Consider the following 238,993-nt stretch of genomic DNA (forward strand, 5'->3'; position numbering starts at 1 on the left):
TCTGTCCAAAATGTGAACATTGGCATCCTCGAAAGAGGGACCTTTGTCCTTTAGATGCAGATGGACACCCAAGTCTAGTCGATCACTGAGAACCTTCACAGACACCTTCTAGAATAAAAATCTGGAGCTGGGTATTACTAAGAATGGACCGGAATACAGTCAGTCGAATACATTAAAAATACAATCTTTTACTAGAACCTTTCTTCACATGAAAGGCTTGTTTTTAGGTAAAAACACCTTTGAGCTCAAAAGTAAGACAACCTGAGAACAAAAGCTGTGGTATTTTTATTTTCAAACAACTAAAACATAGTTATATTAAACCCTAAAAGTCTGATGACTGATGAGTATGAGTTATGGAATGAACATTCCTACATTCAGATCAGCTTTCATGGATTAAAACTACACTAAACACTAGACAGGAAATGGATGTAAAAAGCACAAAAATATCCTCCAAGTTCAAAGCGTATTGGGATAGAAAAACAGCAGAGCTTAGTGTTCAAAGCATCCAAGCCTTTTTTAGCTGATTGTTTTGGTTTTGGGTGAAAATTGCATGTGCCAACCAATTTAGGTGTTCTTAGTGTAATTAATGTTCTAATTAGGAGAAAGATGACAGCCACACAAAATCATATCACAATTACAGTGAGTACAATTATTATAGTTATAAACATAACCATGTGGAAAATTTGCTGAAATTGCTGAAATTCTTCATCATAAAGTTTCTCCTTAAAGCAATATGTTGACTTAAATAAAACCAAAGCAGCCAGTTTGAGTAAGTAGAGTCTTTTGAGGGATATAATATATTTTAAACATTTAGTAAAGTTTCATTGCCATTTCTTTTCCATATAAGCTGCTTTTGAGTATTTACAAAATGAGCATGAAGACAGCGGTGCTGGGAGCCCAGGAATTAACACACAAAGCAGTCATGTATGGCTCTCTACAGCGTTTCTCTTTTATAACCAATTTTAATGAACAAATTATTTTGTCTGGGTGACTAAGCTACATGTGTTGTGGTGTGCAGTGGGTCTGCAGCTTGTAGTCTCACACCGCAACACAGCAGCAGAACGTGTAGTCTTTTTTTATTATGAGAGTAGGTAACACTGAAAGCTTCTGCTTACATAATTGATGAGCTGTTAGCAAGTTAAAGAGACAAAACATCCTATTTACATCTGCACTGAGCTAAAGGATAATTGTAACAGCTGTTCATTATCACCAGGGGGCAGTGTCACAATCAGGACAGCATGCAAGTGTTTAATTTTTCACTCTGCATCGGAAATTCATACAAAAAAAAAAATCCTCCATTCCCCAGCAGTCATAGGCCGAGGAGCGGGGTACACCCTGGACACTTATGCAGTAACACACAATTTCCATATTAAGGTGGAAATGGTAACACTAAACAGTTGGGAAGATTACCATGGCAACCTCAGAAGCCAGTAATCTCATCCCTAATTGCTGAAGTGAATATTTGCGTTATCAGGTTAAGATGCTAATGCAGCATATGTTGTTTCTTTATCCGTCAGCTTGGTTTGGCATGTTTTTCACCCTTCGGTCCCACAATTAGGTAAATTCAGCTGTTTTGAGCGTGAATGGCAATCATTTAAAGCAAGCATGAAAATCACTAAAACAAAGCGGTAAGGGAAAAGGTTAACGTAGAGCAACTGCTACATCCTACACAAGGTCGAACGCGTCGGCAGCACGTGCAGCCATAGATGTGTTGTCAAATCAACTCTCTTTGCAATGTCACAGGGTGAACAATATTTTTTCAACATCTTTTCTCATTTTTAGAGTTTCAAGGAAAGCATTCTGAAGTTACCACCTGTGAGACGGTGATGTTGTTTTTAATGATTTCCACCTGTTTCTAGAATACAAATGAGGAACAAATGAAAGCACAGAGAAGAACTCCCACGATGAAATGGGATAATAATTTAATTTCCCCTCACTGACAAGCTCTTAGTGACTCTCAATCACATGTATGGCAGGCAGGAAAGGGGGACATGTACGGTGGGGTGTGGGGGGCGGAGTGGATGTGTCACCGTCTATTCTGTTTCGAACTTGCACTTTCTCTGCTGAACTCGAATAAAAACGCAAAGTTAATTGCATCCTCATCAAAACCTGAGACAGCTGCATTTAGTGCAGTTGTCGCACGAGTACATTTTCCACTTCATCTCTGTCAAGTGAGACAAATATTTACTGAGCCAGGCGCTTGCCGTTACAGGCCGCATTGTGGGGGATAAACAAAAGATCAAGTCTCCACGCAGAGTAAGCCTGAGGATGTCACTAACCGAATTCACAGAGAGGATGAATGATAAATACTTAAGTGGAACATGGCATGCTTTTCTACTGAATGACAGACCAGCGCAAGAGAAACCTTTGTCACCCTCCTGCACCCTGGCATCTGATGTTCTCCGTGTCTAATAAATGGCTGAAAGAAATGTCATCTTTACAGTTTGCTGCTTCTCTACAGTTTATCTATGAGGTGCCAGAGTGGATGAACACAGCACCAAATCACCGGCAGGAGAGATGCAAACAACCTGACTGATATCATCAGGGGGAAGTGTATAGTGCATCAGAGAGGGCGTGCATGTGGAGCTCCACTGCACCATTCAAGTCTCCAGCAATATGAAAATAAAAGTGCAACACTGATTTTTGTCTTTACATCTGTAGCTGCAAGCTCATAATCCGAAGCTTGTGTGGGTGCCAACGAGACTGCCAAGACACTACACTTGCATGATATCAAGACTTGGACTTCAAAGTCATTCATGTATTCGCCAAACCCTTGAATACCACAGACAGGAGCCTATGCCTTCTTATTTTTCAATAGTGGCATTAAATATCTGCTCAGACTCTTTTTCTTTAAACAGTTTTTATTAAAATGCTAATTATGTTTATTGTAGAATATGATAAAAGTGCATCCAGTCCGATAACAAATTAAAATGTTAGAATTTAGTTAATTACTTATCGAGCTATGTGAAAAAATAACGTCTTAATAGAATATAAGGTACGGCTAATAAAAGGTAAAAACTGTTAGTTTTATCACCTTTAGGCACCCTGTGTTGCTTTTGGAAGCCTGTCATTGCTCTCAAAGTACTTTATGTCAGCCGTCCCCAACCTTTTTTATGGTTTATGTCCGACAATATTTTCACGGACAGGCCTTTGAGGTGTCGCGGAGAAATACAACAAAATAAAACCATTACCGGTACCAAAAAAAAGAGCTTGTGTTCATGACACATGAGAAAACACCCAGGGAAACAGAGTTAACGATAAAAACGCTAAAAAAAATGAAAACCCTGAAAACCATAAATTTCACACCCGAGCCTCAACTCTTGCGGCCTGGCACCAAACGACTCACGGTCTGTCGCCCGGGGGTTGGGGACCGCTGGTTTATGTGTTGTACCCCTTCATGTATGGATGAATATAAGCACACATTGCTGTTCGGCATGCTTGAAGTGTGTGAAAATATCCTCCATCAGGACAACTTACCCTACCATTATCCTCAGGAAAGACTAAAGAAAAACAAAGACTTTAAGAGTGCAGACCTGGCACTGAAAACCCAGAAGCCCCAAGCACAGGGTCCAAAAGTATCAAAAAGGAAGTGGTTTTAATGTTGTGGCCGGCTGGATCAAATTTGTATGTAAAAACACAATTTTTTGTTTTAAAAACTTTGGCATATTTAAAAAACTTTAGTGCTTTATGGTGCTTGTACCATCATGCTGCACAGGTAAACTTATCTTCAGTTTTCTGATATCAAGTTATAATTATCTATGGTTCCGCTTTCACATACCTACATCCACATGAGCGACTTTTATCACAAAACAGTCGTTTTTCAAAGTCTCTGTATGCTGTAGCATAATATCTTTTTTCCTAAATTGGTACTGTGTACCCCAATCTTTGGAAAACAGCCTCAGACCAACTAGTCTAGCCCAATTAAAGTGTATTGTTTTATATCTTACAGCAAGCGTTTCTGAAGGTCTACTGCATCCTGGCATAAAGGCAGAACTCAAAATATATCTTACTGTGAAAAAACAAGTGTCCTAGAGCCACTTTCTACACAACAATTTCAAAAGACTTTGTACTTCAGTGCCGGGAAGTTCAGACAGTGGTTAAAATGAGTGCTTTGGCACCTTTTCTATGCTATAACCCAGCTATATCCAGGCAAAGAGAAAGAAAAATCAAAAGCTTAAAAAAAGATATTCATATGGAAGAACAATACCAAAGAGAGACTGTTCAATCCATAATCCTTTTCTCACCCAAACGGAGCACACTCCCAAATACTTCCTACCTGCAAGCCTTTGCTAAGGGTGAGCGAATAATACGCAAGTCTGTTCTTAGTCGCTTAGATAAGATTAGCCAATATAGCTGCGAATGAAAGATAAGTGTAATTCCTCATGTCTTCGGGAAAGACTTCCTGCAGAGTCCCAGTGGGCTGACCTGCAGCTCAAGCTTCCCGGAACGCTACTAGCTATGACAGATCAAAGACACCAGCTGATGACTTTGCTGTATATGGCAGACAAGTTGTACACAGTAAAGAAGCCACCTACTACTTTATGCTTGCACTTCTGCATTACAGCAATGCAAGCGATGAGGCCCATTAGCCTCGTATGGTTCAATCCTGAGCTCGAGCCATGTAGGTAGGTAAGTTTCTCCAGGCAGATTCACATTTCATTTGTGGAATCACGGGGAGAGGAAATCTCATTGAAGTCAACAACATGGCCGCCTGTCTTCAAGCTGGCCAACAGCACAATAAACAAATAGGGAACACCTGCTGTGCGACGAGCTGCAGAAAGCCACGAGGAAGCTTTTCATCAGGTTGTAAGCAAAAGCAAACGACAGCCATCAATGAAGCTCTAGCCCTACATCTTTCCCCAAAAAGAAACAAACAAGAACAGAGATATCTGTTTTCATATCAAACACTTAACAGACTGAAAAAGCAGGCAGCTTCTCGGAACAAACGACGACAAGTGCAGCGATGGACCCGTTTTATTACTCGGGGCGTGCTGGCAAACTTGCATCATTTGCCAAGAGATAAGACAACAGTCTTTCTTCTCCTCCACTTCGAGTAAACAGAGCTCTGGAGCTATTTTATCCAACATTCATTCCACAAGACTATTTACTCTGGAAGCTGGCACACTCAATTATGGTTGAGGGCAAGATAAACCACAATACTTCATTCTAAAACACATTCTCTTTGTGCCATCAATACATCGCAACAAAGGAGAGTGAAGGGTGCAGCTGTTTTGATGGCATGTAACTTTATCCTGACAGTTACACATGTCACAGGCTTTTTTTTTTTCTTTTTTTTTTTTTGCCCCACGGTTCTTTCACTCTTTAAGAACAATTTCAACCAAGTGTCAAACCTGGCAAAACTGAGTAGGGATGTCTGCTGCACACTCACTCATGTTCTTCTGCACACGGCTATGCCACTGTCTTCTAATACCCTATAGTATGGGCGCACTGTAATTTGTCAAGGCATGAGCAGCTCTTGTAAAACTTTCCCTGACATGGGAAATGGGAATATGAAACAGACAATGTTCATAAATATGCAATGAGTGTTCTTAGCGGATGACATTGCCTGTATTTTCCCATTATGTTATGATATTTCATATCTGACATTGCTATATAAAGCCTATATGCTTGTGTGTGTAATATATATATATATATATATATATATAAAAATAAATAAAAGATGTCAACTATCAGGCCAAAAAAGATGCGTATTAAACATTTATATTTATATAGTACAGGTATGCAATATCTGACTCTAATCTGCAAATACAGCATTTAATAGAGCTCGAGGTGCTTAAGTGATTTATCAGTTAATCAAAGCAGACATCCTGCTTAAGCTTTAATCACATTAATCATATTTTTAAGCAGACAACCACAGTAGCTTATTTACTCACTTCCTTTGTTTTCCTGTCCTGCAAGCGCTTATGCACACTGAAATTCCAACAACATTAAAAGGGAGACAACCAGTAATAATTAACCAGTAACCAATAACCAGTTACTTTACTTTTTGGCTTTATTTGATGTACGTCTCAGGTAAGCTGTTCCGAGAATGTTGGCGAGCTCGCCACTGTTCCTCTGTGGATTTTAGCAGTCACGTTGTTTTTAAGTAATCTCAGACTGACTCGATGATTTTCAGTCCTCTGCGGGTCAGTGAAATTCACTGAAAACTCTTAATGTATATCTGGCATTGTTCCAGGTTTTACAAGTCTATAAATATTTCTTTTAAATGTTGTAAAGAAAAAATCCACATATAGGCGCCTACAGTATGACTAGACCTCGCAGAAGCAAGAAAGAAAATTTAAATAATACTTTGAACTTTGACGCTCGGTTTGCAACACAAAAAACCCGCCTTGATTGATTATTAAAGACTTGTTTGAATTTCAAAGTCTCTAAAATTCACTCAACAAGACGAGCGCAAATTTCTAAATCCCCAAAGTCTTTGTTCTCGTGTGCGATTCAAAATATGGATCCTTCAAACCTTTGTTGTATAAAGTTGACAATAACACTGTTCCCTCAAGACTGCAACATTTTAATTTATTCTTTTCTTTTGACTGGGACCTTTAAGAACGCTAGCTGCTGCACATGCTGTGCAGTTGATCCACTGATTGTACTGAACAGTGTCCGCATTTAGTTAGTATATACATTAAATCAGCAGAAACTACACAAAGTTAAAGAACTGCTATTGGACCTTTCTCTTACTGCTTTGTTGCAAACTATTCTCATAAAGTGAGTGAACACTGGGCACAGCAGAAAACCTAAATCCAGTTCCTACAAACAAGAGTTTTAAGCAACAGGAACAAGTGTGTTGTGCAGAGATGGGCAGTTACTGTAATCTGATTGTTTTTGAAGTAATGTGTAATGTAAGGGATTACTATTGCAAAAGAGTAATTAGATTACCGTGACTTTCCCGTAAGCACGCTGCGTTACTGCAATACTAAACCGTGATTGTTTGTGAGAGTGTCTCATGACGTACGAGCGTGCGACGTCCGTGGCAGCAACAGACGTGTGCAGATCAACAATGGTTAATACGGAGTGCGGGAGAGAGGACGGCCATGCAGCTTTTAAAGCGTGGACGTACTTACATTACTTTGAGTTTGATTCCGTAAAAAGCAAAAACATTTGTGTCCGCTGTGCCCTGCACCAGGGCAAACCTGCACCAGGGCAAACCTGCACCAGGGCAAACCTGCACCAGGGCAAACCTGCACCAGGGCAAACCTGCACCGACCCAACTCCTGCTAAACAAGAGCAACAGGACTTGTGCAGCTGAATCTTTGCTTTTATTTATTTTCTGCTGTGTTTTACTTCATCTATTTGAAAGAGTGAGTCTAAACACAAAACATGATTTTATTTTATATGCTGCTATATGCAGAAAATAGGTTTAAATGTTAAACAAATTTCTTCAAGTAAATTACTGTAGCATACAATTTCATTTTTGCTTGATGCAATGCACATACATTTAAAAAAATGTAAACTAATAAAACAAGTTTTAAAAAGAGACTTTTTTTTTATTAAATTCAATTTTATATAAGATAAGATAAGATAAGATAACTCTTTATTGTCATTGCACAGTCATACATAGTACAGTAGTACAATGAAATTGGAAAAACTGTCCTACGTCGGCACTACATATAACACAACACGACACGATATGACACATCACAACGTAACAAAAAACACAACACAGTATATTAACTTAGTATAAAAAAGAAGAATAAGTGTATGTGTATTGCACACTGTTATTATTGCACATTAATTATTATTGCACCTTGTTATAAGTATAAATATTATTGTTATCGTTTTAAACATTGTTACCTCCCCCTAAAAAGTCCAGGGAGGTATCCAGTCAGGTCAGGATTTTGATGGATTTTGCAAAAAAAAATTGAATTGGGCTGAAAGGTCTATTGCTTTATAATGTATTCAGGTTGTGTATCATGTTTGTAAAAAGTAACTAAGTAATAAAGTAACTAATTACTTTTGAAAATAAGTAATCTGTAAAGTAACAGGATTACTTTCTTGGACAAGTAATTAGTAACTAACTGGTGTGGCATCAGTGCTTCTTGGCTCGCTGTGCACAGACCATCCAAAAAGTTTGTACAACCCATCAAACCCAACGCACAGTTTATGACATAGATTCACTGACAAACCCAACGCTTCATAAATGATTACCGTCTGCAATACTAGCACAATGTGATAAACCAAATTCAGTAAGATCAGGACAAGAGATCCGGTTTTATTCATTTATCCGTAATTAATTAGAATCTTAAAGCTTTTATTCTCCTAAGACTTAGGTCTGAAACTGAAAACATTTTTAGAAATGCTGAGCATAGATGGTGTGATATAATCACATGCCATAACGATGTAGGGCCATACGCCCTCTACTTACAATCCAGTTACTAACGAGTTGTGTTAGACTCGGTGCGAGCCACGTAAGCATCAGAAGGTAAAAGTCAGACATATAGTGCTGTAATAATTTTCCTGTGGCTTAAGGTCAATTATAAAAGTTAAGAGCAACAGTGGGGAGAAAATGACTTGAGGGATGACATTTCATGTAAGGCGAGATTTCAGCACTCACTCAAAAATGAGAGTCGAATCTAGTGTTTCTACTGAATTGAGAAGCTCCTTTCATGACTGATGGGTCATGAAAGAGGAGAGTTGAGAGTAGGTACATTGATGATCAGAGTGTTGGCAGATTCAAGAATATTGCCCAGCGAGTAGGGCAGACCACGGCCTGCAGCTATGGATCCTTTTGAAGTCGCGTTCGCTGACATTAAGCTTTTGAATTTGATAACATTTCAGCACAACAGCTGTGGAAGCAGTGAAGTAATAGTGTAAGCTGGAAGAAAGCAGGATGACAACGAGTATGTGAGGAAGTCGCAAATAATGGCATTCTCTCTGTATGCAGAAACGTTCTTACTTTAAACGCTTCTCAATCTGGCCCTTGGTGCAGACACCTCAGTAACAAATTAAAACTTAGCAGGATCCTTTCTCCTATATTTAATATAACTACACTACGGATGGACAAGCGACTGTTTTTATGCGGTAAAACCATCGTGTGCCTTGTCGCTACCCAATCTGTACCAGAAACCCAATCGGTACCACGCATGCACAAATCCTACATAATGATGCTAGTTCAGTTTACAATAGGGCTCATTCGCTCGGCCAGCAACTGGGGAGTAAACTGCCATTAAACAAAACAGGAGAAGAAGAGAACATCTGCACATGCACGTTTTTGTCTATATTGAATTGCAATTATATTGAAATGTTTCATTACTGCAAACATTTTAAGAGATACTTATTATTGTTAACATCTTAACAGATAGTCTGACCCGTAACTGTCGTAAAAAATGCTTTGAGCGGAAGTAGTGGCCTTTCGCACATGCGTGGTGCCGATCGGGTTTCCGGTACGGATCGAGTAGTGACATGCCTCCGCCGTCCGCTTGTTTATTTTCCACATAAATCTTTCACAATAAAGCTGAAGATCCTGTTCAGATTTTTCAAAATAAACCGAATCACGTGAAATAGTATGCAGAGTGTTTACGGACAAGAAGCTAAAAAGAGCAGTCAGGTGCTAACAAATAAACCTTAGAACAAGCTTTTTCCCCCCGCAGCACGCCGTGTAATAAATACTCAAAGAAAATTGCAGCTGTTCAACCTATGTAGCACTCGACTCCAGGTACACGACGCCCAGCTGAAAACACTTCACGCAAGTCGAGTTGCTCCAGATTCACAAAATTGACAGAAAATGTAACATTTTTATGATATATATCGTTGTCGGGACGATAAATTTCTTATATCGGGATATGAGATTTTGGTCATGTCGCACAGCCTTAATTGTTTTTTCTGTAATCTAAGTCTCAAAATGAATGCCACGTAATGGTTGCCAAAACTTCTGATGGAGTACTGACAGTCACAAGTGTCATCACAGAGGTAGCAAAGAATAAGTTTGATCTCTAATAGTTCATTAACATTGCAAAAGGGCATATTATAGTTTACCGAACCCAACAAAATGGCAAGAGAAACAAAAGCAGAGCAAAAGAATAGTCTTAAATCTACTGATTGAGACAGAAAAAACAAACGCCACACCACTTACTGCCCCATGTGTACTTTTTTTTGTGGTGTGGTATGACTAATTTCTAACAGTTTTGATAATTGGCATATTAAACATAATATAGAGAGAAGTGATGCCTGTAGCAGATGTGGACTATCGCCTGCCAACCATGTCCACATGTTTTGGTCATGTTCGAAACTGAGTGCATTTTGGAGGAATATATTCGACACACTTAGCCAAGCATATGGCCAGACTGTCCTTCCTAACCCACTCTCTGCAATTTTTGGCATTCCTCCTGACTTGAACTTATCTGGTCCCCTCAAACAGGCCCTAGCCTTTACCACTTTACTGGCCCGGAGGCTTATTCTGTTGAAGTGGAAGCTTCCCCACCCCCCAACTCATGACCATTGGGTGAGAGATGTACTCTTTAACTTAAAGCTGGAAAAACTTAGATTCTCTCTAAAAGGTTCTATTAGGGAATTTAATAAAATCTGGAAATCATTTCTCTTGCTGGTCGACACTATTACTTTACTTCCTGAGTCTGCAGTGAACTGAGCGAAGCTACATTATAATGTTTTTTTGTTTTTTTTTTAATCTTATTTATACCTTATCTATTTGTTTTTCCTTTTGTTTTGCTTGGTCCTTTCTCTGTTATTTGTTTTCTCTGTTTTTGTTTTGTTTGTTTTTGTTTGTCTGTTTAGTTACGGGGCGGGGGGAGGGGGGGGGGAGTTGTGGTTGTTGTTGTTTTTTGGGGGTTATGCTTGTTATGTGTATGGGTCCTGAGGTGTTGGTTTTTTTTTTTTTTTTGGTTTTTTTTTTTCTAAATTTATTTTTTAGGTTTTTGTGTGTGTGTGTGTGTGTGTGTGTGTGTGTGTGTGTGTGTGTGTGTGTGTGTGTGTGTGTGTGTGTGTGCAGAAACTGGTTTTCTGCAGTGTTTTGTCTATTGTAGACCTGGTAGGGGGAGAATTTGGGTTGGGGGGTTGGAGGGTATAATGGACATACCACTGTTCTGAAATCAAGATGGACTTAGCTGTTGCTAACTTTGTATGTCATTGTTGAAATTAATAAAACAAAGTTGAAATATAATATAGAGAGAATATTTTGGCATGCAACAGCAAGAGAGCTTTTATTCGAGTTTACTGCATCCTGTTCACAGTGAGTAATGTTCAGAAAGACTGTACTGTTCGTCTAAATCAGTCCAACCGATTAAGCATAATTATATAAAATAAAATGAATTCATAGAAAAATGCCCTTTCTGTGTTGCATTCCATCAGTTTTCTGCCTAAATTTAAGAGGAGAGATTTACATTGTGCAAAATTTACTTAAAACCCAAGAACCTGAAATAGCTTTCAAGATGGTTTTCTCCTAGAACAGCATTTTCATTCTCTTTCATGTGGAACAACCCTCCTCTGGGGTGGAAAATTGAAATTTTAACAGTAGCAAATCACTGTCTCCGCCATCCTCTTTTTCCCTCTTCCTTTCCTTGTCGACTGTTATACAGTAATTTGACAAAGTGAGTTGCAGAGCATGAACAACACGGCCAAACAAGCAGATTTTACAATGAAGAGACGCCACAGAGCGAAGATTTAACTGACATAAAATAAAAAACATTATACAAATCCAGTCATTGATACTTAGCTGCGTAAGTTGGTGGCTCACGGGGGTCTATATTCCAAGACATCTTATTTGCCAAATATGAAGGCAAAGGTATTGACTGTATCTTATACAGAAAACTCTTGTGTGAGCAAAATATAGAGAGGTTACATATTGCGATTGACTCCTGGGCAGAAAAACAGATTCACTCTTCACCTCTAATTTCACAGGTTGTGTGTTAGTGAACTGTGGACAAAAACTGCTGTTAAAAAAAAAAATACTACTGCATACAGATGGGAAAACAGATACAGTGAGGATTGAAGGACAGATGGTTTATGTCACATATGGTTAAAGTGTCTGTTTTAATGCACATCCAGTTAGAAATCATGTGTACGTGGGTTTCTTCGTGTGTTTCATCCACAAAACTGGAGAAATGCACACCAGTTTTGTTTTAAAGTGATGCATTATGAATAAAATATTTAATAATGAATGGTAAGAGGTGCACTGAGGGGGAGGTGAGCAGGTGTCATTTGAATAAGAGCAAATCAGTAATAATGACCATATCTTTACATGCGTACATGATTCATTTAGAACTTAAGACTTTTATTTGTTCAAAAAAAAAACCAAAAAAACCCCCAAAACACCCCCCCCTTGTCTTCATGTAATCCCTCCTAATCTTTTCAGGTACACCCCCACACAACAGACAATATCTTTTTCCATTTGTTCTGTTCCAACAGCCTTTCAAGAGGCTGGAGCTGCAGAGTAAATCCTCCAGTTGGAATTTTACTTCTAGCAACAGCCACAGCGTAAGTGATCACAAACATGGCAGTCCTCTGGATAAACAAACAATACAAAGACCTAATCAGTGTTTCTCCTTGGTTGAGCGCTTTCAAGAAGCAGGTGTTTTCTCCCTGGACCACCTCCCAATACCCCACACGAGGGTAATTTTACTCTAGCCAGGACTAGCTCCCACATCATCTGGCTTTGACATTTCGGATTTGTCGGCATCTGTGGTTTTAGACAAATTAACCGTTTTGATGCAGGATAATATGCTGTCATCCACTAGTTATCTTCTGTAATGCACACTGCTCTACTCCCCCCTCTCCCTACCTCGCGCACACACAAACAGTGACAGCCACAGACTGGAGTCTGGTGACCGAGAGAAATTATGAGACACCAAAACTGACTGCAAAAGGAGACTGACAATGCAGTGAAATGAGGGCACATAAATTAGGCAACTATAGTATATTAAGTTGTTTTATTATTCTTGTTTATTTTACTCTCTTTGGCATCTTAATGGATTGATAACAGAAACTGCTGTTGCCTGTTAAAACTGTTGCTTCCCAATGTGGTGGAGGTGGTGGGGGTTACCTTCGGAGAAGCGGAGCATATGGACGTTAGCTAATTGCTTTGCAGTTTAGGATGCTTTTTATTTGCCTTTACGTTAGGTTAGCAGAGCTGTGACACAAATGCAGTGGATTAGGGAATTAGCAAGTGTCACAATTGAAGCTATAGAGAAGTTAAGTTTAAACTACGGTCTTCTGTCAATCATTGCTCACTGCTTTCCCACATAGGAAGTTAAGTATTTTTCAATTAAGAGACTCAAAACACTTGACATTGTTGGCTTTAGGTAGATTTAACAATAAAATTGTGCATATGTACACAAAAGTAGTTTGTGAAAAGATCTTTTATGCACAAAATTTTTTAATTGGCAGAGCATCTACAGAGATCAAATTTGCTGACATTTTTGTTTACCCACCACTGGAGGGGTTCATTTCATGTTGCTGACACTGAAATTTCTTTCATTAATTATTTTATCTAAACAAATGAGAGGCAAACAGTATATATGTTTAGGGAAATTAAGCTTTGGAATTTATTAAGTTTTATTTTACAGATGTAAAATGTATCCAATTATTTTAGTGGCAAAAAGGCCTTAATATATCCCGCTCATGTATCGTCTTTGAAAGATATGTCAGGGAGACCTTTGCACAGACATTTGTGTCATGCAGTTTACAGCTGAAGGTTACAAAGGTTATTAGGGCTCTCTTGCCATTCTCTGTCTAAACCCTGGAGTTAGGAAAGACCATAGCTATCCTTATCCTTAAGCTATCATTTTATTATTGTCCCCAAATCCCTTAAGACAAGCTAAAACAAACCATGCATTAGTCTGTCAAGACTTTCTGACCTCTCTCTTTGACATTCAGCCAGAAGCACAGCTGTTCCTACAAGACACAAAGGCTAAAACCTATTCAACAAAAGTGAACCTTGGGCGTTTGTTTGCTCTTCTTGCCATTAAGCTACAGCACAGAGCACAAAACTGATTATCAACATAGTTGCAGAATCAAACATAGATTTCGCAGACCATCTTCAATCAATGACCCTGAAGCAACAACATGCTAATTACAAGAGTTCAGTAGCAAAGATTATCATACGGTGACAGTTCTAGTCAATTAATATATTGTAACTTTTTAAATCATGACTAAACTTTTCCTGCTAACCACATAAAGAAAATGTTTATCAAACTAACATTTAAAAAAGAAGGAGACATAGAAGGAGACACTGCTTTTTTACTCTTTGGGATGACGACATTTAACGGCACAAACACTGCAACTGGATACCAATCTTGTCCTTTGCACCTTAACTGTAATTAAATAATTTCATTGTCTCAACCTTGTTAAGCTGTCTTCTTGCTTTCTAAGACTTAAGCAAGCATTTAAAACAAATTTACAAAATTAAATGAAAACAAATACACGAACCGGCCATTTCATTACACTTTAATACACAGATTCAATCGACCAATCATATGGAAGCAACTCAGCGTATTCAGGCATGTAGATATGGTCAATGATAACACGCTGAAATTCAAACCAAGTATCGCACGACTAAGACAAACAGGCCTGGCTCATTAGGGAAAATGCTACGTTTACATAAACTAATTTAAGTGTTCAATTTTAACTTTACTTTTCTAGCACATATAAAACAAATATAGTTGACCAACGTGCTTCGCAGCTGTAAGAAGTGTTGCTCAAGGTCTTAACTTGACAAGGCCAGCGCCTACTAACTTCTCATTAGTCATCATACAACGAGTAGTTTCTCTTTAAAAATCATAAAAAAGAAATTGTTTGAAAGCACTCGCTGGATTGACCAAAGCTCAGAACAATAGGAAAGTCCAAGGAACGCAGTGAAGATCTAAAGAGGAGAAACGTCCGTTTACAAAAGCTGGAAGTTGGTTTTTGCAATGGCCTTCCCAAAGCTTCTATATAAACATCGATTGCCCTCTACTAGAACGGGCATTGCACTAGTAAATCCCAATCAAGATCATCCAGTGTTGTAGCAACTGCAATGACAAGACCAAATACCTGAGTTTGGCCTGTGCTAGAGGCTAATCACAGTTTATATTTTATTTTCCCTCATGCTTAAAAAAAAGAAAAAAAAAAAAGAAATATACCCTGGCCTGAGATAACTGCAGGGCCATCTTTTTTTTAGTCCTTTCTGTAGACTAGACAACAAGTCATATCCCCCCAAAGAAAACATTCTTATGATAGCTGGAGAAAGGAGATGAAAAAGGAAATTAACAAAGGCCAAGCGTCAGTCATCGCCAACAGCACCAGTAATGAAAGCTCATCTGCATGCTGCTAAATCTACACTTCTATCATCTACCAGTGCTGCAGGAAGTATGACACCAAGCACGCTTCTAATGAATCATTTTCTGAAAGCAGGAGCCACTTTAAAGAGTGCACTTTAAAAGAGGAAGAGTGGGTTTTTTTCCCACCTTTTTGCTTTTGCCGGCACTTGGGCAATTTACCAGATAACAGATTAGAAATACAGCTTTACTTACAGTAAAGGTTAGTTAAGGTTATTTGTACAATATTACTCCTTTATATCCATTTTATTGTAATGGTGCATTAGTATTTTATATGAAGCACTTCTCAGCACATCTGAAATCACTGCAGGGATGGACTATCCTCTTTGATAAAATTGAAATTTTCTGTTTTACTGGCCTGGCAATCAGCTGCTAAACCAGGCGTTCGACGCGCTACAATTTCATCAAATTTGTCTCAACATCTTCTATTCAAGATGATTCCGAGTCACTTTAACACAGATCTGTCACTATTGGTTGATTGGACATTGGTTGATTTCCTCTGTCCTCCTTGTGGTAACCTTCTTCAAACACGCTGATTAACAGGAAGCATTTCAGCTGCCTGATGTCCCACCATAATCAGCATGGTACGGACAACAAAACCACTTATCCTGATGAGGTCATTAATTAAGCAAATTCATTCATTCATTATAAAATGTTTCAGCTTCATACAAACTTGTATGCACTTGAGCAGATTCCATGTGATCTGCAGTTGCAAGCATAACGACAAATCCAGCAGATTTAAGATGTAAATAAATGCAACAATATGCCAAAAAAACATCTCAGCGGTTCATCCGCTCTGAATGAGAAGCTGTGCTCTAACTAGTACTGTCAGCGTGACGTTTCTCTCATGTTTTATTTTGCAGTTATTATGTTCACAAGAATATGTCTACATGCAGATGACACTGTGACAAAACACGTCGTCCCGCCTGCCACCTAGCATAGCGGCGGGACATTAAACATGGATCATGTCCTCAAAGTAGGCCACTGCAGCTCCCGACACCTCCAGAAAAACTCCTCACGCTGATGTTTCGGCGCTCCAACATGCAATCGAGCTTAGAGCTGACGCCTCATGCTGCTTTGATACCTCAAATGACACTCGGAGCAGACTGTCGCATTTCAAACTTCTACATTTTAAACTTTTAAATGTGCCCTTTCTGCAGCACACCCCTCTTGCTGTGGATCGTCAGGAAGTAGATGAATATGTGGGGGTTGCTTTTTGGTGTAAGAGCAGAGAGCACAAATCTTTCAGCACATCTAAAGGATCACGGCTCATGTTCCAGGATGGCAACGCCTCTTAGACAACGTGTCTTCTTTAATTACTTAATTAGCAAAGTTTGTGTCTCACACACACTCTTCTTATTTTTGGCAAATGATGTCAGGTACTGTAGCCAGTTAAAACAAGATAAGATTTAAAGTAATGTCCAAGACTGCACACCAGATCTACTGTAGCCAATTAATTTTTTTTTATTAATTCTGTCTCTAAATGAATAATCTTTAAAGGGCCAATAAATCTTTGCTTTTTCAGGTGTCAGTAACCAACTTTTTGCCATTTTTAAGAGCAAAGGTAATCTTTATCAACAAACAAGTTGATAGAGATTAGTTAATCTTGGTAAAAGGGAGTCTAAGGAGCTTGGAAAGAAAAGCCTCTGGACTTTAAGTTTCTAAAACACGTTTCACCTCTCATCCGAGGAGCTTCTTCAGTTCACACCCTATTGATCCTCTGCCTGACCACAGGGGTCCATGACTCTCTTGGGCAGGGGTGTCGAACTCCAGGCCTCGAGTGCCGGTTTCCTGCAGGTTTTAGATAACACCCTGGGTCAACACACCTGAATCAAATGATTAGTTCATTCTCAGGCCTCTGGAGAACTTCAAGACACGTTGAGGAGGTAATTTAGCCATTTAAATCAGCTGTGTTGGATCAAGGACACATCTAAAACCTGCAGGACACCGGCCCTCAAGGCCTGGAGTTCGACACCTGTGCTCTTGGGGACACTCCCATAGGGAGTCGCATTTATGTTTTTATTCTGTGCCTCCTTTTTTTTTTTTTATTGTGTGAAGTGTGTCTTGTGCAAACAGACCCCGATGAATAAACCAATCATGCATAACTAGTGACTGTAGTGCAACGACACCTAGCATCAGATGGTGTGGGGGACTCTATTCCTAGGATGTAAAATAAAGTAGTTCCGCTCTTGCACTCAGTTATGTCTAAGGTGTCCGTTATGGCACTTTTGAGACGTGAAGAGTTGCTCTTGTGAAGGGTTTTATTTTCATTTAAATCACAACCTTTTCCTTAAACCAAAGCCAAGTAGTTTTTAGTGCCTGAACCTAACCAAGGAGTGAAAAAGAAATGACTGAAAAAGTGTAAAAATGTGCTAAAGGTCCAAATGGGACCTCAACTATGGTCTCATAGCTCCCAAAGCTGCTACTTTTGCCAATCTCCAAAGTCAAAAGACACGTTGCACATAACGATGAGACGCAATGATGATCTTCTCCTGTAAGCTATCATACTGTATATTGTATTCTATACATCTCATCTTTATGCTTTCAAATAAAACGAGCAAATCTTTATTTCTATGAAATGTGGAGTACTTTGGGCTCGTACAAGCACATCAAGCAAATACAGCTAAACATCCTATGACAGGCTTAATTCTGAGGGCACAAAGTCAGCACCCAGAGTGGTTTTTCCACTTAACTGGCACCTCATCAACCCCTGCCCTCTTGTTTACTCATGTTTTGCAAATGGCAAACGATACACTGCGCACTAAGCTCTAAAAGTGAGTGACAAACACCTCTAAAAATACACCGACTCAGAAAGAACTTAGCCTCGCATAAACACTTTGAAGGGCACCATAAGAGTTGCATACTTTCAAACAGTTCCACTTATGGCCCAGATAATGTATTCCACTAAAGCAAAGCAGTCCGGCTCATCAGTTCAGACGTGACTTTAATGTATAATCTCAGATTCTTGATTTTTTTTTCCACTCCTCATTCACTATTCAGAAGGGAGCTGCAGTCTCTAAATCCCAGCCCAGCTTCAAAGTGCTGAACAGTCTGACCTCTTGAGGTTACTGTTTTACAACTCATTGGATACTATGTCACAGTCCTGCGGTAAGGCCGCAAACATGCTTCCGCTGTGCCCGTTTAAACCACGCTAAAACGCCCGCTCCATCCTTGGGTGTTTTGACATTTCAGTAATTAACCCATTTCCTCTTTCTATTTACAGCCCACCATACCATCGCAATCATGTTACATTGCTTCAGGTAAAGGCACACTCAGCTTGAAACCTATTGGGACATTTTTTCCTTTGTTTCTTTTTCTTTAAATCACATACTAGGATCGGGGGTTACTTAATACCTGTGGGGAGCAGGATAGCTTCTGTGGAGAAAAATACACAGCTGTGAAGTAGACCAAGCAATAAATTGAAAAATATTCAAGTATGAGTGCATTCTTTGAATGAATCCCATCCAAAGAGCACACATAAAACAAAAACTAAAATAAAGAAAAAGACTGAGCCTTTATTTATTTTAGACCAATGCAAAGCAATGAAAAAAAAGTCGTGTCAGCCACACTGATGTAATTTCCTTTAATATTCAGTAATATCAAAAACGGATTATGGGAAAAATGAGTGACACCCAAACCAGACATGCATTTCTTTTGACAGACATCGCTGAGAGCATATTAATATGGATTTATCGCCGCCACAGATGGCTCACGCCATTTATTCCGCTCTTTAATGACCTACAAAGGCTGCAAGCCTGGTGGTCATCTCATTGACTTAAATGCATCATGTCAAAATGTTACATTGCTGCACCTAAGCTTCTTATTCATGAAATTGAAGCTATTGCTGAGCATTTCACTCATGGGACTCATGAGCTCTTAAATCAGCCTTTGGAGAGTATCATATGGGAAATGTGGATTACAACCAAGCAAATTATAGCTCCTCATTGCTTCAGCAACACAAGTTAATGACTGAAACTTTTTTTTTTCTTAATGCGTTTCTCACATCTGCAATTTCCAGTGAATAAAAATAAGTAATTAGCCATTTTAGGTGAGCAGACTGAGAAATAGCAAAGAGAAACTGTTTGGGAGATACAAACGAATACTTTAAAATATATACATGTATGGTCACCAAAATATTAATTAGCATCTATTTGTTTTGATTTGCTACATCTTACATTTTTTGCAATTTACATTGAATTTAAAAACGTATCGTGCATGAACCGGGGGCGGGGAATCACAATGATGATCTCGAAGTTTCAAAAACTCTAAAAACCTCATGCATCATATATAATATGTAATACGATACGCTCGGCTTTGATCTTTACCCATTTTTAATCAAAGGAATTTATTTTTGAAAGAGTGTATACTGTCAGCTGCTTTGTGCAGCATGTGTCTACTTTGTTGTTTGATCATGTTTCCATAGTCATGTTTTTCTTTGATTGTGAGGCATAACAAAGAGAATCAAATGAGATGCAAATGAATTCTCAATTTGACATTACAGACAGATTATATAACATCACAGTACATGTTCAAATATGTCAAATATTATTGCAGTTACAAAAACTAAATTATTGTTATTATTAAACTGTCCCATTTGTTCGCTTGATTCTACTGACAGTGTCAGTTTTTTGTCCAATTTTTAAGTAACCTCCACAGTATTTATTCTAAATATAGCCTCTGAGGGTTTATTACAAGTTGTAAGAAACTTTAAAAAAGAAAACGAAATCACACTCAACGTACTCAGTCAACTCCTGGGTCTTATACCTTTAAGAAATATTAGAAAAAAGACTGCACTGTCAGCTGTGTATTCCAGTCACTACTTTTCCTCTGACATGTAAAATTAAAGTGTGATTGAGGAGGAAAAAAACATAATGAATTTTGCCTTTAGCTCAACACACAAAAACAAGTGAATTGTTGAAAAACAATAAGCTGATTTGTCTTAAGATTACAGGCGAGATTTGTATCAGAAATGTCATTCTCCAGACAGCTGGCCTTAATACCCCAAAATCACAGAAGAGGGAAGGGCTACAAATGATGAAGCTCCAGAGTTTGGACATGTTTTTTGGCATCTGGCCAGCAAAATCCAGAGCGATTTGCAAAGAGAGCGGCAGTGAAATACAGCTGTGCTGCCAGAACTGCAAATAACTGACTGCAAGAAACAAGTCAAATCAAGACAGCCACGACACATTTTAAGTTATGACTGTCACCACTAAACACAGCTCAAAGCCAGCTGTGAGAGGAGGTTGTCGTGAGGCTTACAGCCGCTGTCAGTGAAGAGTGGAAGATGTTTTTTAAAAATCTGTTTTCGTGATTTACAGCATGCACATAAAGAAGCTTTTACTTGTTTAATACTTTTCAATGAATTTTGTTGCAATTTTGCTTAAGTCCTGGACTGCACTTCAGTTGTGCTTATTCTTTCAGATTTAATCAAAAAGAGCAACTCGGGATTGTTTTCTTACTTTAACCTCCTAAGACCCGAACTCTTCCACGGCATGCATTTTTAATTTCTCTTTGATATTTGGGCTGATTGGGGCCCAATGAATGTAAAAACAAAGAATTACCAGATTTTTACCTTATTTTTGTTTTTATGAAAAATCAGAACCACATATGAGGATATTCGTTTAAAATATTGATAGAACAGTAGCAGTATAATGTCCTTGTAAGTGGATATCAGGCCCTTGTAGAGCAAAATTGAGTATTTTGGTCTAAATAACCCAAAATGTGATGTCCACATATGTGGACGCCAGGTCCCAAGAGGTTAAAAGGAACTCTGTTTAATCCAGATAGAGTTTGTGCTTAAAAGTACCATTTTTCTTCCAGATGCATTGTACGCAAACTGGTTTGAGCTGTACGAGTTTTGATAAAAGATTAATGATCAGAATCAATCTTAAGAATGTTAAAAGTTCCCTTCTTATAACGCTTCAATTATGAGTATTTTACAGGTCCCGAGAGTTCAAATGAACTGCAACTTAAAAAAACACCAGCAAACAGAAACACTGCAAAAGCACACAAAGCACAGGAGAAGCGATTTTAAGTGACAAGCTAACAGTAAACAGCTAATCGGGACCATAACTATGCACATCACCTGAACCTTTTCCTCCCTCATAACACAGGTGAATTCCCTGTTTCCTTTAACCGTGCCTGAGTGCAATTATTGCACGTTTTGGGTTTTTCCGTTGTGTTTTATTTGACTTCTGTTGGCTTTTGCATGCTTTTGCAGCATTTTCCTGCTTGCTAGTGTTTTCTTACGTTGCAGTGCATTTGAACTTAAGGGCCACCGTAGAATTCACCTTATGTGAAACTAGAGATGGCACGATACCACTTTTTTATGTCCGATACCGATACCGATATCATAAATTTGGATAACTGCCGATACCGATATGAATCCGATATAGTGTTTTTTAATAAACAAAACTGTTTTTTAAATATCTTGCTGCATTTTGTATAAGTTCATACTCAAGTTTAAAACAACAACTACACTAAAGCTATTCTGTTATACCTGTATGCAAAAAAAAAATTTCATAGTACAGCAATACTGATCAATCTAATAAACTTAAACCTACACCATCCTCCCTATTCTGGTATTTTAAAGAGTACTTAGCATAAATATTAAGCAACCTAACTAATAGGGTTCCAACTCCCAGCAACAACAAAAATAAATAAATAAAAAATAGGGAACCACCCCTCACGCGCCACCTCATGATGCTTAATCGACGTAATCAACCTTAATTTGATGCAGTGTGAAAAAAAAATGCACAGAAATCAATTATTTTTCAAGAAATATTAAATAGATTCAACATCTTTCTTCAACAAAATTGCAGACTGCACAGATGGTACCTTCCCAAAGGAAAAAGTACTATAGCTTACTAGGGTATATATATTAGACTTAATAGTTACTATATACAGTAATTGACTTCTATTCATTTTACATCAAATTAAAACTTTGGGTGTAAGATAATTATTTATTAAAAGCTCGACATTTTAAATGAGAATAAGAAAGAAAAGTATGTCTTTGTGCCCCCTTTTCCCTGTTAATGCCCTATCGGCCCCCCTGGCTAAACTTTGCTAGATCCGCCCCTGCACAGTTACCAGCGTCAGCTACGTAGAAAAAGATCCTGGAGTAGAAAGTAATATTAAATAAATTCTAACAACAGCTGATCAAGCTTAAACGTGCTGCTGTTGTTTATCCGCTGGTTTCCTCATTCTGGTGCAAAGTGGGCCAAAAGCAAACTAGAGACACGGACTCGCGACAGAAAAGCCGATCAGCTGATCGTTAAGCAGTTTCATGATTGAAGTAGCAGCCGGAGAGGCAGTCGCTTGTTAAGCTTAACGCAGGAATGCTTTACAAACATTCAGAGATGGACTTACACACTTGCTTTACTTCTCTCGGGGATAACTTTGTCGGAGATGAAATGCCGGGTTGCTAGCGAAGCTCCAAATGCTATCCAGACCACCCACAGGTCCCGCATGCCACAGCCGCTCTATCACGTGATGCACACTGCTCCGACGTGCTAACGTTCTGAGGTGAGTTACAGCGTGTTGCAAGTTTTGTGAGGTGCTTTCGTGATATTTAATGGATCGGATTACATTTTTTATTTTTCTCCGATATCCGATCCAGTAATTTAGGTCAGTATCGGACCGATACCGATACGTAATATCGGATCGGTCCATCTCTATGTGAAACAGGTAAAATATGACTGCTCGTAAGACAAAACAAGATATCACCTTAACTTCATAGAAAGTGAAAGCAAATAATTATTTAATTAGTTGTGTGATAATACTCCAAAGATGTAACACCCTAGTGCATTTCACACTTTAATAAACATCTCTTCTCCCTGTGTTTCCCCTGCAGGTCAGCTAGAACATTAACAAATTATTGCCGCAAACTGGACATATGCACAGCTGCATCGTTTCAACAACTGGGTAATATTCATCCACTGCACTAAACACACAAGTCAAATACAGGTTCTGACACTCTGCTGCATCATCACAACATTTTAAGACACTTATTTGTTTGGTTTATTTGCACATTTTGGCTCTAAACTGTATTCTTAATAAGGCACGCACATTTGGTTTACACTGCTCTGCCATCAGTTTAGATAAGATCATTTTTTCCCCTTGGTCTTTAAGTTGCATCTGCAGCTCCAGTACTTCTGCTTTAGCTTCAAACTATCAAGACTATATACTGTATTATATGTACTGCATCAGTGCATGCTTGTATATCTCTGCGTAGGCACAAGCACAAAGGAAACACTGGTTCACAAAAGGTTCTATTGGGCAAAAGCGCCACATGAGCCCCGTCAAAAGCTCCACAGGAGCCCTTACAAAGCTTAACCGTACAACGACTTTAAATCAAGAATTATTCTTTGGATTGTGTGCAGCATGAAAGGGTTTGCATGCAGTCACAATATTGCAAAGACATATCAAACTCTGCAGTTAACCTGAGCCCTAGCAATCTTTTCAGCCTTTATTGGATCACTGTTTCAGGCACAGTGCGTACAAACTCAGCGCAGTTCCAGCAACAGTACACAGGCCTTTAAATAAAATAGCTTTGATGAACCCAGTGTACACTTCCCAGCAACAACCATTAGTCACTAGCTAGTGAAACATTTAGCCAATAAGATGAGACTATAGTTTACTGGAACTAATAAATAAAGGATTGTTTGCTATCCCCCCCATGTGGCCAGAAATCTATGAATGCAGTTTTTAAAAGATTTTGGCATTAATATAAGAAGCCCCAAAATATTTAGATATTTCCCAACAGAGAACACAAGTTATCACCAATCATTTCTGAGCAGATTTAGATCACAAACTAAGACGACTGCCTCCTGGTTTGGTTTTGGCAGCAGGCTTCATTTTATTTCAGGCTCAGTTGAGCATATGTTTTTTAATGCTCTACATTTAATCAGCAGCTCTTTTTTCACTCCTTCCCACAAAAATTCAAAGAAACGGCCCGAGCCTGAAGAGAGATCTCTCTCAGTTTTGCCCTCAAATCGAAAGTACAGCTCCCGGGATTGTTTTACAGTATTGGTTATTTAAAGGAAGCTTTGTGCTTTTTAGGAAACAATTAAGTTCTAGGCATGCCATTTGCCACAGTGAGCGATGCTTCAGAAGGGGAGAAACTTGTGCAAAAAAACATTATCGTGCCACCAGTACCATATTGTCATGAGAGTCTTCTTGTTTTCTAATTGTGCAGGGATTAACAGCAGACATTGCTCCAGCAAATCATATGTGAAGAGTGTGGGAGAAAATGAGAAGTAGCTTAAGTGGGTGAATGACTGAGAGAGCAAGTGTGTACATTACAGAGAGAGAGAGAGATTTTTTTTTGGGAGGGGGAGAGTGCAATAAATCTAGGACAGGCACTGACTGCAGGGTGAGGGGTGGGAGGGATAGTGAGGTAGAGAGGATTTCAGAGAAAAGAAGGCAGAGCTGAAGAGGGAGGGATATAAAAGCAGTCAGGAAAAGGAAGAGAGCCTCAGATGCATAGTTTCATTGTGAGGTGGCAGATTTGATGTATATTAATCCTTCAGAGGGACAGGAGGAGCTCAGACTTTAGACCAATGTTGTAAGATTACATGGCATGCAGCGAGTTTTCCTCAAACTCCTAAAAATGTCGGCCCGAGTATGCCCACTGATCCATAAGAGTCTGTGTCTTTACTACTGTGCTGATTTCGATTTTTTTCCGCTCTTCCTCTGACCAGAGGAATCAATCTGCTGCTAGAGTATTTTCCTCTGTCTGTAAAACTTTCCTCTTCAAGCAGTAGGAGGCCGTAAAACCAGAAACCTATTCTTTCCAATGAATAGAAGATTGTTTCACTGTCCCATGATAGTATAGATGTCTTCCTCTGAAGTCTTTCCACCCTCGCAGAAACTCAAGTGTGAGATAGTTTCGTTCAGAAAATGAAAAGTGACTCGATACCGGCTGCTTTTTGGTCCGAAAACATTAGCAGCGGCTTTCACAACCCCATAATGACCCATTTTTAGTAAAGCAAAAGCCTATTGGAAAGCTTTTACAGCAGACAACTTTATTCTGTATCTCTACTTATAAAACCTTGATGCTATTTTAAACCAACCACAGCTCTAACCAATAAAGCTGCCATTAAAATGTCGGATAATACATGATAGAAAATCTTACCGACTTGTTCTTGTACGAGGTGGCTCCTGATCTTAATATAACTGGGGGGGGGGGGGGGACACCACACCAATTCAAACTTGCTAAAAGACCTATGAGTGGCCCAAAAGTTTGCAGCTGCTTTCTAGACATTTACAATTATAGGCTGCTTAAAAGCACTCCCTTAACAACTTACTGCATGAAGTTACAAATATTCTCCTATTCACTCATTCAGAGACAACTAAGGGAGCAGGCCTGCTATGAAAGTATCCCCTGACAGTAGAAACATCTGGGCCTAATCTGGGCAACTTCTGGCATGCACAGTTAAGGCACTGGCAGGTGTTGAGTGGGCCAAATGTAGCTCAGAAGTCACGGAGCAGACTAGGCAAGGGTTATGGCATGTGTACAGGAGAATGTAACCTAATTGTGACACAACCTAACATCTGGCCCATATAAGGTGGAGCGAGGCTGACATAAGGCGCAGAGACCTAAATGTATTCCTCATAAAGCTACACACACATATTCATCCAAACATTCACTGCCATTTGAGGATGGTCATGTGTGTTTTGATCAGCAAGATGATCAACTCACTGCACTCGGAGCACCTTTATTACTAAAACCTTTATTCTGGTGATTAAACCAGAAACTGAGATGCAGCTGCGGTTTTAGCTGAAATGCAACAAGCAACATCTGAATGTAAACACAGTCACTGCAACACAGAACTATTTGATTAAACTCTGCGGCAAGCAATTAAAAAGAAGAAAAGAAAAAGAAATGGTACCAGCAACTGATTTTGTTCCTTTCCTACATCCTGTAATGAATAAAAGGAAAACTCCCTCTTTCAAGGTGTCCAGTGCTTGGCAGGCTTAGCTTGAGCACAGTTTGTTTCCTTGTCTTAATGCCTGTCCAGTTAATTTAACTGCAGCAGCTGAGGCTATGTGGATGCCTAATTAATGGTCCAACTCTGGCTGGAGACATTGTGGGCTGTCTGCAGAGAGAGCAGCCAGACTCTGGGCATGAAAACTGCTCTCAGAGACAGCTCCAGCAGCCACTCGACCACTTCTGACTGTATTGACTTTGAGCTTCTCGGCTTTTCAGCTGCCTCTGGGTATTAAGGTATTAACAAATCTTTGTTGTTGTTGCTGTGTTTTAAATACTTTTCATCCCCACAAAGCTTCTTGAAAGTGTCTTAGATGATAAACTGCAGCTTAAAAATTGCTGAAAGTTTGTGTATGTTCTAATTTGTATCTATAAAATAAATTCAGCACAATGTCTCCTAAGACCAACAACTCTGCCTCGGTGCTGAAATGTAATGTGCTATGCTATGCTCCTTTAACCACGGGATATTGCTGTAGACCAAGTTGTCCTGGAGTGAAAGTAATCAATCTCTTAAATGATAAATGGCTGTATGCATACATATGTATATACACAGGGCCTTTATCCCAAAAAACTCACATTTACGACAAAGGGTGGCAGCAAGCTTTAATGCAAGTTGCTGGCCTGTCCACTGGGAGCATTTTGCAGTTCAGTGTATAGCTTAAGGACATTTAGAGGGTATGTATTAAACTGCCACCCTCATGATTAGTGGACAATCCACTCAATCCCCTGAGTCCCAGCCAGCGATCATCTATTTTAATGCAAAGAAAATAAGTTATTCAAGATGTCGGATGCATCAGAAATTTCCTAACCAATGATTCCTTTCAGTGTCCTTCACTGCTGCAATCTGGCATCTGCCTCGCTTATGATCTTAACAGCCTGATCTTTTCAACGTCGTGTACTCATAACTAAAGCAGTTGTGCTCAACTGCATTTTGCATGTTTTTGGAAACAAAAACATTGTTAGAATATCTGCAACAACAACAAACAGCTAAGACCTCAATATAATTCACCACCACCTTATTACTGCCATTTATTTCCAAAGTGTTATGAACTCTATTGATGAGCCTCCCAGATTCCAATGGCTGGGCTAAAATTGGTGGAAATGGCTTGTTTGCTGGATGGCACAAATGCTCTAAGAACCAGTTCAAGACCTATAATTTGAGATAAGATAAGATAAGATAGAACTTTATTAATCCCTCGGGTGGGTTCCTCTGGGAAATTCGATTTCCAAAAAAGCACAGCACCGACAGAAGTTAGAGTTATACACACACACATATATATAAATACAGAGACAATATAAATAAAATATACGAAGGGGATAAATAGAATAAATAGGAATAAAAATAAAAATACAAGTGAATTGCACATTTCAAGTATTGAGTCTATTGCACCGTTGACTATTTACAAAAGTATTGCACAAAAGGTATTGCACAGTGAGGTGAAGAGGCACTACAGCTTAGTTGTTCCCTCCTTTGTCCTCCTGTTTCCCCTCCCTCTCCCCTCCAGAGAGGAGTTAAACAGTCTGATGGCGTGTGGGACAAAGGAGTTTTTAAGTCTGTTAGTTCTTGTCTTGGGGAGAAGCAACCTGTCACTGAACAGACTCTTCTGGTTGTTAATGGCTGTGTGCAGAGGATGCCTGGCATTGTCCATAATGTCCATCAGTTTCTTTAATGTCCTTTTCTCTGCCACTGTCACCAGAGTGTCCAGCTTCATGCCGACCACAGAGCTAGCCCTCCTGATCAGTTTCTCCAGCCTGGATGAGTCCCTCTTTGCTGTGCTGCTCCCCCAGCACACCACAGCATAGAAAAGTACTCCAGCATTTGATGGGATCTTTGGTCATTGGTCGCCGTCTTTCAGTCCTTTCAAAGAAATCAGAGTTTGTGGGCACAGCCCAAAGCTGACTAAACCTCGGTAGCTGTATTGATGATCCCAAGCTTGTCTTAAACTTGCAGACCAAGGCTACGTCCACACGTACACGGGTATTTTTGAAAACTTCCGTTTTCGTTTTAAAAAATAATCCCGTCCACACATAAAGGCAGAAATGAAGGAAAACGCTGCTAGGAACATGCCAAAGCAACAGGTAGCGATATATTCCTAACCGTGTAGAAATGTTGGCCAATCAGAAGTCTAGAAGCCTCGGTGGGAAATAGTAAACAAAGCTGGGGCATAGAAGCAGAACCGAGTCGTATGTGTGGAGGGACAGTAACTGTGTGTATATGTAAGCATTTAAACACTGCAGAGAGTAGAATTAACAGTAACAGTATTGTAGAAATTTATTTCACCGAAACAATAACGTGGCGCACAGTGTGACGTCAAAAAAGGCGCACACCTTTGACGCTGCGTTTTCTCCGTTTTTCTCGTCCACACGTAAATGCAAAAACGGAGTTTTCGAAAATATCCACCCTGGCAGGCGTTTTTAGAAATCTCTGTTTTCAGTGACCGAAAACGGCGTTTACGTGTGGACGAAAGGTGCAAACGCATAGAAAAATCTGCGTTTTCAAAAATACCCGGGTACGTGTGGACGTAGCCCAAATGGAAAAAAGCCAGATTATCTATCACCTAACGGTAATGGCCACATGCAAAGCGTCAGTGCTGACAGGATGAAGGAAAAAAAACAAACAAAAAACCTTCAAAACGCTTTGTTATATTACGGGTCTTATTGTTGCATACTTTATCCATTAGAAAGTGCTGTGCAACTTCCCTGTTGGCATCACATGTTTAGTTTGAAAGAAAATAGTCAACATACGCTCCAGCTCTAATGACAGTGACCTTGATAAACACCAAGCCAAATACACTAAGCAACTGTCAAAATGTATGTAATGTATATAATCAGTGTAATTACCTCAGCAAGAGTGGTTTGTGAATGCTGGAGAAAAAGTAACACATCATCAGCATAAAGACAGATTTTATGTTTTACATTCTTGCACTTCATATAATTAATCACTACAGTCTGTCTAATTTCTGGTACTAGTGGTTTAATAAAGGTTGCATACAGTGAGTGGGAGAGTGGGCATCCCTGCCGGGTGCCCCTCTGGAGACAGAAGCTGAAAGATGTTTGGTCTGTCCTGACACGTGCTGTTGGGAAACTGTATTTGTCACCAGATTATTAAAGAGATTCCAAAACCTAAATTGCATAAAGTTGCAAATAAAAATTTGGGGTCAACAACATTTGGGCCATATACACTGAGAATGCATAACTTTTTGTTATGTATAAATAATTATTAGAAATCTCTGTGAAATTAACATTTTCTTGTATTAAAGTTGCTCCTCCTCTTTGCTTAGAGTTACAGTAGCCTCAGAACACATTAGGAAACAGCGTCATGTAGTAAGACAACATCTGCCTGTAGCCTCTTCTCTCTGGAGCAAGCGCCACGCACAGCACGAGTAGACCCGAGTGGTGCTTGATTATATCTCTGATTATACGAGTGAACATTAACTTATATGAGCGAGTGTGTGTGCACCTGTGTGTGCGTGAGTCGTATATGTCTGTGTGCTGACGCCGAGTGCTCGAGCGTGCCATGCAGATGAAATAATCTTTGTGTGAAGATCGAGGGTGCAGAAGCAGAAAAAAGGAAAGAAAAACTAATTGGGAAGGGGTTGGAGGTGAGAGGGAGTGAAAAGAATAACAAACAGCCCATAATCTTAGAGGAAAGCTGTGTGTGACTAAGTAGGAAAACAGCTGATCTGTGCAGTGAGAGTAGGGAGAAAAATGAAAAACATACAAAGGAGCAAAAGGGCTGCAGAGACTGACGGTGATTTATCCGATATGACGTCACGTTGAATTAACAAAGTGTCATGAATAAGCTAAATCGACAAAACGGGATGAGGAGGAGAGTAAATTTAGTGGATTCTTACATCAACCGGGGAGTGGTGCTGGGGTCGCAGTAGAGCAACTGTCAAAATGTTTCTGTAGGCCTATTACAAAACACCAAGAAAGTACATGTTCCCCCTGCCCAGGTTTCTTTTAACATAACAGCAGACACAATGAGTTATGAACAGTGAAGACGACGTGTACATCGGGGACGTCAAACGATACTTTTCTAATTAAAACACCTGATTGAATTGAGGCCGCACAGGTGATTTCAATTTTAATTGAGAAGTTGTCTTGAGGGATACTGTAATTGAATTTACATGCTATTACAATTTTTATTTTTGCTCCCTATTACTGCAATTAATCAGTGTAATCTTTTTTTCTCCAGTAGTTAAGATAATAAAATCATCAATGACTGTCACACTAGAATGGAACAATGACAGGTACAAGGGGGGGGGGGCATTAGTAATATTTAAGGTAATGACATTGTTCTGTTATTGAGGTTTTTCCATTTAAAAGTTTATGGTTATAGCCAAATTTAGTTAGAAAAACTATTATGACAGTAAACACAGCAGTGAAATCATTATATTAAATAAAGTGCTAGAGCTCAGAGTGAAGAGGCTGAAGCAAAACAACTGTTAAGGCACTTTGCTTTTTGAACTGAAGCCATGTAGAACACAGCTTACCCAACTGTTAATTACCAGATGCTCCCCTGGTTACATGATAAGTCCAAAAGTAAACCACATACTGTGCATGAAGAGGGGCGTTTGTTTTTTCTTAAACTCAAAGAAAAAGTGCTCCAAAAAATAATTTTGTTGTTTGTTTTTTTTAGGTTAATTAAAAAACAGTGCTGTAAAGATGGTGGTGTTAGCTTTGGAAAGAAATTAGCTGGCCGTTTCTTTCCAAATGGCTGGCTAACAGGATAAGCACCGAATTAACTGCAGGGGAAGAGTTTGATTACAAGCTCATTAAGTTCAATTCGAGCCAAGTATGTGTAATCACTTAGTTTGACATAGATTTTTCCGATTAAAAATGAACACAATCTTAACCCTACTGAGATAACTCTGCAATAAACATAAGGCACCCCGTGGGCTTATATTTAAAAAAGGACATGAAATGTGAATGTGAATGTCTAAAGAGACCTACATAAATATCTAAACTGAGATGGCACAAAGAGATTCTAAACAACTAGAAAAGAATAAAAATAGAAGGAAAGTGATTGCAGTGACACACGAATTGGCCTCAAGGTATCAGCCAATGAATACAAAGAGGTGCAATATAACAACAAACAGATGCAAAACAACTACAATAATGACACAAAAGGAAAAACTAAGAAGCCAAAATAAAATTTAAAATGTGCCAAAATTACATTCTTCATCTTGTGTCTCTACCTGCACTCATTTACCAACATCTTAATTTAAGATGCATCTATTTAAACTCGTTTAAGATGGCGAAAATGTTGCCACTATGACAGAATGACATGGCTTTGTTCCGTAAATGGTATGTTAAAATAAATAAAGAACACAGCCAACGCTACATCACATACGTCAGACTCAAATGGGAATCCCATTTCGGAGTCTCGACTTTAGCATTTGGGCTATCGCCACCTTAATTTTTCTTTTGAGCCAATAAACTAAATCTTTCTGCTTCCACAGGAGCAAAGCACTGCTGTCTATTTGAAAGAATGTACCTTTACACTCGCTTCTTTTCAAACCCAGAGGCCACATCCTTTTTTTATTAGTCTAGAATTTGTGCTCATAACATTAAACTGAATGACTTACTTATCTCAGTTCGCGCTACGTCTGAGCTTTAATTAAATCAACAGTGAAATCCAAGCCAGTGACAAGAAATGATCAGAAAGAAAATGTTGTAAGTGTAATAATGCTTCAGGAAAGACGAATCCTGTGTCTTTTAATAGTCAAATTAAGAGCCAGAACAGGTACTGCTCAACTGAAATGCTTAAAAATGAGCAAGAGAAAGGATTGAATGATTTGTTGAAAACCGCCTGCTTTGTAAAGAGCTAAACAATCTCCCACAGTGAAATTCACACTCTGAGGAAAATATTGGGCTTCTCAAGAAATGTAAAATATAAATGATGGTATAAACTAACAAGCAGTGAAGTTTTTGTTTGTGGGTTAAATGCGAGTATATTAAGGTTTATTCCTGTGTTGAGTTTCAGATCTCGTCTCTTACTTCCTTAAAGCTTCATTTTAAATTGTGTCAAATATAAATTCAACCAAAAAAAAAAAAATGATTGATAGGAGAGTTTCTGTGACTTTATTTTCCACCCATAAACCCACTGTGCAATGAGGTGGTCCTTATGATTTATCATTTCAGGATCTATTGTTTTGATCGGCCGCTTGATGAATTGCTGTGAAACTCGTGCGATCATGCCACAAAAACCTTCTGGGCTTCCTCACATTCCTGCATTAGCTGATTTGAAAAAGAAGCAGAGTGGAGCCAAGAAATTCGATTGGTGAGAACTTGAAGTGTATTGGATACAAATGTCCCTCTGGGGCAAAACGTAACGTGTTCCGGTCTTCAGGAAACTGAAGATTTATTTTATGTTGTGTAGATTTAAATCTGGGCTGAAAGAAACCTCAATCCAATACGTGTAACAGTTGTATATAAACTGAGTGCTCTAATACCTACTAATAATGGATTAACAACCAGATGGCACAACAGTGGATCAACAGTCAGTCTGACAGAATGTGGATCACATGTCGCCGCGTTCGCTCCCTCACAAAAAAATCAGGGGAGAAGTGTAGAGCTCTGCATTGTTCTGCACAGACTCAAAATGTGCTGATGTCAGTCGTTTGGTGATTAGACCTCAAACAGTGCTGCCCAGATAAATAAATTTTAAAAAAGTTCTTGTTATTTATGGGTTTTTGGACTGTAAAGTTACAGCTTTGTCGAAAAGCCCACAGATCCCAAGGTAGTCAGAAGAATGAACTTTGTGAAATGGCAAACGCAGAGCTGGTATAGCCTGCAGGTTTGATAGACAGCGGAGATGGGTTAAAGGTTTGTGGAAATGCAGCCAGAACTGCCGAAGCTAATTTGTCTTCTAAGATGAACCATATGGACAAAAGAGTTGGGGACTGATACTAGAGAGCTTGAGGTGTGTGTGCGTTTCTGTGTGCAGAAGGAAGCTGAAGACATGGCATACATCCTCTGCCAGGTGAACATGCTGTTGAATACTAAGACTACAGTGGATGCAACTTTGTTGTACATTGTGCACTGTTGTTGTAGAAAATTTGAAATCAGTGCAGGTGAGCAGCAAAACTTTACTATTTCTTGTTACATTTGTCATTATTTGATCTGATTTACAGATTTGCTTAAGCATTTTAGTTAAATCTCACTTGGGCCTGGTGATGGGGGCAAGCTCTATATAAGAGTTGGACATGTAGCTATCGACCACTGGTTTGTTTCAAGTCATGCAACCTCAACATTAGCATTTTGGCTTTCACCATCTTTGCCTTTCTTAGAGCCAAAAGACAAGGAGAATGTTATCAGCTCACACTAGCTGGCTCGGTGAGCAAATGGCATCCTTTACCGACTGCTCTGTGCTGACACGAATGCTAATTAGTGCTAAATAACAAACTAATATTATATTAGAATTTCTATCCCCAAAATTGGCACGCAGATTTCTTGGACAGGCTCTTAGTATAATTAATCACACAGAAAGTCATAATTATTTGTTGAATAATGGCATTAAAAGTGCTTCAAAACAAGGTTAAAGAGTTCTAGTTCAATGCCTTGAGTAAGCTAAGGCTATAGTAAACAGCTAACAGCCTGTAAGAGTTTTGGCACTCATTTTTGCTCCAGAGATTTCTGCAATAGGACAAAGTTAATATATTCAGCAATTCTCTGAAACATCTCTACATAACTGAAGGATGTTCATTTCAGCCTTACATTAAACAGAGTTATTAATCACCATATGTTTGGGTATGAATTTAGAGTAAGAGCTTAACACTTAAGAAACATAGTCCAGCAGGTACCTAAACAACATTAAAATAAATCTTAATTCTATTTTAGTCACTATAAGCACTAGTTTACACTATTGATTCAACAATTTTTTTATTAAGCATAATTTCCAATATCCAAGAGGCTTGGGAGACTAAAATGCTAATACATGCGCAGCAGCGTAAGTAAATATTTGTGTAATCTCTTCACTGTTATTGAAGACAAAGTTGAAAGTAAACTGGGGGGACTAGCACCAAATCGTTCACGACAACAAACCTGATCAAACTCTTAAGTTACCCTCACCCAGCTGAACATGGACATTTTAAAGGCGCCAACAAAAAAATTAGCTAAAGCTAAAGTTAGCCAGAGCCTGGGGCGTAATTTCCAGTGGGGTTAGGGGGGTTATGGACCACCCCCCCCCCCCCCCAAATAATCAGACCCAACCAATATAACCCCTCCAATAAAATTATTATAAAAAATTATGAATCATCTGGGAATTTACCGAGATTTATTTATTTAGATCTTGACCCATCCCCCAATGTTCAGCACAAAGTTACGCCGATGGCCACAGCTCAGGGCTAGCAACAAGCTAGCAGCTTCGGTATGAGCAAAAGATCTTTAAAAAAAAAAAAAGTAGAAATGATGAGTGAAAAGCAAAATGTCCTATTATTTAGCGCATTTGTAAAAATACTGGAAAATGATGCAAATAACTGGCATTCACTTTGTAATATAAATCTGTTAAATATGATTTTGTTTAGTAAGTGTTTTTCATTTAAGCTGTAGCTCATTTGAGTAGCAGAGTGCTTTATCTTCAGTTGTTTCAGTGAAAAAAAAAGATCCTTTAACTCACTGCAGGCAAAAATCAATGTTTTTTATTATGAAAAGATTTACATTAAAGAAAAGCTTATTATGTGCTGCAAGTTATACTCCTCACAAATAAGAATCGAGCAAGAAAATTACAATTGTTCCATTGGTATTTAATCTTCTAGTTTGATAGTTAGCATCATTTTGACAGCACCATTGTTTAAAGAAAAAAAACATCCAAGTGTTGCATTCAAGATTGTGCTGCCATTGTACAGATTGAGTTATGAATTAATGAATTGAATAAATAAACACTGTACTCCATAATGACCACGGCCAGCTGCATTTCTGGCTTGGGGTGAGGAGGAAGAAGGCGAGCTGGAAATGAGGGAGGAGAGAGCGAAAGAGAAAGAAAAGATGAAGATCTACATGTACAAATGTTACATGGCCATATATAGTGTAAAAGAGCTATATGTGATCTTTGAATTAAAAGTAACATATAAGAGGTACTAAGAAAGTGGACGGTCTCCAGCCACATACATAAACATAATTATGCAGATTGCGTCAGACAACTATATACACTAATGAATGTATATTTGAGCATCTTCTCTTTTTCTATTAAATAACCTAAAAAAAATTACTCTGACTTATAGGAGCTCATGTATGTAAGGTTATTTAAAAGATTATCTCCTTGGTAACACTGACTTATAGTCTCAAACTGCAAACCAGACTGTAAGAAGAACGGCCCAAAACACCTGATATCACGCAAGATGATTTCATCAAAATCAAACGGGTGTCAAAGATTATGACTTCAGTTTCTCAGCCTTTCTCCTCTCTGCAAGTACACACAGCACACCTGAGCACAGAAACAAGTTGGGAAAAATAAAAATCAATGAAGTATACACAATCTCCAAGGAACACGAACACGCTCCCGCCTTTGTATTTCCACCGTCTCCCCCACAGTGTTGATCTCCAGACTCCTATTTTTCTACTGATCTGTGTATCTTTAGCTGGATCTCAGACAACTCAAATCAGCTTACTGGGAGTCCTTGAGGGAAATCCTTTCATATATAGTTGTGAATGGAAGAAATTAACCATCCTTCAACATTCAGCGTTTTCAACGAGAAAGCAAAATCCTCCAATATGCTCTTTTAAAATAAACCACTCAAAAGCTCAGAGGCCTGCAATGATAAAGAAAGCACACAATTCAGCTCGATTAGCCATTCACATCTCACTGTACTAAACACTCATAATACTTTGAACACATTTGCACAAAAAGTAAACAATAACATATTTTCTTCAATTTTCTTTCCTAATCTTTTTACATTTTCTGGAACAAAATTTGTTTTAACTTGTTTATAAAGATGTTCCCTGTAGTTATTTCAAAGGCTTCAAAAAATATGATTATTTATTAATTAAGTGAATTCTTGGGTCCATAAAACTACAGTGTAGAATGAAGAAAGGAAATAAAACAGACACCATGACTGTTCAGCAAGAATAAAGAAGCAGTGTCTAAACTTTGTTCAACTAACATTCTCCAGAGGCAAAAGGCAAAGATAAGTCCTCCTGCACTGGAAATGTTTTAACTAAAGTCGTGGTTATTCCCTGCAGTCTTGACTTAATGAATGTACAGACAGGATTACAAAGATGATGGTGTGCAAGAATAAAAGACAATCTGGACTTCATGATAAACGACCAACTATACGCTCTTTGAATGCCTGGTGGTAAAATTAAAAAGAATAAATTGAGTTTGCCCCTTTAGGTAAAGTACATTAAATCCTTTTGCCTTCAATTTCTCATAACACAATGTTATTTTAAAAGATAAATTTGCCTTCTTTACTTTATTTTAGAGATCCTATACAGTATTTATTCTGAAACTTTCATAATTGTTTCTGATAAGCTGATACTCAGCTGTAAACAACAATAATATTTCCAAGAAGCACATGTGGTTTGATCTTGGGGAGTTTGCATGTTTTCCTTATGGCTGTGTGGGTTTCCCTCTTGTAGTGCAGCTTCCTGACAGTCCACAGACATGCATGTTAGGTTAATTTTTGATTCTTGATTTGCCATAGATGCAGATGTAAGAGTGCATGGCTGTCTGGCTTTCTGTGTTAGCGGCAAACCTGTTCAAGATGCACCACCTCCCACCTGAATGTCAACAGGGTTCAGCCCCCTCCTCCCCAACCCCAAGTTGGATAAGCAGTTAAGAAAATGGAAGGACAACGTAGCTTTATTGGTAAGCTGCAAACAACCAACACAAGTCAAAATTTCTTTAAAAAAAAAAGATCCGTCTTGATTCTTAGTTGCACAAGAAATATGTGGCACTGACTGACTCTGTTCCACAGGTAGGAACCAAAAGGAAACCATCATCATAGTTCAGAAGCAAAGCTGGTAAATGCCTTTTAAAATAAGAAAGGGCTTCGGTAAAACAAACATGTCAATCAAAAAGCATGAGATTTCCATACAAGATCACATTGCTGTTGCAGTTGCAGGGTGTCAGTGGAAACTACACTTCTGCTGGGCAAAGACAAAAGAAGAGGAGAGGGGGAAGGCATGTGGGAGAGACATGGAGCTGGAAGGCAGGAGGGAGACCACAGAGGAAGTTTATGAATATAATAAAGGAGAGTTAGTGTACCAGAAGAGGATGCAAGGGTGAGACGGAGGCAGGTGATCCACTGTGACGACCCCCTAAAGCGAGCAAAAGAAGACGATGACGACAACAGAAAAAAAGGGTTCTAGTCTCTATAGACTTCTTCCAGCCTGATAATAACTCCAAGGCCTGTGAATTTTTTCATGAATCATCCATTTATATACTGGTAAGGCTTAAAGATACGGACATGGCCACTTTGACGAGTGTGCCAGTTCTAGCAGTCGTTGCTGATCCCTGTACTGTCAAAAAGAGTCCAGAAACCAGTGGATAACATCTCTATTGCTACAGTTTCAATCTGTAATCTCAATATACAGAAGCACAAACTCTAACAGGCACGGTCATTAAACACAATTTTTGTTATTCGTTTTTAATTCCCGTAACTGTAGGAACTTAAATTGTCTCTACAATTAGTCACAAATCACACAACCATTTCTTTCTAATTAAGGAAATTGTGAGGAAAGTTCCTAGAAAATTATCTGGAGATCTATAATAAAATAAATAAATAACTACATTTAACAACAAAACAACAGAGTTTCCTAAATTATGATTTCCTTTATTTTTCAGTGGTGCATTTGAGACCTTCATTATTACTTTTTATTAAAGAAAATCACCAGTTGGATTTGTCTCCAAATATTTGAGCCTATGATGCATACATCTTATAAGACAAAGACTACATGGAGCAGTAAAAAACAAACAAACAAACAACAACATTTTAAACCTTGGATGTGATTTTGAAATATTAAAGGCAACATGAGAAATCCTTAAAGCTTGCACTTGATGAATACCATCATGTGTTTCGCAGAGAATTACAGACCTGTGGGAGTTAATTAAAAATGACAGCCACAAATCATGGAGCACCAATTAGTAGCTAATAAACACAAAAAGATCATCAATATCCAAGTGTGTGTACGCAGGAGATATCGCAAACCAAATGCAGTGATTATTGATCCATTTTCCTTTTTTTGCTGTTTCATCCATACATTTGTATTCATTTTCTAATCTACTTAGCACTGTGTAACTGCATAAATGGGTTTAAACTGCATTAATAAATACACGCAATTTAAAAGCGTAGCTTCTGCAATCACTTTGAGCTAGCATTTTTATCAGAATTTGTGGCAGTCCGAGATCTGAAACATCATTTTTCCCCTCTAAAATGTGAACAATACACAGAAATGATGTGACAACCTGCCATCATTCCCCCTGTGGGAGCTGTGCATCTCTGCTGTTGACACAGAACACAAAACCTAGAGGAAAAAAGGTTCCCAGCAAAGTCAAGTCCCAGTGCTATGAATGCTTCTGGCACGCGGTCCCATCTGGAAACATCGACGACCCAACCAAAATGTGAATACTTGAATAAACATTTAATAAAAATAAATAAATACTTCTGCAAAAGTCCTTGCCAAACAGCAGTCGAGCCTGGCTTTTGGTCAGGAGACCACTTTCATGTCTAAACAGCATCAGCGGGGTTTGTTATTCCTGCGCTGGCCAAATGGGCCAACTGATTGGTGGCCAGCTGCGAAGATGGGATTTTGATTTTCAGACCACATATTGGTTATCATCCTCACCATCCATATGTGTGTGGAAAAAAATATGTATGCAGCAGACAACTCAAAGGGAGTGTCGCAGATGAACATGCTCATCCAGACTGTTGGCTGGATGAGCATGTTGCTCTACATGGGCCTGATATCCACTTACAAGGACATTAAACTGCCACTGTCCTATGAAAATTTGAAACGAATATCCTCATGTGGCTCTTATTTTTCTTAAAAACAAAAATAAGGTTAAAAAAAAAAATCTGGTAATTCTTTGTTTTTACATTCATCGGGCCCCAATTTGCCCAAATATAAAGAGAAATTAAAAATGCATGTCATGGAAGAGTTCGGGTCTTAGGAAGTTAAAGAAGCAGTTTCACACTATGAGACTTAACTTTCTGATGACAGCAGAAGAGAGAGATTAATGATTGCTACCAAGGATGGCCATGTGTATCCTTGTTAAAGTGTCATTCAAGCCGGGAGGTTGCCTGAAGGAGACTTGAACATGTCCTTGACCCTCTCTCCTCTCTGAACACCAGTAAGGGGACCGAGTAGTCCTTCACGATGGCAGACCGGGGTGGTTTCCAGGTTACATAAGGAGAAGAGGTTGTGAATTAAGGTCATGAGAAATGTACGGCATCTGTGGGTGGGAAGTCCGTGAGAGATCACCAAGAAAGAGGATTATGGCAGGAATATCCGAGACAGTACAAGGTCACGTAAACAATTCAGCAGGCCATAAGATGTGCATATACAGGATTTCCTCAAGGAAACTGGCTGCCAGAAATGGTTAAACCTGCCCTTTAACTGAAACTTCACATCTGAAGCAAAGACTGAATCCATGAGACAAACATCCACAGACACGAGACGCGATACCCTTGTTTTTTTAATGTATAATCACGCCAGTGGTTATTAACATTTACTTAACGGGATCATTTATTTGTCTTGCTGGGCTCAGATGAGTCCTGACATTTTTCCCACGTCACTTTAAAACTCCCAAATAGCTCTTTTCTACTTCCTGAAGATTCCCATCAAGGTGCACTGATGACCACATGGAATTTTATGGCATTTGTTTTATTTACCTGCACAAAAACGAAATTGTTCATTTACAGCACTATTTTATTCTGTATGCTCGCATACATTTGTCATAAAGGAAAGAAGGGGGCTCAGTTCATTTGAGCAGTTGCCAGGAGGTGGGATTACTATATAAGACCACGACACATCTAAGGCCCTGACTGACAGCGAGACGAGGGGAAAACTAAATCGCTATCTTGTGTGGAGCAAATCACAACTAAGCAGTGCGAATGATCCCTACCAAAGTGCTTGCAGTCTATTCCAGCTATCTCTGGGTGAGAGGTAGACTATATATACCTTGGACAGATCAGCCTACTGCAAAGTTACAGGGCCACACTCACACCTACAACCCATTTAGGTTCACCAGTTAACCGAACGTGGACATCTCTGCACTGTGGGAGAAAGCCACAGTACCAGGAGGGACCTACACAATAGAGAGAAAATACCTAGAAAGCCTTTTCCTAAAATTGCCAGCAAACCTCTGGGTTAATGATATGCCTTTAATCCACTAAAAATAGAGCACAATTTAAAAACCATCTATAGTGCTCTATAAATTCACTGAATTGACTTATATTTCATTAAATGGGACGCATGTGCTCGGGGATGCGTTTGCATTCAAAGCCCCGAGGCTGTGAAACGACCTGCCCAAGGAAATCAGGTTGGATCCGTCAATACAGCAAAATCGTTCAAATCTTCTCTTAAAGCACACGCTTAGCTAATCCTGGTTTAATGTCAGTCATCTCATGTTAATGAAATTCTGCACGGTTTTTCCATCCCCCAGCAGCTGCATTACAATTATTGTGTCAGTAAACAAACTTTTTTTTTTTTTTTTTTTTTAAATTCCTTTCGATACCCTACGCACACCGCACGTCCAAGCCGGGTGAAAGATGAAAGCTCAAGAAGAGCTGTGGATGATATTGCTAAGCTGCCGTTTGAAATCAAAGCTCCTAAATCAGAAAATTGATACCATGAAGATTTAAAATCTGGAGCGTCTCTAGAAGGAGTATGTCGGGACAGATGGTTAATCAAACAGTCAGAACTCCCGAAGAGATTTCCAGCGGAGCCATATACACTTTCAAATTATTTGGCTATCAGCATTTAGCAAATAATTAAACAAATTCACTCAGTGGTGATTGCGCGCGATGGCACAGCTGGCTTCAAACTGTTTGTTCTCTCTGCGTCTGGCTCAGTCCACGAACTGAATGTTGGTGCGACTGTTGTCAAACATGCGAGCGTCATCTGGGAATTCATAAATGGAGCAACACTTCCCTTTAATCCTCATTAAAAGCGTGGCAGCCGTGAGGAGTTCACTTGGTCATTTCACCCAGAATGCACATTATGCTTGAATAACAGGCGCGTGTCTGATATTTTTAACAAAATGGGGACTATTGTAGGACTATGAAAAATGACTTCCTCAAGCAGCACTGAACGTCATGCTGCAATTCTCCGGCAGTTTTGCTCTCACAGTTTGCACCTTGTTTGATTTCCCAGGGGGGCTGAGTGCTTGTTTCGGGAAGCTGGGGCTCCCATCATTCATTCGGGATCATGCTGTCAGATATCTACACATCTAAACACAACAATATGGTGGACTTATGTGGTTGTAAGTATTTCCATCCCTTGCCTTTGCACAACAGCAAAGTGAAAGTAGAGTATTTTTCTTGTGGAGGAAGAAGTGCGATGTTTGAGTAAATATTTTATTCTGTCAAAGAGAAAATGCATTTTTATTTGATTACATGCAACATCTTTATTTAAATGTGGCAGGTTTTGTTTGACTTTTTGGTCTGAAGATTGAAAACTTCACCTTTTAGACATAAAATTGATTTTTAGTTCAAGTCCTCAGAAACTCCTGCAGTAAAGAAGCTTTTCCCCACAGTTCTCAACTAGATTAAGTGATTAAAAGACAAAAATCTGTGAGCATATTTTAATCAGGTCGGCAGGGTTGCGCGGCAGTTAGCGCAGTCACCTCACAGCAAGAAGGCCCTTGGTTACAATCTGCCTGTCAGCTGGGGGTTTGCATGTTCTCTGTAGTTCTGAGAGCTTGAAAAACAAAAAAATAGAAGGAAATCATCTGAGAAGAAGCTTCTTCAGCTCTAAAAACAAAAGTTAGAGAGTCCCAAGTATTTAACCTCCAAATTTAACCATTTGGAGATGGTCATTGGCCCTCTATTGGTCATGCGAGTCTGTGACCAACCCATTGGTGAACAGAGGTGGTGACTTAAACCAGCTATAAATCCCATTGCAGTCTTCGGTGCTTCAACCCCCCATTTAGACCTTGCCCGAGATTACCTCAACAGGATGGCGTTAACCCCCTTAACCTGCAGTGAGTTGAATGACACACACCTTTTTTCACACCTTGGCTCATGTGATGACTCACATGATCAATAGTGAGCTAAAAACCACCTCCAAAGAGAACAGACCCCCACTAACTCTGCACCTTTTGTTTTTAACTAAAGGTTAGAGGTAAAACATCTTCAAACTTATTTTTTTAAAGCTCTTAAGTTCACAATGACCTGGATTCAAGTCAATTCATTTTTATTTATATAATGCCGAATTACAATATCAGCTGCCTAAAGGGGCTTTATATTTTATATTGTAAGGTAAAGATCCTACAATGACTGACTGTTTGTCCCAGGTGGTCTGGTTTCGTCCCACAGTCCAAAGGCATCCTTGTTGGCTTAACTGGTGATTCTAAATTGGCCGTAGGTTATCTGTCACTCCGCGTTACCCCTTTGACTGACTGGGTGTACTCTGCCTTTCACCCAAATGACAGCTGGGATAGGCTCCAGCCCAACCATGACCCTAAATTGGATAAGGGGAAGACAACGGATGGATGGACATGCACCTTCCAACACAAAATGCGATTAGGTGGTGATACGTAGTTTAACCAGACCTTGTGATTACTGTTTTCATTTATATTTCTTAACCGTTTCAGCCAGTAAGAATAAATCTATACACACCACTGACAACTTGCAACATCTCCAACAGCGAGAGGTCAGGGATGAATAGACAGCTGACAGCGGCGCTTTGGCAGTAATTAATTACCAAGCCCCAGAAAGCACAGTGGGACGTTACCTCATACAGGATTCAAGGTGTGAATACACCATACCCATCAGGCTTTAACAGTCAGTGGGGGTCATTCATGATATCTCCTCTCCACCTATTCTCTGCCAAATTGAGACTGAAAACCCAGTTTGAAACAGCGAGCAACAGTGTAGGTATATGCTGAAGGTCTACATAGACTCACGGAAACCCACAGTAACATCATGAGTAACTTTAAGCTCCAATCTAGCTGGATATGTTATCCACTCTTATTCTGAAACCACACAAGGTACCAGAACAGTCTCCTAAAAATCAATAATCGCACTACTTGTAACCTCAAAACACAAAACGCACAGTTTGTCCTCCAAAATAATCAATGTCTTTGGTGTAGAGAGAGTAAAAAATGTTATCCCAAATGGCAGAAAAATAAGAAGAAGAAAAAAAAATGGTGGAGGAGGACTGTGGCCTCCTCCTTGCAAAGATGAAGCATAGATCTGGACATGTCATTTTCTTGAATTGCGAACGGTGGTGTCAAAGAAGCATGGCGTAGAAACATATGCCGTCCCCTTGGGCCAATCAGCACGTCTCGGAAAGGCATTCGTGTGCAACAGACAGAAAGCCAGATGAACGAACGGACGGACAGACGACAGCGGGGCAGATAGGGTTCAGTTCATACCCGGCCCAGTTTCTCTGGGGATCAAAAGTGCAACAGTTTCATCTGTTTCAGAGCTGAGCCGCACTTGTAAACTTCATATTTAGAGGACATGGCTTATATTACTAACATCGGTCTGTAGTAACCAAACTACACACCAAAAAAAAAACCAAAAAAAAAAAAAAAAAAACCCCAATGATGATAATAATAATAATAATAATAATAATAATAATAATAATAATAATGACACTCAAAAATCAAGTATAACGTCTGAAATAAATCATTTAAAAATCAATTGGAATCACAAGCCAGACTTTTCTGTCATTCAACAATTTAAAATATAATGCTGATAAACACAACCCTTTTTAAATCACCACAGAATGGATTTCCAGGAATGCTTCCTCTCACTCTTTGCAAAGTGATAATCAGGGGCGTCACTAAAGGGGGGCCTGACCCCCAATGAATGTCTATGGAGAGAGGAAGCTCTGTCACAAATTAGGCTCATAATAACCAACATTTCACATTTAAGTGGTTTAACTTTGATATTTACTTAATAAAAGGGTCACCTCTGAAATGTGATTGAGATATTTGATGAAAGTCAGATGAAGGACACTGGTAATTCAAACCTAATGATCATAGTGCGCAACAATGTAACAAGTGGCTACCTTTCTGAACAACTAGCTAGTGTGGCTAATATACCTTGTGTAGCTCAAAAACAGAAATTGTGATTTCCACGCTTCATTCTTCAGTACTTAACAGACTTTTGGATGCTTAATCTTTCTCACCATCTTTGCCCAAAAGGAAGGAGGCATAGGTCAACTATTTATAGAGTGGAACTCTTAATTAAATTAGAAAAATAAAATAATCTTGGCCAATGCATTCATCCAATTACCCACAGACTACGTAAAATGACGATGCCACATATTTGACAGACATCCCAAAAGGTTGATTCTGTTCATCTGGACGGAGGGTTTTAAGTGGGAGAAATGTTTCGTCACTCATCCCAGTTTCCCCAACCTTATAAACTGTATATTTGCACAATGACTGAAACCAGCACCACTGACAGAACAATGAGGTCAGTTCCTTGATCATTAATATGCAAATTGTCATGACCCCTGTGTGAGTCAACCTTTTGGGATTTACTTACCTGGATGGTTGAGCATGCATCAAGAGACTTTTTGACAGACAGCGTCTTAGTTCTTTGATTGGGATTGTTGATCACAAGCTGTATGCGGACCTGACCGCGCCACCCAGGGACACATGGTACTCTCTTCTCAGTCCCAAAGCAAAGCAAGTTTTTAAATTGTCTTTCTAGACACGAACAAAAAAAACCATGATCTTTTACTCTGCAATGCCTGAAACTAGCACTGGAAACCACAAGTGCAGTGGAGTTTGAGGAAATTGACCATCTTCATAGACTTGTTTTTTTCTCCTCCTCAGGAATTTCCACCTGCTGGCCAGGAGAAAAAACTAAATAAATTAAAAAGATTATAGATGTGATGCCATATTCCTGAATAAGTCGGAGGTCGGTCTGAAATTTTTTGTGGAAGGCCCCCTCAACTCAGATTTGACATTATTTGAGTGAAGTTCTCACCAGTGATGATCATCAAAATGCAACACATAATCACAACGAAATCCAGCTTTGGCTAAACTTTCTAAACCATCACTGGATGGTGACTGACCCACTGTGCAGTGTCCTTGTGAAAAGCACAGGAATTTGTGTTCCATCCGCATTAAAGAAGAAATAAATAAATAAAGGAAAAATAAAAACAGAAGATAAGGTTTTTGCTCTGGACAGCTGGGTTTAATGCCTAATTAGTGGAATGAACCCCCTAATCGGTCAGCAACATAACCCAGCAGTTTGGCAATCATCACAGCAATTCTGGAGGTGGATTGATTTCAGCATCTGGAGGCAGCTGCAGGGACAGCTGATTGGGTTAATAAGAAACACACTGATTATAATGAATGGGTCCTGTCTGTGAACCAGACGAGTGATGGTTTACTGGACTGCTTAGAAAAATAAAATAAGCCACCTTGGAGGGATTTTTTATGGATGAAATGGAAAGAATTGAAGCAACCACAGATCATGGTAATGCAGAAGTGTTTGATTTCATGAAGCTCTACTTTAACTCTGTACTATGATAAGAACATGATTAGTGAAATTAAGAGGGAGTCTAATTACCAGAAAATCTGTTAAACATAATAACCATATGATCTCTGTATAGGTTATCCTATAGTCCATAACTGGCTTATCCGATTACAAGGCATTTTACAAGTTAAGGTCATAAATTACACGGCTTCTCTAGCAAAGATGGTGTTGAAATTTAATTCTAAATTAATATGAGAAAAGCCGTAGCATGACACAAACACTTTCAGAAAGTGGAAAATGCCAGAACGTGGTTGGAATTAAAATAAACCCTCATGTCCGTGTGGCTCTTTTTTCTAGTCAAACACACAGTTTAAATAATTGCACAAGAAAGTGAAATGTTCATTCTGTTGCACTTAGACGTGCTATTAATGAACAAAGTTGGCAAGCACAGGACTTGAGGACCTGTAAATATATCTGTTCCTTAAAAAGCTTTTATGTTCTACCTATAAAAGCTCCATATCCACCAGCCACTTCCTTAAGTACCCCGACCTGTTCAGCTGATCATGATGCAAATATCTAATCAAAAGAAAGAAATTCACTGCATTTACACATGCTCAAGGCATCCGAAGTTCAAACTGAGGTGGTGACTTAGAGACTTTGAATGTTAGTGTTGCTCCCACTCCATGGTACTGAAAATGTTATTGGAATATTTTAGTCTAGTACTGTGACAGCACTAAAGCATAGACCCATCCTGGCTTGTGGGGGGAGACCACAAAGAAAGCACATCCTATTCCAGCGGTCCCCAACTCCTGGGAGTAGTTTGGTATCGGTCCGTGAGAGTTGCGCCTCCGGTGTGAAATTTATGGTTTTCAGGGTTTTAAATCAGTTTTTATCGTTAACTGTTTCCCTGGGTCTTTTCCTGCGTATTATGAAAACAATCCTTTTTTGGTACTGGTTTTATTTTGTTGTATTTATCCTCGACACCTTAAAGGCCAGTCCGTGAAAATATTGTCGAACATAAACCGGTCTGTGGCACAAAAAGGTTGTCTATAAGAGTCACAGGAAAAGGTAGTATCCAGGGCGTGGTAGCATTTACTTCACTAAGCCTGTTGGGTGCTTGGATTCATTCAGTACTTTTATAGGTAAACAGTAACCAAGACAAACTTTTAATTAAAAGACTATTCAGAGCCAGCCAACCATTTATATACTGGGCCAACATATTCTGTGTTCACAGGCAGGAGGCCAGTGTTGGCCTAACATGATAATGGTTGGCTATATAAGTAAAACAGCACAGACTTCTCAACCAGCCAGTACTGGCTCATCTTTGCCTCTCTGCTCAGCTAATGTTGTCAGTCTTTGTACCACCTGCCCAGGGAATGCAGATCAACCTTAACTTTCCAACTAATTACAGGATAGTAAGCAATTGCCTGTTTTTCTTCACAAATGAAGAAATAAATATGCAAATAAACACAGGCACAAGTAGATAAAATCATTACACGGCTTTAACTCTACATGCCTATAATGTTTTTTTTTCCTCCACATCAGTGTGATGCAAAGCAAAGCCTCGCTATGCAATAAAATGGATTTCAAGTATTTCAAAATTAGAGTAATGCAGTCTATGTAAAACTTTTAATTGTGTGCGCTGTTATCTGCCACTGATAGACTTGTGCATTTAGGCCAAACTCTCCTCCCTCACGTCCTCAGAGATCTCTATGACTAATTCATTATTCTAAGCCTCTTTAAGGTTGGCACTCAAAAGCTGTGTGATCACTGACAGCAGATACAAAGAATTTGGAACTTTATTATTCTTACTCCAATTTTCTCTGGATTTACCAATCAGTTTTCCCCCACTGTGAGAAAATTACACGTGCCTCACTGAATAATTTAATGTGAAAAACAAACACTGGCACTCTTAAACGCTTACAGCTAATGCAGTGCTAAATTGAACCTTTTCAGCCTCCACCTTATCCAAGCACACACTGGGTTGGGAGTGTAGTGAGCTGACTCAACCTCATTCCAATCCTTTTTAGAAAATGATTTTTCTTCTTTTTAGTTTGCCAGAGTAATTTACCCTCATCACATTATATATTTGTGTGTTTTTTTTCCCCCCCCACTTGTCTTTTTCTAATTAATTACAAACCAAACAGACCTCTGTGTTCTGATATTCAAAGGGGATATATCATTTCCCTGCCCCAGAGGCGCAAAACAAGTATTATTTGTGAGCTTGGTGGGGCTTTAATCAATGCCAATGACTCGGTGATTATTTGGACAGCAGCTGAGATTATAAGCTTCCTATTTTTGGAAGAAAAGAAAAAAAAAAAACCACCCACACACACACACACACACACACACACACACACACACACACACACAGGAGTTTTTTTCCCCCAAAGACACTTCCGACTTCACCTGTATAAGTGTTCTTCATCCACGAGTTCACCCAAAGGACTGTTAACCGCTCAATAAAGTCTGTCAACAAGATGAATAAATATGCAGAGTTCAAGGCTAATTCAATCCTCTTATTTATATCACAGAAACTCACACCAATGTTTACCTCAGGCCATGATGTGTTTACTCTGAGTCCATACAACATCAGAGAGGATCCCCAAAGATCCAATGACTGAATGAAATTTATCATAGTGATGATTCTAGTAGTTCCCTCCCTAAATGTAAGGAAGAATAATAAGACAACGTTGTTTCCCGACATCAGGTCTGACCATATTTTAAATACCTCATAGTACCATATTCCAACAATAGAGCACGTCACTCTCAGACTGCAGGCTTCCCAGAGTTTCTAAAAGTACAACAGAAGCTGGATTTCTGTGCAACCAGCTCCCAGTTTGGGTTCAAGAGACAGATACCTCTACTTTTGAGATTAGGCTTAAAACTTTTCTTTTTTTTTTTATAAAGTTGGACAGGATCAGGTGACCCTGAACCAAGCCTTAGTTATGCAGCCATACCCTCAAACAGCAGAGGGACTTCCCATGATGCACTGAGGACTTCTCTTCTCACTCCCTGCGCACATTATTAACCTATGTCTATTCTCTGTCTTTACACATTTCGATTTGTCCCGTTTGTTATCCCTGGTCCCTCCATGCTATTCTTTGCCATCATCTCTTTTCCCCATGATAGATGGCTGCGCCTCACTGAGCCTGGTTTTTCAGGAATTCTCTGCCCGTAAGAAGGATCTTCTCCCTCACCCATGCAAAGTGCTTGCTCCTCGGGGGATTGTGGTTCTGTCTAATATTGTAGGCTCCTCGTGATTCAATAGAAAGTACTTTTAGATGGCATTTGTTGTGAACTGGTGCTATATAAATAGGATGATTGAGCCACACTAAGAGAACATCAAAATAAACATGAATGACACAGACCACCATGAAATAACTGAGCCTACTCATCCATCTCCAGTTTACCAGCTTAAACTGGTTTGGCACGGTGCTGACGTCGAATGACTCACTTGTTCTTGTGTTTAGAGTTTGAACTGATGTTTAAAATTCTTTAAAACCAAAAACTGCTGCTCTGTCTTTAAAAATGTATTAACCTTTACTTTTTGGACAGACTTTGCAGTCATGAGTGGGAGGAAGAGGGGGAGACGATCTATAGATTGCAATTTTATATAGCTTTATATATCTTATGAAACACTCAAAGCACTTTAGACTAGAGCCACATGCACTCACACATTAATACAAGGCTTGCACTTTAGTCTTGCATTAAACTGTGAGCCTTAACATTGGATGAACCAGCCTTGTGTTTCATTTCCTTCAAGCTGTGAATATGATACACAACATTTGTATAGCAATCACACAGAAAATTGTAAATACAGTCATTTGGCTTATTATATCATCTTAATCACTGTTGTCAGGAAAAACGTTTGTGTGATGCCACAATGGGTTATTTCGTTCCCTCAATTAAAAAAAAAAAAAAAAAAAAAAAGCTGCATCACTTGCAGATACATGAGAGAGAAAAGCCTCGCTGGCCTCCTCAGATTTCAGCTTCTCTTCTCAGCTAACCGTTGCGGCACAGGCTTTCATGCAGATAAATGTTAGACTTTAAAAAATGATCTGCAAGAAGATGAATCTTAAACAAACACATTGATGCCACCACAGAAGTTACTGTGCATTTGTGATGCAACACAAAAACACTAAGGATAAAATGTAACATCGCAATGTTTTGTTAACAGGCGCACAGCTGTTTTGAAGACTCTACACACAATTGCACACATGGTGCTCGCATGGCTCTCTTCCATTACAATATTCTGTAGATTGGGACAATATTTTCGCATATTCCTCAATTGCTATCTCTGCTAGCAAATTAACTGAAAGCAAAAATCAATTTCTCATTTTTGCCAAGTGCCCCCCCGAGACCTCTCTCCAATACCTCGCTTTGAGAAATAAAAGATTAAACTTGAGCTAATTGGACAGGTTCTTAATGCACATCATGAGAAGAAGAACGGGATAATGCTATGAGGGCTGCACAGCTTGTTCTGATGCATGTGCTCCTGATTCACATTGCTCAGTCAGTCAGGAGAACCATATGCATTTTGCATTGACATTGTCAACTTCATTTTAGTCAGGTCAATAGCCAAGTGGATATATATGATTCAAATTCACCAAAGTGGTTCCTGAAGCAGAATTTGTAAGCATGGAAGATGTAAAAAGTTGACAGGCAGAGGGGAGAATGGCATTACTAATTTAACATATCTGCTTAAGGACAGGTTTAAGTGCTACAAGTTATTTTTTTATTCATCAAAGACAGCAAGTGAGAAATGTTTACTAAAAATGTCTGATCAAAATTCGAGCCTTTGTGGGGAAAAGTTAACCTAACAGGAGTCCGGCAGAAAGCAAAAGCATGAAAGAGCTTGCAGCCTCTATTCTTTGTGTGGATTAAATCCCATTTTATAGGCTTATAGTGAAATTACTAAAATGTCTTTTGGACCTAATATAGCATACAGAGGCTATTATAACAGCCAGGGATTCCTTTTCTCTCTCACAGAGCCTATGTAACCTAATAAAAGAATTGATTGCTCTGGACATGGCTCAATATGGCGGTAGCTCCAAGGCAGGATAAAAAAAAAAAAAAAGATGTTTTCATAGATCACAGCAAACACGGTAAAAAACGAGTATGGTCCAACGTCAAGTCAGGCCAAAATCTTTAATTCAGTTAGAGCAGAATAACTGTGCCAATGTCATTTTGCAATCTTGCCAGCACCCAATTCTGTTCTGGCAGAGAAAAAAAATGTATATAAATAAATCAGCTTAGAACTTATTTAAGACAGATCTATACGAGCATAGATGGGATTCAGTCTGTTTTCGTGAAATATGGAATCGGTATCGCTTCCAAAAATATCAACAGTGACTGAGCAAAGACTTCCTACCCTTGGGCGAGATTTTCTTCGGGAGTGGAAGACGCCGAGAAGGGTTTCTCTGCGAGTGCTTCAGTCTTTATGAGTCCTGCCATATTTAGATGGAGCTGAATGGGATTTCATGGGGTTCGCGGCTCAAAGTAGACGTCTCATTTCATCGACGTGAAGGGGAAAAAAAATAAATAAATAAAAACTTATTGAGAGTGAGTGTGTAATGTGCATGAAAGTTAGGTGAATGATATACTTGTAACTGGAGGGTTAATTACTAATGAATTCCTCTAACTGTGGATGTGTCTTGTTGATAAGAGGCAGATACACACAAATAAAAAGAATACACTTTGTCACTGTTTAGTGTTGTTTTCTTTCTGGATTTGAATGCTTTGTGAATATCCAACTGTCACAAACCATAAAAAAAGCAAAACAAACAACAAACAGAGGCCACTTTTTGTCTGGAGACTCGTACACAGCGTGATCACTGAAGTCAGGCAAATCCAGTGCTGTCAGTGTTATGGTGGCCTATTTTGTAAAGCATTTATTTTCCTCTGTTAGATCAATATGACTATGATTTGAACTACATTTTCAACATATCACCACACGCTAACCTCAAAAGTCCTTGACAGCAAATAGATTTTTCTCTGACTTACATATTGAACACAACTACATGCACAAAAGGCAACACAGAGGCGTAATCTTTTAATCATATTCATGACTTTTGACTCGTTTACATTACTTCGTTCCTAAATAAGACCGCGAGTTTAAAAGCAGAAAAATTCTCCAATTTTAATTGATGTAAATGCAACAGCTATATGAACTCTGAATGAAGCAGCTTGTTTATCCTGGGGCTGAAGCAGAGGAATGGCAGCACTTTAGCAAAATTAGAAATCATGGCCAAACTCAACCCCAGACTGTCTTTGGAAGTTAATTCAGAGAAATCGTCTTTACACAAATAAACTGCAACAAAACAGAAAGAAAAGGAGCCAGTACATCAGACAAAGGAGACGGGGGGGGGGGGCGGCTCCCTGTCAGGTTCAGGAGATGAACAACAGTATCTGACAGCTACAGCTGACATCCTGAGGCAGGTAATATATGCATCACAAAAAAATAACAGAAACATCAATTTTGATTTAGTACAACTTTCACTGTCCACACACATGGATACATATCTCTGACAATGACGTGCGTGGAGCGAACCGAGCACGCCACCTCAATTATAAATAGGGAAAGTATAGTATTTGCAACACATTACATCATCTTAACCTTGTTATGCTATTTTGAAATGACGCAAGACGACCAGCGTGCAGCTAATCTATTCATGCAATTGCAGAAAACAATACTAGATCAGCTCGTGGTGCCAGAACTGTGGAGGAATAAGAGTAACTGCCCTCATGTGCTGAGCAATAAACTTGATGAATCCCGTCATGACGATATTTTTCTGTCTTTTTAAGAGAGGACGCTTCACATCCAGCCTGGTTGGGGTGTAGCTGCTACTACTGACAGATGAAATCAGTGCTGATAAAGCTGCGGTGCATAATATCAGATTATAAAACATTAAAACCTGTTCAAGCCCAAGACATTTTTACATAACATACCTTTTTAGTTCATACTAAGCATTTATTTAACCATTTAGGAAATATATTCAGTTTTATGAATGAGCCAAATGCTGCAAAACTGACCAGGCAGAACGTGGAAATGGACAATAACCCAAAGCGCATCACAACAACAATCCAGGAGTCTCTCATGGCAAAGAAAAGGAATTCAAGTCAGTCAGTAGAGTGCATTTTTCAGTTACTGAATACAGAAAGACCCCAAACCAAGAAGCAACTGAAGGCGGCTGCAGGAAAGGCCTAGCAGTGCTTTTGAATGACGATCTAGGATTCAGGCGGTCACTGACTGCAAAGAATTTTCACCTAAATATTAAAAAGCAATCTTTTTATTTAAATTATGCTACTTTGTTCAATTACTTCAACCTCAGGAAAAGAAAATGGGAGACTATGTATAATTTGAAAAACAGTTTAATTACCAAACAGTTAATGCAATATTTTATTTAAACCCTTTGAATTAAACATGAGAGTTTGCACTTCAATCACAATTCGGTTGTTTGGTTTGAAATCCAGTGTGATGGAACACAGAAGCAAAACTACACAAGTGTCGCTGTCCATATAATTATGGACCCAAGGGTGCAGTATATTAATTGCCTAATCACTGTCACAGCAGTTTAATTTTAAGCATAACTAATGCTGCAGTGATGTTATTTTTAAAAAGGAAAAGTAGGCTAACTCAAATAAAAGTTGGTATGGTCATATTCAAACTTGAAATTAGTTCAGTCAACCTGAAATTTAAAAAAAAAAAAAAAAAAAAAAAAAAAAATGCATCGCAGCAAAATTTGGCTTTTTGCTAATAAAAGTGACAGTTTAAGGATTCACTGTACTGTTTGCAGAACATGATGTCACTTTGACAACGTCTGCTTCTAAAGGAGAACACTGCCGCTACACGTCCTATGTATAATTACCAGTAAGAGACAAGAGAAGCTGTCTGTGGCTTGTATTTGCTCTGTCTTATAGGACATCATCTAACAAGACATTAGACAATTTTACCAACTTTCTCCAGAGAAATAATTGTCAAAGTCAAACAACGAGACCAATCTACAGGAACATATTTAAACACGCTTTTCCCTTCTGCCTTAATGACAACGAGAAACCAGGGTGAACTTAAGAACCCCAGTCAAGTCAGTGTGGATCAACTGCAGCAGGAAAAGCAATCCTACAGCTGAAAACAATATAGCGCAGAGAAAGAATTAAGTGTTGGCTGGTTGTAGAGGAGGAAGCTGAGGTTGGTTGCCAGACTGGAGCGTTCATCTCTGAGTCCTTTAGCAGATTTGTAGCACTGGGAAATCAGTGTGGGGAAGAGAGCAGATAGTGCAAGATGTGCTGAAAGCTGAAAATCTGGTCATACTTCTCCCGCTGCACTGACTGCACACAAATGGTTCACACCGAGTCCACGGAGACAAACTGCTGATATGCAAAGCAGGCCGCCAATACTCCTACACCGGATGTTTTTTGACTTTGTTTAACTATCTGCCATTTTAATGTGGCACAAGATACACATTTATGTCCAACGATGCTCGTAGAATATTACCCGTTATATCAATTGCCATTATTACCCGTTCATATTTACCCTTTTACATTCAACCCTACCTGCAAACTACCCAAGAGTTGTTACATTTTTGGTACTTATCTGTGTGAGTACTCAAAGAAACAACAGAGCAGAGTCAGTCTCCCCTCTAATTTCAGGTGGATGAAAAATACTTTTGTCACACCTCAAGTCAGCCAGTGAGTTCAACTCGAATATCTTCACCCGTCTCTCCTCTGTTTGGTTTAGCTGCACGAGGGAGGAAGGACCTTTTTTCTGATTACATTTTTTCCCTCTGGTTTCTAGGGGAGCGCTGCTGGGATCTGAGAAAACTGAATCACTACAACAGTCTCCTACAGGCTAAGACACACCAGCAGTCAGGCGATCAGACCATCAAAATGATACTTTAGTGCAATTATTTAGACTAGTTTACCTCGAAATAGAACCGAGTTGGTCGATAACAATAATCGCCTGTTTGGGAAAACTGCACGCAGACGCAAAAGCGGTCAAAATTCAGCTCGTAAACTGTGATAATACAGTGCAATACTTTTGTGTCGGTTGTGCATCTCCATTCATTTAACGCTCACCAATACAGCACCATTAACTAAACCTAACACAAAGTAAGAAAAACAACAACAACAACAAAAAAACTCAGGGTTTCCGCTTGATAAGGTAATCTAGGGCAAACTAATTTGATGACTGCTGCCTTATAAGTGTGACTGATCATCAGTTTCCCAGTAAACAAAAGCTGGCAGCCTTATACGGAGAGCTATAAGGAGTGTGAGGTTGTACAATCCTGGCTGCAAGGTATCAAACACTCTGTACAACAGGGGGAGGTCTGACCCTCTCTTGTGAACATATGTCATGTGCCACATGTGGACATGATGCGACTTACCATTTCTGTATTCCATGTAGTCCTCTTAGAGAAATTAAAGGGGCCACTTTCAGTCTAACCTTTTCTTCATTCAGAAAGCTCATTCTCTTTCACCCTGTCAGGGGACACAACTTATTAAATGTGAGCTATATTGCCGTGTCAGGACGACCAGAATTAGAGGAAAATGATTATACCCCTGTAACACCACAGAAGGAGCATGTCACAGTGGGTGCCATCATATCTAGACAATAAAACCAGATAAAGGTGTTAAGTAAAGCCCAGCTGGTGGCAGGGCTAACGTCTTTCCCAGAGGGTGTCCAAGAAGTGGCTATTCCTTCTTAGCGGTGACAAGATCTATCGCTGTGCATCTCGATCCATTTCTGCAAGGAAATGTAAAAATCTAGGTGGTAACATTTTGCCAAGCGTGACTCACAATACCACGGGAAGCAAAGCAAGCCATTTTAAATCAAAGGCGCTGCAGAATCGTGGAGATGCGCACGAGGCGCCGTGCACGAGAACTCGTTTCAGACCAAACATATGTGATTGCCTAATGCAGAAGACTGATTGCTTCCCTGCTGAGTATAAAAAGAGCTGGAAGATGTTCATGCAAGTGCTCGTATCCCCAGCTGTCCTGCAGGGAAATATTAAATTGCTTGCGGTTACAAAGACACTGAGTAAATGTCATGGGTAAATTTTATGTGGCCTTTGTCTGGTGCAAAGTTTAGAATTTCTGGAAAAAATAAAAGCACTGGAGTGCAACCTGATCTGTATCTACACGTGCACACAATACGACAGTGATCACCTGACACTGATGAATGAATAACTGCCTCGTGCGGTCCAATTATTCTATACGTCCTCGTTGGACTCGAATCATACATCAAGCCAAGCAGGTGGTGGATGATTTTTGACAGAAATTTCCCTTTAATTATTTTTTATTTTTTTCAAATTGAATCAAAAAGAAAACATCTTTCACACAGAAATGCTTAATAAAGAAAAAACAGATGGGCTGCATTTATGGATTGGAAAACAGTTAACGTTGTCTCACGATACAAACCATTTCAGACAGAAGGATTTTTTTGGACTCTGGATGTTGTGAGATTTAAGTAAGCGGGGGAAAGTTTTGTATCCAAATGTCTGCAAAGATATGCAAAAAAAATGTTCAAGGACAAACGACCATTGATACAGACTGTTTATAAAGGCTGGATGTACTTAGCACGTCATCAATCATTGTTCTCAAGCATGAGAGGACGCTGGGTGCTCATCCAACAGTGCCTTGGTAATCGCAAAGTAGTCGCACCCTAAAGCATACCCAGATGTTACAAAACAGAGGTCAGGCTGTAATAACTAAGACTTGGGCCATAGGCCATAAACTCATTAGGAAAGTGCTTACTGAGGTTAGAGATCAAGTGAGCAGTAGGGTCGCTTTCTCAAGGCTCCGACATGGTCTGTCAATGGTCCTACGCGCAGCTCTCCAGTGTTGCAGCTGTTTACCGTCACCGGGGGGCAGTGTCCCAAACAATCAGTCTAGGCTACTCTTGCTTGTGCTGCTGTTGGTCCATCAACCAATTGTGGAGAGAGGTCATGATTAGGGGTATTGTTTAGGTTTTATCCGATACCAGTACCAAACCGGTACTTTTGAAACGGTGCCGGTGCTTAAACGGTGCTCAAACTGGTGCTTAAAGAATGAAGAACACAAACTTTGTCCAAAAACCTCTCATGTTTAGCTGTTTCCCCACTTTTTCTTTGGTCATTTTAGCTTTTTTGGCCAGGGTGAAGGGAGTATCTGCCATCAAACAAGAAGACAGCTGCATGTAACTACGACGGTGTTTGCTAGTTCACCTTACGTGCGTTAATTTAATAACGTGGTTAGCCTACTCAACGTAAATTACACACGAACATTAAGCTACTCACGCAGAGAAGAACAGCTGCTGCTGCCATCATCATCCTCATCATTTCTGCTACACTGGCAGGGCTAGGGGCCAGGACTCTCCTCTTCGGGTTCTTGGGGGATGTTGCTAACTCCGGGACCGATAACAGGCTCCACACCCGTAGTAGATGTGCTCGGTGTGAGGTCTCGCAGCAAGCTATCAAATACGGTGCATGTCTCTGCTTTTAAAAAAAAAAAAAAAAAAAAACACTATGCGTCGCCAGGTGTTTCATCAGATTCGAGGTGTTACCTCCTTTGCACAGTATCACCTTAAAGCACTTGTTGCAGTACAGCCAGACTTTTACTGGTTACTACCGTTTATGTCAGAACCGATGCCATCATGGCACCGGATACCGGTACCCATCCCTAGTCATGATGCACACAGAGCTTAAGTGAAAGAGTTATGAAAACAAAAAAGGGGGGCTGGTTTAGCTCACTGGGTTGAGTAGGATATATATATATATATATATATATATATATATATATATATATATATATATATATATATATATATATATATATATATATATATATATATATATATATATATATATATATATATATATATATATATATATATATATATATATATATATATATATATATATATATATATATATATATATATAAAAAAGGGGTTGCATACCCCTTTTACATGAGCAATTACCTGGACACAAATATGTTATCATAAACCATGTTTTATATGTGCAGTGTGTATATGATGCATGTATGCTAGTCACTGTCAGAAAACTTGGCTTTTTGCAGATAGAAAATGGACTCGAGGGAAACCTGAACACAAAAAAAATAAATAAATGAAATTGAGGAATTTACCCTTAGCAAAAGAAACAAGTACATTCACCAGATTCAACCATTTAAAAGTTCAAAGAAGGTCTGACAAAATGGGTTACTGTATAGCATACAAATACTCTACTTTTTTCCCCTGCAGGAAGTGCCCACAAACCCTGAAGCCCTTGGTAAAGGTCTTGCACATCCCACTACATCTGGGAGAGCCAGTCCTTCATAAAAGGTCCATTTCACTGCTGATAGAGGACAACGTCCTTAGAATTCACAACAGCCACTGCACACTCCACAACGCCTCAGAAACAAGAGCTTGGAAAACACAGCTCAGAAAATTGAAGGGATTCAAGCATAGCTGGGTTTCGAAGATTGTTTGCTTTTTGTTTTTTAATCCCTTTACAATTCAGAGAAATCTAGTTTTGGCTTGTTCCAACAATTAAATGCAGAAAAATCCATTTTAACTGAATGACATGCCCACCTGCAAAAACCTGCGACGTAATTATGGAACGAGACTGCAAGTAAACCAAAGAGCCATCTTTCCAGTAACAGCTTCTCTTATTGTTCGTTGCCCTGCTGTTCCGAGTGCACAGATTGGTTTTAGCCTCAAGCCCAACTGTCACTGAAATGAAAAAAGTATTAAACTGTGCCATGCTCCACATGGATTTACCATTACCATCATCTAATGCTGATGGCAAACGCCATTAAAAATAATAATAATAATAAAAATATATATAAACCATATGCTTTATGGTGTAAAAAGTGACAGGTACACAAACAATTCAACATCACCTTGATGGGAGCAAAAGCAGAATAACTAAACAGCGCCGCTGACTCATTTGCAGTCACAGAGTGTTAATGGCTATGGATATGCACCTCCTGCATGTATGTCTGCGTTTTTCCACACAAAAGGATGGAAAACAGGAAACCTCTTCAAACACAGCAACAGAGCAAAAAAAAAAAAAAAAAAAAAAAAAAAAAAAAAAAAGGCTTCATTTCAACACATGTAAATCAATTAGGCTGGAACATGAGAGCTGGTGTGTCACACTGCCGCTTTGTCTGCTCTCTGTCCAGTGTCTACTCTCAGAGATGGGCTGGTGCTGGGAACGCTGCCAGCTACATCCAAACTATGACTGGGCAAACAGTGCTCCCACATCCACGCTATGCTGCTGACTGCAGACGTAGCCCCGAGTAATCAGTGGCACGTTTAATGTAACAGCTAGTCACCATCTATTCTACCCACTTATCAGAGTTCACCACAGTCTTTTTGGATTTCATCTAGAAAGCTGTTCAGCCCAGGTGGTAAGACATCCAGGTCTCACGATCAATTAACATAGTAGATAACTGCCTAAACACCAGCTAAATGTATAACACACTGCCACAGCTTTGTTTCAGTGAAGGAAGAAGTCAATTCAAGGATCAATAGAAACATTTGCTCAACATTGCTTTTTAGATTTCAAAAATTAAACAGTTAAGAAAATAATCAGCAGTTGCCTCCAAAGAAACTGTATAAATGTTTCCCCTGATTTACTGCTATGTTAGAAATATGTTTTTTCTGTATGTGGGTGGAGTTCCATATTATATCAGTTAAATGTGTTAAGTATCAAACTTTTTTTTTTTTTTTTTTTTTTTTAAACTAACAAATCTTAAACCTGTATGTAGCATCCTGGAAGTTTCTTCCTGTTAAAAGGGAGTTTTTCCTTCCCACTGTCACCACAGTGCTTGCTCATAGGGAGTCATATGATTGTTGGGTTTTATCTCAGTATGTGTTATTGTAGTACTTTTGCTTAGTTGTGTTATGGTTGCGTATAGTTTCCGCTCTTCTCCATGTGCAAAGCCTCTCCCTGCACACCAAGCCAAATTTTACTTTCTTCCATAAAAGATCATTTTACTTTTTGCAATTTACCGAAAGAAGCCTCCTGACTTTACTGGAAGTGCAATAAGAGCTTCACAATTGCTAATCTGTCTACAATGACAGGATAACGACTCTTTCAGATCAGACTTAAAAGACAGAAGCTGACAGCTAAAAGCACTGACATTGTCATCCTCACATCCCCATAGCCCACCCACTAATAAAAAAAAGAAGTCAATCTTGGAGAAACAATGCCTACAAAAGCACTTCAAACACCACCCTGCCCTAGATTAGACCTCAATTCTGATGCCCTATTATTTCACCGGAGCATACCATTTCACAAGAAGTAGCCAGAAAACTTTTTTTGAACAGCTCTTATCAGTGAACATGCCTAGCTCAAGTGTCCTTGAAAAACCTTAATCCCTATCAGCTCTGGGAATGCTGCTCAGCACATGACCTCTGACCTTCCTGAGGAGGGGGTACGGTGAAGGAAAACAACTGAACAATTACAACGGCATCTCAAAACGAAAGAAGGAAAAAGTATCCTAGTGCATCAACTGCAAAGGGGGAAAATAATCTTTAGCGTGTTTACAACATTGTGTGCCAGCCAATATATATGAAAATACAAATTCAAGGTGAGAAGAATGAGAAATAATAGATTCATTACAGCACTGGATTTTCCCCAGAGCGGTCTTAAAGTCCATGATATTGCTTTTTCACACCTGGGGATTTGCCTGCTTAGCTCTTCATCCAGCAGGTCTATTGCATTTCTCTTGAGGTATTCTTACAAAATTGTTTATTTAGCATGAGAGTGACAAGGAGGGAGAGGTTTAAAGTGCCGGGATGAGCGCAGGAGGAAGGCTTCCGTGTACAAGTGTGAGAGCGACTTGACGTCTCCGAGGCCAAGAGACTCTGAAACCATCCTTAGGGGGCAGCCGTCCACGCGCCAAATCTGTCCCTGCACTTGCTTTCAACAGCAGTGCCTTTATTGTTCAGGAAGGTGAGCACCCTCCCCACCCCTGCACTAAGCAACGCTAACCACAGGCGTTAGTGGGATTTGTGTAGGCACGCTATTGCAGCATACAGCACGCTGGCTTTACAGCCTTGGTGAAGCCATCAAGGAGAGTATATGCTTTAGTGCACACGTAGGCGTTTCTTTTGTGTGGTAATGAAACTGAGGCAAGACTTGGTGAAAATGAGTAGGAGAGGGGAGATACTGTGCAAGATGTCTGAAAGGAAGCAAGAGGTGGTTACACACTGAACATGGAAGGAAAACTGCACTCCGTCTCCATTCGGCTTACTGGGGTGAAGCACAGAAGAGTCCTAATCTGGGTCTAAATATAAGCACCTTTTAAATGTGCCTGCAAATGAATAAACAGAAACTGCGCTGCAAGTTGCTCGTCCTGGGGTTGCCTCCCAGCAACACACTTAATCCACGCATTGCAATGTCACACTTTGCTTACTGCTGGAAACAGTCCTGCACCCCTGCTGCTGCTACATCAGTAAAAAAATAAATAAAGAGTTGGATATTAAAGGAGGATTAGTGTTTTGGAGTCCAACTAGATCACTGGGACATGTCAGGAAATCATCTTTGAGGATGCTTGATTTAGATTTCATCAGCACATGTAGAACACACTGTATGTGTATCTGCTGTGTAACACACCGTGACTTCGTTCACAAGCAGCAGATGAAATCAGTTCTCAAATATGTTGCGAGTCCTCGAGCATAAGCAACTCTAACCTGATGTGGAGTGGGTATTTTAGCCTTTTTCTCAGCTCTCTATAGCATTTGAAGTGTGGCTTTTTTCATGCTTTTGTGACTGTGATGATCATGAGAGTTAATTACATCCGCAGTGCTTTTTTATTCCAATTAAAGTATCTGGTTTGATGGTGTGCCTGCCATTCTCCTCTGGGGAAAAAAAAAAGAGTTACCTAAGAGGGGAAAACAGACCAGGAGTGAAGCCACTGTTGAATTTCTTCAGAAATGTGTAACAGGAGTATGATTGTTTGTGTTTAGTGGTGTGTGTGTGTGTGTGTGTGTGTGTGTGTGTGTGTGTGTGTGTGTGTGTGTGTGTAGGGTCAGTCATTAAAAAAAAAAAAAAAAAAAAAATTAATAATAATAATAATAATAATAATAATAATAATAATAATAATAATAATAATAAACAAGACCAACTGCCTCTGCCGTGCATGTTTCAGAAATGTAGGGCCATTGCTTTCTATGCAACGTGAATATGATCCTGGAACCCTGTTGGCGGGTGTGTGTTTTGAATGGGGGGCAGGAGGGGAGGGGAGGGGGAAGGAGGTAGAAGGGGTACTCACCACATGAAAGCGCCGCCACACAGATGAAGAGAGTCCGTCTGAAATCCCGTACACCTGACATGGTAGAAATCCCTGCAGGAGGATGTTAAATCCCAGCTGTTGCAGTAGCCGATTGAGGGTAAATAAACCTCTCTGCAGGTGTTAGCCTCCACACGACGCTGTTGCAGTTCTTCGAGGGTCTTAAGTTGGATAATGCGCAATAGACAGAAATGCAACTGCACGAGTGTCTGAGCGGCAGGGAGTCCGATGTAAATTGGAGGTCTTCAGAAGCAGAAATGTTACTGGCCAGTCTTCTCAGAGTCTTTGCGAGCAGCGAACCTAGGGCACGGCAAAACCGCGTCTTCTCCAGGCAACGCAGAGCGTTTCCCCCACATCAGAGAGCAAAAAGTTCCAACTATCCTGATCCAACCCGGGCAGCAGGGAGGGAAAAAACAGTGTTCCATAAACGGACACGAGTCCTTGCGCGACACTCGATAAATGGCCCCCCACAAAAAAATATTATAAATCAATGGACATCAGTGGAGAGGTTACGCGCGCCCTGGCTGGAACCACGGGGATGCTGCACGCGTTCTCCAAAAAGGATCAGACTTGTCTGAGCAACAAACGGCAGGGAAAGAGCAGCAGAGTGTCCCTGTGAGGTTAGTCATTCTCCAATTAAAAATTCAAACATGAAATTCCTTGCGCAAATCATGGAAACAGTGTAGAGAGGGGAGGAAAACAACAAAAGAGGCATCCGACGGATCCGCACCGTTCTGGCTCAGCTGACACCGACTTCTTCTGCTTTTATTCAGCGTCCACAGCCGAGAGAAAAAGGTGGGAATGTATTCTGAGCCGTGGAAGGTGAAATTACAGCTCTAATCAAGCCGAAAAGGTCCGAGTTGGCCGCAAAGACCCGCTTTCCACCCTCCCCTCCCGCTCCAGCTCCCTCACGTTTCCAGTAGTTCACCTACCGCAGCGCGATGCGACGGGAATCATCACGCGTCCGCTGATTAAAAAACAACAACAAACAAGGGCACAAATATCCAGAAAGCTGACACTTTTTAAAAATCGAGTTACTTTGTGATGTTAAGACCGAGAGCCTGAGCGGAGCATCGTCGGTGCCGCTTACCGGGAGTCTGAAACAGAGCCAAGTCCGAAGAAGTCTCCAGTTTGGTGTGTAATTTGTCACCCGGCTTGAGCGCACCTTTCTCAGGTGTTCCTCCCGCAGAAGCAGCTGCTGTGCCCGCTGTCCTGCCCTCAGCAGCCCCGCTCTGGGATTTTAAGTCCGCTCCAAACTAAACGTGCTCACCTTAAAATGTCCAGAGTCGCAGCTCCCGGTCATCAAGCTCACTGTGGGGTAGAAGACGTGTCCGGAAGTTCCTTTCAAAATAAAATAAATTAGCCTACGTTTAATTGTTATTTTAAGCGATCTGCTAAATTGAGTCTTATTACTCATTTCCAGTGGCTTGATAAAAAAAATGCACCGAATATGACCAGCTTTGACAATACAGTGATGACATCATTTAACCCTTAAAAACGTCACACCCCTTTTTTAATGACGCTGAACGAAAGAGTTCATACCGAAATGAAACCGGTGCCACTCCTCACCTGACCTAAGAGCAGCTAAATGGGTCACAATTAAACCCAGTTTCAAACGGAATTAAATGGAAACGCGTATTTTGGGGCTTTTGATACACGCGTGTTTTCCAGGTCGACCCGTGGGCTTTAGTTTAGTCTCAGCGTTCAGTTAGTCGCTTGGCTTTTATCTTAAAACGCCACACCGAACACTTCCGGTATGGGCCACGTTAGACATAGTGAACTTGACTTTGTTCAAATCTAGTATCGCAGACGAAAATTAATCACGTGAGTGTCTCCACACTCCTCCTCTTCATCCGAAGTGGAAAGTATCCTCCCGAAGAAAGAGCCGTCCTCACTCCTGCCTAGTCATGGCCTCACTTTGTGCTTTTGTTTCTGCGTGGATTCTGCTTCACCCCCTGCAGGTTTACGTCACGGTAGATTTCTGTGCTAAGGACTGCGTGACCTTTTATTTGATTTTAATGTCATATTTTTGGAGCCTTCTCACAGCTAAAACGCTGACACCAGACACACAGGTGCACCCAATAACAATGAACTCATTCACAGTTTAATTTATCAGGTACACACAGTATCTTTAAGTGGGATTCCCACCTATGACCCTTGTCACAGTGCGTGGTTTGCAGTGGAAGGTTCTGTTGCATCAAGTAGAAATTCTGCCACTACGCAATTGAATCACACTTTTGCAGAAAACAGACTGAATTTGTTCAACTTCATGAGGTTGTTCATTTGCATGCATGGCAAGCTGCAAACACATTAATACTGACCGATTGTCTTTACTCCAAAATCTGAGATAATATAACAGAATCTCCTCTAACAGAGGCTAAAACACTTTAAAACTTATGTCTAGGCAGGAGGTGTCAAACAAATTGGTCAGAACCAGTCTGCTAAAGGCTGCAGTCTGGCCATTTGGATGGTTATGCAAAGTGTTAAAAAAAAACTTGAAGATAATCAGGGAATCACTTGTTGGACTTTTGTTTTTGCTGTATTTTCCATCAGAGTGGATAATAGGAGCAGTTCTCCCATCGTCCATCCATTTTCTTAAGGCTCAGACAACTACACGCTCTCCCATCAGCACCTACAGCCAATTTAAAGCCAGCAGTTAACCGAGCATGTTTGTCTTTGGAATGTGGGAGGAAGCCAGAGTAACTGGAGGAAACTCACACAAGCACAGGAAGATGTCCACATAGAAAGGCTGTAACTGCTGCATCGCCCCGAGTGGCTGTCAAAATAGTTCATTTAAGTGCCGCACAAATCTCAATCTTTATCGGTTTTACAGGCGTCTTACTAACAAAGACAATAAGAAAGATTAAAAAAAGACACAAACCACGTCTGCAATTCCACACTGTAAAGTCTCAGGCTGACCATCATCTGTTTCATGCTGTACTTGTACTCAATTAAATTATGGAGGCTATTTTTATTGGTTATGCAATATCTGTGCTACTTCAGATCGAATGCATGTGGTTTGATAGTTTCAATTTAGGCATTAGCCAGTTGCTAAACAATCCAATCCCCTTTATTTATAGAGCACTTTAAAAGTAAGTTTAAAGACAGCAATAAAATAAAATAAAAAATACATTAAATGTGTTAACAAATTAAAGACATACTACATAAAAATAATAAAATGTGGAAAAACAGAAATTAAACAGGCAAAAAGAAATGAAAAGTCAATTAAAAATTTTAAAAAATGACTAAACCTGATTATAAAACCTCAGCTCTTGCTTCGGCCTAATACGAGCCTCAACATGGGAACAACAAGGAGCGATTGCTCCGCCGATCTGAGAGACCTTCAAACTTTAAAAGTGCACAATAACACTTTAAGAGTCATTCTAAAATAAAACAAGGTGTGATTTTAAATGGAAAACTATAACACTTTGTTTCCCTTCTTTAGCCAACCTACTTTTGCTGCTTAAAGTTCACCACCGTCACACATGCAGGGCTGCAGTAGTGAACCCTGGTCTCTTTCTCTCTCTGATATGAGAGCTGTGCACTTTGTTCACCTGAATGTAATCTACTCAGAGAGCACATCACCTCTTGCATGCAAGAGGGAAAACAATTTAGTTGGATAAAAATGTAAAAAAAAAAAAAAAAATTTAGAGGTTACGCCACAAGGATAATCATACATAATGTTACGTTCTGAGACACGTAAGTGTCCCGCAGCAGCTTGACTCACACACGACAGGGAGATTATTTAAAGTGTGTGAGGGAGGAAGACTACTCTCAGTAGATTTTAAAACAGATTATTGGTTTTACTGCCAATTTTATGACATGTCGCTACACAAGACAATAAGCCAAGACTCACATTTCCTATTTGCTCACATGATACCCTCCTATAAAAGAGACAGGAAAGCTCTATTTCCAGTTATATGCTATTTACAACAATATTATATAGTATTTGACTGATTTGTTTGGAAATGTTACAAGTGGTTAGGTCATCATCAACACATGTGCCATTTCCCCTTTTTGGGACCTTTTGTTCCATCACTCTTTTTTTGTGTGCTTTAATCTCTGTACTGCTCCACTTTAATATCTACATGTTCTAAGTTAAAAAAAAAAAAAAATATATATATATATATATATATATATATATATATATATATATATATATATATATATATATATATATATATATATATATAAATAAAACAAACAAAATGAATGCAAGTCTTTCGCCTCCTCTTTGTCTTTTTTTGTAAATATTAGATTGCTGTTTGTTTGGGAGGAAGAACAAAGCCAGGAAACTGAGCGCACACAGCGTTAGGCCCTGAAACTAGTAACATGTGATGCTGGTAATGTTCAAGCTTTTGGAAGATGTTTTTATTGTGCTGGCTTTGTGTTTGATGCTGGGCACAAAGAGCTCAGTGAAGCACTTTTTTTCTAGGGTCCAACTTTGCTTTTAAAATAGCCTCAGATTTTCATGGCATTGACTTCACAAGACGTTGTAGCAAACCCTTTGAGTTTCTGCTCCATCCTGACATGAATGCATTAAATAATTTCTGCAGATTTGTCAGCTGCACATTCATGCTGCCAATCTTTCGTTCTACCACATCCCAAAGGATTTCGACTGGATTTAGATTGGGTGACTGGGGAGGCCACTAAAGTACGCTGAACTCACTGTCATGCATATGAAACCAGATTGCGCTGGCTTATGCTTTGTGACATGCTGCATTATCATGCTGTAAGAAGCCATTAGGAGAGGGTAAAATGTGGCCATGAAGAGATGCACATGGCCAGCAACGATACTTAGATAGACTGTGGTATTCAAGCCACGATTGATCAGGATTCATGCTGATCAGGAAAAGGGACCCAAATGTGCCAAAAAAAATCTATCCCAGACATCATGTCCTGTTGGGTTTCATGCTGTTGACACTGAATTCTGACCTACCATCTGCATGCCTCAGCCGATACAAAAAATAGGAGTCAAAAATCAGATTCACCAGACCAGGCTATGATTTTTCCCATTCACCAACCCGATCTGGTGAGTCTGTGCCTCTGATTGTTGCTCTTGGCTGACAGGACTGCAACACAATGTGGTCTTCTGTTAGTGCCCATAAGCCGCAAAGGCAGAGCATGTTGTGCATCTCAAATAACGCACTCCAAGGAATGTACAACACATCAGCAAAGTCCAAGTGAGCCAGCACAAACTGTTCATATTTGACTTGTTTATTGGTTTGCATCACAGTATGGTTCCATGTTTCAGTACAGCGCTTTCATCAGAAAGTTAATTAGGGCCAATTATTTAGAAATCTGATGCTCTTTTTTCCATGAATCTAATGACAATCACACGTATAGAACAAGCCCATTCAGAGTGCAACTTCCCCCGAAGGGCAAGGGCTATGGTCATAGGGCGTCATATTGGAGAAAATAAAATATGTGTTGTGCAGTTCTCTCCAGGCCCTTTCATATGATATATTACTCAATATGGTTTCTTGACATTTTTTTTTCAAGATCAACAATGGAGGTCAAGGTCAAATGCTTAGCCAACCCAAGTACTCATGTCCTCCGAGGCCTAGAATATTATTGTAGTTTGAAGACGGTCCATAAGAGATCCATTGACCTGATTTTCACCAGAATTAAATCAGCCTGAGCTGTTATTGATATCGACCATCACACAAAATTTGGAAATGATATCTTGAAAACTGTGAAGGCTACACTGCAGAGACAAAGAGACAGAGCCAATCACATACTCCCTCTCTTCAGGTAACACCAGTAGCATTGTACATTACAGGTTACCGCACCAGATCATTTACCTTCTTCCCACCCTATCTTCCGTCACACCAACCCTCTGCATGTCCTCCTTCACTACATCCATGAATCTTCTCTGAGGTCTTTTTATTTCCACCTGGCCGGCAGCTCCATATTCAACATCCTTTATCCAATATATCCACTAAACCATCTCAGCCTTTCCTCTCTAACCTTGTCTCCAAACTTCTCAACCTCAGCTTCTCAACCTCTCTGGCATAGTCATTTCTAACCATCCCAGTCACTCCCAGTGAAAATCTTCAACAATACCACCTCCAGCTCTGCCTGCTGCCCTTTTCTTTTAATTGATGACACCATCTCCAAACCATACATCATGGCAGGTCTCGCTACAGTCTTTTAAACCTTCCCTTCCGCTCTTACGGAAACAGTGCTCGACAAATCCTGAAAAGAAATCTGCTGCTGAATTCTGAAGCATTAAAGATGTTGCTGGTTGTCGTCCAGCCCAAAAAGAAGCAATCACGAGCCAAACTGTGGGACTCGTTAGCCAATCCTGCACTGGCGCATGCTCACAGTAGCAGTTCGCAAAATGTTTCAACCGCGTGGAGGCAGGCATATTTAATTGTTATCGTTCCAGTCAGAGGCTACTGTTGGATTGTTTCATCTTTCTTGGCCGACCATATGCACACCATATGCGTAGCATGGCATTCATTAAGTGCTCTGATGAGACGCTGATAGTGTTAACACTCTGGTGTGAGCAGCTATTGTAGCTGTGATGTTGTCAAACTGTGCACATGTGTAGTAGAAGTATATGGTGGAAAAAGAGCTTTTTATGTTTTATTTTGGGGCAATAGTGCAAAATTACGAGGAGTATTTTTGTTTTTATTTTCAGATTTGAATTAGGTGCGGACACTTGGAGTATTTGCAGAGGCTAATGTTGCTCTAATGTTGTTGTTCATGAAGGAGCTGATTGGTTCTTTGGTGATTTATTTGGCTCACACTGTTGTTATCAGAGGTGCTGTAGTCTTTCTTTCAGATCATACCAGCTTAGCTACTCTCCTCTGATCTCGCTCATCAACAAGATGTTTCCTTCTGCAGAGGAACCGCTCACTGGCTGTTTTATTTTGTTTTTAGCACCGTTCAGATTAAACTGAACCCCAGGAGATCAGCAGTTTCAGGAAGACTCAGAGAAGCCTGCCTGGCACCAACAATCATGTCGCAGTCAAAGCCGCAGAGATCACATTTTCTCCGATGTTTGATGTGAACATTACAAAGCTCTCGATTTGTATCTGCAGGATTTTTGTGCACAGCTGCTAAATTATTGGCTGATTGGATAATTGTAGTAATACATAGGTTCAGTTTGCGGTTTCCTAATAAAGCGCTGTATTTAATGAGGTCTTCAGACACTGTTTATGTGGTGGGGTAATTAATGATCTAGCAAGCAAGGAAAAATTTAAATCAGTGGACAAACCAATCATATTTAATTTCTTTCCTGCTGCTTGTTTGTAATTCGGTAAAATGCAGAGCAGTGTGTCTTTTTTTTTTTTTTTTTTAATAGCTGTTTGCTGGAAGAGGCTAACAAGTACCACTGTGCCCAAAAGCTTAACACAGCTAATTTATCACAGCCACTTACACAAATCAAGTCACTTGTAATTTTCCAGTTAGAACACCTGAGCCACAGCGTAGCAGGAGGCAGCCAGGTGAGAGAGCAGACTGTGTTTCCCCACCGCACCAGCAGGAAAGCAGAAGAAGAAAAAGGTTTCTGCAGGCTCGGTGCAGGTATGACGTGACTGTTAATAGCGTCTTTGACTCTGCAATCTGTCACTGCACCCGTTGAGATTTTTTTTTATAAAAAAAAGACTAATTGTCAAAGTTTTTCTCCCCTCCTTCAAACTCTTACAATTTGCAGAAATTTGTGATAAGTGCATTCCCCCGAGGATTGAATAACTTCTGCTATTAAACCAGAAAACTGAAGTGATTTTGTAGTAAAAGAAACACCATCAAAATCAAAGCCTCCGTCTCTCTATTGTTCCTTCTTAATGATACTTCTCTAATAGATGAATTTCATCTAAAGTGCTAACAAATCCTCCTGAGTGTAGCTAACACGTTTCCATCTGTGAACAGTCAGTGTTCGCAGGTTTGTACATCAGATTTGACGCAGCATAATGGATTAATATCACAGCTTGTTGTCCTAAATACTACTTTGTATTACTGGGCACAGCTGTGCGGCATTGATGCTAGTGTGCTGGCTAATACACTGTCATTTTCACAACATGCTTTAAGCTCAAGCAGCTGTTTGACGCAGCTTTTTGTTTCCACTGTCAACAACAGTTTCTGTGTTTCACAGTCTGACTGTGCCAAACGGGCTGCTGTCCTAAAGCGTGTGTGTCTGTGTACTTTTTCTAAAACTTAAAATCAGATATAAATGAATGCTTTGCGTGTTAAGTGTTATGATCTCACTGACATGTGAATTTTTGCATGGAGTCTAGAAAAGCTAAAAAGCCCAAATTTTTCATTTTGGACCCACAAATCCAAACACAATCATTCAAACATGACACGCAATGACGATCTCTGAAAAAAATGTAAACAGATTCAAGTTTAATGACATTCCTTATTGTTTAATCCATTTAACACAAATCAGCCTTTGCTTTTGGTTACTGATTCACTTGAGTGTTTTATAGAATTAGAATGGACAAAAAAGATGGTACTCTTAATTTAATATCATTGCCAATAAGTGATCTCTGTAATTCACAATGAGACGTCTGCATTTGCCAACATGTAGTTTGGCCCACTTTTCCTCAGCGAGCTGCTCAAGCTGTCTCAGGGTGGCGTCTCAACACAGCAATCTTCAGATTTTCCCGTAGATCTTTAGGTTGGCTTAAGCTCTGAGCTCATGGAGAGCCGTTTAAGAATAGTCAGTTTTTTGCCTCAGCCATTCTTGTATTTTTGTGTTTTTGAGCCCGTGACCTCTTACACAGGCTGAGCTTTCTGACACTCTGCAATATGTTTCACTCCAGGATGCTTGGGTAGTCTTGAGACTTGTGCCCTGCACAGGTTCAAGGTTTTCTTTTAAAGCTTCATTTTTCCTTCTGTAAAAAGTGAGCGGATGTGGGTGGACTAAAAAGCTCCAGTTTTGTCTCGACATTCTGCCAAAAACATTGGGGCTTGTCAACACGCGTTCTGGCGATTTCCAGCTTGGCTTTTTTTGTGTTCTTCCTGCATCTTCTTCCATGAAGATCATCATTAAAATATATATATTATATCATAATACATTGTGCACAGAGAGTGACGTACCTTGACTTTGGAGCTCAGCTTGGTTTCTTTGGATCTTTTTCTACCATCTGAACTATCCTTGTGATGAACCTGGGATTTCCTCTTACATCCATGTCCTGTGAGGCTGACTACAGTTCAATGAGCGTTATACTTTTTAATAATAACAACAACTGTGGCCATAGGAACATGAAGCTCCTTGAAAATGGTCCTATAGCCTTGACCTTTAACACTGATGCCTATAATCTTCTTCCTGAGCTCCCCAGACAGCTCTGCCCTTTGCCTTCACTGGTCCATGTTTGGTGTGGTGCACAGTGATGCTACACAGTAGCATTTGTTTATCCCTTTTAAACAGGCCGCATGGCTCATGAAAAGTTTGAAGGCACCTGTGAGGTTAAACATTTAGCTTGAAACATGATGGTAAAGATTCATAGTCTCTTTGGGGATGCCAACAAATCTTCATTTCCATACTATTTTACACCTGTCACATTTGCTCTGTCACATAATAAAGGCATTCAGGTCTACATGAGACAACTGCTCATTCGTTTTCAGGAGAAATTAAGCATCGTTTCAATGAGTTGTAAGGCTGTCAACAAATCTGTCAAGAAAAAGCTCAGACTTCAGACTTCTGTGAATGCACCATTTCAGACAGGTTTTTTACTCTTGCCTCTGTATGATGTCAAAGAAAGCAGATATCCCTAATATGGTCATCTCTGGTTTGTGACAGGAAGCCAATCAGACGAAAGCTGGCTTACAAGGAGGATTAAGCTCTAAAACAGATTCAGATAGAAGATATACTACAGGGCTGATTAATGCATTGTTTAAGATAAACCATCCTTTGAAACTGTGAGTCATGGCAAGTTGGTCTTATAGAGTATATGAATAATAATGTTTTTTTCTTTGATTTCAAAGACTTGGAAGAGCAATTAAAAGAAAAAGCATTTACATATTCTAATGGAACAGGGTTAGGTTAGGTTGAGGGCCATCACTGACAATGGTTTATGATAAGTCTTTGGGACTTTTTAATTCACAACTTGTAACAATTCACAGCTTTTCAGAAAGCTGATTTTCAAACTCTTTCTTTTTGTAGGTTCAAGATCAGTTACCACACGGTGGTGTGATAAGTAAGGGTCAAATGTTTTCTCAGGTTGGTTTGAGTCACTTTCACAGGTGGAATTGTTTTCCCGCTGATGTTTTTTCTGGGAGGGATGCAGGTAAATATGTCTATGTGAGCGACAGTGGGTCAGGCAGGTGTCTCCAGAAGCAGCGCAGGCAGGCAGGCATGCACACCAGAACAGAGGAGAGCAGGTCCAAAAGGTTTTGGCATTCACAAGAACACAAGGTAGCAAACAAAAAGGCCGGAATTACTTCACGCCACACACACTGAGCCACTTAACAATCCTGCGATGAATGACGATGAAGAAGCGGGGTTATATACCCCTGTTAAATAGGACTCAGGTGAATACTGGGGCAGTCATGCCCACTTCTGGGAGGGGTAAGCAGAGTTAATAGTTACACCCTCTCAAACACGCACACACGCACATGATTGTCAGAACAGAGATAAAACAGGTAGAGGAGAACTGAAAGAATCTGAGAGGACATGGGGGGATCGTGGCACTACAGCAGGGGTCTCAAACTCCAGTCCATGAAGCCCAGTGTCCTGCAACCTTTCCATGTGTCCCTGTTGCAACACACCTGAATACAATTAGTAGGTCATTAGCAAAACTATAGAACTTGAGTTTACGCTGAGGTGGCAATTCAGCCATTTGATTCATGTTAGAGCAGCTGATGAGTGAATGAACATGGTGCAATAAAAGTACTTTTAAGAGTACTTTTTTCCAAACACTTAAATTTACTTATATTTTCTTGAGTAGGATTAGGGGTTGCCACTTCAGCATGTAGTGAAGTTCTATACTCCTGCTAATGACCTACTAATTGTATTCAGGTGTGTTGCGACAGGGACACATGGAAAAGTTTCAGGACAATGGCCCTGGTGGACTGGAGTTTGAAACCCCTGCACTACAGGGTTAAAAGATCTATTATGTACATCAGGGGTGTCGGAAGTCCTGCAGGTTTTACATATGTCCTTGATCCAACACAGCTGATTTAAATGGCCAAATTACCTCCTCGGCATGTAATGAAGTTCTCCAGAGGCCTGGTAATGAATAATCATTGGATTCAGGTGTGTTGACCCAGGGTGAGATCTAAAAACCCTGCTGTATACAAATGCTTTTCTTTTCTTTTCCGTTCTGTCTCAAATATTAAAAACTGTTGGATGGTTTGCCATCACATCTGGTACGAATCTCCAATATGCTCAAAAATCCTTCAGTGCCACCAAAAGGTTGAAATTTGTTTTTGAGTGAAATGCCACATTCTGGGTGGATCTCTGTGAAATTTAATGGAGAGATTCTCTTTTGAGGACCCTTTACTCTCCACATCATCACCATTATCATTAGTTCAAAATTCCTGTTTTAGCATCACCTGCACTCTGTTCTGGGGAAATACTTACTCAGATTAAATAATTAGTGAACATGCTAGCATGCATCACTAGTTTTTATTTATTTATTAACTTTAAAAATACTGCTCAATTCATTTAATATTTTAGCTGTTAATCACTGTTAATCAGAAACATTATGTGAGCCACAGCCACAGTGCAAATGCACCTTTGTTATTAATGCAGTGACTACGGGCTTTTAGGTGCATAAAGTTTTATAAGTTCAATTTTAGTGACACGAGAGCTAAACTCTTCTGCGAATTGTTCCGTCTCAGCAGGACAAACCTGCTTGTATTCATTGGAAATGTCATCATGTGTTCGCTCATTGCTGCCTTGGAAAATTACATCTGTCCTTTTAACTACTTTAGTGCTAATGCAGAAATGTGATCACACATGGGCGTGTGAAAACTGCAAACGGGCTTGTATTTAATTCACCGCCGCCGCCATTCCAGTCTGCGCTTTTGTCAAAATCAATTAGACCCTATAGTCACCTAAACTACACTGACGTGACCGAGTGAGGCCAAGGGCCCAAATTAAAATGATGTCATCACCAGGTCCATTAATTTCCTATAGAGCTGAGTGGCCTGAGTCAATGTGTGGACTCTCATTAGGCACAAAGTCAGGGAAGAGGCAGGAGGCACATTTTGTTGTGTAGATTTACTTTGCTCCTTGTCAGTGTGATTTAGTTTTGTCAATACTCACCCAGCCTGATGAATATGAAACAGACCAGAAGGAGAATCCTACTATTCAAACCATCTCTGCCACTTCAGTGTGGAAGCAAGTAACTCTCAATATGCACACTAGAAATTAACAGATACAGTGCTGTGCAAAAGTCTTGAGCCACACCTCATTTCTGTAAATGTTTTAAATGTATTTATTTAGTTTATGCTCCCATCGAGCCACACTGTCTTGTAGTCTTTTGAAATTTGTTATTTATTCATCGTTTTGAGTTTTGAGAAATGATTTATGTTCCTAGAGTCTGTGTATATACTTTGGATTCCCTGTGCTTATGAGTTATTCTCATTCCATATTGTTTTCCCTGTGTATTATGTATTATCTCTAGTTTTGTTTAAATGTCCTCAGGTTTATTAGTTTCCTTTAGCGTCCCCCTCCTGTTCTCTTACTCTCATCTCTGTATTTTGTCTTTTATTAGCTTCCATGTTACAGCTGTCATGTCTTCATGTTTGTTTACCTTTTGTCTGTGTCTGGCCCACGTGCCTTAGCCTCACAGTGATCCTGCTTCCTGTTTTATTTTGATAGTCCCTTGTCTTGCGTTTTACGTTCGGTTTTGTTTGCTCCATCTCGTTGTGTCTAATTCATTCCTGTTGTGTTTCCCAGCTGCATTCCCCTTATCACCCTTCTATTCAATTCAATTCAATTCAATTCAATTTTATTTATATAGCGCCAAATCACAACATAAGTCGCCTCAAGGCGCTTCATAGATACAGAGAAAAACCCAACAATCATATGACCCCCTATGAGCAAGCACTTTGGCAACAGTGGGAAGGAAAAACTCCCTTTTAACAGGAAGAAACCTCCGGCAGAACCAGGCTCAGGGAGGGGCGGGGCCATCTGCTGCGACCGGTTGGGGTGAGAGAAGGAAGACAGGATAAAAGACATGCTGTGGAAGAGAGACAGAGGTTAATAACAGATATGATTCAATGCAGAGAGGTCTGTTAATACATAGTGAGCGAGAAAGGTGACTGGAAAGGAAAAACTCAATGCATCATGGGAATCCCCTGGCAAAAAGGAAAGTTTTAAGCCTAATCTTGAAAGTAGAGATAGTGTCTGTCTCCTGAATCCAAATTGGAAGCTGGTTCCACAGAAGAGGGGCCTGAAAACTGAAGGCTCTGCCTCCCATTCTACTTTTAAATACTCTAGGAACAACAAGTAGGCCTGCAGAGCGAGAGCGAAGTGCTCTAATAGGGTGATATGGTACTACAAGGTCATTAAGATAAGATGGGGCCTGATTATTTAAGACCTTGTATGTGAGGAGCAGGATTTTGAATTCAATTCTGGATTTAACAGGAAGCCAATGAAGGGAAGCCAAAACAGGAGAAATATGCTCTCTCTTTCTAGTCCCTGTCAGTACTCTTGCTGCAGCATTTTGGATTAGCTGAAGGCTTTTCAGTGAGTTTTTTGGACATCCTGATAATAATGAATTACAGTCGTCCAGCCTGGAAGTAATAAATGCATGAACTAGTTTTTCAGCGTCACTCTGAGACAGGATATTTCTAATTTTAGAGATGTTGCGCAAATGGAAGAAAGCAGTCTTACATATTTGTTTAATATGTGCATTGAAGGACATGTCCTGGTCAAAAATGACTCCAAGGTTCCTCACAGCGTTACTGGAGGCCAAGGTAATGCCATCCAGAGTAAAAATCTGGTTAGATACCATATTTCTAGGCTTTTCAGGGCCGAGTACAATAACCTCAGTTTTATCTGAATTAAGAAGCAGAAAGTTAGCGGCCATCCAGGTCTTTATGTCTTTAAGACATTCCTGCAGTTTAACTAATTGGTGTGTGTTATCTGGCTTCATGGACAGATAGAGCTGGGTGTCATCTGCATAGCAGTGAAAATGTATGCTATGTCTTCTAATGATAATGCCTAAGGGAAGCATGTATAATGTAAACAGAATTGGTCCTAGCACTGAACCCTGTGGAACTCCATAATTAACCTCAGTGTGTGAAGAGGACTCTCCATTTACATGCACAAATTGGAGTCTATTAGATAGATATGATACAAACCACTGCAGCGCAGTACCTGTAATACCTACAGCATGTTCTAATCGCTCTAATAGGATATTATGGTCAACAGTATCGAATGCTGCACTGAGGTCTAGCAGGACAAGCACAGAGATGAGTCCACTGTCAGAGGCCATAAGAAGATCATTTGTAACCTTCACTAAAGCTGTTTCTGTGCTGTGCTGAGCTCTGAAACCTGACTGAAACTCTTCAAATAAACCATTCCTCTGCAGATGATCTGTTAGCTGTTTGACAACTACTCTTTCAAGGATTTTTGATATGAAAGGAAGGTTGGAGATTGGCCTATAATTAGCTAAGACTGCTGGGTCTAGAGATGGCTTTTTGAGTAAAGGTTTAACTACAGCCAGCTTGAAGGCCTGTGGTACATAGCCGATTATTAGAGATAGGTTGATCATATTTAAGATCAAAGAATTAATTAATGACAGGACTTCTTTGAGCAGTTTTGTAGGAATGGGGTCTAAAAGACACATTGATGGTTTGGAGGAAGTAATTATTGAAGTTAACTCAGAAAGATCAATTGGAGAAAAAGAGTCTAACTTAACATCAATGGTACTAAGAGTAGCTGTAGATAATATTACATCTGTGGGATGATTACTGGTAATTTTTTCTCTAATGATAAAAATTTTATTTGTGAAGAAGTTCATGAAGTCATTACTTGTTAACGTTAAAGGGATTGTTGGCTCAAAAGAGCTCTGACTTTTTGTCAGCCTGGCTACATTGCTGAAGAGAAACCTGGGGTTGTTCTTATTTTCTTCAATCAGTGACGAATAGTAAGATGTTCTGGCTTTGCGGAGGACTTTCTTATAAAGCAGCAAACTATTTCTCCAGGCTAAATGATGATCCTCTAAATTTGTGACACGCCATTTCCTCTCCAGCTTACGAGTCATCTGCTTTAGGGTACGTGTTTGAGAATTATACCACGGAGTCAGGTACTTCTGATTAGAGACCTTAGTTTTCACAGGAGCTACAGTATCCAGAGTCGTACGTAGTGAGGAGGTGAAATTATTAACAAGATAATCGACCTCTGTTGGGGTAGCGTTCAGATAGCTGCTCTGCTCTATGTTGGTACAGGGCATTGAAGATGATAACAGTGGGTGGATTATATTCTTAAACTTAGTTACAGCGCTTTCAGAAAGACATCTACTTTGATAAAGTCTACTCTCCACCGCTGTGTAATCAATTATTGCTTATATTGATTCAGTTTCCTTTTGTCCTTCGTTGATAAGTCAACTTATTTTTTCCATAGTGTTCCCAGATCCTTATGCCTCCTTGTATCTTTCCCAGTTTAGTTCTTGTAATCTGAAGTTTCCAGTTCTTTCTGTTTTTCAAGCATCAGCCTAATAAACAGCCTGCTTTTTGTTAAGATTATCTTGCCTAGGAGGATCTGCATTTGGCTTCTCCACATCAGCACTCAGTGTGCTCATTCTGCAGACCGTGACATGGACAAGAAGTGGGAGACCAAAAGAAAAACAACTATTTACATGACAGGAACAAGTCATATCCTTAAAAAAATAGGGAAAATCCAGCAAAGACCCAATACAAGTCTCATTAATAAGTAAGGAAAATAGTAAAAATAGTAGTAGTAAGGAAAGGAAATGGGGAGAAAAACTGAGGTATGCCAAATTACATAAGAACTGTAGTGAAAATCAGTGCCAGCAGGTCTGATGGAGTCATGGATCCAAATTTGAAATTTGTAGTGAGTCTCCTCAGCCATCTTTAAAATACAGAAGAGGCTGTGACATGGTTTGGGGTTGCACTTCAACCAGTAGTGTTGAGGATCTTGTCAAATGTCGAAAGGTTTTGATCTACCATACAATACGATCTGGAAAGTGTCTGATTGGCAGCAGCTTCACATTTCAGCATGACAGTGATCCAAACACACTGCCAATTCAGTAAAAGCATACCTGGATAGAAAAACACAAAATGAAATACTATCAGTCATGAACCGGCCTCACAGAGCCCAGACCTTAAAATGATTGATGCAGTATAGGATCATTTTTACAAAGAACAGAGCAAAAGGCAGCCAACATCCAAAAAGGAGCTTTGAATGTCATTCAAGAAGCCTGGAGAACGATTCCTGAAGACTACTTAAAGAAATGACATGAAGGCTTGTCGACGAGAGCTCAGGTTATGTTGAAGAATGAATGGTGTGATATGCACGTGTACTTTAATGGTTACTTTGGGTTTTAGTTAACAAGTCTCAGTCATTCTGGACTTTAAACCTAAACTATCCTTTAAGAGTCAGACATCATCCATAAAAAAGGTTGGTTAATAATGCTGTAGCCCTCGAAAGTTGATATTTTACTGCAGGTTTGACTATTTTGGTGGAAAAACAGCCAACAATTTCCCTCAAATGTGTCTTACTGTGTGTAAGTTTCTCCTTACATACTGTACTGCACAGACCTCTTCAGAGACCTGCTGCAGAGGGGGAATGAACAGACACGTAAGTTCACTGCAGGAATTTCTACAGACAATTAAAACAGAACCAGAGTCACCAGGGGATCAGTGTTGGACTAGTGCTGAAACTAACTGTCTCAGCAGGTTCATCCTCCTGTGGGAGGACAGAGCTGTTCGTACGCAGCTTCAGGAAGATCGCCAACGGAAATCTGTTGCACACATTCTGAGATGCTTGAGAACAAAACAAAGATGTGTACAGTGAAACAGACTCTTGCATGGGCCTGAGGGAGGCACAGCTCTAATCTGGCAGATCACCAAACACAAAGTATTGCATAGAAAGTCTGTGGCATCATTACATAGGCTTGTCAGACTTCACTAGAAATTGCACATATGACTTATAAAATGCCAATCACATCAGTCTGAGAGATAATGAGTAGAAGTTAGTGCTGGAAATCCTTTTTTTACTGATTGCAACAACTGAAACATTTCAGCTCTAAAGTGTAGCACACAGAGGAAAGATACACTCAAGGTTTTGTTTTGCTTTGTTTTGGTTTTTTAGTATTTTTCAGGAAAATCAAGGCTGAATGAGTCAAGCGTGTACATTTTACCTAAAGGATAATCTCAAGAGCATGAGGTGCATGCTTTCTTTCTTCCTAAATCAGTTTCTGTTGTGCAGAAAATGATATGCAGTCAACACGTTTCAGCACTTTTTCCTGCGTACGTCTGCGTGGTTTTTGAAGACGTCTAAGAAAAGAAAAAATGTGAATACACAAAGATTTGTAAGATGAGTTGAAGTCACCAGGGATGTAAACAAGAGATACAAACAGGAAGAACTCGGGTGATGACTTTGCAAGTCAGATGAAAGCACAATCACTCCCAGAACATCAGTCCTTGTCATCATGGCGCCGCTTTTAGACCTCATGCCATTTCAAAACAGGCTCACAGACTCAATACTGACGTTCTGGGTCCTATTTAATACTGAGCCATCACGGCAGATGGCTGTCCCTCCCTGAGCCTGTTGTTCTGGACATTTCTTCCTGTTAAAAAGGAGTTTTGTCTTCCCACTGCCGCCAACTGCTTGGTCATGAGGGGTTTGATCGTTGGGGTTTTCTCTGTATTATTGTAGGGCCTTTAACTTACTTATAAATTGTGAAGAGCCTTGAGACAACTGCTATTGTAATTTAGTGATTTGTAAATAAGCGGATTTGAATTGATTTTTCTGTTCTTAGTTCAGCAGAAACAGCTAAAAACTCGATCTAGCAGACATGAAACGTGGTACAAGGTCTGTGAATGAGTTTTCCCGTCTCCACAGCGTGCTTGTTTTTCCTGAGACGCAAACCTCATCATACAGTTAGACAGATGCCATCTGAGAAAAAGTCCTATCTGGTGAATTGAAGGTCTCCTACCCGCTGCAGATGACATTTGGGAAGGTTGGGTGCAAAAATTGATAGACTACAATTCCTCTGTTAGCTTAGATTAGAATAAAAACTAAGTGACTACATTTTATTGTCTGTGTTCATTCCAAGCAAAAATCTGAGTAGTTTAATGGGATGATTCAGCTCCAGAAAACATGTTAAGCATCATCGCAGCCTCTATTACATATCTGACAACTGTTATAAAGCGTCTCTTTCTAAAGCTGTGTCCACACAAGGAGCAAATCGCTTGTTGGACGTTGTTTTTAAGGTGATGGTTGACCACTAGAAGACATTCCAGGCTCCTGCTGCCTGTCAGTCTACTGTTTCGTGTATTCTCACTGGTAGTCTCTTTAAACAAATGTGATCTGAGACATGGACCGTTTGCCTCTGTAATCAAGAATTCACTTTATTTTAAAAAGACAGGGCTGTGCCGTGACACAGTTTGAGAACTGCGACCATACTGTAAGGCTCTCTCTACGAGGTCTCATGAAAGGAAGGAGATTTGTAATTCCAGAGAGTTAAAAGGCAAAACTACTGGAGGCTGTTCACAGGGGGGACGCTGGCGTTTCAAAGTGCAGAGAACAAGCTCAGCGTGCAGTGTAGTGCAAGACAGAGTGTGCAGCCACCAACTGACCTGTAACACAGTGTGAAGTTTGTGTGAAGCAGGTGCTTTCACACCCAGAGCTCCTTGTGTCATCATAGCAACGTATGAGAACTGAGTTTCTATCGTGAGGTGAATGTAGATTAAATTTCTTATTATTTTAAGATGAGAGAGCCTTTACATAGCCACAGCAGCTCTTAGAGGGCCAAATCTATATCTGCTGCACATATGAGACCAGCAATACTAAAAACAGATAATGGTCCATAGTTTTTACTTGTTTTTTTTCTTCAGTCTTTTTCTTTGCTGTAACTTTCAACATTTGATGTGCAGGCCTACTTACTAGTTTTGCAGTAAACATCTCAGTCGCCACTAATTTGGTTTTTAATTGCCTATTTCTTATGATTTAACACAATTTCTTGACAGCACTAGATGGTATTACAGCTTTTTAATCCAGCTATAAAAAAATATAATATCAACAGCTGTCTGTGGTCCACTGAGCAGATTTGTGCTATTAAAGAAGATGGTGTAAAGCGCAACATAAACGAAGGAGCTGTAAACTTGTTTTTCATTTACGCACGAAGGAATTAGTGACAATTTAATGTTTCATTTCAGGCTGCTGGAAAATATGGTTTTAATCTTACTGCAGTGACTGGCAATAACTGAGGAACTTTATTAAAGGCCACTTATCAAGAGGTGAATCTGATGTTCGGTCACTCAGAGGAACAAAATGAAAAACTTGTGATTTTATCCACATTACAGGATGCTGATGCACACGATGGCATTTTTAGGGCGCAAGCGAGGGCAAAAATCAAAACGCTGTCTTCAATTTTGCAAAGGCAATTTAGTGCAAGCGAAGAGAAATGAGCAATATTAGGAGGCTTACATTGCTCAGTGAAGTAAGCAGTTTTTTATCAAGTTTTTTAAGATTTCCCACCATCACCACAGCGACTACACCTACTTGTGCCTCGACCTTGGCCCGTTTGTGACCTCAACACTACCTTGCTCTGTGATTAAGCCACATAAAAAGCCACATATCTTTTACACAGCATCCGGTAGCAAGTTGAATCTTCAAAGGTATTTTTTTACAGATGCCTTCCATCTGCATGGAGAGATAATGTTGCTGCCTAAAGCGAAACCAGAATTTGAGCTTGCTCCTCTTCTTTGCAGGGATAGAGCGAGAGCAAGCGATGCAGCATTCATAGCAGTAAAAGTTGTTAATCAGGCAAAAGAGCTTACTTTTTTTGCACTGTGCTTTTAACCAGTGCACTGGTTTACACATAAACGAACTCGGATGCTGCTCACTGGCAACCCATGTTTTCTAAACCTCTTCTTAAGTCTGACATCATTAGCCATTTTGGGTCAAAAGGTTTCAGTTCCCTAAAGCAAACAAGCACAGAGCCCAAACTGTCCAGACTCTTTCAATGTCAGTAAAACGTTACAATAAAGGAATCCAAGAAAATAAGACTTTACTAAAGATGATACAGCATGGGTTGATTAAAGCATTTCTTTGAAGAAGAAAAAAAAAACACCACTAGCATTGTTTGGTGTTTCTTATAGCACTGCTCTAAAAATACAAATACAAAAATAGAAATCTAAATATGAGTGTTTTGGGCAGATAGTGAAGGTGAGCTAGTAGTTACTGAGCAACAGTTGGGCTAATATAAAGAAGAAAAGACTGAAGTTACATTCACAGCACTGTGCAAAGGTTTCAGGCAGGTGAGGGAAAAACGCTGTAAACAAAGAATGATTTCAAAAATAGAAGAGTTAATCATTTATTTTCATCAATCAACAAAATGCAGTGAACGAACAAAAGAGAAATCTACCCTTTGCCTTCAAAACAGCATCAGTTCTTCTAGGTAGACTTGCACACAGTTTTTGAAAGAACTAAGCTGGCGGGTTATTCCAAACATCTAACCACAGATCTTCTGTGCATGCCGGCTTCCTCACATCCTTCTGTCTCTTCATGTAATCCCAGACACACTCGATGAGATCAGGGCTCTGTAGGGGCCGTACCATCACTTCCAGCACTTCTTCTTCTTTTGTTATGCTGAAGATAGTTCTTAATGACTTTGGCTGTGTGTTTGGGCTCGTCGTCCTGCTGCAGAATACATTTAGGGCCAATAAACAATCATTTATATTTCTGAAAGCATTTTTTTCACAGCATTTTTTCACACCTGCCTAAAACTTTTGCACAGAACTGTATGTATGAAACTTTAATGCCAGAAACACAATGTTTGGAATAAATAATGATAACCTCTAAATAAAACACATTTATGTAAAACTACTGTATAAATGTGATTTTTTTAAAAAAAATGAATGTATTCAATCAATAAAAATCACAGATTAATGAATAGATTTAAATGAATTAATTAAGTTTTTTTTTTCCTAAGAGTTTTTTTTAACTCTATAAAAGTTTGAAGTACTTAAGCTGTCTAGTTTTCAGTAAAGCTTCAAATTATCTATCTTTAACACTCCTGTGTCTCACGCTGCTCACTCAGGTCAGTTGATCAGCAGCTTTAAGCTTTTCTAAATTCCCAGTTTTCACCCAAACAAAGGGAACATTCTCTCTCTTCCAATTAGGTCATCTCCCTCACTAACAGCATTCAAATCCCAGCTGAAAACAACGTCTTCGATCTAGTTGGAACTTGCTGTGCTATTTCCCCAAGTGCATCGTTTTTATTGTTTTATTTTGTATTGTTAATGCATTTTTTAAATTATTAAACCATTTTTATTGTATTTGTGTTACTTTAGTTGTTGCTTGGTAGCTTTACGTGCTGACTATCATTTTGGTTTCTATCATGTGGAAATGTGACGTTTAAATAAACGTCACATGATGTACCGTGCTTAACAACACATCAGTTACCCAGTGTAAGTTTTATGCTAAGCTGACAGCAAAGTCTTTAATCAAAATAATATTTTATTGCTAAAATAACATTTTTGTTGTTGTCCAGGAGTTGGATAAAGCACATTATTATTTCTTGATTAAGAACCCAAATTGCAGTTATTTATTAGCATACTGAACAGAAAATTGTTAATTGTTTGTTGTATCCGTCCATCTATAACACCTTGTTAAATATACCTTAGTATCATGATTAATGGGTATATTTTAAAGTGAAAAGGATTCAGTTTCAGTAATGAAAGTATCTGAGATGATCCCATCTGTGACCAAAGGTTAATTATTAATATGTTGCTGTGCCGATTTCAATATCATTTATTAAACAGCTGTGATCCTAAGCTTCAGGGACAAACTCAAATCTTTGTCATTCTTTTCTGAAGTGTTAAAATATCTGACGTGCAGTTTTTAAAGACTTCACTTAAAAGCAGGCAAAGACACGAGTGGTGCAAATGAATAGGATTAGAGGTCTAGAATGACAGCTGAAAAGATAAGAGATAAAGCAGTAGTGTGGTAAAAACACATGAAGATGCTTGGACCACAAGTGTTGTTTTTTTTAAAATCATCACTTAACAAGTGAATTTATACGGGTAAAATTGAGGATCAGTAGAAGATTGTCCACCCTACATACAGCAGCAAGCCACAGATGGATAAACCTGTGGCGAATACAGTAGAGCGCTCAGAGTTAAACATTTTCACAGTTGAAGGAGACCAAAAAGGAGCTTAATGAAAACTTGCAGCATTTAAGTGCACAGAAAAACCAATTAATGTTTTTGATTGCACCATATAGGCTGTGGAAATTACCTAAGGGGATAGGATGTGAATTTAAAACCAGTGACCCTGATTTTAATTTACTGGATTGCAGTGTAATAAATTTCAAACATTTCAAACTCATTTCATGATTTGGCCTTGTGTGATTCTCATTTGGTTCAGTACAAAAACCTGCTTTTTAAACTTGTTGCCTTATGGATTTTTTTCTGCTCAAGCTGCAGACGCTTTAAATGCTTCTTCTAAACCAAGGACACCAACCCTGACAATTCTTTGTGAGAGATTCTTGCAGCACAGTCGCCGTTACTGCAAATATAAACATGCACACAGTTGCACATTCATTTAGAAGAAAATAAATCATATTCATTACACATGAATATGTCACACAGATGTGAGTAACTGAATGACATCCTTCCAGTGCACAAAGACACCGACGGTGAATTGTCTTCTTTTAGACGTTTCAAAGAACAGGTTCTTTTAAAAATGCAAACAGATTTTTGAATCTGCATCATGTAAAGAACACTGATAATCTTAACAAATGTAACTCATTTTTTAAATCAGTAAGCCATAACAATATCAGTATTCTTTATATGCAGCAGCTCGGTTCTTTGTTTGCTTTTACAGAGCTTCTTTTATATAATAAATAGTTCATAGTTAGTACATCATCATCCCCAGGGCACGAACTTTGGCTCCTCTGTTGGCAGCGTCCTTATTTAACCTTCAGTTTAATCCTGTTACTATGGGATCACACTCTGGGTCAGGCTCTGCATCTGTTCACACGGTAATGTTCACATCCCACAAAACCCTTTAACCCTTTTATACTTCAGTGCCACTAAAACGACTTCTTTGTCGGGTAGAATTTTGTCTGCTTTATTTCTCTGAGCACATTTTACTGAATTGCTGTGGTAAACAGTTTTTATACATTGTTGTACTTGTTTCTCCTTCTTTTTAAACTTTAATCCTATCAAATCCCTTTTCATTCACGCATACAGCTTGGACCAAACTGGACATAAGACTATTAGGACATACTTATCTTGAACATTGTCCTGGTGGACAGACACTATCAGATTGGAGACTCTAACTGTGCTTTAATTGGAATCACTGAGAAGATGTCGTCAGTATTATAGACCTCAGAACCCTGCTTTGTCTAATACCTCCTTCTCCTAGATTTGCCTGCAGGCTGTAAGATTATCTTAGTCTTATTCACACATTTACTCAGATCCCATGGCACATGCAGACAGTGTCATTGACTTTATTACACTGGCTGAAAAACAGATGAATAATCAGCTCTCGTTTGTTATGATCCAGTGTTGTGTTTGTTTTGTGTTACTCCTCCCACCAGAGGATGGCTGTGGGTTTTTGTTTTCCCCTTTCTCTCTTAGGAGGTGGACACCTGGGCGTGCCTGCTGGGGATCTGGGTGGAGTCTCGGCCTATCCTCGGATTGGATAATTGACTAATAACCTCCGATTTTAACTACCAGATGACAGCCACCTGGCCCCCTCTCTCCTAACCTCCACCATTCAACCAAGAATCTGTGTGTTGATTCGTTGCAGTATAGAGTTTGGTTGACAAAGTGATTAGCCAGTATAACCTAGTGTGTGTGTGTGTGTCTGGCGTTATTATGTCAAATTTGTAAATAGCTGTAAATAGATTTGTCAAGTACCAGTCGTACATTTTGTTCACCTTGTATATATCCTTCACTGCAGCAGCCTAGTAGGCGTGAGAAGCCATTTTTGTTGATTACGTTTTCTCCTGTTTTTCGTTTAGGAAGTTAGGTAAGTGAATTGTCTTTTGTTTGGTTTTTCATTTTGGGTAGGAAAGCGTAGGGACCATTAGGGAGTTTTGTTTGTTATTTTTGGCACTGCTCACCGCTGAAGCAAATAAATGGCTGCTTAGCACTTCAAAAGATATTGTTGTTTGTATTCTTGCTTGGGTGGTGTGTGAGTGGGCCAACTTCTTGTTGCGTTCAATACTTGCCTAGACTAAGAACGTAACACGTTTTTTATTGTTTTATGCTAAAGCTGTGTGGAAGAGTTTAGAATTTTCTAAATTTCTACATAAATAGGATACAAAACATCAGATTTTCTCATAAACTAAATAAGGTCGAATATAAGCTAAATAGAGTGAAAGAGTGAAAGGAAGCTAGAGGAGCAGGTTTGTTGCTTTTTGACCTCCCAGAGTATTTCATTCTTACTCTTGGAGTGATTTTTGTTGGTTGACCTCTCATTCGAAGTGTAACAATGTTCTTTAATATCCACCATTTGTTCTTAATCTGCCTAAATATAGATTTATTGCATGTAAACTCTAAACATACACAAAATATGTTTCATTAATCAGATACTCTATATCTACTTTTAGAGCTGTAATAGAAAAATCTAATGATGTTTTAAGTTATATTTACAGAGAAATATAGACAATCTCAAAGGCTCCAAAAAGTTTTTCCTAGAACTGCACTTCATTTGTTGTAGCTGGAAAGGATTTGGGTGTAGCAGCAGGTACAGCCGAAGGTTCAGGGGTTTAACACTGGGATTTCCAGGCTTCTACCGTTCTACCTTTAAAAGCCGGAGAGCAGTCAAATGCTGGAAGTGGAAGCTAAATTGGCTAGTCGTTCATATGTATATTAGGTCGTTACCTAGGAATTCTGGAGGGAGGGGAGTGGGGGTGAGTGATTGAGGGGGTGGGGGAGTGGAGTGTTTCAGTTTGCCATCTTAGGGAGAAATCAACACATGTCCTTTGTATGTCCTTTGTTGCTGACATTTATTGATGAAAACAGTACAAAAAACCAACCATTTGTACACATATTTACAAATAATGATAAAAAGTGAGTGAGTACATTTCAACATTTTCAGCAATCACTCACAATCCTGGCACTGCCACGGTATCTGTCGTCTGCATTTACCACATGTGTACCTGTAGCAGTGAACACATCGCACAGTGGCCTGATTTTTTTTTTGCATCTGTGTTTGACCTGACACGTGGCTCTTTTTCCAGGGCTCGGTGTGGAGGGTTGTGTCCGAAGCAACTGATCTTTTCTTGCCTTCTTCGCAGCTACATGAGAGCGAGCCAACTCCCTTGCAAGCTCCACCAGGAAGTCCACCCGTCTTTCCTTCGTCCCGGTGCATGCTTGATACAGCACATGTGCATTCAGTGCTGCCATGTCAATCATGTTATAAAACACGGCGACTGGCCAGCGCCGTGTTCCTTTGCGGACAGTGTACTCCCGAACCATCTGGTCCATCACATCCACGCCACACTTTGTTTTGTTGTAAAGGGTGACAGTGTTTGGCTTCCTTTTGGTAGTGTTATCAGTCTGAACCACGCCGTGCATGCTGCTAAGAATATAGACTGTCTTCTTCCGTTTGGCCGCATACGCCGTCAGCGTGGCAGCAGAGGTTGAAAACACCTAAGAAATAAGATAAATTGTTATTTCCATAGCCCTTTTACACACAATGAAACACATAAACATAGAACCACAAAAGACCTGCAACATACCTGAGTGGTGAATTCATTGCGATCTGTCTGTCTAGTGGATTGAGGAATTTCCCTGCGAATCTTGTTGACTGTGCCGAGGATGGTGGTTTTCCGTCCAAGAAGTTTTTGCGCAAGTGAAAGCGATGTGAAGAAATTGTCCGTGGTAACATTTCTGCCCTTGTCTAGGAATGGTTCCATCAGCCTCATTACTACATTTTCAGAAAGTCTCTCCCCAGTGGGACGATTGGGGTCCTTGCCAAGATATGGGAAGACATTGCAAATGTACTTGGATTTTAGGTCGCAGGCCACCCAAAACTTGATCCCAAACTTGAACCCTGTAAACCCCCCGCAAGATGACAATTCACAGGGTTCCATCGGTAAATGACTGCTGGTCAGCAAACCTGGGAAACCCACAGATAATTGGAACTATGGCACAAAACCGCTTCCAAGACATCATGCAACACCTACGCTTTGATGACAAGTCCACCCGCAGTGATCGAGCAAAGACTGATAAGTTCGCTGCAATTTCCAGTGTGTGGGGATCATTTGTCACCAACTGCATCACGTGCTACAACCCTGGTCTACATATCACCGTTGATGAACAGCTTTTCCCATCAAAGACTCGGTGCTGTTTCCTGCAGTATATTGCAGGTAAACCGGACAAGTTTGGGATCAAGTTTTGGGTGGCCTGCGACCTAAAATCCAAGTACATTTGCAATGTCTTCCCATATCTTGGCAAGGACCCCAATCGTCCCACTGGGGAGAGACTTTCTGAAAATGTAGTAATGAGGCTGATGGAACCATTCCTAGACAAGGGCAGAAATGTTACCACGGACAATTTCTTCACATCGCTTTCACTTGCGCAAAAACTTCTTGGACGGAAAACCACCATCCTCGGCACAGTCAACAAGATTCGCAGGGAAATTCCTCAATCCACTAGACAGACAGATCGCAATGAATTCACCACTCAGGTATGTTGCAGGTCTTTTGTGGTTCTATGTTTATGTGTTTCATTGTGTGTAAAAGGGCTATGGAAATAACAATTTATCTTATTTCTTAGGTGTTTTCAACCTCTGCTGCCACGCTGACGGCGTATGCGGCCAAACGGAAGAAGACAGTCTATATTCTTAGCAGCATGCACGGCGTGGTTCAGACTGATAACACTACCAAAAGGAAGCCAAACACTGTCACCCTTTACAACAAAACAAAGTGTGGCGTGGATGTGATGGACCAGATGGTTCGGGAGTACACTGTCCGCAAAGGAACACGGCGCTGGCCAGTCGCCGTGTTTTATAACATGATTGATATGGCAGCACTGAATGCACATGTGCTGTATCAAGCATGCACCGGGACGAAGGAAAGACGGGTGGACTTCCTGGTGGAGCTTGCAAGGGAGTTGGCTCGCTCTCATGTAGCTGCGAAGAAGGCAAGAAAAGATCAGTTGCTTCGGACACAACCCTCCACACCGAGCCCTGGAAAAAGGGCCACGTGTCAGGTCAAACACAGATGCAAAAAAAATCAGGCCACTGTGCGATGTGTTCACTGCTACAGGTACACATGTGGTAAATGCAGACGACAGATACCGTGGCAGTGCCAGGATTGTGAGTGATTGCTGAAAATGTTGAAATGTACTCACTCACTTTTTATCATTATTTGTAAATATGTGTACAAATGGTTGGTTTTTTGTACTGTTTTCATCAATAAATGTCAGCAACAAAGGACATACAAAGGACATGTGTTGATTTCTCCCTAAGATGGCAAACTGAAACACTCCACTCCCCCACCCCCTCAATCACTCACCCCCACTCCCCTCCCTCCAGAATTCCTAGGTAACGACCTAATATACATATGAATGACTCCAGCATTTGACTGACTGCTCTCCGGCTTTTAAAGGTAGAAACGCAAAATGATGACTCCGCGGGGGTCTAAGGTAGAAAACCAAAATGACTGCTCTCCGGGGGTCTAAGTGTTTAATCCCCTACACTCAACAACAAATGGGTTTTAGCAGCACTACCTATGTCATTAAAGTGTTACAACATGCAAAGCAATTTTGTGACATGATGGGGTTTTTTTGTTTTTTTTTTGTTTTGGGGTTTGGGGGGGGGGGGGGATTGGAGGGAGGGGGGTAATTTTTTTTTTTTATTACTATTCCTCATTGTAATCTCAAAATGCTTCTTATCCTCATACTCACAATAGTTGATTAAATTGGTACTGGGACCCACTTCAGCTGTTGCCTCAGCATCCTACAGAATCCGTTTACAGACAGCATTAGCAGCTGGGAACAATCCATCATCCGTCTCGATCACAGCACCTGCTTTGCTGCTTGATGTCCTAGCACTGCATCGCCACGCTAACAGGAACGTTGCCTGAGGAGATTATTATTATCTCTGGCTCAGTCTCTATCTGTTCAAACATAACTTATGAATTTTTGCAACGACTCTGGTCTTTGAATATAATCTGTTTAAAACATACACCCATATTTATTCAACTGCTTGAAGAATTATTTGTAGGTACAAACCAGTATTACCCCTAAAACTTTAGTTTAACCAATTAAATGTTCTTAAGAGAGCTTCAATGTCTCTTGATTTGATTAATTGCGTATTTGCAGTGTAAAAACTGTGCACATCTCTGGTTTCTGTGAGGTTGTTTTAGACAGTTTTGGGGAAACTTTCAAATTATAAGTATTTACACTTATCCAATTTAGTCAAAGAAATGCTCCAGCCCAATCAGAAACCAGAATCTTCTTGCTCTGAATTGGAAAAAAAAACCCTCCAAAGACAAATCAATCATCATTTAAAAAATTAATGATGCCAAAAACAAGTTTGAATTCATACATGACTTCTTGACTCAAATTTCACAATTTCCAATGAGTAAATGCACATTTCTACACCTGTGGTTAATTCTATAACAGGTAAAGTCTTTTTTTAGGGGCCATATTCTGATCAATTACTGTTTTCTATCTAAACAGAGCTTGGTCTACAGTAACCTCTCAGAGACCATTTTTGTGCAGGTCTGGGAGCAGCAAGTGGCTTTCATTCATATCTTTGTTCCAGCATGAATATGTGCCTTTGGGAGCTGAATATACAAATCCCATTTTTATTTGACGTCTCCCAATCCTAAAATCCCTGTCAGCGTTGCTTTCTGTGAGTAATGAGACAACCGGGAGTTTCATTTTGGAATAATAACATGGTTACAGCTAAGCGTCCTTGTACAGTAAACTGTGTTTTCACACCAGCCAAGTTCAAGTGTCAGTCAGGACTGCATTCATTTTGGAAATGGCTGCATTTACATGCAAATGATAATGTCATTATTTCTAACCCTACAAGACAGTCTGACACTGTTTAAGCTGCAAAAAAAAAACGACCTCGGTAATAATCTTGTTTACATGACTGAAGGCATTGTTTTGGCTGTGTACAGACAAAAGTGATGGAATTTCACTAATGTAGCGTTTGAAATATAGGTCATACCCATTTTCTGTGTTTCACTGCAGTGTATTTATCGATCTAACTAGCATTTTAAAACGACCTTACAAGACCATTTGAGTAAAACTTTCTTGCCTTGTTCCCTTTTTGTAATATTGTCAAGGATTTTGCTGATTTTGTAGATTTTAGACCAGTTTATGAATTTCAAGAAACTGTTTCAAAGCATGTTTCAGAAAAAAAACTTAAATGTGTTGACATCTGAGATCTTAGGAATTTTGCAAGACACTGCTTAAATGTTTTTGCCACTGTAGTGGGTGAACTTTGTTTGTTCCCTTCAGAACTGCCTTTGTTACAAAGATTCAATAAGGTGCTGGAATCATTCGTCTGAGATTTTGGTCCATATCCACTTGATAGCATCACACAGTTGCTGTAAATTTGTCAGCTGCACCTCCATGATGCCAATTCAGTTCAATTCAACAGTCACTTCAATGTCCTTGATACTGTAAGGTATATATACCCTACAATAATACAGAGAAAACCCCAACAACAGAGACAATCCCCTATAAGTAGAAGAGAAACCTCCAGCAGAATCAGGTTCAGGGAGGGGCAGTCATCTGCTGCGAACGGCTGGTGGGAGGATGTGTTTGTGACACGTTGTGTTATCATATTGGAAGCAGCATTTGAAAGATGGGCACGCTGTGGTCATAAAGAGATGGACATGAACAGCAATAATACTCAGGAAGACTGTGGAGTTTAAATAATGCTACTAAGGGGCCCGAAGTCTGCAAAGAAAATATCCCCCACACCGTTACACACCACCAGCCTGAACTGTTGATACAAGGCAGGACGGATCCATGCTTTCATGTTATTTACTTCACAGTCTGACCGTCCGAATGTCACAGCAGAAACTTGAGCCTGTGCAAACTATATGCTCAGATTGGTGTTTTTAGCTGACAGGAATGACACCCAGTCGTCTGCATACCTTGGTTGTAACAAGTGGTTATTGGAGTCTCTGTTACGTTCCTATCAGCTCAAAGCAGTTTGGCCATTCAGACCTCTGACATCGACAAGGCAGAGGCCTGAGAAGTGCACCCAGAAAACTGCTCCTCACTTAATGTTTTCTCATTTTTGGACCAGTCCCTGTAAAATCTCTCTAGATCAGCAGTTTATGAAATACTCAGACCAGCTCGTCTGGCACCAAGGACCATTCAAAGTCACTTAAATCGCCTTTCTTCCCCATCCTGACGCTCGGTTTGAACTTGAGCATGTCTGCATGCCTGAATGTATTGAGTTGCTGTTTTGTAAAGTATTACTTCAGTTCAAATCACTACTAGAATCTGGGTTATTGAAAGACATAACTAAAGTTCTCTGCATAATGCATGTGAAGCCTGTGCCGACTCGTCTTGGCTGATACAATATGACATATGACAGACAGACGGGACTGTAAACAAGATGTCGTCCATATTGTTGTGTCATATTGGTTGTAAGCAAAGCGCATCTTTTATTGCTTTGCCAAAAATACACTCTGTATTTCATAGTTAAACTTAACAATCCCATTAAGCTGTCAGGCTTTCTATGCCCATGCTTGGTTGATGAGACTTTATGTCTGAACAAAGCCAACTGTTGTCTTTCAGAAACATTATCTCGCTAAAAGGTATGCTCATTCCGAGTTGTCCTTAGAAGTCTCTAAATCATTGTGCAAGCCAGCATTTGAATTTGTCTCATACGCATTGGCAGGAGTGGCTCCTATTGAGTGCAGATAGGCGGAAGTGTCTGAAAAAATAAAACTTAACCAAACCAAGAACTGACAGTGTACTTGCTGAAAGTGATTCATAACATCAAAACATAAAAAAAGCAGCAGTGTTTTGCATTACAGCTTGACTGATTGGTGACTGAAATTACTGTTGTCATCTCTAGCTGTAATACATAATGCATAACGTACAGGAAGCCCACCCTCATGTTTACACAGAGTTCAGACATATAATTTTCATTTGCTGCTGGACACATTTCCCCTGCCTTTAGTGGCAGTTTCTCTTGTTATAATTAGCCCTTGTGCCAGTAAGTGGGATGTTTTCTAAAGCTTTTGTTGCAGCCTAATACAAGCCTATACACTTTGTACATGAAGATGTATTTTAGTGGGGATTTTATTCCGGTTGAAAAGTCACATGGTTGTCAATAAATGATGGAGTTAAAGATCCTGCAACACATCCTCATCCCAGGGCATCACATAATGCATTTTTGTCAGATGCCTCCTGTCTTTTAGCTTTGGTGCCCTGACATGCCAGCTGCGGTAAAATTAGTAAATTGACTGGGGTTCATACTCTTACTGAGTACTTAAAGTAGTTTTACACTACAAGCTGCACTTATGGCCCTTCACTTTCATGACTTTAAACATATGGATACCATCCATCCATCCATCTTCTTCCACTTATCCAATTCAGGGTTGCAAGGAGACAATCCCATCTGTCAAAGGAGAAGACCTCATCAATCTGTTGCAATACACATGAACACACTGGGTACCATTCGGCATTCAGAATGTATCCCAAGAAAACATCTACATACACACTGGGAGAGCTGGGGATCAAACCACTGACCTTTCAATTAGCAGATAACCCCCTCTTACTCCTTACTCACATCCAGCCAGTTAGGTTGCTGATTAGTGATGACCATATAACAACATGCTGATGGAATAACTTGCAGGTTAAAATCATGGTTTGAGCCCCATTTGCAACTTTTTGTTTTGCACAGTTTTGTCTCTACTCACTGCTGGTATTGCTTTACCTGGTCTTGTACTTCATTAGGTTTATACACTTTCAGCTGCTTCATTGGGTTTGAAAAAGATTACTTTGCCAGACTTGAAATGGGAATGTATCAAACCGCAATTTATGGCTTCGCCCACTCCCTAACCCCACCCATCAATGTTCTTTAATCATCTTTTCTAACAGAGGTCCAATTGTGAAACATTTGTACATTAGTACAGAGAGGTGAAGAAGAGCGTGCAGTGAGGGTGGAGTGGGAGGAGATGAGTGTCAGGGGTGATTTGTGACAGGAGGACAGCAGGAAGAGGGAAAGGGAAAGTTTACAAAAACGTTAGTGAGACTTTGCTATGATGTATGATTCGGAGACAGTAGTACTGACAAAAAGACAGCAGGCCGCACTGGAGGTGGCAGAGTTAAAGATGTTGAGATTTTGATTGGGAGTGTCCAGGATGGACAGGATGAAAAATGAGTATATCAGAGGGACAAAGTTAGAGAGGCGAGGCTGAGATGGTTGGAAGACCTCAGAGGAGGTTCGTGGATGTAGTGAAGGAGGACATGCAGAGGGTGGGCGTGTAAGAGGAGGATGCTAGAGATAGGATGAGATGGAGAAGCCTAAAGAAGTCCCTCCAACACTGTTGCATGTTCATCATAAACAGGGTTCTATTTAGTAGAGAATCAACTTTCAGTGCCTTATGCTATAAAGATAAAGGCTGCATACAATACAACTAAGTGATGCTTGTTTTATCACAGCCACTCACGTAATAGCATAGGGCTTTTTTGTTAAGTGCATTCATCTAGATTCTGGGGAAGTTCTAATGCTGGGTGAGTCTGAACTCCCAGAGAACTGGATTTTCCTGCATGAGTGATTTGAGAAGTTTCTATTGGCATTTTGACATATTTTGTCACGTTTATTTCCTGTGAATCTGGGTTGCCATTAGAATCCATTCTAGTTCATGTGGAGCCATATCGATTGCAGTGTGTTATAAACATATCAGTTCTTTGAAAGCCCATTTCGTAATGTCACAAACCCATTGACATCAGAGTTAAAACCAGGTTGATGTTAAAAGATTTTTGGTGCATTAGACCTTCGAGCTAGTGAGCTTTCAGTGCGCGGCAGGCAGAAACCAGCATGAAGGCTGTGTCACAGAGGTCAATTTGGGGCATGGATGAGCCAGTGCTGTTGGTAGGAGCCTGCTGTATCTTGAACAGAGATTTAGAATTTAACTTGTTTTAACACAATGACAGTTAGTATTTTTTTAAAGGGTCAAAATCTAAGCTGCTGAAGAATATGTACATGTTCTATTCCAAGAGTCGTGCTTTCTTGTCAAACCTAGTGCTGCTGTACCTTCACCCACATTGCAGCTCGGACACTGTTGACGGATTTCATACATTTCACTAGTAGCAGCAGCCCCTAAAACGTGTAAACAATCTACGATGTTCAAAATTTAGTGAAGTTCCCTTTTTAAGGGCCATGTTGCAATATTTACTGGTCTGTCACTCAGGGTCCAGAGGTGGCTTCTGTGGATTTACTCAGTGATGTCATCGTGTTATCTCCAGCCAGAGGAGAAAAGATGGATTTCAACCTTCCGTTGATGGATGATGTTGACAGCATCTGTTGGTAGGTTGGTGTGTCAGAATCTCCAGAGCCAGCTTCTTCTTTTTTTTTAAAATCTATTTTCCAATGCATCAGTCATTCTGCCTGTTCTGTCTTGACACCTTTTGAGAAATCATCCCATATTTGGACAGGTGAGAGAACCAAATGTTAACATTATGCATAAGAGGCTGGGGTAATTTCTTGTAGCGGCCCCACCCGTAGACCTTGCTACCAGCGGTTACTTTGGGAGCAGAATTTTGCAGTGTCATGCTTGCGTCAGCTTTTTGGACACTAATTATTCTGCAGAAATGCGTGAAAACTAGTTCTAGCCTGGTGAAAGAGAAGAGAAAGAGCTATTTGTTGTCCATTTGTTGGACAATTACTTCATTCCAATAAACCCAACGGCCATATTGTCTCGTTACACTTCAAGCACTCTCTGGCATTTGAGCCTGCAGATCAGCCTATTTGTCCTAAAGAAAACAGCTCAGTGCCTGACATATCTTTACCTTGGGGGAAACATATTCCACTGAGAATAGATGTGTGAGCCTGGCCCTGAGTCTGCCGCACTGTAAAGAGTGAGGGAGTGGACTTTTTATTGATACTGATAGCCCCAATGTGGGCATGGAGCCACTGGATAATGGAGATTGTTCTGGTTCTCTGGAGCCAGCCGAGACTGCACCGGGACCCGGCTCCCTGAGAGGAAATATTTCATTATTTCATCCTCAACTGGAACCCCTTTGCCTTATAACTCTGGCACATGAAAAGTTTAATTTGAATGCAGTGGGGCTCATTCATATAATTGACACTATAGAGAGTGCACAGGCCCTGACCACAGAGTCTCTATAAAAAGGAAAGTGGACGGTTTTTGGACAGTGGGGTGGAAAATTAGAGGTTATTGTAGTGCACTGTGATAAAATTCTCATTTTCTCCAGGAAATGTTGGATAAGGACAAATCTTTTTTTCACCATTCAGGCCCAGTGATCTGCAAGACTCGATGCACATCATCCAGCCCATCTCCATAACCCCTGTCCCGGGGCCAATCTCATGAAAATTGCAACATGCAAGCTGCGACTCGCAAGAGATCATCTTCTCTCTTGCTAATTTTGGCACTTTAGCTCATCATCGAAAAACAACATGATTGCAACCCATGCATGAGAGATTAGGGAAAGTGGGTGCTGGCACCGTTTGTGATCCTTGTCTAAGTGGTGCTCACAAATCACTTTTGCAAATCAAAAGGGAGAGGGGTCCCAAATCTATTAGAGATGAAACTGTGATTTAATGACAGTGGTATAATCATTTTACAGTTTTCCACAAAAGAGACAGAATGCAGAGAAAGGAAATAAAAACTAAATAAAGTTACCTTCCACTTTGTTATGTACACTTGTTTAGCTTCTCATTAACAGAAACATCAGCCAAGCAGCTCGATGCATTTTAATATGTAGACTCGGTCAAGATGATCCGCTGAAGTTCAATCTGAGCATCAGATAATTTACATGACTTTGAATACAGGATAATGGTTCATGTCACACAAGCTGGTCTGAGTATTTCGGAAACTGCTGATCTGCTGGGCTTTTCCCGCACAACCATCTGTAGGGTTTACAGAGAATGGTCCACAAAAAGAAAACATCCACTGAAAATGTCTTATTGAAGCCAAAGAACAGTGGCCAGACTGCTTTGAGCTGGTACGAGGTCAGCAGCAACTCAAATAATCTCTGGCACACAGAAAAGCATCTCTGAATGCACATCACATCAAACTTTGAAACACATGAGCTACAGCAGCAGAAGACCACTGTCAGCTAGCACTGCGTTAAAGGACAGTTACACAACAAAATTCAAATGTCTGGCACAGTAGAAGCACAGTTTAATGCACATAGAAACACCACAAAATTCTGTGTAATTAATGCTCACTTGCTCACAGACCACCGAGGCTGCCACAGAAAGAATAAAAACTAAAACTATGTTTCAAACTTTAATGTAATGAAATATGAGCACAGGTATAGTTCAACAGGTTGAGCAACCCACCAATATTCTATAAGGTTATTGCAGAGGCCTGGATTTGATTCTAGCCCAAGGTCCTTTACTGCCAACACAATGTGTTCTTCCTGCTCCCTTGCAGCTTTTCTATCTCCTCTCCACTATCCTATCTCAGGTAGAGTTTCTAATAGGCTAAAGGTTTTAAAGCTGACATACAGGTATTTTGCTCTTACACACATTCTGCTGATTTTTCTGCAGTACCTCTGTTGCTTTCAGGCTGTATTATGTGTTTAACCTCTACACATTTCGCTAATATTATATTTTTATCTTCCTTTGTAAAATCAGCCTCTCTGCTGCCTTTACGGTCATCTGCAACTGTGAGTGGTCAGATGCTGCTAATGCCACCCTTTATATATGAATGTGCAGGGAAAAGAGTTGGTAACCAGTTTCGTGTGACCGACTGACCAATAATTGACCAGTTTCCCGACTGCCAATGTTAGGGTTTAGTGAATCCAAATCACTGAAAGATACCCAGAGTAGGTTAAGCTCACCCAGGCCCTTTACTACATAGTCCCTGCAAGTCCCTGTACTACTTCCTTTTTAATAAAGGGCCCAAGGATACTAGCAAATAGAACAACAAAAAGCAAGACTTTATTGGTTGATAAGAAAAACTAACAAAAGATAAAGTGAGCCTCAAAGAAATACAAATTCCTACTACTACACAGACAAAGTGAAAGCATACAAACCATCATTCAAAGGACAGAGAGGAGACTGTACTGCACATTCACACAGGGCCCATTATGGATTAGACACAGGTGCATTTAATTAGCACAGGTGAAAGTAATCAATGCAATCCAGGAGACAGAAAACAAAAATGATGCAAGGTATGTAAGAAAACCAAAAGGTAAAAGAGTTAGAAAGCAATACAGCTAGAAAAGACATGGATGCAATCGCTCAACAAGAGGTCAGGCTAGGGAAAACAAGTTAACCAAGATGTTAACAAAAAGAAAAAAAGAAAATAGAGGGAGGAACAGATGGAGAAACACTCAGGAAACTACTGTTAAAACTAAGACTTGATCCCACACACACCTTATGCAAAACTGAATCTCTATAACCAGAACAATCGTAATCAAGAACCAAGAAATCAAAGCAGGAACCCAAAGATCAATAAAGACTAAAATCAAAACTTCAAGAGCAAAGATTATAAGGAACAACAAATTCAGATATACTAAGAATTCCAAACCAAGACCAGCTGCCTTGTGTTGGAATCATCAAGTCACCAACTGTTTTTCACAGTTGTCTGTTCTCACAACACATGAAAGTCCATAGACTCTGAGATTATGGACTTTCATTTTTTATTTAAATGTTTTCTGTTTGATTTTGAGTTTGTGTATTGTTTATATTTTCTTCTTTGCCTATTTCTTCAGTCTAATTAGTCTCTATTTAGTTCTTAGTTCAGTTTGTCTCTGTGTTTCTTGTTCCATCCTCTTGTGTCAATTCCCCTACATTAAAGTAATTCATGTGACTCAGCAGGACATTTTCACATGGACCTCTGCTGGACGATGTCTGAAAGAATTCAGTGTTACAAAAGATGTATGAAAACGGTTTTATTGGCCAATCCAGGCGGTAACTCCTGGACTATTCCAGCTTCCTCCCAGAGTACAAAGGTTTTCATGTTAGGTTGCAAATGTAGATTCCAGACTGGCCATAGCTGTGGACGCAAATAAACTTCTTAGGTGCACAGGAAACGGTCTACTTCTCTTCTATTTATAGTGTTCTTGCACTTCATTCATCTGTGACACACATACCAGTGGATGCGTCAGGGGCAATTTGTGGTTATAGCCCAAAACACTTTGACATGTGGAGTCCAGGAGTTTGGGATAAAACTATCAATCTTCCAAGTGGTAGATTTAGGTGGTCCACCTAAGATAATAACAATAATAATAATAATATTACATTTTATTTGAGGGCGCCTTTCAGAAACCCAAGGTCACCTTACAAAAAACACAATTAATAAAAGGAACAGTAGTCATAAAATACATAAAATAAGTTAAAATTACAAAACAGAGCGTGACAACAGATAAAATCAGCATTAAAGCGAATAAGCCAGTTTAAACAGATGTGTTTTGAGCTGAGTCTTAAATACTGAGAGGGAGTCAAGATCCAGCCATCCATATTAAAAAAGTATCTAGCTGACATTCAGGTTCTGTGTTATGTTCATACCTTTGAGTCAAAGTGAAACAGAAAGCTTAAGATTAAGTAAACTGTGATTTTAAATCAAGAATAAATGGGGGGAGGGGAGAAATGAATGCTAAGAGTGTGCCAGATGACGTGGCAAACCTTCGTCTTCGGCCTCACATGTGATCTTTCAGACATGATTGCTCACAGAGTGTAAAAGCAGTGAAAGGTTCCAGTTAGACAAAGGGGAAGGTCTTTGTCACCACATTTTTTCTACTTCACAAACCTGACAATCCAACAATTACCAGATGTGCACAGTCATTAAAATGGGCAGAGCTCTAAACGTGAATTATTTTGCAAATATTCCTCACATTTCCACTAGCATCATGTTCTTTGCACCACTTGCATGTAGGACTTTGAGTCTTACTCACACATTGACTAATAGCTGGGATTTTTTTTTTTTTTTTTTTAATCTGACAGACTGCAGCTTCTTTAACTGTAGATCAAGTATTTTCTTTTGTAGCCTGCTTTTTGAGTAGTGAGCCTCTGTTATCATTCAAGGTAGTTGCTCAAGTACAAGATGACTTTTCCATTGTGGCAGACATCTGCCAAAGATTTACTGTATTTTTTACACCAGATTATAAGGCACACTGTCGATGAACAGGTCTGTTTTCATACATAAGGTGCACCGGATTATAAGGCGTATTAAGCAAAACAAAACAGTCAGATAAGTCAGACTTTACTCAACTCATTCTTCTTGCGTCCTCCACTTCTGTACCATTGATTCATTAATGTTGAATTCTCTTGCAGCTGCTCTATTCCCATGTTGTTGCAGTATATTAATGACTAACCTCGTATTGTGGATGGATTATCTCAGTTGTTCTCCTGACTGAAGTTTGGCCCATTTACAGCATCCTGTCATGCGATTGCATTTTTCCATAACAATCAATTCAATTCAATTCAATTTTATTTATACAGCGCCAAATCACAACAGCAGTCGCCTCAAGGCCCTTTATATTGTAAGGTAGACCCTACAATAATACATACAGAGAAAAACCCAACAATCAAATGACCCCTATGAGCAAGCACTTTGGTGACAGTGGGAAGGAAAAACTCCCTTTTAACAGGAAGAAACCTCTGGCAGAACCAGGCTCAGGGAGGGGCGGGGCCATCTGCTGTGACTGCTCGGGGTGAGAGAAGGAAGACGGGATAAAGACATGCTGTGGAAGAGAGACAGAGGTTAATAACAAGTATGATTCAATGCAGAGAGGTCTATTAACTCATAGTGAGTGAAAAAGGTGACTGGAAAGGAAAAACTTAATGCATCATGGGAATCCCCCAGCAGCCTACACCTATTGCAGCATAACTAAGGGAGGATTCAGGGTCACCTGGTCCAGCCCTAATTATATGCTTTAGCATAAAGGAAAGTTTTAAGCCTAATCTTGAAAGTAGAGATAGTGTCTGTCTCCCGAATCCAAATTGGAAGCTGGTTCCACAGAAGAGGGGCCTGAAAACTGAAGGCTCTGCCTCCCATTCTACTTTTAAATACTCTAGGAACAACAAGTAAGCCTGCAGTGTGAGAGTGAAGTGCTCTAATAGGGTGATATGGTACTACAAGGTCATTAAGATATGATGGGGCCTGATTATTTAAGACCTTGTATGTGAGGAGCAGGATTTTGAATTCAATTCTGGATTTGACAGGGAGCCAATGAAGGGAAGCCAATACAGGAGAAATATGCTCTCTCTTTCTAGTCCCTGTCAGTACTCTTGCTGCAGCATTTTGGATTAACTGAAGGCTTTTTAGGGGGGGTTTAGGACTTCCTGATAATAATGAATTACAGTACTCCTGCCTGGAAGTAATAAATCCATGAAATAGTTTTTCAGCGTCATTCTGAGACAGGATATTTCTAATTTTAGAGATGTTGTGTAAATGGAAGAAGACAGTCCAACATATTTGTTTAATATGTGCATTGCAGGACATGTCTTGATCAAAAATCACTCCAAGGTTCCTCACAGTGTTGCTGGAGGCCAAGGTAATGCCATCCAGAGTAACAATTAGAATTAGAATTCAACTTTATTGTCATTGCACATGCACAGGTACAGGGCAACGAAATGCAGTTTGCATCCATCCAGAAGTGCTTTAGTGATATAGATATATTACAATATATATTAGCAATAGTATAGATATGTAAGTATATTACAGAAATGGGTCTATTATGGTATGTTATAATGTACACGGTATGAAGTATGTTGTGAATATTCTATAACTATAAGTATGTACAGGCTGCAGTGAGTACAAGCTATGTACAGGATATGAACAGGATATAAATATGAAAAACTATACAGAATATGAAATAAATAACTTTACAGAAATCTGGGATATACAGCTATACAGAAATGGGAACTATGCAAGTTGTAAACAGTTGTAGGATTAAAGATTATCGAATGTACAGAATGATTATTTACACAGAGCTATACAGTAGTGCAGTTAAGATAAGTGAGGGTGTAGATAGTTTCTACAGAGGCTATATAAAGTGCTAGTGGTTGTGAGTGGTGGTTCAGTCCATGTTATTATTGTGTGTTTGAGGGTACAGTTGTCCATTGTGGGTGTGTGTATGTTCAGTCCATGAGTTAACGTGGGTCAGATGTCAGGAGGCAGAGTTCAGGAGTCTGACAGCTGTGGGGAAGAAGCTGTTCCGGTACCTGGTGGTCTTAGTCCGGAGGCTCCTGTGGCGCCTCCCAGAGGGCAGGAGGGTGAAGAGTCCATGTGACGGGTGACTGGGGTCTTTGATGATTTTCCCAGCCCTTTTCAGACACCGCTTCCTGTAGATGTCTTTTATGGCAGGAAGTGGTGCTCCGGCGATGCGCTGGGCAGTTTTCACGACCCTCTGCAACGCCTTCCGGTCCGAGGCAGAGCAGTTCCCGTACCAGACTGTTATACAGTTGGTCAGGATGCTCTCGATGGTGCAACGATAGAAGTTCACCAGGATGTCTGAGGACAGGTGGTTCTTCCTCAGAGTCCTCAAGAAGAAGAGGCGCTGGTGAGCCTTCTTGACCAGCTTGGAGCAGTTGGTCGTCCAGGTGAGATCCTCGGAGATGTGGACTCCCAGGAACTTGAAGCTGCTCACACGCTCCACAGCCGTCCCCTTAATGTGGATGGGTGGATGTGGGTCAGCATTCCTCCTGTAGTCCATGATGAGCTCCTTGGTCTTCTCGGTGTTAAGCAGCAGGTTGTTTCTGTCGCACCACTCAGCCAGCCGATCCACCTCCTCCCTGTAGGCGGCCTCATCGTTGTCACTGATGAGGCCAATCACCGTGGTGTCATCTGCAAACTTAATGATGGTGTTGGAACCATCAGCAGGTCTGCAGTCGTGGGTGAAGAGGGAGTAGAGGAAAGGGCTTCATCACACAGCCTTGTGGTACACCGGTGTTCATCGTGATTGTAGATGAGCAGCGGTTATCCAGCCGGACATGTTGGGGGCGGTTGGTCAGGAAGTCCAGTAACCATTTGCAGATGAGGGAACTGATGCCCAGGTCTGTCAGTTTCCTGATGAGTTGTGAGGGGTGGATTGTATTGAATGCTGAACTGAAGTCTATAAACAGCATTCTGGCGTAGGTGTTGTTGTTGTCCAGGTGTGAGAGGACAGAGTGCATTGCGATGGAGACTGCATCCTCTGTGCTCCTGTTCTGACGGTATGCGAATTGGTGGGGGTCCAGGGTGGGGGGGAAACAGGATTTGAAGTGTGCTAGGACCAGCTGCTCTAAGCACTTAGTGATGATGGGGGTGAGTGCTACTGGGCGGTAGTCATTGAGGCAAGATGGGTTGGAGTTTTTGGGTATCGGGACGATGGAGGTGGATTTGAAGCAGGCCGGTACCACAGCGTGGGCCAAGGACAGATTGAATATGTCTGTGAGCACTCCTGCAAGCTCCCCAGAACATGCTCTGAGAACACGCCCGGGGATGCCATCGGGACCTGCAGCCTTGTGGACATTGATCCTGCTCAGCACCGCTCCTACATCGGTGGGGGAGAGAGTCAGAGGTTGGTGGTCTGGCGTCATGTCTGCTTTGGTTGTGGTTGTGGGGTTCCCTCGCTCAAAACGAGCATAAAAGTTGTTGAGCTCGTTGAGGAAGGAGACATCAGAGGATGCGGGGGAGGGTTTGGTGGTCCTGTAGTCTGTAATGGTCTGGAGTCCTTGCCACATGCGTCGGGGGTTGGAGTTGGAGAAGTGTTCTTCTACCTTCTTTTTGTAATGGTGTTTGGCTTTTTTGATGCCCTTCTTTAGATTAGCCCTGGCTGTGCTGTAGGCGTGTGCATCTCCAGACCTAAAGGCAGTGTTGTGGGCCTTCAGGAGGAGACGAACATCCCGGTTCATCCAAGGCTTCTGGTTGGGGTACATGGTGATCCGTTTCTGGGTGGTGACACTGTCTGTGGTTTCGGAGATGTAATCCAGTACAGATGAGGCGTACTGGTCCAGGTCTGTGTGGGTGAACATATTCCAGTCTGTGTTTTTAAATCTGTCCTGGAGCACTGCGTCTGTCCCCTCTGGCCGCACTTTAATTGTCCTCGCAGCAGGTTTCACACGTTGGATGAGTGGTGAATACCTAGGTGTGAGGAACAGGGAGAGATGGTCCGATTGTCCAATGTGGGGGAGGGGTGTGGCTTTGTAGGCTCCAGCCAGGTTGGAATACACATGGTCTAAAGTCTTGTCTCCTCTGGTGTGGCAGGAGACATGTTGGTGGAATCTGGGGAGGACTGTCTTTAAGTTGGTGTGGTTGAAGTCGCCAGCAACAATGAAAGCAGCCTCGGGGTGTTTATTCTGGTGTTTGTTAATGGCTGCAGAAAGTTCTTTCATGGCCAACCTAGCATTAGCGTCGGGGGGGGGGGGGTATTTACACGGCAGTGAGTATGATAGAAGTGAGTTCTCTGGGGAGATAATAAGGTCTGTATTTGACCATTAAAAACTCTGCATTAGGTGAGCAGTGACTCTCAGTAGTAGTGGAGTTCATGCACCAAGCATTGTTAATATAAATGCACAAACCTCTTGTTAGAATCTTGTTAGATACCATATTTCTAAGATTTTTAGGGCGGAGAACAATAACCTCAGTTTTATCTGAATTTAGAAGCAGAAAGTTAGCGGCCATCGCAACCCTCATGTTAACTTTTATCAAGTGGGAAAAAAGTTAGCATTCATCCTCCAGCTTCACTGTTTATGTTATGCTAACATAGCTGTGTCGCTAGTGATCACGTAGCACATCATTATATACCAGCTAGCCCAACTTCAGTAACCCTACAAACATCACCGCTGTTTAGTTTTCTGTCTTCATTTACGTCGAAAGTGATTCCAAAGCTGTATGTTTAAATTTTTTCAGAACATGCTATATCTTGTTTAGGTGGAAGCCAGCGAGCTAACTTCCTGCTAACTTCTAATTTCCTTAGATTTAACAAATTCTGTTTTCATGGATGCCTGGATGTTAAACTTAATTGTTACACCTGGTAAAGCATAAACGCTGATCATTTTATTAAAGATGAAAGAATTTAGAAAGTTTTTAACTCTCAGTGATGCCGCAGTGTTCGTTTGACTTTGAGACCTGAAGCAGATGGAGTCTTGGACCCAGATTACACTGCGGGGCTCCTGACTACGGTAGCCGTAATGCTCCGAAAATCCATCAAGCTCACTGAAGTCGTTTTGATTTTTGAGCGCTGTGTACCACAAAGTCAGTTTGAGGTCAGTAAGCACAAGCAGAATTCATACATAAGGCACACTGTTGATTTTTGAGAAGTTAAAAGATTTTAAGTGCGCCTTACAGTACAAAAAATACAATAATGGAAAATAAAATGGTAAACTTTTAGAAAGTTGCACACTGTAACATAAGAAGGTGAAACTTAGAGGACGAAAACAAGTGAAGCCACAATATCACAAGATACCAATGATTCTGTAGTCTGTATATATGTATCTATTTTATATTATATTTTGCACTTTTAAGGGTTATGTATGTAACATTTTATACAGAGTAAGATTATTCTGACACTGCTCAACAATTTATACATCGGTTTATTGCAGATTGGTGAACCTCTGCCTCTTAAGATGTTCTTCTAACCAACCCTCACTTTTCCAACCTTTTGTTGTGCCAACTTTTTTGAAACATGTTGCTGGCATCAAATCCAAAACGAGCTAATACTTTTCCTAAAATGTCACACTTTCTCAGTTTAACATTTGATTTCTGTGGGGTTTTTTGTTCCATTGTGAATAAAGTGTGAGTTAATCAGATATTCAACCAATTGCATTTGTTTATTCATTTATTGCATCATATTTAATTTTTTTTCCACACAGTGTCCCAGTTTTCTCAAAACTGGGTTTGTTTGTATATCAAATGAGGCAGCATAGATACTACCACAACAAATACCATGTAGAAAGTGTGCATAGTTGTATCTGTTCACAGGATTTTTAAACTGTATTTAAAGATGTAGAAATAGCTAATACAACATTTCCCATACCCAACAGATCAGTTTAAGCTTGCAAGTTTGTGATCAAATCCTTCATGGATCACAGCCCTCTGCTATTTAATTCTCCCTTACAACTCACTATTTGATCACTTATCTTCTTGTAAAGGTCTGCAAGACATCTGGACCAAAATCCATTTATAAGCTGCTTATTAGCATTTACAACTGCAGACTTGATGAATTATGAAATCCATGATTTATTAACAATGATAAGTGCAGGTGACTATTTCACAGTGGCTGAGTAAAAATCAAGCGTCTAAGATCCGTTATTAATATCAAATGTACATCAGCCATTATTTAATAACGTTTATGTATATGTTTAATGTAATAAATGCTCACACCAACGCTGTAAATGCTATAAGCAAGTTTGCATACAGAATGGCACCAAAGCAGCCATAAATGGCATTTCCAAATTGCATGTTGTCAAAGTAGACTACAGAGCGATGGATCTAAATGCTGTGCTTTTCAACTGCATTATTTTGCATTAATTTTTCCAGCATTGTGTCCTCATTATCTTGTAAGTACTGGAAATGCTTACATTGCATTTCACGATCTAAATGTCACGATCTAAAGCAAGAATCTAGTTTTTGTTTAGCACATTTTTTTAAAATTTTGTCTGCTTTACCTTATGCAACTACTGTTTGCTACAGAAAATGTATAATCCCTGCTGAATGGCATTAGTAGCTAGAGGTTACTAGAGGTGGGTGAAATTGGTTGCAAAGAAGGTGCTGCATCAAAAATCTTTTGTTGCTAGCTGAAAGTCTGTGCCTCAAGGTGCAGCCAACATGTCTCAAAAGGTGCAACTTCCCTAGCAACGAGTGGTTGCCAGACAATTGCAGACAGGTATCTAGGCCTGTCTGATTGGGGCCTAATTCACTTGTTCTTACACTGACAGGCATCCTACATGACATGGTTAACAGTAATTCCAATTCAGTTAAATTTTATTTATATAGTGCCAAATCACAACAATAGTCACCTCAAGGTGCTTAATATTATACAGTGGAGACCCTGAAATATTACAGAGAATCCCCAACAATCAGATGACTCCCTGTGAGCAAGCACTTTGGCAACGGCGGGAAGGTAAAACTCCCTTTTAACAAAGAAGAAACCTCCTGCAGAACCAGGTTCAGGGAGGGGCGGCCATCTGCAGTGACTGGTTGGGGCTGAGGGGAGGAAGACAGGAAAAAAGACATGCTGTGGAAGAGAGCCTGAGATTAATAATAACTCATAATTAAATGCAGATTGGTGTATTAACACCATGTGTGGTTTGTGGTCACGCAGACCTCAATAATAATTTCTGAGCATCACGAGATATATCATAATTCAATAGCAAAACTAATTTAATGTTTGTGAATGTTTAATCTGTTTTCTGATCATTCACTGGAGAAAACTCAAAAAACTAATAATAATAATTTGAAAAGTAGCATTTGAAAGGTGGTCTTTTTACCTGCATGTTGATAGCAGGTTCATCTGCTAGTTGTGACAAAATCATTTTTAATTGTATTTTTTAATGATTAAAAAATGTTTTTTAAGTGCAAGACTCTGATCCTGTATCACAGGAAACAGCAGACATGCAGGCAGCTTTGCTCATCCTTTCGACTCTCCTTAAAATGTTGTCTGTAATTTGTGTTGTGATGACCGTGGTGAAGGCCCCAAGTCAAGACACGTCTGTCAAAGAATGAAATTGTTCTGTATTCTAAAAGTATTGCTGGAGCTTTAAGCTCCTTTGCTCCATTATTCCATTTTCTTAACTTCTCATCCAGCTGAGGGTCACAGGCATGCTGAAGCCCACCCCTGCTGTCACAGGCCTGAAAGGTGGGCACAAACTAGTCACTGTGCCTAAGCATGCTTTTTTAAAATTTATTTTGCTTATTTACAGAATCACTGGTCCGTGGCTCTCGTTCAACTCTATTTTCTCAGTTTTAAGAAGCATGTGACCTTCAGCTCCAACCAGGATTGTTTAAGTGGGCTGAGAAAGAGAGAAAACCGCCCCTAGAAACCTAATCATAGTGATGCCTGTGGATTATTGCAGGGACACTGCTTCTGTTCCTGTTAAATTTTTAAATGTCATTTCTTATTGCTGCAGGCACCACAAACAAAGTTCCAGTTACCTTCATTGTACTGAGGAAGAAGGCAAAAAATCTCAAATGCATATTTCACAACTTCAGCTAATAAAACCAAAACTGTGTGCACAGATAGATTTATTAAAAAAAGTTTCTATGTCATGCGGGCATAGGGACTGCAAATGTTCCAGTGTTTTACAGTGTTTCTGCGTTCTTGTTGCACGCAAGACAAAGACGAAAAATAACAAGAACATCAGATGCCATAAATTAATTTAACACTGATAAATCTGAAAACATTTAAACTGCAGGACTTTAAGAGCAGACCTCAGGAAAAGATGACTCAAAGCAATGTTCTCACTGCTAAATCATTTGACTCTGTCTTCAAACCAAATAATGGCTGCTTGCATCATTTTTTACTGTCATTTTTTTGTGTGTGCTTGTGGAGACAATGTGTTCTAGTTACATTAGAAAAACCATAGATGAATGGTTTTATTTTTATATTGAAACATCAGATCCTCGTCTTTATTAGTTATTATTATTACATTTGTCACTTTGAAACTACTTGGCATGGGCTTGGCTATTGATTATATGTCACTTTGTGGGCTAAGGGGAAAGCTCAAATCCCATTTGGCCACTACTTTAATCAATGTTCACACTGGTGTCAGAACTGTCTAGTTCTATTATCACGTAGCAGAATTTAATGAACACCATACTTACAAACTAGATCCAGTAATAATCTAGTTTGGGTGGCAGATGGATCACAAAGCCATTTATCGCCATCTTTAGTCTTATACCTGTGCTAGCACTGGAATTTTGGGCAGCATTCAGTTTAGTGGTGTCTGGTTAATAATTAGTCATTACTCAAGCAACCAGCCTGAGGTTTTAGAAGGTCGTTTGGTAGATTTTCATATGCATTTATTTGTGTCATACCCATTTATCTCCAGTTGAGGGCAGAAATACTACTGAGGGGGTTCTAATCTCCTTTGAATACAGAAGCAGGGAAAGAAGAGGGGGATAGTGTGAAAGAAGAAGAATGCAACCTTCATGCGCACCTTGTAAGTGAAATTTTTAGAGGTGAGGTGTGCACAAAAAGCTTTTGTTTTAATCATCTGACATGAGAAATGGTGCTCCACCTTAAGAACTACCAACCCCCACTCCCGCAATGCCTTAAATAAATCATCACTTTGCACCACCACTTGAGCCAAGGAATGAAGACTGTCTGCGTGTTATCGGCTGAGATAAAAAAAATAAAATAAAAAAATCCCAGATCTTTGCGGCTCCAGATTTCACCCGGAAACATTTTAATCACAATTTCATTTCACAAAAAGACATTAGATGTATTTGATGAGATTTCACTTACACACATATGGGCCCCTTGTTACAAATAGTGGATATTATTATAATACGGTTATTATAGTTAAACCAAATTAAAAACTGAAATTAGGTGTGAGAGGGGGAAAAAGTTGAGTTAAAATAAAAGCCTAGACTTTAGAAAAAAAAATTAAGTGAAGCAATAATTACTTACTTACTAAATTCTTAGTATAAAATATAAATTTTGTGATGGGGCATTGGTGCCTGTGTCTATTGATACTGGAATGTCCGCTTGTCTCTGTGTCAAGTATTTCTATCGCTGTATTGTATTTTTGCCCTAAATCTTGCCGCTGACATATTCCACCCTTTACATTATAAATAAAAAAATGAATCTAATACTTAACCGAAAGAATTAATCAAAACAAAAAATCACAACAAAAAAGGATATTAAATACAGTCATAGTCTGTGTCACTGTGGTCTAAAATAAATATAGCTTTCAGAAAGGGAAACCTACGGTTTCTGTACGTTTTCTGTTTCAGATTGAGACGAGCTGAGTTGTGATATTACCGACGGTCCCTGAACGCAGCGGCAGAAGAAGGACGGATTCCTGGCAACGCCGCAACAAAGCTAACGTTAACCATGTACTGCTAAACCGTGTGAATGCATTAGCTTCGCAAACATGTACTTATGTGTTTATCTGGAGTGTTTACCAACTGATACCTACCTCATAGCTTCCTCAAAGGCGCGTTAACACATTCACAATGGAATTTTTTAACGAGCCAAGCTAGCCCAGCTAGCACACTTTGTCTTCGTCGCAGCCACAAACGGTTGACTAGCTAACCAGAACGAGTTGTTGTTAGCTTCGGGCTAGTTTTGGCGAAAATGGCAATTGTGTCTGGGTCCTGTGCCAGGGTAAACGGGTCTAGAAACGGGCCTCCTGTGTCAGCTACACCCTCTGGATCTGTCGGGCAGTCTCAGCCCATGATAGCGGTGTGGGAATGGCAGGATGACCAGGGTTACTGGCGGCCTTACAGCGGCCAGGTGAGCGCCTACATCGAGCGTTGTCTGTCACCGCGGGGCCACAGAGGAGGAGCACCCGGCTCTACGAGCATCTGTCTCGGACAATCAGACCCCAGCCTGTCGCCTTACCTCATTGACATACCAAGCTTGAAGCAGTTTCGACAGGACACAGGTAAACATATCTAACACGTCATGGCATGACCTTAACGTTTATTCCTCGTTAACAGTTTTGCCTCAAACCTCACAGGCCCGGTTGGCTGTAACGTTAGCCGGCTAGCATTAGCTTGCAGGGCGCTGTTGTTATGATTCATATAAGCTGAGAAGTATCCATAAAGTTACAGTTCTTTAGCGACATTTTTACGTGAACCTAGCTACAAATCATGAAATACGTCACAACATTGTGAGATTAACATCTAAAGATGCTTGGTGTGTCTTAAACTGTCATAATTTTGTGTGTCTGTATGTGTGTTTAAAATTAAGTCATAGCCATGTATGTAATGTGTCATTAGTTCTGGCATACAAGTGAATGAACAAGGGGCTTTTCGTTTATGTCTTAAAAACATAACACACACACACAACGTTGCAGTTTTAATTCCGTTTATTCACTAAAAATCAATGTGCCTCTTTTCTTTTCAGGTAAGACCCGGTCAGTACGCCGGTCTCTGTTTGCCCAGTCCTCCGGCCTTGGTAGTGGTGTTTACTGGGAATGGGCCAACGATGAAGGAGGATGGACCCCATATGAGACGCGAACCTCTATCCTTTTGGAGCACAGCTATCAGGCTCGCCAAGGCACAGCAGATCTGGGCCCCCATGGATACAATTATATAGTGGATCTCACATCTCTGGCGCAGGTTAACAAATCGACGGGTTTCAGACGCCAGGTGCGACGCCAATGCAACCTCCCCTACCCGCTGGCTTCTTCCGGACCCCCAGCTATCCCCTCGGGCCCCGCCTGCTCCTGCCAGCAGTGTTTAAGCCACAGCAGCACCGGACCCATGCCGAGCCGTTCGCGACATTCCTTCTCGTCAGGGAGTCTGAACCGGCCTAGTCTTCAAGGCACAGGAAGGGCTGTGGCGGCTCATCCTACTTCTGTCTACTCCCCGTACCCCAGGAGACCTCTCTCAGTTGGTGGCATGTCCTGGGGCAGCCCCTGGGCTCCACCGACATCTGGCAGTCAACTTTCTGCACCTCTGACCAACTCTACCAGTGCCAATGGGTTAAGGTTGGTATCTGATACCTATCCTAGATTGTGTGATTTGGATAGATGTGCAGGGTTCATGTTACAAGGTCCTCTATCTGCTTTCCTCCTCTTCCTCTTTGTCTTTCCTGCCTCTGTCAGTGTTGACCTTTCTTGTAAAACAGGAAAGGCAGAAAAAAAAACAGATCTGTAGCTCCAGTACTTCATTGGTATGTTTGCTTTGGCTCACTTCCTGTGACTCTTGTCTGTGTCATCACTGACCTCCCTTCCTTTTGTTCCAGCTAGCAGAGAAAGCTTACTTGCAGCTTCTCTGGGCTTTAATGTTTTTTGCACGCTGAGTTTTAGCCACTAGAAATTAAAACTAGTGTATTAAAAACATGGTTGCTCAGTAGACAAAAGAATTGTCTAAATCTTTGCGGTGAATGTTTACATTCACTAAAGCCCACACTTTCACATTTCTCATTGAGGTGTATGCTTTAAAAAGAGAAATTGTTGCCATGTATTTAATTAAATTTTTTTAACTCCTGGGTGTGGATGCTAAAGGAGGCGCACCCATGCATGGAAAAAATAATTATTATTGTGTAATAGTACATCATAATACTCCTTTTCAAGTACTTTAATTGCCAAGTTTTTTATGACTGAAAAAAATGTTGCAAGCTTCCTGTCCATTGAGTAACTCCACCCTTTTGGGGCACGGCTGCCTGTGGTGTTCTCCCTCTTTGGCAGCCGGCTTCAGCTCTCTGTTGCTCACTGTGTGGCTCTCCTGGGTCTCCTGTTTAACTTAATGAACAATTGTATTACTATCTTTATTTTTACAGTTGCGGACATGCTGTCATAGCCCATATTCATTCAAGCAATATGTTGTTCAGACTGTAGTGCACAGAGCTCTTTGGCTACAGAAATAGACCAGTACCACCTCAGCACTGAGTCAGTGTTGCCTTTTTGCAGCCCTTTAACTGGATTTAGTTTAGCGCTCCATCATACTCGAGGACTGACAGCTGCTTCTTTTTCTCCTGTTGCAAAGTAAACACATTCATTGGGCACATATCCATCTGTGTATTGACTGCAGAGTCACGCTCCCTGGTTGCTCTGTGCACATGCAGTCACTGCTGAGTTGTTGTTAATCAGTCTTAGACATGGATAATTAGTCATTCACTGAGCTGGAGACAGTCAGTAAAGGTAAATAAGCCTTATGCAGTTACTCCCTGACAGGTCTAATTTTCTTGCTTCTGGATCTAGTGCCAAAGCTTTTCCTTTTCTCTGATTGCATTGAAAACTAAAAAGGTTCTTAGTTCTTGTTTTGTTCTTCCTGTCTGGTTCATTGTTGCTTTATTTTTATGTTGACTGAATGTCACCGTCTCTGTTTCCTGCCCTCCAGTGTTCCTTCCATCTCTGTGCAGCTGAATGGATCCACCAGCGTGAGCTCTGCCCTAGCAGGTAAATGGGTCACTGACCATCCATCCTCAGCGTAACCCCTGCTCTGTCTATCCTTCAGTACACCTCTCAGTCAGTTTCAGGTTTTATTCAGTAGACTGTTAGTATTTTAGATGCCACTCCACTGCATTTGTTTTCCCTGTGAGTGTCCGTCTGTTTAGGAAAAATGTGCCAGGAAAAGCCTGAAGGAGGGAGGTAAAAATAAAAATGTGCGCACCCTAAATGTTAAGCAAACATCAGAGAGAGGCTTAACTGATACCATCCCATTTGTCATAGCAGTGTACCTAAAAACAGCTTCTGAAACAGCCCTATTTTGTGTGTGAGTGTGAGCTCACACAAGTTTCCTCATGCTGTGCAGAACATTTGGCTCTCCATGCAAAAGCATGATTAACTTCAGCATTCAGACTTGATCCTATAAGACAGCTGTGGACCCCCACAACCCCACCCAGCTCTGGTTTTTGATTGATCTCTTAAGTCTCTAACAACATAATAGTTGGATGCGCAATTGCAGGGTTTTTCTTGCACATACAACTTTGGTGCACAGCAAAGAGGTTTTGGATTTCTGCCAAAAGGAAAATTGCCAGCACCGTGATAAGAACACACTACTATTCAAGCTTAAAAATTCATTTTAAAATGGCCAGAAAGGACAGAAAAACGTCTGTTAACTAAGGCAACACACACTCTTCTGCTTGCATGTGTAGAGACCCTGCTTGACTTTGACAGGGCCCAATGTGTTTCATTTGAGGTAAGCTTGTAGTGAAGGCAGACATGCGAAAGGTCAGTGTGACAGAGGAAGATACTAGGGATGGGGTGGGATGGAGGGAGCAGCTGAAAGAAGAAATGTGGTGAATCTCTGACTTAATGTTTCAAGCAATCTCAGGATCACCACGTATAATTATTATTTTTTTCATAATTTCTGTAGTATTTTCCTAAAAATGAAAATGCAGAATCCTGCTATGTTTGACAACATATCTGCATGCTTCATGTCTTATAGACTGTTTTCTTGTGGCACACTCAACTTTTCTTGAAACTAGGCTCCTAATAACAAGCATGCATTAAAAATGGAAAAATTGATATCATGTCATGATAATATCAGAAGTAGGTACAGGTACTCTTACATCCATGTATGGATCTAAGAGTTTAATTAAAAGGCCAGTATTTCAAAGCAATTTCTAAATTTGACTGCTGGTCTTTGCCACATTTTATATAGATGGTGGAGTAATATTGTTATGACCATACATTTTCAGACTACAAAAATCCTAAAGTGAAAATTTGATTGACTCCAGAATACTAACTCGATTTAACTGTACGACAGTCCAACTGATAAGAGATGTTTGAGACCAAAAGCAATGCCGATATTTCTTGATTTAAGAATCTGATATATCTGCCTTTTTTTCCCCAGGCACATTAAACATAAACAGATATTCCTAACATTTGTTATGTGTAATAATTTACTCTGACTATTTACTAATGGCTACTTGGGGCTCTACAAAACCGAGTCAACCTCCATAGACTTCCAATGATTTATAGCCCAGTTATAATGAGCTACTTTGGTCTCTGTCTCTGATTTCATTCTTTATAACAACTGTAAAGGATAGCCTTTTCTTTCTCAATCACCTGTTTTTAATTAAGGGTCACAGCCACACTGTCATGCCAACAGCCGCTAGCTGCCACCTCGGACTCACCTCGGCTGACTTGAGTAGCTGTGTTTGTGGTTGGTGCCTTTGGTTCCAGCATAACAAGCAGATAAGCATAAGAAGTGGTGACACCATCATATTTGTTTGATGTAATTGGAAGGTATCGAAAGACTGTTTGCAGCCAAAGGCTTATTAACACTTGTGAAGTCCTGTCTAATCCAGGTGGTGTGCTCTCTTTTTTTCTCATTATTAAATATGTTATAAATAAAACTTTGAGCATAGTGTTTCACACCTTATTTCCCACTTATGAATGACTCATTGTCACATATTTTTAGCACATTGATTTTCCTGAGGTGGTAAAATCTGAGTGCAGTTTGATGTAGTACATCAGCAGGTTGTAATTGTCATAAAATGGCAGAAATGAAAAGCAATGCATTATTTTGTTCTCTGCTGCTCACTCCTAAAAACTATGAGTCAGGTTGTGTACTATGACAAACTGAATCAATACAATCAGCCCGGAAGAAGCAAGTGGACCAGAACCTCATTAGTGAAAATGCTGAACTGAGACCCGAGGAAATAGTTTCAAATGGAGGGTCACTCTTACAGTTTCTCCTCCAAATGTACAGCTTTAATGGTCTTTGTTCAGGAATGAATATTCATAGGAATAAGAACTGTAGTTTGTACAGTTTTGTCAAGAATATAAAATAAACAAATGTATTAATTTCCTGGTTTGAGATTGACTCGAACTCATTCCCACGTTAGCTTTGTTACAGACTGGTGCAGACACACGCTTAAAGTAAATTAAATTATCTTTACATCAAATGACCAACACATGCAACTGTTTGCATGAACGTTGCTTTGGTTTTCACTAGCCTGCCATTTTCATACTGGAAAACAGGGGAGCTAGAAGATTGAACAAGCTGTAAAGGCATCAGTCTCTGCTTCAAGATTGTCTCCTGGAGCAGCGCTGCACCTCTTCCTGCACACCTGATTTTGGAACCTTTGGATTTCAAATAACCTTTTTTTTTTGTGGGAGTGAAAGATCCTGTTTTCTGTGGGTCAGGTGTTAGCATCTAGGGGCTACAGTTTGGATAGTTTGCAGTTAATTTTGTCCTTCAGATTTCTCGGGATATTAAAGTACAGCCAGAATATAAAAACAATACTACTGGATTTTCACGGGGAACCAGTGAACTGTTCTTCAAAGATGAACGCTTAATTATGAGTTGTGACATGCTAGCTTTACCAGTGGCAAGTTTCTTTTCTTTTAATTATGTAGTGGAGTAATGTTTAAGACTTGTTGGCGGCTGTAATCATCTTCAGTGGCATCTAATCTCATTACCTCATGTTTTATCAGTCTGATGCTTGGTGTCGTCTTCCATTTTTGTTATTTCACAGCAGTCATCCTACCATCCATAAACGATTTGATTTTTTTTGTCTTTAATGACTTGGTGACAATCCATATTCCTCAAAAATCATGCCAGCCTCTATCTGCATTGACAGTCAATCTTGGAGATGCAGCTCTGATCACCAAGGATGCTACTGAGCAGAGATAAGTTTGACTTGCGTGGTGAAATTGCATATACGCCCATTAAAAGTGGTAAAAACAGGACTTCCAGTGGGCTGGAAGTGATTCAGAGGTGCCCAAGGAGACAACCTTGAAGGAAAAACTGGCCAATTAAAAAAAAAAATGTAAATACATTTATAAAATATGGAATTTTGAGCAGAGCTGTAGGCTGCATTTAAAAGATGCCCAAAGTTAAGTTAACATCTGTTCGTTCTAGTGAACAGGAGGGGGCGACTCTTCTGTTTGGAAAAACAACTGTAGTCTATAGATGTCTATGGTAAAACTAACCCACCACTCACTGGATCTGTGACCTTAATAAACACTTTTGTGATGAGTTTGTAATCTCAGTCACTAGTTTGAAGTCTAGTTGGGTCATGATGTTGATTTTTTGTGTTTTGGTCTCATTTAGAGTAAAGTGGCTAAAGCAGGGTGTGCAAATGCATGAGCGTGCAGTAGCCTTCATCGTGTCCTCAGCAACCAACATCTTCAGGTCTTAGTTGAACTGTGTTAAATATTCTTGTTAATCAGTATCAGAATAAAGAGACTCAGTGACCAGAAAACTCCTGAGCAGCAGCAGTTTTGTAGCACAACTGGAGGCCCATGTTTTGCTAATAGTTAGCCCAAGTCAGGCTGTACCTGCCAAAACGGTTGACTGCACTCAACCGAGTGTTTTACTTTTGTTTCTTTTGAGTTTGACTTCTTCATTTGTAAGAGAATGGAAGTTCTATTTTTACCTGTCCTTAAACGGTACCGCACTTAATCGTAAAATTGAAGCTTTTACTCCACATTGCAGAGGGTTATTGCGCTCTTGTAAATCATTCCCTGTGGCCCGACTGGTCAGACTTGGAGCTTGTGGGCACAGTCGATTCCCAGTGAATCTTTTGCTAGCACCAGGACGCCCTGTGTTTTGCCCTTAGCTGAAGAGATTTATGTCACCACTGCAGCAACATTAGCCGTGTTCGCAATCAGCACAGTGGATTTAAGACGAGGGACAGCCACAGTAAACCAGATTAATTTGTTGAACATGAACAGTATGGGTTTAATTTGAAAATCTCTGCCGTCTGAGTGTGATGTTTTTTGTAAGTGTGTATGGAGAAGGCTCGATGTGGGCGCGTCAGCTGCTGCTACCTCTTGATTTGTTCCCTTCTGCCTCCTGCATATCTCCACTTGCCTCCTGCCTTGCTCACCTGCCCCACTCTGCCTTGTCCCATCCCGCCTCAACCTAAACCAACCCCCACCCTACCCCCCTCCACTTCCAGGCATGGCCTCCATTTTGATGTCAGCAGTGGGACTCGGCGTGCACTTCACCTCTGCCCCTCTCCCTCAGCAGCAGCAGCAGCATCCGCCGCCACAGCATCAGCAGCCTGCTCCTTTCTCTCTTCCTCCTCCTCCTCCTCTCCTTCCCCCAGCCAGCAGGCCCATCAAGCCCCACAGCAGCAGCAGCACCAGCACCAGCAGTTCAGTTAGGAGAGCAAAGAGGCAGCACAGGAGAGGTAGCTACCACACCATCAGTCCTCAAATCTACCTTTTTTTCTTTTTTTTTTCCTCTCATCAACATCATCGTCGTCCTGTGATCTGCTTTTCATCCTCAAGCACCACACGCTTGAGGAACATTAAATCCTGCATTGACTCACTTTCACGCAAGTGTACTGACTATCTGTGTTGGCTTTGATTCAACTATCACAGGCTTTTCTGCTGTTTCCCCCTCCAGTGTCATTCAGGCTCTTCAACTCCTGCACCTCATTAGCTTTAACTTCCTTCTTAAGTCTGCCTTAAGTTGGCTAAATGCGGCAAAAAGATGCTCTCTGGCAGAATGTTTCAATTCTAAATACAAGTGTATAGATATGGGTGATAAACTACAGGAAGAAAAACCTGAGTAAATAGTCTGTGGGGGGCAGTAAGTGCAGATAAGAGGAATATCTTGCCAAGCAGCTCAGAGTGGAGCCACTCTCTCAGCTTATGGTGGCGTTTGTTTTCATTTGTAACATATTTATTACAGCAGCAGGTCGTCGTTTAGGGGTGTTTAGGTGCTTATGACATCAGGACAAAATGTTGGTACCGTTCCAGCTTCTCATGCAAAACGACATTTGAAAGAAAAAGCTGCTGGAGGTTGATTCGGTGTGTGTTAAATGGGCTTTGCTCATTTTCTGTAGTTTGGTGTCACTCGGCTAATATGTTACCTGTCACTTTCACATTATTGCTGCCGTTCTTTGTTTCTCTATGTTGTCACAGCCGCTTGTTAAAATAAACAGGTCACGTGTCAGCGATTAGAAGCACAGTGAGTCTGGAAACGGGTCAGTGAAGTTAATGTTTTTTGTGTTTCTCAGCTGGGAAGAATTATTCGATCTTTAAAAATCTGTATTTAAATGGAGCTGTCTTACGCAATAAACGTAAAACGATGAGGATGAGCGTTTAGTTAGCTCGCAGAGTTTTCTTTCCTAAACAGACTTGACACTCACGCTTGTGCATTTGAGAGAATATGTTAGAAAAATGCAGACAGTGTCTGTTTCAATGTCTCATGTTGCCAATCAACATTTAATGCTCGTTGTTCTGCTAAGCATTCACGTCTTCCCTCTGCATCACATATTTACATCGGCTGGTTCTTGATTGGAGGATGTTGGTCAAAATTGGACACAATTTAATGGTAGCTGGAGTTAAACATGGGAAATGTCTGACTGAAATTGTATTTTGAGATTGTGACACAAACCATTTCATTTCATCTCATCAGAATCTCTCTTCTTGCTGCTTCTTGTATGCTTGTGGACTGGCCTGTTTTGACTCAATCGCTCATTGACTTTGCATTTTCTCCTTTTGTTCCTCTTTCAGCATCAACTCAGAGACCCGAGGAGGTGATTCAGCGCTACATGGAGGTGGTGGCTGGAGTACAAGACGAGGTAAATGTTTCCGTGTTTCCCCCGTCTACTCCCAGATCTGTTAGAAATGAAAGAAAAGTTCATTTATTGTTTTGATGAACAATTCTTGCATGAATCGGATTAATGATTCTTTTGGTCAGTATTGAGGTCAAAAATATTTTACACAATTAGCCGTTAAACACTCAACGTCAGTCTTTTTGTTACTGGATTTCCATCATCTTTAAATGTAATTCGAGTAAATAACCCTTTACCACTTCTACATTGGTTCAAGCCCCACGTCTGATAACATGTCCACGCAAATTGTCTTTAACTTGAAGAGTATAAGAGATAATCTGGTTGGGAATTATTCCCAGACTTTGTTTTCTCCTTAGCGCTCCTCCCTTTAGCGGCTGCTACAGCGGATCATCACACCACAGCATCCTCCTCTGTCACTCCAGAAATCTGTGGTTCTCCTCTTTTCTTCCCATCCTTTGCCCAGTATACCCACCATCCCTCCTCTGTGCACATGTCCAAACAATCTCAATCATGTCTCTCTAACTTTTTTTCCAAAGCTCAACCTGAGCTGTCTCTCTAATGTTCCCAATTCGGTTACTCCAAATCAAACTTTAGCATTTTTAATTCTGACACCTGTAGCTCCACCGTATCCTGTGTTGTGACACCTGTAGCTGTTTCTGCGTGTCCTCCTAGACCAAAAGACTTTCTGCTGTCTCGGCTCAAGCTTAACTAAACACTGAGTTTGGACTTAATAGAGAACCACAATTCAAAACTGAATGCAGCACAAAAATTGTTTTATCTCAGCTGTCTTGTTCGATAGTGATTGTTGAGCCGAATGGTAAATAAGTTTCTGTGAAGTGAGTTTGTGTTGTGTAATTTTGCTCTGAGCATAGATATCTCATGTACCTTCAGGACTGTATTATCTGCATGGACCAACTGTCCAACCCATCTGGCTACGAGACCCCATCCACAGAGGAGGGAGGCCAGAGCATCCAGCCAGACACTGTGGGAAAATTCATCAAATGTGGGCACACCCTGCATATGCTCTGCATGCTGGCCATGTACAACAATGGAACAAAGGTAAGAGACTTTTATCAGCAGTGTAGCCTCAGATCTGAAGGACGAAAACCACCACAACCGTGTGAGGACTTTTATTTAATCTTTATTTAACCAGTAAAAAAACCTGAGATTAAAAACATCTTTAAAAAAGTGTCCTGCCCAAGAGAGACAGCAGTACAGTCAGAAGTTGCATAAATTAAACCCCCCACCCCACAGGAAGCCAGAGGAAGTAAAACAAACAACAACCCACACCCATAGATTACCTTATTTGTTCGCCCCAGCTTTATCTCGGCTAAGTGTGAAAACCTCTAATGGATTTGGCACTAGTTTATGGGCATACTAATTTCTCTGTATCACTAGGCATGTTGGTAGCTACATCTGTCATCATGTGGCCGCAGACATGTAGTGACAGCGGTTTGGGGGAGTAGAGCAGCATCACCAACATTTGTAACATCACCAACAAAACAATTTCCCAACTGGTGTTGATTCTACTAAGGCCGAAGATGGAAAGATGCTGACTGTAAGAGTCTGTAAGTCTGATGGCCAGGAAGCCGGTCCTGGCTACAGCACTAGCGCCTCTGCCATGTTTGTTTCAGGTCATTTCAAATGCAGATATGTGGAATAGCATTTAGGATGAATTTCTACTTCAGAGAATAATACCCTGAAACAAATTCAAATTCAAATTTTTATTTGTCACGTACACAGTCATACACAGTACGATATGTAGTGAAATGCTTGGAGAACTGCTCGTGACCTAAAGAAAACAAAAAAGGAAAAGGCTATGAATAAGAAAGGAAATAAATATGAAAAATTAAAAAGGGTAAATTTAACTAGGAAGGAATAAAATATAAATTAAGGTTAAAAATGAAATAACTGTACAACACAAATTAGAATGAAGGGTAAATTTAACTGGGAAGAATAAGATAAAGATAAATATATAAATTAAAGTTGAAAATAAAATAACTGTACAACAAAATACACAATACACAATATAGAACTATATAAGAATGTATGAAGAAATCTAAATATAAATAAATATATACACAATAACAGCAGCTGTACAAGTATTAACCGGAAATGAAGAATATAGTGACCAGTGTTGTGCAAAACCAAAGTCCAGAAAGTCCAGTGTGTGTGTAAGAACCATATGTGTGGGTCAGTACTGTGTGGTGGTGTGATTGTGATTGAGAGACCGTATCGCCTGCGGGAAGAAGCTCCTCCTCAGTCTCTCTGTGTTGGTCTTCAGGGAGCGGAATCGCTTTCCTGACCTCAGCAGAGAGAACAGTCTGTTGTTGGGATGGCTGAGGTCCTTCACCATCTTCCTGGCCTTGGTCCAGCACCGCCTGCTGTAGATTGAGTGCAGGTCAGGGAGCTCGGAGCGGATGGTGCGCTCAGCTGACCGCACAACCCTCTGTAGAGCTCGTCTGTCCTGCATGGTGCTGTTCCCGAACCAGGTTAAGATGTTTCCCGCCAGGATGCTCTCTATGGTGCACGAGTAAAAGTTCCTGAGCACCTTGGAGGGCAGTTGGAAGTCTCTCAAGCGTCTGAGGTGGTAGAGACGCTGTCGGGCCTTTTTCACCACGGTGTTGATGTGACAGGACCATGACAGGTCCTGCGTGATGTGAACTCCGAGGTATTTGAAGCTGTCCACTCTCTCCACTGGGCACTCGTTGATGACGGGGGTCTGGTAGTTCCTCTCCTGCTTAGTGCTGAAGTCCACTATCAGCTCCTTTGTCTTACTGACGTTTAGAAGGAGGTTGTTCCTCTGGCACCAGTTCTCCAGATTCCTAATCTCCTTCAGGTAGGCCGTCTCGTTGTTATCAGAGATCAGGCCCACCACGACGGTGTCGTCAGCAAACTTGATGATGGTGGTGGAGCTGGTAGTGGCCACACAGTCATATGTGTACAAAGAGTACAGCAGGGGGCTCAGAACACACCCCTGGGGGGCTCCAGTGCTGAGAGTGGTGGAGGCTGAGACATGTCCGCCCATCCTTACTGCCTGTGGTCTGCCAGTTAGGAAGTTGGAGATCCACTGACACATAGATGAGCTGAGTCCCAGATGCTCCAGCTTGGTGGTGAGTGTGGAGGGAATTATGGTGTTAAATGCAGAGCTGTAGTCTATGAAGAGCATTTTAACATAATCCCCCCTTCTAGTGTCCAAGTGAGTGAGTGATGTGTGGAGGAGATGAGAGATGGCATCGTCTGTGGAACGATTTGGACGGTAAGCGAACTGTAGTGGGTCCAGTGTGTCTGGTAGTGAAGAAATGATGAAGTCTCTGACCAGGCGTTCAAAGCACTTCATCACTACTGAGGTGAGGGCTACAGGGCGATAGTCATTGAGAGAAGCAGGGTGGGGTTTCTTCGGGACAGGAACAATGATGGACTCTTTGAAGCATGTGGGGATCACCGACTGAGATAAAGAGATGTTGAATATCTCAGTGAACACAGGAGCTAGCTGGTATGCGCAGTCTCTTAGGATACGACCTGGGAGGCCGTCTGGTCCTGCTGCTTTCCTGGTGTTCACTCTCTTGAAGGCTCTCCTTACTTCATGCTCGGAGATGACGAGCACGTTTCCGGTGCTGGCAGTATCTTCCTGTCTGCAGCCGTTAGCGCCGCTAACACTAGCATTGTTGGAGACCTTAGCTGCAGCCTCGAAGCGAGCATAGAAAGTGTTCAGCTCGTCTGCCAGAGTCACGGCCGCGTTCGTCATACCGGTTGTTGGTGCTTTATAGTCCGTTATTGTCCTTAGTCCCCGCCACAGGCTCCTAGAGTCACTCTGTTGGAGTTGTGACTCTAGTTTCCTCCCGTAGCGCTGCTTCGCCTCTTTCACCGCCCTCCGCACGTTATATGACGCGGCTTTGTACGGGTCCATGTCCCCCGTCATGAGTCCCGTGTTGTAGGCAGCGGTGCGGGATCTCAGAGCGTTGCGGATGGTTTTATCCACCCACGGCTTCTGGTTGGGAAACGTTGTGATAGTCTTTGTCTCCACGGTATCATCCACTAGTTTCCCGATGAATCCCACAACCGCTTCCGTAAATACGTTGACGTCATCGTCGGAGCTGTTTCTGAACATGCCCCAGTCTGCGTCATCGAGTGCGTCCTGTAACGCGGCCACCGATTGATCCGTCCAGCGCGCGACCTTCCTCTGAACCGGAACTTCCTGTTTTAGCCTTTGTTTGTATTTTGGCATGAGGAAGATGGCGGCGTGATCAGATTTGCCAAACGGGGGGCGGGATTGTGCCTTGTAGCCGTCCTTGACCGTAGTGTAGCAGTGGTCCAGTGTCCTTTCACCCCTGGTGGGGCAGGTGATGTGTTGATAAAAGTTCGGCGCTGCACGTTTGAGGTTGGCGCTATTAAAGTCCCCCGTCACAATAAGCGCAGCGTCCCGGTGTTGTGTCTGGTGCTGTGTGAGTGCCTCATGCAGCTCGCATAAGGCGGTGACCGTGTCCGCTTGTGGTGGAATATAAGTTCTATAAGTTCAATCTTTGTACTTTTACTTTTTTTTTTCCGCCACAAACAGAATAATTGGTGATTAATTTTCTCTCGATTGACCAGCCGACTCATTTACTGCTCATTGATTGCTCCTTCAAACTTGCTCTTGCATCATGATCCACTCATGAGGAAGTTGTTGAGTGTTTCTGCTTGTTTCTACTGATGGTTTGGTTGACGTGGCTCTCTGGTGTCTTCGCTTCCTCCTCCTCAGGATGGCAGCTTGCAGTGCCCCTCGTGTAAGACAATCTACGGCGAAAAGACGGGCACCCAGCCGAAAGGCAAGATGGAAATATACAGCATCGCACAGTCGCTGCCAGGCCATCCAGACTGCGGCACCATCCAGATAATCTATAGCATACCACCCGGCATACAGGTACTGCTGCTGGTGCTTCTTTTTCTTTCAGCTGCTCCTTCTCTGCCTCCATCTCACCCTCCACCCCAACCCTCTGCATGTGCTCCTCCGCTACATCCATGAATCTTCTCTGAGGTCTTCCTCTTTTCCTCCTCAATCATCATCCTTTGTTCAGCATATCCACTGTCCCCCATTTGCACATGTCCCACGTGTCTCAGCCCGAGCTGTCCCTCTGATGTACTCACTCCTAATCCTCTCCCTTCTGGTCTCCTAGCAAAAAATCTCCTGATCTCCAACTCTGCCACCTCCACCTCCTGTTATTTTGTTAGCTACATCATCTCCAAGCCATACATCAGAGCAGATCCTCACCAGCCGAAAAAGCATGTTCAGGCAGATTGTTCAGATACTGGACACAATCTGCTGTTGCTAGACTTGACAGGGTGTCAAAATCGATAGCACAGATTCGTCTGCTGTCCCTGGAGAAAAGAAGCTCCTGGAATAGTTAAAAGGAACCAGAATCATAGAAACTTGTACTTTAGAAGTAGACCAGTTACTGATGTTATACAATGTTACAATAACAAGACAAAAAGGTCAAAACTCCTGCAACAACTCCATTGTCAGACCATCCTCAATGTGGGCCATGATCACAACTTCCACGAGAGCTGGGAAAAAGGAGGAAAGACCATCTTTCTGTTGTATCTCGACGAATTTTCCTCAGTTTCATACTAGGAGCAGAAGCATGAGGGGAATCTCGAACTCAGGAGTGTTTTTGTATGTTTGTCTGTGTCTGCGCCAGCACATTTGGACGTCTAATTAGAGGATGACTGGAAGAAAAACTGTTGCCTGGACGACAGCTTGTTCACCATTAGCCAGGGCTTTCTAAAGTAGTTTAACAGTCTGATGCTCGGCTTTGCTGCTAAAGAGCCTTTTCCTGCATGCTGCTGTGAACGGCTCAGAGTTACTTCCTCCTTTTATTACAGCGTTTTAGGAAAGAAAGCCCAATTTCGTTCGCAATTTCTTCTGTCTGTAAATCTGACTTTTATGTATTTATTTATAACCTCCACATACACAGCCGGCCTGAAGTTGTAAGCACTTAAATGCAGTTTGTATCGATCTGTTGGTTTACTGTTAACAATCTGCAAAATCTTTGATTAGATTATCCGACTGTTCCGAGTGACCTCTCTCTCTCTCTCTGTTGTATTAAGCTTTATAACTTAACATCAGTCACTTTGTGTCCTTGTCACCAGGGTCCCGAGCATCCCAACCCAGGCCAGCCGTACACCTGTAGAGGCTTCCCTCGCTTCTGTTTCCTGCCAGACAACGACAAGGGCAGAAAGGTAAGAACATCAACTTGCCGGAACTCGACAGGCGAACGTCATCTACCCAAACATCGGCGTAGTGCTCCACGAGGACTCCAGCGCGCTGTTATCATTAATGTTGTGCTCATTTATAGGGCTGTGTTGTTTTCATGGTGCATCAGTGCCTCATGCCGTCTTCACTGGTAACCACAGTCGTACTCTTTAGAGTCTATAAATAATCTCTTATGTAATTCACTAATGGAAAATTGGATTAAATTATTCCAGTTGTAGTTTATCTGTGCCGCGCCGCAGACTCATTTCCAGCAGCAGACGCTGGCGGGTGAGCGCTGCCTGCACTGCATGGATGTGAGATCATGAAAATATCCCCACATTGGGGACACAGCCGTATTGTATTTTTATAATGTAGGCTCTCTGCTACAGTTCATGACCTCAATGATGTATTTTGTTTTTCATGCCATAATGAAATACATGGATGGATTCAGGTCTGGACTGCAATGAGACCAGTTTGCTTGCAGATAATTAAATAAGACAAGAATGGAAAGAAGGTAAAAGTTAGAGACCCTAAAATAATACGGAGAAAACCCCAACAATTAGACAAGCCCCATCTGGTCTTTAAGTCTGACGTCATTAGGGTCCAAACTCCACTTCAGGTCCCAAAGTCAAAGGAACACTGCAGCATTACTGAGAGTTACAAACTGTCTAAATTATTTTATCTGTAATAAAATCCATCCATAAAAACAGATTCTATGAAATTTAACACAATTAGCAGGAAGTTAGCTTGCTAGTTTCCACCTAAACACGATATAGCATGTTCTGACTGACAGATTTCTGAAAAAATTAAAACGTACAGCTCTGCTATCACTTCCAACATAAATGAAGAAAAACTAAACAGCAGTGACGTTTGTAGGGTTACTGAAGTTGGACTAGCTGGTACATAATGATGTGCTACGTGATCGCTAGCAACACAGCGATGTTAGCATAACATAAACACAGTGAAGCTGGAGGATGAACGCTAACTTTTTTCCACTTAATAAAAGTTAACATGAGGGTTCCCGATGGTTACGGACAAATGCAATCGCATGGCAGGATGCTGTAAACGGACCAAACTTCAGTCAGGAGAACAACTGAGATAATCCATCCACAATACGAGGTTAGTCATTAATATTACAGCTGGGCTGTAGTTACATCGTAAGGTTTTAAAATCTGAGCTTTCAAACGTGCTGCCGATGAATAATGTTAAATAAAACCGAGAGAGGCCGACAGTTATCACTGATTTTTCTTTTTTTTTCTTTTTTAGGGGCTTGTTCAGATTAAATAGAACAAGATACAAAGCATTAAAGCATGTTAAAAAAAAACCCTAACGGCCTTAATAAACGCAGAGTAGTTTAAACCCGGTAGCAGGGTTCATAAGTCATCACTTAAAGACCACATGAGCAAGCACATGGCAACAGTGGGAAGGAAAAACTCCCTTTTACCAGGAAGAAACCTCTCACAGAACCAGACTCGTCTTAAGTTATTGAACAATTGTTTAATTGAGCTGTGAACTATTCAGTGACACAAACAAAAGTAACAAATCTATATTTTAAAGGCTGGAAAATGATGAGATGATAAATTTCAAATCCATCCGTGTCTCACAAGCGTTCCTTGTGTTTCTGCTGTAAAGGTCCTCGAGCTGCTGAAGGTGGCGTGGATGCGGCGTCTCATCTTCACCGTGGGAACGTCCAGCACCACCGGAGAGCCCGACACAGTGGTGTGGAACGGCATCCACCACAAAACCGAGATGATGTCCAACTTGTCGGGCCACGGCTACCCTGACCCCAACTATTTGGACAATGTTCTGTCTGAGCTGGCCTCTCAGGGCGTGACAGAGGACTGCCTCAAACCCCCAGGAAGCGGCAGCGGCGCCAGCTAGGCCTCAGCTCCGAGCTTCGCACGCTTCCACTCACCGCTAACCCATCGAGAGTTAACCCTCCTGAATCCTCTGCTCTGTGCCCAGGTGGACTTCCTGCAACATCTCTGTGTTAATAAATTCATGTCAGCGTCCACCCAAACCTCATGGAGTGAGCGAAGGGAGGGAAAGTGAGCTAAATAAAAGCCTTGAATCTTCTTTGAGAGGAGACACAGTTGGAGTAGAATTGTTTGGTTGCATCACGTGTTACAGGAGATTGGACTCAGATTAAAAAAAACAAGAAAAAAGCAGCAGGGCTCCACTGACTGAGCCCTCCATCAAACCTCCATCAGCTGGAGGTTCTTTCTGTTTATTTGTTCGTCCGTCCGTCCGTTTGTTTGTTTGTTTTATTCTATTCTCTTCTTTTTCTCATCAAGCCTCATCTATATCCCCTCATTCGGTTTCCATGAGAATGAGAGCTTACGCTGGGGATAAAAGGTCTCACAAGCACTTTAGTTCTGACGCTGCATTTAGCTGGCAAGATGTGCGATCTCCCCATAAAGGGCAATTATTCTTCTTCTTCTTCTTCTGTTGTTTTTAAATTGGTAACTAATGCCAAAGTGTTTCTGCTGAAAACGTTCACGTTTAGCTCAGCGACATGGACACCTCTCGTAGCAAACTCCGTATTGATGAGAAGAGGCAATATTTACTGTTGTAAATAAATCTAAAAAAGAATTAGACAAAAATATGTTTAAAAAAACATTTGACACTACTTCTGATCTGACCGTGATATATTTAACAATTTGATGAGAAGAAGCACTCACAACAGTCTGATTTAACTTTTTATTTTATTTTTTATTTTCGGATGTGCAGAACCTACGCCACGTTAGGTTCGCTCTCTTAAATGTTTTACAGTTTGTGTTGCCGTGTGTGACACGGGGACAAGGTGTATAGCTCCCCGACGACCTCAGTTCTCCTGTCCAGACAGGTGTAAACGGCTGCCGAGATGAAACAAAAAACAAAACAACGGCTCTGGATGAGAACATTTTTAGTGTGACAATCAAGGTCATCGGACTCGTCTCGATTTTAAAGAAAAAAAGATCCTGCGGGTTGCCGCCTCCTGTATTCACATGCATTATTCTGCTCACAGTACTGCAGTACAGTCGCTCAACTCAGTCTTGACATGTATACAAACAAGAAAAAATGGGGGGGAAAAAATATCTGCAATAAAGACATAATGCAAAACGAGCCCTGGTTCGTCTCTTGTATCCGAGTATCTGTTTGAGCTGATGAAGCTTCAGTCTGCAGGGTAGTGTTGCAGTTTTTGTACTCCCCCGCTAATTAGCTGCTGTATGACCACTCGACGTGATCATCATGGATAATGGCTCTCAATACATGGCTCCCTGAAGCATTATAGATTGGCATCTAATCACGTCCAGAGAGGGCAGAAAGAAGATGAAGGTGGGAGATGTCTGATGGTGCTGTAGGTGGTCACAGCAAAACGCATTATCCTGATTATTTGCTTCTGTTTGTTATGGTGAAACGACAGCTGGGTTTCCTTTGCAGGAAGTGTGGCCTCAGTACACTTAGAGGAGCTCCTCCAATTAAAGGGAACCAGCTGAGGTGGTTCTGGTATCTGACTAGGACACATCGGGGATTGCAGGGATGGACTGCTGGACGGGATGGACGTCCATCAAGTCTACATACATCTGCCAGCAAAACAAAGAGTCTCCAAACATCAAAGAGCGAGGAGGTAAAGGTTCTTTGGCAACGCTTACCACCTTGACTTCTTATCTTCAGCCTTCACCTGCACCTGGTAAAGATGCAGAGCTGCAATAAAATGAGTCTGTGTATCAGCTGCTTCCCCGTTGCCATGACGATGAAATTCCAGCATGAGCACCTCTTCAGTCATTTGAGGATACAGAATAATGTAGATGAGGAAGTAAGGTTTTTCTTTTTGTACCTGAAGTCTGTGAAGCTAAAAAAAAAACCTATTAAGGCAACACTTAAATCAGTATAGCATCAGGTGAGTTAAGTAACAGACTGGCCTACTCTAAAAGTAGATTCTATCACCACACATTATCCCCATAAACTTTGACATGAATTTCTGAAAAGAAATCAGTGAAACTGTTTAAAAAAAATTACTATTTTTAAAAATTAGTTGATCTCTTAAATTGTAAGAAAAACATGTAAAATTGCAGAGCTGTCAGAAAATTATATTTTATTTATTTTTACAGTGTATCATTGTTTAAAAAAAAAAAAAGGGAAAAAGATGACATTTTCTGTCATTTAAATTTTTTTATCTATTACCTAAATATTTTGGTGTATCATGGGGGAGATCTTTATCAGTAAAGATAAAGCTGTAAAACTTATAAAAGTTTTCCACAGCTTTTAAGTAGGGCCGGATTAGAGTCTTCGCTGATCTGGCCCCCAGCCCTTATGTTTGACACTCATAATCTAAACCAGGGTTGGGCAACTCCAGGCCTCGAGTGCTGGTGTCCTGCAGGTTTTAGATGTCACCCTGGGTCTACACACCTGAATCAAATGATTAGTTCATCACCAGGCCTCTGGAGAACTTCGAGACATGTTGAGGAGGTAATTTAGCCATTTAAATCAGCTATAAATTAAAATCAGCTATAAATGTCACCACCAGGAGGTGGTGTTAAAACACCACCTCCTGGTGGTGACATTTATATCTAAAGTTGCAGAAGGAAATTACATAAAGTACCTTTAAAGCTCAGTGGGGATGTAAAAGCTTTATCTACCTAACCCCTCCAGTTTAACTCCAGACACTGGATTAATGTGTTCTGATCAGATTCCACTGACTGGTCTAAACATGAAACACTCCTAGTTATGACGCAATAATAGGCATGGGTCAAGTAGAGGTGAGGTGCCTGCATTAGGCGCCAGTTGTGGCATGAGTTCAGGTTTATTAATAGGCTTAAACACGGGCCAGCTTTAGGGCTTAAACTTGGCCCTGGGTATGAAATGCTGCAGGTTATTACTGGTCCTGGGTCACCAGATGCTGCTAAGAAACCAATCCAGCCCCTCCTGTTACAACATCTGCCATGACTTTTTGATTCAGACATAGCTCAGTCCCAGCCACCCAATCCCACGGCTGCTTATTCCACCGAGAAGAGCTAAAAAGAAACACAAATACGGATCTCTGTTTTCTAGTTGTGACTCTATGCTCCCATCATTCATAGCAAGAAGCTGTTAAACAAGAAGTGCTTTCAAAGCCTTTAGGACGTAGCTGCCGAGGAGTCTTTATGTATGCCCTGTGTGTTCAGTGCACTGCTCGGTGCCTTCTGAGCAGTTTTAGTTATCTAGCTGCAGAGCACGAACCCATTGCTTCCTGCTAAATAAATGTTCCTTTAACCACTCAAACATTTATTTCTAGTGGAAATGTTAAGGGGAGAACATGACCGCTTGGCAGGGTATTTCACTTTGACTCTGTCTTAATGGACTCTTAAGTGCACAGAAGAGCTTTTTTGCTTTAAGTTACCTGCAGCAAGCAGAGAATTATGGATAGCAACAATAACGTCCCGTGTTTCCCTGCCAAGAAGGTTAGGTTTGTGCTGCTGTGAGTCAGTTTGTCTTTTTTTAGCAGGATGAGGTGAAAACTACTGGGGCACATTTTTGTGAAGGCTGGTGGATAAGTGGAGTGTACTGAAAGGAATTTGGAAGACAGGAGGCAGCGACCTCTCCGGGTGAACAGTGAAGCCAACAGTTGGACGCAACTACAGTTTCTGGAGTGGCCACTTGAGGCAGACTGCAGTGGTGAGCCAATCCCCATGGACTTTCGTGTTAAAATGACCGACTTTAGAGCTGAAATACAAGTTTACAGCTCAGTATGAAGAGATATCTTTGTAATCTTTAGGCAGATTCCGCCTTCATAATAGTAATTGCACTTTTGCAATTTTTTAATGCACCTTTTTCATGAATGGTGTACTGCTGTGTACGGATTCCTTTGATTAACTGAGTTCATATAGGGCTGAAATCCCAAATGTTCCCAATATTTGGGATTTCACTCCTAATTTTACAACAAAGTTGGCTCACCACTTTTTTACAGTCTCTAACAGACTTTGCACACATCCAATCACAGCATCTTAGAGGGAGGTGGAATGGTGCTGCTGTAATATTAGTATTTAAAGGCTCTTTTAAAGTTCCTATCCATAGCTCCACTACATCTTAGTGGACCTATGGATCGGATGCTGTCTTTTTGTAGTCCCAATAGATTTCACAGCCTTGAACATTCAAGGATTTTGCAGATTTGCAGTGAACGAGCTTGTTTTGTCTGGCTCATGCAGGAAATAATATAGAAGGGAGAGCCACACAACAACAGCTTCCACCAAGCCAATTTATTAATCATAAACTGAGAAAAAGAAGAAAAGAAAACTGGTGCTACAACCAACACGCAACTTAAATTAGGGATGACACGCAATCAAGTGGAAAGAAAACCAAATTGGCTGCCTGAAAAGTTCCAGCCTTCCAGGAGGAGAGAGAGCCATGTTGGAAGGAAACAAACTTAAATAGGCTCCAGGTGAAGTCCATCCATCAATCCATCCTCTTCTGCTTATCCAGTTCAGGTTCATGGGGGTTAGAGCCTATCTCAGCTGGCCCATAGGGCGAGAGGTGGGGTATACCCTGGACAGATGTCTAGTCTGTCCGGTGACATCATTTCCTGTTTTAGAAGGGAGCAGCTCTTAATTAGGACCTGAAAAGGAGGAAGCAAAGCAGGCCTTCCAACCAGTACTGACAAAACCAGCGCAGTCACCAGAACTAAATACATAACAGCAAATGTGGGAAACTAAACGGCGTGCTAAACTACAAACTCCAACAGTCCTAGTAAATAATGTTTATTTACTAATGACACATGTTTTCAGCCATTTTATCCCACATTTATGGAGTTGTACTGGGGTACAGTAAATATAATGAAAATCATTATTTGTGTAGTGTTTAAAACACTCTTCCAAAATACTAAAATTACTAAAGTTACTAGTTGTTTTAATCTGGGAAAAGAGCTTTAAACGCGGCTCGTCCATTTCCGATATATGGAATAGGTGACGGAAATCTTTAGGACATAAATATGCAGCAATTTCTCCTAAATCAAGGACTGAGATATTATTTTTGAAAAAAATAAGGCTGCTTAAATGAGAACTTCGATTGGTAAATATGACTATATAATTATTTATAATAGAAATATCCATGGGCCTTACTGAGCTATTAAACTTAATACTGATAGATTAATTTTTGTCTACTGAGTAAATAGTAGAAACTTAACATTTCAAGAACTGATTTTTCAAAATCAGCACATTTGGAGGACTTCTAATGATATTTCTTATCGCTTCTACGCAGATGACATTCAGTTGTATATGTCAAGCCTACAGTTACATATTACAAGCCCAGCACGGGTTAGCAGACAGTCTTCTCCGACTCAATAAAAAACAAGAGCCCTCTTTTGGGCCCTGACAGATTTTGCCTGATGGAAATTTTAGGTCCCTTTGCCACTTTTCTTAAATGTTCAATCAAGAACTTTGCAAGCTCACATTAAATCTCTGGCTCTCTCATAGTTTACCAATTAAAAACATTGCCAAGTTGACTTCCACTGTGTCATACTCTGAATTGAAAATTATTATTTATGCCTTTATTTTGTCACGTTTGAATTATTGTAATTCTGTTAAAAAGCAGCTAAAAACTCTTTGTTTTAAAAAAAACATATTTTTGACCTCTTGTTTTTATGCTCCGGCAGGTTTGTTCTGTAACACTTTGTGATATTTATCTTGAAAGGTACAATATAAATACAAATTTTGCTTACTTGCTAGCGACAGTAACAATATTCAGGTTCCTGTCGTTGACATTTAAGCCTAGACTAACAGCTTTTAGTTATTTGTCATCATATTTAATCCTCATTATGGGCTCAACTCACCACCTTCTTGCTTTTTACACTCCTCTTCATTTTCATTAAGTTGACCCCCCCTCACCAACACCAAAACAAACTACTACAAAATGAAAGTGCAAGGCAACACATTTTATTTCAAAGGCCTAATTGGCGTTAAGGTACAGCATATTAAATATTGTTAGTCCAGAGACAGTCACCGCAGAATAACATACCATTCTTTTCTTTACATGATACATTCAGGCTGACTTAAAATGACAATATTTTACAAATCGTTAATGTAGTGCTAACATAAAAAAGGCTGTTTACCGAGTGTCTCGTTTTCAATGCGAGCAGAGGTTTTCCCTGCTCCGTGGGGCAGACTCTGAGTCCGTTTTGTCTCCTTTAATTTCTAAAATCTTGCCGTCACCCCAACACCCAATTAAGACACTTCATTTTAATCATGTTTTCAGCGGTTACCTGTAGTTACTGAGTGCTAGTAGCATCTGTTAGTGTTGTGATAGTTCCTCGAAGAGCTGTGTAACAGAATAATATATTTTACATCCCTGCACATAATGTTATATTTTAATAATAAATATAATAAATAAAAAGTACAAATATCTGAATAATATGGAACCATATCATTATGAAAGACATTTTCTGTCAGTAATACATTGCAACCAAATGCTGGAAAACAACAGCATGACTCATTTTATAAAATGCAAGGGCAAATAACACGACGTCGGTAATATTTGCAGTTTGTAAAAAAAACAACAAGATTACTGTCGCGACCAGCTGATAGCAGTCCCGTCGAGCCGACATCTGCCCTGCAACGTTTCGACCCACATACATTCTGTTGTTCCTCAACACTCGAGCATCATTCTCAGAGTCAAACCTGCAGCTCTCTGTATTCAGTCTGGAGAGATCGTTAAGTTGTAGCACTGGTAAAGTGTTAGTGTTGCACTGTGGAAGAGTGGCGAGTGTTGACAAACTCCTCCTTGAATCCCTTTGCTGCCGCCCTGGTTCCTCCTTCAGTAATTGACTTTCCCGGGAACCTGCACGTTCACTCCACTGTAGTCCACCATGTACATGGGCCACTGCTGCAGGGAAGAAGCATAATGGTGGAGAAAATGATTTCATTACTGCAAAATGTTGCTGACCTTGCCTCTAAACCTGTTTTAATATTACATTTCAGTACTTACAGTTGAACACACAGTCATCTACTGCAGTTTAAGGTGTTTTATCGACTCCGACTCCATCAGCGACCGGGGTTTCCTGCCTTTTCACGCCAATATCTTTTGGCTTTTTTCTAAATTATCCAATTTATGCCAGCTCTCTGGTTTGCTTAGCCTGCCCATTTGTATGGAGGTATCACCACAGATGAAGGACGTGCCTAGTCACTAATTTACTAGTCACTAATTTATTCCTCAGCCTCCTAGTAGACGCACCTGTGGTATCAATTTCACAATCCTACGTCATCTTGTTTTGAAGTTATCGCATTAAGAAGATTGAGAAAACATGAACTTATGGGGAGAGGACCATCAGCTTTTTACTGATCTGATATTAGATGTGCTTTAACCCAATAAGGCGAAGTGTATCATATTTGACCCACGAGTTTTGAGACCTCTACATCATCATCCCCTTAAATGATTTTATTTGTTTAAAATAAACAAACTACGAGGAATAAATTATAGAGAAATGTGGGATGTAACAAAAATGAAATTAATGGGTACAAAAAGGTTACACCCCCCCCCCAAAAAATAAATCAATCAATCAATCAATCAATCAATCAAAAAACACCAACAGTGCCATCTTTGCCTTCTCCAGTTCACAGCTCCACCCCTCACTAGCAGCTGAACACACCAACAGTCAGTGAGCTGGCGTAGCATGATAGACTTTGCATATGAAGCAAAATGCCAGGGAAAGGCCGAGGATGCAATAAGCCTGCATGCAAACAAGACAACCAAGTGGTGGCAACGAAGCTGAAACAACCTTTGCAAAGCATCGTAAACGCCGACATCCTGGTCTTTGAGGGATTTGAGAGGTCAGTAAAAGTTCCTGGTACAACGACGCTGAACCATTAAACAGTCACCACATCATTTAACTGTTACCTGGCTGCTACATTCTCCGTTTGTTCAGTTATCATTGTACCATTGTGGTTCTGGCTAGTTAACGTGTGAGCTGGGACATTAACAGGGAGCATCAGTTTAACTATTTGTGTCTAATAATGTGTTGTTTCTAAAACATCTACCAGACATTAAAGGGATAAATATGGTAAATATGCTACCAAGTCACCAGAAGCACAGAAAACAAGCAGAGCTGTAGCTCTCGCAGTTATACATGAAGCCTACGTGGAAGTTCAACAAGGAACTCCTGTCCTATTTCCTGCTGCCAGGATCTTGTTCTGTTATGATGGATCATCGAAGTTTTCCCCGTTTCCCTCGTTATCAGTATTGAGTTTGAAACTTTACATCCTGACATCCCTGGATACAGCGTGGCTAACGTTAGCAGTGCTAGCTGTGTTCCTTTCCTCCTTGTGCGCGTTAACACATCGTGTCGTCAGAGTCAGTGACACGGCTGATATATAACCGCTCATTTTCTCAGTCAGTCCTGAATAGCTGCGCTGCTTACCTTCCACTTTGCTAAAACCGCTACTATAAACCTACCTGTCACAGGAAGAGAGGCTGTGCCACCTGTCGGGACTGGTGATGGCTGCAGTTACATGTCAGAGGCTGCCGTCTGACAGCAGCTAAATGCTCCACATACACTGCACTTAAGCTGATACGCATTCTGTTAGGCGTCTTAAATGCTTGAGTTTCTCTGACTGATCGAAGCTACAGTTAAGTCGAGGTAAAGGGGGGCTTCCTTATTAAAGTGCATTTTTGCCCTAACAGCAGGCCAGCATGCTGTAGCTCTGAAATCAAAGTGTATTTAAGGTTTTTAAGAGTCTTTAAGGACCTGTGTGAGTAAGAACAGAAGAATAAAGATGTCCTAGTATTCATCAACTAGCTTATGATTTCATATGGTGAAGAAAATATATATTTTATTTAATGTACCATCACTGGAATCTGATTGCTTGATATTCCCAGGTCGGAGGAGGCAGGCACTTGGTTGCTCTCCTGGACTCTCTTGCGTTTCCGTCGATTAGTGGAGGCGTCTGTTCCTACTGAAGGCACAAAGCAAAGGCTTTTACTCTGGAGGCACACGCAGCACAGAAAGCCTCACTTCCATCAACAGAAGGTTGTTTGTGTAACACTTACCTGTGTTACAAGCTTGGCTACAGATTTCTGCAAAAGGTCTGAACAGGAGAGAGAAAAGGCCGGGTCATTTTAGGTGATGTAGCTGCATTTTTGTTTCTTTAAAGATACAATCTTTTTTTTGTAACTATAAAAAACATTCCTGAATTCTAATTAGCCCTCTATTCAGACTGCACTTACTTGATACCTAGAGAAAAAAAATCCCTGAATTGTGCACGATTTAAAGCTTTGCCTTCATTCTTTCATCATAGCTTAACTGCTTGGATGTCAAAACGTTGTTTTCTATTTCATTTTATTTACATTTGCTGTGGAAGATTTATTCTTTGACATCTTAGAGGCTGGATTTAAATCCAAAGCATAAATAAACCATAATGAGCTTAACTACCGAGAAGCAAAACCCTAAATTCCCGCTGAAATGTACGGTGCAGCGACGGCTAGCGCTGCTGAACATTCCGGTGTCGCTGCACTCACTGTAGCTGGCTCTTGATGTTGAATGTTATTTTATCTGCGGCTTGAAGGATTTTCTCCAGGCACACGATGTCGTAGGTGTTTGGGTTTCGGAAAGGGATTTCGTCTGGAAGGCCACTAACTTCTATAGACTCTGGACTGCCGCGGATTAGCTTGTACGGGACCACGACGGAGCGATCTAAGCCCAGAGCCTCACCTAAACAGAACAAACAACAACGGCACGATCAGTGTGACACCTTTTCTTTTCCTGTGAAAAATAAGAAGCATGCAGGCACATGTTTTCCCATGAATAAAGAAACTCATGCCTGTAACTGGCATACTGTAGGTATGAAACGTGCATAGAAATGCAGCGTTCTTCATTCATTTTGATAACAGCAGCTAAAAGTTCTTAAGCAGAGGTGCAGGTGCAGCATTATTACCCTTTGAGATCTTTTATTATAACCTGAACAAAGGTGGAACTTCATACACTGCAATCATCACAGTAATAAGTTAGCAACCAAAGCGTGTGTTAGCCTGGCTGAAGAAGAAGATGTTTGTCTGCTCCCAAGATCGCTGACTGCGGTTGCTGTCCGTGGTGCTGATTCAAAGCTGGAATGATCCTACAGATGTTACTGATTATTGCTACATGACAATATTTTATAACTTAAATTTGTTTGTGTGTTCGTGTGAGCGAGAACGTGAGGTAACGTGTTTGCTGAAGCACTGCGTGGTGGTAAGGGCCCAAAATGAAAGAGCGTATCAGCCGCGGGGCCTATCGCAGAGCTGTTACACCTGTGGTCCTCAATAAATAAGAAGTAAGAATGCTGAAATTTGTTAGGTGCACAACAATTCAACATGTGAAGTTTTTCTTTGCCACACAAACTAAAATAAATCAGTTTGCACTAAATCTCTCTATAGACACCACTTTGATAAGAGGTTTTTTATTGTTTACCGTGCAGACTTTCCACCCGTGGACCCTATGCATGTGGAAATGTTGTATTTTTAAGGCACTGCTGTGACATTAGCACCGTTTTTGTTTTGTTTTGTTTGTTTTTTTTCCCTCTTCAGGCTTCTATACCAAATTGTGTGAAGCCTGTATTGAAATTGCTCCACAAAATTTAACAGCCACGTTTCATGAGTGAAATTTGGAGCATGCATTTATAAGACTTGCCCCTAATTCAACAAGTAGGACGAACATTCTGGATTTAAATTTCCAGCCACACGTCTCACTTATGAGGCTCACCCTGAGCAATAAGGGACGTGTTGTTTTTCTCCTGTGTTGTGAGAATTAAACTGAACACGCCCACGACTTGGACTCATCATGCAGATGAAACTGGTTCATGGTAAAAAGGTTATCCGTCTTGTACAGATAACAACAGCTCCACGCTGCGGATCTATTTACCGTATTTCTTGTTGAAGAGTTCCTTGACTTGCTCTCGAAGGACTACTTTCTCCCCCATGCGGTTAATGTCGTCATCATCTGTCAGGAGGAGAGAATCGGTCACAGACAGCATTCAAAATAAAAGCCGCAGCATTTATAATGGACGCTATCAAAGCATTTTCTCCTCACCATTTATTGAAGCGTAGGCCTTCTTTAGTAAAGTGACTCGTCGAGGTGCTGATGAAGTCAACGAAAAATATGTTTAGTAACATTAAATGTTGTTTTGCTCTCTGTGATAGATGCTGCGTAATAAATCAGATGTCATGAAAGCAAAGCGCAGCGTGCTCATACCTGGTTTTGGAATAAGTCCTTGAAATGGTCTGCATGCAACACAATGAAACAAGCACAATGAACAGAATTAGCCGACATATATTTAAAGACAGTAATAAATATCCAAGCCATTAACTGCAGGAAGGAAGACCGATAGACAGATATGGATCTTATTTGATGAAAACATTTGAATTTGTGCATTTTGTAGCTTGTTATTTTGGTTTAGCACCACAGATGAATATACTGGGAAAGTGCATCATTACCAGTCAGAATATTAAACAGCTCTTAGAGTGATCAGCATTTCTCACCTGGTGATGGTGAAGCTGATTTTGTCAGCGACAGCCAGGATCCTCTCCAGGTTCTGGGAGCCGAAGGTGCAGGGCTTCCTGAAGGGGATGCCGGGGGGAAGGCCCTCGATGATGACCGAGTCCGGGTTGTTCTTGATCCTTTTGTAAGGCACTTGGACGGGGTACTTGATGCCCAATGCCTCCCCATACTTCCTGTTGAAGAGATCTTGGACCTGCTCTCGCAGCGTGTTGGCCAGGTCGATTCTGGACAGCTTGGACTCCAAGCACTCTGTTGACGAGAGGACGAAGACGCTTTAAAATATGTCATCTGGCTTTCAACGTCAGCGAGCAGAGGCAATTCGTGTTTAAACAGTTAACGGCAAATCTAAGAAGACTGATGCAGCTCGACCGTACCTGAGAATCCAGGTCTCTTGGATACAGCCGCAGTGTCCTCCGTTACTGGTGCTGCATCCTTGGCATCCAGCTCTTTGGAGAAAAACATTTAAAGGTTAAACTTTTGTCGTCTTAAGACTTACTGAATAAAGCAAACGTTAGGAGCTTTGTCACAAATAAAGAGGAGGCAGCTGCAGAAAAATCCCTGCAAGGACTTTCTGTTGTTCTTCAAAGGAGCCGTTTTAAAAATAGCCTGTGAACTGGATTTGACCTTAAAACTTCAACCGTGTATTGCAGAGGACAAAACAAACATATCAAAATTTAACACTGCATATGTGTGTGATTAGTTTGGGTTGAAGATGCTGCTGATGAGAAAGTAAGTATAAAAAGAGACAAACCTGAATCACAGATCGGGATGGAAGGCATCTCTTGTTTTACCTGCTCAGCTAAGAGCTCGGGTCTAGAGATGAGCAAAAGATTGTGACGATATTTACAAATCAGAGAGCGAAAACTGAAATAACACACACTTCAACGCACCGCTACACTCTCCAGATGACTTTCTATATATAATTATTTCTCACCTTTTGATAACAAACTGGATCTGACTGCTGGCAGCCAGGATCTTGCGTAGTTTGGCTGCTCCGAAACAGTTGGGTCTTCGGATAGAGATTCCCTCTGGCAGCCCGGTTACATACAGATCCTCAGGGTACATCTGGAATTTGGAGTACGGCACCTTGGTTGGTTCAGGAAGGCCCAGGGCTTCAGCTGAAGAAGGAAAAACAGGAAAAACAAGCACAAAGCTTATTGATCTATTTCATTCAAGTCGTCTTATTCCAATTCATCTCATTTCTTTCCGTCTTCTGAAATCTGGGGAAAATTGCAAAAACACCAAATAGGGAAAGTTCGCCAAATTTGTGTGACAGTTTTAAAATGGTAAATGGCCTGTATTTGTATAGCACTTTACTAGTCCCTAAGGACCCCAAAGAGCTTTACACATCCAGTCATCCACCCATTCACACACTGGTGATGGCAAGCTACATTGTAGCCACAGCCACCCTGGGGCGCACTGACAGAGGCGAGGCTGCCGAACACTGGCGCCACCGGGCCCTCTGACCACCACCAGTAGGCAACGAGTGAAGTGTCTTGCCCAAGGACACAACGGCCGAGACTGTCCAAGCCGGGGCTTGAACCGGCAACCCTCCGATTACAAGGCGAACTCCCAACTCTTGAGCCATGATCACAGCAATCCTTTATTGCTGCTTTTAACCAAGCAGCAATAAAGGAGCTAACATGAAAGTGTCGAGTTGCATCTCAAATGGCCATCTCAGCCTGGCTCGACAGTTTTGATCTCTGTGGTTAGTTTACGCCTTCTAACAGCTACAGAGAGAGGGTCACCTTTTACACAAGTACCCTTACTGAGGCTCAAGTGGGTGATACAGGCGGCTATAGCTGTGAGGAGTCGCTGAACTGGACTTCTTGCATTTGTAGAGTTTAATGCGGTTATCTCACAAATATTATAGCAAGCTGTGCAGATTAATTACACTAACAAAGTCCAAATGTTTGTGCATTTTTGAGTGAGTGAAATACTCCTGTTACTCTGTTCTTAGAGTAACACAAACATATGACAGATGGAAAGATGAAAGTTTATGGTTTTGTTCTGTAGTTCCAGGCCTTACTGAATACAACATGATTGCTACAATAAGGGTTAAAAATTAAAAAAACAAAATAGAAAGCAAGTTTTATTTGAAAGCTTTTGATCAAAGTCCAAAAGAGACAACACAAAAAGCCAAGGCAGTGACATTTATTTTGTAAATGATGGCCCCCATAATTTAAAGTCAACACGGGCAAAGCAGGATAAGCTTCGGGGGGCATCTGCACCGTCTGCACCGTCCCCCTGTCACTCGGTCAGATCCGACCCTCGTTTGTCACACCGGCAAACTAAAAAGCTACACGGTCACATGGCTACACCCACCATGAGACAAATGTTGCGATAGCACCATCCATATTTCTAAACTCAAGGAAATCTATTATAAAACGATAGCTTTAAAAACTAAAATCAAAAAATAACAAAAACAACCCGATTTTTAGCTCGTTTTCAGTCTCATGCTCACGTTGCTTTTCCAGACACATTAACCTAACGTGACGTAGAAAGCTCATCCAGCTCACAGGTTATTGTAATGTGTGGATGGACAGGCACATGTCTCGCCTCATCTGTCATGTGCTCATCAGTCCCTCAGCCGGCTGAACTAAAACCCTTTTTAAACTAAGAACTGAAACTTTTCTTTGTATTTAAAGGGAATAAGAAGAACTCGTTAATAACTTTGAGCATTGCCGTGTTAAAATTACCCATACGAACAAATACCCACACTCACTCTTAGCGCACGCATGTCTATGTTCAGAGAGTCGCTGGCGTGCTGTGACATGCCGCCTTCTAAAAGGCGACTAATACTTTGTGTCTTTATGCTTTAATTCCTCTGATGTGAAAATGAGATTCTTCCTTTTCATGCCCCATCCTTTGCCCCACACTTAACAGATTCATTCTCATGTGCTGAATTATTGAAAACCTTAAATGTTCCAATATTAATATTCAGATAGATTTTAAAAGCTTAGATTTTAAATTGCTGTACACTGGTTAAGGAGAGATCAAAGTCTTCCTGCAAAATTTATAGCCCTGGCATAACTTCCTGCCCCCGCTGCGGATGAGGATAAAAGCTCCCCCGCTACAGGTAGCTTACCATACTTAATGCTGAAGATGCTCTCCACTTGTCTCCGCAGCTGAAGAATCATTTCACCGATGTCCTCCACCAGGCTCCCTGCTGAAAGAGTCAAGCAAATGAAAAACGAACAGCTTTGCGCCGAGAGCGCCGAAAAAGAATTATTACTTGGGGTCAACGGGGTTAGGCAGCTTCCCACCTGTGAACATTACTACATCTCCACTTGCCAACTTCAATTTGATAAATTCTACCTGCCCTGCGCTGACCCGGTAATGACAAACTGACTGTGTCATTACCGGGTCAATGTAGAGTGTGATACATTAACCGCAGATGGATGTAGGGAGGCAGAGTGGTGAAGGTGCAAAAATGAGACTAAACAGCAAAACAGAAATATTTCCAAAGGTGAGGACGCTGGGTTAGAGTTTTATTTAATTCTAATCTGCCTCTTTGGCAAGGTTACAGACAATCACACAGTGAGAGTGTGGGCCAAATGCACTGTGCAGAAAAACATCCTGAATGAGTCAGTCCACCCTACCTTCAGAAGATCTTCTTATGCTCTGCGGGGCAGCAGTGGGTGACAGAGCTTCAGCTGCAAGATGTGAGAAAAGCATGAGAACAGTGGCGCACGGCTACTGTAAAACATTTCTATGACAGTTTATCCAAAGATGCACGGTTTTATTTGTGTCAATCAATCTCTTGAGTCGTCACATTGTTGCTTTACTGCATCAGAGACTAGCGCTGGTCCTATTCTGACTTGAGGCATGCCTAACATCATTGTGCAGCAATGATTACATCTGTGAAGGCTAAACTCTTTATCTGACACCTCATGTCTACCCTCAGTACACACAGGGGATGGACAAAACAACAGGTGCAACATATGAGACTGTGATAATTCAATGTTATTGTCCATTTTCTGTCAGTGGAATATTACTGTTACAGTAGGGCAACGCTGAATGTTCTTTAATTAATGATTCCAGGCAAACTGCCGCCAAGAACACATATCATACCGCCTGTCCAAGGCCGTTATTCAACATCGCCGCTCAGTGTTAAACATACAAACACGAGAATGGGCGGTGGGGGTGTTGTTTTGCCATTAGCCCAGAAGCAGAGGTGGAAATGTGATTTTTTTTTTTCGTGATGTGTTATGTGTGGAGTCTGCAGGGCAGGACTTTTAAATCTGTGATCAACAACAGGAGGAAGAAAGTGGTTTATAAAATGTTTTTTTCCCATCTATCCATTTGTTTCCGTTCATCTGGGGTTGGGTCGAGGGGGGAGACAGCCTAAACAGAGAAGCCCACAGGCGAGGCTGCCGGACACTGGCGCCACCGGGCCCTCTGACCACCACCAGTAGGCAAACATGGGGTTAGTATCTTGCCCAAGGATATTTGGCATGCAGCCAGGAGGCAGCCTGGGATCGAACTACCGACCTTCTGATTAGTGGCTGACCTGCTCTGCCACCTGAGCTACAGCCGCCCCACTTTGAGCGTGTTCTAAGACAACTTAAAGCAATACTATTTGAAAGCTACATCTAGCTTGTGTAGCTAATCCATCATAACATGACGGAGGATCTGTGTAAGCTGTAAAAGGAATATGATGCAACCACAAACAGCTCCCTTTGCCCAACACAACATAAAAAATTCAAAATGCATCAAAATCCAGCCTGTTGAGGTAAAAGTGGGAACAATAATGTAAAATTTAAAAAACACTGTCAAAAGAAAGATACTGTATGTCATCTGTGCTGAAGAAGCCAATGGACAATTATTATGACACAGGAATACTTGAGAGTGGAACTGCAGTTTTGTGAAGATCATCAAGTCAAACCTTTCACTATACTTAAGGGCAAACAGGACTTTTTAAAAAAGGATGTGATTTGTATCTACAGGAAAGTGAACTGGGTATTCTCATATGTGCAATACGAATATGTCATTCATGCAAAAGGGATTATTGTCTTGATCAGACCTATTTTACCTTGAAAATTAATGCAAATTGCCATCATTCAAATACTTTGACAAATGACTGAGGTGCAAATAATATTAAATGTGACTGAGTGCACTTACCTTCATTGTCTTTCCTTTAGAGGTCATTTGTGAAAGAAAAGAAAACTTAAACAAAGCACAATGAAATCAATAAAAGAAAACAAAATGCTTAATGCCAAGATCACTCTGAGCAGACTCTCTGTAGCATTGTAGCAGCACCTCCTTCAGATGTTCAAAAAAGGGCCTCATTTATATGTTAATTTATATATAAGAAAGTTGCACTTGACATTTGGACAATGTAATTGATAGTGCAGGAATTTTCCAGAGAAAGAATAGAGTCCTAAACTTTAAAGTGTCCATTCAAGAAAATGTAGAGGCAGAGATTTCTGCTTCCATCCTACTACAGAATGTGTGAATGGAATTTGATCACAGGAGATTGGAAATCATATTTTGAAATCTTGCACTTTTAACGAGATTGAATGAAAAGCTTGAATGAAAACTGGTGAAAGTGAAGTGGATTGCCCAGAAACAGAGAAAACTGTTGAAAGCAAAGAAATGCTGCCGTTTTTTTTTTATTTCTCAGTCTAATCTTTAAATGCTGCCAGCTGCACAATTAAATGTCCTTCACCTCCATCACAGCGGGGCAGTCAGAAACCTCAGACATACATCTGCATGCATTTGTCTGCAATCTGAATGACCCCGGCACATTATAGAAGCACCTGGTAAATGAGGCGGGTGCAGTTGATAAAGAGAGTGGCGTCTACTCAGATGTTCTTGGTGACCTTACTCTATTAACCTAAGGTTTAAGGGAGAGAACGAGTTCTATACGGGGAGGAGGATTTAGGAGTCTCAACAGGACCTTTGAGGAAAAGTTTGGTCTCTCTAAAACTGGACTAGTGGATAAAATTACTCAAAATCTGCAAATATGCACCATGCATCCTGCTAATCACTGAAACGTTTCAGTTTGGACTCTTAAGGGCAAAGGGCACACAATTAACAACCGGCTGAAGTGTTGTAAGACAGCACACACCTATGAGGCGATGTTTCCGTGCAGCCGGTGCTTCGTAGGTGAAGTGGGAGCACTTCAAAAACCGCCTACCTTCTGAATTAAGGTGAAACAGAAGCCCCAGTCTGTTTTTGAGGATATTTGGTACAAAGCAGCTACTTGTTACGCCACCCAGCGTCAGCTCTGGCTGCAGTGACACAAATTGAAATCAAGCACAGCCTACCAAGATGATTAAAAGAGAACCTTTAGTCTAGAAAAAGGTCTATGAAAATGAACTAGCTGTAGCATTAGGAGTCAGTGCTGTAAGGCGTCCTGAGTTATGTGCCATACGCGGCCTTAGGATGGTCTGATGTCTACTCTTTCACAACAAACAAACATTTAAAAAACAAATATTTAAAAAGGCAAAACAAAAAACACACACTTCGGTTGGAGTCCGACCACGCTCGAGCAGTTGGTGCATGTAAAACACACTGACAGTTATGCGCATGCCCAGATTTTAAAGCTAAAGAGTATGTTGACAAGCTGCAGTCGATGCAGGGTGCATTTCACAGATCGTCGTTGTGAGGCTGGAGGAAGAAACAAGCTACAGTAGGTCAGAGTTGGGGAGAGAAGGTATATTTAAGGTTGTGGGAGTGGCTAGTAGTGATTGGGGAGGTTTGGTCATAAGGAAGTGGAAGAGTGGAAGATAAAGAACGTGAGAAAAGTGGTTTCATACGTGCTGTGGCTTAATTAGCTCCCTACAAAACAGTATGTGGAGGCCTTGGTAGGAGCTGGCATTCCAGGAGCCACAGTGTGAGGAGGGAGGCGACAATGGAGGTGTGGGCTGACGGGGAAGAGGTTACCTGCGTGGTTTTCCATTGAGTGGTGGGGAGCCGAAGGAGCGGGGGGCGGGGCAGACGAGGCAGATGGAGCAGAGGGCGAGGCTGTGGCTGGACACGGTGCGGCGGCGACGGGCTCGGCCACAGACTCGCTGGGCTCCTCCCCACTCGTGCCGGCATCTGGAGAAACAAACAGTATTCACACCAGGTTTTCAGTTTGTGGTGCAACGGAGACAAGAGAGCAGCAGGACACAGTGGAGCTGCAACACTTCTTGCACTGCTGCTGCATTTCTGCTGTTATCTCAGCGCTTCCTGTTACTGATGTTAGCTTGAAATCACCCAGCCTTGTTTTTCAGTGCATTCATTTAAACAGTTGAGAATTTAGGGCAGGAACTTCATGCTTTTTAACTGGGCAGGGGAAGTTGAACTGACAGAACCAATCACTTATCCTCCACCCTCAAAGTCTTTAATCTTGCAAAACCAAAATATGTTTGAAGGCTTCCATGGAAGCATGAACCTCAGCTAGTGCTTTCAAACTCTTCACACACCCAACAAAGTTCCCCTTTAAAACATTGCAAACAAGCTGGATTTAATAGATTGATCCTTTATTTTTATTTTTTTAAAACGTTTTTCACAATAATGAAACTACGTCTTAAAATGTGTCTCATTTGTCCACACAACAATTATTGGGAGGCATTGGTGCGCATGGTGAGATAGAAAGGAGGATTACTGGGGATCTTTCACTTACTAAGCAAAAGTGTAACTCACTACACTGTGAGGAATTAAAGAAAAAAGAAAAATGAAGAATATATAATGAATCTGGAACTACAAACATGAATGAAGCTTTATTCTTTTTAAGTTTTTATTTTAAATGTCTGATTTTGCTCAAAACAGCAGAGCTTTGACTCTCAATGAATGAGCCTTTCACTGAGAGACTCAAGCAAAAATTGTTTTCTTTCTTTTTTTAAAACTTTAAAATCGAATAAGAAGAGTAAATGCAATAGCAGCCAAGGCTTTCTCTTCATTTTTATGATCCAAGGTTGGCTCCGGCTAATCGGGGAATCCCCCTTTTCTAATTGTGATTCCTCACTTTGGCTGCATTTGAATTTATCCAAACAAATTTGGGTATCAGATTTGGCTACTGACAGAAAGCGCTCACCCACAGGAACCGACTAATCAAAACTGGCAAATGCAAAACTGTCAGGCGAACAAAGGAGTGAAAGAAGGGGAATCACACACAGGGACAGCACCAACGATGAAAACAGTCTCCAGGTTTCTGTGTCTCTGTGACTTCTATCTCAATGACAATGCAAGAAAACCCACGTCTGCTCCAATTGTATTTTTCTACGAGTGAAAAAAAGAAACGAATCTCAAACTTAATGGCAGCCAAGCGTGCGCTCGCTTACCTGGCACCGTAACTTGAATGATTTCCCCGTCTGGAGGCTCTGTTTTAATCCTCCTCAAAGGAATGCAATCTCCTGAAGGACCTGCGGGAATTGAACAGTTCATTCTGCACGAGTTCCCGTCAGCACTGTGTTTTATGGTCGTGTAAAAACAGATTTAAGCAGACGATAGAACGTATTGGAAGGGATCAGACTGCAAAACGCGATATGAAAGCGACTCCGGGGGACGGGGGAAACCTTTGTTCAATACTCGGGGCTCAAATCATTTGTAACTTCACACAGCCGAATATCACAGAGCGTTTTTATTATGCTGAACTTCATTTATTAGCACGTACCTGCTTCGCACTCAGCCAAGGGACTCACACAAGCACTGGTTGATCTGTGAGGTAAAATCAAATAGAAAAAGGGTGATTTGCAAATATCTGCAAAACACAATCATTAAAAATCCTTTTTTGTGGCGTATTTTAAATCATCTGTCTCCTTTAAAGGGAAATTAAATGACTTCTGAGCCCAACACCGGGGATCTTTAAACACTGGCTATGCAGGGTTTCCACACTTGTTAGCACCACAGTCACAACCCCAATGGCAGAGATTCCATACACGTTAACATTGATTCATGCAGTGCCATCCGCCCACTATAGTGTTTATCGCCTATTGTGCGGTGGCACCGACAGACAGAACCGCTGAGCTGCACGAACAGAGGGAGACACCGGGGAAGCATTTCTCACTTCTAGCATGAAGGGATTTAGACTCAGGAGTCAGAGCTTGTCATCCGGGGTCACTGGTTCAATCCCAGCTGCTCAAAAGCACACATCAAAGTGTCCTTGGCCTAGATGCTTGCCTCAAATTGTTTCTTTGCACCAGGTATAAAGCGAGTGTGAGAACAGGCACCATATTAGTACAAGGAACACGTAGCATGTTTATACCAGCGGGAGAGAATAAAATCATAAATCATCACTTGCTTTAATTATTGATTGCTTCATGGAACAATAAATATTACGTGGTTCTTTCTTTTTTACTTCTTCTTTCAAACTTCTTCATTATTTCATGTGTAAAAATGGCTAATGGATAACCATTATTTTTAATAACGGCTCGATTGTCCAGTATATCAATTAGAAGGTAAATATAGTGTTCCTTCATCATCATCATCATCATCATCATCATCATCATCATAATAATCTTTTCTTAACTCTTTTCTTAGTTAATATATACAATATTACAAATATATTATCAAGTTAGCCTTGCTGTTAGCTGAATTTAGGTAACCTGGGTTGGCTTGTGAGGGATAGTTTTTAAAAGAATTAGCTAACTTCTTGGCTGAATACATTATTCTGATGATGTAAGAACAGCACCGACACCATATCAGATCGGCTGCAGATCATCTGCTTCCATCCTACCCTCCACCCCCAGCGTCAACCAACAACCCTCTGCACGTCCTCTTTCACTGCAGGCATGAATTTTCTCTGTGGTCCTCTTTTCCTCTGCCCTGGCACCTCCATACTCAGCATCCTTTGACCAATATATCCACTATCCCTCCTCATCCTCAACGTCCAAACTGTCCTAGCCTTTGTCTCCAACCGCTCAGCCTGAGCCGTCCCTTTGCTGTACTTATTGTCCATCCTGGTGACTCCCAACAAAAATCTTAGCATCTCCAAGTCTGCAACCTCCAGCTTGGCCTCCTGTCGTTCTAGGAAGTCGAGTCAGAGGCGGCAAGTTGAAGTAGAAATGTCCAGTTCTGCTAATGTACTCGACAGACAGGACGCAGAGAAAGAAATAAAAATAAAGCAAAGTGAACCGAACATTAATCATGTAACAAGGCCCGTTTAGGAAACAAAGTCCCATCATGGTAATGTAAATGTAACTAAAATCCGTAAACAGCGGTTTAATTATTATGAGTAATACCACTGAATGCAGAGGCACAATTTGGCTGCATGCCATTAAGCTCAAATTCCAGCACTATAAACAACGTCTGCAGGGTAATGCCATGTTTGTGTGAGTGTGTGTGTGGGCCACGTTCTGACCTGCTGCTGTGAGGATTGCTGACCAGCTCGGCTGTGGTGGGCGGGATGCTCAGATTGTCAGGGAAGCTGTCTTCGGGCGTAGAGCCCAGGTCGTGCTTGCCCTCCTCCCTTGCAATCTTGCCAGCAGCTTGAACAAACAAGACGCAGAAGATAAACAAACACCGCACGCCATTAGCGAAGAACATCTGTGTGGTGTAAATATATAAATAAACTCATGGCGGAGCGCTCTTTGGTTACTGTGATAAAGTTTAAGGGTCTTGACAAATATTTTACAGCTAAGGTCACTCACAAAGCACATATGGAAAGCTACCAAAAACAATTACTTTATGCCAAAAGTTCTCCTTTGAGAAGATGGAGAATATTCATGTTTAATGAAAATTCAGGCTGCTTTCAGGCAACAAACCAAATTTTCTCTCACTTTTAGTCATCGGTGCTTAAAAGTCACCAGCTGCAAGCATGAGAGTCAAGCTAACTGCGTACTAAAGGGAACCGTGATATTTAAAAAATAAAATATGTTAAATAATTGGGTGTTTTTTCATTTTCTAGGTTTTTAAGCAGTTGCAGACTGTCACAACCTGCATGCACTGCTAACTGCTAAGTGATAATGTGGTATCACAGTAGCCCAGTCGTGGACCAATCCAAATAATACCTATGAGCTCACACAGTGGGGTTGCTGTTTTAATGCATTCGTCAGACAGTATTAAAAATGGATTTTGATATTCGGCAACATCTTGTTATGAGGACTCGAGATTAGCTTTTTTCACCATCTTGACATTTTGAAATGGGATGTGATGGTCATTGGCTTGTGATAGCTAGTGAGCATATACAGGATTCTCCCTCTTTCTGATACACAGGCCAACATTTACTAATTTGGACTTAATGTTTTATTCAGTACGACCCAAAATCTCATCAGGATCGTCACTTGAGGGCCATTTGCTCTGTGCAATGACAGGTACTGCCCCCCCTGCTGGCCATTAAAAATATTGTGGGTTTTAAGCACAGAAGCTATCTATGGCTACAACTGATGGGGTCATTACACCCGCCTCACTGGCCGCTTCATGCACCACCGATTACATCATCATGCACACATCCATTTCTGCCGGCCTTTACGGCACAGCTACCCACTGCAGTATTCTCCTGAATGATGAGGCGTCGCCACTCAGACAAAACTTCGGCATCAGCGCTGGTGTAGGAGGAGCGCAAGTCAAACCCAGGGGCAAAGAAATTTCAGAGATTTTTCCACAAAGCGTCATCTTTTCAAGCTGTTGTAGCATCTCCCGCTGTATAATCTGTGAATCTCTGAGCTTCTGTACAGATAAATTATTAAAACTGTGGTAAAAAGTGACACTCATGTCTTCCACACAGTGGCACCAGGTTACAGCGACAGCAGATGTGACGGTGCACACTGCAAGGCCAGTATAACAGGGGCCTAAGGCAGTGAGTAGATCCTATTCTTATGAGGGTTACACTACATTTAAAGTAAGATACAGCAGGTAAATACACTAGTAAAGTACAAGCACATTCGATGTTTAGGTTCTTGTTGTTTTAAGTACTTTTAGAGACATGACCCCAACTTCTATTCTTCTAAGAAAGGGGAAAGAAACAAACAGAATCAATCACATTCTTACCGGTAAAGATCCTCTCATCAAACATTCTGGAAGAGAGAAAGAAACACAGGCTGTGAGCGAGTCTGTTTAAAGACCACCTCAGCTCTCAGGACAAAACTCAAGTTGCAAAAAACTGCAGAAGTGGAACATTGTTAACGGCTGCTTTAGCACATTAGCTGCTCTTTAAACAATCAGTCAAACATAATCAAACATAACTGAGTCGTTCCTTTTGTGAGCCCCGAATTCCTCTGACTAAAATTAACTGTGGATTAACTGTGATATACTCCTGGATTGCTTCCCCTTCCTTCTGGCACATACTGCCACTCTCTGCCTGCCAGTGAAGCGTTCTTCTCCTGCGTGATCATAATCTTAGGTCTTATTTACTTACAAACTTAAGAAACTACACTGTTGTTCTAAGGTCTTAATAGGGCAAAATATTACAGCTTAGACACCAGAAAGACATTTATGAGTATTTTTCATCATATCATGGTATTTGTATTTGTGTGACATCGTTGGCAAGGAAACCGCCCATGGACCTGGTGTTGAGCACAGTCTTACCTTCAGCTCAACATAACAGAAGAAGTGATTGTGGATTTGAGGAGAAATTCCAGCACACCTGACGCCACAAACAATAAGGGTCAAACTGTGGACTATATGCAGTCTTTTGTATTTTGGGGCTTTTATTGATTCAAGACTGAATTTTGGTACAAACTGTGAAGCAGAGAAAAAAGGCTCATCAACATTTGTTCTGTTTATGGAAACTGTACTCCTGTTACACTGATAAGACCATTGAGACACTATCCATTTATTTTTTAGATCTTTTCTTGAGTCAGATCTATTCCTTTGCGTCATAGTACGGTAACCCATCTTTGAAGGATCGGAACAAACTGATCCAAACTGAAACTGGTCAGGGAAGCTGATCGGTAAATCGCAGCTTAACCTTAAGTATCTGTATACCAGACAGGTGGACGACCGGCTCCATTGCAATAATGACTCCCACTCCTTATGTGGGGATTCGGAGCTTCTTTACTCTGGGTGGACGTTAGTGGTCTCACAGGACAGAGACAACTTTGTCCCAGCTGATATTAATAATCTGAATAAGCTAAAGCAAATTGTGCACATACGTATCATTTATTTATTCATTTTTTAAATTTAGCTCTATTTATTAATTATAGCACTTTTAGCTTTTTTATAGTATTTTTAGTGAGAGAATTTGTGGTTTTAGTGAAGCCCAGATCACTTTTTGTCTATGTGAATATTATCAAGTCTGACGGCTGGCAGAATGGTTGCCTGCTCTTTTAACTATGAATCTATCTAAGGGTGTTCATGTTAAACTGAGGCTGAAGGGAATTTATAGACATTATTTAATAAAGTGTGAGGCAGGTTTAAATTCTGAAGTTGATGCTACAATAAAAAAGGAGCACTAACGAGACGACGCGCGTCTTCAGTCCAACCCATTAGCAGTGAAGACAGTTTGGTCTTCACCACAGTGTTATGATTTTCATTTTCAACACGAGGAAGACACTTGATGAGATGAGAGAAGGCTCATCTACTGCCTCTAATTCTGTAAATAACCTTTTTTAAGCCAACTTTTTTCTGATTGGCTGTCCACTTTGAAGAAAAACACAGAGCTGCCTTGATGACCATATAGACCAGCGGTCCCCAACCCCCGGGGCGGTCCGTGAGTTGTTTGGTACCGGGCCGCGAGAGTTGAGGCTCGGGTGTGAAATGTATGGTTTTCAGGGTCTTTTCCCGTGTTGTAGTTGTGTGTCTTACTTTGAAAGAAATATTTACGCGTTACCATAGCGACCAGAGAGCATTAAGGAGCAGAGAGGAGGATGTTACTCTCAATGTTGTTGACGCACTTCAGGAGGACACTGCTAACGAAGTTACACAATTACACAGTGACTTTCTGTTTATTATTATATTTACAAAATACCACAGCTTTTCTCTTGGTCGTATCATTTTATTTTGTTGTATTTATCTGCGACACCTCAAAGGCCGGTCCGTGAAAATATTGTCTGACATTAAACTGGTCCGTGGTGCAAAAAAAGGTTGGGGACCGCTGATATAGACCATATGAAAGTGTGTATGACTACTATTTGTATTTAAAAAAAGACTTAATAATAGTTAATAACGACTACCTTATTCTCAGTAATGTCAGCAGTTTAGTGAGCCTGTTAACCTAAAACTGACGGGATTTTACATTTCTTATATTTTCAGCATCTTTTCACAAAGTGAAGCGTGCGACGAGTGAAACTCGGGTGGTTATTACACGGGACATCACCTGAGAATAATTAATAGCATGGCTGCAGAACTAAATGAGCACAACACTTCAGTTACAGTTACTGTTTGTATAAAATGATCATAGACTGACAACAGAGAAGATGCCAAAAAAGCACATCGCTGCCTGCATCTGGAACATCTCTCACAGACAATGGGAATGTGATTTGATCTGAATTAATGACATTTTCAATCTTTCCTAATTGTATTAAGGCTAATGAGCTGCCTGCAGGATTCGTTAAAAGATGTGTTATCTCAAACAAGGCATGGTGGCTCATTTAAATTAGCTCAAACAAATGGATGGAAGAGCAGCCATTAGCGCAATGCGCTGGCAAGGGAAAGTCATTTGGGACATGAATGGAAATGGTTTACCACTCAGCGGGACGTAGTGTGCTGAAGGAAACAGACATTTAACAAACAGATGGTATAGGCTGGCGTGGCTGGTAGCTGCTTCTTAAAAAAATCTTTCCCAAATTAAAGTTTCTGTAGGGACGCCGTTCTGCAGTTTGGTGATAATTAAGCATCAAGTGGGTAAATCTGGATGGATCTCTGGTCAGTGAGTAAATTAGACATTTGTAAAAAAATATGCATCCAGGTGCTTCTTTGTTCTAACTACAACACTCTGACAGTGAGAGTACAAGAAATGATGTCATGCACTTTCACCAGTTCTTGTCTTAAAGCATTTGTTACCGTTTGACTATAAAGCGGATTCCGTGGCGCTCATCCAGGATGCGTTTGAGCTTGGGGACTCCGTATGTGCACGGTCTCTTGAAGGGGATCTGGTCGGGGATGCCGATGATCTCCACGGCCCCTGGATCGCAGGCTATTTTGCGGTAGGGGACAGGCACCATGTGATCTAGACCCAATGCCTCAGCTGGAGGTAGAAAACAGAGAAAATTCTTACATTTTAAATCTACAAAATATAGTTAACTCATTAGCACTAGCAGCCTCCAGTGGGGTTATGGTGATGGACCTCGGGCACAGCTGATGATCAGAGTGATCGCAAATAGCTCGTCAATCAGGGGGATTTTTTTATAGCTCATTAATGCATTAAACCAATGCCATCACTATTAGTTAAATAGCATTAATTCATGTATGCAGACGACTAGATGACCAAAGCAACAACTAGTCCCTGCCAGTGCTTGCATTTCTTGGCCTGTTCGTTAAAATGGCACTTACTTTAGCCTGTTGTTAGGTGGTTGCTAGGCAATATGAGCGCTATAATATAATTATAATATGTGGTGTAAAATTCAGCTTTTGTGGATATAATTGGGATGTTGTGATGCTTTTTTTTAGGTCTTGTAGGTGGAAAAAACAATGATTTTAGCCCATATCTATCTAGGTGGTTGCTAGGCAACCTGGTGGCGTCATAATATTTCATGCATAAGAGAAGATTTGTGGATATAAACTAAACGTTATTCTTGTGAAATGTAAAAAATGTGCTTTTTTAATTGCATAAATATTAAAAAGACGTCGTGTTAGCTACATTGTTGCTACATAGTCCCTAGGTAATATAATTATGATTATAATATACATCATAATATCTGATATCTGAACCATCAGGAGCATCACGGTTGATTCAGACTTCTGCGGTGAATCTTTGTAGAGTTTACGACGTAACATACATACGTGGCCGATGTTACCCAGCCACAAAAGAAATAAACAAAACTTCAGGACGTGCTTCTCCTGGGTTCCCTCTCTTTGTTGTGGTCATTTTTTCCCTACAGTGTTTCCACTTCTTTGTATATTCTCACACGTCCATTCCAATAATTTCAGCAATTTCCAGGAATCTGCTGATATTTGTGAGTCCTTATATTTAAACTATAATTATCCTTCCTTGTATTGAGACAATGATAATTATCCTCTCACTGATAAATTAAAAAACTGCAGAGAAAAAGTATCAATCAACCCTTTTGTGTACATGGACACAAATCCGTACATTTGAGAGCAAACTGATGAAAAATCCCATAAGGGTGGGAAATTTGCATCCAGAAACACGGATCATTGGACATGACTAATTCTTAAACTGCCTTGATGAACCATGCAAATACACACAAGTTCATCTTCGTATCTCTGCTCTCTGTCAAATAAATCTCTCTGTGTGTGTGTGTGTGTGTGTGTGTGTGTGTGTGTGTGTGTGTGTGTGTGTGTGTGTGTGTCTAGGGCAGGCAACGCTGATCCATCATCTCAAGTCACGCAGATAAAAAGTTCTTGACTTGATTCCAAATGGTGAACTTTTGCATTTGGTAGCTTTTCTCTATTAAAGACAGCACGAGGATCCTGCAGCTGGTTTGCTTGCGAGCATCCTTACATGCTTTTAATGCATCATTGCTGCACACGTCTTCACGTTGAGCTGTTTTTTTAGCCATTTGTGTAGTAAGAGGACCTCCTCACCGTATCTGCTGTTGAACAAGATCTGAACGCACTCTCTCAGCGTGTTGATGTCTTCTGTTTCCCGAATGAACGCGTCCCATTTTTCTGTACGAAAACAGAGAGAAGGAAATGCGGTCCTTACATCAAAGTTTACTGCAGCTTTAGCCTCTCAAAGTGTTTTATCTGACTGTAGTGCTAAGGATCTGAAATTAATCTTTTCCATTTACTCAGCAACAACTTGGTAAATCAGTGCAATCTTCTTAAAGGATTATTCTCAATAGCTTAGCCCTTCTTGTTTAAGTTTTCGCACAGGTCAGCCTCAGTTCAGTAAACAGTGCTTGGCTACTGTACATATCAGCCTCCAAATCCCGGCAGGAACAATAATAACAGCATGCAAAGTCTCCTCTATGGTTGTAGATTTAAGTAAAATCCAAACCTGTCATGACATATAGTGTAACAGGAATAATTTTAAGAGGACTTTGAACCTCGTTATTAATAAAATAAAATCTGAGTTGAGCTTTAAGCCTGAAAATGACACATCTGTGATCACCGTTTGATAAACTACGGCGTCGTCATGGTTTCCTAACGACCTCAAAAACATCTTCAGTTCAGTGCTGGACAATGTACAGTTCTCATGTCTATATGTATTTATATAATCGCTAAGAATAAGTTAGGAAACTGGAAAATGGAAGAAAAAGCTCTTTAATCAACTCATCCGATGAATCTGTAAAACCCATTACTGCTATTACGCTGCAGCCACAAAAAAAGGAGCTTTGATGCTAAGAACTAGTTGTGATATAATATGAGGGAAGCGCAGTGACAGCCTTTTATCCAAATTTGAAGCCTTAATGAGAGGAAATATAAGGGTAATATTGTGACTATGTGTATAGCTGAAATATTTCACATGAGCTTTAAATCCTTCTGTTTAGCTGTCAAGTACAAAATAGCATCAATGAAGAAATCTCAAACCCATCAGCACTAGCAATTACCACAGCCATTTAAAATGAAGCCAAATGCCTATATCGTCTCGGTAATTCAAACGTACCTGATTTTTCATGCACGATGGAGAAGAGTAGCCTCTTTGAGATGTGGATGCCAGTAGGGCTCTGACCCTGCTCACCAGGTAGCCTTGTGGTCTCATCTAAAAATGCAAAAATAAACACATTTCAGGCAGAAATGTTAACTTGTCATGCTTATATTCACTGCCAAGATGCACATAACCAGTGATACCCCTCAGCCTCCTAATAGATACACTTATGGTGAGATCTTTCTCAAATTAGTCGCAGAAAACCTGACCTTGACCTTGAAGTCAAGGTCACCAATATTTGAACCTGTCTTAATTTTTGGGTGTACATGTTGCCTGCACACATGACTAACATGACTGAGAGTAAAACCTAAACTGTGTTTTGTAATATTTGTCTACATTTATGAGAAAACTACTGACATTTCAAACCTAAGTGAACATACTGAATACCGAGGGCTATGAATGAAATGATTCCTCTAAGATGCGAGTATAACAAGGAAAAGTAGTGCTTGAGTGAAATACCAAACGGCAATGGTCTTTAACTGCAGATCTAACTCTTCTATTCAGACCTGAGGCACAGGAGAAAATACTTACCTAGAGCTTTTACTGTGTATTGTTAACATTAGGATCATCATCACGAATGCTCTGTGGATCTTACTTTTATACTACATTCATATAATAGCTCTTACTCTTCTTGAATTCAAGTTTTCGGTGTTTTATAGTAACTAGTGACGGTCATTCAGAAGGAAGGGGGAAAACACAAGGGCATGAAACAGTTGGGCCCAATCTAATGAATGTGGTTAAACATTTCCCTACAAACACTGCATGTGTAATAAAGAGCAATTTGAAGCCCTTCATCCCATTCTTAAATGTGTGGCACACATGTGTCAAATCAGCTTGTTGACTGTGGCTCATCAGGTAACAAGTGAACTGGACATGCATCACAATACTGCAGCTGATTTTTGTTTATGATCTAATTATGATCAAGTGATCAGAGCTGCAGCAAAATGATTTTCTTTGAATGGTTTAGGAGGACTGTTACACTCCTAGTTAGTAGTGCCAGCACCAGCCGAAGGTCCGAATGTAGAGAAGTCGGTGGGGACAGTTAACTGTTAAACTATGAATAATCAGCTTCACAGACATCTTTCACAAAACATCATAAACATCTGTTAAAAACACGGCTATAAATCACCATTTCAGAAGCAAGAAAAGTGCTTATTCTGCATGTGGCATCTTTTATTTTTGTAAATGAACCACAGTCTCTTCCTTTCTTACTCTGTGCCCTCCTCATCTGCACTGTTTGAGGTAATGTCCATAAAAGAAAACAAAGACCTATAGGTGCTTTCTTTAGTGATGCAAAGACCAGAAAACAGCTGTGTTCAGTAGGTTGGAAGCCAGCACTGTCTCCAGTTGCTGCTTCCAACTAGCAGGCACGGCCAGCAACACGTCCCCCCTAGCTGGATATACTATTAACCCCGAGACTCTGACATAACAACTCACCTCGCCCCTATTCCATTGCTGAAATCCACCTTTACACATGTTGTATGTTAGCTTACCAGTGTTAGCACTGTCTTTCACAGATGTGCTCTTCTCTGACCCAGGTGTCCAGTTGGCCAGCCTGTCCTTGCCCAGGTTGAGGAGAGACATGGGTTTGAAATCCAGCTTGCCGTCTGGGTGGGGTTTGGAGGACATGGGCATGCCGTACAGGAAGTTTGACAGAACAGAGTTGCTGGAAGTGGCGGGACTTGACGACGTGACTGCTTGCGCGGTCGTCTTCGCTGGGCCGTGGCTGCTTTGCGTCATGACCGCAGTGGAAGCGTTGTGATTGACATCAGTGCTAGACTTGGTTTCTCGAGACAAATCTTCCGGTTGCCTGTTCACAAAGACAACAACAAAATCAAAAAGGGAAATAACTTGTAGGGCTACAAACATGAGACTATTATGTTATGATTTGCTGCCTGATTGGTTAGAACATCCTTGATACCAAAAAGAATTAAATAATAGGCATTTAATAACATCATTTGGTCTCTTTACTTGCTGCCTCCAGCCCTTTGCTTTTCAAACAGGCCCAAAACTCCAATTAAATTCTGCACAGTCTCACAGTGCTGCATGTTCATATTCAGCTTCATTATACAGCAGTAGAGAGAGGAAATTCCCCAATTTGTTTTGGGCAAACATGTGACAGTTAGCTTTATTACACACAGAACAGAGTCTGAAACAACTGTCATGTTGCAAATTTTAATACGTCCTAATAAAATCATTTTTTGCAGCTGCTTGATCAAATAAAGTCTTAATGAATAAATGAGACTGAGCTAAAAAAGAATGTGGTCCTCAGTCTTGTGACTGCTGATCCTGGCCTGCTCCAGCACCAGTGCTTCTTCTTCCACAAACACTCACAAACCACTAGTGAAATCATTTCTGCCGTTTTGACTTTCCAAGTTTTTAAAAAATCCTTTCTCGTGGCGCAATAAATGCTGTGCAGAGTTTTGGTGTCTGTTAAGCCTTTAAATTAATGGATCTATTACTCAAAGTGGATTTCTTGGATTATACAGTGTTTGATTAATAACACAGCCACTTTCATTATTGTAATACAGCACTGTTCTCAGTCTGAACTCTTGCCAAGTACTTTAGCTGATATTCAGAGTTCATACTACCCTGTTACAGAGTGCTACAGAGCAACTGTTGTCATGGGGACAGGTATCCAGCTCAGCGGAGATTACTGTAGAGCTGGCTACACAGTTCAACACGCCCACTAACAGGGCGGGGGCACAAATCATTGCTTTCATGCCACATAAATATGTGCTAAGCAGTGAATTCAGGGAAAAACGGCATCAGATTAAGCCTCTGTGGAGTTACAGGGCCTGTGTTCAAACAGTCCACTTGTTTACCCACTCACTATACAGCATTTGCAATATAAGCTGTTCACTGGGGAGCAAGCGCTGACAGCTGTTTTAGTGAAACATGAACAGTTTATGCAACTAGATGTCTGGTAGGATGTAACACGCTACTACTGCTGTTAGTGGACCACGACAAAACAGCAAAAACAGAAGTATGCACTACAAAGTATTAGCTGGCAAAACATGAGAAAAACATGCAAACAGGAGAAACATGCAAAGCTAAAGACGACTGCAGCGGTCAGGACTGTGTGGATCTCCTCTAAATAATATGTACAAACTGCACTTGTAAAGCTCACAAGTCTGCCACAACTATGCACAGTCATTTGAGAGCAGTTTTGGGTTGAGAGCAGTCTTTAAAGACTGGCCGAACAGCCACCACCACCAAATTCAATATTCTGTCTACTTGAAAGGCGCGTCTCTAATATATTTCAGACACTGCTAACAATTATGTGCCTGCTATCGTTAATTATTTATGTGGCTGAAACCAAAAGCAGAACATCTGCACCACATCTAAGGCTAAGGACAAAACAGCATAGCTGTTTTTGGATAAGCACATGTTGTAGTTTACATGCATCTCTCCAAATGACAAAAATCTGTGTACATTTAACTTTATTTAGAACATATTTCAGCTGGACTTTATCCACCTACACAAGCATAGCGACAATTAGAGCCGTATTTGTGCTATGTGCAACATTTTGTCACCCATGAAAAGCAATGAAACACATTAAAATATCATTTTTTAGAAGCAGCTGACCAAGTAGATTAAAGGTAGACGACTAAAACACGCCTTAAATGTTTCTTTTTTGTAGCCATTTAATTTTTTATTCTGTTTGATTGCTATAGGAAGGCCAGTCAAGCTGCTGTTCTTGTTTATGATATTCAGCAGTCTCTCGTCCCTTGGTCGGACATCCACACCAACTGGAGTGGAGCTGGTGATGATAGTGCTTCTGCTCTGTAGAGCCACTCTCAGCTTGAGGATCATTCAAAGCTGATGTCGCTACGTAGAGCTGGAAGAATGAGCACCAACTGCACGCTACAGTCCGACACGGTGGACATGGAGACTTACTGGTGAGGCAGCTGATTATAGCGCCATATTTATTCTTCTTTATAAACTCCAACATGCGTGCACCTCCATTTACTAAGTTTGTACACAAATACATCCAGTATTTCCACGTAAATTAATTGTATCTTTTAAAACTCTATCTACGACGGATGCACCAAAGTCTGTTCACTTCCAATTAAAAACTGCACAAGAAAACATATCAGGGCAACTAACACAAGTTCATCTTCACATTGGAGTTATCAGAAATGCAACAACTGCTTTCAGAATGCGATCCAACCATTCACAGTCTCTCACTTTGCAGACTCACCTTTTCACGGTGAAGTGGATGCGATGGCTCTGCTCCAGGATCTTCATCAGTGTCTTGGTGTCATACTCAGAGGGCTTCTTCAGGGCGACTCCCTCAGGCAAACCATGAGCCACCACGCAGCCGGGGTCCTTCTGGATCCACTCATAAGGCACAGGGACCAGGCTGCTCTTTCCCACAGCCTCACCTGCATACCGCATGACGCACTGAGTTTTGCTACCTGACTTCCAAGAAACTATATAAAAGTGGCTCCCTATGCTCCAAACATGGATTGCTTCGGCACTGCTTTATGAAAAAATCTGGTTTAAAAAAGGGACTACTCACTGTAGAGCACAGTGAAGACCTCCTCCACCATCTTCCTCAGAACAAAGATGTTGGACTGGGCATCTGATGGAGCTCTCGGTTTCCCATGTTCAGCATCCTTACTCAGTTTGCTGAGATCGCCCTCCTGGTCTTTGGTATGGGAATTTGCTGCAGTCAGATTTTGCAGGCATGGCACCCCTGACCCCAAATAAAAGAGAAATGACTTTAAAAATGTCCAAATGAGCTACAGTATGATTTAGGATTAAGTAAACTCTTTACCCCAACAAAGTCATTCATTTGTCTTTGAAGGTTAAAAACAAAACAAAACAAAAAACAAATGACTGAGAGTCTGGTTCCTAAAACTAATGACTATGTCACCTTTTGAAAAATAGTGTCATATAAAACGAATGACTTGTTTTTCCAACAATGTGCCTAGATGAATGAAAATAATCTCCAATAAAGCGGGGAACATTAAGCCGTTCAGTTTGAGTCTTAAATAAATCAAAGCAAAGTTGAGCCAATGTTCTCAGTAACAGATGCCTGATGAAAATTAAACTTGATGAACTGGTGTTACGGGCATAGACAGTATAAAAGAAGGACGGGGCTAGCGTGACATCACCCAGTGGGCTCTGATGTCCTGTTGCGAAGCCTGTAGCGTTTTTAGCAGTCGCCATCTTGACAAGACAGGGATAGATCTGACCATGAAAGCATTCAAATATTCAGTTTAATATTCAGTATGTGCCAAATCACAACACAAATCACCTCGAGGTGCTTTATGTTGTCAGGTAAAGACCCTACATTAATAAAGAGAAACCCCCAACAATCATACAATATGAGCAGTGGGCGACAGTGAGAAGGAAAAACTGCTTTTCAATAGGAAGAAACCTTCCACAGAACGTGGCTCAGCCAAAGGCAGCTGTCCACTGCTTGACTTTTCAGACCTGGACTCTACGTCCATCTTTTAAACTGTCCATGGTTACGGGGGAGGATATACTGCGAACTGAGTGTATTATCTGTTGCTTCACCTTACCTCTCAAGTAAGGTGAACAAAGGGGGCTAAATGGACCAATGCCAACTTCTAAAATATATTCAACTTACAACCTTGGATGCTAGCATAGCTAATGGAAATGAGAGTAAAAGGAAGGAGTAAGAGACGCGAAGAGACACAAAATCAACAATAAATATACACAAAAAACCAAATATAACAAAAAACCAAGATAATATTGGTCTTCCAGCCAAAAAATATGACAATAATATATGTCTGTGGGTTAGGGTCTCTTGAGTCACATGAATCTTGTGCTGGCTAAGTGAAAAGTTGGATTTTTAAAAAACATTATTTGTAGCATCGGCACAAAAGGAAGTGATAAATTATAGCAAAAAAACAAAACAAACAAAGTATCGTTTACTGGCCAAATTGCTGTTGTAAACAACCTGTGGTGTGAGTCAGAACTGTTATGAAAGTGTTTGTCCGCTCCATTACTTTGCTCAGTTCTAATAGAAAAATGGAATATTAATTTATCTCCTCCTCCTACAAATGCACGGTGGGTTTTTAAAAGGAGTGCTATAAAGTACTGTCAGTAAATTTGTAAACATAATTCATCAAATGGCTTTGCTAAATAAGATATGATGAGACACTTTGCTGATGTATTGTTATTTGGGATAAAAAGGGGGGGAAATGTGGCTCTGCATCTGCTTTGGTGATTTATTTCATGGCGACATCATTTGATGTTGAGGTAAGCTGCCGTGATTATTAAAGCTCAGATAATCTGCATCTGTGCAAGCACAAAACGAAGATTTCTTCGGGGACACAAGTGACACAAGCGTATTTTAAGTAACGACCTCACAGCTGCGGCTGTAATGAGAGTGATCGATGTTCTACTAAGACTGAATGAATTATGGGAAACGATGTTCAGAGCGGTGCTTACGGCAAAACTTGTAGAAGTCTGTTTGGATTTCCCTCCTGGAGTTGAGGAACACTCTCCCCTTTTCTGTGCCGACGGCGATCACGCTGTCCTCGTGCACGGTGACGCACGCCACCTCGGCGTTTAGTTTAGACATCGCCATGCACTGCAAAACAAGGAAGCTTTTAGGTTTACAAAGGACCGAAACACTTTGTAAACTGATGGCTTAAGCAAACAAAATGAAAATGTCAGTGACGACTTCCAGTTGTGGTGAAGAACTTCACGTACACTTCCATGTTGGGCATGAATCTTTGTAATTTTTGGCTTTTAAGGGTTTCCTTGAACTGTTCTTTATTCAGAGTACAATAATTGTACAACATGCATCTCTAATGACATTCAAAAACAAGAACTGAGTTGTTTCCTTTTTTAGATTTTCTCTAATCCACATGTGGTTTAAAGGACACATAGAGGCTCAAATTACACAAACACACGTCCTTACAAGTTGTACTTTGACCAGATGCTTTTGGTTCCAGTCAGTAAGCTTCTGGCATAATTCTGGCTGGATATTTGACCGGGTCAGGTTCCTGGCACATGAATGGCTTTTAAGCATACTCTTCTAATTTGAAATAAGGTTGAGGTCGGGCCTTTGGGAAGCCCATTTCAAAAGCCGAATATTAAGCCAGCTTCAGTGCGTGTTTGGGATCATTGTCCTGTTGGAACACCCAGTTGTGTCCAAGTTTTAACCATCTGGCTGTTGATTTGAGGTTAGGTTATAGAATTTGGAAGCACTCTGCCTCATTCATTCATTATTCATTATTCCATCCACTACCACTGGCAGCAAAACAGCCCCAGAGCATGATTCTACCACCTCCATACTTGACACCGACCTTCCTTAAGTTTGAAAGCCTAACCTTTGGTCCTCCAACTATAACTCTTGTACTGCAACTAAATAGCTAAATTATTGTCTCGTATAACCATAAAACTTCTCCAGAGGGGATTTGGCTCGTCCAGGTTTGCAGCTGCAAATTTCAGTTGACCATGAAGTTGTCGAATTTAGAGTTTAAAAGTGTATGACTACTTCTGATCAAAACTGTAAGAGTCAACGCATGGCGGTTTATTTATTAGCCAAAATGAATCCAGGAATAAACGCAGGACTTCTGTAAGTGGACAACACGCCTGGTGACCCCCCCCCCTCCCCCAAACTATATACACAGTTAAATTAGACCAATGAAGTTATTTAATTTGCAGAGACAATGACTTTGCTGTTTCTCATAAGCTTGCATTTCTTAGTATGGAGCAAGACTTCCTCCATATAGGAATCATTTACTGGCTTTTACTTGAAACACGTTAACAAAAATTATTAACAATCTTGATATTACTAGAAGAACTGCGTCCTTATTTTCTTGGAATTAAGCAAAATACACTATTCCTCCCTTATATTCAATGCATGCTCACATAAACAGAAAAAGTAAAAACTATAGTAACACTTTTAAGGTGGATTTCATGAAATGTTTAGGAAAAAAATGTCATTTTGGCCCCACATGTCAAAATCTCCAACAGGAAATAACGCTGTATGACCCTTGATTATGAACGTACCACTGAGTCGAGGGCAGACACCAGGCTGGTGAGGATCTCCTGTCTGGCTGACACCAGCGGGACCTGTGGCTCGCCGCGGGAGTTCGTCCTGATGCCGTCGCATGCCAGCTTCCTGATCTGAGCCATGCCTCTGCGGGGACCGGATGAACACAGTTTAGACAGGCAGCCACAGAGCGACACAGACAAACCCTGCATGTGTCTGAGGATGCATTCCTGTACACATGCTGCAGTGACCTGCATTCAAAGCAGGTTCTGCTGACATCATGTGGTTTGACTTTAAGCAAATATAAGCTTTTATTCAGAACGCTGAGCTCTGAAAGGTGAATAATTAATTCAGAAGGGAGGGAGGGTTTCCTTCACCTGTTTCACACAAATACGAGTCTACAGGCCTCATTAGGCTGGACTGGGACTTTTAAAGTGATTGCTGAGCAGATATATTTACCATCTTTAATGTGCCAGCATGCTAACATTATCACAAAACAAAAAGCAGAAGAGAAACTTACTGGAAACCACTTTAACTGATGTATAGAAGCAGGACCACAACTTAGACGCTTCTTTTCCTGTTATATGCCTATAAATGGATTCCTGCCATGCACGCCTGTTTGTTCTCATTCTCCATGCCCCATCCACCCACCCCTCTACTTTCTTTCTAATATCACCTCTCTTAGGGGCCCCAGGGGGGGGTCTACAGAGCAAAGAAGCAATCGTAGATCCATGCCAAAGTCATCATGCTGCTCCACCGTTCCCATCTGCCAGATGCAACTTGCACAATTCAGCTTCACTAAAGGAGTATGAACTTCAGAGGGGGGGATTGGGATTCATCCTCTGTGGAACATAAGTGCCAGGAGAATTATCCTGGTTACAGATTTTCCAAATTGTCCAACTGAGTGCCTCCAAGCTTATTAAATCCTTTTCAATACTGGTTTCATGTGCACTACAAGATAATGACGTAAATTCACAGCATGGGAGCTTTGGCACACCTGAGTCACCTGCAAATCTTTTGTTTGTACATTGTGTTTAGGCACAGAGACTTAAAAAAAAACAGTCGTGCTGACATTGAAAAACCTGTTTAGGACTACTCTTTTTAAAAAAGAGACCAGAGTAAGTGAACTGAGAAAGACTCAAACCCACAAACTGAACTGACAGTGGCACCGATATCAATCAAATCCATTCAATCCATTCCGTTAATACAGCATAGTGAGTACAGCCTCAATTCTTAACCTCATGAACTCCAGAAGACGTTACAATGAGAGTCTGCTGCATGTTGATATGAGTATGATATGAGTTGCCTGTCCGTCAGAGGATAGACTTTAAAGTTCTGATGCTGGCCTATAAAGCTCTGAATGGTTTAGGACCAAAATACATCAATGACCTCCTGACCCAGTATGAACCATCCAGATCCCTCAGGTCATCTGGATCCGGTCTTTTATCAGTTCCCAGAGTCAGAACCAGACACGGAGAAGCTGCATTCAGCTTTTATGCTCCTTATATCTGGAACAAACTCCCAGAAAGCCTCAGATCAGCTGAAACACTCAGTTTATTTAAATCCAGGTTGAAGACTCACCTGTTCTCAGCTGCATTTGAATAAAGCACCAAATCCACACTTTAAGCTTAAATTTCAAAACTTACATTTAACTACTGATTTTATCTACTGTTCTGATTTTATCTGTTTTGATTTTATATACTGTTGTTTGTTTGTTTGTTTGTTAATTAGTTAGTTAGTTTATTTGCTTGTTTTAATCAATTTTAAATCATGCTTTTTATTTGTTCTTGTTTCTAATGTCTCTGTAAAGCACTTTGAATCACCTTGTTGTTGAATTGTGCTATACAAATAAACTTGCCTTGCCTTGCCTTGATATGAGTTGATATACCTAATCCCCGCGTACAGACAGAGGCTGAAGCTCTCCAAACCTGTCGTGAGGACTAAAAAACTGTGGAGCAACGAGGCTGTGGAGGAGCTTCGCACGTGTTTGGAGTCTACAGACTGGGACACAATGAAGGCTGCTTCTAACAGCTTGGACGAGTTTACGGACACTGTCACCTCCTATATCCACTTCTGTGAGGACAGCATTGTGCCATCACGCACCAGGGTGAGTTATAACAATGGGTGAGTTTACTCCTAAACTCAAAAAGCTGTGGCTGGAAAAGAGAAAGGCGTTCAGAAGCGGAGACAGGGACTGCTACAGAGAGGCCAAGTACAGGTTCACTAAAGAAGTGGACATTGCTAAACATCAGCACTCTGAGAAGATGCAGCAGCAGATCTCAGAGAATGACTCGGCCTCTGTGTGGAAAGGTTTTAGGAATATCACAAACTGCGACTGGGGAGAGTGCCCGCCCTATGGAAGACATCCTGCATCGTGCCGGTCCCCAAAAAGAACCGGCCCAATGAGCTGAATGACTTCCGACCGGTGGCACTGACGTCACATCTTATGAAGACTCTAGAGCGGCTCTTCCTCAACTTCCTCCGACCACAGGTACAACATGCCCAGGACCCACTACAGTTTGCATACAAGGCGGGTGTCGGAGTGGAGGATGCCATCCTGTACCTCCTACACAGAGCCCACTCACACCTGGATGGGGGAAAAGGCACGGTCAGGATCCTGTTTCTTGACTTTTCCAGTGCCTTTAATACCATCCGGCCCTGTATGCTTCAGGAAAAACTGAACAGGATGGAGGTGGACCCCTGCCTGGTGGCCTGGATCTCCGACTACCTCACCGACAGACCACAGTACGTCAGGCTGAAGGACATCACGTCTGACACTGTGGTCAGCAGCACAGGAGCACCACAGGGAACTGTGCTGTCCCCTCTTCTCTTCACCCTGTACACCTCTGACTTCTGCTACAACTCTGAATTATGCCACATTCAGAAGTTTGCAGACGACACAGCCATCATGGGGTGTATCATGGATGATCAGGAAGAGGAGTACAGAAGTCTGGTGAGGAACTTTGTCGCATGGAGTCACACAAACCACCTGCAACTCAACACCTCAAAGACTAAGGAACTGGTTGTGGACTTCGGGAGGTCTAGAGCAGGTCCACTGCCAGTTCAGATAGAGGGGGAGGAGGTGGAGGTGGTCAACAAGTACAAGTACCTCGGGCTGTGGGTGGACAATAAACTGGACTGGTCATGCAACACAGAGCACCTGTATAAAAAAGCCCAAAGCCGACTGTACTTCCTCAGGAGGCTGAGGTCTTTTAACATCTGCAGGAAGCTCCTGAGGATGTTTTACCAGTCGGTGGTTGCTGGAATACTTTTCTATGCTGTGGTGTGCTGGGGGAGCAGCACAGCAAAGAAGGACTCATCCAGGCTGGAGAAACTGATCAGGAGGGCTAGCTCTGTGGTCGGCATGAAGCTGGACACTCTGGTGACAGTGGCAGAGAAAAGGACATTAAAGAAACTGCTGGACATTATGAACAATGCTGGGCATCCTCTGCACACGGCCATAAACAATCAGAAGAGTCTGTTCAGTGACAGGTTGCTTCTCCCAAAGACAAGAACTAACAGACTTAAAAACTCCTTTGTCCCACACGCCATCAGACTGTTTAACTCCTCTCTGGAGGGGAGAGGGAGGGGAAACAGGAGGACAAAGGAGGGGGGAACAACTAAGCTGTAGTGCCTCTTCACCTCACTGTACAATACCTTGTGCAATACTTTTTGTAAATAGTCAACGGTGCAATAGACTCAATACTTGAAATGTGCAATTCACTTGTATTTTTATTTTTATTCCTATTTATTCTATTTATCCCCTTCGTATATTTTATTTATATTGTCTCTGTATTTATATATATGTGTGTGTGTATAACTCTGTAACTTCTGTCGGTGCTGTGCTTTTTTGGAAATCGAATTTCCCAGAGGAACCCACCCGAGGGATTAATAAAGTTCTATCTAATCTAATCTAATCTAAAACTACAAGCCTAAAACCCCCCACTCCACTGATGACTTGCTCTTGGCCAACACCCTTAACGACTTCTACTGCCGTTTTGACGAGCCATCAGGCAGCCTTCACACCTCCAACGGCCCCAACAATAGAGGCACTTTGGACACTAATTCCCCCACCTCTCCCCCCTCCATAGAGCCATCACCACCTTCAAACTGTTCACCTACAACACCCCCCTCCTCACCCCACACAAAAGAGGATTTCACACCACCTCCTCCCACCACAACTTTTCATATTCATGAAGCAGATGTGAGGAAGCAGTTTAAGAACCTGAATGCTCGGAAAGCTCCCGGCCCAGACGGTGTGTCTCCTGCCACCCTCAGACACTGTGCAAACGAGCTGGCCCCAGTGTTTTCTGGCATTTTCAACTCCTCACTGCAGGCATGTCATGTGCCTGCCTGCTTCAAGTCCTCCACCATAATCCCTGTCCCCAAGAAACCTAGGATCACTGGACTAAATGACTACAGACCCGTGGCTCTGACATCTGTGGTCATGAAGTCTTTTGAGCGCCTAGTTCTCTCCCATCTCAGGACCCTCACGGCCCCCCTCCTGGACCCCCTGCAGTTTGCATATAGAGCCAACAGGTCTGTAGACGACGCCATCAACATGGCCCTACACTTCATCCTGCAGCATCTGGACTCCCCAGGAACCTACGCCAGGATCCTGTTTGTGGACTTCAGCTCTGCCTTCAACACCATCCTTCCAGACCATCTCCGAGACAAGCTTTCCCAGATGAATGTGCCTGATCCCATCTGCCGGTGGATCACTGACTTCCTGACGGACAGGAAGCAGCATGTGAGGCTGGGAAAGAATGTTTCGGACTCCCGGACCATCAGCACCGGCTCCCCTCAGGGCTGTGTTCTTTCTCCTCTGCTCTTCTCCCTGTACACCAACTGCTGCACCTCCACCCACCAGTCTGTCAAGCTAATCAAGTTTGCAGATGACACCACCGTTATTGGGCTCATCTCGGACGGGGATGAGTCTGCCTACAGGAGGGAGGTTGAACGTCTGGTGTCCTGGTGCAGCCACAACAACCTGGTGCTGAATGCCCAGAAGACAGTGGAGATTATTGTGGACTTCAGGAAGCACACAGCCCCACTCCCCCCCATCATCCTGACTGACACCCCCATCACCTCTGTGGACTCATTCCGCTTCCTGGGTACCACCATCACCCAGGACCTGAAGTGGGAGCCCACCATCACCTCCGTCATTAAGAAAGCCCAGCAGAGGATGTACTTCCTGAGGCAGCTGAAGAAATTCAACCTGCCAACACGGACGATGATGCAGTTCTACACTGCAATCATCGAGTCCATCCTCACCTCCTCCATCACCGTGTGGTACGCTGGAGCCACTATCAGGGACAAACAGAGACTGCAGCGTGTTGTGCGCTCTGCTGAGAAGGTGATTGGCTGCAGACTCCCATCTCTGCAGGACCTGTACACCTCCAGGACATTGCGGCGTGCAGCTCGGATCTCAGTTGACCCTTCTCACCCTGGACACAGTCTGTTTGACCTGCTCCCCTCAGGCAGGAGGCTCCGGTCCATTCGCACCAGAACCTCTCGCCATAAGAACAGTTTCTTCCCCTCTGCTGTTCGACACATGAACAATAACCATATGACTGTTCCCACCACTAACACATGACCCTACGCTGTGTCACTGCATCATTCCATGTTTGGCACTGATCACCACCTGCACTCATGTATATATCTTTCTACGTAGCACTCTTAATTCTTATTCTCATGTATATATCTCATGTATAGCTCATGCACATATCTTTTTACGTAGCACTTTTAACTCTTATCCCTACTTTTATTTTTTCATGTCTATTTAAGTGCTATTTATGACACTATTTAAGCGCTATTTATGACACTACGTTTGCACTGAAGCACCGCAGCAATTTCCTAATGTTGTAAACCTGCTCAACATTTGGCAATAAACCCCTTTCTGATTCTGATTCTGAGTGCAAGAAATTAATTCTGCATACGTTTCAGCTGAATGCAAGAAAATTACAATGAAGTTATCACTGTCAAGACATTTTTTCATCCTCTGTTAAACCAAACACGTAATTTGTGGATATTTGTATTATTTAAAATGTTTTTCATATGAGCCACGGTTCACTGTAATTAAATTATTAGAAGTAGAAAACCTATTATGTGAAAAAAGCAGATACATTTCGGGTGTCATAACTCACAGGCCAGTTCCTGTTTAATTCCTGATTGAAAACACCACAACGCTGCGTACAACCATACACTCTGTCACTGGGACCTTAAACTTTTCTCCTTAACAGATCTTGGGTGTTAAAAAAAAAGAGGTACTGGTTACAGATTATTAAAATGAGTCCTTATGTTTCCAAAATAACTGCATCAGCATCGTATCGTATGAGTAGCTAAATCAAGGAAGGAAGGCATAGAAAAAACGGGCCATGTAAACAAAAAAAGCAAAGCTGCAAACAGACAGGAAGTGTTAAAGAAAAGCTGCTCGGCTAAAGCCAGGCACTATGTTCTCATGGCAACTGAAACCCGTCTCCTTGGAAACTAATCTCGGGGCATTTGAACAATGCAGCTCTGGCCTTTAATCTCTCCAGACACTGGGAACCATTATACTAGCCTCTGGCAAGCCCAAACCACTGACTCAATAGAGAGAGAGGACACAGAGGCAGAGAGACAGACAAGAGGCAGAGGGAGGAAGAGGAGGGTGGGTGTGGTGGGGTTCAGCTGCACCAGTTTGAACGTGCCAAGTCTATTGGCCATCTAAATCTGCATCCCCTGAGGCCACAGCAAACATTACCCCCTCCCTCCCTCCTAAATTATTATGGCCTGGAAATAGATGGCCTCTTTCCCTCGCATATTTAAAAGGCAAAGGAAGCAGAGAGAGAGGGACAAATGGTGGGGATAAGCAGAGGCTCGGGATAATGCCATGTCAATTGCTTTGCGAGAGGAAGCTCAAGCATAATGTCACAGTGCTGTTATGATTCTCAGTGACTATTGAAGAGTTCAACATGGAACGGCTTTCATAAATAAAGCAATGCTCAAAATCAATGAGTCTATTATGATCCCGAAAGAAAAGGAAAGCCAAGATTATTTATTGCAAATCCAGCTGTTGATGGAGAATGAGGTGAACTTTGCAGGCATGCGGGGACTATTCACTATGATTTCATCCAGACAGTCACTTTTACAAAAGCTCAATTATACTCTAAGCCTGCAAAAAGAGGCTTACGATCGTTGTTAGTATAAGCAACAGTCATGCAGTTTATTTAACATAACAGGGGTTTTTCCTGAAGGTAAAGAAACTACGCCGCCCACCAGAAAGGGGTTGTCCTTGGACTGTGCCCAAGCTGTGCCCAGCTTGCTCAAAGTAACAGGAAAATGTGGAGATTTCTTTAAAGTAAGGCTACACTGACTCTTTGTCTTAACCATCTACGGACCAATTGTACTAAGGTCCAAAATACTCCTACTATTCCTACTGTATATTACTGTACACTACTATTCTTATTGTATATATTGTATATCATATATCTTATTCATCTGTTCCTGTCTCTCCTGCTGCTTTGAGCATGTACATGACAAAATAATTTCCCTCGGGATAAATAAAGTTGTTCTTATTCTTATTCTTAAAAATCATCCTGGACTAGGACTGCCACGATTAGTCGACTAGTCACGATTACGTTGACTATCAAAATCATCGACGACTAATTTAATAGTCGACGCGTCGTTTGAAGCTTTGTAAGATCCCAAAAGACGTAGGAATAAGTAGTAGGATTTAAGAATGTAACAACGGACTGAAACAGAAGATGGCAGCACTGCATGTACAAGAATGCCAGCTGCCGTTAAACCCCGAAGAAGAAGAAGAAGCTCTGTCCCAGAAATCATAGCGCGGCCCTGCTCAGTTTCCGACAATGGCGGCAGCTAGTTCGTTTTAATATTACTTATTATTCTTTCTGGGTCAGTAAATAAACGTTTAACATATTTTCAGGCGAGAATGTAGCTGTGTAAACCTCAAATATCTGCTCAGGTTATCAAGACACCACATATTTTCAAAAGCGCTTCGACGTTTTCGGAGACTTCTGTTGCCCACTAGCTCGATAGCTAGCCGGGGGCTAGGCTCACTAGAGCCGTGAGAACACCGGACTCCCGGCAAATCGTTTTCAAACCCACCGCTGTCCTTCGCTACTCAGGTTGAACATATATAAGTCACATAGATAACTTAAAAATGTTATTGTTTGGCTTTTTTTAGTATTTTATTTGTTCCTGAGTAAATCGGTTTGGCTGAGATTAAAGTTATAGTTTTTACACAGCTGAATAAACGTCAAGCAGACAACTAATTATCAGAAGTGTGAGATGCTCAAGAATATACTCCGGTGTCCTATTATATTTTAGATAGCAAGGAGCAGACGGCTGAGTTTATTAAACTTCACCTAAACAATCTGCAGATTTCATTAAAATTTAATAAACTATCATCTTATCTTTATTTTTAGTTAGCACATACCTTAAACACTTAAAGCTGTAAGCTAATGGTAGTTATATAAGAGCAGATGCTGCTGGTGCAATAAGCTGTACGTTTTACGTCCAATGGATGCATGATCTGATTAGTCGACTAATCGCAAAAATAATCGGTGACTAGTCGACTATCAAAATAATCGTTTGTGGCAGCCCTATCCTGGACAGAACAATTTTGAGCCATTGATAAAGGTCCTGCCTGCTAGGGCTGCTCAATTATAGCAAAACTCTTAATGACATTCATTTTTGTCCAGTACTGACAATATGGTTATTTAATACAAATGTTCACATAAACTGGAAAAATGGTGGATTTACTCAATTTAAAAAAGGAAGACAGATAAAACTCTTTTTATTAAGTGAGTTTTCAGTAACTCTGATTGCAGCTCAAATGAATAAACTAAATGAATGAATGTGACCTGAATTAAAGCAGCCACAGCCTGGCAACGAGCAAATGGGAACTACATGAAAGAGCAAAAATGAAGGAAAAGAACATGCTGCATGGGAAAACGCACAAATTAAAGAAAAACTTTATTTTTATAAATAAACCACAATTGACTTTTAAATGAAAATTCAATTCCATTAATTCGCCTATAACATAATCAGTAACCCGATATGACACAAAAGACATACGACTTTCTCTCTATCTGGTTATGATCTAGTCAACTTGCAGTGTTTCGAATGCGTGTTAAGATTCTCTGCAAACTGCCTGAGCATCATCATCAGCAAGTGGTAAATGAATATAATGAATTCAGCTTAATGCAAAACCAAAACTCAGTCTGAGTGCTCAGATGTTAATTGACACAAGACATTTTTATGATCACATGAAACAAAAAACTCAGCGTAGCTATTATACCTCAAGTCTTAATGTTTTACTTTCTACAAACAGGGCGAAACATAGCCACATCAAGTCAAAACCCCTTATTTTCTGTAATATACAGTGCTGTTGTTGTACTATAATGGATGCTTATATTAAACATAACCTAAGTTCAAACAATGAAGTCAGCATATGTACAAGTAATCCCTGTGAGCCTAAAACTCAGCCTTCCTACTGCTTTAAAACTGACGTTTCTTCCTACTGTTGGCTCTATGATGTCATTAAGAGTTAAGCTGTATGTTTTACAGTCATCACCGGCACACAGCTCTTGACGTGAGCACAGAAGCCCCTCCTACTGCTGTTCAAACCTTCTTTTTGTGAGAAGCAGCCAATCGGGAGGGTTGGCTTTCGGGGTGATACTTCTGTAAAGCTTGTCGTCTCAAACTAACCACTAAAGGACTTTTATACATACATTTATACAGCGCTTTTACGTTTCCACACACCCCGATGGATTAATTAGGGTCAGTATCCAGGATTATACTGTCAACCTTTCTCTCAGAAGATCACCTACTCTACCTCCTGAGTGTAAAAAGAATAAATACATGGTGCTGGAAATGAGCAGAATAGGTCCCCTTTAAGATATTTAGCCACTGTTTTTGAAGGCACTAAAACTTTAGATTTTAATTCCCTAAATAAATACTAAACCTCTATCTTGCATCAGAGGTAGGCAAGGTTAATGTTAGTGTGATTCATAAGGTTCAATGTTTCTTGCTGACTAAAGGTGAATTAAAGATAGACCTATTTTAGTACGAGGTGCTCCTATAGAACTTATGTGGTGTAGGGACAGCACCTGGTCTACTGCAATTCTTACAAATGTAGACATCTTTTCATGTATTTGTGGCTCAAAGGTGTGTTTCAAAAAAGATCAAATTACATAAAGAAACTATAAATAAAAAGGCCTGCAGGTAAACACCAATTATATTTAAATATATATATATAACTAACTATTAATCCTAAATGGTGTACCATAATAATACCACTCAAGGTCACCATCACAGAGAGAAGGGTTTCCAGCACACCTGCTTAGCCGCACAGGTGTCTCCAATTATTGTGGCTGATTAGGCCTGTGCTCAGGTTGAAGGTTTAAGCTAATGGCAAAGCTTCGTGAACCAAAATAACTGGGTGTGTCCTGCGATGTTAAATTTCCACTGTGTTATAGCCAACATCAGGTAATGGAGGTGCTTTTAAAACAATCCTTTCCTGTTCACAGATTTGTGAAGTATAGATGTGGGAAAAGCATCGAAAGCTAGTTTGTGATGCACTACTCAAGGTTGAAACTGATTGTAAACGAAGTTTAATTTCTGTATTTCATCCTTTCATAGCTTTGAAATGTTTTCAAATGGGGGTCAATTTTGCCTTGGATCTAACCAGAAAAAGCAATGTGAACTGAGTTTTTATTGTGCCGTTTATGATGCCGCTGTGCTCAAAAAGCCAGTGTTTCAAGCTGGCATAAGTAGCATATTTGTGTGAGGAAACTGAGCCGAAAACAGACTGAAATCGTTCCAACTGGTGGTGTGCAACTTAAGAGTCTGTAAATGTTTTAGTTTCACCGGCCCAAAGAAGTGCGAGCCAACTCGGGAGTGTAACAAAGATGTCAATCAAGCGCAGTCCTCAGAAGGTGTCTGATTGGGAAAGGGAAGCGAAAACGACGCTTAATCTAAAGTACATCCTGCTAGAAGAATTATATGCAAGTCATTGAGGGTAGAGTGTTTTGGTTTTTTTGTCCCTTTTCATGGAAAGGCACGGCACCTTGCTGTAAGTCTGGGTGTGGTTTGATAGATGTTATCTAACATTTCCTTCCAGCAGCAGACAATCCTTTTGTTTGCTGTGTCAGAAACTGTAAGTCACCACTGGTGTGATATTTTTTTTTTCTTTTTTTCCTAAGTTCTCCAAAGTTAAAAGTTGAAAATCGAGTCGGCTGTAACACCTTAAACTTAAACATCTCCTAAAGAGGTTTGATTTTTACTCGGATAAAACCTTTTTATTGGAGTAAGAAAGGGTATATGTGACATAAGGAAACTGATAAAGAACCAGGGAAACTTTTTTTTTTTTTTCTCTAAACCTTTATTTGACCAGAAGCTTCACTTTCTGGTCAGTTTAACAGAACTTCAACTATGTTAAAACTGTATTTTACTAAAGAAAAATTAAAGTAGATTTCCACTACAGTAATTTCAACTGAGTTGGCACGATGCTGTCTTCATACTGCACATCTGTTTAAATGCTCTTTAAAAAGTTCACGTCACAGCTGAGGTAAATGGGAAAGGTAAGCAGTGAAATCGCATATCAGACATGGATGGGATGTCTACTTTTTCCCCCTCAGCTAATTTCTCCAAACACCAACAGCTGATAGTTTCACTCCAGTCAGCTGTTTTCAAAAACAAACTTTAACGTGTGTCTACAAGAAAGCAGCTGAGGTTAAAACGACAAGAAAATAACACACTAATGTCCAAATTAAACGCTCGCTGTTTGGATACATGCAACCACTGATTTAGAGTACCGAGCGCTGTTTTAAAACTGGGTGTAATTATAGGACGGCTAGTGATTTCTGTTAAAGTTAACTGCGGCGCAGTGCCTGTGTGTCGAGGCTGGTATGAAAGTCGACAACGCTGTTAGTTATTCAAATCCTTTGGCTGAAAGTTGAAATGTGTAGCTTCCTTTCTTACACTTGCTAATGCGGCTAGCTGGCTTTGTTGTATTAGCTGGGTAACCTTCTGGTAAGTGATAGCGTTAAAAAGAAATATGGGGGATAATTTGCCAAGCAGACAGACGCTGCATCCCAGTCATAAACAGAGGCTAGCTTTCCGCTCGCAAGGTTAAATGGAGGAGTCCCTGAAACCTGCTAACTATCGGTAACCTTTCTCCGCTACTTACCATATGTCTAACTAATAATCGCTGGCTAATTAGCTAACGGTAGCATTAGAGCATTGAGCTAGCAGTGCGGCGCTAGCCCCCTTTATGCTAGCTAGCGCTAGCACTTTCCTTTCATCTCCTCCCCCAGTCCCGAAATTAGGTTATAATCTGTAATTTCTAAATGCACAATCACAAAAGCCGCAAGCTTTGCGAGGGCGCAGAACGTAACTCCTCAATAATGTCAAAACGGACATCGAAATCTCACCTTAATTAGCGATTAAATAGCCTTGTTGCTGCTGTCAATCCCGGAATAGGTTTATTCCCCCGTTTTAATCCATCAGAAACGCTCACAATTCCCATCCACAATGTAGCTGTGCCATCTGCTAAAACATCGTAATCCGGATCATCACAACGACGACTTCGAGCTCACGTCCCGTTGTCTGCTATTTGTGTATTTTTTTTTTTTCTTAATTTTATGTCTGTTTTTTCCCCTTAACAGAGCAGGGTGTCCCTTTCCCCTTTCTTTGTTCTGTAATCCAGTAAAATTGAAACTCATTCGCCTCCTGCTAATCCCAGCCCAACTCAACAACAGCATCTATTGGCTGCAATTTACATACAGGATTAACGGAGCAACCTCTGGAAAAACCCTCAGAGAGCAAAATGTACACGGAAAGGAGAATGTCCTTAAAAAATAATAATAGTGAAACGCACATATATTTTATTTAGACTGTGGCTATTTAAATCACCGTCTGCCACTTGACAGCAACTTCACACATTACTTTGTGTTTTAAGAAATCCTTCATAGACTGCGTGTAGGTGCTTTGATGCGATAGCTGCGCAGTATCCAAAGTATTTTTAGGATTAGGATCTGTCCAAAGTGGATCTACGGCAGCTACATGGATCTTGTGGCCATGGAAGTTATGCCATAGCTGCAGTGATTGCCCAAAATAGCTCATGTCTGTTTGATATAGGGTAAAGTTCAGATCCTAGAGAAGAGGTGCTTTTCTTTTTTACATTTCCATGCAGGTGTGGAAATATATGAATATTTAAAAATAAGAAAAAGTTTCTAGATTCTGACAAAATGTTTTAACCAGAATTAAAATGTAGTGCTTAAACCTCAATATGTAAAGTTTTTCTGCTTCTCTAGCTCCACTGTGATCTGCATATGTAATATATTGTAGAAGTTGAACTGAATTTATAAACTATAATCCCAGTCTTGGCCATCTGTTATGTAAATAGTTGTGAATGTTTAATTAGTCTTAAAAAAGTCAGTTTTACTATGACCTTTTAACAGCTATCGTAAGGTCGTTGGCTTCACTTTAGCTTTAGAATTGATTTTTAAAATTTGAGCTCGTATTTTTGTTTTGCTCCACGGTCCGAGACATCAATATCGCTCTGATTGCCAGTAAGCTACGACCCAGCTTGACCCCTCGGGTCAGCAGGATCAGGTTATTTCATGAGTCACAACAAATGGTAATGAAACCCGTTTTAGGTTTTATGCCTTGCAAAGTCTTGTTAGGTACACTGGACCATTAGAAGTTTAAAAGTAGAAACATGCCTGTTTAGCCATTAGCTGTTAGTCTATAGTTGCTGGTTTTAAACGTAATTGTTCCCAATTTCTGCTTGTTTTCATTTTTTGTTTTAGTTTCATTGGACTACTGATGATCTTACTTCATTTTATTTCTACGGTGTTTATTAATGTTAAGTTATATATATTTTTTACACTTATTTGTTTTATGGGTAATATTATTTACATCCAGCTTTATCTGATTTTAGTAAAAAAAAAAAGGATTGTGCTAGAATGTCTGTTATAGCTTATGCTTTGAAACATGCTATATAAATAGCTGCACTATATTTAATGTAAAGAAAAAAGGAACCAAGTAAATCCAAGTGTAACTTTTTACTTGGTTCCTTATTTATTTATTTTTTTAAAACACAAAATAAATTGATTGGTTACTTTATTATATTAAATATAAATAAAACTGTTCATATGGCTTTATTAATATTTAACGTAATAAATGGTGAAACTTAGGTTTACTTGGTTATTTTTTTTGATGCACTGGTTACTTTATTACATTAAATAGACATCAGCATGCAATCATTTAACTTGTCCAACCGTCTTAATACCAAGTTTAGTTATACGTGCCCCGTAAACTAACATTAGCTTGATATCCCATCTGTGAGGAAAAGGGAACGTTTCTTTTAAAAGTACTTGGATCATTAAATTTTAATCATAAGTTATTTACATTAAATCCATTGCAATCTCACTAGTTTCAGTTACTTTCCCCTCTTAACTGCTGTGTTCAACTCTGTTTCACCAAGAGCAAAAATGACATCTGTGCCTCATCTATGCTGTGCTTTTACAAATAAGTCACTTCTTACTTATTCAAAATGTCACCTGCATAACCAATCAGCCCTCTAGCAGAAACTGGGACATGTGGATAAGCCCTGACATTTGCCAAGGCCAACAAATAAAACTGATATATCTGGAGGCTAGAAATCTAGAGATTGTAAATTAGTGTGCAGCGTCTGGATGTCTCATCTCCACCGTGTGGCAACTTTTCCCTCATGAAGGATTTATTGCCATCTTTTCTCGCTGATATCACTGCGTTTTATTTAATGACAAATATTTAGCCATGCACATTATGGTTGTTGGCTGAATCTCCTAAACCGCCGAGCCCCTAAATCCGACACCACCGCTTTAAACCAGCTCTGCAGAAATATTCCGATCTGCTGCGCTTGGTCTCAAAAACAAACATGCTGAAAGTCGTATAAGCATGAAAGGGTGTGAAATAAAACACCAGCAGCCCTTGCCTGCATTGTTAATATTTAATGACTCAATCTCCAAAACCATCGCAGCAATACTCCAAAGGGTATGAACCCTCCAGCTGTAAAGGCCATGTACAATATCCAGTGGAAAATTCAGGTTTTATTTGAGCTGACCAGTACCTGCCCTGCATGTGTTCTCAGGGGACACTACTCAAGCCTTTCTGCACACCCCCACCCCACCTGTGTGGAGTGTCTCCTGTGAAGCAATAGCAACCTGTGACCAACTACAAACAGGATCCCCCCTTAGTTCAGTTTGACAAATGGATAAAAACAATATTTGGAAGACTTAAGAGTATAAATGTTAGAGGCAAATGAAATCCGGATGATTTCGATCCAGGGAAGGACGAACGTAACTTCCCACATTCCCACACTGCTGTTTGGGTTTTAGCTCCTGGGAAAGCCCTTCAGAAGACTTCAGAAAGGGTCAGTAAAGAAATCCAGGGCCATTACAATAGGCTCACACTGTATTTTGTACCATATATAGTAAATTAACACAAAGCCACCGATCAGAGAAAGATGTATTGATGCGCGGTCAGACAGTTTTAGACAATGAAAAAGTCTGAAATGGTTCACTGTATTTGTACTACAAATGTCCTGCAACGTCTCCCAGGTTCAGTCTGCACAATGAGTCCACTGATGTGTAAATGGCTGAAAGGCTTAACAAACACCTTAAGGGAGGATTGGTAGTAACATCATCACCATCAGTCCTGTAACAGATGACGCTCTTCATGTGTGTTGGCGAGGGAGGGCGGGGTCTTCCAAGACGGGAAGAGGTTGATTTTGTATTTTATCCTTGGATCAGAAATGACCGTTAAAAGAGCTCCAGTTAACATTTAAACGACCACACTGAACCTAACTTTGTGCTCATCGTGCTTCTACCAGTAGACGTACATTAAGGCGCTTTGGGACCAAATGGTTCTGAGGAGCTGCCTGAGAACTTCATAACTTCAAGGGTGTTTTTCCTGTTTGCTGCAAACAAATGTTGACCAGGCGGTGGCTGTAGAGGAACAGAAATGATCCCACTGTTCAGTAAAGCACGTCCTTCACTGTCCTTATATTCTGTTTACATTGGGCTTATTACACTTTTCCTTATGTATATACTGTTATCATGGTGACTGCTCATATTAAACATGGCCAAGCTTTCAAACGCTCAGGTCAACATCCAGCACTGTGCTGGATCAGTACATACTCGGTCTGCAGACAGGACAGCATTGCTTTGTACTATTCTTCCACCTTCTCTGTCATCTTCTCCTATATTGCAACAAACTGTTGCTTTTGTATTTGTTCAGTGCTCATGTTCCTTTTAAAAACACAAAGTTGAAAAGTGACTGTAAAAACTGGTTATTTTCACAAAGTTGGTAGCAGAGATGCTATTACTATAGTGTAATGTTGTAGTTACTATGGCGAGTGCCCTGAGATGACTTGTTTTGATCTGGTGCAGTGTAACTAAAATTGAGTTCAAATAATTCTGGATTAAGGGTAATGTTTGCTACCAATCCTCATCAGATATCAAGCAAGGTGAGACACGAGTCAAACTTCCTTTAAAATAAAAACAAAATCAGGCCATCAGCTCACGTACAGCAGACAGGATTATTACAAAGCCAAGGAGCAAAATAAAAGTAATAAATAAAACAAAGCGACTGAGACCCAGTTTTTCTTCTCGTTGTCCATCAGTCTTTTTGCTTTCTTCGTCAAAATTCAGCGCAGTCATTCAGACTTCAGCGAATGACAAAACTTCAAATTTTCTAACTAATGTAAAGCATCAAAAGTTGCCACACTGCCAGTTCTCAGCAGTTGTTGAGCTGATAATCTCTTCACGTCCATATCTCTTTTTTTATTTTTTCCTGTTTAAAGTACTTTTAAGTGGTCTTCATGATTGGCTAATAGGTGCTTTCTGTAACAACACATATATTCACTTGAGACAGAGATTCGCTGTTTTGGTATTAACTGTAAACTGAAATGTTTCAGGCGTCCACCGCAGCATCGGGAGACACGTCGGACCAAACTTTGACGTTTCAGGTGTACTTCAGCACGTCCCAGTTCACTCGGGGTCACGTCAGCGTCCCACTCTCATCGCTTCTGCTCATATCAGTGTTGTTCCTAGGGAAGGAAACGTAAAGCATGTCTTCCTTAAAATGTATTATTTTTATTATTAAATCAATGACTGAAAAAAGCAAAAGGAAAGAATACCAACATCTTGAGCGCTGTGTGACTCCTGGTGGTGAATTCCATTAGCCGAATTTGCACCGTGGACCTGGAAAACAGTCAGAAATGATCATTTTAGTCCTGTTCTTGGCCTGATTGGACATTAGAAGACCTGTTCAGGTGACCTGGGTTTTAACATCTTAAAACAGTCTTAATAGCTACCATTTGTAGGAGACTGATGGGATTTGGTACCAGAAACGTTCTGGTTCTGGCTGCATGCATGCAGTCTAGGTGGGGATTGAAAGCGTGATTGCATTTGCTGCCTGCAGAGGCCTTTCTGTGGAGTGTTTGCACGTACTCCCTATGTCTGCCTGGGTTTATTCCCCAAACACAAACTAGCTGTAGTATGGATATGTGATTGTGTGGTTGCATGTTTCTCCATCTTGTTTTTTTTTTTTAAAAATTTACCGGGCTTTTTTCTGGATTCTTCCGCATGGCCTGGACCAGCTGGTCGACTTGTTGGTTGTGCTCTAAGGCGTTCCTCAGGGCTTCCTCAGTGCTGAGCAGCCGTTGGCGCAGACGGGTCACCTCCGAGTCCAGAGCCGAGGGGTCTAGCATCGAGTACCGCCGGTGGTCAGGGGAGGATCGTTCCCGACCCTGAAAGAACCGCACAAGCTAACTGGTAAGTAAGTTAAATCATCCAAACTGTATTAGGTTTATGGGTTTTGTATATATTTCTTTTGTTTTTAACGCACTTCAAGTACTTTGTAGTGAAACAAGTGCAAAGAGCAGGCTTCTATTACCCATTTTACAGGATTTACATCATGTAGTTTACATGAAACTTTATACATGTGTTTAAATCGTTATAATCTGTTACTCTAATGTAGATAAAGTCATAATAAAATGAATCGATAATACTCAAACCAATCTATTCTTTAAATAGCTCTATTATTATCACTTTAACATTCAGAGCAATCTATTGACTTTGAAGGAGAGGTCAGAGGTCAAATGTGACATATTTTAGACAGTACTCTGTGGACACGACATAAGTCAGATCCAGATCAAGCTGAAGTATGGATTAGGTCCTAAATCAATCCATTAGTGGGTGAGCAAATTATTTTCCAGGAAATTATTATAAAAATTGAGTTGGGCAAATTCAGAAATGAGGTTAAAATTGACTTTTTGTGGAGAAGGTACACATGTAAGCATGAGTGTTACCTTATTTAAGATTCCCAAATGCTTTAATGTATTTGATAAACAAAAGTGTACATTATGCCAGTCTTATAAAAAATGTTAAAAATTAAAAAGTTATGTTATGTATTTATAATTATAACTTTCCTTTAGAAGGAAAAGCCTCTGTAGCAGGTGCCATAAATGCTTAATACATATTTGTAACTGAATTTAACTGCAGGAAAAAACCCAAAGTGCACAAAGTTTAAAAACTGTTTTGCTTTTACAAAATAAAATAACAGCATGTTTGCTAGTTAGAATCGCTCACCTGAAAAAACAGCTCTAATACTTTCTGTTGCCCTTGAGTAGGCTGATCAATTTGTGAAAACAGTCCATTGTTATAAGTTCAGTTTTGAACATGAAATCTCAAGCAGGCAAGTGACTGTATTTCAGTGCAAATTACCAAACTATTTCTTTACCTGACAGAAAGTCTGGTGTCTTTATTTTAAATGAAAGATTAAACCTTCAGTGTTAAATGATCTTTCCAGGGAAAGTTGAGCATGCTCAAAATCCAAATTTATAAAACAGACTGAAATCGAGGCAATTTCAGTATGAAAGCTGGTTACTTCCAGAAATAATGCTGTAAAGTCATTCATGCGAGATAATGAAATGGGAATAAAGTAAACATACTAACAAAGCAAACTTCTCCTCATCATCGTGAACCCAAAACCGTCTTTACAGCAGACCAACATGGACTGAAAAGCACCTGAGAATCTAGGGTATGTTCACACTAGGGCTGTGACCAAAATCTCATATCCCTTCCCAGATGCCTTAATGCCCACCTACACCCTGGGCCATCTGACCTCAGGAAATCACATGATAGGGTGGAGCCAGGTTTCCCAATGAGCTCACCTGAAACCCTGGCTGATTGTGACCTACACCCGTTTTCACACCTTGGCTCATGTGATTAGGTAGAGGATCATTAGGAGGTCTATTGTCCCTCGTGGGGGGGAAACTCCCACAGGGCTTAAATCTGGGACTGTCCACCATTTGACACTAGAACTGAAGAAGCTTCTCGGATGAGAGGTGAAACGTCTTCAAGCAACTTAAAGAAGTCCAGACGCTTTTCTTTCTAAGCTCCTTAGACTACAATGACCTGGATGACTGAGAACCTTCACCGACATCCCGATTTTTCTCGTCCATGTCAGAATTTTCATAACGAAACCATGTCCATGCTACAGAGGTAGCCCCTCGTTTAGGACTAAGGATTTGTTTTGACTGGTCTTTCTGTTTGGAACTACCTGGTTCTGCCTGATCTTTACTGGCCATGCTGGTATTCTCTGTGCCTGCATCCACGTGGTGACTGTAAACGCCATTTATAGTTACTACTTGTATTCATTTGAGGTAATTTGTTTGCTGCATATTCTGAAATTTGTGGTTTGAGAATAATGTAGTTTGTCGTCATTTCAGTTTATTTTGAAAAACCTCAACAGGATCTTCAGCTTTATTGTGAAAGGTTTATGTGGAAAATAATCAAGCGGAGCCACACAATGGTTTTACCATCATTGTTACTGTCATATCGAACAGCCCTAGCTCACACTGTATACACTGATAAAATTCTTTATCAGAAAACTAGAAACCAGCGAGTTTATTGTCAGTAAATTATCATCCAGGTTATCTTAAGTAAGGCTTTTCAACCAATGTTTATATTTCATATGCTAAAAGAAATGTGTGCTTCATAGTTGGGACCACTGAACCTGTGAAAACAAATGTATAATCACACAAATCACAGGCCAGGCTTATCAAGGTGCTGATTCTCCTGTATTTCTAAACTTAGTTTTTAACATTAATTTAAATAACAAAAAAGAAAAGCCTCAAAATGTGGGACCGACATGTGGTTTAGTGTTGTCCAATCATTCCACGGTGCTTTGTTCTCACCAGTAAAAGCAGTTTTTCTCGCAGCGTCTTGATGTCATCCTGAAGTTTCTGCTCCTTGACCTTCCACTCAGCCTTGTGGACCTCTCGGCTCAGGTCTTTGTCCATATCCCGGGAATGACGATGTGATTCCAGGAGTAACACCCTCAGCTCATTCAGACTCCTGTGATTTAAAAAAAACCACACACACACAGAGGGGAAAAGTTGCTTTGTGTCTGTGTTTCTGGTTTCCTGACCTGCAGAAATGCAGTAAGAACTGGACTCTTCAGAGGTGGTAAAAGCACCACAGTTTCCCTGTCAAGGATTATATGAATCACTCGCTTTGCTCAGACCCTGCTCAAAGATCATTATTATCCAAAAGCAATCACAATATGTGAATATGTCAGGCAGACAGGCCGGTGGGAATAGCGTAGGCGGCACTGCTCCTGCTACTTACTCCAAGTATACATCATCTTAAGTACACTGGCTGTTTGCCGACATACTTGCATCAGTAAACCACATTTACACCGGGGAACAGTTTTCTGTACCTTTGCACTGCATGCTAGCCAAAGGTTTTAGCAACTTTAACATGTTTCCTGCACTCGTGGAAATATTTCATCTCAACAAAACAGTGTTATTTTCATCTTTCTAAGAAGCGCTCCGGGTGTTTTCTCTGTAAGAACATCTTTTCCGTCTGGTCTAATCGATACATTAACAGATTATGTGCTGTGGTGTAACGTGAGTCTGTTGCTAAGAGGTGTGGCAGGTTTATGAGGTGAGAGATGCATCATTATATCAAAAGTCTGTTCAAAGCCTGTTTTAAAATGAGTGGAAGCAGGGCTGTGGAATTAATCTAATTTTATTTTCAATTACAATTTTGGCCTCCAGTGATCATTAAAACAATTACAAAACTATTACTGCGCCACATTTCGCTTCACCAAGGCGCTCCCGTTTTATCTTTCACTGCAACCCCCTTCTTCCCCAAATTCTACCAAGCTGTGACAGACTTAGTTCAGTGTATTTTTTAAATAAGTTAAATTCTAATCAACATACAAAGACATCTACTTATAAAGGAAAACTTTTCAAAGGGTTTATTAAAATTTTGATTTAATTAAGTCTATCAATGATCTGAATATTGACCAAAATAATTAGAATTTTTCCCATTAATTAAAAAGTCAATTTCATGAAAAGTTGCTTGAATTTTTCATGATTAAAGGAAAGTCCTCCATGATTACTGACAAAACACCTCAGTCACCACAACTTACAGTGTGTGTGTGTGTGTGTGTGTGTGTGTGTGTGTGTGTGTGTGTGTGTCTTTGACCCAGGTGGGCTGCTCTGAGTACTTCAGAAGCTGCTGATCTACTACTCTACTTTTCCTCGACTACCAACTGTAGGGTTTACAAAGAATCCGTGAAGTGAGCAGCAGTTCTCTGGGTGAAAATGCTTTGTTGATATCAGAGCTCAAAGGAAAATGGCCTGACCACCTGAAGGTGTTAGGTGGGCAACGGTAACTCAAATAACCACTTGTCACAATCAAGTCAAACAGAAGAGCATCTCTGAACACATCGTGCTTTAAACCTTGAAGCAGATGAGCTACAGCAGCAGAGGACCACACTGGGTCCCACTCCAGCCTACTTTTGCACAGGCTCACTAAAATTAGAAAAACGCTGCTTGGTCTGTTCTGAGTTTCGATTTCTGCTGTGACATTCAGATACATATCCATCCTGCATGCTACCATCAGGTTGCTGATGTTGGTATGACAGAGTGGACTCTTTGGGTCCCTACTGTTGCTGATCATGTCATTCCCTTCATGACTGTACCGATTACCCCTGTCATGCAGCGGGCACCATGCCCCAAACCTCAAATCATCTCAAACTGCTTTCTTAAACTTGACACTGATTTCACTGGGATGTGGTGGGATTGTATCATGAATGTGCAGCCAACAAATCTGCAGCAGCTTTGTGATGCTATCATGAACCGAAAGTCTCTGAGCAATGTTTCCAGCACCTTGTTGAATCTGTGCCATGAATAATTAAAGGACGTCTGAAGGCAAAAGATCCAACCTGGTGCTAGAAAGGTGTTCCTAAAGAAGTGGCAGGCGAGTGTATGTCACATGCTGAAATACCAGCTTTATCACTGAGGACCCTAATGTATACCCAACTCTAATTAATTAGTGCGGTAGTTCACTAACATCATAATCATGAATAATGTAGGGACTGCATAATGTCAGAATAATGGAAAACAACTTTTTCAACAGCGCTGCAGAAAAACACATTTTCTGAATGGCTTAATGAACAAAGGAGCGACCCTGCGCCTCTGCAACGATGCACTGGCTGCCTTTTACACTTGGGTGGTTAAATAATGACCATATTAAGCAGAGTGGGGCTTTTTTTTTTTTTTTTTTTTTGGACAGTGTGCACTAAAGGACTTGGATGTTTTGTAACTCTACCAGACTCTTCAGTATAGAGAGGTGGCCATCTGGCAGGTCTTTGTTGGAGATGAAACCTCAGCCAGCTGCTCTCAGTGACTTCAGGCACCGCTTTAAAGGAGGTGCGGAGCGGCCGTATGTGCTTCTGACAGAAGCACGAGCAGTCATCCATCACTTTAGAGCTGCGTCGGTGTTTCTGCTTTATCACTCGGTCGAATGATGGTGTGAAATGTAAAAAAGGTCTGCGATTCATTACAGACATTTTTTGTTACTCAGGTGAAAAATAAAAATCTTTGGTGTGTGTGTGTGTGTGTGTGTGTGTGTGTGTGTGCACACACTATAAGGCATAATGCATTTTAACATAGTTCCAATATGGATTATGAAGCAGGTTATAGCTATTGCTAGTTTCCAACCCGTGTCTCTTGTTGGGTTTCTACATTTGCAAACCACAAACAAAAACTACAACATTAAATTACATAAAATGCCACAGAAACTTCTTTGTCTTCTCCAGAAAATGGAGAAAATGCATCATAAATCAAAACCTCTTAGTATCAGAGTAACTGCAAGAACAACCGGATGAAAAGCAAAAAGGAAGGAGGAGCAGTGCTTCAAGGTCATGCAATAAGTGCTGGTGGTGTCTGCATGTATAATACACTGGTGTCATCCTTCGCTGCTGTTATTGAGAAAGTGCTGAGGCAGAATGTCAAATCAATACAGTCTCCGTGTCAAATTACCTCTCCTTCTTCAGCAGCTCCTGGCTGATGCTCACTAGCTGCCCAGAGGCATCATGGGATTTCTTGGTCATGGACTCTAGCTCTGCCTCCATGCGCGTCTTCTCCTTGGCCAGGGCTTCGGCTCTCTTCTCCCCGCTGCGAACTTTGCCCTCCAGCGCTAAAAACAAATCGATAGTTTGCAACACTAGTTATTAATAACTTTAACACAGCTGTGCTAATCAGAACTGTGATCATAAAGAACTTACTATTTTCAATTAATGCTATAAATGCATTTTAAATCAGATCAGGCGATCACATTTGGGAAGGATTCTGACAAATTTCTATATGCTCACTTTTAATTCTATGCCTGCAACGAGCTTCAAAAAAGAGGCACGTTTACCTCTCTATTTCATCAGCTCTTCTTTTAACACTGCTCTTTTATAACTCTGAAGCTTTTTTCCCACTTTTGTTCAGTGCAACTCGTTCAGCTCAACAGTATTTTTTTTTTATTTCAATATATAGTAGGTTTTCAGTAGTTGCCATTATGGTGATCAGGTGAATGAGGGACAAACAGCTTATTTCTGTGAGACGTTTAATGACACTGGGAGGGAGTCAGAAATCCTGATATCCAGGCTCGTGTCATAAAAAACTCTGTGAATCACCATAAACCAGCTTTCTCCATCAGGTAAGTAGTTTCCCAGTCTTTTTTGTGAAATTCTACTGAAATGCTGAACTCTTGCGTTTCTGTGTGGGGGTGGCTCACAACTTCTTGGGTGTAGCCTTGGCAGCAAATGAGCTGCCCTCCCTGCTTTGCTCACAGCTGTTTGATTAAAAACAAGATGAAAATGCGTTTCATAGCTGAATGTTGAAGTTGCAAAAGCTACAGTCGAAAAACATGCGTTAATCATCTCAATATAGCGGTGATGGACAAAGATGTTTCAGTTTAGAAAGTGACGAATGTTGTTCTTAAAATGTTTATATGCCCACGCAGTTCATTTCAAATAATGCTGCACTTGAGATGTCTGCCATTTCTATTCATCTCTGAAACACCCCACGTTTTTCTCCGATGATGCCAAGCGAATAAGATAACGACGCAGGCATTATTATTAGTTCAATTCAATCCAGTTTTATTCACAAAGAGCCAAATCAAGAGGCTCAAGGTGCTTTGTATTGTAAGGTAAAGACACCGCAATAATAGTGTTTTAGATATTTCAGATCTCTCACTGCTGATGTCATTTCCCCTTACCATCTTCAAAAATCAATTTCTATTTCATTCATAAACAAGTAAAGAAGGTCGTCTTAATATTTGATCTAAACTTTGTGCAGTTTTTGTTTGAAAATTCTTACAGATCAGGGTCATCGGTGATGACCCCAGAGTTTTAAAAAAAGAATAAAAAGAGACGAATACAACTATCCTTCGAGTTTTATATTTTTCTTTTCTCGTTTTAAATTATTTACATTCCTTCTTCAAAGTGTGTCAATTTGATTATCTGAAGTACATAAAGCGTGCGTTTGGGTGCTTTTGATGTGATGAAACTTATCAAAAGATTTCTGGGTGATGATCAAAGAGTGTAACGGTGAAGAACACGTTCCCCCGCGCGATGAACTCGGCGTGACTGTCGGAAAATAAAGCCTCCAGTCGCCGCACAAACATGCATATTTATTTATTTTTTTATTTATTGAGAGAGAGCGCTGACAAGTTCTCAGTTTAAAACCTAAACTTGAAGGAAATGCTGCAGGAAAATATCAAGCTTCGCCTCTCTTTATCCTGAAATGAAACACCTGTACGTGAAAGACACAATGCCTCCGCAGAAACTCAATATTTCAGGATATCTTGTCACGAAAGCGCTGAAAGAACAAAGACGTCGGCGAGCTCGGGAAAAGGGCGCTGCGCGCTTGTTTACCTCCGATTTGTGATTTGAGGGCTTCAACCTGGGAAGTGAGAGTAGAGACTTCTTTTTCCCTTTTCAGCAGCTTCTCCATTGTTTCTGCGGAAAAACAACATAACAGCCATGAGACGCCTCGCTCACACAACGCGCCGATGATCCAAATCAGTGCAGTGATTTGTGACTGGAGTGCCACAAAGTTTTCCACAGTTTTGTGTTACTTCCTTATCTGTCACTTGGCAGGATACAGTGAAATCCTATGAAGTTATTGGACAGACGCCCTTGTGTACCAGAAGAGCTGCGATTTTTCTCGAGCTTTTTAGCCATTAGACGCTTAAGTGAGATTTATGTAACAAGACAGAGGCTTGTGAGGTCTGTATTTATAGACTGTGACTCAGGAAATCTATTTTATTTCACAAAGACATACGCATAATGAGTACTGGTCAGTATTTAGTACCTCGGAATACATTATAACCTCATATATAGGATATTTTAACTTGACATATTTTTAACCAGTTTAGGGAACTGATTTGCTTCCTATTTTGTTATTATAAATACAAGGCCCTTTTGTAACCACTAGCCTTTTAGCTTAGCTTAGCACAAACAGTGGAAATAACTAGTCTGGCTCGCTTCAGCAGAGCAACAAAATCCACATCTCAGCTTTGCTTGTATGTGGAAATGACTGTCTGGTGTTTGTGTCTTCATGTGTTCCCAAAATAACGGGGAAAAAGTGAATCTGAATGACAAAAACTACCAGCGCCTGCTGAGTAGTTGATGCTTAACTCCCAGAAATGTGTCGGACTAGTCAAAAAACAAAGGTGTTTTTATGTTGACAAAAATTACAAGATTAAAAGGGAATTAGTGGTGAAAAGCAGATGGAAGTAGGCCGAAGTGGTCTCTATACAATATTATTTTTACAACACATTCTCAGGAGCAAGGAGGGCGGCATTATTCCTAAAATGTTGAGCTCTTTCTTTAAAGTTGTTACGTCCCTTTTTTCCTGCCAAGCTTTTTAAATTTCTTATCTCTCGAGTGCATACATGGGTAATATGACGAGAACAATGGGAAGTAAGACTTTGGGAATCACTGGGACGTAAGAACAAGGAGCAAAAAGCACAAACGTGATTAAACTAAGAAAGCAGATCAGCTGAAGTGTGTGTGATTGGTGTGCTTTTTTTCATGAATCTGTAGTCGGGATTAAGATAAACACAAACATACCTTCTATGTTCTGTTTTAGCTTCATCTTCTCATCTGAAATTTCATTATCTTCTATCACCTGAAAGAGGAGAAAGTGTCAGGTGCTGAGTTTGTATCTGAACACTGCAGGTGCCTCTTTCTCCTCAGCCACTCACATTAGCATCATTAGATGTGAAGCGCTCGGCCTGGATGGCCTGGAGCTGGTTGGCCGTCACCCTCAGCTTCTCCTCGAGTTTCTGGATCTCTTCTTGGCTCGCCTCCTGAGCTTTCTGCAGAGCCTGGTAGTCCGTCATCTGCTTCTCTGACAGCTCCAGCCTCTCCCTCAGCAGCTCCGCTCTTTTGTTCTGCTCCATCTGAAGCGTCTCCATATCTGCCAGCCTCTGCTCCGCCTTCTGTAGCTTATCCGTAGCTGCCTCCAGCGCGTGCTTTCCACTTTTGGCTTCCAATTCAGCCCTCCATGTCTGGTTGCCTTGAGCCAGCTGGTCTTTGGCCTCCTGCAGACGAGCGCAGAGGTCCTCTCGTTCCTTTGTCAGGATGGCAGCTTCAATTTTATGTTTGGCCTTGAGGTTCTCCACCTCTAGCTGGTGCTCCATCTTCAGGCTTTCCAGGGTTGCTCTCAGCTCCTGGGTGTCCTGCTCTTGACCTTCTGTAGCGGTATGACTACTGCTCAGTGTTGCCTTTAGTTCCTCCAAGGATCGCTGGTGGTCACTGACTAAAGTGTCAAATTTAGCCTGCAAGAGAAAGGGAGAAAGATCGCTTTTAGGTCATACTTGCTGCATTTGTGAAACGAATCAATTCAAATCATCTAGTAACCATTCAGGGGATAATGCAACCCAAAGATTTAACATGCATGCTTTTAAAAATTTGAATAGTTAACTCTAATCTCATTGTGTGTGATTGTGTCTGGTTGTGCAGACTGCTTGGTGCAGGATCTGCAGTGCTGCAGATGCTCACTGGTCTGTTGTGGTGAAGAGAGAGCTGAACGTGAAGGCAAACCTGTGGATTTATGAGTCACTAAATTGCCAAATGCATTCACTCCTCCATCCAAGTCATTGAATTCAGGTGTTCTAATCACTCCCATGGCCACAGGTGTATAAAATCAAACACATAAGCGTTCACAAACATTTGTGAAAGACTGGGTCGCTCTCAGGAGCTCAGTGAGCGTGCCACTGTGACAGGATGGCACCTGTGCAAGTCCAGTCGTGAAATTTCATCCCTACTAAATATTCCACAGTCAACTGTTAGTGGTATTATAATGAAGTGGAAGTGATTAGGAACGACAAAAACTCAGCCACAAAGTGGTAGGCTAAATAAAATCTCAGAGTGGGTCAATAGATTCTGAGGTGAAGAGCACGCAGAGGTCATCAATTTTCTGCAGTGTCAATCACTACAGACCTCCAAACCTTCAGATTAGCTCAACAACAGTGTGTAGGGAGCGTCATCAAATGGGTTTCCATGGCTGATGCAGCTGTGTAAAGCATGCTACCACTGGACTAGAGCAGCAGAGATGCGGTCTCTGGAGTGATGAATCACGCTTCTGCCTAGCAATCCGATGGATGAGTGTAGGTAGGTTTGGTGGTTGCCAGGAGAACAATGCTTGTCTGACTGCAGTGTAAAGTTTGGTGGAGGAGGGATTATGGTGTGTGGTTGGTTTTCAGCAGTTGGACTCGGCCCCTTAGGTCCAGTAAAAAGAACTCTCAATGCTTCAGGATACCAGGACATATTGGATGATTTCATGCTCCCAACTTTGTGGGAACAGTTTGGGGATGGCCCCTTCCTGTTCCAACGTGACCGTGCACTTTTGTGCAAACAAGGTCCTTAAAGACATGGATGAGCAAGTTTAGTGTGGAAGAACTTGACTGGCCTGCACAGGGTCCCGACCTCAACCTGAAAGAAAACCTTTGGGACGAACTAGAGCAAAGACTGTGAGCCAGGTCTTCTTATTCAACATCAGTGTCTGAGCTCACGAATTTGCTTCTGGAAGAATGGTCGGATCTTCCCATAAACACACTAAACCCTGTGGAAAACCTTCCCAGAAGCTTTTATAACTGTAAAGGGTGGGCTGGATTAAGAATGGGATGTCATATGTTCTTGAAGGCAGACGAGCGAATACTTTTGGCAATATAGTCCATGTTTCAGTTTGTGGTCATACTTTACCTACGACCACAAATGCAAGTGTATTTTCACACTGCTTTAAATGCCTGTTTGAATTTCAAGACTTGGTTTCAGGGTTGAAGTTAGAGTTAGGTTTAGGTTAGGCTGCCATGTTTGAATTGGGTGGAATGTACGGATGATGAGATGAGTGAAGAAGGGATGGACACAGAGAGACTTCTCAAATTACATTTTGATGTAACATTCTTATTCTTGTTATAGCCACCCTGATTTACCCTTTTTTCTTTTTGTAAATCCTTTGAAATTTTGTAAGCAAAACTGAATCCTGCTCTAAATGAAGGATTCCTACAAACACATAACTGCACTGACATGACCACACTACTCTGGCTGACTTGAAGACAGTTATAAAAAACAGAGCAGCGTACCTTCCAGGTGTCCATCATTTCCACGTTTTCCTTGGTAGCCTGTTGAGCTTTCTGTTTCATCTCATTGATCTCCACGTTCTGTTTCTCCACGACAGCCTTCAATGAGTCGATCTCCTGCTGGCTTGCTGCTAAGGCAGTCTCGTACTTCTCTCTGAGCTCGCTGCTCTCCTTGTAGTGCTCCCGGCCCGCTGACAGCAGCTGCTCGCGCAGCAGGAGGGTCTCTGGCTGGGCGTCGGACCCCTGGGCCGCATCAACACGGTCAACTTTCTGCCAGCTTGCATCAGCCCCTTTGAGCTGGACCTGGAGATTCGTGATCTCGGCTCTCCTGAGGCTGAGCTCCTCCTCCAACTGCATGATGCGGCTCTTCTCTTCAACTGTAGTTTGCTGATGAGAAAGAAAGCAAGAACCCAGCACTGCTTTTGAAAGTTTTTTTTTTTTTTTTTCTAAGGAGAAACATGTTCTTTCTATAAAGTAATTGTATTTACTACAACAGGTGGAAGACCCTGCAACAGACTGTCATTCCAAAGAAACAAAGGTGACGTGACGAAGAGCGGAAATCAGCCCATAAGAAAAGGAAAACAGAGAAATCTATGCAGGTCCTGGAGATGACCAAGTGCATTGCAGAGGATTTACAGTACAAAAATGTGACATAAAGTATGTGGACAGCAACAGATTGTTCAACAGTTTGGCTCCCAGTGAAGATGCTACAATGACTCTCAGAGTATTTTTTTCTCATTGGTATTTTTTGAAAAAGTTATAACACATAACTGCAAACAAAGTTTGGATGTGTGCATACAGGGTGTAATTTGTTGGGATTTACTGCTGCTAAAACGTGCAGCCAGCGAGGATGATGTCCTAACTAATTTGCCATTAAATGAAAAACCATATCTGATTTCAATCTGGCCTATTTCGCTTTCAGTCTCAACTCTTTGGATAGGGCTGGACCACGTCCAGTGTGGCTGCAAATTTTAAAATGCTCTGCTCTAACTACTCAGACCGGTGCACATGCTGTATGTGAAAACGTGTCAAATCAGCCGCCCATCAACTTGAATTTTATTTTGTGGAAGAGGCGAAGCAGATTTAGAGATTAGGACGGATGATGCACGAATTTTGCATTGGTGTGGGCTGCGTGCAAGAAGACAATGCATGAGGTGCGCCTCCCTTCAGGTCGTTTATGCTGAACGTTCTTCCTCAGACACGTCGGGAAGTTATAGTAAAACCCTGCAACAAAATCAAAAGAACAAACACGTCCCGGTCACGTTCCCAACCTGATGGGATGCTTTCAGGCTTGGATACTGCAGAGTGTTCAGCTGAAAACTGCTGCTGGTTGGACCAGGCTGATCTGTGTAAGAGGTTGAGGTCCATGGTTAAACTGTACATGTGTAAATCCAGGTGACGAGAACGTGACACTAAAAACTCCAGCTGTGCCTAAACCTTGAAGGGGTGATGGGCCAAATTTAAATCCGGTATGACCTTCGATTTTTATTTATTTCGTTATTTTTTTATTTTATTTTTCCAGCTTAGGCCCAGAAGTTTATCACCCCACCTCTTTACTTCCTAAGAATTCTGTACCAAGCTACCCGGCACCACCTGGTAGACTTATGCAACTAACTGGTGAACACAGGAGACCATTTAGTGTCTAATCCTAAAATAAAAACTACTTTCAGCTGCTCCCTTGTCACATGGAGTCACCACAGCAGGTAGCAGCTGTTGTTTAGTTTGGCAGAGTTTACGCGGGATGCCCCTCCTGACCAAACGGCGATTTTTGTGTCTGGTGTCTGGAATGGAACCAGTGACCTTTTACTTGTTTACTTTTTAAAACCTTAAGGTTTTAGTTGCATCACTTAATATTTAGGAAGATATCCTTGATTTTTAGAGGGTTAGGTTTGTTCTTTTTTTTTATATACTTCCACTTGCCTCACTGAAAAGTATCTATTGGTTCAACCACTTTTTTGTGGCAAACATTTTCAGGAGTTGGTGAAAACAAAAATTAAGTCCAAAACAGAGCAAATATCGGCAAGACTTATAAATAAGCCAACTGAGGGCTATTCCTTTCATTTAACTTCTTAAAGAACTCTGACGAAGCTTCATGTTCTTATTTGGGTGCAGATAGCTTCACAGAGCTGCCTGGAGCAGCACAGTCGCTCGGGGCTAAACTGGCATTTTGTCAGAAATAACACGAAGCCAACATACAGCAGAGGAAAAACACATTACACAAAGACAGAACGGAGGTTAACTCCCTATCCTGCTGAGGGCATTTGAGATTTTCACTCTTACAACATAAATATGAGTGATGCAACACCCACAAGTTCCTCAAGATTCCCATTAATATTACCGGTAAGATGTCTGGTAACTTTAATGATGATGAATATCAAAGCAGGAAACTGTGGAACATGTGGACATAAAATCTTGATGTATGAAAATACTGTTGGGAACTTTGTGTTAATATATTTATTTAGTGTAATTAATATAGGTGAAATATCTTTAATAAATTAGGCTGGGGCATTAGCGAGCGTTGCTTATTAATGAATCTGCCAATAGTCGCTCTGTTTTTAATCATTTTTCTGTCTCCGACCAACTCCGTCAGGAAAGACTGGGCTTTTTAAAAGTGCTGAACACAGTTTGCCATCAGTAGCTGACACACCCGTCTACTTATCAGAACTTACTTCTCTAATAATAGCTGCCTTGCTCTGCTTGAGGCCGAAAAACCAAAAATAATGACCAAGGAGACTCTGAAATGCCGAGCATAGAGGACAGACAGCTGGGTAATAATTCTGTGTGGGTTATGCAACCACTTGCAAGGTCATTGAATCTGTTGTTTATATTAAAATATTGACTAAGAGAGCTTTAAGTCTTCTACAGATGGCGGATGGATTTTGCCATCCCTTTTTTCCCCTTTCCCTGGCTGTTCACAACTGCAGTCACTCGTAATTTTAGAGGAACACCATCAAAACACTGGCACCGGTCAGGGTTTGCATTTCACTCGGGATCAAAGTCCAAATAAACCATCAGAATTATTACGCTGCCCTCATAATAACGCGGAAAGCCTGCACTTAAATGCTAAAGCCATTGTATCATTTCCATCCAAAATAATTAAAGTGAGGAGCCAAAAGGATCAACTTGTCGCTGTCCAAACATTTGTGGAGCTCAGTGTGCAAAAACCAAAGGTGGAAAATGAAAGGAGAGCGCAGCCATTCTCTGATCTTCTAGAAGCAGCCAAGCAAATATAATACAGCAAACCTCAACAGTGACATATGCACAGCTGCAAACATCCTCCACACATTTGTTTCCAATCAGAATGAAAAAGAAAAACAGCCAAAAAAAACTGAGATTAAGATGGAGGACCTGCTGCACAGTGCACAGATGTTAATTTCAACCCAGATCCCAGCTGACCAGACCAGAGTTACTAGCTGATTCACACCAGAGACGCTGCCTGAGTAGCATTCAGATGACGTCGCACGCACACACACACACGCACGCACACAGAGGAGTAAAAGAGTCTATGCAAGGTTAATGTCCTCAACAGCATCTGAAGTCGATTTGAAGTCAGGAACTGAGATAGCTCAAGAGAGGATCAAAGCCAAAACAAGATCAAATCTTTTTTTTCTTTTTTTTTCACCTTGGTTCTCTTACCCAACCTCAAGGATACCGCTTCATGAGTGCATCTTCCCTGTTGGCAGAAGCAGACCTTACTGCATATACGAATCCAAGCATTTCAAAGTGTTTTGTTATCTTTTGATGGCTGAAAATTGAAAGCTTGCGCGGTTTGATTTGTGATACCGTGGTCTATTATTAAAGAGCCTGTCTACGTGGAGCGCAGCGCTGCATGTCAAAGTGGTGTAAAGGACGTCCTTCGCGGCGCCGACTAAAATGGGCGACACCGCCTATGATTTGTCTTGAAAAATTTATCGAAGCGTCCGTAATGGATCCCGTAAATAATTTAGCGACTTCTCGTGTGTTACTAATTACATAACTGCTCAAAAATTGGTGTGGCGCCTGGGGAGATTCATCCTCCACAGCTTAAGTGGAAGGGGGCCGTTTCGAGTGATACGTCCCGACGTCTCAAAGTGCAGCAGGCGACAGATCTGAAAGCCAGCTTTGGATTTAAAGGGGGGGGAAAAAAACACCATTTAAATAAAAATTAATGGCAGCTAATTGCAACATTAGACAAAAGAAAAGCTGAAGCAGCTGCGAGCCTCGGTTTTCTGATTACAAGCGATGGAATGAAGCAGAGGAAGGCCCAGATGAAGCCAGTCTGGTTAATGATCATGTGTAATGTGAAGAGCTGTGACCAACACCCACTATCATTTTAAGTAAATAACAAACTTCATATTTCCACTACTTTCCCATCTATTTCTAAATATTAAAGCTGGTAATATTCCATAGATACATTGTTGATTATAAACAAATCCATGAAAAGACCAAAACCAGATCTACTAAGACCTTATTTATCCTGGGTTTGAGTTAGGTGGGAGCTGATATAACAGCCATGACTGACACAAACTGTGCTTTTTTTCAGTTTGATTCACATTAAAAGGCTTAAAAAATACGTATGTTGCATGCATGTACTATTCACATTAAGAGAATGCAAACTAGAGACTACAGAAAACGTCTGAAAAGTGAAGCCATTCTCCCCGCTTGCTCTGGTTGTTAAAAGAAGCCCAGATGTATAGATGTCTATGGGGAAAATGTCTCTACTTCTCACTTAAACTCATCACAAAAGTGTTTACTGAGGTCAGAGGTCAAGGTCTCAGGTGCTAGTTTGAAGCCATACTCAATAAAATATGAGAGCTTTGTACAACACAGACCTCATTACAGTTGCAAAAGGAAGGAATCCATTGTGATTTATTATTGCAATTTATCACCATATGATCGTGCAATGACCCCCTCGATCATTACGTGCAGTTTCACTGATCAGGCTAGCAAGCTGAGCCATCAATGAAGCAAAACTGTGTATGCACAGTATAAGTACAGGGAGAAAAGTCAAAGTTACCAGACTCTTTAAAGAGGTTTTTACTGGATTTGACCGCTTATTAAATAGATCCCACTGAAAATTAAAGTGCTTAAAGCCATTAAAGAAGGCTTCATGCCCACATGACAACAAGTGGGCTGCAATGGGAAAGGTTTGGACCATGTTACTGCAAAGAGGCCCTGCTTTGCATTGTTATTTATATTTTTATAAATAAATGTTTATGTTAACCCCTAAAGCTAGTTCTTTTCCAGATTCTAACAGTACTTAGTTTGATTTTACAAAGATAGTTAAGTATGTTAACTTTTTTTAAATGAGTCAAGCCATCAGTGGAACCAAAAGTTTGGGCCTGTTTGTCTCTCTTCTGCTTGTTGGTTTTGGTCTTTTTTTATGGGATTTGGACTAAAGATCAGCCTAATCCATTAAACTACAACACTTCACTCAGCTTGCTACACTCATTACAAGTCTCAACCACAGAGTTATGAGTCATTTCAAATTATTCTGGTGAGGTTATCCTCATATTTTATTCTGTGACTGTTGTGGAGTTCACACCTGTACCTGTTAGCAAGCGTCTGCATGCTGGGGGCAGTCACATGGGGCCGGTATGCTGACACGTACTGATTGTAAGTATGTTTTGCATATATCTAAACTACATTTGGACACAGCCACAGGTGGGATATGTGAGTTATCATCAACAGAGAAGCAAACAGGTGCAGAAGCGCACGGGACAGTGGCCACAGGCAAAGGTTTGCTTGTGTATTTTTGTTTTTTACCCTCCGCTTCTCTAATTCTTTGTGGAGCGTCTCTGCTCTCGACTTTTCGAGGAGCAGGCTCTGCTCAAGCTGACGAATATGGGCATGTTCCAATTTCGTCTGAGTCTACGGGAAGAGACAAAGAGAGATACAAAGAAGAAAGAAAAGGGAGGCTGAAAGGAAAAAGAGACCCATACAGATCAAAGAAGGTGATCAAAACGGCTGACAGCTGATGATGAAAGGGCAGCTCTGCAGACGGCAGCAGGGTGCACAAGCTGAGGAGGAGATCTGAGGTTACGTTTCACTTTCACAGAAAGTGCAATTTGCAGTTAAGGACAACTTTGTGGTCACAGGTACATGACCAGAGAAGACAAGAGTTGCACCTGCAGATGGCTCACAGACACGTCAGTCTGAGCTGCTTAATGCATGACGTGCATTAAGCAGCGCAGACTGTGCAAACCATGAAAAAGCATTAAAACACATGGTTTGATTGCATTCATATACACTGTTTTATGTCTAATACAGTAAATAAACATGATCGGCATTAAGAGTCACATCTTATTCAAGGCTGAAATTTCATCCTATTGTTGTCAGCAAATCTTTTGAAAGAATGAAAGGCAAATATATTAAAAAACAAGTACTTTATCCAAAGAGTGGGGAAAAAAATACAACTTATCCCTGTGGGTTCCTCATCCTTTAACCAATCGGTACAATGGTATTCAGTTTCCTTTCCCCTGTTACAGGAGATAACGTCTTAATTGCACTTTGAGCATGTCTAAGTCTATTAATGGTGACTGGCAAATAAACATGGCTTCCACTCACTGTGGAAACAATATGGTATTTTCTAAATGTGACAACAAAGACCCGCATAATTTTTGAAATGTGATCTGCATTTTTTTTTTAAGAGATAAAATTGTTTGGAATAAAACTTTCAGTCATGAAGTGAACAAATATGTTCACCTTTTTGAGCCTGTTATTGTTATTATTATTATCATCATCCAACTACATATTTTTATTCTTGAACTCTATTAAATCATTTTACACATAACTTTCCCTGATTTATCTTATTCTGCACCTTGTTTCAGCCTCTAAGTTTGTTTTCTGCCTGAATCAAGCTGTTTTAGCTTCTCCTTACTTTAAGCCAGCTGTCCTCTGATTGGCTGTGCCTCACAAACAAAAGGTTTGAACAGCAGGTGTGCTCAAAACAGCGGATATTAAGAATATCTGCTGTCTATGACACTATGCAGATACATGTGGAGGGAAAAAAGCTGTCTGAGCTTTGGATTCGTGTGGAGTTGTTACACACACTCTAATCAAGTATCAAAGAATTTGACTAAAAATAACTCCTGTTTTACACAAAGCTTGTGTCTCATGTTTTATATCAGTTTTAAAATATTGTCTTTCTGTGCTATCACCACTCATGAGACATCAGCTGAGGACATCCCGAACGCACACCCTGTTAAACTAGAAACCCAGTCCGACCTCTCTGTATTTATATAGCCGCCTATGTGGAATTCAGGAACTCTGCACATTATCACATCAAGGTTTCTTTTGTGCACCCAGATGCTTTTTTCTTCCCTTTCCTCTTCCTTTCTGTCCCGATGTCCAGGATGTGCGTTACGCTGACAGAGCTTTCAGGGTTGCAAAGCATGAAAACAGAATCTCCTGTGACTAACACGGACCTGTGATATTACGGTGATTCACATTGTGAGGCACATGGGCTTTTTTCATTCAGCTATTAATTCTGATAAATACCTCCAGGTCTCCTTTGGTGATGGATTCCTCTTCTACTCTGAACTGCAGGTCCTCCACTTTCCTGTAAAAGCGTTATGGGAAATAAAGAAGGGGCGATTAGCTGAGCAGTATTCAAGTCTCACACAGTGTCCAGGGAGCGACCGGCACTGCAGACAATCACAGCAGTTTGCAGAAGTCACAATTTTTGTCATATTGGTTGAGACGCACCAGACAGATTCGTCTCCCAGGAAAAGTTCAAACATTCTAAGCAATTTGTTTTTATTTTTAATTAAAAGGAAGCTAAGATTAGCCTGCATTTACCTGCTTTTTGTCCTCTGTACACGTCACATGCATGTATGCATAATATCTGACTTTAGGAGCAGAAACTGTTTCTGCTTGGTAACCTCGGGAAGCTAAGTCATTTCCTGAGCTTTGAGATATGGATCAAAACCCTAAACTTTGTGTCTCCGTGACAACGAGGAGTCCCACTTGGGGCTGATGAGGGCGACTAATTCACGAGTACGATAAAAACACATCAGGAAGCTTTGGGACAGTGTCGCCTCTATCCAAAGGAATCAAGAATAGATATTTTGATCACCAAAAAGTGAATTTGAAAACTAAAACTAAATGCGAAAGAAATATTTTACTAGGTGTGTGGAGCTTTCTCCATATTGGACACTAAACTCAGTGTTGGAATTTCATAATCCACTTCCACTTAAGGTTTTTTTAACATGCTGTTTGGAGGGAGAGTGTGCAGGGAGAGGGTTTTGTGGCCAGGATATCTACTCCTGCTTCTAGGCTTAATGCTAAGCTAAGCAACTCAATCATCTCACAATATTTATAAAAATGAAAGCAAATCCCAGATTATTAGCTAAAAGAGCATCATGTGAGATCACTCTATAACACTTACCAATAATTAAGATTTCAACTATGTGGCAACACTGTTGTGTGAAAGTGAGCCCATGATGTCGTGGCAGATGGCCCCGCCCCTCCCTGAGCCTGGTTCTGCTGGAGGTTTCTTCCTGTTAAAAGGGAGTTTTTCCTTCCCACTGTCGCCAAAGTGCTTGCTCATAGGGGGTCATATGATTGCTGGGTTTTTCTCTGTATGTATTATTGTAGCGTCGACCTTACAATATAAAGCGCCTTGGGGCGACTGTTGTTGTGATATGGCGCTATATAAATAAAACTGAATTGAATGATGTGTGAGCGATTACCTTTTTTCTTCTTCGAGCTGATTGGCCAGTTCCAGCTTATCCTTCTGCGTGCTGGCCAGCATGGCTTTGACTTGCTGGAGACCATTCTCGTTCTCTGTCACATACTGCAAACAGGAGACACAAATTTAATTTTTTCACACCCACAAAGGTTTTTCCTTTCCCACCCGTTCTCCCTCTCAAGTCGTCACATACAGACGCTCAGTCAGGACACGCAGGCGTCACGTTGTAAAAGCCCCTTTGGCGTCATTTTTCACAGTGTGGGCAGCGCAAAGCGAGATGATGCGGGGTCGGTTTTTGTGACCATTACTATGTGCTTAATTGTGGTCAGAGAAGCTCGCTGTAAATGGGCAACTGCCTTTAAAAGTGTGTGAAATGGTGATTTTTTTAAACCCAAACTGTGCTTTTGTTTCCCATGAAATCAACCAGACAGCAACATTAACATAAATACATTTTAAGTAAAATTCAAGTATAACCACCCCACCTGTCCCTTCTGACACAGACTATTGTAGGTTTTTGTTCTATCTCCAGTTGTAAAATAGCTATATAACTACATTCCTTGTATTAAAATGGTTATAGTCTCTTTAGTTTTCATTGTGTTGTGCAGTTTTTTTTTTCACATTTCTGCCTAATTTTCTGAATCCATGCCTCATAGTTTTACTTCCTGTCTTTATCTTCTGTTCTGCTCCTTGTACCCCTCAGTCAGCCCTAAACCTCAGTGTGCCGTGATGAAGGCCTAAAATCCTAGAATGCATCTGGATACGAAAGCTGTGAGAACAGAGGAAGAAATATTTGTCTCTGCAAATAAGTGTTTATCAACTGATTAAAAGCATTTATGTGATTGTTAGTGTTCAGTTATTTAAAATTACTAACTGCAGGAGTTTGTGTATCTTGTCACGCTGCGCTAGGCTGTGAATTTAATTAAAGCTAGCGTTAAATATAATGACCACTAAACTGGCTCAGGTAACATCTGCGATCACACGTCGAACATGAACCTGAACATTTACCGTTACTATTACATTTGCCAGTGTCCTGTATTCGGGCCTCTCTTTTCTAAGACATGACGTTGTGCCTGACCAAGTAAGTGTCGAGCTGTGTTTTCCCTACTTCCTCGTACCTGCATGTGCTGAGCCTTGAGGGCGCTCAGCTCTTTCTCCACCTCGCAGATGTGGCTCGTGGCCTTGGCCATCTCCGCCCGCTCCAAGTCCCTCTCGGCCAACAGCTGCTCGATGTGCTGCTGCTTCTCCTTCAGGGCTTCCTGCAGCGCGGTGGTGCCCGAGATCTTCCGTGCGTAGCGCGATGATGTCTCCGTCAGCTTTAAAGGCGGGGAGGAGGGGGACAAAGGAGATAAGACTTTAAGAAGAGGATGAAAGTGTGAACAGAAAGGAAATGCAGATTGGGCTTGATGCATTCAGAAACATCGTTTATCCTGTTAGCCGCACAGGTCCCTCTCAGATCCAACAGAATCCAACATCTCGATGCTTCTGACATCAGACTTTCATCGTTTTCATCGTCTGCTTTGTGATCACAGGAAATCAGCTGTCTGTGACATGACAGGTCTCTGCTTTTTCATAATAAGTCATATTAAAAAAAAAAAAGCAAACTTTAAACTTATTTTCTAAATTGTTAGCTACATACGGCTTTAAAAAATATACATGTTCTTCTTCTCTGAGGAAATATCTGGCTGGTTGGGAATATCTGCAGCAGGGAGACCAAAAACAACCATTTAATCACAGTGAATGCTGCAGTATTCTCTTTGGCCACTAGAGGATGCTCTTTGACAGGATTTCTACCAGCCCTCTATACCTCGTCTCATTTCAGCAGCATTTATGGAACTTTCTTTAATAACAAGCTAGATTGAAGCATTCTGCACATAAAACATTACATCTGCACTTTTATGTGTAGATATTTCATATAAAATGTGTCAGTCATGCTCAATTTAATGTCATATGCCTGTGTATTTGACAACCTGTAAGGTAACAAATTCATGCTTTTATGATGGCAACACTATTATGTAGCACATAGACTCACAGTAAGCTTCATACGTTCACAGTGAATCAGAGATCCTTGTGCAAATTTGTGCCCATAATTCACCATCCAAATTAAAAACGGCGCCTGCTTTCTAACCACTTAAGAAAATTAAAACTGTGCAGGACGAAGCATCTTCAGGAAAGACAATTTTGTGCTGTGCCATCAGACTGATAATTCACAAAGGTTGCATTGAGTGCTGCCAACAATTAAGGAAAGTAAAGGGTAGTGTTCTCCATCAGGACCTGGCCCGTACCCAGATGCTAAAATCGATGCGAGATACCCTGATGTCCCATTATTTCAGTCAGTTGCCAGCTGTTGGTGAGGATATTAGTCTTAAAGACGCAGTGCAAGAAACAAGATGTCTGACTTCACTTCATCATCCTCCTGTTTGAATCTGCGGCCACGATATTTCATTAGATTTAAAGACTTTCAGACATTGTAATGTACAGAATTATGAGCAACTAATAAACAGATGTTCCTAATCTTAATAATCATACCTGTGAATTATTGGGGGGGGGTTGCAGTTAGGTCAAGCAGGTTTTTGGACGATAACAAAATTCAAAATATGGGGATGTTTTTAATATTTGGATAAAAATATTTTGCAGCTGAGAAGTGAGATGCTTTGCCAAGCCTAACAGGGATATGGGTTTTATATGCATATACATATGAACCCTGTGGTCATGTTTACTTACTGACTTTTAAAGGGATCATTTTAGGGAATATTCTCATTTGCTTGCCTGCTAACACTTAGATGAGAAGAATTCTGCCTCTCTCATGTCTGTATGGTAAAGATTACTCCATAGATAGTAGTCAGTTAGCTTAGCTCAGCTCAGGAGCATGTAATTAGCCTGGCTCTGTCCAAAGGTAACAAAAAATGTGCCCACCTCCTCTAAACTCACTTACAAGTTTTGTTTTGCTTAAAGTGGACCTGCAATGAAAACTTGTGGTTTGTATAAGCTACTGTGCAATAGTTAAGGTTATTTCATTTTGTTGCCTCAATGAGGACAGTTATTTGAGTCAGCAGTGCAAGCTGAATTATAGCCAAAAATCGACAAATGGGATCATTCACTGAAGCATGCATTGATTAGGGTAAGTATCAATACAGCAGCCCCCGACTGGCATTTTAGCGATACACTTTCTCTCATCTATCTATCAATCAATCTAGAGATTTACATAACTATATCCATATATACTCTTACAATATATCCAAACTGTTAAACATATGTGAATTAAACATGTTTCAAACAGCATGAGTATATAAATATAAATCCTCAACATAAGGTTTTCACCATTTTTTCTACTCTTGGCTCTGGCTGATGTCAGCTGACAGGGATTTCCTTATATGGTCATTTCAGGAAGCGACAGCCCCACACACATGCAAAATATGATAATTTTTCTGCTCTGCAAGTTTTTAAATCTGAACTTTCACCTTAAGCCACTTGTGTCTCAAAAGAAACATGAAGCTGAACATCAGCCGATTAGGTCCACTTTAAGCTATAAAGACGACAAGACATCAGGACTGGCTGAGACCTCAAAGGAAGCTTAGAGACATGAGAGTGGTGTCGACCTTCTTATCTAACTGCGAGAAAGAAAATAAGTGCATTTCCCGCCCTCAAATCCACCCACTCTAAGGGCGGATTTGAGGCGCGCTGCAGTCGTCTTACCAGTCCAGCACGGCTCGGACGTCCACCTACAGAGGAGGCCACCGAGCTGACTGAACTGATGGAGGAACTGCTGGGGCTGTGGGCCAGAGAGGAAACTCCCATTGCCACCCGCTTGCTCTTCTTAGCCTTCGCCGGGCTGGTGGAGGGGAAGCCGATGCGGATCACTTTGTGGACTGGAGCAAACAAGCCAAACTTAGGGAGACACTGAAAGTATCTGCAGGAAGAGAAGAAGGGGGAGATGCAAGAGGACGAGGATATTATTTAGAAGTCACAGAGCAGCTTTACAGTCATGTATCTGCAATAGGTTTTCAGTTTTCTCAATGTAGAGAAGGGAATTTTTGATAAATAGTAACAATATTTGAATATATTTTAATATTTGATACATTGGAAATTTGTCTTATAGCTCCTGCAACATCATTTAATTGGTTTGTGAATAAAAACAGAAATAAAATAATAAACTAAAGAGTCGGGAGGCCAGCTACATCATACAGTACATCGTAACAACCTCCCAGCGTGAAAAATGAAGACGCATGAGTAGGGATGGGTACCGGTATCCGGTGCCATGATGGCACCGGTTCTGACATAAATGATAGTAACCAAACCGAAAAGCAGTGCACATTTCGGTGCTTTATTTCGGTGCTTTTTTTTCCTGTCATACACTTTGAATTCTAGCCAATCATTTTACGTTTGCGAGGATAGTAGGCGGGTCCAGGTACGTACGTTCTTTTAGAGCAGAGCTACAGATTAAAAATGCCCAAGACGAGGCGGTCAAAAGTCTGGCTGTACTTCATAGCAAAATATGCAAACTCAGCAGCCTGCAACAAGTGCTTTAAAACAAACAACGGAATTAGAATGAACAGACCAGAATTTGAATCAAAACAATGGAATTAGAATGAAAACAACAGCATTTGAATGAAAACAATGGAATTTGAATGAAAACAACGGAATTAGAATGTACAGAACAGAGTTTGAATGAAAGCAACAGAATTCTAAAACAAACAATAGAATTTGAAGAAAAAGAGTAGAATTAGAATGAAAACAAAAGCATTTGAATGAAAACAACGGAATTTCAATGAAAAGAACGGAATTAGAATGAAATGAATAGAATTTGAATGAAAACAACGGAATTACAATGAACAGAACAAAATTTGAATAAAAACAATGAAATTTGAATGAAAACGACAGAATTTGAATGAAAACAATGGAAGTTTAAGGTGATACTGTGCAAAGGAGGTAGCACCTTAAATCCGATGAAACACCTGGCGACGCATAGCGTTTTTTTTAAAAGCCGTATTTGATAGCTTGCTGCGAGACCTCACACCGAGCGCATCTACTGTGGGTGGGTTGCCTGTTATCGGACTCGGAGTTAGCAACATCCCCCAAAAACACGAAGAGGAGAGTCCTGGCCCCTAGCCCTGGCAGTGTAGCAGAAATGATGACGGATGATGATGGCAGCAGCAGCCATTCTTCATCTGCGTGAGTAGCCTAATGTTGTCCGTGTGTAATTTACATTGAGTAGGCTAACCACGTTATTACATTAATGCATGTAAGGTGAACTAGCAAACATCATCATAGTTACATGCGGCTGTCTTCTTGTTTGATGGCAGATACTCCCTTCACCCTGGCCAAAAAGGCTAAAATGACCAAAGAAAAAGTGGAAAACAGTTAAACATGAGAGGTTTTTGGACAAAGTTTGTGTTTTTTCCATTGTTTAAGCACTGCTTCCAGCCAAGAGTGATACCATATATGCCCTCTAGCTGCAGAAAAGGCTAACATTGTTATCTTTTTACAAAAATACAGCTGAACATGAGAGGTTTTTGGACCAATTTTGTGTTCTCCATTCTTTAAGCACCGGTTTGAGCACCGTTTAAGCACCGGCACCGTTTCAAAAGTACCGGTTTAGCACCGGTATCGGATAAAACCTAAACGATACCCATCCCTACGCATGAGTGACAAACACTGCAGTTCCTGAAGCGGCCACTTGAGGCTCAATCCTAAAGTGACTCATGTTAACATGGCCTCCCGTGTTTTAAGGCCCGCATCTATAGCATAAATAAATACACTTATAGCCAGGTACCAGAAGCAGTTTTGTTCTCTATAGCTAATTCCCCTACATGACAAGTACTGTGGTGTGAAAAACTGTTTGCCCCCTTCCTGATTCCCTAGTGGCTTGCATATTTGTCACGCTTACATGTTTCAGATTATCAGATCATCATAATTTTAATATTACACAAAGAGGGATTTTTTTTAATATAATTACCCCTTTACATTTCTTTAGTATGTAAAGTTTAAGAAAAAACATTTGAAGTGGCGCCAGCTAGCTACGAGCTAGGCCTCCGCTAACTTTAGTCAATCTAAAATATGTTTATGTTATTTTTATGAGATTATCTGTTTGAATTATATATAATATGACCTGCTTTAGGATTAATTGTACTGAAAGATAACAACTGGGTCTGGTTATTTAAATCCTAGTATTTTGTCTCTGTTACTGTTTTACGCTAACTAGCTGGTATCTGCAGTTTGCTAACAAAACTAGCTAGAATTTGAGCTAAGCTAATAACTTCTTTTAGATTCAAAAAGCCGACATGGTGACAGCTGCAAAGTATCTGTTGGATTTCTTTGTCATATATAGAGGACAGTGAGTATATTTTCATTTACCTGTTCATTAACTAACAAGGAAAAGAACATTAAGTTACAGGAATGCAAAGACTTTTCTAACCTTTCTTTAAGTATCTCTAGCTAAGAATTTATAAGGCTTTGGGTTTTTTGTTCTTTCAGATGGAGAACTGCGCTGCCCTGTGTCGTTCCCTTGAGTGGAGCTGGTCTTCCTGGGTTTGAACTTCCACGCCTGCTGTAACTACGTTATTCTCTGCCAGTTCATTGCATCCACAATGGTGGTAACTTGTCTGCCTGAAGCCTTTTACCTCGTCTTTGAAAAGTCATCCCTTGAAAAGTGTATCCCTGAGGAGTCAGGAGCTCACAACCAGGCTCCCAGTGGATTCAGGTACCACCCTGCCACTCACGCGCCCTCACGCGCCCGCCCACAGGTACCCTGTCCCAATCTCTTTTCTCCTGCATTCTCAAGTCAGACCTTACCTGTAAAAAAAACCTCACCTGTAAGCTCTCCCTCTCTACAGACACCACCCAGATTCATTTCCTCACAGTCTGTCACTGCTCAACACTCACTCGCAAACAAAAATTTATAGACTTTATAGACTTATAGACTTTATATTGGTCACAGTCTGATCTTTGGGTCCAAAAATTATAAAATTATGACAGATGACAGATTTAAGAAACAAGACAAACACGCCTTTGTTGTGTTTTTATTTCATGCTGTAGTGTTATTTTTCCCTCTAACTACAGTTTAATGGAACACGTGGTTCTGGTTTTATCGCCTCACTGTCCATCTATATTTGATATTGGGTATAATGATATAAGTATTATTGTATAATATTTATAACTCAACAAACTAATAACCTATCCAGAAAAATCTAGCATAGATTGCTACTGGATCCTGAGTATCATTAAAAAATGTTAGTTTTACATTCTTGTTGCTTGGCTCTAAAATTCCACCAGCACTTCAAAATGCCTGGAACTACATTTCAAATGTTTTAAGACATTTCCCATGATTGAAAGGGGGATGATGTGTGCTATGCGGGCTAAGCAAGAGTCTGAAGGAGTAAATATGAGGATAAAAAACAGTCCAGAGCAGCTCTGAGCGAGAAGGTCGAACTGTTTCATTGAAAAACAGATGAGAGCACAAACGGCCGAGCGGACAGATCAACATCCCTCCCCTTGATTTCCTTTTAGGGTAAGAAGAGAGCAGGAATTTGGGGATCTTGAGGCATGCATAGTGTTTGTATATACCTTGTACCAGCTACTGCACCATCATTCTTCCCCAGAGGCTCATCCAGCTCGACCCCACACCATTCGCCCTTAGCGAAGTCTGTCTCCCCCATATAGCGTATGACGCCCATCTTCGAGCCCCCAACCTGACAACAACAACAAAGGGAAGAAATCAGTTACACTTAAATACAAACAATTCAATACAAAGTGTCAAATTGTTGAGTTTTACACTGTCTTTAACATCATAATCAAATCTGACTCTATGTAATTTCACACATCAGTTCCCATAATCCCTTTTGCCTCTGTAAGATAGAGACCGTTGCTACTGATGCGCTCTTCTTTCTATTAACTTATTTAAGATGCAGTTGAGTCAGGAAATATATGGATCCTTTACTTTTTTCAGACTTTATTGTAATGGAGCTTTCATTTTAAATTCTAATATGTGGCGTGAGTAACCGGTTCTACAATTTACAGACTTCCCCTAAACGCAGCACATGCAGACTGTCATTAAGTTACACTTATGGAAAGAGGACACCTAGAAGGAGAGAAGAAGAGTCACAGTAAGCAGAGATCCTGGATTAACAAAGGAAGTTAAAAACAATCATTGAGATACCCATTATCTCTGACTGGGGGTTTAGGTTTAGGTCAATAAATGAGTCATTTATGAAACAATGTGTAAAGTTGTCTTTTAAAAGCGGATCATCAACTGTTGTTTGGGAACACTTTGGATTTACAGCATGTGCAACAGTCCAACACAACTATTTTACTCCACTGCCTGAAAACACACCAAACGCCTTCGATGCTTGTTTCCTGAAGGGGCAGCACGGCGGGTCTGTGTGCCGCGCTGGAATGGTAGCGCTGTGCAGGGTGGCTGCTGTGTTCGCTTCGGATTACTCAACCCCCACCCACCCCTGTGGCTTGTCATGTCTTCACAATGTTGTGCTGTGGACATTTATGTGCTTCTTGTGCAGAGGAGTTTTTTTGTTTCCTGTTCTCATGCTGTCCTACCATGGAAGCATAGCATGAGTAGGGGTCTCTTTTTTTCCTCTTGTACTTTCCCCAGTGTAGTGTACATTTCAATGTTTTTTCTGATTCTACCAATCTCTGACCTGTATCCCCATGTAATGTTTGTGCTATATGTGTAAGGTCGGGGGGGGGGGGGGGTCCTATTTCACTGCAGGGCAACCTGCATGTGATGAATAAAGCTTTGATTGATTGATAAACTGCAGGACAACAAATGCATCGAGGAAAAGAAAAACGATGCACTAGTTGCTAACGTGAATTTTACAAAGTCGCCTCAGAAGTCTGCAAAGATCCACTGAACACGTTCATGCAATCATTAAGACATTGCTTATCGTTAAGTGTCCAGTAAACACGGTAACGAAGGCTTCAGGAAAAGCGTCAACTTAACGAACAAAAAACATGTTATCGCATCAAACAAGCATCTAAAACAGCGAAAACCCCGCGCCAGTGGAGGGACACACAGCTGTTGAGTATTTTGCTACAAGTTTCATTCACAGTTTCATTCACAGCCATCGATGGTACAATGAACAGAGCGAAAGAGAATATTTATATTTGTGTCTGAAGATGTTTTACACGTGAAGATGAAAGCAGTGCCCTGTTTCTTGAATTTTGTGCTCAGGTTTAACTTTAAAAGCTTCTGAACAGACTGGTCGAGGTGTACTTTTTTCTCTCAAATATCTCTTTTCTAATGATGGCCTTGAACTCCAGTGCTGGTCAGGCTCCACATCACAAACACAGGATGCTCTTCTAATGAGAAATGTCAGCAGTTATGGCCATGACGGTGTAATTTTAGCATTTTCTGTTCAAGATGTTCCTTCTTGCGGTCGAGACGGTAAATGTGTGGGTGTTGGCATAAGCAGGGTCTCTTTTTCTGTAACGTAGAGGTGCACACAATAACATTAAGCTCCCTGTGTCATGGTCCTGGGCCATGTTGGCCCAGTGTTCTTAGTTTTCTTGTATGTTTGTATTTTGTTCCCTATTTAGGCCATGTTTCCTGAGTTGCCCTGTTGTGTTGTTCCCTAAGTGTTTTCCCTTCGTGGCTTTTACCCCCTGTGTGCCCCTCTGTGTATCTGTGAGCCCTCGTCTCTCCTTATGTTTTATTCCATGTTTCCCCTGCCCGTTATGTCTGTTTTCCCCGTGCTCTCTCTCCTCCTGTCTGAACCTCTGTACTTCCTGTTTGACTCTGCCCGTCTCCCGTCAGTGTTATGTTCACCCCGCCCTGTCTCGTTATGGTTATCTGTGTCAGCTGTGTTCCCCGTGTGTTCCCACTTTCCTCGTTAACCCTCTGTGTATTTCTGTCTGCGTCTCCCTCTGTTCGGCGTCGCGTTCTCCCTCATTGCTGTGTGGATTCCCTGTGTCTCCCTACGAGTGTTAGTTTATTGATTCCCAGTTTAGTTGAGTTCTGTATTTCCTATGTTCTGCCTGTCAGCAATAAAGCTGCTTTTGAGTTCATCCCCGTGTTTGTGAATCTTGCGATTGGGTCCTCCTCCCGCCTGCCACACAGCCGAACCATGACAGAAGAACGCAACCACGACATGGACCCAGCGATTCACCACCCCTCCGCTGACCTCCGGGAGGATCTGATTTATACAGTGGAGTATCACTGTCAGGAGTGGGTGGCGCTGCCCGAGGGTGAGTACCGGGAGACCGTAGCCGTCCGTCTACAGCGGATGGTGTCCGGACTCCCGTGGCTATTCGGCGCGCTCCGCCCCCACATCCAGGACTTCCTCGTCTCCACTGTAGGCGTCCTCCCGGAGCAGTCGCTCCTGTACGAAGAGCCGGAGGATGTTCAGCCCGGCCTGCTGACGGATTCGCGGCCCGGCTCGTCTCCTCCCCCTTCCCGGAGAAAACGGCGTCCCCGCCGTCGCCGTTCCCGAGCAGCGGAGCAGTTTTCACCCCTGGGAGAGAGTGACCGTGTGTCACACTCTCAGCCCGAGCCTTCGGATTCCGGACTCCATAACTCATGCACAATCGTGAGTGGCGCTGTTTTTTTGACACCGGACTTGGATAATTCTGTTCCCTTTTTTTTGGACTCCAGGGACACTATACAGCGAGGCACCTCCGTGCCCGATCATTCACCGGTTGCTCTCGCTGGTAACCCCTGTGTTTTTGAGCCCTCTGATTCAGGAAACGCTCGCAGCGTTTCCTTTGGTTTAGCGGACATGACGGTGTCACCCGTGGAGGTAACTGAACCTAAGACTGTTATTTCTCACCAGACTCATCTACACACTGCTACTAGCATTGTAGCCCCGCAGAACTGTGTTACTCCGCCCTTGGACTCTAGGGCTGTGACTCCCAGTGTTGCTCCTTTAGTTTCTCAGGTTGTGGTTTTTTTTTTTTCTGTGCCCCAACTTGAAAGTGTTAACTCGGACGTTACCTGTGCAACCTCACCTTTTCCCATGCCTGCTAAGGTCAAGAACCGCAAGGTTTCGTCTGCTATAGACAGACTAGCAAGAGATTTTGGTTTGAGCTCTACCGAGCTGTTTGCACAGGTTCACTTTTCTGTTCCCCGGTTAAGTTGGTTTAACTCTGTGCACCATGCTTTTCAGCCAGGTTTCATGGACTCTGTGTGCACTACGTCTCGGGCTACGTCCGGTACGGCTGCGAGTAGCGTGGTTCCACATCCAGGTCATCCGGTCGCTGCTTGTATGAGTTTTCCTGTACCTGTGGCTGCCCCTAGACCCACTCTTTCCAAGACTGCTAATGATGCCCTGGACAACTTAAACACAGCAGCGATGCTAGATCCAGCCCACTATAGTCTCTGTTTACTGATATTGTATTTGACTCCAACTTAGTTCACCCAGTCACTGTTTCTGTTCCTATGTGTCGCTCTCCACCTCCAGTTCCTATAACCAGGGCAGCGCGGGCTCAGCTTTCCCTTGCACCCGTATCAGCTCCTCGGGTGAGGGTGGCCGAGGTCCAGCTGGTCCCTGCTCCTATCCCCAGCCTGGCAGAGGCTCCGTTCATCCCGGCACCCGTACCTACCCCTCGGGTGGGGTTGATGGACATTCAGCCGTCACCTCAACCACAAGCGCACCTACCACTACACCTGGCATCTCTGTCCACAACGCAGTCTGTAGCTCAGTCATTAGCACAGTTTCTTGTTTTGTCACCAGTCCAGACTTTAGCACAGTTAGCAGCTCATTTACCCGCTCCGTTGTCACCTCAGTTTCTTCCATTGCTTGTTCAGTTCTTAGCTCAGTTAGTAACATTGTTCCCTGATCAGTCAGTAGTTCAGCAACTCGTCCAGTTACCGCCGTCCTCTGCTAGAAGCTCTTGTGAGCTCACTCAGCCAGTTGAGGACAGCGTCGTGCTGACAAAGCTTGGACAGACTGTTAGCCCTGCACAGCCCCAGCCGTTGCCTTCTAAGCAGACTGCGCGCCCTGTGCAGCCACAGTTAGCGTCCCCTCAGCCAGAAGTCTCTGCACCAGCTGGCTCTGCACCTGTTTCCGCTGGGGGTTCAGGAGGACCCCTCCAGCCGCTCCTCGTCTCCGCTGGCGGCTCTGCTCAGCCCGGCCAGCACCTCCTCGTCTCCGCTGGAGGGTCCGAGGGGCCCGTTCAGCCTCCATCAGCCTCTGCAGCTCCGCCTGGTCCAGCCTCAGCCTCAGCAGCATCCGAGTCTTCGTCCTCGCCTGGCCCAGCCTCAGCAGCATCAGAGTCTCCCGCCTCGACTGGTCCCGCCTCGACTGGTCCTGTGCCCACCGGGCCTCGGCCAGTACGCCTGACACTGGAGAGCCGCCGCTGCCTTCCGCGCGGCCGGCCCCCTGAACTGCTCCGTCTCCTTCGCCGCCGCCGCTGCCTTCCGCGCGGCCGGCCTCCGGACCAGCTCTGTCACCTGTGCCACCCGCCTGGTCGGCCCCCCGACCGTGTGACCCGTGAACTTTTGTGCCGGTGGGCTCTGGGTCGGCCCCCTGAACTTTATTTGAACTATGGTCTTGTGCTCCTGTGTTTTCTGTTGTTCGTTTTTGTTTCCTGTTCTGGTCCCTTCGTCCTGGTCCCCCGCCTCCCGCCCTGGGTGGGTTGTTTTCTGTTTGTCCTGGTTCTCGGGTTTTGGCTGTCGGGAGCCAGCCCTTGTGGGGGGGGGGGGGGGTACTGTCATGGTCCTGGGGGGGGGGGTACTGTCATGGTCCTGGGCCATGTTGGCCCAGTGTTCTTAGTTTTCTTGCATGTTTGTATTTTGTTCCCTATTTAGGCCATGTTTCCTGAGTTGCCCTGTTGTGTTGTTCCCTAAGTGTTTTCCCTTCGTGGCTTTTACCCCCTGTGTGCCCCTCTGTGTATCTGTGAGCCCTCGTCTCTCCTTATGTTTTATTCCATGTTTCCCCTGCCCGTTATGTCTGTTTTCCCCGTGCTCTCTCTCCTCCTGTCTGAACCTCTGTACTTCCTGTTTGACTCTGCCAGTCTCCCGTCAGTGTTATGTTCACCCCGCCCTGTCTCGTTATGGTTATCTGTGTCAGCTGTGTTCCCCGTGTGTTCCCACTTTCCTCGTTAACCCTCTGTGTATTTCTGTCTGCGTCTCCCTCTGTTCGGCGTCGCGTTCTCCCTCATTGTTGTGTGGATTCCCTGTGTCTCCCTACGAGTGTTAGTTTATTGATTCCCAGTTTAGTTGAGTTCTGTATTTCCTATGTTCTGCCTGTCAGCAATAAAGCTGCTTTTGAGTTCATCCCCGTGTTTGTGAATCTTGCGATTGGGTCCTCCTCCCGCCTGCCACACAGCCGAACCATGACACCCTGTCAAACTGTCTTACCTGGACACTTGAATATAGAGAAGTGGTATGCTTTTGGGGGACATGTATATTCTAATAAGCGAAAATGTCTGCTGTAGAAACAAAGGCATAGAATTTTTACTCTCCTGTCATTATAAATATATTTAAAAAAGTTCAAAGACAACACAACACTAAAATCCTCCAGGAATCCAGTTTGTAATTATAGAAGTCAAAACAGAAACGTTTCCGTTCTGCTTCCATCAGCACCTAACCTTGTTATTTATTCACTTTCAATCGTTCGGCTAATCAGCTGTTTGAACTTACTCCAGAAATGAGATATTTGACTAGGCTAACTCAATACATGTAAACTCTGCTTCACTCCTCTCAATTCTGTATTTTCCAGTCAGAAAAAAGTAGGTTTCCTGTGAGGAAGATGATCTAAACTGATGGCTGAGGACTGTCCTTCACACATGGTGACCACATTTATGACAAAAACCATCACAGACGTGCACAGATACTCAGCATTTAAGAGGAGAGCCTTTAAAGAGAAAGCACACTACAGTCAGAGATGACAAAAGCAACATGGTTACATTTTATTCATCTCCTTTGTGTTAATTTAATTTATCTGAATCTCCATCTGTATCTATTTACCTATTGTTCGATTACAATACTCCCAGTGCACTGAACAGGTGGAAAAATGCTTAGAGCAACAGATGCTTCTGTATTTATCTACAATTTAAGAATCGTAATTGTTGTTTTGGAGTCCATCAGAGTCTCTTATAAAATATTTTTACACATGGCTGGATTCAGCATGAAACAGACAAGGACAGACTAAAATAAAGCGTGGTGAGTCACTCCTCTATTGTCAAATTAATATTCCACTCCTGAGCTGACTCTGTCCTTCTCTTAAACCACTGAGGCCAAAGTGGAAGCTGTGCCAAGAAAGACTGTGGTGTCACAAGTTATTAAACCGAGATGGTTTGCTGTCTGCTGGGGTGCGTGATGTCTCAGTGACTCTGTGTTAAAATGCCAGCAGGGCCAAAGCAGCCAGTCAGCATAAGCCCCAATCTTGGCTCCTCTTATTTTCAAAGTCATCTGAAAGCTTCACTCCAAGGTATTCAAGATAAAACTGTTCTACACGACTAAATCCCAACATCAACGAGGAACTAGTCTTACTTTTTTTATGCCACATCATGATGTGACACGAAAAGAATCCATTTACCCCAAACCTCAAGCAGCCGCAGGAACAACTTGTTAAAACATAATAAATGGTACAATAAACGTATACTTGACCGCAGCAGGTTTATAGAACTTCGGGAGCAGAAATTAGCATCAGGGTTAGCAAAGGCTAAAATTATCCCAAGATTCATTAATGAGCTGAAAATATGTGGCAATTTAAGAAAAAGTTCATTTTTAATTTGGTGGCAGCAACATGCTTTAAGTTGGGACTGCAGCAACAAAAGAGTGGAAAAGTAAACTAATTGGCAATTGGCAGCAGGTGAGTAACATGACTGAGTATAAAAAGAGCATCTTAGAGAGGCAGAGTTTCACCAGTTTTAGAAAGAAACTGCAACAATTAAACAAATATTTTTCATCAGTGATTCAGAGAATCTAGAGAAATCCCTGAGTGCAAGTGACAAAGCTGCGCATCTGTACTGAATGTCTGTAATCTTTAGGCCCTGCAGGCAGCACTACGTTAAAACCAGGAGTGATTATGTCATGGAAGTCAGTGCATGGACTCTGGAATGCTTCCAGAATTCACTGGCTGTCACTGGCTGTCTATCATGCCATATGTGACCATGACCATTATGCAGCTATACTTAAAAGTTATACTTTTACTCAAAAGTTGCAGGGAAAACACTACCTAGGCTGCTCTTGTTCTCACCTTTGAGTCCTGGTGAGTCAATACACTGTGTATAGTTCTGTGTCACTACTTTTGCATACTGCAGCCAACACCTTGTAGCCATATAGTCACACTTTGACTCAGGTAATCTGTCATCAGTGACAGTAACTCTAATTTTGCAAATTTCCTTGAAATATCAAGATATAGTTTCGAGGCTGTATCACCCACCCTTAGCTGCCAATTTGCAGCAACAATAACAACCTGGCACCTGCACATTCTGATTAGCATACATATATTCACACCTAGAGCGCACCTGCAGACCTTTTCAACATCAAAGTAAATCAGAGAGTGTAAAAGTGCACTGTGTCAGATTTGCTAGTTTTAAGTATCAGGGCTCGCAAAATCGCTAGCCCGACGTCCCGGCCTTACATCTAGATCATCATACAAGCTGGTTACTGGATGATTTCTATCCTGTAGCAGGGTCTCAAGGCCATGCAAGAACAGCAGTTTTTGTAAAAACATGTAAAAACATAAATTTTATATCATAAAAAAAACCTTTTTAGATATTGCACCTTTTATCTCTACTTTCTCTGGATACAAGCTTGCAGAGAGGATTATAAGTGCTTTACTTTATAGAGCCCCTCTCATCTACGTCTGCTGGCTCCAGGATTTAAAGTCCTAATTTTAGATTATTCATTTCATGGCTAATGCACTACTTATTAACCTATCATTAGCCTGCACACACTGTATCAAGCTGTAGTCTGCAACTGTCTGCTAGTGGACAACCTCGAAACTATATCTTGATGAGTCTTAACAACCATTAGAGAAGTTTCTAGGTTTTTCCAAGGTAGCTATGACAGAAACCGCTCAGTTCAGAAAACAGCTTTAAAAGTTACGCCTAGTAGACTTTCAAGAGATAAAGAGTCAAGAGTGAATGCGTATACACCGATGGACTCCACTAAAATCTCAAAACCATAGTAATAAGCAGCCATATACGCCCAGTTACTCATACCATAGTGGTTTTGCGATTGTGCAACAGGAAGAAGTTCAGTGACTAGCATGCCTTTGAGTGGCTTTGGAGTTATTCAAATAAACAGCAGCCACATCACATGCAGTTCCACTGGAAGAAAAGGCTCATTTAACTTCTGCTGATCTCTCCAGTAGCAGAGATGGCCTCTGGGGACAGCCTCTGGTTAAATACTAAAGCTAACAAAGGAGAGGCAGTTCTGAACTTCCCATGGGTGTTCGGATTTCGAAGGTGCCAAGGGTCTGAGGCTGTCCCCTCTTTTGGGAAACACTTCTTTAATTCATCTTTATATATATATATATATATATATATATATATATATATATATATATATATATATATATATATATATATATATATGTATATATATATATATATAGACATTCTCTCTCTCTCTCTCTATATATATATATATATATATAGAGAGAGAGAGAGAGAGAGAATGTCTATATATATATACATATATATATATATATATATATATACATATATATATATATATATATATATATATATATATATATATATATATATACATATATATATATATATATATATATGTATATATATATATATATATATATATATATATATATATATATATATATATATGTATATAAATCTGGGTGACATTCTCTTGAGGCAAACTTTTAAACACACATCAGCAAAGTCTGCCCTTAGTTCAGTATTACTCTAGCGTTCTGTCAGGGCCTCGCCCCGCTCTCTGGCAAAGACGCCCCCAGAGTGTCGACTGCTACTATCACATAGCTCAATACCTAATGGAGAAAAATAGACCTTCCTTTTTGTCCACAGTGTGTAATCTGATTTTCATAGTTTTCGCTCATTTCACAAAATTTTGGAGGCGGTGTTGTATAGGGCTGGGTATCGTCACTGATTTCTAGAATCGATTCAATTCCGATTCACAAGGTCCCGAATCGATTCGATCCACGATTCGATTTAATTCGATTTAATTCGATTCGATTCGATTTAAATCTGGGAAATTTTGACAGTCAGAAATATTATAATTCAGATCAGTACATTTACATATTTTTGTATCAATAAAAAGGAAGCTGACACTCGCAAGACTTTATCAAAGGTGTGAGCGTCACAGCAGATGCTTTTGTGTCAAAGTAGCTGAAGATAAAACACAGAAAAACATGAAGGTGATTTTCCTGGCCTGGGATTTTATAAAAAATATTCTGCAGTACATCAAAAACGAAAGAAAACCATTAATCAACATATGAACATTACCTCTGAAGTTACAGCGGTTTTATTAGAGACACGGTTAAGCGTTTTGCATTTTGAATAATTTTAAAAAGTTTAAATTTATTCAGTATTGAACAGCAGAAATGAGGTTTTCTTTTCGGAAGAATGTAAAAGGGAAAAAAACAGCGGCTGACAGCGCTGTAAACAACAGTAGACTTGTCAGTGCGCCTCAGGGTGGCTGTGGCTACAATGTAGCTTACCATCACCAGTGTGTGAATGTGTGCGTGAATGGGTGGATGACTGGATATGTAAAGCGCTTTGGGGTCCTTAGGGACTAGAAAAGCGCTATATAAATACAGGCCATTTACCATTTACCATTTGTGTAACAAGCAAGCGAATAATGAAGAAAGGGAAACTGTTCTTGAAGTACAGAGAGAGAGAGAGAGAGAGAGAGAGAGAGAGAGCTGTGCATCGCGGTGGAAGCAAAACAGTAAAAGTCAGAGTGAATTCATGACGATGTTTATGTGAAGCGTTTGGATCTTCTTCTGCTGCTGGTTCGGTCAATATTGTTTGGAGAGAGATCAAACTAACAGCTTTAGAATCGGCTCATAAAGGGCGTGAACACAAAGCGCAGACCCGCCGACAGATCAGAATCAGCGAGCTGTCGGCTTTCAGCCCCGACCGTGAGAAAGGCGACATCTCACTGATTCTGATCCGCGGGTCGCGCTGTGTGTTTAAGTCTGTGCAGAATCCGTGTACCTGCTCTCATTTACTGTCTTAACTGTTTGGTGGTTCTTGAAATTTTGTGAGATGTCACCAGAGATTCTGGCATTTCGGGCAAAATAAATTTATATTAAAAAAATCGATTCAGGATTTTAATGAATCGATTTTACGTTATCCAAGCCAGAATCGATTTTAATCGATGAATCGATTATAAAAACCCACCCCTAGTGTTGTACTTCCAAATGTGACACAACTGCATGGCAGCACATCCGAGCCGCCGCAGTGAGATGGATTACACAGGAGAGGTTTAGGAAAATGATGGATTCACAGATCAATGTGTCAGCAGTGGTATCTCCTCTCTTAAGTGCTGAAAGTAATCTGGAGTGATTTACAATATTGACCAGGAGGAAGGCTTTCGGGCTCCCCGCTTTTGACGGCGCAGGATCTGATGTAGATATCCCCTGTGTCCATCACTTAATGGAAATCCACGTGACCCGATAATCCCATACAGTAGGCGGTGTATAGACTAACAGGAGCCAGTGGGAAGAAAATGCAAGAAGCAGATAAACATATTCTTCCTGTTGAGGTTTAGTGACATTCTCACCAGCTTTGGTGCTGATGAGAATGGAAAAGGATGATGGAAAAGGAAAAAGATGCAAGAGAGGTTGGGTGAAGGTTAAATCCTAGCACTAAGACCAAATAAAGGAAAACTGAACTTCCCCAAAGAATCAGTCAATGTCTCACATTACACTGCATCAATCCAGTTTTACTGAGGCCTGCATGAAATACTAATTAGGAAGTCATTGCTCAGTTACTACTGAGAATTGTGTTAATTTCAAATGTTTACAGATAATCAAGTTAAAACCGTCCACATTTAAAAGGGCAGGGAAATTATTTATCTTCGCATTTGTTAAAGACACGGCAAATGGGAACATGGTTACATGGGAAGGTCAACACAGTTCTGTCTGTGGCTTGTAAAGCACCCGACATGTTTGTGCAATGGTGGCGCCAACAGAGCTTTGCAAACCATCATGTACATCAGGGATCTTAAACTCATTTTACATTGTGGGCCAGACCAGTGACGCTCGCCTTTCTGTGGGTCTAAAGAAGTTTGATTACACACTGAGCACCTTAATAAAAGAATAAGTGCAAATACAACTACACATTTCATTTTCTACCTGATAATGAAATGCTTCTACAGCAAATGAAAGAAATTGCATGTCTCTTTGGCTTTAATTGGAAGAATTTAAATGTAAAATTACCGAATAAAGATTAAAATAAAGCTTTAAAACTTGTTAAAATAGTTAAAAGTCCAAAATTTATACCTTCTTTTGTGTTTTCCAGTTTTCTGGTAGGCTCGGACTAGTCTTTGTTGGGCCTATTCTGGGCCCTGGGTCTTATGTTTGACCCCCATGATCTGCATGCTATAATGGTAGTGTTACATGTGGTCTACTCACCAAAACTCGATCTCCAACTCGAAGATCCTTATCACCTGCTTTTTTAACCGAACCACTGTCAGACATGTTGGACCCAGACTCATTTCCCGTTTTCACGGCGCTGTTGAGCAGGCCCTCTCTGAGTGGTACCACCACCCGCTGGCCGGCGGGGGCGCCGCCGCCGCCACCCTGCTGAGTCTGATTCTGGGTTGAGTCGGTGGAGTGGCTGTCGCTCCCCTCTCCGACTGGCTGTCGGGTGAGCTTTGAGGGTCGCGTAAAGATTCCCTGGAGGGGCTGGCACTCAAAGTAGCGCACGCCACCCACTGAACCATCGTTTTTGCCAACTAGGTCATTCAGTATGACGCCTGCCCACTGTCCTGGAGCAAACTGGGTCTCCCCTAGGTAGGCGATAACTCCTGGTTTCACACCGTTGACCCAAACCTGTTCGCCAACGGTGTAATCCCCCAAAACATCGTCGCCCTCTTCCGAGATTTTAGTTGGAGTGGTGGGCTTCAGCGCAGCACCTGGAAAAAGCACAGAAACACAGTTATCTGCCATGTTGCAGAGCAACACAAGGATTCATATAACAAAAGCAGAATGTGCTTAAAGGCATTAAAACTAAAAGGTGCATGGAAACTGTGTCATTTCTTCTTACAGTCATTACACTCCTCTCTGATTTAAGTTGCGAACACTGTGTACATTGTGAGGCCATCCTCATTCACAGTCCAGCAGAATCGCCTTCACACTATTCATCCTGTTTGACCATGCCAGCAGAAAAAAAAGCTTGTGTGGCAGCATCTAGCACAACAGAGCAGTTTGTGCAAGATTAGGCGATAGTCTAATTCCTTCTGAAAAGTGGGTCAGAGAGACGGTATCTGTGATGTGCCGGTGATTAACCCTGCCATCAGCCCTGTGATATCGCCTATTTGACACATAGAAGAGCTGGATGTCTGTTCTCATCCGCACAGCCTGTAAACCGGGAGGGGCACCGTTGGCACGAGGTCTGGTGCACCGCGCTGCCGTAAAAGCGTGTTTATCTATGTCTGTGTGCAGGAGTGGTTGGTGCCAGGACGGTCTCCCCGACACCCTGAGAGCGGGCCCGGGGCTTTGTGGGCTCCAGTGGCTGTGCTCGATGCATGTTATGCCCCAATTGCTTCCATATGCTGCTATGTGAGCCGCAAATGAAAATGGGTACAACTTCAAAGGGGATTTAACTTGATTATAGAGTTTAGAAGCTCTTAGGAATGTGCTGCTTCTGGTAAATCGCTGTTCTGGGGAAAACTGATGACTGACTGATAATTTTGTTCAGTGTCAAGAAGTGGTCATCTTGAAGATGGATGCCTTTCAAAAGGTTACTTTTTTCTCTGACCGTGGACAAAGTTTAGGCTTCGAGGCATCTAGCACCATTTACCATTTCACACAAATATACCAGCTGAACTGAAAGTATTGACCAGACGATGGTCATTAATCAATTATGTGTCAAAATGGATGTGGCCCAGGGTAAACTGACATTTAGCATCAGCATCAACCATCAGTCAGTCTGTGTTTGACCCACATTTCTGATTGCATAGTCCTGGGGTGTCCAACTCCAGTCCTCGAGAGCTACTGTCCTGCAGCTTTTAGATGCATCCCTACTCCAACACATCTGAATCAAATGGTTGGGTTACCTCTTCAGCATGCAATCAAGTTAAGTAAAGGCCCAGTAACAAGCCATTCATTTGATTCAGCTGTGTTGGAGTAGGGATGCATCTAAAAGCTGCAGGACAGCAGCTCTCGTGGACTGGAATTGGACACTCCTGGTATAGTATTTTATCCCATTCGAATTGTGAAGCCCAGCACATCCAGAACAGCAAAGATAGTTGAGAAACACTTGCAGTCAGGCCTCCTTACTCCAAATAAAATAAGATTCTAACAAGCTTAAATGTCAAGCTGTGGTATCACCACCTTTATTGTTTAACACAACCTGAACTCTCTCCGGCAAGCTTTCCTGTAACTTCTTTAAGTAGTCTCAGGAACTATTGTCCAGGCTTCCCGAAGGACATTCAAAGCTCTTTTTTTGGATGCTGTCTGCTTCAATAATGTTGACGTCCGGGCTCTGGCAAAGCCGGTCCATGACTGATAGTGTTCAACTGTGTGCTCTTTCTATTTATGTATGCTTTACAGTGTGTTGGGATCATTATCACTGTCCAGAGTCCTCAAAGTTTCAAGGAGCTACTTAAAACTTCTTTTTTTTTTTTTATCTCTGTCAAACTTTGTAATCTTTAGCATTTTCTTATTTTTAATTAAAGAAATGCAAACAATTGTGTGCTTGTGGAACAGGCTGCCAGTAACAAACGACCCAAAGTTACCATTTAAAATGGGTTCTTTGCTAAGCTGTCTGTTATGTGTAGACACAACACCAGTTCATCCCTTTAGCTCATTGCCTTTTTATGCTTATTGATTCACAGGTAAGCGTCCTATAGCTTAAAAAACAAAAAAAATCCATCTGAAAATGGTCAGGTACAAGGAGTGAACTGAAAATGAGTGAAAAAGCAGCTAACATCTAGAGAAAACTTCGAAAGACCGTCAGGAAGCCTGGAGACCACTTCAAATAATTACAACAACTTTGGCTCCTTTGAAGCATACAGAGGTGGCAGCTCAAGACTTTTATACAGTATTGTATATAACATATTACATGAAGAACATTAACAGCTGTTCAGTGCTAATCAATGCTAGTCACCGTGAAATAGACTGCAGTCCTGCAAGTTTCCTGAGTGACTATGACCTGATCTAAAAGCTTGTATGTTTCGGATTCAGATTTTTTCTAAACTTTTCCGATTTCCTGGACATCATTTTCAGAAGGACCTTGGTTACAAAGGAAGTAAAGGTAAAAGTAGACAAATGTACCCTAAATAGGACATTACAGCCAAACACATGGACATTGTAGTTGAAATACCACAGCACTATTGGCTCTTTAGATCTGGTATTTCCATGAAGCAAAAGGACGAATCATCCAAGAAATAAACTACTGTCTCATTTTTGGACCATGAGTTCAGAACTTATAGACACTGTATAACATTAATAATTATTTTCCACTTGGCTTTTAGTTTATTTATTGTTTACATTTTCATATTATTAATCCTTAATAATGTGGGCCTTTAATCCTTTGGTCCAGTTACAGCTTGTATTTCCCTCTCTTTTCCTTTGGTCTTTTCCCCCCATTACCCTCCTGTGTCCACTTCCTCTAATGACCTGTGTGTTTTTTTAAGCCCCACTCTTCCTCTGTCCTTTGTTGCAGAGCCTGTGTGCTTGCACAATGTTCTGGCTTGTCTTTATGGTTCTTGTTATTTTCACCAGCCAACATTAAGGTTTGCTTTTGGTTTATTTGGACGGCGCTACGTTTCTGAATTTTGTTCCTAAACTCTGTGATTCACGACACTCTCTCTGATTTTCAATTTCTTAAAAAAGTTTTAATAATAAATTGAACCTTTCATCTCACAGCACAGGATTATTCCAGTGATTCTTTATTGCATTTTCATGAACCTGAGACTGTGTACCTCTGCGAGGCAGAAAATTCCCTCCTCAGCGTGCGTGACATGATCCAAAAGAATATCTGGATCCAAATTAGTATGTGACATTTTTGTGAGAACTTCACGATGACGTCCTGTTTTAACTGGATATGTTTTTTGGAAGGTATGAGACAGAATGGGGACGGCACGGTGATGCTGTGGTTGGCACTGTTACCTCACAAAAATTCTGAGGCAACAGTTTCTGTGCACGCTATCCGTGCTCGTGTGGGTTATCTCAGGGTACTCCAGCTTTATCCCACAGTCTGAAGTCATGCATGTGTTAGGTTATCTCAGTGGTTCCGAATTGACCATAAGTATGACTGTGAGAGTGAATGGTTATCTGTCTCTCTCTTATCCCTGTGACGATGTCAATCTCTCAAGCCAACTTTATTTATAAAGAATTTAAAAACAATAAGCACTGAACATAAAAAAAATATACCAGAATAAAGTAAAATTAATATCAAATACATAAAAATGACAAAATAAAATAAAACAATGCAGAACAAAAACGCAAATAACCATGAGTAAAAGAATAAAAACGTAAAAATTGCATCAATGTATCAAACTGGGTCAAAGAAAAGCAGAAGAGGGGGGTCTTTAAAATGAAAGAGGTGCAAAGGCAACAAATTCCATAATTTGGGAGGGTATAGTGCATAGGTGTCAAACCGAAGCCATACCAAATTACTATTAGAGCTGGCCTACTGGTATTATACAGCTAATATATATATTGTTTAGTATTAAGCTTTGCTTGTTCCATATTCAGTTTTCCAGAAAAACTTATTTGAGTCCATAAGAAAAGATTCATTCTTGTATCTGGAGGAAGATTTTTTTTTCAATAAATATTAATGTTAGCCCGCGACTTTGTTCTAGTTTTGAATTTTGGCCCACTGTGTATTTGAGTTTGACACCCCTGGTCTAGTGTGTTCCCTGCCTCCCGCAGCAACACCCCAACTTGATAAGAGGAAGAAAATAGATGGATGGATAAAAGTTCTTCTAAAATTTCTGACCCAATGCAGATCATTTTTAGGTTATTATCTCAAAATTTGAATTTAGTAGCTCAAAATTGGTTGGAATTTAATGTCTCAATTCTGAGTTATTTTCAGAAAGTTTTGACTCATAAATGGCAGTTTTTATTTTACTCAGTGGTGAAACAAACTTCCATAAGGTCAGTCTTGAAAAATCATCTGTCTTTAACAATCACATGACCTCACTGGACTGAAAAAAGTAAGGTTTATATTCATGGAGGTTAAGACATTTTTAAAAAGTACAAAACTCACCTGCTTGCTGCATACAATGCTGCTACTGCACATTCACCTAATGTATATAATATATAATGTTCTTCTTCTCTCCCCCTTTTGCACAAGTCGAGGAGCGTGTCAGGTTACATTTCACTGCTATGCACGTGACGAATAACGAATCTTGAATTTTGAATCTTAAAAAATCCAGCATCTATAGCCTGGATTTTTTTTATGCCGACTATTACAGATTTTAAAAAGTCACTAATTTCATTTTTCATTTTCATTTTGTGCAAAAGTTAAAGACCTGTGATCAAGCCAAATACTACACGGGACACGTTGCAGTTACAAATAAACTGAACCCTGTTAGCGTAACATTACGTAATGGAGTGCAAACCTCTATGACGCTGCTCTCCTGCTGTTTCTTCCTACACATACCATAAAAATGGCCAGCCTATATCTACATTACAACCTTCTACGTGGATGGGCAACTTTGCGAGGGCATGAAAAACCCCACTTCTTAAAGAAAAGCGTGACTAATCATAGTGTAATAATCACAGGATACACAGATCCAAACAATGCAACATGTGATCTAAGCCAGCAAACCCAAGGTGGTGTTTAAAACCTGAGCTAACCCATGATTTGGGTTGCTGGGGCAACAGCACAGTGAGGGTAAAAGGATCCTCGGCAGAAGGAAAACTGGAAACACAGCCCTTACTTTCACTATTGTGCTTGGCCACCTCCCACCACCATCTGAATCCCACTATTCATCAGCTGCACACAATGAGACCTCCACAGCTTCCTCCCGTCCCTCCCCCTCCTCCTCCCAGTTATCCCCCCATCTCTCCCTGCTTTCCGTGGCCTCTTTAACTCTGCCTCTTTATGATCGTCTTGCACAGTGGCTATTACCTCCAGTATCTAACTTGTGCTTTATTTTTGTCTCTTTTAAAAGGACGATAATCAATTAGTCAAGGTTGACTCTGTGTGGTCATCTTCAGCGGTGTCTGTGGCAGCTGGGTAAGGCTGAGCAGCACATAATGTGACAGATGGAGGGGGCTGACCCTGGGCCTGTTTCCTGACTTTTTAATCAACTTGTTGCTTTTATATGAACTTTGGGAGACGTCATAACCGTGACTTAAAGGACAAATGAACAGATTTGCTTTACTTAGCCTCATGCAACAGACCACAGGGAATCTCGGGCTTGCTGCAGCACATGGACTCACATGGCTAAATACCCTCTAATGGACAGTGTCAAGGGATACTGAAAGAGACATTTTTTGTTAATCTAAAGGCTACTTAATGTTTCCACATTTTAAAGCCACAGTTTGGCATTTTGCCTGCCACCAGTTTGTTTTTTGGTCCCAGTATTTTCCATATTTTGAGAAAGTTATTAGCTAACCTTTGTACCTTTGACCAATATATCAGGGAGGTTGATGTATTGGCCGATAATCAGCTATTTTCCTATATCAGTATTGTGCATTTTCGGCTCATAAATGAAAATTTAAAATTAAGGAAAGTTATGGTCGTTCCAGTTTTATGGAGAGAAAATATCAACAAAAAATCCAGAAAAACAAAGATATAAAATGTTAATTATAATAATCTCTACAATTAAAGTGCATAATTAACCTTTTGATTAGCAGTACCCATATGGAAAAGATATATATAAATCTTATAAAGTTTGTATCTGTCTTGTGTGAAACTTGGATGAAAAGCATACAAGAGTGAAAACAGATATAAGATCCCTTGAAAAATTCTATAAATGAAACTTGTATGTTTTGGATACTTCCTAAAACAATATATGAAAGTGGCCACTTTCATGAGTGAATCATATAAGCCTTATATGATTCACTATATGAAGTAGGCCACATCTTATGCAAGGCTTTTATAAGTTTTTACTATTTCTTTTCCATGTGGGTAAACAGAGGGAAACCTTGAACAGAGCCTTTCAGAGAATTAAACCAAGAGAAAAAAAATGCTGCTTGTCTCCACCTAGGCAGTCTACACGAGATATTTCTGTTGCTTCCAAGGTCACAGGAGATGCTGCATCGCGAGAGGTGGCACAGCTCCGTTATTTCCACATCTAAAGTTTCTAGATGAAGGCTTGGATACTTTCCTCTATTCACTCCTTTTACTGCAGTTTCCTTCTTTAAATTTAGCAAAGTAAACTGTGTCAGCTTCCGACACAGCGGCCCCCTCTCGCAGTCTTCCAGACTAAAACCAACAAACAGCGGGTTGAGATTTGGAGTATGAGGGCAGGTCAGTGATAAAACTATCTGGGACAGGAAACTAATCCCTCCACGTCCTCGGTGAGGCACAGATATTCTCCCAGGGATTTCTCATTAATGTGTTTTATAGCCTTCTTTAGGTAATAAGAACAATTTAATCCAAGATACCAATCATCTTCTTGGCAAAACATTCCAGTGACCAAAACTACAACAGATCCTATATGACCCAAGCGCTCTGTAAGTATTAGGCTGACTTATTCTCAGGGACTCTGGCTGATTTTTGCAGATCGCTGCTGCAGATCGATAGATTCCCACAGTCACATTTAGCATAAACACTAGCATCGTATACATTAAATAATCTGCAATTCATTACCAGACAATCTTCCCCTCATCCAATCTTCATGCTAAGCTACAGAGCTAGCTTTGTGATTTTACCATGCTGACAGGAGAGGGGGAGCAATCTTAGCTGGTTTTGACTGGTGTCGTCATGTATTTTGACTAGTTTTGACTCTGACTGGTCCTGTGATAGTCTGGTGACCTGCACAGGGTGTACCCGCCTACCTAAAACCAGACAACTGTCATTCCCGGGGTGTTGAGTACAGTTATTTCATAAAACCGCTGATATCGCAGACATAAGCAGGGTGTTGGTGCTGCAACACACAACGTCATGGCTAAAGATGCATTAAGACATGCATCACTTTCAATATGGATGCTAGTCCAGGACCAGTGCTATCATATTTAAAAACATTGGATAACCTTAGCATGAAAGGTTAGTCTTGCTCTTAAAGAAATCTATGGGGGGGTTTTTTTGTTTTATTTAAAAAAAAATCCAAAAAAGAGCACAAAAAGATGAAAACCAGTGAAAGGCAAAAATCTACACATCTCCAAAGAAGCAGAAGGAGGCAAAGAAAATGAAGGACTGAAACAAAGATATGACATGTGGGGGATGAACTGGGGATTAGGGACAGAACAGGGACAAGACAATCAGGATAGGTGACGACAAGAACCAGAATTCAAAAATATAATGATGAGAAAAATAATGGACAAATCCTAAATTTAATAATAAGTCCAACATAAAACCGCAGGAGCACGACAGGGAGACACGAACAGTGACCATGTGGCACAAATAAGAACTGAGACTTAGGCCATCTTATCAAAGGTATGTCTAAAAATACTGCCACTCACCACAAATGAATTACTTTCTCATTAATCTAATTACATTTATTACAGATCACCAAAATCCAATTAGCACTAGTATCAGAAGTCAGACTGTTAGAAATGTGTTAGCTGTCAGTGCAGCATTCACACACTAAAGTTTACATGGTTCAAGTACAGCAGTGGGAAAATAAATCACTGCCACATCCATCACGCTTGTGTATTTTGTGCATAAACAGGATGTGAGCAAGCTAATGACTTCGCATATGGCAGAACCAAACAGTTTAAAACCGCAGGCAGGAATTTCGAAGTCGCAGCAACCTACGGTAACAGCTGACGAGCCCTGGGCAACAGGCTTCAGTCCCGCGCGCAACGCTAAGAGATCGCTTTCTGAGCTGCTAATGAACACGTTCAGGATAATTATAGGCAAAAATCTGAGCCGCCGTAGCTCCGACACGGAGATGAACAAAAAAGAACCGCCCCGGGTTAAACATAAAGTCGAGCAGATAAATGAAAGACTTGTTTATTTTCTCCCGAAATGCTTCTGTTGTTTAGATTTCTCACAGACTTACAGGCATCAACAGCTCTGGATTGGCTTTCGTAACGCTTCAGTTTCATTAGAGCCGGATATATTCAGCTGTCACAGGAATCTTAGAGCTCTTAATGTTTAGTGATTACTGTGATATGCTGGGAGGCACAGAGTATGGTATAAAATAGCAACTTGGAGTAAAACCAAGAAAATGACTTGTATAAAACCCCACAGTGATGATTTACAGTAATGTCCCTGTAACACACACACAAGTCCTCATGCTTGTTAACATGATACAATGAATTTAATAAGACGATGTCAATGTTTAACTTACTATTATATCATTGTTATGCCTTTACTAAAGCTTACTTTGATACTCTGTTAAGGACATGTATTTAATAGCAGTTTAATATGCACTTATTGCCTAAAGAAACAAAAGGAAGCTTAGGAAAATTAACAGTGACATAACAGATGAATGAACACTCATTAACTTATTCTTATTAACTCATTATTTGGTAATAAGCTACTAATAATGACTATAACTATAACTAATGGTTATCACGTAACGTTAAAAGTGTCGGACCAACTTTTCCTCCTTTCAGCATGAACTGTGACACACTGATCATAAAAGGCCTCCCCACCATCGGGTCGGCGAATTCTTTTGCCCTGTTCACCGCTGGGTGTGGAGCTGTGTGCAGAAACTGAACAAACCTGCGTGCAAAGCTGGTGAGACGTGACAGTCGTGTGAGCTGAAGGTGGGCAGATAAACAGTGTGGTTTGCATTTTAGAGCGCAAACAGCTGTGATTACTTTGAGCAAACAAGGGCTGTAATTCTGAGTGTTCGTACAGGTTAGTAGTCCTTTTTTTTCGTCAGGAGATGAATCGTCAACTGTGTGGTCATTGCAGATATGCAGTTGATGTAAACTATAGAAAACGAGTCATATTTAAGTAGAAAAACGTCAACTAATGTAACAGTGTGGCTCACAACCACATTTTTCATACTTTTTTTGGACAGGAACTGAACTTTATTGTAAACAAGAATGACAATTATCATACATTTGATACATAAACAATGGCTGTTAGTGCAGCTAACAGCTATATATCTTCAGTATTATAAAGCTGCATTATTGCATCCTAATATTGCCTGCATGTGGAGCATCATGCTCTTAAGAGCTGCTGTGTTTTGGTTCCTTCTCTTTTACATTTAAAGTAAGACCTCAGTGTTTTAAAGAAAAAGTGTGCTTTTAAAGTTATCCTTTTGTGTTAGCGCCTTTCTTTTTGGCTGTTTGTTGCCAACTCAGCCAGCCGTAAATACACAACACTGACATGTTACCATGTTAAGCATTGAAGAAACATGATAATGTAAACATCCTGCAGACTGAGTAATATACTATCATTGATTTTTGGTTACGTTTTTTGGTGCAAATCCAATATTTACACCATTTTTTGCTCCATTTTTGGTCTCAACCATCTCCTGATTGGAAATCTGACTATGTAGCCTCCAAATACTCCACTTTTTTGGCTAAATAGTTCTGCTCAGCATTGGAGATAGCCGCCTGGAGACAGGTTAATAAAAGTGACTCAACCAGCTGTAAACCTGTGGGAGGTAAAATCAAAACATTAAGCTGAAAAACACTAACACTTACTAGCTAATCTTTAATACATGTGTTACTATACAAAAGAAAGAAATGAATATGTGAGTAATAACGAAATGAAGCGTTACAGAACTCACAGCAGAAGAGTGCAATTCAAATCTTTTAGCCAGACTAAATATGGTTTTGAGAACAGATCAATCCATGGGTATCTTGGCTATCTTATAAAAACGAGGTCTTTGGGATAACATGGTTACTTTTTGTCATTATTTTTGCTACAACCTGTGGTTTTTTTGTGTTACAGATCAATATAACCTCTTTACTTTACACTGCAGTGTTTTTGGCCCTCCCTAAAAGCTCAAGTTTACCGACGTTTACTTCAGTTTGAGCCAAGCTGATGGGGAGGCCTTTGGTCAGCAAGATGCCCAGCAGAGGTAAAAGTTGCAAAAGGTTTTGACAGGTGGATCTGTGGAAGGATCAATAAGGACAGCTGATTACTTTCTCTCTGGATTACTGAGGGTTTCTCACCCCGTGTGTTTTTGACAGTGTGCGACTGAGGTGTTGGCTGGCGAGCTGTCGGCTCTCCTTTGGTCTCTACGTGGCTGCCATGCAGGTCACCTGACACCTGTGAGCCTGCTTTTTCCCCCCATGATCACCTAGGCCTAAATTAAACATTCATTGATAGATAAAAACAAATCACTTTCCAAACTGCTGAAGGCAACACAAGGTTTGCCCTGGAACACTTTGGAAGATGTTTTAAAGAAGTGGGAGACACAAACCAATCCTCCTTCCATGTTTTTTTCTATCATAAAGAACCATGAGGATGTAATCTAATGCAGCTGTGCGTTTCTGAGTCAGCAACACAAATAAATGGTCTGAGCCACTTCCGGCGATGAAAAGAAATAACTGGGGGAAAAGACGCTCCTTTTATTTTCCACGGGGTCAGGAGAAGGAAGTGACTTACTGTCTTTAGGGGCAACGGGGCTGGACGTTCCACCCGCTGAGGTCCTTCCCACTGGGCTGGAATGCTTGGCCCCGCGCCCAGGGATTTTCAGTCCACTGGACTTGAGCATGTTCATTCTACGTTAGCAGGGAGACCTGAGAGTTCCTCCTTCCTGGGCGATGAAGGCTTTTGGATCAGGCACTAGATGTGGGAGTGGTGGCTGTCACTCTCCATGTTTTAGCTGTGGGGATGACAAATATATGGGATAAATACAAGAACGGCTGACAGCACGACAGCTAAACAAACACAGTGTGACATCAGATGTCCAACCCTGAGTGAATGGACCAGATTGTTGAAGCAGAACAAATGGAAACTGGTTTGACAACAAGTTTATCAGGAACACCTCTGCAATTTAATGCCCTCACACAGCACAGAGAAGCTGCTTTATACCAACAATTAAGTTTTGCGCACACTGATTTTTGTTGTTTTTGGCCAAGCGGTCATAATTCTACTTGACCTTTATTTCTGAGGTCATAGTGGGTGTTATTGTTGAACTGCTCTCCAACACACTGTAAGGTCGTCCTAACATTTTGCATGCAAAACACTGGCTCAGCGCAGAAACACAGGGATTGAAAGAGATCAGAAATTTCCTTTTTTGCATCTTGTTCTTTTTTTTGTGTCCCTACAATCCACTGAAAATCGAACAATCTGAAAAGCAAAGATCACTTCTGGGTTTGGACTACTTGTGCCCACACAAAGCCATAACCTAACAATCCATCTATCATTTCTCTTAACTGCTCATCCAACTTACAGCCCGGGGAGGCTGGAGCCAATCCCAGCTCACACAGGGTGAAAATCTAACCTAACAGCTTCTCCAACTTACCAAAAGCTTTAGTGCCTAAATGTGATTTTCTTTTATGCAGCTTTCATCTATATATGTGGTCTTCCTTCATCCTCAGGAGTCACACTGGGAGTTGATGACTTTTAAGAATCTGAAGAACTGGTAGTAGTTATAAATAATAAATGGATAGCGTTTATTAATACACGCCCGGAGACAGCAGCTCTCAGGTTGACACACTGATGTCAGCTGATGGCAGATTTTAGGCCTTGTGGGTGTTTTTGTTTATCAGGACATTTTCCTTTATATCGGTGTTTCTCAGTGTGGGAATTCTGTGACCCCAGAAATCCATAGTCAAAAGGTCCACAAAATAATTTGCTATAAATCATAAAACTGCTTTATCACTTCAAAAGTGTACATCTGTAAATGTGGATTATTTATGTCAATTCAAAAAAATACGACTGCGACACATGATGTTACTCTCTAATGAAATTATTCACTTCACTCAGAGTGCAACGAACCATTCCTTAAGTATTTAGGTCAGAAATTTTTAGAATAAGATCTTAATTGCATCTCTGAGTACAAATGATGGTAAGGAACTGCACACTGTACAGACAGCTGGAACGGACCACTGACACATCATACCTCTCTGGATTGACCCATTTTTTCCACAAATGGTGAAACGGTACTTTATTTTACACAGCTGTGACTGAAAACACCTGAATTCAAAGATGAAGAGGTGTGGCCCAATACCTTTGTCCATATAGTGTTTCCAAAGCTTATGAGCACCGTGTCGTCATTCTTTTTGCATGCCTTTATAATTACTTAGACTTTCTCCACCTCCTTATGCATATTTTATGGGTGCAATTCATTGGCCAAATAAAAAGACAAATATTAAGTTTAATAATCATTTGAGTTCATTTTTGGAGATATGACAAAGATATTGATACAAAATTACGTAAATAAAATCTGGTATTGTGTCAGCCTTATTATGTCATAAGAGAGAGGCATTGCACTCAAAGAAACCTGAACTGCAATAGTAAAGATGTTAGAAGTTTAACTTCCAATTAAAAAAAAGCTTCTTTAAAATATGTTTAGAGCAACTTTTTAAGAGTTTGTTTACCTGGTGAGCTTGCACATGTATTTTTGTGCATTTTAAGAAGGGTAGGCCTGCTTCTCCAACTCTATCCAGAGCACAATGCTTTATTTTTCCAATTTGGCACTGGCAATGTGGGATTCTTCTTTGATTAACAACAGCAGAAAAAACACTGAAGTAGAGACTGAAATGCATGTGTCCCACTGTTATTACTCATGCTACACTACTGCTGGGGTGCCACTGAGCAAAACATGATTAATCATGAGCCAAACACTGAAGCAGCACTGAGAGAACTTCCACAAGCATCGTGTTTTTGTCGATCTGTTGAACTATTTGGCACCTGCATAGCAATCCACACACATTTACATGTGTCACGGTAAATTACTGTCATCTACGCCCCACTGCTTCATACAATCATCCATGATCAACTTAGCAGTTTCAGCAGAGTCATAACAAGAGTGAAAACCAATGCAGGCCTTTGCCCAAGTAGAACATGGCCTACAAATCATGGCCCAGAGCCCATTAAGAAGATATAATGCCGTTATAGCCTACAATAAACAACACACATCTGGCTGAGGCTTTTAAACTAGACACTGGGCATTAGGAGGGACGGGGAACACATTCCAGCGTTGCCTAATCATTCTCCATTTTATTTACACTCATCCAGATAATAAAAAAAAATGGAGAGGATATTAATTTTTGGATCAATCAGTCAGAGCAAACCAGTCGGGGATGATGGTTTTGATCTGAATGGAGACACAAATAAAGGCCTCTGTCTGTAATTTTTCCTCAGCTCTTCCACATTAAAGCACAGATTCATTTCCCAATCCACACCTTGATTTCAGTGCAAACAGGAGAGCAGCAATGTGCTGATAATGCGCACCTCAACAAAATCTAACACAACGCCGGTTTGATCCATTGTTGTAGCTACTGCGGCAACGTGGTCTAGACTGTCCTTCACTTCACACCCCGAGTACCCTCCCAGGGAGGAAATAAAAGCACAAAATGGCACAAAAGCGCGTAAAAATGCAGGAAAATACTCACCATCCTGTGAGAAAATTCAGGGGGTGTCCAACTTTGATTTCCTAGCCACGGGTGGAAAAAGAGGGGATTAGTGGCTGCCACTCCCTGGGATGCAAATATGGATGCTGAGCAGAAACTGAAAGGGAGAGTCAGCGTGGATCACTGGATGGATGGTGGCAACAACTGCACACTGTCAGCAATATACCGGTGATGGGTTAGCATGTAGCCTGCCGGTTCATCTCTAACAGCGTGTTAGCTCAGGCGGCTATACTGGAGCGACGATAACGGACTTAAATGAGCCAAACGCTTCCACGCAGGGCCAGACGGTTCCCGGCATTAAACGCAGCATCAGCAACACTCAAAACCAACTTTTTCCGTTTTCTTTCTGCTGTGCCTCTAACTAAAAACGTCATCCGGTGGATGTATTTTTCGGCCTCTTCTTTCTCTTGTCGGTGTTCCCACAGTGATTTGGATTTGTTGGGTTAGCACAGCCTTCTTCTGACTGACTCAACCCACCGGCTAGACTGAACAAAGGGGCTGGGAAGGAGAGCCTCCTGGGGGAAAGATGAGTGTAGACCACAGTCTGGCTCAGCCCCGTGACGTACTCCGCTTACAATAATGAAGATTTAAGCTGGCCGGTCCTTATCAGTCTGAAAAGGTGACTCACAAAGCATGAGTCAGAGTTGTTTCCTGTCGTTGGTGCAACTTCTTTGATTCGGCATGAATAATACACAGAAAACAACATTTTTTCGCGCTAAAAATACTAATTTCTGAAGCTGCTTCATGCGTTCAAGCGACTTTCACAAGGTGAATCCATCGCCTAGCATTTTGGTAAAAATCAATTTTCTACACAAATTAAACTATAAAATAAACATTTTGTAGTATGCCGAACCGCAAAGCGATTTATATCGCAACAAATCCATACCCAAACTCACACAAAGCGCACTGAAATAAATCAAACAACACTGATAAACATAAATAGTAGAAACTCTAATGTAAGTTTTGAGTCACTGAGCCCAAACACCGGCCGGCTTGGTGTATAAACAGCCCACGCATGTATACGTGAGACGTTTGAAACACATAAAGTGTATGGAAGAATAATAGGGTCAGGATAACCTTAGGACACACTTTTATTAATTTATTATTTTTGGAAATTGTGGGCGGAGACAAAAAAAAATCTTTATATGGATCGCGCGTGGTTTTCCGGTTGGATTTAGAACGCCCTGATTGGTCTGAGGAGTGAAATGACTTTTCCCAATAGGCTGTGATTGGTCAGCTTGTTTTTGGACTGCCTCGTTTGACAGCTGTCCGCCAAAGAGACCTCTAAAGTTGGATTGCACACTGCTCTAATCCGCTCAGGTATTATGTAGTCCCTTTTTCATAAATAAACTGAGGTGTAGATTCACAAAAAGATAAGAGGCTCTGACTTTTGGTTATTTTTTTATTTATCTTTTTTTTTATCCATTCATATTTATTTTTATTTTATTTTTTTTACATTTCGTGTCCCTTTTGAGACTGGGTTTACCTTTTTCCAGTTTAGTTTCTATTGTTTGAAAATTGTTTTTTCTTTTTCCTTTTATTTGTATTGCATTATTACTGCTAAAGCTCCCCCTCGGCATATAGGGGGCGCCCTGGGGCGCCTCTGTCAGTGCGCCCCAGGGCAGCTGTGGCTACAATGTAGCTTGCCATCACCAGTGTGTGAATGTGTGTGTGAATGGGTGAATGACTGAATGTGTAAAGCGCTTTGGGGTCCTCAGGGACTAGTAAAGCGCTATACAAATATAGGCCATTTACCATATAAGCAACTGAAATCTTTACTGGTTTATCTAGTGCAAAAATAAATTGATTTACACATTAATGACCCTAATTATAACCCAGTAACACAATACAGTTTAAAAAGAGCTATTCTACATAATGAGTGCTTTTAGTCAAGCTATTTTGATGATAAAAACTTTACTCTTGTAATGACACTCACTCAAACATTTACATCTGCACCACCAGTGTAAAAGCTGTTGAAGAAATCAAATATCTGGAAAAATTAATGAGGTTAAAAACACATAAATGGTGCTATCAGAACGGACTTTTGAAAACTTCCTGATGCGTTTAGATTCCATCTAGAAAACTTTTAAATAAACTATTTTTTTGTTGGATCGCTGAACTGCTTAGTTAGTTAAAATCCTGTTTTTTGCATCTCTGTGTGCTTTGCTGTGCCCCTGGTGTTTCTGGATTGTGACTGTGTGGTTCCTCTGCACAGATCACTGGATTCTCTTCCCTGGTGTGGTAAGCCTGACCGTGAGTTGAGGGAGAATTACCTTTAAATACTGGATGTGTGGATTCCCTACATCCCTGGACCCCCTAGAGCAGTATTCCCCTTTTGCCTTGTGTCTTTGTATAAATGTATTCTTTCACTGTAAATAAAAAAAGAGTCCCACATGCCTGTTAGCCATGAAAAGGAAGTTTTACAAAAGAATTTAAGTCAAAACTTTACAACCGTTTAACCAAATATCTAATCAGCCAATAACCAGACTTACAGCTGATAGTAACTTAAATAATCAGTTGTTACAATCAAAGTATGCAGCACATCAGATGGGCTACAGCAGCAGAAGACCACACCAGGTGCCACTCCTGTTAGCTTTATAAGATTGCTTTTAAAAGTGTTGAAAAAACAGCCCAACAGGACACAAAACATAAACAAAAAAAGTGTTTTACAGCACAATTACAATTGCTGGTCAATTTAAATTTATGATCATGAACCATTTATGTTTAACTGTTTTAACTGA

The 238,993-nt window shown here is 41.0% G+C and overlaps 4 protein-coding genes across 9 annotated transcripts in view; 1 reads left to right on the top strand and 3 right to left on the bottom strand.

The window, feature by feature from the left end:
* The window catches only part of tmem132e (transmembrane protein 132E), a 448,364-nt gene extending 384,929 nt beyond the window's left edge, over positions 1-63,435 (bottom strand). The window contains exon 1 of the mRNA XM_080867161.1: positions 62,142-63,435. Coding sequence (XP_080723287.1) covers positions 62,142-62,202 — 61 coding nt within the window. The 5' untranslated portion in view covers positions 62,203-63,435. The remainder of the gene's footprint in view (positions 1-62,141) is intronic.
* Positions 63,436-110,361: 46,926 nt separating this feature from the next.
* Positions 110,362-128,869, top strand: dtx2 (deltex 2, E3 ubiquitin ligase). Of its 3 annotated transcripts, XM_080867004.1 has the most exons (9): positions 110,362-110,985; positions 111,450-112,035; positions 113,390-113,448; positions 117,906-118,139; positions 119,473-119,540; positions 120,426-120,593; positions 124,276-124,437; positions 125,664-125,753; positions 127,399-128,869. In XM_080867004.1, the coding sequence occupies exons 1-9, from the start codon at positions 110,676-110,678 to the stop codon at positions 127,645-127,647; spliced, it is 1,926 nt and encodes a 641-aa protein (XP_080723130.1). In that variant the 5' UTR covers positions 110,362-110,675; the 3' UTR covers positions 127,648-128,869. The 3 variants fall into 3 exon arrangements, with proteins under 3 accessions (XP_080723130.1, XP_080723131.1, XP_080723132.1); XM_080867005.1 differs by lacking the exon at positions 124,276-124,437; XM_080867006.1 differs by lacking the exon at positions 117,906-118,139.
* Positions 128,870-133,644: 4,775 nt separating this feature from the next.
* gtf2ird1 (GTF2I repeat domain containing 1) lies at positions 133,645-177,641 on the bottom strand. Of its 3 annotated transcripts, none has more exons than XM_080866133.1 (27): positions 177,309-177,640; positions 164,886-165,015; positions 163,314-163,455; positions 161,410-161,586; positions 161,089-161,272; positions 158,378-158,694; positions 156,843-156,938; positions 155,819-155,902; positions 154,115-154,298; positions 151,163-151,188; positions 149,535-149,661; positions 147,849-147,892; positions 147,517-147,597; positions 146,135-146,290; positions 142,846-142,899; positions 142,332-142,409; positions 140,178-140,361; positions 139,995-140,056; positions 139,618-139,689; positions 139,225-139,492; positions 138,938-138,966; positions 138,776-138,823; positions 138,608-138,685; positions 137,230-137,422; positions 136,762-136,799; positions 136,558-136,667; positions 133,645-134,601 (listed from the first exon to the last, which is right to left on the bottom strand). In XM_080866133.1, the coding sequence occupies exons 2-27, from the start codon at positions 165,009-165,011 to the stop codon at positions 134,533-134,535; spliced, it is 3,027 nt and encodes a 1,008-aa protein (XP_080722259.1). In that variant the 5' UTR covers positions 165,012-165,015; positions 177,309-177,640; the 3' UTR covers positions 133,645-134,532. The 3 variants fall into 3 exon arrangements, with proteins under 3 accessions (XP_080722259.1, XP_080722258.1, XP_080722260.1); XM_080866132.1 differs by having other exon boundaries at positions 142,332-142,412; positions 177,309-177,637; XM_080866134.1 differs by lacking the exon at positions 133,645-134,601 and adding an exon at positions 134,731-136,459 and having other exon boundaries at positions 142,332-142,412; positions 177,309-177,641.
* Positions 177,642-179,858: 2,217 nt separating this feature from the next.
* Positions 179,859-236,744, bottom strand: clip2 (CAP-GLY domain containing linker protein 2). Of its 2 annotated transcripts, XM_080866130.1 has the most exons (18): positions 236,235-236,744; positions 233,278-233,497; positions 222,051-222,553; positions 210,091-210,215; positions 206,224-206,437; positions 203,646-203,843; positions 202,532-202,635; positions 201,339-201,399; positions 197,482-197,532; positions 193,863-194,246; positions 191,481-192,056; positions 191,347-191,404; positions 190,147-190,230; positions 188,264-188,420; positions 185,126-185,285; positions 182,486-182,674; positions 182,067-182,126; positions 179,859-181,972 (listed from the first exon to the last, which is right to left on the bottom strand). In XM_080866130.1, the coding sequence occupies exons 2-18, from the start codon at positions 233,390-233,392 to the stop codon at positions 181,961-181,963; spliced, it is 3,051 nt and encodes a 1,016-aa protein (XP_080722256.1). In that variant the 5' UTR covers positions 233,393-233,497; positions 236,235-236,744; the 3' UTR covers positions 179,859-181,960. The 2 variants fall into 2 exon arrangements, with proteins under 2 accessions (XP_080722256.1, XP_080722257.1); XM_080866131.1 differs by lacking the exon at positions 197,482-197,532.
* Between the last annotated feature and the right edge of the window lie 2,249 nt (positions 236,745-238,993).

The sequence above is a fragment of the Rhamphochromis sp. 'chilingali' genome (genome assembly GCF_963969265.1).
Source record: "Rhamphochromis sp. 'chilingali' genome assembly, chromosome: 19".
NCBI classification, from domain to species: Eukaryota; Metazoa; Chordata; class Actinopteri; order Cichliformes; family Cichlidae; genus Rhamphochromis; species Rhamphochromis sp. 'chilingali'.

Coding starts and splice junctions, on each gene's coding strand:
- dtx2 (XM_080867004.1), top strand. CDS start 110,676: ATGGCAATTGTGTCTGGGTCCTGTGCCAGGGTAAACGGGTCTAGAAAC. Junction 119,541..120,425: donor TGGCTGGAGTACAAGACGAG/GTAAATGTTTCC, acceptor ATGTACCTTCAG/GACTGTATTATCTGCATGGA. Junction 120,594..124,275: donor TGTACAACAATGGAACAAAG/GTAAGAGACTTT, acceptor CCTCCTCCTCAG/GATGGCAGCTTGCAGTGCCC.
- gtf2ird1 (XM_080866132.1), bottom strand. CDS start 165,011: ATGGCTCAGATCAGGAAGCTGGCATGCGACGGCATCAGGACGAACTCC. Junction 149,662..151,162: donor TGATGAGAGGATCTTTACCG/GTAAGAATGTGA, acceptor TGTTTGTTCAAG/CTGCTGGCAAGATTGCAAGG. Junction 137,423..138,607: donor ACTCTTCAACAAGAAATACG/GTAAATAGATCC, acceptor TGTTCTGTTTAG/GTGAGGCTCTGGGCTTAGAT.
- clip2 (XM_080866130.1), bottom strand. CDS start 233,392: ATGAACATGCTCAAGTCCAGTGGACTGAAAATCCCTGGGCGCGGGGCC. Junction 190,231..191,346: donor GCTAAAACAGAACATAGAAG/GTATGTTTGTGT, acceptor GTTTTTCCGCAG/AAACAATGGAGAAGCTGCTG. Junction 185,286..188,263: donor GAGCTGCTGAAGAAGGAGAG/GTAATTTGACAC, acceptor TTTAAATCACAG/GAGTCTGAATGAGCTGAGGG.